This window comes from Frieseomelitta varia, unplaced genomic scaffold (genome assembly GCF_011392965.1).
Source record: "Frieseomelitta varia isolate USP_RPSP 00005682 unplaced genomic scaffold, Fvar_1.2 scaffold_873, whole genome shotgun sequence".
Taxonomy (NCBI): Eukaryota; Metazoa; Arthropoda; class Insecta; order Hymenoptera; family Apidae; genus Frieseomelitta; species Frieseomelitta varia.
This window is the reverse complement of record NW_025110671.1, coordinates 1-272,313: the sequence shown is the minus strand read 5'-3', so window position 1 is coordinate 272,313 and position 272,313 is coordinate 1. Positions and strand designations below refer to the sequence as shown.

General features: G+C 33.6%; 40 protein-coding genes and 10 long non-coding RNA genes across 101 annotated transcripts in view; 30 read left to right on the top strand and 20 right to left on the bottom strand.

Moving 5' to 3' along the window:
- LOC122536843 (lysine-specific demethylase 4C-like) overlaps positions 1-1,467 on the bottom strand; it is a 9,629-nt gene extending 8,162 nt beyond the window's left edge. Inside the window, exons 1-2 of the mRNA XM_043669556.1 lie at positions 1,347-1,467; positions 1-630 (exon numbers count right to left, since the gene is read on the bottom strand). The exon at positions 1-630 is cut by the window's left edge and continues 167 nt beyond it. Of these exons, the coding sequence (XP_043525491.1) occupies positions 1-610 (610 nt within the window). The 5' untranslated portion in view covers positions 611-630; positions 1,347-1,467. The remainder of the gene's footprint in view (positions 631-1,346) is intronic.
- A 1,842-nt stretch (positions 1,468-3,309) lies between these two features.
- LOC122536806 (eukaryotic translation initiation factor 4E type 3-like) lies at positions 3,310-5,327 on the top strand. The gene is made up of 6 exons (XM_043669494.1): positions 3,310-3,638; positions 4,294-4,414; positions 4,488-4,595; positions 4,660-4,782; positions 4,885-4,981; positions 5,061-5,327. Exons 1-6 carry the CDS (start codon positions 3,439-3,441, stop codon positions 5,093-5,095), a joined length of 684 nt encoding a protein of 227 aa, XP_043525429.1. The 5' UTR covers positions 3,310-3,438; the 3' UTR covers positions 5,096-5,327.
- A 3,975-nt stretch (positions 5,328-9,302) lies between these two features.
- Positions 9,303-16,917, top strand: LOC122536805 (rhythmically expressed gene 5 protein). The gene is made up of 5 exons (XM_043669493.1): positions 9,303-9,388; positions 9,636-10,198; positions 12,996-13,167; positions 13,257-13,346; positions 14,980-16,917. The coding sequence occupies exons 2-5, from the start codon at positions 10,088-10,090 to the stop codon at positions 15,369-15,371; spliced, it is 765 nt and encodes a 254-aa protein (XP_043525428.1). The 5' UTR covers positions 9,303-9,388; positions 9,636-10,087; the 3' UTR covers positions 15,372-16,917.
- LOC122536809 lies at positions 11,344-12,289 on the bottom strand. Its single transcript, XR_006308478.1, has 2 exons — positions 11,890-12,289; positions 11,344-11,695 (listed from the first exon to the last, which is right to left on the bottom strand). It is a non-coding gene; the product is annotated as an uncharacterized LOC122536809 (long non-coding RNA).
- A 253-nt stretch (positions 16,918-17,170) lies between the features above and the next one.
- LOC122536810 (actin-interacting protein 1) lies at positions 17,171-22,788 on the top strand. Of its 2 annotated transcripts, XM_043669495.1 has the most exons (14): positions 17,171-17,324; positions 18,224-18,345; positions 18,444-18,534; positions 18,632-18,779; positions 18,848-19,015; positions 19,228-19,396; positions 19,482-19,610; positions 19,706-19,810; positions 20,773-21,093; positions 21,162-21,281; positions 21,382-21,540; positions 21,817-21,819; positions 21,903-22,053; positions 22,134-22,788. In XM_043669495.1, the coding sequence occupies exons 1-14, from the start codon at positions 17,309-17,311 to the stop codon at positions 22,241-22,243; spliced, it is 1,812 nt and encodes a 603-aa protein (XP_043525430.1). In that variant the 5' UTR covers positions 17,171-17,308; the 3' UTR covers positions 22,244-22,788. The 2 variants fall into 2 exon arrangements, with proteins under 2 accessions (XP_043525430.1, XP_043525431.1); XM_043669496.1 differs by lacking the exon at positions 21,817-21,819.
- Positions 22,789-23,201: 413 nt separating this feature from the next.
- Positions 23,202-27,254, bottom strand: LOC122536840 (modifier of mdg4-like). Of its 3 annotated transcripts, XM_043669553.1 has the most exons (5): positions 27,099-27,254; positions 26,693-26,787; positions 26,194-26,387; positions 25,904-26,080; positions 23,202-24,009 (listed from the first exon to the last, which is right to left on the bottom strand). In XM_043669553.1, the coding sequence occupies exons 3-5, from the start codon at positions 26,374-26,376 to the stop codon at positions 23,335-23,337; spliced, it is 1,035 nt and encodes a 344-aa protein (XP_043525488.1). In that variant the 5' UTR covers positions 26,377-26,387; positions 26,693-26,787; positions 27,099-27,254; the 3' UTR covers positions 23,202-23,334. The 3 variants fall into 3 exon arrangements, with proteins under 3 accessions (XP_043525488.1, XP_043525487.1, XP_043525486.1); XM_043669552.1 differs by lacking the exon at positions 27,099-27,254 and having other exon boundaries at positions 26,693-27,089; XM_043669551.1 differs by lacking the exon at positions 26,693-26,787 and having other exon boundaries at positions 23,203-24,009; positions 27,099-27,240.
- A 578-nt stretch (positions 27,255-27,832) lies between these two features.
- Positions 27,833-32,715, top strand: LOC122536839 (eukaryotic translation initiation factor 2-alpha kinase-like). Its single transcript, XM_043669550.1, has 13 exons — positions 27,833-28,177; positions 28,640-28,766; positions 28,874-29,048; positions 29,120-29,276; positions 29,353-29,527; positions 29,604-29,862; positions 29,967-30,098; positions 30,186-30,366; positions 30,431-30,536; positions 30,633-30,838; positions 30,948-31,680; positions 31,766-32,113; positions 32,186-32,715. The coding sequence occupies exons 1-13, from the start codon at positions 28,053-28,055 to the stop codon at positions 32,378-32,380; spliced, it is 2,919 nt and encodes a 972-aa protein (XP_043525485.1). The 5' UTR covers positions 27,833-28,052; the 3' UTR covers positions 32,381-32,715.
- A 78-nt stretch (positions 32,716-32,793) lies between these two features.
- On the bottom strand, positions 32,794-36,905 carry LOC122536842. The gene is made up of 13 exons (XM_043669555.1): positions 36,814-36,905; positions 36,528-36,758; positions 36,284-36,450; positions 36,154-36,205; positions 35,902-36,081; positions 35,643-35,807; positions 35,374-35,544; positions 35,037-35,296; positions 34,769-34,972; positions 34,542-34,688; positions 34,125-34,445; positions 33,890-34,040; positions 32,794-33,787 (listed from the first exon to the last, which is right to left on the bottom strand). Exons 1-13 carry the CDS (start codon positions 36,881-36,883, stop codon positions 33,630-33,632), a joined length of 2,277 nt encoding a protein of 758 aa, XP_043525490.1. The 5' UTR covers positions 36,884-36,905; the 3' UTR covers positions 32,794-33,629.
- Positions 36,906-37,129: 224 nt separating this feature from the next.
- On the top strand, positions 37,130-43,672 carry LOC122536838 (nuclear pore complex protein Nup154). 3 transcript variants are annotated; one of them, XM_043669547.1, is made up of 27 exons: positions 37,130-37,235; positions 37,550-37,703; positions 37,784-37,921; positions 37,990-38,086; positions 38,171-38,334; positions 38,409-38,554; positions 38,663-38,928; positions 39,001-39,251; positions 39,400-39,653; positions 39,719-39,892; positions 39,973-40,054; positions 40,193-40,401; positions 40,474-40,571; positions 40,645-40,834; positions 40,910-41,004; positions 41,086-41,182; positions 41,245-41,322; positions 41,397-41,584; positions 41,666-41,813; positions 41,897-42,129; positions 42,251-42,398; positions 42,475-42,567; positions 42,654-42,774; positions 42,846-42,950; positions 43,051-43,168; positions 43,243-43,365; positions 43,470-43,672. In XM_043669547.1, exons 2-27 carry the CDS (start codon positions 37,595-37,597, stop codon positions 43,594-43,596), a joined length of 3,852 nt encoding a protein of 1,283 aa, XP_043525482.1. In that variant the 5' UTR covers positions 37,130-37,235; positions 37,550-37,594; the 3' UTR covers positions 43,597-43,672. The 3 variants fall into 3 exon arrangements, with proteins under 3 accessions (XP_043525482.1, XP_043525483.1, XP_043525484.1); XM_043669548.1 differs by having other exon boundaries at positions 37,173-37,197; positions 37,278-37,703; XM_043669549.1 differs by having other exon boundaries at positions 37,185-37,201; positions 37,278-37,703.
- Positions 43,673-43,806: 134 nt separating this feature from the next.
- On the bottom strand, positions 43,807-44,747 carry LOC122536841 (histone H2B-like). Its single transcript, XM_043669554.1, has one exon. The coding sequence runs from the start codon at positions 44,634-44,636 to the stop codon at positions 44,265-44,267; it is 372 nt and encodes a 123-aa protein (XP_043525489.1). The 5' UTR covers positions 44,637-44,747; the 3' UTR covers positions 43,807-44,264.
- A 3,135-nt stretch (positions 44,748-47,882) lies between these two features.
- On the top strand, positions 47,883-48,746 carry LOC122536837 (histone H2A-like). The gene has a single exon (XM_043669546.1). It carries the CDS (start codon positions 47,963-47,965, stop codon positions 48,335-48,337), a length of 375 nt encoding a protein of 124 aa, XP_043525481.1. The 5' UTR covers positions 47,883-47,962; the 3' UTR covers positions 48,338-48,746.
- A 704-nt stretch (positions 48,747-49,450) lies between these two features.
- On the top strand, positions 49,451-55,244 carry LOC122536834 (USP6 N-terminal-like protein). Of its 2 annotated transcripts, none has more exons than XM_043669536.1 (8): positions 49,451-49,683; positions 50,121-50,353; positions 50,425-50,748; positions 50,832-51,019; positions 51,097-51,257; positions 51,348-51,668; positions 51,739-51,877; positions 52,605-55,244. In XM_043669536.1, the coding sequence occupies exons 2-8, from the start codon at positions 50,199-50,201 to the stop codon at positions 53,030-53,032; spliced, it is 1,716 nt and encodes a 571-aa protein (XP_043525471.1). In that variant the 5' UTR covers positions 49,451-49,683; positions 50,121-50,198; the 3' UTR covers positions 53,033-55,244. The 2 variants fall into 2 exon arrangements, with proteins under 2 accessions (XP_043525471.1, XP_043525472.1); XM_043669537.1 differs by lacking the exon at positions 49,451-49,683 and adding an exon at positions 49,786-49,940.
- A 1,614-nt stretch (positions 55,245-56,858) lies between these two features.
- Positions 56,859-58,820, bottom strand: LOC122536836 (mitochondrial carrier homolog 2-like). Its single transcript, XM_043669545.1, has 7 exons — positions 58,431-58,820; positions 58,279-58,363; positions 58,027-58,192; positions 57,805-57,942; positions 57,472-57,658; positions 57,321-57,388; positions 56,859-57,230 (listed from the first exon to the last, which is right to left on the bottom strand). The coding sequence occupies exons 1-7, from the start codon at positions 58,530-58,532 to the stop codon at positions 57,035-57,037; spliced, it is 942 nt and encodes a 313-aa protein (XP_043525480.1). The 5' UTR covers positions 58,533-58,820; the 3' UTR covers positions 56,859-57,034.
- A 375-nt stretch (positions 58,821-59,195) lies between these two features.
- On the top strand, positions 59,196-69,193 carry LOC122536833 (roquin-1). Of its 2 annotated transcripts, none has more exons than XM_043669535.1 (16): positions 59,196-59,366; positions 60,136-60,298; positions 60,381-60,588; positions 60,663-60,881; positions 61,365-61,540; positions 61,615-61,948; positions 62,033-62,273; positions 62,337-62,503; positions 62,587-62,849; positions 62,959-63,060; positions 63,143-63,354; positions 63,430-63,551; positions 63,617-63,758; positions 63,858-63,927; positions 64,014-64,205; positions 64,314-69,193. In XM_043669535.1, the coding sequence occupies exons 2-16, from the start codon at positions 60,137-60,139 to the stop codon at positions 64,431-64,433; spliced, it is 2,730 nt and encodes a 909-aa protein (XP_043525470.1). In that variant the 5' UTR covers positions 59,196-59,366; position 60,136; the 3' UTR covers positions 64,434-69,193. The 2 variants fall into 2 exon arrangements, with proteins under 2 accessions (XP_043525470.1, XP_043525469.1); XM_043669534.1 differs by having other exon boundaries at positions 59,197-59,366; positions 62,956-63,060.
- A 204-nt stretch (positions 69,194-69,397) lies between these two features.
- On the top strand, positions 69,398-85,737 carry LOC122536835 (calcium-binding mitochondrial carrier protein SCaMC-2). Of its 7 annotated transcripts, none has more exons than XM_043669541.1 (10): positions 69,955-70,092; positions 70,299-70,490; positions 71,774-71,900; positions 72,534-72,621; positions 72,744-72,855; positions 81,651-81,809; positions 82,546-82,803; positions 82,883-83,050; positions 83,677-83,928; positions 84,026-85,737. In XM_043669541.1, exons 2-10 carry the CDS (start codon positions 70,467-70,469, stop codon positions 84,098-84,100), a joined length of 1,263 nt encoding a protein of 420 aa, XP_043525476.1. In that variant the 5' UTR covers positions 69,955-70,092; positions 70,299-70,466; the 3' UTR covers positions 84,101-85,737. The 7 variants fall into 7 exon arrangements, with proteins under 7 accessions (XP_043525473.1, XP_043525475.1, XP_043525476.1 ...); XM_043669539.1 differs by having other exon boundaries at positions 71,774-71,910; XM_043669538.1 differs by lacking the exon at positions 70,299-70,490 and having other exon boundaries at positions 69,398-70,092.
- A 981-nt stretch (positions 85,738-86,718) lies between these two features.
- LOC122536823 (6-phosphogluconolactonase) lies at positions 86,719-88,214 on the bottom strand. Its single transcript, XM_043669524.1, has 4 exons — positions 87,950-88,214; positions 87,401-87,601; positions 87,047-87,330; positions 86,719-86,953 (listed from the first exon to the last, which is right to left on the bottom strand). Exons 1-4 carry the CDS (start codon positions 88,068-88,070, stop codon positions 86,843-86,845), a joined length of 717 nt encoding a protein of 238 aa, XP_043525459.1. The 5' UTR covers positions 88,071-88,214; the 3' UTR covers positions 86,719-86,842.
- Positions 88,215-88,277: 63 nt separating this feature from the next.
- On the top strand, positions 88,278-90,515 carry LOC122536822 (protein ABHD13). Its single transcript, XM_043669523.1, has 5 exons — positions 88,278-88,941; positions 89,013-89,244; positions 89,312-89,505; positions 89,579-89,739; positions 89,810-90,515. Exons 1-5 carry the CDS (start codon positions 88,662-88,664, stop codon positions 90,080-90,082), a joined length of 1,140 nt encoding a protein of 379 aa, XP_043525458.1. The 5' UTR covers positions 88,278-88,661; the 3' UTR covers positions 90,083-90,515.
- Positions 90,516-90,868: 353 nt separating this feature from the next.
- Positions 90,869-95,183, bottom strand: LOC122536818 (DNA polymerase delta subunit 3-like). 5 transcript variants are annotated; one of them, XM_043669513.1, is made up of 5 exons: positions 93,064-93,347; positions 92,903-92,957; positions 91,709-92,796; positions 91,455-91,642; positions 90,869-91,359 (listed from the first exon to the last, which is right to left on the bottom strand). In XM_043669513.1, the coding sequence occupies exons 1-5, from the start codon at positions 93,091-93,093 to the stop codon at positions 91,083-91,085; spliced, it is 1,638 nt and encodes a 545-aa protein (XP_043525448.1). In that variant the 5' UTR covers positions 93,094-93,347; the 3' UTR covers positions 90,869-91,082. The 5 variants fall into 5 exon arrangements, with proteins under 5 accessions (XP_043525448.1, XP_043525449.1, XP_043525447.1 ...); XM_043669514.1 differs by having other exon boundaries at positions 92,907-92,957; positions 93,064-93,346; XM_043669512.1 differs by lacking the exon at positions 93,064-93,347 and having other exon boundaries at positions 92,903-93,057.
- Positions 95,184-95,301: 118 nt separating this feature from the next.
- LOC122536814 (armadillo repeat-containing protein 8-like) lies at positions 95,302-98,613 on the top strand. Of its 2 annotated transcripts, XM_043669502.1 has the most exons (8): positions 95,302-95,468; positions 95,596-95,669; positions 95,898-96,348; positions 96,440-96,934; positions 97,013-97,304; positions 97,491-98,014; positions 98,201-98,367; positions 98,560-98,613. In XM_043669502.1, exons 1-8 carry the CDS (start codon positions 95,442-95,444, stop codon positions 98,594-98,596), a joined length of 2,067 nt encoding a protein of 688 aa, XP_043525437.1. In that variant the 5' UTR covers positions 95,302-95,441; the 3' UTR covers positions 98,597-98,613. The 2 variants fall into 2 exon arrangements, with proteins under 2 accessions (XP_043525437.1, XP_043525436.1); XM_043669501.1 differs by lacking the exon at positions 98,560-98,613 and having other exon boundaries at positions 98,201-98,472.
- Positions 98,614-98,663: 50 nt separating this feature from the next.
- LOC122536820 (islet cell autoantigen 1) lies at positions 98,664-101,777 on the bottom strand. 3 transcript variants are annotated; one of them, XM_043669521.1, is made up of 6 exons: positions 101,494-101,777; positions 100,998-101,266; positions 100,546-100,888; positions 100,184-100,459; positions 99,488-100,101; positions 98,664-99,408 (listed from the first exon to the last, which is right to left on the bottom strand). In XM_043669521.1, the coding sequence occupies exons 1-6, from the start codon at positions 101,502-101,504 to the stop codon at positions 99,398-99,400; spliced, it is 1,524 nt and encodes a 507-aa protein (XP_043525456.1). In that variant the 5' UTR covers positions 101,505-101,777; the 3' UTR covers positions 98,664-99,397. The 3 variants fall into 3 exon arrangements, with proteins under 3 accessions (XP_043525456.1, XP_043525453.1, XP_043525454.1); XM_043669518.1 differs by having other exon boundaries at positions 99,492-100,101; positions 101,494-101,776; XM_043669519.1 differs by having other exon boundaries at positions 99,492-100,101; positions 101,548-101,776.
- A 1,021-nt stretch (positions 101,778-102,798) lies between these two features.
- Positions 102,799-108,218, top strand: LOC122536821. Its single transcript, XM_043669522.1, has 6 exons — positions 102,799-103,167; positions 104,126-104,464; positions 104,567-104,808; positions 104,879-105,073; positions 105,228-105,503; positions 105,585-108,218. Exons 2-6 carry the CDS (start codon positions 104,317-104,319, stop codon positions 106,278-106,280), a joined length of 1,557 nt encoding a protein of 518 aa, XP_043525457.1. The 5' UTR covers positions 102,799-103,167; positions 104,126-104,316; the 3' UTR covers positions 106,281-108,218.
- Positions 108,219-109,692: 1,474 nt separating this feature from the next.
- LOC122536817 (GATA zinc finger domain-containing protein 7-like) lies at positions 109,693-113,693 on the bottom strand. Of its 4 annotated transcripts, XM_043669508.1 has the most exons (10): positions 113,335-113,354; positions 113,079-113,201; positions 112,868-112,996; positions 112,319-112,802; positions 111,900-112,229; positions 111,719-111,827; positions 111,430-111,636; positions 110,802-110,914; positions 110,667-110,701; positions 109,693-110,556 (listed from the first exon to the last, which is right to left on the bottom strand). In XM_043669508.1, exons 3-10 carry the CDS (start codon positions 112,969-112,971, stop codon positions 110,406-110,408), a joined length of 1,533 nt encoding a protein of 510 aa, XP_043525443.1. In that variant the 5' UTR covers positions 112,972-112,996; positions 113,079-113,201; positions 113,335-113,354; the 3' UTR covers positions 109,693-110,405. The 4 variants fall into 4 exon arrangements, with proteins under 4 accessions (XP_043525443.1, XP_043525441.1, XP_043525442.1 ...); XM_043669506.1 differs by having other exon boundaries at positions 112,868-113,201; positions 113,335-113,693; XM_043669507.1 differs by having other exon boundaries at positions 111,523-111,636; positions 112,868-113,201; positions 113,335-113,693.
- LOC122536828 lies at positions 110,914-111,726 on the top strand. The gene is made up of 2 exons (XR_006308483.1): positions 110,914-111,101; positions 111,554-111,726. It is a non-coding gene; the product is annotated as an uncharacterized LOC122536828 (long non-coding RNA).
- A 45-nt stretch (positions 113,694-113,738) lies between the features above and the next one.
- Positions 113,739-116,458, top strand: LOC122536815. 3 transcript variants are annotated; one of them, XM_043669505.1, is made up of 4 exons: positions 113,739-113,986; positions 114,180-115,921; positions 116,110-116,175; positions 116,228-116,458. In XM_043669505.1, exons 1-3 carry the CDS (start codon positions 113,878-113,880, stop codon positions 116,173-116,175), a joined length of 1,917 nt encoding a protein of 638 aa, XP_043525440.1. In that variant the 5' UTR covers positions 113,739-113,877; the 3' UTR covers positions 116,228-116,458. The 3 variants fall into 3 exon arrangements, with proteins under 3 accessions (XP_043525440.1, XP_043525438.1, XP_043525439.1); XM_043669503.1 differs by having other exon boundaries at positions 113,740-113,986; positions 116,110-116,139; XM_043669504.1 differs by lacking the exon at positions 116,110-116,175 and having other exon boundaries at positions 113,747-113,986.
- Positions 116,228-120,990, bottom strand: LOC122536813 (GPI ethanolamine phosphate transferase 3). Of its 2 annotated transcripts, none has more exons than XM_043669499.1 (5): positions 120,859-120,990; positions 117,926-120,708; positions 117,681-117,851; positions 117,397-117,617; positions 116,228-117,274 (listed from the first exon to the last, which is right to left on the bottom strand). In XM_043669499.1, exons 2-5 carry the CDS (start codon positions 120,498-120,500, stop codon positions 117,080-117,082), a joined length of 3,162 nt encoding a protein of 1,053 aa, XP_043525434.1. In that variant the 5' UTR covers positions 120,501-120,708; positions 120,859-120,990; the 3' UTR covers positions 116,228-117,079. The 2 variants fall into 2 exon arrangements, with proteins under 2 accessions (XP_043525434.1, XP_043525435.1); XM_043669500.1 differs by lacking the exon at positions 120,859-120,990 and adding an exon at positions 120,742-120,844 and having other exon boundaries at positions 117,926-120,634.
- Positions 120,991-121,230: 240 nt separating this feature from the next.
- On the top strand, positions 121,231-124,383 carry LOC122536824 (thioredoxin domain-containing protein 12-like). 7 transcript variants are annotated; one of them, XM_043669529.1, is made up of 4 exons: positions 121,231-121,390; positions 122,476-123,307; positions 123,891-124,242; positions 124,346-124,383. In XM_043669529.1, the coding sequence occupies exons 2-3, from the start codon at positions 123,036-123,038 to the stop codon at positions 124,213-124,215; spliced, it is 597 nt and encodes a 198-aa protein (XP_043525464.1). In that variant the 5' UTR covers positions 121,231-121,390; positions 122,476-123,035; the 3' UTR covers positions 124,216-124,242; positions 124,346-124,383. The 7 variants fall into 7 exon arrangements, with proteins under 7 accessions (XP_043525464.1, XP_043525463.1, XP_043525466.1 ...); XM_043669528.1 differs by having other exon boundaries at positions 121,231-121,440; XM_043669531.1 differs by having other exon boundaries at positions 121,248-121,313.
- Positions 124,384-127,017: 2,634 nt separating this feature from the next.
- On the top strand, positions 127,018-128,679 carry LOC122536827. Its single transcript, XR_006308481.1, has 4 exons — positions 127,018-127,268; positions 127,619-127,777; positions 127,905-128,051; positions 128,230-128,679. It is a non-coding gene; the product is annotated as an uncharacterized LOC122536827 (long non-coding RNA).
- Positions 128,680-129,425: 746 nt separating this feature from the next.
- LOC122536819 (doublesex- and mab-3-related transcription factor A2) lies at positions 129,426-157,668 on the top strand. 2 transcript variants are annotated; one of them, XM_043669516.1, is made up of 7 exons: positions 129,426-129,585; positions 131,588-132,367; positions 133,841-134,192; positions 153,906-154,028; positions 154,478-154,752; positions 155,624-155,924; positions 157,306-157,668. In XM_043669516.1, exons 2-7 carry the CDS (start codon positions 132,098-132,100, stop codon positions 157,629-157,631), a joined length of 1,647 nt encoding a protein of 548 aa, XP_043525451.1. In that variant the 5' UTR covers positions 129,426-129,585; positions 131,588-132,097; the 3' UTR covers positions 157,632-157,668. The 2 variants fall into 2 exon arrangements, with proteins under 2 accessions (XP_043525451.1, XP_043525452.1); XM_043669517.1 differs by lacking the exon at positions 129,426-129,585 and having other exon boundaries at positions 131,106-132,367; positions 154,481-154,752.
- LOC122536826 lies at positions 155,848-161,827 on the bottom strand. The gene is made up of 8 exons (XR_006308480.1): positions 161,712-161,827; positions 160,744-161,611; positions 160,569-160,651; positions 159,486-159,729; positions 158,458-158,757; positions 157,938-158,080; positions 157,665-157,848; positions 155,848-155,931 (listed from the first exon to the last, which is right to left on the bottom strand). It is a non-coding gene; the product is annotated as an uncharacterized LOC122536826 (long non-coding RNA).
- Positions 161,828-163,213: 1,386 nt separating this feature from the next.
- On the bottom strand, positions 163,214-167,369 carry LOC122536831. Of its 2 annotated transcripts, none has more exons than XR_006308485.1 (3): positions 167,040-167,369; positions 166,073-166,361; positions 163,214-164,511 (listed from the first exon to the last, which is right to left on the bottom strand). It is a non-coding gene; the product is annotated as an uncharacterized LOC122536831 (long non-coding RNA). The 2 variants fall into 2 exon arrangements; XR_006308486.1 differs by having other exon boundaries at positions 166,073-166,355.
- Positions 167,370-168,773: 1,404 nt separating this feature from the next.
- LOC122536832 lies at positions 168,774-170,629 on the bottom strand. The gene is made up of 3 exons (XR_006308488.1): positions 170,553-170,629; positions 168,936-169,594; positions 168,774-168,858 (listed from the first exon to the last, which is right to left on the bottom strand). It is a non-coding gene; the product is annotated as an uncharacterized LOC122536832 (long non-coding RNA).
- A 73-nt stretch (positions 170,630-170,702) lies between these two features.
- Positions 170,703-175,022, top strand: LOC122536830. The gene is made up of 6 exons (XR_006308484.1): positions 170,703-170,759; positions 171,386-171,973; positions 172,053-173,106; positions 173,186-173,457; positions 173,999-174,122; positions 174,763-175,022. It is a non-coding gene; the product is annotated as an uncharacterized LOC122536830 (long non-coding RNA).
- A 10-nt stretch (positions 175,023-175,032) lies between these two features.
- LOC122536829 lies at positions 175,033-176,720 on the top strand. Its single transcript, XM_043669532.1, has 3 exons — positions 175,033-175,116; positions 175,196-175,391; positions 176,160-176,720. The coding sequence occupies exons 1-3, from the start codon at positions 175,064-175,066 to the stop codon at positions 176,430-176,432; spliced, it is 522 nt and encodes a 173-aa protein (XP_043525467.1). The 5' UTR covers positions 175,033-175,063; the 3' UTR covers positions 176,433-176,720.
- Positions 176,721-179,799: 3,079 nt separating this feature from the next.
- On the top strand, positions 179,800-185,542 carry LOC122536812. The gene is made up of 7 exons (XR_006308479.1): positions 179,800-180,958; positions 181,047-182,012; positions 182,117-182,324; positions 183,216-183,372; positions 184,465-185,012; positions 185,087-185,186; positions 185,315-185,542. It is a non-coding gene; the product is annotated as an uncharacterized LOC122536812 (long non-coding RNA).
- A 5,797-nt stretch (positions 185,543-191,339) lies between these two features.
- LOC122536811 (39S ribosomal protein L33, mitochondrial) lies at positions 191,340-192,139 on the bottom strand. The gene is made up of 3 exons (XM_043669497.1): positions 191,949-192,139; positions 191,597-191,700; positions 191,340-191,505 (listed from the first exon to the last, which is right to left on the bottom strand). Exons 1-3 carry the CDS (start codon positions 191,987-191,989, stop codon positions 191,456-191,458), a joined length of 195 nt encoding a protein of 64 aa, XP_043525432.1. The 5' UTR covers positions 191,990-192,139; the 3' UTR covers positions 191,340-191,455.
- Positions 192,140-192,734: 595 nt separating this feature from the next.
- Positions 192,735-195,711, bottom strand: LOC122536797 (DNA replication factor Cdt1). The gene is made up of 6 exons (XM_043669476.1): positions 194,619-195,711; positions 194,265-194,517; positions 193,841-194,177; positions 193,572-193,754; positions 193,266-193,498; positions 192,735-193,193 (listed from the first exon to the last, which is right to left on the bottom strand). Exons 1-6 carry the CDS (start codon positions 195,428-195,430, stop codon positions 192,825-192,827), a joined length of 2,187 nt encoding a protein of 728 aa, XP_043525411.1. The 5' UTR covers positions 195,431-195,711; the 3' UTR covers positions 192,735-192,824.
- Positions 195,712-196,405: 694 nt separating this feature from the next.
- On the top strand, positions 196,406-197,673 carry LOC122536802 (mpv17-like protein 2). 3 transcript variants are annotated; one of them, XM_043669489.1, is made up of 3 exons: positions 196,406-196,501; positions 196,860-197,021; positions 197,114-197,533. In XM_043669489.1, the coding sequence occupies exons 2-3, from the start codon at positions 196,863-196,865 to the stop codon at positions 197,531-197,533; spliced, it is 579 nt and encodes a 192-aa protein (XP_043525424.1). In that variant the 5' UTR covers positions 196,406-196,501; positions 196,860-196,862. The 3 variants fall into 3 exon arrangements, with proteins under 3 accessions (XP_043525424.1, XP_043525423.1, XP_043525425.1); XM_043669488.1 differs by having other exon boundaries at positions 196,408-196,690; XM_043669490.1 differs by lacking the exon at positions 196,406-196,501 and having other exon boundaries at positions 197,114-197,673.
- Positions 197,674-197,811: 138 nt separating this feature from the next.
- Positions 197,812-201,792, bottom strand: LOC122536795 (N-acetylneuraminate 9-O-acetyltransferase). 4 transcript variants are annotated; one of them, XM_043669473.1, is made up of 13 exons: positions 201,705-201,789; positions 201,255-201,342; positions 200,995-201,138; positions 200,796-200,892; positions 200,462-200,720; positions 200,131-200,388; positions 199,822-200,057; positions 199,541-199,759; positions 199,140-199,461; positions 198,829-199,068; positions 198,464-198,754; positions 198,168-198,386; positions 197,812-198,057 (listed from the first exon to the last, which is right to left on the bottom strand). In XM_043669473.1, the coding sequence occupies exons 3-13, from the start codon at positions 201,107-201,109 to the stop codon at positions 197,932-197,934; spliced, it is 2,382 nt and encodes a 793-aa protein (XP_043525408.1). In that variant the 5' UTR covers positions 201,110-201,138; positions 201,255-201,342; positions 201,705-201,789; the 3' UTR covers positions 197,812-197,931. The 4 variants fall into 4 exon arrangements, with proteins under 4 accessions (XP_043525408.1, XP_043525410.1, XP_043525407.1 ...); XM_043669475.1 differs by lacking the exon at positions 201,255-201,342 and having other exon boundaries at positions 201,705-201,792; XM_043669472.1 differs by lacking the exon at positions 201,705-201,789 and having other exon boundaries at positions 201,255-201,635.
- Positions 201,793-202,048: 256 nt separating this feature from the next.
- LOC122536803 (ubiquitin-conjugating enzyme E2 W) lies at positions 202,049-204,276 on the top strand. The gene is made up of 4 exons (XM_043669491.1): positions 202,049-202,213; positions 202,843-203,193; positions 203,260-203,335; positions 203,493-204,276. Exons 1-4 carry the CDS (start codon positions 202,172-202,174, stop codon positions 203,504-203,506), a joined length of 483 nt encoding a protein of 160 aa, XP_043525426.1. The 5' UTR covers positions 202,049-202,171; the 3' UTR covers positions 203,507-204,276.
- A 584-nt stretch (positions 204,277-204,860) lies between these two features.
- LOC122536801 (putative inositol monophosphatase 3) lies at positions 204,861-206,283 on the top strand. Its single transcript, XM_043669487.1, has 5 exons — positions 204,861-205,122; positions 205,255-205,503; positions 205,600-205,760; positions 205,822-205,939; positions 206,016-206,283. Exons 1-5 carry the CDS (start codon positions 204,861-204,863, stop codon positions 206,255-206,257), a joined length of 1,032 nt encoding a protein of 343 aa, XP_043525422.1. The 3' UTR covers positions 206,258-206,283.
- Positions 205,970-208,331, bottom strand: LOC122536800 (cell growth-regulating nucleolar protein). Its single transcript, XM_043669485.1, has 3 exons — positions 207,964-208,331; positions 207,525-207,889; positions 205,970-207,442 (listed from the first exon to the last, which is right to left on the bottom strand). The coding sequence occupies exons 1-3, from the start codon at positions 208,086-208,088 to the stop codon at positions 206,820-206,822; spliced, it is 1,113 nt and encodes a 370-aa protein (XP_043525420.1). The 5' UTR covers positions 208,089-208,331; the 3' UTR covers positions 205,970-206,819.
- A 567-nt stretch (positions 208,332-208,898) lies between these two features.
- On the top strand, positions 208,899-217,195 carry LOC122536792 (tectonin beta-propeller repeat-containing protein). 3 transcript variants are annotated; one of them, XM_043669463.1, is made up of 26 exons: positions 208,899-209,060; positions 209,142-209,448; positions 209,522-209,704; positions 209,992-210,144; positions 210,218-210,310; positions 210,467-210,647; positions 210,727-210,950; positions 211,016-211,219; positions 211,301-211,479; positions 211,534-211,666; positions 211,746-211,972; positions 212,051-212,182; positions 212,302-212,458; positions 212,544-212,706; positions 212,777-212,880; positions 212,960-213,099; positions 213,170-213,518; positions 213,594-213,744; positions 213,822-214,018; positions 214,099-214,308; positions 214,401-214,502; positions 214,623-214,758; positions 214,827-215,018; positions 215,244-215,387; positions 215,614-215,771; positions 215,852-217,195. In XM_043669463.1, the coding sequence occupies exons 2-26, from the start codon at positions 209,224-209,226 to the stop codon at positions 215,900-215,902; spliced, it is 4,188 nt and encodes a 1,395-aa protein (XP_043525398.1). In that variant the 5' UTR covers positions 208,899-209,060; positions 209,142-209,223; the 3' UTR covers positions 215,903-217,195. The 3 variants fall into 3 exon arrangements, with proteins under 3 accessions (XP_043525398.1, XP_043525400.1, XP_043525401.1); XM_043669465.1 differs by lacking the exon at positions 215,244-215,387 and having other exon boundaries at positions 208,901-209,060; XM_043669466.1 differs by lacking the exons at positions 208,899-209,060; positions 209,142-209,448 and having other exon boundaries at positions 209,574-209,704; positions 209,926-210,144.
- A 29-nt stretch (positions 217,196-217,224) lies between these two features.
- Positions 217,225-229,042, bottom strand: LOC122536798 (cationic amino acid transporter 3). Of its 2 annotated transcripts, none has more exons than XM_043669479.1 (10): positions 228,956-229,042; positions 220,837-221,105; positions 220,130-220,258; positions 219,699-219,959; positions 219,121-219,404; positions 218,705-219,045; positions 218,462-218,628; positions 218,233-218,399; positions 217,822-217,930; positions 217,225-217,725 (listed from the first exon to the last, which is right to left on the bottom strand). In XM_043669479.1, exons 2-10 carry the CDS (start codon positions 221,063-221,065, stop codon positions 217,604-217,606), a joined length of 1,809 nt encoding a protein of 602 aa, XP_043525414.1. In that variant the 5' UTR covers positions 221,066-221,105; positions 228,956-229,042; the 3' UTR covers positions 217,225-217,603. The 2 variants fall into 2 exon arrangements, with proteins under 2 accessions (XP_043525414.1, XP_043525413.1); XM_043669478.1 differs by lacking the exon at positions 228,956-229,042 and adding an exon at positions 221,532-221,668.
- Positions 227,404-245,898, bottom strand: LOC122536799 (general transcription factor IIH subunit 2). Of its 6 annotated transcripts, none has more exons than XR_006308477.1 (10): positions 231,463-231,901; positions 231,320-231,388; positions 231,038-231,239; positions 230,841-230,969; positions 230,597-230,770; positions 230,232-230,488; positions 229,906-230,155; positions 229,680-229,827; positions 228,956-229,611; positions 227,404-227,789 (listed from the first exon to the last, which is right to left on the bottom strand). XR_006308477.1 is itself a non-coding variant. In XM_043669481.1 (10 exons), the coding sequence occupies exons 3-9, from the start codon at positions 231,376-231,378 to the stop codon at positions 229,696-229,698; spliced, it is 1,203 nt and encodes a 400-aa protein (XP_043525416.1). In that variant the 5' UTR covers positions 231,379-231,388; positions 231,463-231,839; positions 231,919-232,006; the 3' UTR covers positions 229,521-229,611; positions 229,680-229,695. The 6 variants fall into 6 exon arrangements, 5 of the variants coding, with proteins under 5 accessions (XP_043525417.1, XP_043525418.1, XP_043525416.1 ...); XM_043669481.1 differs by lacking the exon at positions 227,404-227,789 and adding an exon at positions 231,919-232,006 and having other exon boundaries at positions 229,521-229,611; positions 231,463-231,839; XM_043669482.1 differs by lacking the exon at positions 227,404-227,789 and having other exon boundaries at positions 228,009-229,611.
- Positions 232,041-238,440, top strand: LOC122536793 (flocculation protein FLO11). Of its 4 annotated transcripts, none has more exons than XM_043669470.1 (11): positions 232,041-232,660; positions 233,565-233,663; positions 233,949-234,091; positions 234,168-234,408; positions 234,474-234,637; positions 234,707-234,843; positions 234,922-235,131; positions 235,229-235,311; positions 235,426-235,512; positions 236,179-237,756; positions 237,888-238,440. In XM_043669470.1, the coding sequence occupies exons 2-11, from the start codon at positions 233,609-233,611 to the stop codon at positions 237,983-237,985; spliced, it is 2,796 nt and encodes a 931-aa protein (XP_043525405.1). In that variant the 5' UTR covers positions 232,041-232,660; positions 233,565-233,608; the 3' UTR covers positions 237,986-238,440. The 4 variants fall into 4 exon arrangements, with proteins under 4 accessions (XP_043525405.1, XP_043525404.1, XP_043525402.1 ...); XM_043669469.1 differs by having other exon boundaries at positions 235,426-236,499; positions 236,587-237,756; XM_043669467.1 differs by having other exon boundaries at positions 235,426-237,756.
- LOC122536794 lies at positions 238,751-247,624 on the top strand. The gene is made up of 24 exons (XM_043669471.1): positions 238,751-240,512; positions 240,584-240,722; positions 240,805-240,952; positions 241,025-241,148; positions 241,267-241,531; positions 241,866-241,972; positions 242,417-242,611; positions 242,735-242,860; positions 242,936-243,037; positions 243,144-243,265; positions 243,359-243,559; positions 243,686-243,779; positions 243,870-243,937; positions 244,103-244,253; positions 244,336-244,439; positions 244,513-244,708; positions 244,797-245,018; positions 245,321-245,491; positions 245,604-245,742; positions 245,816-245,983; positions 246,064-246,325; positions 246,385-246,699; positions 246,792-247,005; positions 247,089-247,624. The coding sequence occupies exons 1-24, from the start codon at positions 240,339-240,341 to the stop codon at positions 247,251-247,253; spliced, it is 3,972 nt and encodes a 1,323-aa protein (XP_043525406.1). The 5' UTR covers positions 238,751-240,338; the 3' UTR covers positions 247,254-247,624.
- A 511-nt stretch (positions 247,625-248,135) lies between these two features.
- LOC122536804 lies at positions 248,136-249,461 on the top strand. Its single transcript, XM_043669492.1, has 4 exons — positions 248,136-248,284; positions 248,349-248,472; positions 248,555-248,690; positions 248,767-249,461. Exons 1-4 carry the CDS (start codon positions 248,195-248,197, stop codon positions 248,885-248,887), a joined length of 471 nt encoding a protein of 156 aa, XP_043525427.1. The 5' UTR covers positions 248,136-248,194; the 3' UTR covers positions 248,888-249,461.
- A 231-nt stretch (positions 249,462-249,692) lies between these two features.
- Positions 249,693-253,797, top strand: LOC122536789 (ADP-ribosylation factor 1). 2 transcript variants are annotated; one of them, XM_043669462.1, is made up of 5 exons: positions 249,693-249,799; positions 251,068-251,239; positions 251,333-251,442; positions 251,622-251,747; positions 251,923-253,797. In XM_043669462.1, the coding sequence occupies exons 2-5, from the start codon at positions 251,092-251,094 to the stop codon at positions 252,085-252,087; spliced, it is 549 nt and encodes a 182-aa protein (XP_043525397.1). In that variant the 5' UTR covers positions 249,693-249,799; positions 251,068-251,091; the 3' UTR covers positions 252,088-253,797. The 2 variants fall into 2 exon arrangements, with proteins under 2 accessions (XP_043525397.1, XP_043525396.1); XM_043669461.1 differs by having other exon boundaries at positions 249,694-250,099.
- Positions 253,798-261,780: 7,983 nt separating this feature from the next.
- Positions 261,781-267,755, top strand: LOC122536791. The gene is made up of 3 exons (XR_006308476.1): positions 261,781-262,380; positions 262,473-266,048; positions 266,154-267,755. It is a non-coding gene; the product is annotated as an uncharacterized LOC122536791 (long non-coding RNA).
- A 3,015-nt stretch (positions 267,756-270,770) lies between these two features.
- LOC122536790 lies at positions 270,771-271,629 on the top strand. The gene is made up of 3 exons (XR_006308475.1): positions 270,771-271,122; positions 271,204-271,266; positions 271,456-271,629. It is a non-coding gene; the product is annotated as an uncharacterized LOC122536790 (long non-coding RNA).
- Positions 271,630-272,313: the final 684 nt, after the last annotated feature.

The window sequence follows — 272,313 nt, the reverse complement described above, 5'->3', positions numbered from 1 at the left end:
CCCCAAAATGTAAATAATTTATAGAATATAAATCCATATCTTCTGTATGCCATGCAAACGTCGTTTTCCACATTCCGAAATACAAGTATGCTGTGTTGACACCATCGATAGATATACCATAATCTTTGTTCACATAATCAAGTATTGTTCCTAAATGATTAATATTCCATTCTTTGACATCTGGATCAGTCAAGGAACCAGATACGTCTGCCCCATATATAGGTGCCACATACGTTATATTCTTCCAGTATTTTCTCTCTAAGTCTTCGTAATCAAAGTGGCGTGGAGTATTATATCGTTCAGAGTTAGCCATTTTGCTATATTCTTTGACAGTCATTGACTTTTTTTGTATATTAATTTGTTGGTAAAGGCCTTGTTTACCAGTTACCACCTGACAAATTGGAGCAGGAATCGTGAGATCTAAGTCGTCCAAGTTGTAACCTTTTTTCCTTGGGATCCATTCGGGTGGAGGAATCACTTTCGCTAAACCAGCCTTATGAGCTCCTTTGCTTTCCATGTACTCCACATATTTGGTGAACTCCTTAAACTCTTCATACGTTGGTCTGAAAACCTGGATACGGGGAGTACCCCGTGAAATGTTGCTAACCATCTTTTTCTCAATTTACATACCTAAAACAGAAGACAAACATGAATAGTTTCTAGAAATAGTTGATTCAATCGAAATCTTCATTCACTTAAAATTTATTGACATTAAATATTAAAATGAAACACATTGCGATTCGTAATCGTAATGTTACAAGATTATAAGTGAAAAATATGACGTAATGTTTAAAATAATTTACTTGTGTATTTTTACACGAGTGAAATAATAAACATAAATAAAACCATAAGAACGTACGTAAACAAAATCAAAACATAGATTGAAATCGCTTCGATCGTTTCGATTAGAAAAGTAGAAAACATTTAGAGCGACTAAATGTGAGCACGACTGCGTTCAAAATATGAATCTATTTCCCCGACGTTTTCGTAAATAACAACATTCAAAAACGAGAGAATGAGACTGAAGTGCAATGTTTTTGGGACGAGACATGCCGGAGATGCATAAACAAAATGGATGATATCTATTGTCAAGAAATTCTTCTTAAAATAAACTTCTTTGTAACTCTCAACTATCTTTCACCAAATAGACTGACATATACTAAGGATCAGAGAAATAATCGCTACTGGTAACTTGTATCATATGTTTGATTCTGAAAAAGGGATTTTCACCCTAGCGAGGGCAGGACACAAAATCTCGTGTTGGCTGATATATCGGCCGACACAAATAATGTTTTCGAGATTGTATGATCTTTTCACGTCGTCATTAAAGACGACATACTACTTACATCAAATTTGGACGTTAAAAATCATCTTTCCTGTATAAACACCATTTTTATTCAAATATTGTAATGGATTTCACGATTTGACACATCTACCCCGCGCGTCTCTGAACTAATAAAGATGGCAGTCACCACTCCATCAGCTTGAGACGCTAGGGCAATGGCGCATGCGTGCCGAGCGGGAAATTTGAATTTTTACATTTTGTCACGTACGTGAAATTTTATCAAAGTTATCACAGAAAATTCACATTAAACGCATATAAAAAGATACATTTACGCTTATCATAAATGTTTTTACATACTTGTGTAAATGATAGGATTCTAAATATTCTGAATAAATAAATTTGTTGAACTACATGGCTATTGAAACGAAATATCTTAATAATATTGATCTAATAATATTTCTAATCGTGTAGAAGGGACAAGGGTAATTCGCAGTGTGTACAACATTTATCAAGTATTTAAAGTTACAAGAATAACATATATTTACGACAAGAATTACAGTTATATTTGATACATTCGCATGCATACATAATACTTCAATATATATATATACATTATACGTATTATATTCTATATAATTTATTTCTGTATAATTCCATTTTTCTTCTTTCCCCTTAATGCTAACAAAAAAAAGATAAATACATATATCATAAATTATTTCATTATTTGAATATAGAACACCATCTTGTTTATACATAACTTATTACTTAAGTGATAAAACAGGTATTGATCATTTTCGAATAAAAGTGAAAAATATGGCTCAGCAACAAATTACAACATTTCTTACTTATATTTCATATTAAAATTAGTATGAAACATAAAATCAAGATTGAAACTTTATTTTTCTATCAAATTATAAATAAGGTAGAAGATATTTTATGAACAAAAATAATGTAAATTTAAATAAAACAAATGAATAATATATATACGAGATGTCACAAATCTTGTCTATGGTATTGGATACAAAAAAGTATTGAATGTTCGATTTATCCTAGTTAGCAATGATGAAATTTGAAAATCTTTATTAATACAATTTGAAATTTAAATGGAACATATAAAGAAAGCCAGGAGTTAAATTTCACAATTGAAACAATTTCAAACACAATTTGTATTTTTTAAACACAATTTCAAAAGTTGACAAATTATTTCTCTTGATTAGTTTTTTTTTTTTTTTGCAAATTTTTGCAGTTTCATTTTGGGCATGGTGGCGCTATCTGTCGGTAAGTTAGTAGTTCTAATTAATTTTAAAAATTCATATTTTATGCATTTTACAGTTTGAAAAGATATAGAAAGAAAGCTGAGCATCAATATTACAAAAGTTTATAATTTAAATCTATCTAATTAGCTTTTTTTGCAAACGAAAATTCGTTTCCATTAGGGAATCAGAAACACTAATGCCACGTTACGGCAAAATGAAAGAACTGAACACATTATATATCTAAATTAAAAATAATAATTTTCTACGCCAATAATTCGTCTTATGTAAGCACATTAAGAATTGAAAACTATTTGAAAGAGAGTTTCAATCTATCATTGACTAAAAAATTTAAAAAAACATTACGAAAAATAAAAAAAAATTATGAAAAAATGGAGTAATCAATGAATAAATCAGGATTTGTCAATCCAAAGGTTGATAATGAAGGTATTTACATTCTCCCATCATTCTTATATGTATTTGCCACAGACACAGCGAGATATATGGAAATGCTGTCGACACAACTACATATCTCGTGGCTATGCATATTTGCAACACCTGTGGTTTACATGTTGTGCAAGCACTCTGACTGTGTTCCAGGTTGGTGTTCAAATACTCTAAACCACGAAATTACATTTAATGTCATTTAATATCTATTATTAATACTTAATTAATGATCTTTAACAGTCATTAATTTTTCTTTTCAACGAATCTGTTTAAATTACTTATTTTCTTTTCTCGAGATGGTCGATAAATTCACGAAATGACTTGATAGCTTCCCTAAATGTAGTTCGAGTTACACAATTTTCCAATTATAAATGGATCACCTGTATCATCAAGTCGAACCGTTCTTGTTATTGTTTTCTTCGGATCATATGATTTTTGACATAGAAGCTAGCTATGAACATGCACGTATATACACACGTACATATATGTATCGTCATTTCGAACATGGCCGCGGTGGAGTGTGAACCGAAAGAAGATACCTCGGCTGAGTTATCGGAAACACCGGTGTTTTCAGATGAAACGGTCAAAACAATCGAGAAACATGAAACGTCGGGAATACCGTTGCAATCATCGTGGACATTTTGGTTAGACAAGTAAGAAAAACGAGTTCACTTTTAACTTTGTACAAAAGTTACTAATTCAATGTATAGTATATTATTTCGATGTTTGCAATTTCTGTTTGATTTTTCATTCTTGCAAAATGTCACAGGAAAGTGTATCCGACTAATGTTTCTCTTTTTTCTTTTTTTTTCCTTAAATATAAAATTATTATTACGAATAACTATGAAAGGAAACAATGTAACGATGCGAGATAGTGTGTCGCTATCACTTCATTTTTATAACCTATATCGTTATACGTCAATCCACGTATGATTTTTTTTTATATGACTGCAACTTAGTATGATTTTGTATTTAATCAGCAGTAGTTGCATTTCACACTAGCGTTTGAAAAAAAGAAATATTTCACGATCATAAATAGGTTTAATGGACATTTGAGGAAAATGAGATTGCACAATTACGTACAGTACGCGTAACGTGTAATACGATATGTATATATATTCATGATTTAATTTCTTATATTTTTCTCCTTTGTTTTAAAGGTTTTTTTTAAAGCAGTATTTCTTTTTTTTTTATCCTTTTGTTATGTTACAAAAAGAGATGTAACAAGAGACACAATTCTGAAAAAATTGAATCATTGTTTGCTCATAGTGTATATAGAAAGTTCTAAAGAGTTGGTAAAATTAACAGAGCTATTTCTGGCATAACTGTTGAAGAATATAAAGAAAATTTAACGAAGATTTATACTGTGAACACTATACAAAGCTTTTGGGCTGTTTTCAACAATATACCAAGTGCTAGCGCCGTGCAAGTAAGTATGTTTTATAATATATCATTAAATTGATTAGAACGAATAAATATTTTTTATTTTGTTTTTGCAATAGGTCAGATATAGTTATCATTTAATGAGAGATGAAAGATATCCCCTATGGGAAGAGCCTGTTAATCAAAATGGTGGAACATGGAGATTAAAGTGTCATAAATCTGATACTGTAGGTATTAAAATTGTCAGTAATGATATTAATAATATTAATGATATAATTTTAACAATTTTAGGAGAAGATATGGAAAGAGATGGTACTTGCAGCTATCGGAGAACAATTTGCTGAATGCGTTGCAGAAGGTGATGAAATTTGTGGAGTAACTGTATCTATTAGGGATAGAGAAGATCTTGTCCAAGTAATAAAAACAGTAGTTAAAAACAATACAAAAACTTTACATTAACTAATTAAAGTATAAACAAGTATAAACTGTATTATAAAATCTTTCATTTTTTCATAGATATGGAATACAAATGCTAGTTTAGCATCAAAGGCAACAGTTTTAGAAAAAGTTCATTCTCTTTTGCCAAATATAAATTTTTCTGAATTTTATAAACGTAAGTTTATTAGAATTATATCTTTATTTATCTCCGTTTTTTATTCTGGAATTATATAAAAATTTTGTTTCATTTACAGCACATCAGTCACACCATGCTTATGGGCGTCATTGAAGAAGTATTAGTGTTATTAAACTGTTAATTGTTTAATAAAACTGAATTACTGAAATAAAGATGCAAATTCTAATTATATGACAAGAAGTTTCTATATATTTATAGTGTAAGAAAGTTATTAATTTGTTGATACTGAATTGTTTATTAGATAAGCATGTAAATCTTTTGTAAGCATATAAATATTGCTGAGATTATAATATTAAACTATCAAATATATTTTTATACTTAGAAATATGTCTCTGTCTATTTTACATTTGCATAATAATACAAATAATTTTGCTCTATCGATTGAGCATTCTTTTCAGCTGTCCATGTAGAATTTTAATTTTATATTATATACAGTCTATGATAAATTTCTTAACGATTTATTCAATTCATTGTTGAAAATACTCATCATTGACTTACGAAAGTAGTTTTGAATACATCGCAGAAAGTATTAAAAATAATTAAACTATATTTTTAAATAATAAAAACGGCTGCATTTATAGTATTCCAATAGGGAAGGTATGCAAAACTTTTTTATCCCGCCGTAGCGACAAAAAAAAACAGTATAGCGACAAGAAATTTCTTTCACGTAGTTTTGAAACCGGACATTTGAATCTCTTATTATACCTCCATAAACACGATTCATTGCCCGGCAAAACGGCGCCAGTTTAACTTTTTACGACTTTTCAATATTCCTCGTATTGACGTCAGTAAACGAATACCTCAAAAATGAAGAAGTTTATTCGTACCGAAAACACCATTAAACTAGTTTTAAATTGCATTTAAATTATGTCCCACGCAGAGATGTTTCAGCGTTTACATCACTTATATATTCCCCAATCTCCAAGAAAATATGCGAATCAATTGTGTACGCCCCTGTATTTTCAATCAAAAGGTTCTTCCAAAATACAGTTTTTTTTTAAATTTAATTATTAATTATTAATAACTAATATGATTTTCAAATCCTTAATTTTAATTATATGATATAGTTCTCCAATTCAGTTTTTTAATTTTCAAATTTAATTTTTAAACTAAATACTAATGAAATACTTTATAACACAATGCTTTTTTAAACTTTTGCAATAATTTCTTATATTAATTCACTAAAAGTGCAATAAAGCTCATTGTTAGTTACATGTATAGCCAAAATTAATAACGTTATGTTAATGACGTCAGTTGAAAGACAAGAATAAAAATTGAACTTATACATATATTATTTGTAACATAAGTCGTCATATGCAAAATACAAATTCCGTGAAATATTCTCTTGCACACCTTATCTTTCTCAATTAAAAATGTGAATAAAATAATTATATTATTTTTACTCGATACTTCTTATTCAACTAAAATGTTATTGATCAATATAATCTCAGATTAAAACAAATACTTGGAATTTCCTTTCAGAATAACACTGTTCATAAGATTCGCGTAGATTTCTACACGTGACCAGACATACTGTTACATGCCTTTGGAATTCAAAACTTGTGAAATTTATTGTACTCATGCGAAATCGTTCGATGGACAGGCTCGGCGTTTATATTATAAGAGAATCAATTATTTTGTAAAATGGTAAAGAAGAGAAATTTGTTTCGTATGAAATTCCCAATGAATGCTGATTAACTTAAACATTGCATTAAAGCATTTCATTTGCAATATGTTTTTCGATTAATCATTCAATTTCATTCTTTTCAGTGGAATGTGATTACGAAGGGGAATTTCGAGAATTTAATTAAAACTTTTGCGTCATGATTTCTTCTTTCACTTGGATCCTAGAATTTTGTAAAGTTTCAGGAAATTCCCGCGGTAATCTATTTTTGTTTCTTAATCATAAAAATTTCTCTCGCATTTCTGACGTACATAGTATCTATTATTCCGATACGTTTTTTTTTTCATTTTGAGAAAATAATGTAGCATAAATTATTCTACCTATATTTCTTAATTTGAAACAGAACATATTTACATATTATTTCATCCAGTCTAATCTGTAATTAATAGATTACCTAGAATTAATAGATATCAAATATAAATATGAAATGAAAATCGTCATCGTTAAGAGTATCTCTATATATATCAACTGATTACCAAAAAATCGCTGATTTTTCATTCTAATCAATCGACAATAAATTATCATTCGCAAAACGATGAAGAATTAATATAGCTTTAGAAATAATTACACTAATTTTCTTTAATAGATTATTATCTACGTATTAGTATAAGTTATTTTATATTCTAGGGAACGTTGGAGTTAGATTACTACAAGAAGAATATATCCAATTCAAATAGCAGGAAAACTAGATTTTTCTCATAAACAAAACAAGTATAAATAAATTGTTTCTGTGTGTATATATACATACTAATTTTATTCCATGATAATTTATTGATCAGGTGTCTACGACTGTCTTTAGAGAAAGAATCCTTATAAAAAGAAAATGTAATTGTATTCCAATGATGAGCTTGCAGACTTCAATATGATAAATTTAACTCATTTTTTAATAAATCGCCGTATCAAAAAGACGTGGTAACCCTCTGGAATTTTTAGCTACAAAGCTTCAACACTCATTAATCAATCTTAACATTGTTTCGTAGGTAGTAGGTCTGCATTCCTCAGAGGCGCCACATTCTCACGTCACTCTGCGCGCCGAAAAATTTATGCATAATCATTTTAGCTCGCTAACACCGTTACCGGCAACAAATCGTAACTCATTTAACATTCTTCGGCTTCTTTTTAATATACTGCGCTATTAAATCGTTGCATAGTTGTCTTTTTCTTTGTGAATTAATATTGTTTTTATACGGTTGTAAAACGCAGTAAATATTTTCGGGGCGTCACATTATTAACCCATGAAGCTACGTCAGTCAAAATATCAATGTTTGTAATTCTCTTCTTCTTTTTTTTATCCAATATTTTTCACAGTATTGAAGAAAGAGGAAGTTTCTTATTTTATTGAAATCCTGTTTATTTAATAATTCTGCAATTATTTATATGAGAAATCAAGTAAAATATATATTTTCATGACCAATTGAATTTAATTTTAATGGGAAATAAAAAGACTAAAAGCACTTATTGAAAGAATGATAAGTAAGGGCTCATAAATCAAGGAAAATAGTTTTCAGATCCAAATTGCCTGCAAAAAATTAAATTATTAAAAAGAACAAAATTTTTATTTTAAGTACTATGTACCTACATGCTAAAACGTAAATTGAAACTCCCTTGATTGTTCTCTCATTAATTTGTTACATACAAGTTCTAAGTTTATGTATGTATATTGGACTTTTTGTCTTCAACATTTATATTTTATATATTTTTCATGTAGAAAGATATAACCTCACATAGGACAGTATCATTGATAAGAATATAGATTGGTTAATTAAAAATCGATCAAAATTTATGAGTAACCTTTTATGATGAAAGTCGCAATCTATGGACACATAACTAGGCCAGATCGTATACCTGCTATCGATTAACTTGAAAAGTAGAACAACTTGTTCGGTCAATGAATCGCCATATACGATTTTTGTAAGACCACTCGATTCCAAGCAAATTGTTTGTCCTAGTAGTCTCAATCAGTTACCTTCAAGTTAGCTTCAACGACTGATGATACATTACAATTGCGTTCACTATGTGATTTTCAACCATGAGAAATAATATTCAAATTCAAAATACATGAAGTAATTTTTTTAGTTAACTTTTATCTGTTTACAAATCTTACTCCTTTTCAAAATCATAGTAACATAAATTAAGATTTAAATTCAATCGTGCATATCATTAAACGAACGTTTAAATGTATTGATTCTCTAGTTTCACATTTAATTGAAGTACAATTTTATCCTCCATCATACTTGTAAAAACTATAATCAACTTTTTATAATAATAAATGTAGAGCACTGTTTTATATAAAATTGAATACTAGAGTAATTACTCTATTATGATCAAGCCTTGATTCATAATGAACAATTTGAGAATCCCTGATGTAGATCTATTCTTGTAGGATCCGAATGACATAATAGTCGGATGACTGCATGCTGACTGTTAAATGTGCAGCGAACCTACGAGATAGTCGAGATTACCTGGAACGACGCTGGTTGCGGTAACAAGCTACACATTCACATTGTCGGCATTTAGCTGCACGAATAATACAAGGTTTCTCATTTCCCACCGCGTACCTGCACCAGCGTAAATTCATATATGAAAGCATGTTTTTATGAAAATTCGGAAGAAAATAATTTTAAGAGTTTGACTTGTCTATTATCTATATGTATATTAAAGCTGGAAGAAATGGATGAGCAAGATTGGATCCTTTTAAAGCAGTGAGCATCACGAACTTCCTCTTTCAGATATACAATCGTTTTCAATTGATTTCCTCTGTGCTTACAGGTCTGCGTTTTCAAAATTAATTTCAAAAATTTCCATAATTTATTGCATCAAATAGACGCAACAAAAAGACAATATATAATAAATTGTACGTGTATTTGAATTGGAAATTTTGATTCGTAGAAACAAAGAAGAAAAAATTAGTTAAGATTTTTTTGCCATATAAAAGTTTCTATTAATTAGGTGACATCCTGGAAAGAAGTAAATATGTACTATGGAACAGTGGACTCTGTTCTTGAAAGTAGGAGTGGGGGACCTGGTATTCCATGGACGTCACTGGTATACTGGTATACAGAACATATAATCAGGGACTGAAGGAAATTCACCCAGTTTGTAAAGACCATTCGTGTGGGAGAGTCGTTTCATCGTTCGTCTTCGTTCGAATTCACGTGAATTTTATCCAACACATTTTCTTTTCTTTTTTTAATACTTGGTTGATTAATGAGTAATTCTTAACCTTAAGACTCGTTTCCATATCATTTGTACATACATTCTGAGTCATAAAACTAGTGTTTCTGTCAAGAGTCTTCATTACACGAGTTTTTCGTATACGTGATAGATCGAATTCTCCAGATTAACAATACGTAATAAGAGGTGTATTTGTGACAGCTATTAAAACTAAAAGTGAAACAGCGATGAAGATCTTAAGAACTGCTACGCTGTTCATTGTCATTCTGGGATGTTGTGCCCTCAGTGTCACTGCGTCCGCGATCCCTATGTGGGAATTCCTCTCCAGGGGTGAGAAAGTAAGAAATGCTTTCATGTTTCATTATAAACTAATTATATTATACCTTGTAAATCTTTTCCTAAAAAAAATTTGAAAAACAAATAAAATTATTATTGTTTATATATGCGTTAAGATTTTTTTTAATAAAATAGACTTTATACCAAGTCTGTATGTAATATCAACAAAAGCAGACTTTCACCGAACATAATCAGCTGCATTCGCTGAAAATGCTCTTCTCATGCACTTGCAGTCCGGTCGAGTGTAATTGCGCGAGCGCAATTCGGACATTGACTTTTCTCATGACATTGTGCCATTCTTATAACACTACTTTTTCTGAAAATAGTCTCAGACGCAACAGTTTACGATCAATGGGTTTTATCATTGTTTTGTCGATAGTTGGTAGAGAAACTTTTTTTTTTTGTTAATGTTATAACAGAATGTTTTTTTGTTAATCTTATGGTTAGTGTCTTTATAGAATGCTAAATATTTGGAGGTCAAATTAACTAATCGTGATTATCTGTTAATAAATTTTTGTTCATCTTTGAACAGCATGATTGGTCATTACTCTGACAATAAGTATGTAACGATTTTACGTGTTTCTTATAGTCACGAAATAAGATACTGCTTATCAGTAGAGAAAGAATGCTGCAATCAAATACAGCAGTTAGAGAAGACGACACCGATCTGTTATATTATTCTTCCATTGCACATTATAGTATATATAGTTCATTAAACTCGGTTGTTGTTCATTTTATAAAAGTTACTATACATTTTTTATTTTTATATTATTGAATATTATTAATATCATGATTAAATATTAATTATACATTAGGATATTATGCCGCATCGAGGAATTTGAAATTAACTGCCCAAGTTAATTAATAAACAGTTTCTAAACTAATTAATTTCAGATTCTACAATGCAAAGAAATATCTCAATGTATACATAACGTTAATATTTGATAGGAATTGACGTTAGAAGTCCTTTTGAAATTAGAATTACTATAACTTGTTCTTAATTTTACAATCCATCTACGCGAGGAAAGAAAGAGTATGCACTGCGTCTGTAACATGTTCGTAATACGTATGTTGATAAAAGTGATTGAAAGTAAGTTGAAGTTCAAGAACGTGCTCTCTATCTGTGATTGAATTGAACTTGTAACTTACCGAGTCTCAAGTCGACTTAAAATATTCCAACGTTTAAAAACTTTGAAAGTTTTCCCAAAATCGTGTTCGTATAACGAGATTATTATTTTCGCATTTGCTCTTCTGTTTACGATGATCATTTACCGAACAATTCTGTGTCCATTTACATAGACTTTCTCTTATATCCGGAAACTTTTAGAAGATAATACAATAATCCACCATCGATCACGTTGTAGATCTATGTAGGTCACTATCGGAATACATGTACGTACATATGTACGAGTGAGTGCAACTTGTCGAGATTGAAATTCATCACATTCGTCTCTTTGTTAATGTGTTCGAGAACAAATAACTTCAAACACAACTTCAAACTGTTGGAAAAATAATTATTGCTATAAAAATATTGGCACAAGTTTTATTTAAGAATAAAATTCTTATTTTAAGAATCTGTCGTAAATAAAAGATGCAAAATAAAAATTCCAGGATATAATAGAAATTGCAAAAATCGAATTACAGAAATAAATATATATCTCAAACTATTTTATTGTTGCGCAAATAGACTTACCCAAATGTCATTATATTAAATTTTGTAGCTGTTTGAAAGACAGGTTACAGAAATGTCATTAGAAATTCTAAGATTGAATATTCGCGTAATCGCTTGGACGTAGATGGAGCCAAAAGTATGTGGACATCGGTCATTGTGTTTTACATAGACGAACGGGGGCATGTTTCGCGTGGCGGACAGAATTCCTTGTGACGAAAAAGAAGAAAAGACGGTGTATCGCAATCAGAACCCGATACGTGATATACGACACAGACTGCGACACGCATATATATTTGTTATAACTGTAGTGTTCGATATCCTGTATGTTACACATTGTCGAGTTTCACCGGACGCACGTAGAATGCGTTTGTCCTCACGGAATGAAAAACAGCTTTCGCGATGAACAACAATTTACGTAGAGAAAAACACATTTATTTATTTATTTTTTACATATAAATCGATCTTAAAAATTTCATCGACATTAAAGAATAAGTTATTGAAAATCAATCTTGCAATGATACAATATTTAATTGTTAGTTACGAAAATATATCTTAAAAATTGAACTTAGCAGTAATGGCGGGAAATGTTTGAAATTTGAATTGTACGAGATGTCTTGAATTATGATTCAAGACTCAGTTTCTCTTGTCACATGATTTATTTGTTCAATGATAATGTATTATATTGGATGTATGTAGGTATACAGGATGCCCCATTTTAACTTTAATTTTATAAAATTTATTATATGAGAAACCAGGAAGAACAAGGGCAATATTCTTACATTTATACTGCCCTTGTCTTTAAATTAAAGTTAAAATATTATATATCCTAAATTGTTAATTTTTCGACATGGATAAGTTAATACCTTTTCATAGGAAATGGTCTGCCGCATCGATTGACGTAAAAAAGATCATGTAATTCTATTTAAAGAAATAGCATTGATCTTCATATTTCCTTTACGCGTCCACCTAGAAACAAATTGACTGTATTAAATTACTGCCTTCTTGGAACATAATAAATTGTATTTTATATAATAGTAGATTATTTAGTATTTGTATTTATATAATAGATTAAAATGTAATATAATATTGAAAGAAATTTTTCTGAAAATTCTTAATATTTCTTTCAGGCAAGCTATTTGTTAAGAATGTTCAGCATGCAAGTGGCCAAATATTGTGCGGACTCATCGATGCCAGATTGCAATAAAAATTTATTGGTTGCTGGGATGCGGAACTTGGCTAACATGGATAATAATGTTCTTGATAGATTGGATCCGTATCAACGTAACGCGAAAGAACTTAGTTAGTAAAATTTCCAATTTCACTATAAATTGAACATAACAATCAAAGTTAATTTTTATTTTCGTTAACTTATTGCTTCTTACTTATAGTTTGGCGGGCCATGATAAAAAATGCATACTCTCCAAGATTCGCTCCCAAACTGGATGAATTTTATTTCTCTATCAGAACGGATTCATTGGGTACGTTATTTACAAATGAAACCACATATATTTAGAAGACTATAGAATAGAAAGAACACCTTAGGATTGTTTTCTCAATCACCGTTAATTTTCCAATCATATGAAGTTCATTAATGCAAGTGAAAGTCCTAATTAACAAGAAAGAAGAAAAGAACGAGAGAAACTTGTACTTGAACAAGTATTTTTGTAGAACTACATTACATATTAGTCGAGAAAAGTATTGACCGCGAAAATCAAAGTTGCATGACAGTTGTTAACAATCATAATAAGAAGAAATGGTAAATGTTGAAAGGGATTATTATCTACACGACTTGAAATGAACGAAAACAAATACTACTACGAGAAAGTTACAAACGCATTCGTCTCTATCGCGCACGTTCCACTAGAAAGTGTTTTTTCGCCCGAACGAGATCGCGTTTGATAGCAGAATGCTTGTTCTCAATTGGATCAACTTCTTTAACTGCACTTTCACCCGATCTGAACGAGTCAACCGAAGTTCAGGGAGAGTTTTTGGATGCTATGAAAAATGTGATCTGTTCTATGGATTTCTCTTACTAAATCTCGGAAAAGATAAAAGGAAAGATTAGAAGATGCTTTTTCTGATAATTTATTCTCGTTGATTTCATCAGTCTTCTTCTTAATTCATTTTATTGATATTTTAATTGATGATTATCTTTTACTCTGATTATGCCATTAGCTACGGAATATATTCATGAGAAATTTTTAAATTATTCTTATGAACAAAATATGCAAAATATTCTTCCAAGTCTATTTAAACGAATTAAATATGGCATTTCTGAACTTGACGGAAGTAGGAAGTAGTATCATGAGACACTGACATAAAAATATTAGACATCGAATTATCATAATCCGAGGGTCACATACAGACGCAAACAAGAAATGACTTTTGAATCGTGTATATTGCATACATTAGTAAAATGCGTTTAGAAATCGATCAGTTTAAAAATATTTACGATCAATGATAATTCTTCTTTATTACCATAAAATTTAATTTTAATTTTAGAGTTTTTTCATAGCTGCTTAATTGTATGATTATATTGATATTCATAATGATATTCATTTATTAATATGAATAACACGAATATGCATCAATTAAACCTTAAGAGTTCGAATTTCATAAATCCGCTATTTAATATTAATTTAATATTAATTTTATCTAAATTATTAATCGATTCAGAGTTAAAACATTTTTAAGCAATTTTTAAATAAATTAAACAATTAATTCTTCAGTCTAATTATTTAGACAATGTCTTCTTTCCATGTTTGATCTTTAAGAAATAGTATTGCTTTTATAAAAGATATATTATTGATAAGGACCTAAGAACAGAAAGTTATTATGAGTCTCTCTCCTTATAATAATCTCTCTCGCATAATTCAAAGTGTAGAGGAACAGCAAAAAAAAAAAAATTTGGAAGTATAATCGCAGGAAAATATGTAACCAATCTTTTATAAGTTATTCGAGAATCTTGGTTTACATTGAAAATGAATTATTTTAAACAATTTTCCTATTCCAAATATGTTGTTCAATCTTATTTTTTTAACAGAATTATCTTTAGACTTCAGTAGCATTATCTTTTAATTTTGAATTATTTATTGTTACTTTTTTTTCCAGCTATCGACGATAGCGATGTAAATGGTATAGCAGAAGAAATGGCAACAAACAATTATATTCGACCATCCTCAGAGCACACTGGCCCTTATCTAGTTGGACCAATGGTAATTCGAGTGTATCCGGATGGTCGACCAGTTCCAGAAGATTCGACACGCTCTCTGCCTCGAGACGAAGATGCGGAAGAATTCAGGCATTCTCGAATACCCTCAATCGAAGAAATTGAAGCTGACAGTGAATTTTATGAGAAACGATTGAAAGGGAACTCGTTTGCGGAGACCAATAGTCATCGACGGTCTCAAGAAGAATCTGCTCATTTCCGAAATAATTATCCACCATTTAAGAGACGATTACCTGAAGAAATGAATGCAAAGCGTAAGATACAGTATCATTGAAAGGAGAAATGTTTAAATTAGCGTTAAAGAGTTGAAAAATCCCATTATAGAGTAGGCAATGTGAAATTTGTTGAATGTTGAAGTTTAAAAATAATGACGAAATAGAAAAACATGTTTCTGTTTCTAAAAAGGAGTCGAAATTATCGGAAAGTATAGGAAGATAATCGTAGATATATAGGTAATAATGAAATTTACTTGATAAAAATGACATGTTGAAAGTCTTAAAGCGGTATGGAGAGTAATATCTTTAATAGGTATGATGAAAACATTTCATAAGGGTTCAGATCAGTTTGTACACCTTTTTACACTCAAAGTTGTCGTGGTTATTTCTTGTAGTTGTGAAAAACTGGTCTTTCATAAAATAAGTAGCATTAAGAATTGTTTGACTGTAATAATTTGATGATTAATTCTTGACACAAGAGTTAATATTTCAAACGTTAGCCAGTTATTGAACAATTTATTGAACGTAAGGCAATGAGTGAAGAGTGATATTTTTCGACAATTCATCCGTACATCGTTAGATAATAATTTCGTAAAGTTTAATGGCGATAAGTTTGAAAAGACTGCTTTTGATAATGGTATTCATATGTTTCGTACTAACAATTATATGGGTTTTCAAAAACATTTAATAGAGTACGTAATATTAGAAAGTTAAGTTGACGATTGGTCGACAGTCAAATTGTTCATAATTTTCGATCTTAAATAAGTATTTTAGTAAGTTCTTCGAATCATTACATATACTCTTCTTTATATATATCTGTACACGTTATAGGTAAATAATGTCGACCATGAATATTTCTAATTGCGCAGTATTTCCCATTAATTTATTATTTATTTTGTTATCCGTGAAAGTATCATTTATCTTTACAATGATTTCATTTGTAATTTCGCTTATATCTACATTATGATTCAAATAAGCATGAAAATAGGCAAGTCCTTTTTATTACATGAGATTTCTTCAAATCTCAATTAGATTCTCAATTGTTCTATTCGCTTTTAAGGTACAAGTTACGGCACAAGGGAACTTACCTCGCTGAAAATTTGTTATTTTTCATGCTGAGTGAATATATACGTACAAAACTCACATATAACATAATGTTAGCGGAATATATTCTCACTCGTACAATAATACCTGCATTCGAATATTTTATTCGTTGAAATAAAATATTTATTACAAAATCATGCAGCGAAGTTCGAGAACGTATTCTAAGCACGTAATTTGAATTTTCATGTAAAAAAATTTCTAAGTCCGTAATATTTGGTGTTGTGACATTTTCGATATTCGTATTTGCACAAAGAATGATATTAGAATTTTTCTTTTTCTTTTTTAGCATAATGCGTCCACATTTTATACGAACACGTAATAATGTAGATTTTGTATAAAACTTCATAAGTATTTACAAAATTTGTTATCAAGTTAACGGTTGAAACGCGCGCGCGCGCGCGTGTGTGTGTGAGAGAGAGAATGAAAGAGAAATAATTGATCATTGCGAATGTTTTTAAGCATATATAAATGATTTAAAATAAAATGTGATATTTGACTGAAGAAGAGTCCACTTCTTTCGACAATGTTCTGAAATCTGCAACCTCCTATTTTATCTTTTGAGATAAACTATTAAGTTAAATTTAATTCAATTCGATTCAGCCGCTCTCTTTAATTCCCCGCTTTTACCCTATTAATGAGAACGAATACATTTCTGACAGACAAAATTTCTTTATCAATATGAAAACGAGGCTTTACTGTCGTTAACTACACAGTTACTTGACCATCTTGCTGCGGTATAATCAATGCTTCGACTAAATAAGGCAAGGGCGGAACAAGCATTTCGGTGGGAAGTGCATGGGGGGGGGAGACGACGAAAGATACGAGGAACATTGAACTGTTCTCATTGTTCAGTTTTTTCAAGTATTATTTAAAAGAAACAAACGGGAGAAAGATGTCCTATGAAACAAGTAAGTGGCGCTCAGAGATTTCACCTGTTCTTCATGCATTCCTGACGATTTATTATCGTCTATTTTATGTGAATATCGAGCCGCACAATTTTCCGGCCTTATCTTATGCCAAATCATAACACTTCAACAAATGCATTAGCGGCTGTGTAATGTCACGATTGGCTACAATTAAAATAAAATTATCAATTTCTTTTGGATACGCACACGCGTAATCAATCATTCATCAAATCGCTGAATTTTTCATTTTTTATTTTTACACACAGCTCCTACGTGTCATATCGTTTACCACTTATTTTGCATTTTTTGATTGCGAATATATATATATATTTTTTAATCGAAACTACGCTTTTCGTAAGTATAATTTATTACTACCTAGTCCAATTTGCAACAATGTACAAAAGTAAGAATAAAAAAACACACGCTTATACTGTGAAAAAAATGACAAACTGCAAATTATATATGTAATAATTAAATTTTTCTAAAATCAAAGTATAACAAGTATTAGTTTTTAAAAGAATTGAAATATGTTTTATTATCTTAGAAATAGTTTTGAAGATTCGAATTATTATATATTTATATTACTTGGTTGCATTAATTAAATTTTAGCCAAAAGCAGTTTTCTTGGAAGTATTAAGAGCAGAGAGTGATAATTTTAGGCCAAAATACAGTTTCCATGCTTAAAATAATTTGAAATATTGCATATTGGATTTATGCCAATAAATCAAGGAAGTATATTTTGGTTCCAGTGAAGAAATGCATTCTATTATACAATTTTCAAATATATTACAAACTACATTTGTTATTGAATATTTCTTTATATCATTTAAATTAATTTAAATACGCATATTGTTTTTATACTATATAGAACAAATATTCACTTTAATTTTTCGTATTTACAGAATATATATTTGCTACATTACCAAGAACACAAAGAGGACAACCCCTTGTATTAGGAGGTGATCCTAAAGGAAAAAACTTTTTATACACTAATGGTAATAGTGTAATTATTAGAAATATTGATGTAAGTATTTAATTTATATATAAAATACCGAAGCATAGTATTGCTTTATATATAAAATACTGGAGCACAGTATTGCTTTAATCATTTTCTATTTTTAGAATCCAGCTATTACAGATATTTACACAGAACATTCTTGTCCAGTTAATGTGGCAAAGTATTCTCCAAGTGGATTTTATATAGCATCAGGTGGTATGTATATCTATAGATGTGTATTTATAAGAAAATAATACATGTAAATCAAAATCCAATAAAGATTTAAAAATGTATACAATTTTTTTTATTATAGACCAATCAGGCAAGGTACGTATTTGGGATACTGTCAACAAAGAACACATTTTAAAAAATGAATTTCATCCTATTGGAGGGCCTATTAAAGATATAGCATGGTCACCTGACAATCAACGTATGGTGGTTGTTGGAGAAGGAAGAGAAAGGTAAATGACCCATAATCTTAGTGCGGTTTCGATTTTAATAATGGACTTATTTTTATATATGACTTTAGATTTGGTCATGTATTTATGGCAGAAACCGGTACCTCTGTAGGTGAAATCTCTGGTCAGAGTAAATCTATTAACTCGTGCGACTTCAGACCTGCTAGACCATTTAGATTAATCACTGGAAGTGAAGACAATACTATTGCCGTTTTTGAAGGGCCACCATTTAAGTTTAAGTACGTATACGAAAGATAAATGAATTTAACTTAACATAAATGTTTAATAGTAAGTTTCTATGTAAGATTTTCGAGTGCAGCAAGATTTCAAAGTGTCTTCGTAACATTTGAAAATATTTAAATATTTTTTAATATTACAGCGTTATCGCTCGCAAGTCTTAGATAGAAACTCCTTAACGTTGATTTAAATAATAAATTTGTCATATGTACAGAATGACCAAACAGGAACATACTCGATTCGTTCAAGCTGTACGTTATTCGCCTAGTGGTAATTTATTTGCATCTGCAGGATTTGATGGAAAAGTATTTATTTATGATGGTACGAGCTCCGATTTAGTTGGTGAAGTAGGGTCACCAGCTCATCAAGGCGGAGTATATGGAGTAAATAAATTGAATCAATTTAAGACCAAATTCTTCTAAAAATAATGATGTACTCATTCTAGATAAATCTTTCGTTATCTTACAGGTGGCTTGGAAACCAGATGGAACGCAGTTATTAACTGCTTCTGGTGATAAGACATGTAAACTTTGGGACGTAGAAACTCGTTCATTGATTAGTGAATTTAGTATGGGATTAACAGTCGACGATCAACAAGTATGTAATTTTTTAATTTCATGATATAGCGAATAATCAAAAACAATTTTAAAAAGATAAAAATAAAATCGGTAACAAGATTAAGCTTTTCTTAGGTCAGTTGTTTATGGCAAGACAAGTATTTGCTATCTGTATCTTTGAGTGGCTTTATTAATTATCTGGATGTTGATAATCCTACAAAACCTCTTAGAATAATAAAGGTAACAACTTGAATACGTAATAAGTAGAGGTGTGAGAGAACCCGAAATGTCGGATTGAGTCGGGAACACGAAATTTTTTCAGGATTGGAAAATTTCGAGATTCTCGAATTTATCGGGAATTTCCCGAAAGAGTTGGCATTTGGAAAAGGATTGGGAACAAGCTTAAATAATTCGGTAAAGCCTTCAAGTATATCGAAAGGTCACAGATGTAAAACCATCATTCGAGCAATTCCTTCTGTTATATCTTTTGGACAATCTTTCGCATATCATTTTGTACATGCGACAAATTTTATATCGATTCCGTTTCTTTTTTAGTACATGCACTTATGTTTGGATGCACATGCTTCAAATGGCGTAACAAACCAGTAGTATCTGCATACTTAGTTTTAAATTCACGGTGACAATGCGTGCACTCCGCCTTTGTGTCATCTTTTTCTTGAAAATGATTCCCAAACAGAGCTTCTCTCTACCTTCTTCATTTGCACGATATATCTTCCGCACTACTTCCTGCTACCACAATTTTACTATCACTGTCACTCGACATTTTTTTTTTTTAAAGACTTTTAGTCTTCATTAGATTCACATAGATTTTGAAATATACGTCCGAGCTTCCCGGAATCTCTCAGCGATACTGCTCAACAGCGTACATAACGTCCAAGTATTAAGCACGCAGTCAGACGTTCGTTTACATCAGGTCACACAATTTTTAGAATCCGTGTTTCCAATGACTTCACTGGCAGAAGAAATTGAACTGTGTATTTACATATTTTGTAGGCTGCTATACAGCATTATAGAGTAGTTAGAGAAACGGCAGCCGGGTGCTCGAAATTTTCTGGAACCCGACCTCTTCCCGGCTCGTCCCGACCATCAGGTTCCCGATATTTTCGGGTTCTCACACACCCCTAATAATAATAATAAGAGTATTTTTATAAGATGAATTTTAAATTTTGGAATATTTTTAGGGTCATAATAAACCAATAACAGTATTAACTTTGAGTCCAGATAGAAGTATAATTTATACTGGCTCTCATGATGGGTATATTACCAATTGGAATGCAAAGACGGGAGAGAACGATCGTGTTCAGGGTCATGGACACGGAAATCAAATTAACGGAATGAAAGCTGCGAAAAATTTACTTTATACCGCTGGTATCGATGATACTTTAAGATCAGTTGATATCGATACAAACACGTATACAGACGCGGCTATAGTTAAACTGGACTCCCAACCACGAGGTCTAGATATTTATAAAGATATAGCTGTAATTGCAACTGTTCGGCAGGTAAGATTGCAACGCGATTGTATTTCAATTTAATAACTAGTTAAATTAACAATAGTTATGTGTTCTAGATAACGCTTACACAAGATGGACGAAAAGTATCAAATACACCAATCGATTATGAACCATCTTGTGTGTCAATTAATCAGGAAAATGGTGATGTAGCTGTAGGAGCTACATCAGACAATATGGTACATTTTCGTTTAATTTATTCTTATAAAAATAATTACGAGGATATGACGCAATGATTTGTAAGTAAATAGGTTGAAGTAAATGATGTGTAATTTTCAGATTCGTATATATACGTTATCAGATACGAATTTAACTTGGAAAATGGAATTAGAACATTTAGGTACAGTTACAGATGCTGCTTACAGTCCTGATAATAAATACTTAGTAGCGTGTGATACAAATCGAAAAGTGATTCTTTATACTGTGCCAGAATATAAGGTAAGAAAAAGAAGTTTTTATTTTATACAATTTCTAGAAACGACATAAAATATCTTTGAAATTCATACATATCGATTGTGCAAAGTTGCAGACAAGGTGTAAGCTGCTTTTCCATTTAACTTTCGCCATTTAGTAGATAAATTCATTAATGCATTTTACGCTTTTAACGCCCCCTTAATATTTACCATTAGCAAAATATTGTCACTGCTATATTGTATGTATTTATACCAATTTTTTGTAACAATTGTTCCTCCTAAACGCTTATTGGATTTTTAGAGGGTGAGTAAAGCTTACCACTAGAAAATAATTATCCGAAGCAAATTTGCTTTGAAAATTTATTAATGAAATATAACATTTTATAGCTTGCACACAATAGAGAATGGGGTTTCCATAATGCAAGAGTGAATTCTGTAGCATGGTCTCCTAATTCGGCTATGGTCGCAAGCGGTAGCCTTGATACAACTATCATTATTTGGAGTGTAACAAATCCAGCAAAGCATACTATTATTAAAAGTAAGTATATATAATTGCTTCTTTTTTGTAATGTTATTTTATTTCAACGTATATGATTGTGAAAAACAATTTTATTTCAGATGCTCATCCTCAGAGTCAAATAACACGTTTAGTTTGGCTAGATGAGGAAACATTGATCTCAGTCGGGCAGGACTGTAATACTAAAATATGGCGTATAGAAAAGATTTAATTAATATTTTTTAAAAATGTGTCCTTCCTTCTTTTCAAAAGAGCTTAATTTTTGAATGCATTTTATTTATTTCGTAGCCAATGAATGAATATTGTATATTATTTTTTAATACGATTTTCTGAATAAGATTGATTAGTCTGTATTACGATCATTTACATTCGGTATATCAGAATAATCAAAACTAAGTACACAGTATATACAAATGAAATTGCAATAACACCATTTTACATTTTTGCGCAATGTCAATTATAAACGACAATTTTTTACATACTAAAGTTATTTTTTAACTATTTACAATGTAACGCGACGAAAGCATACCCTCTTTTCTGATTCTTCGATTTTTACTGGGAAATTGTAAAATTAATTGTGAAAAAGAAAGTCAAAACGAAAAATATAACTAATGTCTACTTTGTCTTTATTACAACAGCGTAACGATAACAAGAAAACAGTAACAATTCGAAAGGTTTCGAGGAACGTGATCACGCTTTAAGTTATTTGTACATTTAAAAACAACATAACCAAGATCTTGCTTGCCTCATTCTTAATCGGTCTAGTACTGAATATTTCTTAAAAAGATGAGGTACATAAGTTTTTCATATTAAATCCTCTCCTAATTTTATATAATAAAATATTAATCTTTTATATATTTGCAACTTGGTTTAAATATTAAATAAAAAAAAAAAACAAAAGGGATTGTATAAGTTAGGAAATAGTCTTCATATAACTTCGTTTTAGTACAATTCATCTAATAACTCCTTTCTTTTAACTAAAATGATTGTACAGAGTGAATATCTCTTGAACAAGGATGCATTTTAATAATTTTAATCACATCAATAATTTTATTTCAGATGATGAAATCTATTATTTAAAAGATATACTCTAGTAATAAATAACAAAAAAATCAAAAAATTTATAACTAAATTTTCGATTTTTCGTCTTTTCTTTTATATTTCTTTTTTTTAAGTTTTTTAATCAATAAAGTATTCAGTATTCAAGTCAAATTAAATAACACAAGATTTATGTTTTAAATAAAATATACCTTAAAATGAAAGGTATGATATAAATCAAGGTATCTATAAGAAAATCAATTTCTATGATTTTGGTGTATTATATCGTGATCGTTTTTGTGATGAAGCAACTGGATGTCTATAAGAAACGTGTTTTCTAAGTGCATCTCGTGATCTTGATACATGTGAACAAGCTGTGCAGCTATATGAACTATTACTGTGTGTCTCCATGTGTACTCGCAAATTATATTGATTACTTAATTGTTTTCCACAGATAAGACAAGTGACACTAGATTTATTGTAATTCTGAGAAGTTCTACCGCTCACAGAACTTGTCAGAAACTTAAAATTTGCATCCCAAATAGGTGGAGGTTTTGTATCTTCTACCGGAGTAATTTGATCTTCTAATATAGATGTACCCTCATCTATTCCACTTTCCGAATATTCCGCTTTCTCGACGTATTTGTTTGTAGAAGCATTAATAGAAGGAATACTGATTTTTTCCCTTTGATTTAACTTCGCATTAATGGAATAGTAAGGCTTAGTCTTCACGCAGTATGGTATACTTTCTTGATCATTAAAGGATTGTTCTTCCATGGTCTCAGTTGCATCTGTATCTAGAACTGTTTCTAAAGATTCTCTACTACCTATGATATTATCCTTAGTTTCTTTTTTTATCGGAGGTTCAGTTAATATCTTTTCCTGCAGTTGCACTGGTGGAGGTTGAACGTATAAACCATTATCGTGTCTCGAATTTTTCTGTAAAAAGAAAACAAAAAAAGAAAAAAATAAATTACAAGTATGAAAATTGGAATATTAAAATTAAATTGACACATTTAAATTTCATTTATTTTTTATATAATTAATCTTCTCTGTTTTATTAAATAATCAAAGATATTTCTGTTCTACCTAGCCTCTGAGATTAAATTCTTTAGTTATACAAAGAAATTGGAACTGAGTTTTTTTACTTTTTAAACATATTTTTTCAGCAAATAATTTTATTTTTTTCAATAAGTTATTATAAAAAAAATTTCATGCACCGTTTTTTTTTTTGTTCATATCATTTTATTTTATTTTATGCCTTAAATTGAAAAAATAGGTCTGTTAAGTATTTTTTTACATTGATTCTAAATTTTTGTTATAGCCACCCTTGACTAAAGTATGAAGCATTATTGTAATGCAAAGAAAAATACACATTGTATAAAAAAAAGATTTAACTGTTCTAAAATATCTACTAAAAGTTTTAGTCATGTAGAGAAATTCTTGGATAAAGCTATTTTAGATATACCTGTAAACTCATTCTATGGGGAAAGGTTCCATGGGATGCATCCACTTGCATTTAGTTGCAACACACACAACGATCTTGATCTCGTGGATATCGTTTATATTCATTATCGTTCCTTTGATGCACGCATGAACATAATATGTGGTAGGTAATTCCTTCGTGTGATACTTCTTGAGGAACGACAGTGAATGTATTTAAGTGACCTGAACAAAACAACACAATCAGAGGGTAATATAGAGATTAAAAAAGGGAGAAGCAAATTTAGAAATTACTTGATTTTTTGTAATTTCATATAAAGGAAAAGGTATTTTATTAGTGTCCATGTATTTTTTTGCAGTATTTAATTGTTTAATATTTATTACATATTATGAATATATCATACAAAATATGATACATAACGGGACAATTTACTATAATTAAATTAAATAAATTAAATTATAGACATCTATTGAAAAAAATTTTGTTTCATAAAATAATATGATCTTAAATATATAAATGAATATGAAAATTTTTGATTATGGAATTAAAGTAACAATTACTAAAGAATTGTATTTACTGGATATTTAACTACATTCAATTAACAAGTCATATTAATATTATGATTATTACAAATGAGAGTGTAATTTTGTCAATATATAAATACATCTATATGTTTCTGGGAACAGGTTATAAGGAAATTATAAGTATCAGCAAGGAGTTGCTAACGTTTAAGGCACTGAAGAAAATACATGCTTTGTTAAATATATTTCTTAGAATTCACACTGAGACAAGCTTCATTGGATAAGGAATAATGATTCATCAAATAATACTAATTATCTGTCCCTATTATATAATTAATCAACAATGATAAAACAATTAGTAAATAACATTTAATAACCAACTGCAATTATTATGTATAAATTAATTTAACGAAAAATTAAATTCTATTAACAATCTTATATTTTAAGACAAAAATTTTCTATTGAATTTAAAATTAATCATACAATTTTACTGTATGTGTATAATCATGTTATTCTAAACTTTAAGAACAGTTAATAGCATAAAAAATTATATTTAGAATGCAATCATGCTACTTGATATATGAAGCATTAATATAAGAGGTTTGGTAGAACAGTTGTAAAAGAAAAATAGAGGAAAGTATAAATTTTCAAAGTTATTCAAAATATGCATTCAAAAAAAAAAAAAATTTTATATATATACATATACATATATATATACATATATATATATATATATATATATATATATCAAGAAATCTTTACAATCTTATACTGACTACAATGCAAACTTACCAATCCGAAAAATTTTGTGCAACTGTTACTTTATATCTTTACTGTATTAATCAAAAATATAGATGAATTTTCTTACCCCAGCTATATCAGCTAATCCTCGAATATGCAAGGTATCTGCCATAGCCAAAAGTGCAGGTAGTTGTTCTTGATAAATATTTACTTCGCCGTTATACATAAATGTGACAAGTGCACATAAGTTTGCATATTCCATCCCTGGTAATACTATTACCGGATGTTGCAAAGAACTTAAGTCCTAAAAGTTGATTTATGTGATTGTTGTTAACTGAATTTGATAAAAAAAAAAAAGAAAAAATGAAAAGGAAAAAAAGAAAGACATATTCAACAATTTAGAAATGCATGTGATACCTTGAACAATTCTTTAAAATAGTAACTACAAGCAGAAAGAATAATCTTATGTGCGTGTATGTGTCTACCACCAGCACTTAACGTGACATCTGTTAAATAACCACCGTCAAGCAGTTTAGGAAGAGAGCTCAACAGTGTGTTTTGAAAATTGTGCCATCGTAAACAAAATTGTTGCCCCTCCATGTTCTTATATACTGTAAATCAAAACAGCATAATCGTTTAAATTAATACCTTATACTTTCTAATCATTGATTCTGCATTGATCATATATACACAATTAAAAAGAAATCTGGTAATTATCGTTTGTTCAGTGCAATCCACAAAATCTCCAAATGAAACGAATAAAAGACAAAATGAAACTTATGATATAATTGTGAAATCATAAATCAAGATTGTCTGAAAATAAAATAAACATGCGCGACTATGGACAAAAAGTTACATAAAGTGGGCACGAAAATACTATATTTTTCTATATACTGCCCTCCAATCGTATATATACCTTCAAAGAAAGAAGAATTACAATCAAATTAGAACGCGATGGACCAAGCTCTCAGGCACGCAACATACAGCCTCAGGAAGGTTATGTGTTTGAGGCTGTTAATAAAAGAAAAAAATTTGGTTGAGCCTGATTTGATCTATTTGCGCCAGACGGAAGGGTAGTTGGGTTACTGCTAGTGGAGCGGTTGAAGAGACAGACAATACTATTTATTTAATCAGGCTGCAGGTTCCAGCCAAGTCTATTATTGTACTTTCAGGTATGGCTGGAGGAAAGAACAAATATCAACTCTGGCGATGTTACGTGAAAGAGTCTCGTTTCTTTGTCATTAAGGAAAATTTACTAATACGCCTTCCGCGATATCACACAGATAGAATTAGAATTCTGCTAGCTCGTCGCTTGCTCTTACCTCGATAAAAAAAAAGAAATTGATCAGATCGTCAATGATATTCTGTACAAGACACTACACACTCTGATTTGGCAGCACTTCGCCATAATCATCAGTAACGTAGAAAAAGTGCGACAACTTATTCGACGTCGACGTACACCGTCACCTGTCGACACAATGTCGAAACAATGTCTTCAGAATCATTAAAAATCGCAGAGCGAGAAAATGATTTATTTCTTTTTCTCAGTGGATGGCTCTCTCTATCTTCTCCGTTATCGTTATGACTATTTTCACTTCTTCTCGCTATGTATAATTTTTTTTTTAGAACTTAGAAACTTAACTTAAACTTAGCACTGAGAAACTTAATGTATTTCATAAAAATTTTTGAACAGAATTTGAATTGTTAAATCGAAAATGTTACTTTAAAATTACTTATTTAAAAAAAAAGCGGATTAAGAAGAGTATTCGACGTTTCGTTTTATACTTTATATTCTGGAATTTTATAATGTTAATAAATTTAATCCATGGGGAACGTGGAAATGGTTTTTAAGAACTTCCAATTTAAATTCTTTGTGAAACATTTTTGCCGACATATAATATAATTCTTTAAATTATTATTCATTGCTCTTTCTTAATTATTTATAAATAACGTAATTATTATAATTAGTATTATCGTAATTATTTATAAATAATGTAACTGAAATAAATATCGTCTTAAAATGTATAAAAACACGCATTTTCTTTTTCCCCGCATAGGTTGCGAATAATCACAGCGGAGATGGCGCTAGAATTTACATTTGTTACGTGTTACGTTACGATTTATTAGTTTGTCATGATTTGTCGTTGCATGTCGAATGGCCAGTGTCTAGTATATTCCAGTCGAATATTACGATAAAAGTATTACATTCGTTGTACTTCGCTTTGCGGCATCGATGCGAAATGTATTCGATCAATCAGTTAATCTGAACTTAAAAGATGTCTTTCACACGCTTGTGGGGACTAACACTTCACTTGTTACTTACCATTTTGTTTACATCGCCGTCAATCAGCAGTGGCGATCTAAAAGATTTGACACTTTGCGATAGAAAGTCATCTCGCAGGTAATTAACTACAAGTTGCCTTTCGTTCACGTATTTGATGAGTCCAACAGTACCTGTTTTGTACTTACAGCTTTGCCAATACTCAAATGATCAATTGTTGTACTCCTTTCTAAATATTATACTATTGATATTACAATATCTGTATGAACAAAAATCTGCATGAAATTTATATCTACAAGATAATGTAGTATTGTATTTTTCTGTATCAGTTTTAGGAATAGATTGTTGTTATTAACAATTTGTAAAAGTGAATAATGTAGAGTAAACAACAAAAGAAAATGTTATGTAAATCTAAAAAGTTACATAGTATATCTAAATGTTATATATATCTAAAAAGTTACATATAAATTTAAAGTTGAACATCAGTTCCGCTCTTATTTTGTCTGTACCTTATTTACAAATAAAACATTGTGTTGTGTTCTCTGTGTAAAGTTAATTATAATTTTGTATTTTTCTTTGCAGCTTGTTATTTGTAAGTACATTAGATGGAAGGATATCTGCTTTGGATGCTAATAATCTTGGGAAAGAACAATGGACATTAGAATTTAACGAAGGATCTATGTTATCATCTAATATTCATCATAGAGAGGTATGTAATTATTGAATATATTTTATGTTTTTAATAAATGTTTTTATGAAAGAATGTAAAGTATTTTTCTACTTTTATTCTTCTGTCTCTCATTGTTTTTTCCATAGCTCAATAATAATGGAAAATGGGTTCGTCTAATACCATCTCTAAGCGGTGGATTGTATCAATTTGATGAAGAAAATTTAGAAGCAGTGCCAATAACCGCAAGCCAGCTGTTGCATTCATCTTTTCGTTACTCTGATGATCTAGTATTCTCTGGTGGTAAAGAAGTGAAATCATATGGTAAATATTTTAAAAATGTAAATAAATTAGAAAAAAAAATGATAAGGAAATGGAATTTGAACTTTTGCTAGGTGTTTCAAGTATAACAGGGAAAATTTTATATGAATGCGGAATCAATGGTTGTGTTAATATCACAGATGGAGAAACGTACATTGAACAGGAAATTCTTATTGTTCAACGATTTCAACAAACTGTAAGAGCAGTTGAACCCCGTACCGGTATTGAGAAGTAAATTTCATAAAATATAAAGTTTATTGAACATTATTAACGAAAGATATTACACTGAAATACTGCATTGAAATAGGTGGAACTTTAGTGTTGGACAACATAATTTAGTACTTGTTCCTCAGTCTGATATTTATTGTCAAAATGAAGTAACACCTCGTGATCTAGATATTGAAATTAAAGTTATCGTACCTGACGGCTTAATTTGGGCTGTTAATAGAAACGATCCTACAGTAAAATTATGGCAACACAAAGTAAGTTTTATCGGTTAAAAAAAGAAAATATATATGTTAAACTTTGTACTAATTACGTATACTGATATTTTGTTAGTTTGATTCTCCAATTGTTACTATATGGCGCGAAGATTCAAGTTCAAAAGACAATGAACATAACAATTTAAAAGAAATTAATTTATTTGATAGTACACAATGGTCTTGGGGTACTGACTTTTCAGTCAGTCCAGCACTTTATTTGGGTATGCATAACAGGCAGTTATATGTACAAGAAAATACAGAACTCAAATCATTAGATGCATCGCCAAGGTACATGCAGCATACAAAATATCCATGGCAACCTTATCCTGCTATTGGTATGCAAGTTGAGTTTTGTTTTTGATTTAAAAAAATTTCAATAACATTATAACAGATATATAATACTATAACATTATGTGTAATGAAATATAATATATTTTAGGTAATGCAATTAAAAAGTCTCTTTTAGATCGTTCAGTAAATGTTAATAAGGAAGATGATATGTTATTTGAAATAACAGATGCACAAAGTACTACTGCATTATCAATTTTATATAATTCGGAATATATAAATGGTATATAAATATAAAACATTAAAATTTCGTTAATAATAGAGAGAAAGTTTCTTTAACATTATTTTCTTTGATATAAATTTTGTTTAGGAAATGGATTTTATTTGTACTCGACAAACCAACTAGAATTAGATAATAACAAGCAATGCAATCGTACTCCAAATTTAATGCTTATAGAAAAAGAACGAAAATCATTTAGAGGAAATTATACTCAGGAAGAAGATGAAGATACTCCCGTTCAAGTTATTATCGTATCATTGTGGTATTGGTGGTATGTAAAATGAAACATAATAAAGTATAAAATATTCTTCATGAAAAATCTTTATTAAAAATAGGAAGGAGGTTCTGATAATATCGATTACTACTGCTGTTCTACTGAATTTTATGTTAACACAACGTTTGTTAAATGCTACAACAGTTGCTAAAGATGCAGTGTATCCGGTAAACAATACTATAGATTATTTTAATGTTACAAAATTTTTAAAACGCTAATATTAAACATGAATTAAAAATATTTATTTTTATATGATTACGTAGCCTTTAATAGTTGAAAGACACATAGAAACAAATAAGAATAATCAACCGACTGATGAAAAGGAAATCGATAGTTTTAAATCACGTTATCTCACAGATTTTGAACCAGTAGATTGTTTGGGAAAAGGTGGTTATGGCATAGTGTTTGAGGCAAAAAATAAAATAGATGATTGCAATTATGCTATTAAGAGAATTGCTCTGCCAAACAGGTTTGTTAAAGTATTTTATTAAATTCTACAATATAATTTAATATAATCAAGCATGAAAAATGAATATAACCATATAATTAAAAAGCTTCTCTTTTATTTCATTTAATAGTACCTATTCAAGGGAACGTGTAATGCGAGAAGTAAAAGCATTAGCTAAGTTGGATCATCAAAATATTGTAAGATACTTCAATGCATGGCTCGAGTGTCCCCCTGTAGGATGGCAAGAAAAACATGATCCTCAGTGGATAAACAAAATTCCTAAATCTTCACATTTAGATTTTACTTCAGAAGAAATTCACATGGAAACAAAAATGAATAACTCCGTTTGTATTAATGTTAGTCAGACTGATCAATCATCAATAGACAGTGCTTGTGAAGCACATGAATTAGACAATGATTTGGATGAAGATTCTTTTATTGTGTTCGAGAAATCTCAGTTAGTAACTCGGGATGAAAATGTCAACATAAGTAATTCTACTACTGAGAGTTCTGATTTGTCACATTCGAGTAACAAAGTTGAAGAGACATTGTCAAGAATTGCTAATTCTTCACATTCTGAAAGTATTCTGTTCAAAGACACTAATAGTAAAACATCAGAAAAGGAAGAGAAAAAAAAACGACAAAGATCGTTTTCTTTGGATCTGAATAATAAGTCGAGTACGCGTAAATCTCCGAAAATGTTCCTTTACATACAAATGCAGCTGTGCCAAAGACTGAGTCTCAGAGAATGGCTAAAAATGCAGTCAATGCGAGATTATCGTCATGTGTTACATATATTTCATCAAATCGTTGATGCTGTAGAATACGTTCATTTGCAAGGACTTATTCATCGTGATTTAAAGGTAATATCTAAAATAACAATGATGTTTTATATTGCAAAAGTGAAACTTTTATAACGTTTACTAAAGCATAACAAATGAATTTCAGCCTTCGAACATATTCTTCTCTTTTGATAATAAAATAAAAGTTGGGGATTTCGGCCTTGTAACTGCAATAGCAGAAGGTTATAATGAAGCTCATACTCCTTCTTCAGAGAATGAAGATGTTACACTTAAAAGTAGTTTACATACCGCGTATGTCGGTACTCATCTTTACATGTCTCCTGAACAAATAAATGGTCAGGGCTATAATTATAAGGTTGATATCTATTCCTTAGGAATTATTTTGTTTGAATTACTTATTCCATTTGTTACCGAAATGGAAAGAGTAGATGTCCTTAGAAATTTAAGAAAGTCAGTATTTCCAAACAATTTCAGTCATGATTATCCGAACGAGGTAAGAAAAATTTAAACAATCATTCTTTAATCTTTTTTTTTTTAGACAAAATGTATCATAATTTGTTTTTAGTACAATTTGTTGGCCATGATGTTAGATGAGAATCCTAGCAAAAGACCCACAACATTAGGCATTAAAGCAAGGCCACCATTATTAAACTATGAAATAGCTAATGGACTCAATATGGATGAAGATACAAAATGGCATTTTGAATTACCTCTGTTGACACGACATTCCTCTGTAATTATCAATAGTAGTAGTGAATGAAAAGATATAGCTATACGTTTTGTTTAATGTACTTATCTATTATTTTATCTATTATGAAATTATTACAAATTTAACGAGGATACTTGCTCAATTCTTTTATTGTAAGACAGCATTTATTCAGAATCATTTGAACGAGAACAATGATTGCAAAAATTTACGCAAGCAATACAAAACATGGAATGAACAAATTCATTATTTTCCAGTACAAATTCATACATTGGCTGTTTTATATTAAATAATCGACATTCATGTTTTGCTATATTGTCTTCAAAGTGTAAATATAAGCCATTGTTATTAGGCGATATTTGTATAAATATATTTTTTACATTACTTCATATCATCTAAATATTTTCCTATAAAAATCGTATTATTTCATACTGCTGTGACTTGAAGAATATTAATATTACCTTTAATATTGTTAAAAGTAGTCATATTTAACGTTACAATTAGAAATTTATGTAAATCTATTTTGTAACTACATTAAAAAAATACAGGAATTTTATTAATTCACTGCCTAGTGCTTTTGAATTCCATAATTATCAGAATAGAATACTAAGAAATATTAAGAAATACTTTTTGCCTTTTGTTTAGTTGAAAAATTCAATTATCATCTAAAATTCTTGATACAACTTCATTTGCAGCTTGTTCACTGCCAAGTAGTGTTACACCTTTTTTAGATAAAACAAAGTTTATAGTAGATGTGGCATTAGTATTTAACATTTGTGGAAGTCTATAAAAACCATTGCTAAAAAGTAACATACTTATTTTATTTCAATTCTAATTTTTAGCTTGATGAAATAACATTGATTTTGTTATAAATTACCCATTTCGAGCATCCTGGAATATTTCCAATAAACATCAAATTATCAAGACTATAAAACACACAATTATAACTTCACAGATAAAACTCCATTCTTTCCAAATCGTACTTTCAAATTCTAAGGGATTAAAATTTTTTTTATAAATGTAATTAAATAAATTACTCTATTTAACATCAATTGTATTACCTTCACTTTTATCTACTACAGTAATACCAAATGTAAAAAAATCTTGACCTAAAGCTTTGTTGGATTTATTTCTATAATGATAAATGTGACATGAATAAAAATTTTCTATTGTATTACGAGTTGCAATACTAATAGTACTAACTCGTCCATTATTCTTCAGATTGAAAAAATTATTGCTTCATAAAAAATTAAAAATTATAAAATCAATATAAAAAAAGAATAAATATTTGAATTTAATATATTTACTTATTTTCATAAGATTGTAATAATTTATCCATTAACAACCACAAAACATATGTTTGTTTAGAAAATGTGTATCGTTTTTCATGAGGTGTTGTATCATAGATACATGATAATTTAAGTTCTTGACCTAAAAGTAATGGTACTTCTTTATAATAGTCTGAAAAATTATTATATTCAAATGTATTATTGAATTATTATTAGAGTATGTATATTCAAATACATATATTATTATTTATAGTAACGTATTAAGAAATATTACCAGATATACTAATAATACGACTAGAAAATCGTTTGCTACTTATTTCTAGAATTGGTAAGGATATAAGATCTATTTCTTTTCCATTTATATTTAAATATGCAAGAGTAAAACTCATTTGTGGAATGTCTACACATTTGGAACATATTTTTTCCTATTATAAAAATTTAAAAATTATAAAATTATAAAAATTTCATATATTAATTTGAGGATTTTTATTTTAAATAAAGTTGTTTACTCTGATATCATCACGTATAGTTCCTAAGATCTCAGTTACAGATGTAATCATTATCTTTTTCAAAATTGAAGGTATATATTTCTTTTCACCTCCATTAATTTGCATGTATATATTTTTGCTATCATAAATCAATATTACTTCAAACCATTCTCCTATTAAAATATGTTCTACACTTTCAATCGCAGCATAAGCTGTTCCTTGATAAAATTTCAGCTTCACTCTTCCCTCCTCTAATAGTAATAAAATATATTTATTTAACGAATCATCTGGTATTATTGCCACAACTCCATTTACATCCTCTATTTTTATAACAATTATAATCTAAATTATATGATTATATTATGTGATCAATATTACAACATTAATAACTTTTGTTTGAGAACATTATTAGTTAAACAACAATTACAAAATTCTTACTTGCCAATATTCTATACTTTCTGGACATGATACTGTAACTGAATCTGTTACACCAATGTGAATAATTTCTTCATTATCATCTCCCATCAAATATTGAACATTATTACTATGGGATAAAAGGTTTGCATATTTTGTATTGTAATTATCCTAAATGATATTTTATATTTTTAAAATATTTACTTGCTTAATATTAATTACAATTATAGAATTCAATTAATATGTATAACTTTTGATACACGAAGTTGAACAGGTGTAAAATTAATTGTTAATTCTTGAATTTGACCTTGAAATCCTCCTACTTTCATCATATGATCCAGATTATACGACTTTGGAATGCATGAAAAAAAGCTAATTTTATGAAAACCATCATCAATACGTAGTATACCACGCGTTCTATATATTGCAATTAATATTATATGCCACTGTTCTATCTATAAAATAATTTACATCAAATATAAAACAATCAGTATATATAAAAAAAAAGATATTTCTTACTTCTAATTTGGTCTCATGAATCAAAACTAAAGTACAACCAGCAATTTGAGATAAAAGCACTATCTTTCCATTTTGGAGAAACAATTTTATAAAATCACCCATCAATCCATTACAATCTTTTTCAAAACGATAAATGATCATACCAAAAGGAGATGATGGTAAAAATCTTAAATATACATGAAGCAAATGTGAAGATTTTCCACTTGTATCATAAAGGAGACTACTTTTTTCTGTAAAATGTGCTACTTCGTGTGATTTAACTTTTGAATAGAATTCAATTATTACGATTTATTTTAATACTAATCGTAACATTATTTAGATTAGATTCTAAACATACCTATACATGGTTTAGTGAAACATTGACGAAATTCAGAAGCTGAGCCAATACAAGATGTACCATTACCACTTCGAGAAGGATTGTTACACATTCGATTTCTTAACTGTGTACCAATGCCACAACTTGAACTACAAGGCGACCAAACTGTCCATGATGACCACATTCCATTTACTAATAAAGATTGATAATTATAAAATAATTCTTGCAGATTGTATAAATTATTTTTAGGAAATATACAATATTTTATTTATGTAAAATAACATGCTTACTAGAACAATTATTAATTACACAGCTCTTTATATCTTGGGATGAACCTTTACATGAAGTTTGTTGTAAATTTTGTACTTCTAAACAGGTACGTTTTCTTATTTGAACTCCACTACCACACTCTACACTACATGTGCTCCATTTGTTCCAATTAGTCCAAGTACCTGCTATTAAAATAACAAAGCAGTGTGTGTATAATATATGTATATATATTTAAAAATTATATCTTGTACATATACTTTTAAAATATATCTAATGTACTTGAGAACTTTTTGCAATTAAATCCTACACAGCTTTTCGTTTCAAATGCTAAATCACTACAAGTTAATTTAGAACTTGAAGGTGTTGGACTATTGCAAATCCTTGTGCGATATTTTTGACCTTTGCCACAAGTTGCAGTACATGATGACCACATTCCCCAAGCACTCCAACCACCAATGCCTGAAAATTGGATTTCATTATTTATTTATAAAAAATATTAAGTACTTAAAAAATATTTAATTATTTATTTACTTGGACATCCAACATCATATTTAACACAATTCATAGCATTCCAATAGAGCATCTACATATATAAAATATATGAAAATATTATTATAAAACTATTTCTTTGAAAATTGTATATTTTGTAATTGTATATTACTGTATTGTTTCCAAGAATCTTCTCGATATTGGGAAATGTACAATCTACAAGGAAACATAATTCTATCAAAGCTGGTAATTTCTTGTGAAATTCCTGCACAATCTTCAGTTCTCCTTTACGTGTGGGATGAACGTTTACAATCTTCTCATAATCAGTCATTGTACATCCTGAGAAATAATTATTGAAGCAAATTGTACATAAAATTACTATTACAAAAATTTTATTCTGTCATTCTAGAGTGTACCAGTAATCTGACAACTTTCAATTTGATAACTAGGACCAATGCAAAAAGCTCCATTATTGGAAGGTGCAGGATTGTCACAAGTACGATGCCTCCTCCTTCTACCTTTAAATCCACATTTTCCAGAACAAAGACCCCAAGAGCTCCAAGTCCAGCTACCATCAATGGGACATGAATTTTCATGTTTTAATCCAAGATCACAATAAAGGCTCTGCATTGCATTAAATGCGTCGTCTGCAATAAAAATACTAGTAAATTATTAAATTATTGGATATGAATATTCCTTTACCATTAGAAGCAAGAACAATCAACGATATGAACAAAATAAAAAGAAATATTATGGATGACAAAATTTTCATTATACGCAATAATTTAGGAATAATTAATAAAGAAGTGAAATGACAATTATCATTATTATTGCATTATGTGCTAAACACGTTGAATTTCAAAAAGAGTTATAAGTTATTATATTTTAATATATTCCTATTTCAAATGTAAATTATCCGATGAATAAAGCGGTTCAATTTGAATTCAAATATATCTATCTCTCATGTTAAGATAAATTCAAGCCAATGAAATTGGTTGGTTCTGCGTAACAGTGCACGGACTTGAATAAAACTTGAAATTTACTCGCACGCGCGAGCGGCACAAACCTCGTGAGAGTCTGTGCAGTGTCGGTAAAAAACGTATAAATATTTCTAATAAATTGTAGTAAGTGTCTCTTAAATAGAACAGATGCGTTTTGATTTTTAGAGTGCGATTACGTTCTCAAAGGATGATATTGTAAACTGCATTACTTTTAATGTTATTGAGAATTTCGGCGAACGAATAAGTCTAACCTTTGATCACGAATGTCCCAACGACAAAGTTAGACAATTAATCATCGTCGATGAATCAATTAATTCCCACGAGGGACAACAGTATTAATTGATAAAAGATTGTATAATAATAATAATAATTTACGTCAGATAATGTTAATACCTCCGTTACTATCTTATTTCTATCTTTTTTTTGTTTGGATTTAGTTCTGTCTGTATTTAATATTTAATTTTTCCCTGTACCGTACAAACATGACTCTCAATGCCTTAAAAGAAATGGCAGGAGAAGTGGTTGATATCCACATTACGGCTGATAGCAACTTTCCTTCATTAATTAATCTTATGCGATACAATGTGCAAGGTAAATTTGTTACTCTTGTCTGTTTTATATCTTACAGTTATTTTGTATGTTTTACACATAAATACAACAATTTTTTTCAGCTGGACCAACAGTTAGCGGTCGTGACGACCACGACTATCCAAATTTAAATGAAATGTCAATGTGTTTTTCAAATATAAATCAAATGAAAGCATATAGTAAAATCTCCCTGCCATCTGAGATAATGGAACATTTTCGTCGTATCCTTCTAAATAATGATAGATTACTCTTCAATGTTTTTAAATATAATTTCTTAATGTCTAATTAGATATACAATGCCATTGTATGATGGGTCTTTTTACAGAAATTTCGAAAGCATGGCTTACGATTGATAGTGACATATATGTTTGGTCGTATGAAAATGAGTAAATATTTAACTTAAAGTACATAGAAATTTTTCTTACAAGAATATTGCAACTCACTACTTAATATTTGTAATATGCTTTTAGATCTGATGTTGCGTATTTCGATGGATTAAACGAGACTATTATAAGCGTAGGTTTAGTGAAACCCAAAGCAGGAGTATTTCAATCTTATGTAAAGTATCTGTTAATTCTTACAACTACAGTGGAAATAACTATTCTGGGAGTTACACTAACAGAAACCAGTGATGGTATAATATAGTTAATTTTACTCTGAGATTATATCATTTTTGAACTTCGTTTATTGTCTTGATTTTTTGTTTAGGCATTTCACCAGAAATGCAATTGGTTCCTGAACCAATTTTTACTGTCACTACAGATGGAATTGGTATTACAACAATAGCAAACACTAGTAGTGGAAGAATTTTTCTTGGTGGTAGAAATGGATCTCTTTATGAAATATATTATCAGGTAAAGCAGGTTTACTACACGCATGTGAATATAAAAATAATTAATATTATAATATATTTATATATAAGAAATCATAATTAATTACTGTAGTATGTGTTTGTTGTGTAGGCAGAAAGTAGCTGGTTTGGGAAACGTTGTAAAAAAATAAATCACTCTGAAGGTCCATTATCATTTTTAGTTCCATCATTTGTCACTATAGCTTTGTCAGAGGAGGAAGCTATAATACAAATTTCTGTTGATGACTCGCGAAATATTTTATACACACTTGGTGATAAGGGAACCATCACAGTTTGGGATATCGATAACAATGGTGCATCCAAAGTTGCATCTTTATCACAAGCTTCCTTAGTGCAAACCGCTGTTCACGTTGTTAAGTACGTATATTTATACAAATCTTAATTTTAAATAGCTGAAATTCGTGATTCATATTACGTTTATTGTTTTAGAACACTGGATAGTAATAATTTTCGACCATTGGTGAGCATATCAGCGATCACAGAGTCAGAATCAGTACATTTAAACTTGGTTGTAGTTGCAGCTACTGGAATACGTTTTTACTTCAGTTGTACTTCAGTTGCCAATCCGACAACCAGACCTCAAGGTCTGCAATTAATACATGTCAGATTACCACCGCGTTATGCTGCTAATGCGACAGTAATGAGACCAAGAAAGGTACAAATGGCACATTATAGAAAAGGTATACATATGAACACTCTACTGTTGTCCTTTCGCTATCCAATAAAATTAAAAACGCTCAAAAAATGAACTGTTTGCGCGTACGACGCGTAGACTAAAGCGACTATAAAACATCAAAATTTTTATACTATGAGACATACTTATTACAGGAACATTAATTCTTGTTTGCGGCGGAGATACAGAAACAGTTTTATGTTTAAGTAACGATGCTTATCCATTCACAAATTATTTAGCTGAAACTCAAAGTCTTTTATCGCTCGATAGTACGGTATGGGCAATGGCAGAAATTCTTGTAGAACCAGCTATACGTATTGAAAAACAAAATATCACTCAAGAGGAGCCTCCTCTTCTTGTAAGGCAGCACATGGAAGCACCTCGAAAATTTATTTTTTTAACTTCTCAGGTATAATTTAAAAACATATCAAATGTATTTATCGATGAATCATTTATTTATTTATTTAATTACAGGGTGCTATAATTTACGTTCAAGTTCGTCCAATGGACATATTAAAGCAGCTTCTTTTAGAACAACGTGGCCCTGATACTGAAGCCGTTCGTGCATATTTTCAATCGCAATCATTGGAGCAAGCATGTGCAACTTGCCTTATTTTAGCCACGCTTGAAAGTTCTCAGAATGCCGAAGTATTAATTCAGATATATACTTAAAAAAATTTCATTTTTTAAAATTAAAATGTAATGTTTAATTGTAATTTGTTTATAAGTTGGCAGAATGGGCAACGAGAGCTTTTTTTTTATATGGTAGTCAACGAACAACAAGTATTGGACCTGCAATTGATGTACATGGTAATAACTTTATTATAAATACAAATATCACATTACTATATTACAAATATAAAGTATTACTATTTACTATAAATACTATTTACTATAAATAAGTACTTTTATTTTCCATTGTAATTATAAAACCTATGAGTGCTTTAGGAGATATGCGCACATCGACACCAAGAGTTCCAAACTATGATTTAAGACTTCAAGGATTTCGACCTCATGTGCCAGTTGGACATAATACAGATTCTCTGCAACAATTTTCTGCGAAACACAATGGTTTATATCTGTATGTAGGAAGAATACTTCGACCAATATGGAACATGCGTTGTATTAAACAAGAAGTTATAAATAACAAAACTCAGGTGACTGCGTTGATGTAGATTTTTCTAAATGTTTTTGTTTTCATATTATGTTTATTCATATTATAATTTCAGATCTCTAGTACAATTTCGGCAAGACAAGTTAGTTGGATTTTAAGTCTTCTACAGGCATTAAGATCATTTCTCAATAAAAATACCCATATTGCCAAGCAGTATGTTTTTATATGTTATCTCAATAGCCTTACAAATGATTCAGTTTTATTTGAACTATTTATTGATCTTCAGACATAGTACTACTAGAACAACTGATGGATTTGAAACAACTATATCTAGTCATTACCAAGGACCAATAGTCGAAGAAAGAAATTCTTTAGCTGCATTAAAAATTTTCATTACTCATGCCTGTGAAGTGTTAGAACTTTGGAAAATTTTATGTGAAAACCACTTGAATAATATTGTGAATTGCTTATCAAAGGTTAATTAAATATATAGTACAATTTTCTTGATAAAAAGTTTTATCTGTAATAGTTATTTTTGTATTAATTTGTAGGATCAAATTAATCAATTTTCTACGGCGACGTTTCGAGATTTAATTTTAATTGGACATGAAATTCCTTCATTACTAATCATTCATCTTATAGATAGGTAAAATAATTAAATAATTATCTATTAATAAACTAATTAAAGTAAAATTATTATTTACTAATTTTCATAAATCTTTTACAGCTATCTTGGAGATAATGCATCTGTTGATGCTGTAAGTCAAAGATTGCGAGAAGTTTGCCCAAATTTATATAGAAGTGAAGATGCTGTTTGTTCTAAGGTATAAGAAATTAAATTTAAAATATCATTTTTGCATATTGTTAACGTTTCTGTAAATTATAGGCGAATGAAATAATTTTAAAAGCTAAAAATTGTACGAATCCAGAAGAAAAGGAATGCTATTTACAATCTGCTTTAAAGGTAAGCATTTTGATATTATTGTATTACATTACAATTCTCTATTTACATTTATATTACCTATATACGTCCTTCAGCTTTGCAAAGAAGTTGCTCCCAGATTGAACTTAAGTGCAGTATGCCAACAATTCATCGCTTGTCAATTCTATTCGGGTGTACTTGAATTATGTCTCTCCTGTGCAGAGAAAGTAGATCCTAATAACGCTGCCTTACACTATTATAAAAATAATGAACCAATCGAAGATCAAGAAGCTTACACGAAAAGGTATTGATTGTTAAATTATATTTTAGTATTATGTTTAATATATCAATTATTCTAATTATTCAAATAATTGTTTCTATGTAGATTAGAGATTTATAAAGAATTCATTACGCTGCTAGATCATCTCTACAGTCAAAGTATCTCTAACCCATTGACACCTACTGTACCCAGTAAACCTGGCCCTCCGCTACAAAATGGATCAACTATGCCTGTTACACCAGCAAAGGAAATAGTATGATATCTTTTTCAAAGTTAAATTATTTCCAATATAATGACAATCATTGAATCTTTTATATAAATATTTATATGTTTTAGTTGCATGACATTATAACTGATGCATTACACTCTACGTGTGAAATTCTTCATGCTTTAGTGTATGCTTGGATGATAGAAAGAAGGCTTCACGGAGAGCTCGTTGCTCTAGCAGCACCTTCTTTAGAAGCTTATCTTACTCGTGTTAATGCACCGGACTTACTATGGCAGTATTACGAAAAGAATAAAAATCACGCTGCTGCAGCTAAAATTTTAGATGCTATGGCGACCAAAGAGTATGTACAGACATACACAACCATTAAGTTTATTAAATTTATACTCTTTTCTCTTTTTTTTAATTCAAAAGACATTACTTTTTATTTTTCATTTTTTTTTTTTTGTTTTCTTTAAACATAGATCAAATGTACCGTTATCACAGAGAGTTGAATATTTAGCTCGAGCAGTGGTTTGTATGAGAAGCGACCAAGCTGGATACGCTCCATACCTTGGTATATTTTTACGTGAATTAGAAGACAAAGTAGAAGTTGCTAGAATACAACAACAGGTACCTGATTATAAATATGATAATAAAAGTAATAGACTTATTTAGAGTATAATTTGCATGCTGTTGTCATTTTCAGATATTAGATACGATTTGTAACCAACATCTGAGCGATAGACTTAATGAAGAAGCATTCAGAGCATTAAATTCCTCGTTACTTGATATTACAAAGGTATGACCCAATCATTTAAGTTATGAGTTAAGATACTTATATTGATCTTTCAGAAATTACGTTTGTCAATTAATTGTCAATTGTAGTTGTACGAAAACTATGCGGACCCTTTGCAGTTGTGGGAGTGCAAATTAGCTATAATTCATTGCTCTGGTCATCAAGATGCAATGTTAATCCAGGAAATTTGGACTAATATAATAAATAACGGTATTCACATTCTATTTTACATATATTTATACGAATTGAAAAGATATTTACATTTCAATATATATTTATAGAATTAAAAGATGCTTCAACGGCGGAAGATAAAATGACTATTTTAATGAGCAAAATTATATCGTTAGGACAGGAATATTCGGGATCACCTCACTGTTTCCCAGTTGGTAATAATAACTTTCTTACGATTCTTATAAAATAATGAGAATATACGAAATGAAATTATAAAATATTTCGTCAATCTATTTTTCTTTCTTTTTTTTCCAGACTGCTTAGTAAAACAGTTAGAAATAAAAGCATGTAAATTAAATGTATCAAATACTGGAATTATAACTGGGTTTTTACAATTAGGAGTATCGATGGAGGATCTTTTGGATATTTACAAGTAAGTAATAGTTTGCGAAACCAGACACGTTTGATACTTTTTTTGATAAAAAAAAAATACACGCTTGTTCTCAGAATGATTGGCAAAGATACTCGAACTTGGCTAAACGAAGGAAACGAATTTCACCTTATTGAATCGACTGCGAATTTGGTTAATCACTTTATATCTCATTCGAATATTACCAACACCTTCATAAAGTAAGTATTATTCATCTGTCGAACAGATATATATAATCACAAGCCCATGTTTTTGTTGCGTAAATTCTGTTGTTGGATTAATGTTAAAAATGATCGAATTACAGACGAAAAATAATAACGAAGTGCCAGGACGTGATTTCAAAGTGTTTAACTACCTTGTACAGCAAGCCTCACGGACAAGAGTTGATAACGAAACTTCGATCGATTCAAAACATTCTGATTCGTATGTAAGAGAAAATTTGTACTGTTTTTATGATGAATTAATATTTGATAAAATTATATACAAATCATGGAAAATTAAAACATGACCAAATCGCGTCAAGAAACAAATAAACGTGTAAAATACGAGGTGTAAACCACAAAGCACAGGTGCTCGAATGTATTTCATGCACGTTATAAGCATCTCTTTTTTCATTAATAAAAGCCACGTGTTACAAAATATTCATGATGCAGAATATCATTCTTTTACTGCGTCAAGTTATGCGATAATAAAAATTCGTGTACTTCAAATTCTAAACATCTATAAATTTTAAACCTTTTATATTTTATATATTTACTGGAAACTTACTTGTTTACAGTTTATTTGCTCGCGCATTTCCGAGAAAAAAATGACTAACCATAAATCGTGGTATAATATAAATTTTAATTCTGCATCGACAGCTAATATTAAATTTTATTACAGCGTAAAAAGTATGAAATTCTCATTTAAACTTCACAGTATACGCAAATACTTTCAACATTATATCCTATCTTATGCTACAGGTTGGTCATTAATGATCTTTTCAAATATTTGTACATTGGCAAGTTACAAGTTGCAAATCGAAGGAGGCTCCAACGTTAACATAATACGTGGTGGTCCTGAGAAGGACCATTTTGTTTTGTAGGCAAGCTGTTTCTTCTTACTTGGAGCTGGTGTATTTGGTAACTGCTTTAGTACCTTCGCTTACTGCGTGTTTGGCCAATTCGCCCGGCAAAAGGAGCCTCACGGCAGTTTGGATCTCCCGGGAAGTGATCGTGGAACGTTTGTTATAGTGCGCTAATCTCGATGCCTCGGCGGCGATACGCTCGAAAATATCATTGACAAAACTGTTCATAATACTCATCGCCTTGCTGGAGATGCCGGTGTCAGGGTGCACCTGTTTGAGCACTTTGTAAATGTAGATAGCGTAGCTCTCCTTCCTCCTCCTTTTTTTCTTCTTGTCAGCTTTGCTGATGTTCTTCTGAGCTTTGCCGGCTTTCTTCACAGCTTTCCCACTTACTTTCGGCGGCATGTTTTTGTCAACGGACGTAAATTGTTAGAAAGGAAAAACAAAGATAACTCGACGATTCTCGATAGCTACCACCGTTCAACGGTCGTGAGAGTCGGTTGATAAATGTTGCTGCGGCAGGGTCACCTTTCATTTATATACCTGTACCTACGAAGCAGTAGCGATCCACCAATTGGAACGCTCCGTGCTTGCCAGCTGGAATTCCTCGTTACGTGATTGGTACGGCGATGCTACTGTTACCTGGAAATTGATTTCATAGAATGTGTTCCACACATGGTTAGGTACGTTTTTTATGTATGTACTTCGGCATATATGTAAACTTATATTCAATTTTTTTTTTAACTAAACATTTTTTTCTTTTTAGTAAAAGAATTAAAAGATTTTTTATTTAAACGAGATAATACAAATGTGATTTTCTCGCAACATAAATGATTGACATATATACATATACACATATATATATAAATTATATAATTATTAAATAATTTACTTACATTCGCTATGTAATTTATTAATTTATTATTATTATATCATTATTCTCTCTATCTCTGTGTTTTAATTTGTTCTATATTCATAATATAATTTATTATATTTGGTATGATATAATGATTGAAGAATAATATACAAAGAAATTAACATAAAGTAGACTTTCGTATGAAATTCTGGATAAATTTATAAAAATTGGGATTTGTCATATAATTGTTTTTGAGAGAATATAACCTCCAAATTTAAAGTAATAAATAATAACGGACTTTTTAATAATAATTGTCGTTAGATATGTAATTGCACGGTAGAAATAAACGACAAAAAGACAGAACTTTCTAACTATATATGAAATTCTAATTATTATAAAATTGATAAACAAAATTAATAACAATTCCAGAATTATTTTAAACACATTTAATATATGCATATATGTGTATACGTACATACATATGTACGTACACAGAACCAAAAACACTGATTTCAAAACTGGATGTTATACAGTCTAAAAATTCTGCGTAACTCTTTTAAGAAACGGAAAAAATAAAATAGATGATCATGTTTTTTACAAATTCATATAAATCCACACGAAAATTCATAATTTTACAAGAAAATTTGGTCTGCTGATACATTTATTTATCATCATATTCTGTATTTTTACATATACAAATATAATTCATCTTGTTTCTTTTTGTACAAATTTTTTATTGTAAAGAATTCTTCTTTATTACAATATCAAATGCGTACACATATGTATATTTTATATCTCTTGAAGCGCGATAGTTATTTATATTGCAAGTATCCTATCATTGCGTGTTCAAACTATCTGTTGTCATAGAACAGACAACCAAGGAAAACAAGAAATTTGAAGTAAAAATTTCTATGTATAGAATTATTCTAAAAATTTCGTTTCTTTTATAATTTAATCAATGATCAGTAAACTGTTTTCCATCATTCGTATAATTTTACTGTTTAAGTAAATTTAAAAATTCAAACTAAAATAGAAATGATTCACCATTTGTATATGTACCTACGTATACACATAAATATATCATAAATAAACTCGTTAAATTTTCTACTCTTAAACAGAGTTGAATCATTTTAATGATTTTTCAACGATTTCTTTTCCAATATTTGCAAGGTTAATCATAAAACTACATTGAAGATATTCAAGAGGTATAGTAATTGTCAAAAGTACGAATAATACTATTGAGAATGTGAAAAAAAGAGAAGAAATGGAAAGAAAATGTAGACAGAGACTGAATCGGTATTACGGATACCGGTAAAATACCGGTATTTTTAGGTTACTATTCGATTTCGGTTTGATGAAACCGAAATAGTACGAATACCGGTATAACGATGTTAAGTCGGTAGATGTGTTTCGGTATAATACCGGTAAATAAAATATTAATATATTAGAAAAGGAAAAGGAGACAATGATTAAATGTTTTCATAAAGCTGCCGATAGTAAATTTGACGACGCTTATACACGTACACTTTGTTTATTTTTATTAGCTTTTTTATTTTATTTTATTTATATTATCGGCCACAATAGCATTTCCGTGAAGCATCATAAACCCTAGGTTTCCAAGGGCCAACCCAGACCTACGTTTGGAAAATACTTGGAGAGAAAACTCTGCTACACCGCCATAAATTAGGAAAATCGCGAAATTGCAGTCCCACTTTCGGAAAAAGCGCGTTACGAACGCAAGGAGTAGGCGACGCAATTTCATGAAAAAACCTAATCGGTTAAAATCCAAAAACGACTCGGCCAATTAGCGATGTCCGAGATGGGAACCGAGTTTTCCCAACAGCGGAAAAATGTGCAATAAATAAATGAAATTTATGTTATTATGAACTATAATGAATGTTCTATTATATTATTAAAAAATTAATCCAAATTTACTATTATAAACAATCGAAATCCACAATAATATTTTGAATAGTATGATGTCCGAATATTAATAAGAGTCACTGTACGTAGAAAATGAAAAATGTGCTTTCGTCAGGAAAGCGGTACCACACCGGTATTAAAACCGATTTTCCAAATACCGGTATACACAATATTTCGGTTTCAGTTTACCGGTATAATACCTAAACCTCAAAATATTTCGGTTTTCAGTCTCTGAATGTAGGATGTACATTTGGAAATTTACCTTTAAAGAATTTTGAGCAAACCTATTGTTAGCAATTTTCTGAGTAATATATTTGAGTAGATCGTAAGTAAAATAAGACGATTATATTCATCACGTGATATACAAACTATTGTAAACCTATCAATAATTGTATCAATGAATTGTCAAAACATGCCTAAGTAAAATTATGAAAATTTATTGTACACTAAACGAAATTTTTCACAAATTTGAAAAATTGCACACTAAAAATAATAATTATAATATAATTTATATATCGTGTATAAATTTTCCATTTTGGAGAAATAGAATATAATACAATATTTAAATAATAAAATATATAAATAAAATTATGAATTATTGTACTCTGTGCAAAATACAATTATATATTTACATATTGCACATATAAATTTTCCATTTTGAGGCATAATAGAATATAACATAACAATACTGTAGAATTAATTATTGTACATATACTGAAAGAAAAAAAGCAGAAAGGAAAAAAAGAGAAAGAGAAAGCTAGAGAGAGAGAGCATGAAGCAGTTAGACGAAACATCTGTTTCTCTCCACCAATCGCAACGCTTCTCGTCGGCGATTGGTCGAACACCAGCTCCTGCCACGGCTATAAATAGTTATCTGCTGGGTGAAAACGGGCAGTTGTTGCACCGTGTTGTGTAAAGTTTTGTTTATATCCGAGCGTATCGTTGGAAGAAAATGTCTGGCCGTGGCAAGGGTGGCAAAGCGAAAGCTAAGGCGAAGTCTCGCTCGAACAGAGCTGGATTACAGTTTCCGGTCGGTCGTATTCACAGACTTTTGAGAAAAGGGAATTACGCAGAGAGAGTCGGCGCTGGGGCTCCGGTGTACCTGGCCGCTGTTATGGAGTATTTGGCCGCTGAAGTTCTCGAATTGGCGGGAAATGCTGCACGGGACAACAAAAAGACAAGAATCATTCCGAGACATTTGCAGCTTGCCATCCGTAATGATGAAGAGTTGAACAAGCTTCTATCTGGCGTTACCATTGCGCAGGGTGGCGTCCTTCCCAACATCCAGGCTGTGCTTCTGCCAAAGAAAACAGAAAAAAAGGCTTAGGCCTCACATCACATTGACAAAATGGCCCTTTTCAGGGCCACAATTGCTTTTTGTTCGAGGCGCAACAACGTCGGTTTATAAAAACTATCATTGATTCTTTTAATACTAGCGATTGTCAAACATTACTTAATGAGACATTACTTAAGACAAATCTATAGCAATATGTACATTAAAGAATCTCTGCTCCAATGAATATTATTGCAAAACACACGTAAGAAAGAGAATTGATATTTTTCTCTCTGAATCACATACGTACTTGTTTCAATATAAAAATCCTTACACTTACACTTTAGTCATCGACAACGTTAACGTTTCTGAATATCTTATCCCCGTAATTTCATATTATTAAGGAGTTAGAATTTATTTTTGTACCAATGTATCAATAAAGCATCAATGAAGATTAATTTTCGTTACGCGTGTTTAAAAATACCACTTTTATTTAGTATTATTCAATGATATTTGATGTTTGTAGTATTAACAAGAACGAATTGTGGTTTGATGATGCAGTAACCTCATCAATACATCGATTTTCTGTAACTTGAGTTTATTATTTATTAATATGATATTAATGATAGATTACACAACGGTCGAAGCGAAATAAATTATAATTTACGTTGAGCTTGTACTTATATCGAATTCTTCCGTTTTTCTCTTTCTTATGAAGGTTAAACGACCACAAACTTCAATTTGTAATTTGGCTGTTTATTCGAAACATTTAATCATATTCTGATGTTTGCTTCAAACAAGCATTCTATTATCTATCGCAAGTAGTTCCAAAAGTCGAGTTCCAAATCTAACAAAATTCATACAATAAATAAACAAAAATAAATCGATCGTTGCGAGGTTCACAATTTGCGATTATATTGCAATTTCGTTTTTTTTTTTTTACAAATCTGATAACGAGTCGACGAGACATAATGGATATAAATAAATACAACGAGCATGAACATTAATACAAAGCTGTTTAATTTAAAAAGGTCCATTCAGATTTTAAAACTCCGAAGCAAGCTTCTCATTTAGAGTATACTTTTGTTTCAATAAAAAATATAGCAAAAAAGAAACAAGAGCTATTTTGCAAATCAATCGAACATACTTCCGACGTAATTCGCAAATACGGTTGTATTTTTGCGGTGAGTCAGTTGGCAATACTTGCTCGCAAGAGAGAGTGGAAACATCCAAATCCGGCTTGAAGTTGCATGTACTGGTATGTATGTACGGTAGTTTTGTTGAGCGAGTGACGTCCGGGAGAAAAAAATGATCTCGCACGCGTGTGTAATATGAAACGAAGAAAACTAGTCGACTTTTGAGAATGCAACGTTTCTACTAACACGGTCGATTTATTAGCGGTAAGTTTTAGATCGATTTTGTTTGCAAGTATCGTTCGCTCCCCATGTATATAACCTGTTTCTTGTCAATATGTAGCACGTAAGCTCAGGAACGTCCAATTGTAAAATAAAATCGCGGCCCGTCTGCTCGCGCACACGTAAAAGAAATCTTATATTATCTGTATTAACGCTGACCAAAAATACACACGATATACTTTCCTCCGTGAGATCGAAATTGCGGTCGTTTTACAATTCAACTTTATCGATAGTGTGTTTCTGTATGCAACTGTAGTTATATTATATTTTTAAGTTATATATATATACATATATGTATATATGTATCAATATGCAAGGAAATTTTTAGAAGTTACTAAGATTATTTATAAGATGAGAAAAAGTTTGTTTGTTTATTTTATAAAATGATAATTTACTAACTGTGGTGTTCATTTTTATTACAGATAACAGCCCAAGGTGAATAGAATTCTCCTAACAAGACGGCATGTTTGTAAGAGTCTGGTTGAGAATTCTAACGGGGGATGAATGAGGAAGAATTGTTGAAGCGGTCTGCTGTAGAGCGAGATAGAATATTTAGCTGCTACGACCGTGGTAGAGAAAATGGAGCAGAGATCGATCCTTGGGAAGATCCTACTTTTGAAGTGTATCATACCACGGACAGATATGGATTCATACAGTAACTGTCGTGACAATTATTGTGGTAGTACTACTGTTATGTTTTTATTAATATTTGGCCTTTAATTTCAGTGACAAACGTTTGCCACAGAAACCAGATCCTAACGAGATCAAGACTCACCGGGTGGAAATGGAAAGATTGAAGAAATGGGAGAAAATGACCAAACAGTGGGACAGCTCTTCGACTAAGGAGAAATTACGGCGCAGAGTATACAAAGGCATTCCTAATAGATTTCGTGGTCAAGTCTGGGCATTGTTGTTGGGTATTAAAAATTTAAAGAGAGAACAAGCTGGCAAATATGAAGAGATGTTACAACTTGCGCGCCAGTGGTCTACGGAAATAAGACAGATCGATGCTGATGTTGCTAGACAATATAGAGATCATATCAATTATAGGTATGTATAATGTATATCACGATAAAAATCATGATCGTGATGATTATTGAAAATCGTGTTAAATCGTTGATTATTTTCAACAGAGAAAGGTATAGCATAAAACAACGATCTATGTTTTATGTATTGGCTGCATACAGCATGTATAATATGGAAGTGGGTTATTGTCAAGGAATGTCTGTATTAGCTGGATTACTTTTGTTATATATGGATGAAGAAGACGCATTTTGGGGTCTTTCTGTGTTACTTGCTGATAAGAAATATACAATGCATGGTCTGAGATTGTCTCGCAAAATACAATATTAAAAAATATTTTAGTTCAATATTAAATACATATATATGTGTTTGTAGGATTTTATGTTGATGGATTTCCAAAATTAAACCGTTTTATAGAACATCATGATAAAATTATGAATAAATTCTTACCAAAGTTGAAAAGGAAACTCGATAAGTGCGGTTGCGATTCTATTCTTTATGCGCTAAAATGGTTTTTTGTTGTGTTTCAAGAGAGGGTAAGAATATTTTGCAGTTTTTTTTTTTTAAATGGTTAAAATGGAAATTTATTCTACATACATATCGTATTTAAATACAATTTATAACAGACACCTGTTAGCCTTGGTCTTCGAATTTGGGATATATTTTTATTAGACGGAGATCGTATTTTACCTGCTATGGCGTACACAGTCATGAAAATGCATAAACGTTTTCTCATGCCGATGGAAAGTTTAGATGAATTTTGTAATTATTTACAAATTAAATTAGAAAAAGATTTCTGTTTTGACGATGATACAGTAATAAGTACTATGGAACGTAGTATGGAAGAATTAAAACGTGCTAAGTTGGATTATCCTGGCCCTCCCTTGCCACACGAATTGCCACGATTTCCATTTGGTACATTTAAGGAACCTACTTTTGCAAGCAAGGTAATTTATACTTCTAAAAATAAATAACTGGAATGATCTTGTGTTTAATGCGCATTTTAACGTGATTCAGGTTGGAAGACGCAGCGAAGAATTTAGCGAAGCACAACACGTAATGCGAGAATCTATAACACAACGTAGAGACCTAGTACTCGCTGATGATGGTAGAGAAAGTACAACACCCGTTGAACAAACCAGTTGTGGTCTTGGCGGTGAGTTACGATATAGTGAAAAAATAGTACACGGTAACACAGATACTTGCCTTCTATATTCTAAACAAAAGAGTATTATTAAGGACGAGGATAAAGATAATACAGATATAGATGAGATTGATATAATGGTTATATATAACACTAGATTATAAGATACTTTTCAAAGATTAAGTTCTGAGATTAAAAAAACTATTATAATAATGCTCAATTACATATATAGATACATACACGTATACATAAATAGAATTTTGCAAAAATATTATATAGACCATATTTTGAAGTATTATAATTATTGCTATATTATTGTAAGTAAATTTTTTTATACACACACACACACATATATATATATATACATCATTTAGAATGATGAAACTATACTTGCCTTTAAGATTGTATCAAGAATTCTCATTGATAATTTTTTTTTATGAAATAAAAAGTAAGAAATAATAGACTGTGATTATTTTAAAATGCTCAGGAAATTTCATACAAAAAAAGAAAAGCGCTGAATACCAGTATCTTGTTACACAACGGAAATATAACGGAAATTATATTTAATTCATATTTCACTTAATTGATTAATACTTCATTTGTAAAAAGAAATTATGACGAGTTATTGGAAACGAATTTTAAATCAAATGTATTACACTTACTATGCGAAAGTATTTTGCCAAAACACGTTTGTTCAGATATCCTGTTGGAGTATAATAAAAATTACATATATGTGCAGGAAGCAAATTCTCATTTGATCCAAGTCTTGATGATGGGGCCTCTCCCAATGGCTCACGCCGATCATTGGCAGATACATCTGTTACCTCGACAGCTGACCTTTCTGTATTTAGTTCGGCAACACGGTCTCAAGCGTTAGATAATAGTCTTGATACTCAAAGTAACATTTCTAATGCCAGCTCTGGCAGTGGTGGTTTACCCACACCCAGGGCAACGCCTCATCAACCAAGTCCAGATATTGTACGAATTTATGTACCATATACATCGCCAATGTCTGGCTCATACAAAGATGATCTTCCACGTACACTTCCGCGGTCTTTAGAAACAAATAGAATCCGCATACGAGTTGACCCTGATCAGACACCGATAGTGGAAAATCTGAAACCTTTTTCATTAGAGAGTCCAGAAGTCGAATTAGACTTGAAATAATCAATCTATCGATTTGATTGTACTTCATAACACAGTAAACGATTGCAATGAGCAAATTGAACGAAGATTTAGATAAACAAAAATTTTGACATTTGCTTTATCTATATCTACATTGTAAGTAACATACATAGAGAGATGATAGTGAAAACAAATGGTTATTACAATAGAAATGTGAGATAAATAATAAATGTTAAAATGTTGTGCATATACATATTCCTTTTTTTTCTTTTTTTTATTTTTTTTAAGGCAAGCTAAAAGACTCGAAGTAAATGTCTTTATTCAGGTAGAAATCTGTGTGCACTAATTACGATTAATTGTAACCATTCGTATCGAACGAAACTTATTGCACTGTTGCGATGGCCTAATTTACGTTTATAGTCAAACACGAATTATTTAAAAAATGTATAATAGAAAATTATTATTTCCAGTATATATATAATATATATATTATTCCTAATCGAATGATCAACGATATTTTAAATAATGAAATTATATCTATATAACTTGTCGAATAATTCTAAAAATAACTGCATAATACTTGTCATACATCAAGTTATACTTTAAAGAATAATGAGATGATGGAACTTTATGCAGAATGATAACGAATTATATGCTAACGCTATTTGTAACAGTAGATATTTGAAAAAAAATGTCGAACTGTTGTATGAATATTAGTACGAATATAAGATATTACGACAACATAACGAATAGGTACGTAAACTTTTAGCATAATGTGTAGGTAATTTCTAAAATATGGTTTTAAATTCTCCCTTCCCCCCTCCCTTTCTCTTCCTCTCCCTGACGAACAGGATATACAAGATAGTTTGGAGTATAATAAAAAATTGGCCATTATACATATGTATAAAAGTATGAGTCAATTTTCCATAGTAAATGTAATACTAAAAAAAAAAGAAAGATATTTTTGTTACTACGAACATATAAACTCCCTTGAATAATGATTATTATATTTTCAGTATTTTGTACATTTCTCTAACTAAATTTCTAGAACTATCGCATACATTATGAAAAGAGTATACATAAAGTTCCATACTCTAGAAATATTCAACGAGCAAATAATTTTGCATTACAAGTATCCTCTACAATACGGATAAAGAGAAAATGTTTATATTAACGGATATTTACTCTTTTAGCAGCCACAAATAGAAATGAATGAACATTAAAAAGGATGTTACTTTAGAATTTTTTCCACGCAAAACGTAGTATATTATTCGGCGATAAAATTGAATAGCAAAAACTTGTTTTATGTGTCAAAATATTTAAAATTGTTTAGTATAAAGATCGACTAATATTGTCAGATTGTTAATAAATTAGGATTTTTATATTATGAATTATTCTAAGATAATTAAAATGTATAGTTTAGATTATTGTTAATTAATTATTTTGGGAACAATTATAAGTTGATGAAATATATAATTTATACGACTTCAACAATATCATGAAAACAATAAAATTTTAATTAATAGATTATCATAAGATAATGATCATATCTTTTCAAAGGAATTACATTCTATTAATGAGTTAAGTACTATACTGCCACAATAATGTTAGTATTTTATTTATTTTAAGTTCCATTCTTTTTTTTATACCGATCAATATGTATTGTTGTATATACGTAGTATTTAAAGAAGAAAAAGAGAGAATCTTTTATTACGCAATATTTAAGATAGATTCCTGAATGGGAAAACTTGCAAGACATTTGTGAAAACTCTCGCCAAGGAATGTGAATACTGAACAGTCCACTAATATATTGCATATTTATTATGTTAAATGTACAAAGACGTATTTTAGATTACGGTGATTACAATCGAGAAACATGCTTCATACTTAATTGGTTTTTTAAAACATTCCTGGACAAACAGTATTCTTCGATGTATATACAGTTTGAAACTTATTAATTATACAATGTAAACCTGATAGCAATCTTGAGATATTGTTATATCTAATAGCATAAGATAATATTTGTTAAATAAATATTAAATGTTAATGGTTCGAATCTTTATTACACTGTAAAAAAAAAAAGATCAACCAAATAATGTACAGTTCTATAGTGATACCTGTGGTTGCATGACATTAAATTTTCAGAAAAATTAAAATAAAATAGATCGATTACCTTATATATAAATTATTGAAAGACATGGAATTGTATAGATACAGAAAAGAGATATAGCGATAAACTAAAAAAAAAAATAAAGTAAAGTTATGTACGTAAATTTACCTTGAGGAAATGTATTCCTTTGACTTAGTAAAATTAAGGGGTATAATTCGTCGTCAATTTTTAGGCTTACTTATATTTGGATTGCCATATTTATTCACGAATATTCTTGTACATTAAGTTAAAAATATGTAATGAATACACTCGCCGAGTGAAAAACGTCACAAATCTCCTTTATTATTTCATATAAGAAATACATAACGTCAATAAATTGTGTAAATTTAATATTTTGCTTAGTAAAACTTTATACGTAATGTAAGATCATTTTAGATTGACCAAATTAATTTTTTAAGATTTATTTTTTTATGGATGTATTCGTTAAAATATTTTAGGTCATTTTAATATTCAAACAGATTTATATAACAATGAAGTAGAGTATAACTTTATTTGAAATAAATGTATAATAATAAAAATAATAGGTTTAAACCAAAAATGATATTTAATATAAAGGAATTAGAGTAGAAATCTGAAACAAGGATATTATAATGTCTAGAGATTATAAATATAACATTATATATTAAACTCAGTAGCTGATGTTTCTTCTACCGTTGGAGCAATATCTTGTAGACTGGAACATGAGTGAATAACTATTATGATAAAAATGTCTTTATTGCTTACAAAAAAAGTTTAAGTACAAGATCTTTTTACTTAAACAAAACTTAAAATGAAACGATATATGTTAAAAAAATGTATTCATGATTTTGTTCAATATTCACATTCATATGCATTGCATAGACAAATTAAAGTTCAAATATAATATCCAATGACACACGTGTATTTAAAATTGTACTTCGAGTCGATATTTTTTTTATACAAAAATTGGGAAAACACCATATAATATAGATTTCAATATAGTATTTATAGGATGTTTAAGAAGAGAAATACAACTCGATAATGCAATATGTAAACTTCTTGATGCTTAATGACATAATCATGTTGTAAATTGATTAAAATTAACAAAATAATAAATAATAAAAATCGCACATCGAATTTTTTTTTTATTTTTAGGAATTTTACTTTTTATCGAAAATTCCTTTTAATTTCCAATTTTATATAAAAAACTATAGAATAACTATTGTAGGAAACATATTTATATTTGCAAGTCTGCAACAAATGAAAATCTGTATAGAATGAATATTGTTTGCATAACTTAATTTTTTATTATACTTATTTGTTTTCATATCTGTACAAATTCTATAAAAGCTCATCTCTTCTAGAAGATAGTTACTCTATATAAGATTAGAATTTCAAAATGGTATAATATCAATTTATACATTTTATACATGAAACACATCATATAATTAAATATTAGTTGAGCAATTATTGTCGAATGCAATACAAATATAAAAAAAATTATTTAGGGTAACTACTTCTATTTCATGATCTATCTTAAGAGAAAGAAGTCATTTTATTTAAATGGTAATCTATATGTAATTATGCAGATCAAAGGAAATATTATTTATTAAATTAATAATAATAATAGTAACTGTGTTCATTAATGTTATTACTTGTATTAATACTTGTATATGTACCAAATACTTGTGTTTTGTTCAGTCTTCAATATGGATTATAGATTTTTTGATAAAATATATATACCAAAGAAAAATGTCTTTAATTAATATTTGATATAATAACAAGTAGGATCAATTCTAAGGAATATATAAATGCAACAACGTACTATAATAGTAAATTAAAAAAAAAAAAGTATATAGCACAGAAGTGATTTTACTATTGGTTTTTCAAATACAAGTAAATGCAATATTTTATTACTATGTTGTGCTTTGTAAGTGGAAATTGTATTTGTTAATAGGTATTGGTTTTCCATTAATTATCACTTGCGGCCCTGTATAATAACGCCATAAAAGGCTGTTCCCTCTTTTTAATTGATTGGTAGTTGAAAGATGGGACCAGCAATCTAACCAGCTATTGTAAATTGGCATTTGTGGGGGAAGACCAGCAATTAACCTTAATGAATAAAATTTATTAAATCAGTATTTATTTTAATACTTGCAAAAGTTTCAAATGAAAAATTATCATTATTTGAAATCAACTTACCCGCAATTATTAACTGCCATGCAATGTGATACCACTAAAAATGGATATGTAATTGTTGTCGCTATGAACTGTAAAGAATAAGTTATAATATTTATGATGATACACGTGCTTTAATTAATTATTTAATTAATTAAATAATTAATTTACTTACTCTTATTGTGGAAACTGCATAAGGTTTCAATTCGCGATCGCTTATAATGTACTTATCAATAGCATAAGTACATGAACTGACTAGCATTAGTACAGCAGCATTTCCAATGAGGCGAGGCAATAATCCTGCATAATATCCCATGATTCCATTCTCTTTGTACACTTCCACAATCGATCTAAATAATCCACTATTAATTCATGAAACAAAGAAAATAACTATAAAAATATCATCTATAATTGAGAAGAAACTACATCATATATATTTTGTGTTATATGGTATCTATATATATTCTATACATATATCTGTATTTTCCATATTGTAATATTTAAATACTTGTATTTTGTTTCTCCACCAACAAACTGTGCCATCATCCTCAGTGCGATAACATCCAATGGATGGCTAACTATAATACCAATCATTCTACTAATCAGGTCTCGTATGAATTCGTATATACATTTTTTATACTTCTGACTACAAAAACAAAAAAAAAGATAATGTACATATCTTTGCAACTCTCATTTTCAAACTTTATACATACATGTGTTATACATTTACCTTTCTTCTAGATCACCATCATAGATCTCTTTGCTTGGTTCATCCTTAAATTTAATACATTTAGATGTCTTTTCGAAAGCTACAGCACTCACAGTATAGGCACATAATTTTGGGACAAGACCACGATAGCACCCAGTAAATCCGTCTACGTTCTTAATGTATCTAACTGCAAAGTAATCAATCAGAATGACTTCAAATGATATCAAAATCTTCCAGATTAAATTAACACTTATAGAAGGTAAAACTGCATACCATACTGAAAAACATTAGGCAAAGCTAAAGCCGGTTGTCCGAATAAAGTAGTTGTCGGTCGTGGTGGAATCGGTTCATATCCGATCTGTTGTGTCATAAATAAAAATTATATGAGCTTCCATCAAACATCGTGTCACTGTACATGTCTTTACCTGTATTAGAACTTTCGCGTACTCGATCGGATGCGAGACCGTGTTCATCAACATACGAAGCGCAATATCGGAGAATAGGGGTTCATCTCTCTGTGGTATCATGTTCAATTAGAATTTACCTTGTCAACGTATCGGCACTGTAAAACAGTTTGTTTCGGTGATTCAGACGAACAGCTGCGGTCGTGTCTCGTTCGATACGTTAAAAATCATACGAATCTTGGGCGAGGGGAATGCATGTCCACCGTACTTCGTATCTAGGGACTAGGTACTGTCAGTTATTAATATATCTCGCGACGGCGAACCGAGAGAAACAAATCGTGTGTTCCGTAATTTTTGCCAGATACGAAACTCGATTGCGATCACCGGAAACAAACGAACATAGCATCACTGATGAACTGACTTTAATTACAAAAACTAACGTCAGTAACCAATCAGTGATTTACACACTTCGTTTATCTTTTGGATTAGGAGATCCATCGAAATTTTCGTGAATAAAAATGAATTACTGAAATATCGAATTTCGAGTCTTTTTGTACATATCGAAGAATGTGTTATTTTTTATGATAATCGTATGAAATATACAAAGTAATGGAGAACGTATAAGATTGAAAGTACATTGAGGTATTGGCTGTAAAAAATAAACGTATAATAATCGGATGTGCGCGCGTGTAATTTAAATCTTAATCCGCGGGAACGTTGAGAACTTGGTATTATATAGTTGACTATTTGCAGCGCTCTCTATCGTGAGGAGCTGGAAGATGAAATTTTCTAGATTGTTTTCGTCATGGGGTTCTAGCGAGGTAAAAAAGCACGCAAGAGTACCGTGCTGAGCTCATCTTGCGATTTGTGATTCATCTGTTCTTGCTTCCGATGGCGGAACTCTGCGCGAAGAGACCGAGTAGTTGAATTGTGATGTTTTGTGAGGGCAATAACGAGGTGAGTTTCCGTTCCATTGTTCGTTACTTTCGAAAGAGAAAAAAAAAAGAAGGAAAACAGAGAAAAAAAACAATCACGTCGCATCGACATATTTCCTCGTGGCGAAAGCGGATGTCGTCTTCTTTTTTTTTTGTTTTCTTTTTTTACTCTATATAGAGCAGACGTTCGACGAACACGAGCGCGACAGCAACACAAAAATTTCTCGATTCGACTGCGTGATCAGGACGTGCTAAGTTTCGAAGAAATATTGCTCCTTCGCAGCATTTCTCCCCTGAGAGAAAACGTCGATCGAACGTGCTCTGGAGAGATATCGAAGGCAAACGAGATAATGATCATCGCGTAGAAAACAATTGATAAGCAAATCGTTGTTGTTGTCTCGACGAGATTTACGTATGTTCCATATTAGACGAATGTCTCGCGATCGAGGCTGAGCTTCTCACCGTTTCGCGAACCAGTCAAACGAAAATCTCACGAATAGATCACACTTGGCTGAACTGCTTGCCAGACACGTTTCTCGCTGCACGTCTGCCGAAATCGGTTGATTATTTATCGCAAGATGCATTTCGTCAAAGCGCAGTACGTAAACTCGACGAATTCCTTGCATTGAACGAACGTAAACGAGTATAATGTAGATAGAGTCTAAAATAGATCTTTGAGTTGTTGATGCTGAAAGATCTTGATTTCAATGGTATCGAAGGAATAATGATGTTTGTGGGGTGTCGTGGAAATCAAAGGGCGAAAGGAGTATTTCAGTATGACTTTGTTGCAGAATGCCAATACAGGCACCACAGTGGACTGAATTTCTTTCTTGTCCAGTTTGCTGTCATGACTTCGATGTGGCCATACGTGGCCCAATATCCTTAGGATGTGGTCATACCATATGTCGTACGTGCCTTGCAAACTTACATCGTAAACAATGTCCCTTTGATCAGGTATGTATGATTTTGTTCCGAGTTTATGTGAGATTATCTCCTCTAGCGGACCGTAATTTATTTGTTGTTTAACACATTTCAGAGTATTATTAATACGGAGATAGAAAGATTACCAGTAAATGAAGCTCTATTGCAGTTAGTGGGAAATTCTGTTCCAACGAATGTCACAACAGCTTATCAAAAACTGCTACCACCTGAAGACCATGCGAATTATTTGGTTGCTAAACGTTGCATTGAGGAACTTGCTTTATATCTCAAACCATGTCAGGCAAATCCTTCTTTAGCTACAGGTAATGTTAATAATATGATTGTTTTGGTCAGCATGATGTTCTGTAATCTGGAACTGTGTTGTACGAAACAACAGGTGCGGGTCTTGTTTCTCGACCTATGCAAAGGAAGTTGGTAACTTTAGTTGGTTGTCAATTGGTCGAGCCGGAAGGAAGAGCACGTGCGGTAAGGGCAGCTAGAAGTTTAGGGGAAAGATCGGTTACGGAACTAATATTGCAACATCAAAATCCACAACAACTTAATGCCAATCTATGGGCCGCTGTAAGAGCTCGTGGATGTCAATTTCTTGGACCAGGTATATTATTATAAAATATATGTATAGACAGTAATATAAACAGTAATCAAGAATAAAATAATGTATGTATATCTGAAAAGTGTCGGCTAATTAAGAAGATGAAATTTGAAATATAAAGTTATATTAACCTTCATAATTTATGCGTGAGATATAGGCCTATATGTAATAAATAACTGTTATTTTTAACAATTAGTAAATGTATAAAAAATGTATAAAAAATGTAAATATGATTGAAGTTAAGTTTAAAGACAAACAATGCTGAGTGAGCAAAAAAATATTGGTATTGATTTAGGGTAAATAATACTGAGAACACGAATTTAACATTATGTTAAACGAGAATGTATTTTTCGAACGCACAAATTATTGAAACTAAGATTTTATATTTGGGATTTATCATCTTCCTAATATGCAATTTTATCGTAACCACTTATTGGTCACTTGAAAGAATATTCCGTATTAATAATCATTTCTTTTATTTATCAGCAATGCAAGAAGAAGTCCTAAAACTTGTTTTATTGGCTTTGGAAGATGGATCTGCTCTTTCTAGGAAAGTGTTAGTTATGTTTGTAGTTCAACGTCTAGAGTCGCATTTTCCGCAAGCTTCTAAAACCAGTATAGGACACGTTGTACAATTGTTATACAGAGCAAGTTGTTTCAAGGTAAGAAATATTATTCTTCAATGCCTGTTATTAGGAGAAACATTCAAACGTTCGATTATAAAATGTTCGATTAGGTATCTAAACGAGAAGGAGATTCCTCATTGATGCAATTAAAGGAGGAATTTAGAACGTACGAAGCGTTAAGAAGGGAGCATGATGCTCAAATAGTGCAAATTGCAACTGAAGCTGGTTTAAGAATAGCACCTGATCAATGGTCTGCATTATTGTATGGAGATACAAGCCATAAATCTCACATGCAAAGTATTATAGATAAACTTCAAACTCCACAATCTTTTGCTCAAAGTGTACAAGAGTTAGTTATCGCTCTTCAACGTACTCCTGATCCTGGACAATTAAGTAGTTTAAGACCTCAGTTAGAATTGCTAGCTGCAATAGATCCTAGCCCAGGTATAATCAATTTTGGAAACTTTTACTAAACAAATCATTCCTATCAATTTTGTTTATTCATTTTGTTGATTAATTTTGTTACAGAAACTGAACCTCCTACGTTAGCAGAGTGTCGAGCAGCATTAGAAGCTGTTAGAACCGTAGTCACAGCATTAGTAGAATTCATTCAACAACATGGTAGTCGGAAAACACAAGATGGTACTCACAATGTAGGTCCTGGTCAACCGAAATATAAAGTGAGCATGTGTCGAGATCTTGCACTTAGAGGGTCTTGTCCTAGGTCTACTAATTGTACATTTGCGCATAGTGATATGGAACTAGATAAGTAAGTAAAATTGAACCTAAAGAAAGTAAATGTATCTCGTATTTATGTATCCTGTTTCATTAGATATAGATCGAAAAGTCGGAAATTAAGTCTCAGATCAAGTTTACCTGGATCCAATAACTCGGATGTGAAAACAGACAAATCGATTACAGGATCTAACAAGACATTCAAACAGAACGATGATTCATCCTATCATTCTATAAAGTCGCATGATAATACTCACAGAGAAAGTAGGTTCTATACAGAGAAAGTACTTGTATAAAATAAATAATACGAAATGTTCTAGAAAAAAATTATTATATTTTACTTTTAGACTTCAATTCTATGAACAAAGTTAATCCAATGCAACATCATAATCCAACAAATGAAAACAATTTTATCGGGTCATTAACGAATTATATGTTACCGTCACCTCAAGGAATGTTACCTATAGTACCGACGAAAAATATGGACGTACATTGCTCTCATTACATTATGCCTAATACACCTATCGATTATACGGCACCTAATGTCAGTATCTGGGATTCGTCGCAGATTTCATCTAATATGACAAATGGAATATCTAATACTAAAAAGGTAATATAATTGTTTTTTGTTATTCCTTTGGTAAGTTAGTAAGCTTTATTGTATATATTAAGATATTTCTGCATATAATGTATATAAATATTCTCATATGTTATAGCAGCGGACCGTTGCTAAAACATTAGCAATGTTACTACAACGTAGGATGGAAATATTAAATCAACTTGAAACGATTGTTAATAAACAAGTGCCACAAATGAAAACAGTATGACCATTGAACAATAATATTTTTATCGTTGACATTGCAATGAAAATTTAAAACATATTTCGCTCTTTTTTACTTGCAGAATTATGAGATGCAGGGAGATACATTGTCATCGAATTTCTCTATATGGACAAACGCGCCAAATAATCCAATGGTTTCTTCGACAAATATAAACTGTAACAATAATTTCCGATGCGCAGATCCCATTCTATTTGATGATGAATTTGTACCATTTGATGCATCATCTAATAGTAAATATGGACCAATTTCTAAACTATCTAAAAACTTAATCAGGTAATAATTTTTTTATGACTTTATTAAATAAAATAATATTGTTTATAAGTTATAATAAATATAATTTTTGTTTAGATCTTCTAATGGCGTACAATCTACTAATTTTTATGCGGATGGTGGAGCACCTCCTACAATATCTGCTTATCGACCTGTGTCAACTACAAATTCTGTCACTTCTTGGTATTATGGTAATCAACGTAAGTATAAAAAATGTGTTAAAAACAAGAAAAAGAACAGTAAAAGATACAGAATTTTATTGCAGCTTATGCTACTGTCGGTGCAAATGGAGGAATACAGTCTATTAATAATAGTAGTTTCGGAGATAATTACATTACATTTGGTCGTAATATATCCGATACGTCAACGCACACTCAATTTCCACGACCAGACTGCATGTCTAAAGAGTAAGCTAATATTTAACATACAATTAGTTTCTCATTAATAATTCCCCATTGAATTTGATAAATTTTATTGTAAATGTTTAATAAATTCAAAAATTTCAGCTTAATCCTTGAATCACAAAAGGTAAAACAACAATTAAAACATCTTGAGAAAAAAATCAATGACTTAAAGGTATTATTTGGTTCTATTTCTTTAGGTTCATTATTATTTTCAAATTAAATATTCACTAATATTAATGTAAAAATTAATACGTTTAGCTTGCTACACAAGGAGCGACTTTTACGGCGGGAGAAAGGTTAGCACAAGAATTACAAATGATTGAAGCTGGTATCAGGGAAAAAGAAAAAGACGTACGAAATTGGAGTCCATATGGTACCGTACCTTGGATTCAATCATCGAACAATTTACTTAGTTCTCAAAGTTTCCATCAGAATTATAAGCCCGAAGAAGTAAGTTATGCTGTTGTGATATTGTATTAAAAAAAGTATATGAAATTTTTCACATTGTATGAAAATAATTAACAAAAAATTTATATAAAACTTAAAATTGGTTCTTAGGAAGATACATATGAAGCAGGTATTGCAAATGATATGCGGGAATTAGAATTACGATGGGAATTTGAACTACAAGAACAGGAGAAACATTGGTCAAACGAAGAAGATAATTCTAAAAAATAATAGTAAGATAGTGGGTCTTACTACGTTGTTTACTTTTTAGATCTGACCATTATTTGCTGGAACATGTTTTTTTAACATGTGCAAATGATTTTTTGTGCAAACTTCTATGCATCAGCATGTTCAAATTTTTCAAAAAAAGAAAAAAACAAAAACAACAAAAAAAAACAAAAAAAGAAATGACTGAAAGTAAGTGAAATTTCTACTGTTTGCATATAAGAACATTTTGACGGTCTTGTAGAATAAAATCAAAAGAGAACAACACACAATATTTCAAACACTATTGAATGAATAGATAGAAAACTTTATCATCCCTACTTTAACTAACGTAAAAAATTTTCCTATTGGTACAGCATAATATAAAGTGACTTTACTACTTTCTCACGTACTGTGTCTTTAAAACATCTGTATATGTAATATTAATTCTTTAACTACGGGAATACATTTGTTCCTGAGATTGTCAACGTGATGATAAATCTAGTTGTAAATAATATAAGATTTTAAAGAAATCTTCACGACGATGTAGTAATTAACATTTAGTTATGCAGGAAGTCGCATCGTTTTAATTTTTTACTAGCTACAGTAGGGAGTCTATCATAAAGAAAAATCAATGTAAGAAGTGAGAGTTAGCTGCCGCATTGAAATTACATTTATAGAACCGGTGAAGGGTTGATCGATGTTCCGTTATGAATATCATAACGGGGACATTCATTGACAAAAACAAATTAAACAAACGAGAGCAGATTTGTTAAAATTTAACAGAAATTAATGTCAGTGTTTTATAAACATGACAGGATGTAGTATATTTTGTTTATATGTTTGCACAATGAAGCAAAGAATATTATATTATTGATACATTCGGAAAGAATGCTATTTAACCTGCAACAAGGTTACACGATAAAAATATACGGATACATATAGGTGTTATGCATACATAAAATTAACATATTCTGTTAAAATTTTGCATAATTAAGATATATATTGCTTCTAATATAAATATATATATCTTAATTATATATATAAATAAATATATATACATAACAATTGATTTTTAGCTGATAAACAAAATTTTTTTAAATACTTAGCTTTCTTACTATACTTCCTTTTACGATTCATGTTTTCAGATTTGAAAATATGTTTCTAAATAAAATACAGTAACCTGTAACATCTTATCATAGTTTGATGTTAATTTTGATTCTAAGTGTATCTTAAGATACAGATTTGAATTTCTCTTTTTCTTTTTTGAATAACCATTTACAAGTGGTTTTCAAATTAATACAATTCGTTAATGAGAAAGTTAATATATCGATGAGATTATGAGGAAAAATTGGGAAATTCATTTTTCTTGTGATCATTAACTTTTTCTTGTAAAATCAAAAAGATTATTTTCTTGTTCTATTTTTTCTTGATCAATATTAAGAATCCTATTTCACGTTTTAAGTACAAAGTGTTACAATTTCAAATACTTAAAAAATTCAAAAAAAAAAAAAAAGAAAAAATGTAAAACGAGGAAAATTTAATATGTATAAAATTTTCCTTTATTTGACAATATGTAGTGGAAAATTAACTATAGATTCCATTTGTGCCTGGTAAAAGAAACATTGCATTTTATTTTATTTGCTGTGACTAATTGATTTATTTCAGACAGGTTTTCGAAGTATGGTATTTGATGTAGCGATTAATATGACAGAAGATGTAAAAAATTTTATGATCTTTTAATTTCTTTGGTTTCTTTTCCTATTTTCTAAATTTATGTTTGTAAAGTGGAACAGAGTTTGAAAGCCACTAGTTACTACAGAATAATGTAAAGAGACTGTTATGCGAGCTGCAGCTCTCACATTTGTAAACACATGTTCGATTTACGGACTTATAAGAAACAGGAACAGTCACATTGGCTTCCTCGTAATTATTATTTTAATTTCTTCTGCTTACGAATTAAAGTATGTAATATTAGCATACTGCTCTTTTCTCTGCATTAAAAAACAAAACAAAAAAAAAAGAAAGATAAAGTTAATATTTTTCACAGCAAAATATGAATGAGATTTTATTTTATGGATGACAAATTTATATTCTTGATATAGCTATTTTTTGCATTTGATACAACATCTGTTAATCGAAAGGTTTTTGTCTTTTTTTTTTTTTGTTAAAAAAGAATCGACTCCCTTAATATTAACAATGTTTTGTATATGTGATAACAAAATTTGATCAAAACAAGTACATTGATCAAGTTGTAACTTCTTTTCAGTATAGTGATTTATGCATTACAATAGTCGGGATTCTTCTATTTTTTATGAAATAATGTGGTATAGATATTCATAATTCCAGTTTTAGTGGAAGTGACATAGACTTTTTATGAAATGTAGAGATCGAAGGAAAGTTGATCTATTTTTTTTTTTCATTGAAAATATTATTTTACCTTGCTATGCAAAACTAGATATGTTCAAGTAGAATATTATTTCTTTCGAACTAAAATGTGCCTTTTGAATCGCAGCAACGTATAAAAGACCATGTGAAACATTTTGTATAATTGCGCATATTGATTTTCGAATTCTTGCAATATACGGGAGGCACATTACTTTTTGGATCACGGAAAGAAATGTAATCTCAGAACATAGCTAGTTTCTCACAAAAAAAAAAAAAAAAAAAAAAATACGAATAATGGTGCAATTTTATTTGTTTTGTTAATTTATTGTTGCAAGTTTCCTCCGTTTGTCACATATATCATAATATATGAAACAATGTGTGTGAAGAAAAATTATATGAAAAATTAACTTTTTCTACTGCGGTATATAGAATTACGTTTCTTTCCATTCAAGCTACATCCATGCTACTTTTAATTACATGGAGTAAATTTAAAATTTTCATATGCAAAAACTTTTTATAAGACGTGTATTTCCATTATAGATTCGAAAATACCTAACATGCAAAATATTAAACTGTTTTTTCTGTATTGGAGGTATCATTGGTATTAATTATGTTTAGATTTGAAGTTATATTTATATATGTTTGAAAGATATGTTAGAAACTTTATTATTTATTTTGTTACTGGTTTCACAGATGAAATTATGACATCTTTAAAAGAAAAGTTTATGTAGTACAAATTTTTTTATTATGTCTGTGAAAACTTCATTTGCAATCATTACACATTTGCCGTAAGATAATATTTCAACATCGTAACATAAAATTAAACGATTAAAGAAAATGTGTGATAATATTGCAGAAAGGAGCCATCATGTAACTTCTCATCCTGAATGCAACAAATAATATACAAAATCTATACTTTTTACATCAAAGTACTTGTTAAACGGAGAATCTTTTCTACATTGTATATTATATAGTTGTAGAAATCAAATTTCGTTGATTTTAAGTCAGATCTTTAAGCATTCTCTAAAGTAGAGATGTATGTGAAAAGATTAAAGGTTCTTTTCTGTAAATGTGCACCATTTTCACAGTTTGTTCAGACACAAAGTATATATATATATATATATATATATATATATATATATATATATATATATATATATACACATATATAAAATCTTTTTAAAATTATTATTACTTCCACAAAAGTTTTAAATTGCCGTTTGATATTTCATGTAATTCCTTTACACAAAACAATTGAAGTACTTTGAAAACCTTGAGTTGTTTAAAGGAATTATAATCAACTATCCAGCGACTATCCGCTTTTTACAAATGATGTTGCCTTTCAATTTCTTTTTCTTTCTTCTCTTATTTTTTTGTTTTTATTCGTAGTACGAGTCGTTAAATAAATATAGAGAATAAAAAGCGAAGAGGGCTGTGTACACTGGGAAGTAATAAGCGCAACAATACTGTTTGTGCAAGCTTCAGATTAATTGCATGTTAAACATGTCACTATGTGTATAATAATACACACGTACCTATGTTAATGGTATGAAAGCCACATACAATCTATATTAACGTTCTTTGTTTGAACATTATGAAACAATAATAATTATATACATATCGGTATATAATGCATATAGTCAGCGAGCACTTGGCACTTAGCAGTACTAATAGTACTTTTGTGACACTTACGTTAAATTAATTCCCCGAGTGTAAGATTTCTTTTGTTACATTAGTTGTAAACACAATGGGCAATGCGTGCATGTGCATTTCGGCATTTTATTACAATTGGAGATTACTTTGTCGGGGTATCATTTGCGTGAACTAAAGTAGAAATTCTGTAGCGTTTATTTTATATTGAATTTACATAAAAGGTGTTGATATACTTGATAGCATTACGTGCTGCCTATTGTGTTTAACGTGACTGTTAGTCTGGCATTTTTAATGTATTTTTCTAAAATAAATAACTATGGAAAAAGTCGTATTATAATATACATATGTGATACAATCACAGTAATATTTACTACCCTGATTTCGTTCTGATCACTTCAAAATGAAATGAATAAAAGTTATATTATACCGTTTCGTGTCGTATTGCTGCATTTATATAGACATAAATCATAGATCCGATTCGCCCCTTCTGTTGCGAGGTACTTTAAGAAACGCTTGAAAACATCAATTTTGAATTTTTTTTTCCTTTTCAGTCAGTGTAAATATACAAGAACTTCGAACACGAATATTTCGATAATAGAGAAACACTTGTTTAAATGTATAACGCCGCATTGAGGTGTTCTTCAAACATTTTGTATCGTGTATGACATTCATAAAAGTTTGATGTATTTTCTAAAAAAAAGTGTACTGTATAAGTGAGAGTGTAATATATTTATCTATTCAACATATGAATGTGAACCTTTCGTTAATTTATCGCCGTGACATGTAATTCCTATCCATTGAAATGAACAATATCGCGGAATCTCGGAACTATCTCGGGGGCAGATGTTCAAATATCCGCGCGCTCACCTTGCTTGATCGAAGTGCCGTGAAAGAAATTCCTAAAACTAACCACCAGATGGCATCTCTGAGTACTGAATACGCAGGATGTTCCAGCAGGCATCGGGCTTAGTTGTGCGTAGACAATTGTTCGGTAACGAACGCGGGGAAGGTGATATGATATCACTTTGCACAGTGAATGTACGATCAATCTGCTTGTGAACGTACGGCCAATTCACTTGACAGGCAAGAAGTGTGAAAGTCCAAGATCCCTTTTCTACGTACGTTGTCCAGTTTCACGCTTCGAAAGGCATTGCTTGACTTGACGACACAATAAACACGTAGGAGCGCATTGCAGAAAGCCGCAAGTGTTGGAAAATCGATGTCTACCGTTTCGTAGCCCACCACGTGCATACGCAGCTATGAATTCAATCGTAGGCATGTGTAACGATCGAAACGCCTCGTGCAGTAATCGTATTAAGGATCTACGAGTAATTGGAGAAACGTATACGCATGAGAAGTAAGAGAAGCAAGAGGAGAGCGTGTGACAACGTCAACGTGGATAGATATCGGAAAGGGATTTGATATCCTGTAATACAGAAAGTACACGGACATAATGCCCGAGGGTCGAGGGAGCGCGGTGCATGGCGTTATGCCACCGCACTATCTGCACGAGTTGCCGGCAGAGGACGAGAAGAGGTTTGAAAAGATATTTCAGAAACTAGACCTCGATGGAAATGGAAGAATCGACGTGAAAGATCTGTCGAAGGCACTTCGTAATGTTGGTGTCGATAAATATTACGCGGAGGTACGTGTACAATCCTGTTAATTCATATTTCGTGCTCGCGCTGCATAGTACGATCGAACTCTGCATAATGCAGAAGATGCATGCGACATTCGAGTATCGAGTAGAAAAACTCACATTCACGTACATACGTGGCATTGTATTTTTAAAACATTTTCAAAGATAGCTTCCGATTAAGGATTTTTATATCAAATATATATTTTATGTAGAGTACTGCTTTGCTAATTGGCTGGCTGGAACCAGTTACCTTGCTAATGCCTTGTTAACTGGACATCGCTATCCCCACCGTCTTTTTCATAGAGCGGAGTTCTGGCGTTGCAATAGCGTTTTCGTTAACTGACCATGAATCGGAACCTTGCCTGGCCAGCTATCGTGAAATGTGTATTTATAGGAAGTTTCAAGTACGTATTCTCTCTTTTCTGTTGAATGTACGTGAGATCAACTGACACACGCGTGTTTGTCTTGCAAATGCAACGTTTACGAAGGCAGTTTTAAAAATTGGTGGGGGATAGCAATGGTCAGTTAACGTGACACTGCTGCTATAACTGAACGAGTCTCGATATTTGATTGTTTTCACGTAGAAGTATCATTGTCTCGCTCTATTCGTTTCATTTCTCTAAAATTTTTGATATAGATTTTCTTTACTAGTTGGCCAGATTTAGTCTCAACCCAATGTGGCCAACTAGCGAGGCAATACAGTATGTATGCAGTTCACTTAAAATTAATGAATGTCACTCGTAATATACGATCGAATTTGGATCGGATATGCATGCATGCAACTTTCAACTATCAAGTAAAAGTCGTTTCTTATATATACGATGTTTTTTGAGACAATACTTTATGAAGGACAATATATTATGAAAGCTTTCAAAAAGCTATATGATTTCATTGAACGCGTTTAATCGTAGACATCGCGTAAAAAGTTTGATTTCTAATAGAGAAAGCACGATACATGTAAGTATTCCATTTTAATTTCTAATGATTTTAAAAATTTTATTTATCGAATGTTTACTAATTTTGGAGAAATTATATTTGAGTATATTGTACAAAATATAATAAATAATATTTTTAAAAAATACAAGCCATAAATATATTTATCATAAAATAATAGTTGCAATAGTTATATTATAAAATAATAGTGTAAAATAGTTTATGTGGGAGATCTGACATAATACGAGTAAAGTTTATCATGAACTTTGAAATCTTGAACTTTACTCGTTACATGACATCTTTCAGTTGTTTAATACATTATTGAACAATATATATTTCTCATTTAATTTTTATTCTAATTAATCTACATAGTAACGACCTTGAATTTATTGCAACAGAAATGATTTAAGATGTTCGTACGATTTTATTTAATTTAAGGAAGGTTGTCATTGATATTCTCGAAGCCGAACGAGGTATATTCACTCTGCAGTTTGTAGTTATACAATTAATACAATTTACATGGTTTCATCAAGGTTAATACCCAGTTTATAGTGTTTTTTTAAAGCTTCAACGGAAAAATGCTATCCTAACGTTCCGAAATAAATCTCTTTTATTGATCCATAAAAATTACTGTAACAAAATATTTTTTCGTTTTTATAAAAATTCAAAGAAGCCATTATGTTGCACGTATATACGTGTGTTAATTTCTTAAATGAATTTTATATAACTTAAATGTTTCTCTTTTTTTTTTCAGAAATTTTTGGCCAGTTCTGACAGTACTAAGAGCGGCGACATTACACTTGCCGAATTTATACACTATGTACGCGAACACGAGAAAAATCTGCGCCTACAATTCTCTCATCTCGACAAGAATAAGGATGGTCAGTAGATGTACGAAAAAATGTTCATTATTCACTATATAATAGAAAACACGAAAGTGTTTACGTTCTCTGACGATTTTCCAAGATAATTTTATTTGAAGTAATTTCTTATTCATTGATGTTTAGATACTATTTTAATGAAATATATTCTACTACAATTAGATGTTATCTGAACGTAAAAATAATTAAATGAGATAAAATACTCTTTTGTATGATATTTATTCCATTTTTGGTAAAATTTTCTATTAATCATAACGTGATCTGAATTCTGATTTTTGATCTGAATCTTTAAAAGAACAAAAATTCATCAAATAAAGTAACGCCAATGAAAAAAAATTTGTTTCAAAATTAAATTTTAACAAATATATAATATCTAACAAATATATAATATCCGAATGAAATTTCATAAAAAATATGTTATTAGTGGATAAGAAATCGCTTTGTATGAATAACAAGTTTCTATGATTTTATATAGTTGACAATTTTAAATTTACTCATTATCAGTGTCAAACAAACAATTCGCAGCTTACAAATTCATAATCATTACTTGTTCGTTTTTTCGTTTACTTGTTAGTATTTCATTGATAGAATTATTAATCTTTACCGTATAATAATCAAGATTCATTTTTACAGGTAAAATCGATCTAGAGGAATTAATAAAAGCATTCGAAGAATTGGGAATAAAGATGGATTACAACGAAGCAAAGAAATTGTTGCAGCGGTGAGTTAAATCCATGATAAATCTCACTACTTCAATGTTTTATTTTCATATCAGGTATTGAAATTCTTTTAATTGATACAAGTGCAAAAAATCAAATATAATTCCATAATATCGTATTCTAGAATGGACAAAGATGGAAGTCTCACTATAAGTTTCAACGAGTGGCGAGATTTTTTGCTTTATGCACCGAGTACTGATCTTCTGGGTCTTATTGAATACTGGCATCACACCAACGTAAGTAACTAATACATATCAAAAATCGCTGTGTATTATTTCATTATTATTCTTTGACTCGTTTCTAATCCAAGTTATGTCTATTATTAATTGGCATAGAATTGCTTTACATTTGTCGAAACATCGATTGCAGTAGTAACGCAAATAATTCTGAGACCGTCTACTACTCTATTTACCTAATTGTACGATGAACTCGCGCGCGTACATGCGTGTATTGCGTGTGTTCGTACGCGCTTACGTGTATGGGAAAATGATTGTGTCGATTCAGGCCTTTGATTCGTCGACAGAGAAGGCTCGACCGGAGGTGTGACGTAGCGATTGTCATTCAAAATGACCTTGGTAGCCTTCCAGCTGCTTCTACCACATTTCTCTGACTTCATTTTGTCACGCATGCGTTGTTCAGTCGGACCATGTCCTTTTCTTTTCTTTTCTTTTTTTTTGCACATGCGCCCTAATCTTATACGGCACTGTATTTTACCACCAGCACAGAATATATGGGATGGAATAAAGAAACTAATGATGTTTCACGAAGATGGAACTAAAATCTTTGAGACAGAATCTTATAACAGTGAGAATGTTGAAATAAAAATATTAGCTGGAACTTCATATCGATTTTTCTCTTTTTTATGCTTTCATCTGATAGAAGAGAAACCATTGAATAACGTGATGCAATAATGCTCGACGTTTAATGATGCTTGAATGACGAATAAATTTATTACTTCTTGGTAATTTCTATCCAGTGATGTACTGATGAATTCAAAAAGAAGACGAATTATTATATATATTTGGTCACTCATAGTCCGTGAACCAGTTACTAGCGCAAGAGGTTCAAATATTAGGTGTTTCTTAATTTCATTTTGCAATTGTTTTGCGTTACAAGATTCTTGTCTGAGACACTCGGCCGTACCGAGGTTTATTAATGATAAGAATTTGAAGTAACAACCTAATTTGTGTAATTGTTATAAACAGTATACACGAAACGCGGGATTACTGTTTAAAAGAACGTCAGAACGATCAAGAACAAAAAACAGATAGAAGTCAATATTTTGTTGTTATTTGTAAACAATAAATTAGATCAAAGGTTATCGAGGCTTAATATTTCAGGAGAATTATCATTGTTTCCTGTCATTTTTGTTTTTTGTACTTAACCGTAAGTGGCAGAAATTCTCAGAGTGGTGAAATATTTCGCAATGTTTCGTCAGCCGTATACATATATACACACAATGATTCGTTACGCGAGGTCATTGTCTATAGACAATTTGCAGACGGCAATTTATTGCTAAATGATTTCGATATTAATATTATGCATCAGATTTTAAATGTGTACGAATTTTGAAAGATAGTAAAATATCTTGAACGTCATGAATTAGCTTTGTTTTTTTATTTATATTTGCCGAATGTATGTTATAGTGTTTGCATATGTTTTCAAAATTCAATTTTTTAGCGCACGTTGGAATATATTCAATTTTCTCCGACAGCGGAAGTAAAAAAATTGCTTAAAAATCCACCGATCAGACCCCTGTTAAGACGATGACTCATTTCATTATTCACATGCGTATTTCCGTAATGCACCTGTCCTATATTTGAAACTGTTTCAGTCTGCATATGGTTTGCAAACGTGCAACTTATTGTCAATTTCAAATGTTCTCTAGGAACCAATCTGACGCAAGCAGTTTCACTTTTTCATACTCTCTCTATTCAGGAATTTTTACACTTGTAGTGGCTACAAATTTTCATGCACACAGTGACTACAAAAAGTATTGACACATCATTATATTTGTTATATAACAATAAAAATCAATTAAATCCGAGTACAGTAAATTTCATGTGATTCAATAGTGTGATGTACAAAATTACAAATAGATATCTAATAAAAAGAGGAATTTAAGAAAATAAGATTATATGTCAATTCGTTTTGTAATCATTTTATATAAGGAAATTTACTAAAATATTTCTTTGACCGATGGTATAACTGTATACACATAATAGCGAGTTGGCTTGCCACTTATGGCAGTCAATTTTCGTGCCAGAATAGCTAACTTTCACGCGAAAATAGGCCACATGGTTACACGTTCTTCTCAAATGTGCCAACGCACCAATTAAAATACAATCGTTGTCGTAAAAAATGAATAATTGCAGTAAAGTTATCAGTATCCCATGAATTATTTTAGATTCTAAAAGTTAACATTTATTCCATATAAAAGTTATAAGAGAAATATACAATGTATAATATAAAAAAAAATATGATACGAAAAATATAATCAATTTTCGAAATTTTACGATTAGATTGGCATACTTAATATTTAAAATATATATTAGTACCTTTTTTAATCGAGATATTCGATGCAAGTACTTCTGAATAGAAAGAGAATTTAATAAAAAGTCAGTCTTAATGATATCAAGCGATTGATTGACAAAATATTGAATTTTGAACTTGCTCTCATATGACTTGACATGTGTCTCTCCCGTGGCTTTCATATTTTCACGTGATTAACAAGTTAATAAAACGTCAGTTTGAATAATCGTTTTTTCGATAAATTAATATTGGTTGTCGTAAAACCGGTTTACGATAGACATTGAAAATGTTTTAAGTAACGTGAGATACATACTGTAGATACTGGTAAGAAGGTAGTGGGGAGCTTCCTTGATCAAGACGTACGTTATCATTATTTCAATTCCCACGTTGCGTTCCTCGGCGCTTGACGCTCCTCAGTCTTGAGATCGGACTCCGAGCTCTCGAATCGCTGATGAATGGCGAGGCTCGTTTTACTTAATTCTCCCTGTGCGTTTTGCTTGATAAGTTTTGCCCGGCATTATTTATATTTTCACTTCTGTTCGGTGCGTTCGTTACGCGTCCTCTCCAATCAGTTGAATTCGTGTACGTACGGATCGGGATTTAACTCGATTCTTCGGCCTTCTCACAAAGGAGAGAGAAAGTATCGTTCAGTGAATGCGACTTTAATCACATTCTTGGAATAATGTACACAATAAAACATCCAGGACTTTTGAAACACGATTGCATTTCATCTACCTGTTTAGTCTGTGAGGAATTTCTTCAAAATTATTATGAGTTGCAAAGGGTAAGTGACTCTCTTTCTCTCTCTCTCTCTCTCCCCCCTCTCTCTCTCCGCGGTAATAACCTATTAATCATTTGTAAGGAACAAAAGAAACAACAAAGCCAATTAACTTGTGGTTAAGAATTTTCGTTACGGTTTCAATTCGTCGCGAACGGCAAATGTACTTCTACGGTAAGGGAAAGGGAATTAAAGGCCTTGTTTCAAGATCGTATCGATTAACTTTCACTATTTCGCTAGAATTAGATTTATGAAACTTGAGAACCTTAGGAACAACGATAAAATTACTTTTTGAAATAGGCAAATGGATAGTTCAAGAAATACGAATATCAATGTCTGATGAAAGAGGTTATGCGGCCGCTTACAGGTTATGTCTGAAAATGTCACGTGGTTAACGTGGTGGAGAAAGCAAGCATTTCTTTCGAAATGTATCTCTCGAGTAAATTTCGTTGGGAATTAATTGGGAATTTCGAGAAGCACCCTTTAATAAGAAGATTCGTTTTGTACCTTGAGTTATCGACGTATATCGCGAAACAAGATGTAGATCGATTAATGCGATCTATTAGGATATTTAAATAGGAAGTAGTTAGCATTGATAAATGGTACAGCGGTAAACGATAATCGTTGTCAAAATGGACAACGACTTATGTATATATATAGTATGCAAATGAAATTACATTTTATCATGAATAGAAATCCTTTCCCTTCTACGATTCATTCTAAATCATTTTGCATCCATTCTACATTGTTCTGTAACCTTTGAGACTTCGAACTGGACTTTACGTGAGAACTTGCTCATAGTTGATACTTTTAATGTGTTCAACAGAAAATTTCATAATGATCTTTAAGCAAAATAGGCAAACAAATGATAGTTGATTTGTAGATCATGGATTGTGGGATCATTTTAAGACCGAAATTTTTTTTAAGTATTAGAAATTACATATATAATAAAATTTTTAATTAAATTATGGTATTGCTATCTATGAATATTTGCTCTTTTTATTTTATGTAAAGTACTGATTGTCAGAAATGAAGATATATTTTGGAAGATATTTGGGTAGGAGTATTGTATAATTAATAGAGTACAACGTTCATGTATATATATAATGCAAATAAAACAGATTATTTCTAGAAAAGTTTTCAAATTTTCATCATTGTGGATTTATATTTGTGTAAAATTTTTATTTTTATATATGTTATATAATTTTATTATATATGTATTTGTATAGAAGTTGACAAAACCTTTACATTTAATATTTTAATCCATTGAAGCAGGGGATGTTGGAAAAAATTATACAGAAACGGCAGTGCAGCAAAATAATTGCTATACATTTCTGAAACAAATATACGTGATAATTTAATATAAAGTAACTACTTAACTTACTGTAACCCGTGACCAGGCGATTGTTACCTGACACTTGAGTTCTGATATCGATTTTCCCGTAAGTTCTAACCGCCATCATTTTCATTTGTATTTTACGATTTAAAGTACGCCTACGTATTTTGCGCATTTCACTATCTTCGCTATTACGTTCTGATATAGAAAAATATCAGACATGCTTTCAGTTTTAATATAAAAACATGGAAGCTTCTATACGATTTAAAATACGTATGGAAAAAATATCAATATTCTTTTGTAAGGGCAGACGAATAGTTTCAAAAGTCAAAAGAACAGAAATGTTAAATATTTAATCGCGATTGATAGACTTATCAGAATGTCATTTTAATCAAAGCTTCTTAACGTATCTAGATTAATACGAGATCCACGTGATTATCGAACCGGCGGTTCGTTCTTATCTTGCAAAAATTTTAATTTCTTAAGAACCATAATAATTCTGAATTTTTTTTAAATCTAATACTAACAATAAGCGACCTTTGTACAAAGATGTCGCATGTTACTTTTAATCAAAATCTAAATAAAAGATTTTTATTCGTATTATTTATATCGCACGATCAGTATAATTTTTGGTACGCAAACACTTGTATTGCACATTATAATTTTATATCGTATTTACAATCGCATATTATAGTTTTTTTTAATATATGTTTCAAATCCTGATGTCAATTTTAAAAGAACGCACATAACATACATAGTGATGAACAAAAACTGAACACATGTGTAAAATTTTAACATAAACAATTTTATTGGGTACTCGTACGTAAAGTACAAAAAAAAAAAGCAATACGCGGTGTTTTATGTTCTAGCTTTCATCGTTATGTGCGCTCTTCACTGTAATTTATTGTTTCAGCTTAAAGCTAATTTGAATAAAAAGTAACAAAAGGTGCATTAATTAACATCGTCAAGCATCATTGGTATTTTACATGTTCAAAAATAGTCAAGAACTGCCGCTGGTTGATTAATTGCTCTGTTCTAAAATTGCTGTGTTAATTTATTCAGTTCGAAAGTTTGGTCCTTCCGTTTAGCCAAATTCAAAATTAGCGGTCAGTCACGTGATTAAGGTGTTCTCACGTTAGAAGAAGAACAATGGTCAAATCGTAGATTTTGAAGCGAGGGCTGGGCGAGATACCAAATTACTTTTTGGCTTCTGGCCCGGCTTAATCGCAGAAAGCTGCATACTTCTTCGTTCCCTTCAGTCGTTCTTTAGATTTATTCAGTTTTCACGTGAATTCCTCGCCGTTGCGAAAAAAAAAGTACAAAGAGCTGTCGTTCCACGATGGACAGCGTAGATATCGATACAGATATCGTACTTCAGTTTCACGTAAAGTTAAGTATCTACGATCGATACTCGTCGCGATTTACTTTAGTCGTTTCTCGCAGTCGACCCAACGATCCCGAGAACGACTGATTCTCGCAATACACAAAGATGGCCTCTCCGTTTGTTTCTATCGGATTCCATCGCATCCCAACCTCGAGCATTGACACAGCTCTTTATACTGAAATAAACTGGAATAAATCTAGAGCATTGCTCGAGAGATTCAATGGAAATGTATCTTTTTCTTTTTTTTCTTTTTTTTTTCGAGTGAACTGCGGCAGTCGGAAAATTGATCATAGAGTTTCACCAATCATTCGATATTTCGCGCGAATAAATTCGCGATTAATAGGCACGTAACGCTTTTGCACAAAGTATCGATAATAGCTGCTTGTGTAATCAATTAAAAGGTCGATGCGCAAGGTCGAAATCTAATTCAGTGAAACCTGACTGCGTCAAGGTTCTTTTACAGTATATTTTTTCTTTTTTTTTTTTTCTTTTTAAACGTAATTTTCCGCAAGGTGAAAATAAAGTCTAAACTTTTTATTGTTACACAGGTAATTTTGCTGTTCCATCGAGAAGAATGACTTTGTCGTATATTTTCGTCTATGGTCACTTATACGTTTAAAACATAAGTACTTCTATAAAATATAAATACTTATGTATAAAAAAAGTACTTAATAATTATTTAAAATATAAGTACTTATGTGCAAATAAATAAGACGCGGGTTTAGTATATATTTAGTCTATTCAAGTACAACAAAATATTCCGAGAAGTATGGATGATACGAAAAAATGTTTTTGACAAAAGTTGTAGGATACAGAGGAGCGCGTGCATGACCTTGTGTAGCAACTGTGTTGGAATTTTTAAATGGATCGCTATATTGTTTATAGCATATTTTTATATCTCTTCAGTCTATACAAATAATTTTCATAAAATATCGATGAATTATTATCTTTTAAAAAACGTGACGTCGGCATTAGCATTTCCCTGACGTGCACACGTACAACCGTTGCCCAATCGAACTTTGCACATCGTAGTGGTTCTTCGTCTTTTTTCTTGAATGTATCCATCGAAATGAATGCAACCTTCCATTCTCTTTAACGTTCTATGATATAATTATAAATATAAATATATAAATAAATATAAATAATTATTAATAAATAATTAAACTGAACAATTTACACGCATACATGCATGTGTACACACAGAAAATTTGCTCTTTTTGGGATCATCGTGATATACAAAGTTCGACCGAGCAGACCGGGTAATGCTAATCCGGTACCGAGGCACGTTTTGAAAGGTAATAACTCAACAACACACGTCTTATGAAAAATACATGTATAGATAGTGTCTTCGAAAAGCCCGGATATCAAGCATTAGAATATGTTGTAACAAAATGCAGGAATTCACTTAAGAATTTTAACATAAACCGATGCTTCGTGGTTACCTCAAGGTCAAACACATATCACTACTCGTGCTCTATATTCTACAACTTTCGTTTGAGATGTGCTTTCGTGTTGTTCACGCTTTTCGAAATATTTTGATGTTCTCAGATAAACAGAAGAGCAAAAATGTATATAAATGTTATGTCCATGACTTTGTCCATTTCTAATCCAAGGACATTTAAAAAAATAAATAACGTAGATGTCAAGTTAATAACGAGCATCTGTTTGTCCAAAAGATTTACTAACTTATTATGCAATTAGCTATTTGCGGTAAAATGCGTTTGAGGTTGATTACCTGGATCGTTAACATGTCTACAAAACTGCTAAATGTTCTTCCCTTCTTCGTTTCATTTGTGGTCTAAAATTTGTATTTTAGACCAGAGATCCAACGAAGAGAGGTATCGCTGGAAGTTATCAGAAATTTTTGAACATCACACGAAAGGCAGTCTCTAATTTGCATAACTTTCACTACAGGATTGTCTAAAACTTTCGATTTTTCATGTCGGGCTGCTCTTCAAATATCTATGTACTTATATGGTGCCTCGTAATCGTTGGAAATGATTTTTTTAAACAAAAATTCTCTTGCATTACGTAGAAGACACAGATTATGTAGAATTTATGAATTGTATGAAAAATGATGTTAATTGCAAAATATGATGTAACGTATGGGACTGATAAAAAACAGTTGAAAAAGCCGCCTATGTCTGAAAAGTACATTGCTGATCAGAGTTCAAGAATTATCTGACCTGTTGTACTCGAACTACCAGCGAAATATAGTCAGATATGTGTATTTTACCGCGACGCGCCGATAGAAAGAGCAGATGATTGGCTCGAAATGCATTAGGATACAGATTATTTTTTTAAATGAGTTTTAAAAATTTTTTAAAATATTAATTAATTAAAATTAATAATAAATTTGAAATTAATTAAGTATTCAGTATATTATTCAATAATTATTTTAAATATCTAATTGGGCTGAATCGTAAGTTTAAAACTGAAGATGAATAATAAAACTTTCGTAACTTAAAGTGCAAAATTTGCATCGTGAAGTAGTACGTATATATTTGGGAAAATAGGAGTGATTTAAAAATTTACAATGTCTTCACTTCATGTGCATAATATGTATGTACTATTTACATGACACAATACTCGAAACTACATATATATTTGTTTAATAGAATTATTATCTATTTTCTATGGTTTTAAATTCACGATTTAATGTAATAGAAACACCCTGAATATATATACTTAGATCAAAGATACTGACGACAAAGTTACGAGTTGTCAAGGGATTTTCAGCGTCTTTTGGCAACCATAAGAAATACATATATTTACATGTAACTGTTACAAGTGTCACAAAATATGGCGGATAAAAGGTTAATCGTTAATCAAATAATCATGCACGATTTATCGAAGTTAAAACCGTGTTTTCGCGGTACAGTTCCTTTCAATATGCAAAGTGGAGGTTCATTTTCGGTTTGTACATCGATTGGAATATTTATTTGTAGGGGGGAAAAAAATAAGGTGTAATAATTACATTAATTATTTTTTTCTTTTTCAGTATATGGATATTGGGGAGGATATCGGTGTTCCGGAGGACTTCACAACTGGTGAAATGGTTTCTGGAATGTGGTGGCGGCATTTGGTGTCTGGTGGTGTAGCAGGTGGTGTATCACGCACATGTACCGCGCCTCTGGATCGTGCCAAGGTTTATCTACAAGTGAGTTTACAATAGAAAAAAAGTCACTCGATAAAAGTTTTTCATTGTACCAAACAGTACCACAGAGAAGCGTTTTTGTAAAGTTAAATGAGGAAACACAAGTTATTTGATTGAATGCAATGTAATTTGTTAAATTTACAGAAGACTAGAAGAAGAATTAATTAACGAAGTAGATTGAAAAAAATCAGAAAGAGGAAAAAATAGAAGATACACACAAGTACATACGTATAGCTCATAAAAGTATTTGGACATGTGTACACATACATTTATCTCTGTATTATCATATGTTATCTCTGTCTTATGACAGACATAAAGTCTTTAAAATTTCATTAATATTGTAATGAAATGAAATTGGCAAAGTCTGAAACAAATTTGAAGATGTATCTGGGTATTATGAGATTATTTGATGCAAGTAGATACCAGAAGAACGTTTGAGTAGTTAATTGTCTGTTATATCAATAAACCTTGATATTCAATGAGACCATGTACAATAAATACATTATAATTTCTATAACGTTTTCAAACTGGTTTCAAATTTTGACAATATAATAATGAATTGTAATTGTAATTGTTCTGTATCATCTAAATGCGCTATATAAACATACTTCGTTGAGCCATTGTAGATATTAGAGTTTGATAAATAATAGGATTAAAATATTAAATATGTATTAAATATTGAAGTCACAGTTAAGTGAATTCAGCTCTCTGTTTGCTTTACGAAGAAGAATGCTTTCAGGTTCATGGAACGCAACACTGCAAAATCAAAAGTTGCTTCAGGTATATGCTGCGCGAGGGTGGCTATATTAGTCTGTGGAGAGGAAATGGTATAAACGTACTTAAAATTGCACCAGAGAGCGCGCTGAAATTCATGGCTTACGAGCAAATTAAAAGAACGATTAAAGGAGACGACGTGAGAGAGCTTGGACTTTATGAACGATTGATGGCTGGTTCTTTAGCCGGAGGGATCAGTCAGTCAGCCATATATCCACTTGAGGTATGAAATTATTGTGTATCCTAATAGTGATGTAACATATTTATTATTTTGTAGTGATATTGTTCGTGATATATTGCAGGTGCTTAAAACTAGATTCGCACTGAGGAAAACGGGAGAGTATTCAGGCTTAATAGACGCAACAAGGAAGATATATAAGCAAGGCGGTTGGAAATCTTTTTATAGAGGCTATGTTCCTAATTTAATGGGAATAATTCCGTACGCTGGTATCGACTTGGCTGTGTACGAAGTAAGTACAAGATAAAAATTATGATGCCTTAAATTTTAAAACTTGAAATATCATCGAATGCCGTACACAATTTACCCAAGGCGCAAGGAATGAATTTTTTCGTTATGCAATGCATATTGCTGTAAAATATTATTCATAAGAAATAAATCGAACTGTCTTATTATCATTAATTTATGCATTTATTTTAATTGGATGATGACTGCTGTAACGCGTGTATTTTATTTATTGTGTAAGATATATTATGATGACTGCTGTTACGCGTTGTATTTTATTTATTGTGTAAGATATATTATGAAAAAAGTGCTAAAGAGATAGGCAGAACAAATATAAGAAATTGTATAAAAAAAGTTGCCACGTACTGTGCAGGTTGCACTAGTTCTCTTGTTCTTTGTTTGCTGTATTTTAAAACCATATATTGCAACATGCGCATATATATAACATGCACATGATTATTAATAAAACTATTACTTTCTTTGTATTATTTTAACAATGATGATAATATCGACCATTTTTGAAGAATTGTCATTTATTTGAATTATGCGTTTTTATTAATATCAGCATCGCCAGTCACCAATGAACAATCCCCATTCAACGTTAATAATTATTTTCTTTTTTTTTGGTTACAGACTTTGAAGAACAGGTATTTACAAACACATGACAAAAATGAACAGCCACCCTTTTGGATTTTATTATTATGTGGAACAGCTTCGAGCACAGCCGGCCAAGTGTGCTCGTATCCATTAGCACTAGTCAGAACGCGGTTACAGGCAGACGTATCGCAAGAACAGCCTAATACTATGGTTGCTGTTTTTAAGAATATTATTAAGAACGAAGGGATTCGCGGTTTGTACAGAGGTTTAACTCCGAACTTTTTAAAGGTATGCAATAATTTATGTACGATTTAAAATGAATTTCAAATGATTGATTTTCGACGGTCATAAGTTATATATCATTGTTTTTATTTGTTTTATTTAGGTGGCACCAGCCGTGTCGATTAGTTACATAGTATATGAAACCGTCAGGGATTTTTTGGGTGTAAATATGACGTGATGATTATTTATTTTAGGTGATATTAATTTAACTAAATTATTCTTTAACTACGTCATAAGATATTCAAACAAGTCAGTCGTTGGTTACTATATTAAGCAATTCGGCATATCCTGCCTTTTATTATATGTAATATCGCTTATTTATTGTTAACTCGAAGCTTCTACGATTATTTAAACATTTGCCATTCTATTTTTCAAGTGTATCATACTATTGAACATATAGAACATATTTATAACAAATTTTCATATAAGGAAATGAATATAATAATAAATGGCCAGCATGAGGAATTTTAATTAACCTTCGAAGGAGTAAACGCAAGGAGTGTATAAATTAGTTTAATTGTATTTATTGTGACTTACACTCATATTTTGCTTCCTTGAAGAAGAACGAAAATGTAGATTCATAATTTCAAAATAGAAATGATAGTACAAAGACCATTAGAAGAAGAAAAAAGTATTATGTTATAATTTCAGTTTTTCAGTTTTTCAGCGGGAAGGAAACGAAGGTAATAAAAAAGCTGATAGTTATAGTTAAGCAAGAAGAAAAAAAATTCTTCGTACGATTTGAAAGTTAGGTAATTTACATATGAAAATGTAATTTTATGAAAATATAAAGGAATGTATTACTTAATACATTACGTAATGTTACATATTCTGAAAATAGAAGAATCGAGTTATATTATTACTGTGATATGTATGGTTATAAGCTAAATTGGAAATATAATTCAATGCATAACATCCTATCAATTTAAAAACAATTTGTTTAATTTTTATTGTAATTCTTCCAGTATTTTTAATAATAATAATGATGATAACAATACTAATAGTAATAATAATAATAATATTCAATATTCAAGGTGTTATGCGATGAGTTATTGCAGACACTGCACACTTATAATTTATGTGTTAAACTTGTTCCATGAGCGATGTTCTATTCTCGATATTACATTTGTTACGTGCATTGTTTTAACATAATTCTCTAACTAATGAATCTTGTAAACAAGTTATATATAATATATTGTATGTATTATAAATATGTATATTTAGATTCCAAAGAAGTGCATCACGATATAACATTATATTCGTGCCTGTTTACTTCTTTCTTCAAAGTAATCATAAAAATAATTGTGAGTGTTGAGTGATTATGATAAAGAATAATAGTTTTGCAATTCAATTTCGGAGCGTTAGATATTGTTCTTATATGTATTCTTAAAAATCAAAGACACCCTTTTACTTTTTCAATCGCATTTTTAATACAAAAGACGAAATGTAATGAAGTTAAAAATTATAAAATCCATTTTATCAGGGTAATTTTAGCATTTAAATTAAATATATTGTATAGAAATATTTAACTGAATATTTTCGATTACTTTTTAGGCCAATAGAATGTTCGTTTTGTTCTTAAGTAAAATTCTTCATAATTCATATGAATTTAGGATTATAAAAAAAATAATTTGACGTGAAATTAAAACGTTTTACGGAGTTGATATATATTACGACGAAACTGACAATTGGATCTTGTAAAAGAAATGTGAATTTTTTTTTTTTTTTTAGTTCTTTTCATGGTTTGATATCCATTGTACACATAAGATTTTTGTAAAAAAATAAAGATAATTTATTAAATTATTGCAAAAACTTCAGTTCCTAAGTAATTAATACTGATTACTGAATTTGACTGATAGCAAATGTTATCTATTAAGTACATGTTACAAATGATATTCCTGCCTCAAACTATATACAAACATCAACGATATTAATTCCATATGCCATATGACAATATACAAGCATTGTATAAAAATAGTCATTTTGCTGTATACCTATTTATCTATGTTTATTAATTTTATATAAATTACCAAAGAATGTCTTTTAAAATTTATTAGATGAATATATAACATTTATACTATATATCTATCTATTTTCTTCTGTACAGATATATCAAGAAGGATATTTTCTTTTGCAAATAAAATATCATATAAAAATTTAAAACAATATTTTGCTGATTATTTTTTAACTCTTATGATACAGAATTAAATAGAAATTATTATTAAATGTTATTATATACTATGGTATGATACAAATAATAAAAATATATTCACTTTTTTACATGTACATTTCTTTTTGTAATGATTTTAATTTTAATGTTTATTAGATTTCTAAATTTTTGTTTGGACTTCTCTTGAAATTAATTCATTTTTGAAATTCATGATCGTTAAATATATTTGTAATTGCACATTTTTACGATTTTATATTTGTTATATTAAAATAAAAACAAGTATTGCTGTATGTTTTTGTAAGATGTACCATTTTACTTTAGCATTTTCGCATGTTACTTAAAGTTCGTTTTTTTATATCACTTTTATACAATTTTTTAAATTTATTTAGATAATATGACAAATATAAATTGCAGTTGAATGATAATAATAATGAGCTAGTAATGTGGCATAAAAATGTTTTACCTTATTGTATTTTATACCCAATTAAAAGTTTACAAATTGAAACAAGTAAAATATCAGAAACTAATATTAAAATGCATAACAAAATTTAATATATTTCAAATGATATTAACATCACAATAAACAAATATCAACTTTGAGCAATAAATTACAAAAAAAATATCATTGTAAGGTATCTTAAGTAAGATGTATATATATATATATACTATAAAAGTAAGCTCAAGAAATTTGTTGAGCATTAGGAATTGATGTTAACACAGAATGTCATAGTTAATCTCACGGAATGCTATTTACGCTCTCTCTACAAACTTTGCAGCACCTTCGTCTAGGATCCAATACAATTCTCCGTTGTGTGGTTGAACACGAGCAGCTGGTAAATTTTCTCTATCTTGCAAAACTCTCTGCAAGATATTAAGCATTAACAGTAAAATGCAACTTTATACATGTTTACAACTTAGAAGTTACTCTCCTCGAAACAGTAATGAGATAATCACCTTCACAATTTCAGCCTTGCCTGATCCAGTGATAGCAAATATGCATTTCTTTGCATTATTTATTACAGGAAGAGTAAGAGTAATACGAGATGGAGGTGGCTTGGGTGAATCATTGATAGGACAGACCCATAAGCTTGCTTCATTCAAAAGTTTATGATCAGGGAAGAGAGAACATGTATGCCCATCTGGACCCAGTCCTAACAGAAGTACATCAAAACACGGAACACGATCAGGTGGAAAAAACACAGACATCTTCTTAATATAATCTTTTGCAGCATCTTCGGCTATAAGTAAGACAGCGTGGTTATATAAATTCATCGACAAAAGAAGAAGAAATAAGTTGAAAATTTTTACCAGACAAGTCGGGATCGATTTTTATAAATTGCTCTTCAGTTACTGGTATTTTTCCAATTAACTTCAACTTATACTCTCCATAGGTAGAATCATTGCTATCAAAAGGAACAACTCTTTCATCACAGAAGAAGAAATACCATTTACTCCAATCAGTAGTAATATTAGGCAAACATTGAGCCAACAATTGTACCAAAGACCCCCCTGATGGAAATAATTTCACATTTCATTATTAGTTTGGTACTCCAACGTGAAGCAACTGACTTTTAAACGACAAATGAATGATAATTTAAAAGATATGAAGTAGGTATTAGAAATTAAATAAATACGAGAAACATACTATTAAAATTAAAATTAAGAAACAAACAAGACTCTCATCAATTGCAAGGTTTTGAAATGTATTCGTAACCTATAAATGTGTGTGTATCTAAAGATTTTCAGACGTCGCTTAAAATGTATCTTGTAAATACGGAATAATAAACTGAAGTGGTCAATCTCTTCTTTCTTTTTTTATCGTTTTTTTTTTAAATATTTATCCAGCAAGCGCGTTACCTGACAAACCGACTTTAAATGTATCGCCACTGGCGAGTGCATCATCGGCACTCGTTTGAAGAAGGTTAGATAAGCATGACGCTACGGTCCCATCTCGAGGCTCGACCAGTATTTTCTCCATTGTTACACGAGCAACTTCTTGACTAGCACTAGAATTTCTAATTTTTAAATAAATGAGGAACTTTATGCAAACAGCGGCGGTTGTGCTCGATCATACGAAGATATCAAGATAGCGTTAATCACGCAGGATTGGTTAACAGCAATCGGAACAACAGCATTGGACGTTTGCGAAAACACGTGATGGAACTTACGATATCATCGTCTGTACCAACGTAATTATGAGCGCGCCGCCAGTCTATTTTGTGCGTAAACGTGTTCTCATTGAATGTGAAGTCATGCTTCGAAGTACTTCGTTTACTTCAAAAGATTTGTAAATTTTTACTTTGGCACGCGCATCTTCACTTCTGTCGATGCAGTTTGCATTTGAACCACGTTCGCGGTCGAACTTGTGATACTCCATAACCTCTTAGAGAAGTGTTATTTTATTTTATGCTATGTAACATCTGACAAATATATCTAATAAATCTCTTTGAAAAGCGAAATGCATTTGTTTGTCAATACAAATCCAAAGTATCACGGAATGGGACGTATTTACGAAGAGACAGATCTCAATGCAAATTTTAGGTTATGATGGAGCTGGGCTGTTGATTCAATGGAACACGATGACGAAGTCGAGGATATGCATGACGTTACACGGTTTGGTGAATGTAAAAGTGGTTTAGATGATTGTCAGTTGATTCTTTTGAAAGATCACCGCGTAGCAATCATGTCGTTTTGTATGAGGCTCGCACGCAGTAAACCCATCCGTTTATTAGGAGGCATAGCTATGAGATGCTGGGCTTTCTCTGGGACTTACGTACTTGCCTGTTTCCTTTTGTACTGGTTGTACGGTGGAGTTTCTGCTTTCTTTCTACTTTGTTTCGCCACTACGGGTAACTTTTATTAATGTTTTTTTTTTAATTAAGTTTTGTTGAACATGTATATTAATTCATATATGTTGCAGGTATATTATATCACAGAGAAGATCAACTTGTATATCGTCCAGAGTCACCAGCTAATTCTCGAATATATGTTCCTGCACCGTCGATATTTAATTTGCCGTATCAAAGCATTTACATTAGATCAGGGGATGGTACAATGTTACACATGTTCTTCATTTCACAGCCGGAAGACAAAGCAAAAAAGGTGCCTACATTGTTATTTCTTCATGGAAATGCTGGTAATGTGGGACATAGGTTAGTGGTTTACATTATTGTGATATTACTTTATGATGTAGGATAATAATTTGTAGAATTATTTTAGGTTAAAGAATGCAGTTGGATTGTACCATACCATCCAATGTAACATTTTGATGTTGGAATACAGAGGCTATGGTTTGTCACAGGGTTCACCGTCTGAAGAGGGTTTATACATGGACGCTTGTGCAGGAATTGATTATTTATCTAGTAGAACTGATATAAATACGAATGAGATAATTGTATTTGGTAGATCATTAGGTATACACACGATTTGAATATGTTACGTTTAATAAAGAACATATGTATTCAATGTATTTCACTCTTTTCGCAGGTGGTGCTGTCGCTATTAATTTAGCTACAAAGCCAGAGAATTCGCAAAGAATTTGGTGTCTTATACTTGAGAATACTTTTACTAGTATCCCCGATATGGCCGCGTTACTTTTTGGATTAAAATGTTTACAATATTTACCTCTTTTTTTATATAAAAATAAGGTAAAGTAGTTCTCATTGCATCTGATCTCTTCACAAAAAGAGGATTTAATTGAATCGTTTTGTATTGCAGTATCTGTCCATCCTCAAGGTACGGTCAGTAATGGTACCTACGTTATTTATTTCTGGTTTAGCAGATACATTAGTGCCTCCGCGTATGATGCAGGAACTTTACAAGAATTGCAAAAGTCCGTGTAAAAAGATACTTTCAATTTCGGGAGGTACGCATAATGAAACGTGGTGTCAACCCCGGTATTATAAAAACATATGTAATTTTTTAAACGAATTAAGGGAGAAACCGCCGATTCAAGTGACGTCTAGTCACTGGCAAATAGACGATATATAAATGCAAATTACAAAGCTCACTTTACGTCCAAAGCGATAGTTATATTTTGGAGATTGTTCAATATTAGGTCAGTGCATCTTAACAAATAATCAAGGAATAGATTAGGATATCTGAATAAATTATTAATTTTTACTGTGACCGATTGATCCAATTGCAAAACATAACACAGCTCATAATTAATGAGAATCGATCTTCCATCGAAGTATTTTATTAGAACGTATATATTATTAAAATTGCAATATTGCAAGTAGTGCAATATTTAAGATCATTAAAATATGATTTAAATTTAGCCAAATTTGTTTCACAATTGAAATTCGTGAATAATTAAGTAATATTTTAAATCTTTCTATTATATAGAGTACTTTTAGGAAACGTTCAAATAGTTTTAATTAATTATTTTCATCGAAAATAGGCTGTTTTTATACATAAAAAAAATACATTATATACAATTATACGAATGTATTTATATGTGTGAGTTAGAAAAATATATATTTATTTTAATGTTTTGATAAATATATTGCTATATATGTATTCTTATACATGAATTTATATGCACTTTGTATGTTAAAAATAATATTTAATTTGTTCTTATTTTTTTTTAGTAACATCTAAATTTGATGAAAAAGAAAACCATGCATGTGATAATCATATTACATGATATTTTATGAAATTAAATTAATTTTTTGTATTAATATTGATGTTTAATTGTGTTTATTTACAATTTTATTACTCTCACATGATATTTAATATTTAAACAAATGATAATAAATTAATTCAGGAAATTTATTATTTATAAATGTTCGATTAATCAGTTCTTAATTTTAATCAATTTAAAAAATAATATAAGTTATATGTTGTTACATGAATTACTTTGATAATTGTCTTCTTAAAATATCAATTTATTGAATATTTAAGAAACTTTTAAAAAAAATTTGTAAAAAATAAATAAGTAAAATAAATTATGAAATAAAATAAAATATGAAATAAATAATGATAAACTTTAAAATTTCCTATTAATTCTTCTCCTTTTTATGGCCACTTTTTGTGTCCATACAATGCCTCCTACTATTAAAAGTGTTAATACAGTTGTAGCTATTCCTACAACAATTAGCAGACCAGTACTCGAGTCAAAATGTATCACTTCAGTAGTCACTACACTGGCAACATTCATTGTCAAATTTTCTTTCAAAATTGATGTACTAGTACAAAATACTTGATCCTTCCATCCGTACCAATGTACCATTCTTATATGTGATATTTGCGGAGGCCAAGCACATCTTATGTAATGAAATGCAATAAAATGATTAGTATATTTATTTGTTAATTTAAAATATTAAACTTAGTTCTAATAATAATTTTACAAAGTATATACCTTAAATCATCTAAAAGACGAGGCTGGGTGGTATAAAGCTGTGGAACTAAATCGTTTAACATCCATTGTAGTGCACAATTACATTTAAGTGGGTTTCCTTGTAAATTGACACTGTATATTGTAAAATTACTGCTGTGCATGATCAATTTTTGTCCCACATAGGAAAGTTGATTATTACTCAAATCTAACTAATAATAACAAAAAATTATTTACTTATTTTTAAACGGTATTTCTAAATTATTTTAGAAACTTACTGAACACAAATTCATGTGTCTCAAAGCATCTTCATGAATGAAAGTCAACATTTTGTTATTTGATATAGTAAGATTAATACAATCATTCGATGGTGGTCTTAAATTTGCTAATGTATCTTTTTCAATATTCTTTAACATATTTATTTTATTGGCAACAAATAAATTTAGTTTCAAGTCAGAGTTAATTGTCAAGTTTTCAATAGGATTGTCAGTGACATCAAGTTGAAACAATAATGGAAAATTTTTAATAGATATTACTTCGGGGATGTAAGTCAATTTATTGTTAGATATGTCTAACACTTTCAAATTTTCAGATATAACATTTGGTAAGTTTGATAACATATTTCCACTAATATTTAGAGATTGTAAATTATTTGTTATTAAATTTGTATGCAATGCAGAAATGTTGTTGTGTTGCAGATTTAATATTTCAATATGAACTAAATTGTATAATATTTCTGAAATTTGATTATATCCAGAGTGTAACTCGATCAATGTATTTGGTAATGCTTGCATATCTAGCGTAATAATGAAATTATTATTTATATAAATTGCTTTTAAAGAATGTAAATGTATTAGATTACAATTCTCCAAAGAATGAATTTTATTAAATGACAAATCCAAATATTGTAAATTTAGCAATGATGCAGAAAATTCTTTAGGTAAACTGAATATATTGTTATGAGAAAGATCAAGTGTATTAATCTTTGTTATAGTGTTGTTCATTAGATGCTCTATTGAATCTATATAATTGTAACTGAGATTTAATGACAACAATGCAGGAAGTACTTCTAGCAATGAATCATCAAAAGTTTTTAGTGAATTTTTGGAAAGATTTAGATTTTCGAGACTATTCAAGTCTATGAACATTGTTGTATATATTTTTTCTATAATATTTTCAGATAAATCTAAATTTTTCAAAAATTGTAACTTTTTCAATAAATTCCTAGGTAAATTAACTATGTTGTTTTTAGATAAAACAAGTTTGTTTAAAACTTGATGATTATTTAATGTTAGTAAATCAAAGTTAAGCATATCATTATTTGCCAAATGTTTTCCATGACAGTTAATTTCTTGTTCCTCATTTACTGTAATGAATAAAACACATATTAACTTGAGAAATAATTAAGTTATAATTTTAATCATTCAGTGATCGATATATGTGATCAGTAAATAATTTTGAAATAATTTTACTTACTAGAAATTGTGCATGAACATGTTGAACATATATCGCACGTAGAAATTTGTACTGTCCATAGAAGATACAATCCAATAACATTTAAATAAATAATCATTGTATTAAATTGTTAATTGCACAGTTTATACTCAAACAATCAATACTCAGTATTACTCACATTTAGGGTGTAGCATGCTTTTGATATCATGCTTGTGATAACATATCTGATAACTGATAACGATTAGTAACTAAATGTTTATTTTATTTCATCTAGACTTGGAAGATAATTATAATTTGAAAATGAAAATTAAATTTGCTTTCGTTTAGTAAATTTTACGTCAATTGTTCGTAAAATATAAAATTTTATTTGTATTTTCTATATTATAATAGAATCATAAAACATTATTGCATTTCGGTAAATATCCTAAATTATAAAACACGTAATACAATGTAATAAAATGTGCTACGACTTCTTAAAGAAATTAATTAAAGTGGTCTGTTTAGTGTTTTTTTTTCCTTTGACTTCTGAATGTGATTCAGATACAATTTTCTTTTCATTTTTCGGTTCTGTAATTTCTGGTTCCTCTTCAGAACAACTTTCGTAAACATGTACTTTTTTTGTAACAAGAAAACCATCTTCCTCGAATGTTTTGTCTACTATTTTTAAAACTTTGCGTTTCCCATTTTCATGTTTAACTTGTGGCGGAGAAACAGAACGTTTCTTTAGAAAAGCAGGACAACTTTCAGGTGAGAGTGGTAAATCCAATTCTGATTCATTTTCATTGTCAGAGGGCTCTGAATTGCTAGAATCACTCTGAATTGCAATACGTTTTCGCTTTTTCACAGCATTATTGGTTTCCTTGCTCCGATTGCGTTTTCTGCTTCTTGCTTTCTGTTTCTGTTTATCGGTTTTCGAAATCTTTTCTTCAAAATCTTTCATATTCTGTATCTGTTTAAGATCAGTTTTCAAAACCTTTTCTTCTGTAGCTTCTTTCGTCAAGAAGTTTGCGCCCTTCTCCGCAACAGAGGAATTTGCACATTTATCCTTGTCCAAAGAATTTGTACTTTTGCCTTTATTCAAGGAATTTGCAGAAGTTTTTGTTTGATTCTTGCCCAGTTCAAGAAAGTTGCTCAGTCCTCCTTTCTGCGTACTTTTCTTTTTCTCGGCACTACCATTTTTAGATGTTCCTTTTTTATTATGATTGGAAGAGTCCACTTCCACCTTATCTGCGTTAGACGAATTTTTCTGTTTATTACCAGCCTTTCCAAATAAATTGTCGAAACCTTTTCTGTCAGCATTTTTCTTTTTGGCAACCTGCTTCTCTTCTGGGCTTGTTGCTTTCCTCTCACTAGCTGCCTCTGATACCGATGACTGCACTTTCTCTTGAGGAGCAGATTCGATTTCCCTTGACACAGCACCCCAACGGAACATATGCATTTCCTCATCGTTACGTTCGTTATTCTCAATGCACTTGATGCCACTGAACTTAACATCCCCGTCTTCGGCTAACCCAAGTAACTGCGTTTCGGGAAGTGTTTTTTGAAGACTATAAACATGCTTGGCGATAATTTTGCTGTATTTTTCTTTTGCTGTTGACAGATCTTTCTCTTTTACAATCTCGACTCGCATACCATTGTCATGCAAATGACCCATTAGCAGAAACACACATTCGAACTGCTTCTTCTCTTTGTACTTTTGCCAAAATTCCGATAGAATCTGCTTTGCGACGTTGACGTGAACTTCTAATTCCTTACTCAACCATTTATATGTTACCTACGGTTATTTTATTCACTTAACATATTTTTCCCCAAAAAAATATATATATATAATATGTAACTATAATTAATAAAATAATGGTAATAATTATAATAAAATATTATATATATTTATATATAATAATATATATATTTTTCGATTAAGCAATATTAGAAATTATTAACACAATAGAAATTTGAACGTCGTGTTGCGGATAATTGAGAAACGTGGAAAAAGATACTCACCAGTTTGTCATCGTCAAATATATATCCCGCTACAGTTTCCAAATATTCGTGCAAAGATTCCATGATCATATTTAATCGAGTCTTTTACGAGTTTTACGAGGAATTATTTCCGTGAGAATCAAACAACTCGATGTTACGTCCCTCCTCTCAACAAACATACAGAACCCGTTACCGGGTTTCTTCAGGATTACCAATGGTGTAAAAGTTGCTACATTACAAATGATCGAGAATTTCTAATCCAGTTACTATTAAACAGTAACGTAACTCACAAAAGAGGAATTCTAACGCTTTGTAATCCTCGTTCGCCTTTCACAATTTGAACGATTGAAATTTTGAAATTTCAAATATTGCGAGCGAATGATCATATCTGTAAATGGTGACATTGTTTTACCAGAGGTCACTTCAGAGTGAAAGCTCTGTTAAATGGACTAGCCAGTGTTCACATAACAAACAAGTTCAATTAACGATTTCCTCTCGTTGGCAGTTAACTATATGCTGCGGGATCATTTTGAGTGGAAAACTTCCATTTGTATGTAAAGCCGGGAGAAGGGAAGTATGGTTTCGGTGATGCAACCGTTTATGGTGAGTGGAGAATATTGTAAAGGCGAAACAAGTTGCCGGCAGTTTTCTTCTGCTTTTGGGGAGATATCGTTTCCGTAGAGTCATCGGAGGATCTTGAAAATTAAACGACTGTCCGATTGTATCGTAGGATGTTGAGAGCTCGAGAAGTTACATTGACGAACTATACTCGCTGGACCCACAGAAATGCTTAGAAGCTATTATGTGAGTGCAAATCGTATCTAACCTCCAAACCTTGTTTACTAAAGATCATTATTCAAAATCACCGTAACGTACGGTAACGTACTGTTTAAACAAAGTATTAGAAGAGTACTAGAATACGATTGAAATTATTTTATTTTTCATATTTTCTTCTGTTAATTCCAACAATTTTATAACCAAACAACTGCATTAAGTATATTCTATAAAGGTTTGTTTTTTTGTTGTTTGTAGATGTCTAAAAAATTCTGTGATTGGAAGCAATAGGCAGAAAGGATCTGTAATAGCACAAGGTGTAGTGCCTCGTTTATTGCAACTTCTCGGAGATTCGTCAGATAGAATTGGAGACAATATAAGGCTCGAGGCTGCAGTGACTTTGGGTTCTTTGGCCAAAGGGACGGACCAGCACGTCCTGGCACTCATAGATCTTGGTGTAGTGCCATTGCTTTTTCAGGTTATATTATCCACGCCAGTCACAGAAACGTCATTCGAAGGAAAACCAAAAATTACGGATCTGTTGAATGAGTCATGCCTTCGTTGCTTGAGAACAGTATTTCAACATCCGGCAGCACCAGTTCACTCGATATATCAGGATCCCGCACTAGTGCCAAGATTAGTATCGTTAGCGAATCAATGCGTCACTTGTCAAATTTGTGTAGCAACAATTTTAACAACAGCGTGCAAGGTGCGTAAAGAGATAACAAAGTCAAATTCTTTGACAACAAACAATTTCTTGCATAATTCGTAAACTTACGCTAAAGAAAATTTTTTCCTAGACGACAGAGGAGCAAAGTGCTTTGGCCAAAGGAGGCGCAGTAGAAACATTAGCAATGCAGTTGGATTCCCCATTACCTGACGTTCAGTTGTCGGCTTTAGCATGCTTGGCAAATATGTGTTACAAGAATTATAGGGTATGTGTTATGGTTGCGTCGGCAACTACCAGCAATACACCGCAGGGTAGGCTTGTACCTGCAGCATTAGGACTGTTAATGGGTCGTGAGAAAAGCTCGTTAATTCAACTTGAAGCTGCAAGATGTGTTACGTATATGCACAGGACTGGAGTTTTACTATACAAAGATCCAAGAATTATATACCGTGCTTTGCCTTGTTTGGTGCGACTTTGTCATCGAGATCATCCACCGCGTGAAAGAGTAGCGGCGGCCGAAACCCTGGCTTTCCTTACTGAAGTTAATACCGAATTGCAACGTCTAGCTTCCATTAGCAATCATTTAATTCCTACTCTTGCAGAATTATTGCGATGTCATCCGCATGCAAGTATATTATAACGATTTACGTATTTATTTTCCATACATTGTCATTGTTAATTTTAAATGTTCATAAATTCTTAGGTACAAGATACAACGTTGACGCAAGATATGCGACAAGCTGCGTTCAGGGCATTTGCGTCTCTTGGTGCTAATGACGAAGATATTAGGAAACGTATTATCGAGACACAAAGTCTTATGGAGCAAGTGGTAGCGGGCCTTCAGGATCCAGGGGGTTCTCACGTACGTTTAGCAGCAGTTAGATGCCTTCATTCTCTTTCTAGAAGCGTTCAACAACTTCGAACGACATTTCAAGATCACGCTGTTTGGAGACCACTTATGCAGTTGTTACACGGCGCGGACAAAGGATTGGAAGGTAAAATATAATAGTATTTTTGTACAAATTGTTATTAAAATAATATAATTTATAAAAAAAGTTTCATCCTTTAAAACGTTTTAATTACACCGAGAGTTCAATTCGCTGAAGTACAATGAAAATTTATATTGCATATTTTTTGCAACATAATTTTTAACTATTAATTAATATGATTGTATTGTGTAGGTAGAGGTGAAAGCGAAGTTGATTTATTAACTGTTGCCTCGAGTACTTTATGTAACCTGTTGTTGGAATTTAGCCCAAGCAAAGAACCGATTCTTGAATCCGGAGGGATAGAGTTATTGTGCTCGCTCACAAAACGATGTACACCGGCGTTGCGATTAAATGGAATTTGGGCTTTGATGAACGTGGCTTTTCAAGCGGAACAGCAAGTAAAATTGCAGATTTTACAATGCTTGGGAACAGATCAAATCTTTTGTCTTCTGGCCGATCAAGATATACCAGTTTTAATGAAGACATTAGGTTTATTGCGAAACTTGCTCTCTACGAAAGCACACATAGATCGTATAATGGGAGAGCATGCTGCTCACGTTATGCAAGCTGTTATATTAGTTTTAGAAGACCCAAGACATCCAGCAGATGTAAAGGAACAAGCTCTCTGTATTTTAGCGAATGTAGCCGATGGAAACAGAGCGAAGGATCATATTATGGCTAATGAAGATGTGCTTAAAAAACTTATGGATTATATGGTTTGTAATAAACAATTTTATCCTTTTTTTCAGTTTTTTCATTCTTTATTTATCATCTTCTTTCTATTTATTTAAATAATACAATAATAAAATGTTTTTGTCATTCTATGATCTTTATATAATTCGCACTTCAATAACACGTTATTGAAGTTTTACCAGAAATCTAACATTTATGTACTGTTGTAGATGCATAGCAATGTAAAATTGCAAGTTGCTGCAGTTTTTTGCGTGTGCAACCTAGTCTGGAGGGAAGAACCTGGTGCTGCACAACGGCAAGCACGTTTGAAAGAACTAGGCTTTTATCGTATTCTGCAACAATTACGTCATAGCAAAGATCTTCAATTATTTGATAAGTATGACAGACAATCTTTGAATATTCTTTTTTATTTGCATTTTTATTTATGTTTAAAAATGATCTTTAATTGTTCTTGTAAATTATAATAATCCAATAAGATATTGGAGAGATTTTAATATAATCAATATATAAAAATATTTTCTTTCGAATATTTCTGATTTTTAATATACATACATTTGTTTTGTTCCAGAGTCAGAACAGCTATGGCACAATTCTATGATGCTTAAATTTCAAACGCGTTATTGGAAATTAGGTTTTGATTTAGAGTTCTTTTATACGTGAAATACAATTATATTTTGGTGTCAATGCTGTGATTCTGTATTTTGTTAATACATAAACATTTTATATTTATATAGGAAATATACAAAAACAATATTCCTGATAATGTAATCTGTTTACATTGTATTTATTTTATTTAAAAAAGAAAGCAATATGCGATATTTCATTATATTAAAAAAGAAAACGATGTAATAATTGTATCATACATTTTTTAAATATTGATTAATAATTTCTTAAAAAAACTCGATTGCACAATGTGGAATGATAACAAAAGTATTCATATGATATGCTTTAAACATATTTTGTTATAAATAGTAATAGGAAAATTGATAATACTATTACGAAAAAAATATTTTTAATGTACTTGAAAGTATGTGACTAGTATTTTTAGCTATCACTGATTTTAAATCTTTGGTATAGAGCTTGAAAAGTTACTTACGAAAATTTAAGTATTTTTGATTCTTACTATTATTTTGCTATTTTTGTTAGATCTAACGAATTTGGAATGTTGAAATTGAAATATAAGATATGCAAATGCAAACGTAAGAAACATTTGAAAAAAATAAAATATCTCGTGTGATTGTTGCTAAATTGCAACTAATCATGTGTCAATATCGATAAATTTGAATATCGAAAAAAATTAAGCAGATGCGTTACTGTCACTGGAAAGATTTTCCATTGGATTGTTGGCCAAAGGATCCAGTTCAGCAAATAAATCCAACCAGGAATTACCTTTTAGTTTTCCAGTCTTATTTTTTTTCTAAGAAAAAATATGACAAAAATTTATTAACATTTTCGATGCGAGCTCACTAATGCTCAGCAACACTAATGATTTTTACTTACTTTGTCGCCTGTGCTGGTAGTAGGCATACTCTTCTGTCCAACACCAAGCGTTGCATCACCTAAACTTTGTTTTAATATATTTGGTGGTAAAAATGTATTATGCGTTATCGATTCCCACTCACTATCACTGTTCTGTTTATCAGTGAGAATATCATTCAAAAGTACCATATTTTCGGATGTGAGAGACTGTAAAGATTGTTCTCTTGAATTTTGTTCTTCTAAGGAAGAGAATTTAGCCAAATTAAAATTTGTATCAGATTTGTCAAATATACCCATTATTAAACTTTGCTCATCAAACTTTTTATCAAATTCTAATTGATTTCCTTCTTGTATATCGTTATGAGTGGCATTATTATCTAGAATTAAATTTTCGAAAAGTTCATCGAAATCTTTCTTATGTTCGACGTTAGAGGTTGATTGTGATGTAATTTCATCGTTCGGAGAACTGGAATTTATATCTAATCCTTCTAATCCTAACATATCTATTGTCTCATACTCAATATCCAATAATTTTTCACTTTCTTTGTTGTTTTCAACTGTATTTTCTTGGGATTTTACTTCTTCAGCTTTTTCAACAGTGTCATGATAATCCATGTCAAAAAATGACAATCTGTGATTAAAAAAAAAAAAGAAAAGATATGTTTTATCAGTGGAATTCATCTTATTAGCACTTTTTGAAATTTATAACTTACTTCTCTTTTTCATCAAAATCATTGTCACCTCCAGTTTCTTGAGCTAATTTACTTGACGGTTCAGCTAATTCTCTCACTACCATAAAATTGTACCGTTGGTAGCCTTTAAAACTGTTCGCTATTGTGGAATATGCTTGTGCAGACTTTTCGGTGAAACTGAGAAGAGTACTCTGATATAAAACTAAAGCGTGACTAAACATATTACACCTTGCTGCTGCTAACAGATCTACCTTTTGAAGGCAATCTAAAGCCAGATTATCAAATGCTATTTTACCTCTGTAAACAAAAAACAAAAGAAAAACAGTTTAAATGTACCTATAGGTGCGCATAGAGTTTTGGCATTAACAACAGTCAGTACGTACTGTCTTACGCATGTTTGAACCTTGCGAAATCTTTCTAATTGTTTCGACGTGTCAGGATCTAATTCTTGAGAGACGTTTTTCATCCATGATAAAGCGGCTCTGTACTCCGTACGAGCTTTCTCCATTGCCTGAACTTTTTGCAGCGTATCTTCGATAGCTCTTTGTCTAAATGTTTCCACTTCCTGGTACAGTCGCTCTAATGGAGTGCTCAGTGCAAGCCTTTGCTGGCCGGAATATGATAACGATTTTCCAACCGTTATCATCATTTTTCCAGCTCTAGTTTTGTCCTGTTTGCCAGCATCTTTGAGGAACCGTCCCATTGCATTCTCTTCTTGCGCGAGATCTGCATTTACAGTTATTTGTATTATTCTTGAATCCTTTCTCATCTTAACTTCAATTCATGGTTTGGACAATAATAACTTCCAGTGGTTTAGATAATAATATCAACTTACAGCACAATCGTTCCTGGTATCTGTCGATAATTCTTTGCAAATTCAAGCATGATTTCTGAATACTGTGAAACAATTCTAACTTGGCGTCCAGTTCTGCGTCGGACGCGACTATGCACTCATCCTCCTTTTTCCCCAGCTTTCGCGACAAAGCCTGTTTCGTCACCCAAAACTGATGCTGCATTTTTGTGATGGCAGAGTCGTCGTGGATATTGGTCCTCTGTATCCAACGGTCGAAACTGTTTCCCGACGCGCCTGGTCCGCTTTTATTGCTAAAAAAGTGCAAAGTCTGTAGAGAGGATTGTGGAAAACGTCGTGAAGGACAACAAACGATGCAACATCATTCTAAATACGCGAGCAGGCGTCTTTATCGTTACAAGCAATATGCATATTATTCACGTTACGTTACGTTATTACGCTAATACGACATTTTTCACAAGCGTGAAATAGTCGATCAATTGATAATAATTTCAAGGGAAATTAATATTGAAACACTTACTATGTATTCATAATGAAAGACGATTTGAAAATGCGAAATATGGTTAATGCTTACTTAAAGAGACACGCAAATATGACTTCTAAGTAAGTAGTTAGCTTGTAAGTATCATACTTCTTTAACACGCATGATTAGTGTTTTTTTTTTTTTTTTCTTAATTACAAACACATTACGTTTGCACTATAATATCGACGGAAAGACCGATGCATTCTCTCCCGTTAACTTGACAGATCGAACTGACATAAAGTTTACTATTGTTAATTGCCCACCTAAGAATCGTTTAAGGCGTGATTTTAATGAATGCGATTCCAACGGGAATGCTGACGGCATGGCGCGTCGACAAAGAATTTCTTAAAAGAACGTTAACAAAACAAATTATCCTTATTACTTCAAGAATTCGTGATAAAGAGAAATGTTATTAACCTCGTTGAATAAAGAGGTAGTTACTTATGGTAAAATTAATTTCGAACATTACATTATTTATATATCATATATTGTATATTATTTGCATTATATATATTATATTTATATTTTATATTATTTGTTATATATGATATGTAATAAATATAATAATATAATATGATATATAAAATAATACAAAACAATAATATAATATATTTTATTACATATTATTATTTAAAAATAATTTATTCGAATTACATGCAACTATGATTATCTTAAAAAAGAACATTAATAAAATAATCTCTTTGTTGTTTCGCAACAAAAATGTTATTAACCTCGTTGAATAAAAACTTATAATAAAATTAAGTAATTACTTATAATAATTATAATTACTAATTAATAATTAAAAATACTTATAAGTAATTATAAGTAATTATAATTAATTTCAAACATTTTATTGTATATTATGCATGTCTATATAATACATACATCTAAATATATAATATGATATATAAAATATAAATAATAAATACAAAATATTATTATATGTGTATATATATATATATAGTGATAATACGTAGCTACAATTAGTACTAATAAAATCAAATTTCTTGGTAACTTTGTTGATTACATTTTCTCAAATGATTATTTTAATTGAACGCTAAATTATAACTAAATTATAAAATAACATTATTTTAATTGCTGAATTGAATGATTATAATAATTACTCCACATTGATCATGAACATGTATATGTATTTAAAACAAAAATCGAAATATTAATATCGCGAAGTAAGATGAAAATTACATTTTCCATATATTATTGAAATTGTATTATTCATTACATATAATATAGTTCGTAATATTGAAATTACCTTAGAAAATGCAGAATTTAACAAAGTTTAATATATTCAGCATTCCACGAGAGAGTGCTAAAATTAAATTTTCGAATGTGCAATCGTAATATGTACGTCGTTTCTCGCGTTTTATGTTTCAAAAAAAGGTCTAATTACTATAGAAAGAAAGTTCATATTGTCGCACGCGGAACAATTTGCACATCTGTCCTGTTTCTTTTTGTTATGTGGAAACGCAAAATGTTGGAAAAGGGTCAAGTTGTTCCATCTGCTCTGTTTCTAGGTCGTCGTGACGAGCATAGATTATGAGCGAAAACAGCGAAAAGGCAATGGCGGCTATTCCTCGGACGGTCACCGAGTTTATTACGAAAAATTTTGGAAAAATGTGATCCCCGTGTCGGTCCATTGCGAGCAAAATCGAGGTATGTTCTTACTTTTTTTTTTCTTTTTTTTTTGGTTCTCCCTCTCTCTCTCGTTGAACTAACGATGTTCGACGATCGTTTGTACTTGGCACATTCTGACGGGGATGTCACATGCAACCACATGTGGATCTGGAATTAACAGGCAGTTTCCTGTAGGAACAACTAACCATGAAGCTCGCTTGTGTTTACTTTCATTCATGTTTGTTGTATACGCTCTATCAATGTTGGACAGAGCGAATGTAACAAAACACATATCGGGGGAATTTTCTCCGTGGCTTGCACGATAGAATCGGTATTGAAGTATATTTTATTTATAATCTGTACATGTAGTTGATACACGTTAATTTCTTATTTTTGATTTATGTTCCTTGATAACAATGCGAATATGCGATATTAAATGTATTTGAAATGCAACGTGTATTAATAACAAGAGGATAGATAGGTCCAACCTGTTTATGAAATATATCCGTATGTTTGAAAATATGTATATTGTATTTTTGTCACGTAAGTTGTTGTTCAAGTATATATAGTTATAGTTGGTAAATTGTATCTTTTACATATCTAAATGTTAACGTGATAACGTTGTATTCAAATAGATCTTCTGTTGCTTCACTGAATCAACCTGTGTACTTTTATATTTTTTGTGCAGTATTAATCCTATCTTAAAATAGATTTACTTTTTGTTGTTTATCACTGAATTGGATCAGTATGATTATGTATTATTTTTTACATATTTTCAATGCAATTATGTATCGTTTCTCATGCATTTTTGTTTACTATTTTGTTATTGTTATGTTATATATAGAATAAATTATTTCTATTTATAATTATGTTTGTTTCATTTATTTCAACATTTTGATCCTATCCTTGTGCAATCATTATATCATAAACTAATGAATGTTTATTATTAATTCTTGGAATCCTGTTGCTGTTATGTAATATCAATTAATTTCTGTAGGTGTGGCCTGAAGGCCTAGGGATGGTATTGTCTGCAGAAAAGAGATGGCATGCAGCATGTATAAACAATGGCTGGCAAACGTATGAAGCAGTTGCTAAATTCAATGAGTAACGAATGGTGGTTAATAGTGGATCAAATAGGAAAGACCGTCGGCAGGCAGGAAGGAGTAAACAATCGAGCGTGCCTAAGTAATGAGCGAAACTCGGCATCATCTTCACTCGGTTTCGGACTTGTATGCAGCCGACGAGATAGAAGTACTTCTCTTAGAAGAGATTCGTGACCTGGAACTACCCGCCTCTGCATATTCTAGACCTGAGGATATTCAGGACTTTGATATTGGTATGAGAATCTGCAAACTGTAAATCATTTATAAATGATAGATAAATATGAATATCTAGTAGGATGTGTTAACATATGTATTGTTTTATATTATATCAATAGCAGGCAGTAGAACAGGGGGGCAAATTAGCTCCCAACCTTTGGAGCTGGATTCACCAGGGGTCCATTCAACGGTCCATTCATGGGACTCGCATGCTAATTATCATGGTCACTATGGCTATGGTGATCACCATGGCTCTTCCTCAAATGCTTTGGCTTGGCCAAGAGCAAGTCATTTGGTACTTTATTGCGATATACAAGGACATCTTAAAACAGCTATTGGTGTTATTAGACTCTTACTGCTTGTAAGTACTATATTTAGATGATACTTTATTTATGTATTTCTGAAACAATAAGTTATGTTAAATTGTTTAGATATCATCTGCAGCATGTTTGGCAACATTGTGCAGCTCCGGCACTGCCAAGGTCAGCTTATTTATGTTGCCTTTAGTCGGGCGGCTGCGTTTCATGATCTTTGTAGCAGTTTTCTGTTTTTTGGTCACCGCATTACTCCTTTTTCTTGATATTTCACATGTTATCTATGTTTTTCCTTTCAATTGGGCAAAATTGGTAAGTTATCAATGGTTTATTAATCTATTACGAGTTATTTAATCTTTAGTTAACGTTAATGTTACGATTGAAAATATAAATTTTTGTACATGTACTTTTATTAATGATTTAATATCTTGACATTGATATATCTGATAGAATCCACCTCTTATAGAATGCTTGGATATTCACTGGTATAGGCTTATCTTATGCCTTGAGTAGTGCATTATTAGCATGCTCCATATGGGAATATCACAGCGGTGGCTGGGTGCCAAAACGCACTCGTTCTCAATTGTCTGCCGCAGCAGCACTTGGATTGTCATGTGCTATTTTAGCCTTCTTACTTTCGTGGATACATGGTCGCAGTGGGTCAAACTGTAGGAGTTCGGATAGCCGTAATCATACACCAACGCAACTGTATAAACCTGTTGACAATTCTTCCTCTTCAGGAGTAAATAATTTTATTTCTCATTATCTTACAAGCGTTTTTAAATTATTACTGATATGTAATACGAATACGTTATCTTTTCAGGTCACTCTCAAAGAGCGAAGCCCCAAGAGGCCTGCCTCGTGGGTTGTTAAAAATCAACAGTCAAGGAAACAAAATACGGACAGTGATACCAACACAAACAACGGCCATCACGGGAATGATAATCATACAAGATATAAACAAGACGCTAGTAGAAAAGATCATTGGGCTTCTGCGAGGGAGCACTTCTTACACACTCAAGAAACAAACGAAGATATTCAAAGAAGTGACGTCGACATTGAAAGGAGAAGACGGAGGCGAAGAAGAGATGGTGATAGTAGTTCAACGGGCGATGGAAATTTAATAAGTACCAAAGCCAATAGTGGTCATGTTTCGGAAGATAATAATAAACCTAGGCGGGTGCCGCGAAAATTACCTCTGCAGTCGGTGGAACAGTCCCGACCTTGGTCTGGTACTGAGCACAGAGGCAGTAGTTCTATGCAAGTTAGAAATAAAACTTTACAAATGCCAGTGAACAATAAAGCACAAGACTATTGTGGCATAGATGAATCTAGTTCAATGCAAGTGACTCAAAATGGTTTCCACTGGGAAATGGAATGTACATCTAGTAATAGCATGGAGAAAACAGCAGAAATAGCTATGGACCGTACTGCCATGTGGACTGGACAATGGCATCCACCACCTGACGATGTCCAACCTTGTTCTAGCAAAACTATTGATCCTTACAGCTTTGCCTGATTGAATTTAAAAATGCATACATATTGTGTTAGAAAATGTTGGACTCATTGGAATGAAAGACTTATGGGAACAGTTGTTACATAATACAGAAGTTTCCCTTGGAACGATAGTTTCGTAATATCGTATTGAACTTTCTTTCGCTGTTTATGTCAAGAAAAGGAAAAAAAACGAATGAAAATATTTTATTGTCTTGTCAATGAAATAATTATGTTGTTTCCGAATGAATTTCACTAAATTGAATGTGTTTAAAATTACATATATAAAAATCACTTTAATGTTAAAGTAGTGCACAGTGACCACAACATCTTTGTTGTCATCTTTTACATCTTCGTTTCCTCCTCTGTGCATAAAATGGGATTAAGTTTGGAATTAAATTGTTACTTAATACAAGTGTAGATAAATTCCATTTTCATGAGAAAGTTCTATATTGTAATTGAGACCATGGGACAACATCTTATGTCCAGACATTTAAGAATCCTGTATAAAATTATCGTTGCCTTGTATATTATGCTGCCAAGAAGGTAATTTCACTTTAGTTGTCGATTTTTGACATTTTGCATTACAATACAACCAGACTGCCTGTCTTTAACATACAGATAATGTTTCATTCCAATTATATATCAAATACTAAATTTAAGTATTAACGGGATTATTTGTAAGTATAACTTACATTAGTAATTAAAGATTAAAATATTTATTTATTATTTTATTGTATTTTAATGCCAATATATTCCATTTCCATGCATACTCGATTAACAAGATGTAATCAAATCAATGTATTAACATTTTGTTTTTGATTACAAATTTGTAAAAATTGTTTTTTTTAAAAAGGTAATAAGTTTTTTGTTAAGATTAAAAAATTTTTATCAATTTAGTTTCTCTTGTTATGAATAAATTATATAGAGAATTAATATGCATGGAATAAGTATTTAAATTGTACTACTTCAATTATTGTTTCGATATCCTTGTTGCACAGAGATGGACGTAGAAATGTGTTTTGCAAATTTGATAAATAAGGATTATTTTCTGTAACAATGTCACGATGAAATTTAATTATTTTATACGTGAACAATTAAATTTCATATAATTATGTAATCTAGTAGTTTAGAGAAAGTCCATCTCTATTTTTGTAAAAGGTACAAGCACTGCAGGAATGGAATATAATGAACTGCAATTATTATGAACGTGGCTTATATATTTATTTACGTTAATGAAAATTTCAAACCATTTCTAGTCCAATACTCTTGTACAACCTTGTCTCTATCAATTCATCAAATTAAAAAACAAAGTAATTTTTAGTACATACATATCGTATTAGAGGTACAACTCATCTTGAAAATTATAGGAAGATTGTGTTTTTCTGACCGATTGATCTTTCGAATCTCTTTTTAGAACAAGCGATACATGGAATCGACTATATTGGGACCTCGTTTTCGTTTCATTTGATTAAGACTATTACAATCACACGAATACAAAATAATTAATTTCGATTAGGATCATAAGTGACAGCTACTTTGTCTTTTGATACAATATTAGAATATACATCCTGATCAGGCATTTAATTATATGTTGGCGTGTGTAACGCGTCAGTTATCTAATTAATTAATTAATTAATTAATATAAGAAAGAGAAATGCGTGTTCATATAGGATCATAAAGAAAAAGAAAAGAATAGTATATATTACAGTAGCTTCGTTGTGTCAAAATATTGATAACGTTGTAATTTGATTTTCTTGAACACAACGAAGAAATAAATGTAATTTTTCTTATTCATGGTACATTATTGGTGTACTGATAAAGTGTTTAAAAAAAAATATGGATAGATTTCATGATAAAAATGTTGGGTGGAAATGTTACATGGTGCAAAACATTTAGCTTAAAAGTTTAACTAAAATGATTAAAAAAAAAAAAAAAAAAAAAGAAATGTACGGACACTGCCAGAAGAAATATAACGCTCTTTGAGTGTCATGTATGTCGAATAACTTTGTTACTTTTCAATAACTTAGTATCCAGAGGCTTTACCTCGCTACGATCTGCAATACCTCATAATAAATGAATTGTTAAACTTGTATTTAGTATGTGAATCTACAACACTGTTTACTATATTTCTGTACGAACGAAAACGCTTCAGATCATAGCACAAATAACAAAGTTTGAAATTAGGTTTGAACTTTAATCCAATTACAATTTATCCTATGAAGTAAAGAAGTAACTAAATATTACCGTTTAACTGAAATACAAATCTATTTCACCATTGTAACGAGATTGTTAATTCTCTGATAAACATACGTTTCTTTTACATTTTATAAATGACATTGATTGAAAAATATTTCTTTCATTAATTATGGAACCAATTATTAAAATTCGTATAAATTGTCTAAAAATTTTTTCTACTATTTATTTTTCCTTCTTATCTTGATATCATAATGTACATTATTTTTCTTTTAAGTATTTATATAAGTAATTTTTAATTTTATTAGGAAAGTAATTTGAAATACAGAGAGGTATCTACATTAAAAAGTAGCATAACAATTATTTGATTTATTTCCTGTTATTTTTACCCCTGTATTCAAGTGAATTATGATAAAAATAGCACACACTGTACGCACAAAAAGCTGAATAGAGCTAGAAAGTTACTGTTTTCCTTTTTGCATTTATGATTTAATTTAGTTTGTTACTTATGAAATACAAGATACAATAGTTTCTATTAAAGTTTCATTTTTATATTATCTTTACATATTGCTAATATATATTATCTTTTTTAAACATTATAAAATTAAAATATATTTTTAATTTGATATATCCTATTCATTTATAAAATGGGAGAATATTTAAAGAATATAATTTGATAATATATAATATATAATTATATAATATTAAAATAGATTTATTGAGTTGCATTACGTTTGAACAATATTTGAAATGAAATAATTTTGTAACAAGATCTGCTTATATATATTTATTTTGTTTTTAATAATTATAATAATAAATAATGACAATCTAAAACAGATACATGACACAAGAGTTTTTTGGTCTAACTTTGGTTCATTGGATAATATCAAAAAGAAAATGTAAAAGTCCTTACACCCAAAAAATTGCTGTAGATTCTTTGGATGTATTTCGATTCATCATTATTAATATCAAGCATATTGAAAGCATCATCTATATGAAAATACATTTTTATTAAGATAACATTGTTAATACAATTAACAATATGGATATATAATGTTTCTATTATATATATAGACTATATAGATTGTGAAGAAGGTTTTCTGAAACGAGGGAAAAGTTATTGTGAGTTGATACATGTGGTTGAGTAAATTACCAAAAGTTATTACATTACATATTAACTTGTTGGTAATTTGTCATACTTCATAGCGAATGTTCTGGACAATAATGACTAACGATCCATATAAGACCTAAGTTATTACCGTTTATTCTTTTAAAAATTATTTTGTACATTTAGAAATAATGACATGATTATTGTATAGTACAGACTATACAAAAGTCGTATGTTATATGTTAATTATAAAATATACTATGAAATGTTAGTAATTAATAGTAACTCCGTTTTATGTTATCCTGAAGAATACATGTACATTTATTAGTTACTATGTATAAGTATTAAGGTTCGATTGACGACAACAAGATATAAATATGCAATTAAACAAAGAAAATTGTTACGCAATCGTCCGAAATACAAACGAAATTATTAAATAATATCCGCGGCGATTAATAATCTAACACTCAATTATTATCTTTTGCCAGTGCCAAAAGATTATAGAATATGTATATGTATATGCATGTATGTAAATATACATATATGTATAAATACATGTACACATATAAACGTGTCAATGTTCCATTAATTGTTGAAACTGGTGCAAGATAAATGAAAGAATGAAAAATTTTATTTGATATGTATTCTTTGATATTGATTTAACAGTCTCCATTAATATTTTATTATATTACTTATATCGTTAAAGGAACTTTCCTTTAATACATATAACTTTATGAAATCTCTTTGCACGTATGCTATTATGTTCTGATTTCTTTCTATAATTATTTACCTCATTAAATATGCAAAGAGTTTATTTAATACTGACCTTACAGAATAATAGTTCTTTTAATTGTTCATGTTATTGAATTCTATCTCTTTTAATTTTCCAACTATATCTTCTAATTTTTTACGTTGTACACTCTGCTTCATTTGTTTACTTTTATCTTGAGTGAAACATTGAATATCCATTGTCTTTACATAATGCAGCACAGAATTCCTTTCAATAGAAGAATGAAAAAATAAAATAGCATCTAATGCAAAAAAAGGTATACAAGAAAAAATAAAAGAAAATATATTTTGTAGTAGAGAATATAAAAAAACACTTACCCTTTATTTTTTTTCTTTGGAGCTTGAAATGGAAACTAAAAAAAAAAAAAATAAATCGAATATAACAATTAAATAAACAATTAGAAATATTTATATATTTGAATGTATAATGCTTTATATTTAATAGTATTTTACCTGTTGTGAAAGTCTCAATTGTTTCATGGTTGGTTGTTTCCAATTGTACCTCATCCAAGTATATGGAATGTTATATATATTTGACAATCCTGTCGATTGTGTCGCAGTGTGTTCTGTGAATTGTGGAGTCACAATTAATGGTTCATGTTGCAATAATTGTTCCTGTTGATAGGAATGAATAGAATAATATGGATCATATTTGGTGAAATTTTCTGCAGATGATACTGCCAAGGAATTTGCCACTGCCACTAGGAAACAATAAATATATACACACGTATAATCTCTAATGCTTATAAAAATGTTAAGTAGAGTATAACAATTATAACAAACTCTTGGCTTTCTGAATATTGAATAAAAGTATCATAGTATTGTTTTTTAAATGTAACCAACTCTGTAATAGATGCAGTTTGTTGTAAAGTATTTAAACTTTTTTGTTTTGTTTGCTTCACTGCAGATCTGTGTACAAATAATTTTGTTAAACAAGTTTGTTGATCGTGAAAGACATTAAATATTTACACGACAACTTTAATGGTACTTGTATAATAAATTTTCTATGTAGTCCTTTTTCTCATATTCTATTTGTATTTTACTAACTACAACATTTAAATTTTTATGAAGCATTTCTAACTGAGTTGGTTTTGGATATGTGTGAAGCGCTGCTGAGGATTTTTTTCAGTACATTCTATATCCTCTAGTGTAATAGTACTATTTATGTTATTACTCGAAATATCTAATTGATTATTCTTTTCCAGGTTTCTTTGATTTACAATCTTGCAACATTTGGATGTTGGAGAAACTATGTATAAAGGCTTTGTCCGAGGCAATGTTGGGAACTCTATAAGAAGAAGGAATATTTGTAATGTTTTTATATGTTGAATTGAAATGTTAATGATTGATGAATATAAAATTTTTATTACTGATTAAAGTCTCCTGTTCTATACGTTTCAAAAAATTTTGTAAGCTCGTTTTAAGCTTCTTACGCACCATGAAATTATCCATTAAAAAGTTATTATCTTCTTCTAATATCTGTAATATGATCATTTACAAAAATGATCACAAGTCATTTTTACAATTATTATAAATATAAATTTTCTTTACCTGTATATCTATTATTGTATCTTTCTTTTCTTCTTCGCAATGTACAACATCCATTTTATATATGTCTTGTTGAATTGCTTGTTCATGTTTCAATTCTTGTTTAAAATGTTTTTGTTTCTCCATATTAAAAATTTTATTTCTGTCTAAATTACTATATTTTTTAGAATTTTTATTTACATTATTATCATATAAATCGGTTCTATTTTTACAATCTGTTTCCGTTTTTACAAATCTATCATCATATGTTACTTTCAAATTTAAAATCTCATTTTTATTCTGTTTGTTAGAAATTATGTCACTCTTATATAATTTTTTTAAGTATGCAGTGTCCTGTAATATTGCTTTTATAGTCTTTATTTGAAAATCGCAAAATTAACAATATTATTAACAATATTTTTAATAAAATAAGTTTTACAAACCTCATGTAGTGGTTGAGGCATATTAGCTACATTACATTGATTCCAGTTATTGAATCTATTAATAGATAACTGAAAGTATTTATCATCGACTGATTTAGAAAAATCTTGGTAACTGGAAGTAGAATTTTGATAAAAATTATTATTATACAAAAAATGAGGAGCATGGAACCATTTTAAGTTTGATTGAAGTTTTAATAATTCTTCTTGTTCATCACTATTTAATGAAAGGTTTTGTTTGTTATTAACATGAGGTTTCATATAAGGAATATTATAGTTCAATGTATTATACATATAATTCATATGACTATGTATTGTTGAAATTTCATTAGGAGGAAAACCTTTGAATACTTCAGGTATTGAAGATACAAACTTCTCATGTAATTCAAGATTTTGAGGTGTATCAATTAAAATATTATGGTTTAAATGAAGTTCTGAGTTTTCATTTAATGTTCTCATTTGAGATTCTTCAGGTGTCATGAGAATTCTACAAAATAAGCTTGTTATTAAATGTTATAAAAATAGAAGGACTAATTTAATCAGAAATCATACTTCTGGTATAAGAACTTGCTATTAGTTGCTTTAATCAATTCAGCAATCTTACATATCAGATTTTTTATTTTGTCATTTGATACACCTTTTGGTAATGGTACCATAGAAATTATCTTTTGCTGTATATCACTATCCAAATTTTCAGATAAAATAAATAAAGCTCTTAATACACGTTCATATGCAATAATGCCATCATCAGGATGGTACATACTTAATAGTTGATTTATTGCTTTAATAATGTTCATGCCTTTTGAACTTTGCTGTAAAACAGTCCATGGGAAATTTTCAAACATGGAAGTAATATTCATTATTACATTTTTATTTTCCGTAATTGCTGAAATAAAAAATTAACTTTTTTAGTTTTGATTTATTTTATATTATTTCTATTAAGAGATTACATATTGAATATGTTATTATTTGAAAGAATAATTACTATTTTAATAATTTCAAACAATATTTTTACTTACTATCAGAAGAGCTTTTTATTTCCATTTCGAGATAAATGTATTTCTGTAAAGTGACAGCTTTCTTCGATATCAATACAATTAATTAGTAATTACCAAATAATGAAAACAGCTGCTTTAATATATTATTGTTGACAAATGAATAACGCATTTCTCGCAAGTTCGTTTGCAAGACGATTGAAATCGGATTAAAATTCAAAGTGGAAATGTCTTCCGACATTCAATGAATGAAAAATAATATGTATGATATTTATATATAAAAAATAAAAAACTAATTAGATTAGAAAATTTGTTGTAAAAGATAATATTCAATAGTTAGAATATTTATATTAAGTATGATGCGCGAGTAAGAAGGAAATTACTTTGTTAAGTGACACGAAGAAATTGTATTGGCTAATTATAAAACACAAGTGCACCTTCTGTATGCTATGGATTATTTTAATAAGAATATTAGTCCTATGTTAATGATCTTAAAAGCTTTGCAAGTATTATCTGGCCGTTGCTATATAAGCAGTAACGGCATACAGTTCAATAAGTTGGTGTAAAATGATTCTCCCAAAAGGTCTAGTATTTTTCTCTTATTTGTTAGTTTTATCTTGTGCATCTTTCAAAGGTCCTTCAGGAGTACCATGGGCAAGTTTTGCTTCAAAACCTGGTAATATAAGTTACTTAATTTTTTAAAAAATAATTCTGATAAAATAATCTTAAAGTTAAAACTTCTTGTCAAACTAAAATTTTAATATTACAATTGCAAAGTATATACAACATGTAGCATTACATGTACAAAAGTGTATCTATACTTTATATTATTCTTTATGTTTTTTTTTATATGAAAAACCTGCTACTAGTTTATACAAGAGCTCTTGGACCACCAGTATCAGGAATAGACACTATAGCAGTACCTTACATGCCAAAGTCACCGTTCTTCCCAAAATTCGTCGATCCTAAAATGATGATCTCAAAGAAGACAGATATGCTGAGTAATTTATTTGGTGGCTTGGGGCCTGCTTATCCTACGGGTTTCAAACCACTTATACCATATGCAGCAAGTGGGTCAACTTTGTACAGTACTACCGATGGAACGTCTTTACTAAGTAAAAATAATGTGGATGATGGAGCTAGCCCATATAAACGTGGAATTTTTGGACCCTTTGGTTCCAAACCTTTTGGTCCTATGAGTCCTAAATTTGGACCTATGTCTCCATTTTCAAGCTTGAATGTCATACCTGATTACAGCACAAAAGATGAATTTTCCAGAAAAAAAAGAAGTGTAGACGAATCTGCTATGGCAGAACTTCGATCAATTATGGATACCGCTAAGCCAGAAACAAAAGATTTAGGACCTCCACCTCCTTATCCCACTCTTGCGCCGATTTCTGAGGAACCAGAAGAAGATGTGAGTGTATTACTCAAAAAAGTAGAAGGTCCAACAGCTCCAAAACAATATTTACCAGGAATGTTTGGACCATATGCACCTTTTGGACCTTTTGGACCTGTGGGACCTGTAGTGGATCCATCTATGTTCGTAGCAAAAAAAACTACTTTCTTGGATACTCTATTTAAAAATATTGCTACTTCTACTCCATCACCAAGTTCGACTGAAATTCCAACAGCAAAAAGTACTATTGTACCACCTAATTTTTGGTTACCATCATCAGTAATCCCTAGCCCAACGGAGTATAATGATAAAGTATCTGAATTCCTGGACAAATTGTTTGACACTTTAAAATTAAATAAAACTACAGCAACTAGTGATGATGATAGCGTCAATCTTAAAAACGACTTGGTAAGATCTATAGTATCTGATGGAAGTAATACAGAAGTAAAAATAGCACGATCCGTTGATGACTTTTCATCGATCAATTCTGCTAAAGATTTAATTGTTAGTAGCATATTATCCGAATTAGGTGACTTAAAAGGTAACATGGTGACAACAATGAACGATTTGATTTCTTACGAAAAGTCTACGCTATCACCAAAGAAACCATTTAAACCTTTTGGTCCTGGTCCATGGGCAAAACCAACTGCCGATGGAATGTTTCCTTTCCAGCAAAAGATGGCTGTTTTGAGTCAAGTATTTGACATGTTAACTGATTTACAAAAAAATATTACTTTAGCAGTTCAAGACATAATAAAAGCGAAAATAGCATCCACAAATGCTCCTGGAGAAGCAGTTAATGCCAATTATCCATTAACTAACGACATTCTCTCTTCTACTGGTGGTTTGCCGATTAATATGAGTCTACTGGATGCTATTAAACATAAATTAGATACATTAGATTATGGGGTGCCTCCTTCATACAATCCAAGTTATAATAAATTTGGATTACAAGCGGCTCGATCACTACCAAAAAATCCTGCTTCATTTTTTGTCTCTTATCCTGAAGATGCAACAAGTATAAAAAGAGAAGTTGATAGTGATGTTGATATTTTTACAAACGAACAAAGTAATCCTAATCGAAAACAAGCACGTTCGGTTAAGATGCAAATGCACCAGGGATATCAGAGTTTGCCAGCTGGTTCCGTAGAATCTGTACAGGCAGGCGGAGGATCTACACCTGGACATCAAGGCGGAGGGATCAAGTTACTTGTAAGTATTTAAGTTAAAACGAAAGTTCCGAATTAAATGTTCTTAAAATATTTCAAATCTACGTATGTGTATTGCATATTGTACATGGTGGAAAATAATTATGATAGTTGACAGTAATTTGTATCATTGTAAAACAAATGATCATGAGAAGAGATCTTATGCAACATGATAACTTCATTTGTTTCCAGATACAAATGCCTGTATTACCTAATATGCAGGTGCCTGTCTTTCAAAATAATAATTACCAAAACTAGGTATGTGTAATTTACGTACTTTGAATATTGTAAACATGTTCGTTTGTCACAGGATGCCAATGATTATGAGGATTATTATAAATGGGCCAACTGGATGGAATACCTGAGAAATGACAATAGAGGACACAGGCATCACAATCATCATTAGACTACTGACTTAGCAGGAATATTTCTATCACCTGTAATTACAAATTCTTTATCTTTCAATTGATCATTTTTTTGCATATTATATATAACGTGTACGTTTCATGATACTTTTCAATAAAGCATATTTTGCAAAATATATAGCGAACGTATAACTATAAACCGGCAAAGTCAAGAGTTCAAAAAATTCCATTATTTTAAATTACACAAGTAATGTCACCTTAAAGATATATATATTTTTTATTAAATTTACTATTATATTTATAATAGCACTATATTTACAATTTCAATTGCAACAAATAAAATGGAAAACATACGGTTAACAATGACTAACTTAAAACGGTAAAACAAGTACGTACATTGATCAAGCAATCATTAGCGCACATGGACGCAATCCTGCATCAAGTGCGTTGCTTTGTTTCTCTGTAATCAGCAATGCATTGCACGCAGGATAGCGTTAGTGTGTTGGGAAGCTCCAGAATTAGCTTGGTCTTTGAAGAAACGAAGGAAAGGACATCTTATTCTTGTGTGCTAAATGCTTTACTTTAATTTTCTGCTTCAATTATTTATTCAATTATTATTATATAAAATTATGAAAATGGCAGTACTGGTAACTTTATTTTCTTTTCCTTTTTTTTGATAGAAATTTTCGTTTCTAAAGTCAGAAGTAACGTCATTGTACACATTCTTCATTTAATATTGTATTTTAAATTTTGATACTTTACTGCATTGATTACATTTTACGTCGTGAAAAATTTTATCATCTGCCTTTTGTCATTCTGGATATAAGATGTTCCATTTGCTGATCAATTCTGAATACCATATAAAATGACGCTAGTACGCTACTTAACGTTACTAACAATCCCAAGCCTTCAAATATTAATTTCGGGGCGAAGATCTTCCAAACCATTAAATGTCGACAGTGAATCGTCGCAGCAAGCATACTGCCGAATGTCTATAATGTATACGAAGTTATAAAAACTCAATAAAGACAATGTTTAAATTACAAATTATTACCAGTAATCATAATCAATAATTATTCAGTTTATACTCGTTAATAATAAAAGTCTTGCTTACTCTGATTCCATGAAGTAATATATATTTTCCTGCAACTGAGAATACTGCAGCATGAAACACAGAATCTTGCTCAAACAAAAGCAATTCTCCTCTTTTCATGTCGTCTTCCAAAAACTTTACTTTAGCTAACTTTGGAAATACAAGGTAAAAGGTAAATGGTACAATAACTAATAGTGGCAATGTTGCACCTAATATAATGTGTGATCCAAATGTGTTTATTCCTAGAAATTATGATTTATAGAAAATGATTTCAAATTAATACAAGTGAAATTACTTATATATACCTATTAAGATTGCTGGTAATAAATTCGCATAGAAATGTCCACCTGTTCCCACAAAAGCAGCATCCCAATGAATAGTAGGAAAAGTCGGTTGATGTCCAGTTCCATAAAAGAAATATTCTGCTATTAAGAACCAACACAACAATATAGGAGTAGGTACTTCTACAAGTTCAGCTGTTTGTAAAATTGTGATATTAAAAATGCAGTATTAAACCAGTTAAATATTATCTGTGAATTAGAATACTTACATATACTATTAGCATTTTTGCATCTTTCTATTGCCAATAAGCCCAAAACAGAGGCACAACATATAAACATTAAGAAAGTACTAGATGATAATATATCCCCTAACAATAAAGAGTATAATAACACAAGAAATACACTTAATGAGATAAATGTGGCACTATATGCAGTACCCAAGCCATAAACAATTGGTGTTTGATCTACATCTACATTTTTCCGATAAATTGACTCTTTTATTTTCTCAAATAATCGAGGTACTACATTTTCATCTTGGTATATGTTAATTGATTCTTTTTTCTTTGGTAGTAGAAATATACTGAGTGGACGATAATATAGTATAAGGATTGCAAATAGACTCAATGCATATACTATATTAGGCAATGTGTTTACTTGCCAAGATAGTGCAAATTTTACTTTTAGAAATTTTGGTAACCTTTGAAGGACCCAATAACAACCCATACAAACACCTATCACAACAGGACAATATTGGCCTACTAAAACACTAGGAGAGAAACCAGAAAGGTTTCCACAATTTTGTAACCACAGTCTTATTATTGTAATATACAATGCAAGTATAATCAAAGTAATGGCAAGTAAAATACGTTCTAAGTTATCCGATGTTATAGAACCTGTTTTGCTAATTACAAACATAGAACATACACGTTGGTGTTCTTCTCTACAACGCCAGAAGTAATAGGATAATCTTATGGAAATGCATGCTACCAAGACAATTATTATAATTATCTTCAAGTTCGATTTTGTCTGCTGTTTTAAAAATAGCTTTGTTTTTCTTTCTAGACTTTCATTAGTATCTTTTTTTCTAAGATTAAACATAAGAAGCCAAAAAAGTGTAACAATTAAAAAAGATAATGCACGATCTTCTTCAACAATATAGCTATTAGAAAAAAGACTGCATATTGTTAAAAGAAGTATTACTCTTGTAATATAGATCAATTTTTTTATTTTTCTACAATCGTACCAACTCAATGAAATTACATCCCAATTTTTAGCAATTAATATTACTAATAATACTATAGACACTGCACCAGTGGAAAACAATGTGGTGTTCTTGAATTCTTCTAAAATATCAAAGAAAAACAAAACACACATTGTCAATGCAGTAATTAAGTTTGCTAAAATAGAAAATTGTAAAAACGATGATTGGAATATCTTAGACATACGACTTTCTGGAATGCCTGTGATAAATAGATAAAAGAAAAACAAAGCACAAAACATCAAAAGTAGACCTTTTGACATTAAACTAGAATCAAATTGAACCCAAACTTCGGAACATGTCTCTTTGAGCAATTTAAAATAATTCTGACTATTTGCAATGAAAGATTCGAATTCTTCAATAGTGGTAATACTCTTAGTTTGATCAAACAAATAATTATAAATATTTTCCAAGTTCTGAAGCTGTTCTTTGGAAAACAAGTAAGTATCAGCAGAATATATATTTAAATATTTTTTTGTTTGTGCAATATTTCTCCACACTGAATGTAACAAATACCATAAATCATCTTCTAATTTTCCATTTTTTGCTGAACTTGGAATCAAGTCAAGCCTAACAGATCCCAAATTTGAAAATGGTATAGGTGTCCCAAGAATCGACGCCAACGTTGGAACAAGATCAATCTGATTCATGATATTGCTGGGTGAGTTGTATTTTATAAGAGGAACCATAGAATAGACAAATATGGCAGCTTCGATTTCATTCTTGCTGTCACCACCGTGATCACCGCTCTCTGTCATTCCATGGTCACCAATGACAAAAAGTACCATATCTTCTTCCAGGGATTCAATGATTTCTCTTATAAGAGTATTTGTGTCATTTAACTTTCTGGCCATTTCGGGATGATTAGCCCCATGTTTATGCCCGCAATGATCAATTCCAAGAACATGGGCTATAAGAAGGGACCAGTCTTCCTTTTTCATCTCAAAAAATATACGGTATCTAACATCTTTATCTACACTGTCTAGATCCCAGACGTTGAAAGACGGTGACGGAAACTGACGTTTAAATTTACCAGGAAATAAGTTAGTCCAAGTGTCATCGCCCATGAAAACTATACCTTTGGCAGTGTTCTGATCAACGATATTATCTTCATCGATACTTTCAGCAGCAAAATTAGATCCAATGTCAATGAAGGTTGGCAACGACCCTGTGGTAAGACCTTTCAATCGTTGCATGGTTGTTGTCGGCGGATCGGCTATGAACTTGTACAAGCGCGAGTTCATGGGTTGATTCTGCAGCAACTCATGAATTATCGGTAGCTTGTTTCGATGATAAGACGAGGCAGAACTATTATCATTGTGCCAACGTGCAAAATCATATTTCAAAGCGTCCACGACCAACAACACAACACGCGACTTTCTCTTGAGGCACGTGGTTGCGGCAGCATCGGGATTCTGAAGAAGCTGCTCGACGTTGCAGTCAGAATTCGTGCAATAATTGCATTCGGCGCGTTCCGGCCTGACGACGCGGTTCAGCAGGAACCCGCTTGTGAAAACCAGCAAACCGGCCGCCATCAAATACGACATCCATCCTTGAAATATCAGATAATTCCATAGTTTGCTCATTTTCCTCTTACGATCCGATTATTTGCTCTTGACGTTTGATAAGATAACTCCAGCACGATTCTAACCTATTTCCCGATGCAATCTTGTTCCTCAGCATTGTCACATTATTGTCACAACAAGCGGCGAACATTCGACTCAAAAAACAAGACAGAAAATGTTGGATAAAAAACGTTAGAAGCATGAGACGGTAGGTCGACGATCCATATTTCTTTAAAAAGAAGATATATATATAAATACATACTAGGGAATAGAACAAGTGGTAGGGTACAACTTTGTGCTTGTTCGCATAGCGCTAAATTTCAAGTACGACGCAGTGGCGTCGCCATGCCGTGATTTCTAAATACTTCACTTAACTTACGTCTGTTTTTACGCAGTGTTAAGCATGCATCGTGTGGATCACCCCTAGGATAGGAACTAATTTATATTGTTGTCCTTATCGCACGCTGTTGCCCTCTTTGTCTACCGCGCGAATATGCTGTGAAAACGCAACCATAACAGTTCACAAATGATTCCTTTTAAATAATTTCTTTTCGTAATTTGTGGAAAAATTGTCACCTGTCAATGTTCAGAAGCAATGGTGACGCCATCTATTGATAATTCTGTGGTACTAAAAATAGAATTTTCTATTTTTAATACCACCGAATTGTCAATAGATGGCGTCACCATTGCTTCTGAACATTGACAGGTGACAATTTTTCCACAAATTACGAGAAGAAATTAATTAAAAGGAATCATTTGTGAACTGCTATGGTTGCGTTTTCGATTTTAGAGACCCTAAGCTTTCGTTTTATATTTTGTTTGAATATAGTTTACGTATATAAAGAATGTTTCAATTTCGTTTACGTTAGTAGTAGTGCCAGTCGTGAGTGCCTAATTTCGCGCAAACTATAGTAATATTAGAGTCAGATTTATTTGCGAATGTAACCGATAGCACTATAACGTAAAACAGAGAAATTTTCATTTGCAGAAAAACCTAATTTAGCGAAATGAATTGTGAACTTTTGTGATTGCATTATCCTAATTAGACCCTGAACTTTTTTTTCATACCCCATTTGACCCGTAAAATGCAGAAATAAGTATTTTTATAAATAATTAGTACAACGGAGCTACCGCTAGATGGCGCCACCATGACCATTTTGTGACAGTTCGCACTAATTACGAGAAAAACCTAATTAAGAGGAATAATTTGCGAACTTTTTTATATGTTTCCTTAAAATTAGGCTCCTCGCTTTTTTTCTATGTGTGTTTTGTCCCAGAGAAACGCGTGTGTAAGAAGTTGAATTTTTTTTTCAATAGATCGAAGGATGTCCTTGTCGCACACTAGTGCTTATCTTGTGTAGCGTCATTAGACAAGGAGAGCGATAGTGTGGGACAAGGACATACATATCTGTGCGCTAGACAAGGAGGGTAATAGCTTGTGACAAGGACAGCAATAGAAATTAGTTCCACCGTTTCACCGTTACTCGACGCTAGTATTTTAATGCCTCTAGCGGCTAGCATATGCAGTCTATCTGTAGTATACCAGTTCCAAAGAAATGAATATTCACAAATCGTAAGTGGATGCCGCTTAGCTACGGATCAAGTTCGGTCTTTAGGTTAATCGTGCAGCGTGCGGAACATCTCTAAGATGACCATTTCTTCGTCCAAGCTAGAGGTTTCTAATAAATCGAGCGTGTGAGGTTAGGTGTCTCCGGCATCAGCCTATTGATGAATCTGACAGTGACTCTGAGACGAAATACACTCCACCTATATCCTTTATAACCTTACATTATACATAAACTCATCCGCTACAGAAATTTCACCTTTAATACCATCTACTGACGAATTGCAAATTGTATATTTTCAGTTATATATAGTTGTACAAAAATGAAAAGTCTCATGCAAGAGCAAAGGAAGCAGTTCCTTCTCTCCTGACCACTAGATTTTGTTTGTTCTGCGTTGACACTCTCAACCAATAGCTATTTTTAAATTTAAGAATGGATTGGAAATAACCAACCAGACCCACATTCTTTTCGGGGAACATTCTCTTCTCATCTCTGCACGACACGTGTTGATGCAAGTATAAGTCATCGTTTTGAATCTTGAGAATTATTGAGTTATTACAGTTGAATTCGGTAAGAATATATTTAATTTTATACAGAATATAAAAATAATAATATATCAAATTTTACAATTTGTTTTGCTTTGGGGATTAGAGAGAAATGATTGTAATTATAGAAGCTGAGAAACTAATTTTCTTAATAGAAAGAATCATTTATGGTGATTCACTTCATTGCTATTTTATGTCTAAATAAGTTCAAATATGTTTCATTGCGTTTGTGGTATTAATAAAACCATTAACTAACTAATTATATCATTCATATATCTGTGATTATACTTAAAAAGGCACGAGATAATACTAAATTAATTCGTCTGTTTTATTCTGCATTAAATCGATATATCGGGCTGTACGTAACGATATATATCGAAATCCTACGATTTGAAGATATTCAGGCTCAATTGTGTAACACACGAAACTAAGGAAAATTTTCAGTCATGAACAAGTGTATCAAATTTCTCGGTGCGTTGAACATAATCGCTTTGGCAAATCAGATTGTTGGGAATAATCTAATTAACACCGGGAGTTCGAACAACGCGATCAGTTTCGAACAATTGTTCAAATGGAAATCCTTTGCGTATGGCTTTCAGGAAGCCAGTGCCATGAACAAGCCGATATTTCTACTGATTTATAAAGCACAATGTCCCTCTTGCCAAAAATTGAAACAGAAGTTCTTCAAGTCTGTGCGACTGATGGATCTTAGCGATCGGTGTGTAACGAATCGAAACATGCATTGATATGATTATACCTGAGATAAATCAAAACTATCATTTATACCACCAGTTGGCGCTACAGTGGCGCCATTTTATTTTTCATACAATTGACTCAAACGGTTTTTCTTTTGTCATTAATCTTTTTGTAATATAAAGTTTATATGTGAGAATAATTTTTATAATATATAAATTAGTTGTGTAATATATAATTTTATATTATATAAATTATTGTGTAATTATGTAATTAAATATTTATATATATAATTTATTATTTTTATACACCTATATAATTATTTATAAATATAATAATATAATTATATGTATATTTATTTAAGTATATTTAACTATTAGTAGTAATTTAAATATATTTAACTATTAGTAGTAATTTAAATATATTTAACTATTAGTAGTAATTTAAATATATTTAACTATTAGTAAGTAATTAAATATTTTTATATCCATAAATATAAATTTCATCTCATATATAATGCTTACTATCAATACCAATATTTTATGAAATTGCGATTTGTAATTCATTTTATTGGAACTGGAATTGATAATTTCGTTAATGATTCACAGGTTTGTGATGATAAAAGCGGAGATGGGACACGACGTAGACATAGAGAAAGAAAAATTCCAACCAGATGGAAAGTATGTTCCTAGAATACTGTTCTTCAGATCTAACGGCGACTTCATCGAGGAAGCTTGTAACATGCATGTAGACGCGGACAAGGAGCATAAATACTTTTACAAGAGTCCGTCGCAGATTATAAATACTATGCTGTTTGTTCTGAAGAATTATTCTACGGAACCGCTGTCGGTAATATTTCAGTACGAGCAATCGTCACATCCGGAGTATTGTGATATGGAAGATGATATTCTTGTACCGACTTTGTTACATTGACACCAGATTGAAAAATGCACGATAACTGTAAGCCACGTATAATTTGTTACATACGTACGGATTTATGATAATTATAATTTATAGTAGAAACGGCATTACAATTTGTTTTATCCTGTATGGAATTTTGCAGAGAGAGCAGAACAACTTTTCTTTTTCGTTTATACCACTTGTTTTTTCTCTTCATTATCAGAAAAAAAAAGGATAAATTAAACAGCAAAGAAAAATATAAAAAATTGTAATAACGATGCCGGAGAAATATCTATTAAAAAAAAAAAAAAAAAAAAGAAAAAACAGGAACAAACTTAATGCAACACAATTACTTCTGCAACTATCACAGAAGTTTCTACTTTCCAAAGTGAAGTCTTAAGTGAGTAGAATGATGGAAATCTATTTCCACTGAACATTTTATCATTGCTTTACTCCAGTTTCCTTGTGCAAAACGATACAAATCATTTTAATTAAGAAGAAGATGATGAACGATTTGGATATATCGTGAAACTTTTCTCTGAATGGATTGATATGTAACCAATCTGAATGCGAGTTCGCAGCAGGCGTAACCTTTTGAACTCGATGTACGAGTCTGCGCTCATACATTAAACACTCGTGCATATCAACCTATCACCAACTCGCACTAGCGATCCTGACGGCGCTTGCGTTTGCAACTGTTTCCATATCGCGTAATGCCACCGTATTGGCCGACACTGTCTCACCAAGGGTTGCCAACCACGCCCATTTCACCCTCTTCAAGTATTGTGCGTTGATACATGCGTCTATCGTGCACGTGACTTCATTCACTCTTTCTCTCTCTCCTTTTCTCTTTTTGAAACAAATGATTATATATGATTATATATCTCCAATTAGATATAGTTACAAATTATGTATCATTACTGATAATTACAAGTAGTTTCAGATAATTGTATAATTCTTGTTTGCAACAGGTTTTAGTTGAGAGATGTTCGGAATTCGTGAGACAAGCAGATTGGAGCAACGTTCTATCAATTTCAATTTGACAGATTGAAACGATATCTTGAAATATTTGACGTAGTATAATCGAAATTTCTGAAATAATTGTCTGCGTAATAATATTACAATGGAATTTGATTAAAAACTTGGATACGTAGGTATTATAAATCTTTGTCCTTAGTGTGTCAGTAGCACACATCACACACACACATACGATGAATGTACGCTATATACTCGCACTTTACAGATCGCGATGAAGACATCAACTAAAAATAATTCTCTGAAGAGCAGTCTTTTTCATAATGGACACAGTCTTTCAATTTCTCATTTAAGAAATTTTGTTTAATGTTGTTATAAAATTATCTGAATATACAGGACTCGATTGAAAATATTTTGTTCCAAATGGAGAACGTATTTCTGTTAAGTTAAGTTACAACAGGAACAGCGTGTTCTGCATAAAAACCAGAGGGAGAGAAACCACGATGAAATCGAATCCTACATATTATGTAGTTACGAATGGACAACAATAACAATTCTTCCCTTTTGTTCCCTTCTTCTCGAAATCCAAGTTGCTCGAAAGTAACTGAGAAAAACTAAAGAAAGTAACTAAAGAAAGTAAAGAAGAAAATTTCCAACTGCAACTTGACACGGAATCGCAAATGTCGCAAGTACCACCTATCTATCCACCATTGCCTCTATTGAAAACAGACGTTAGATGTGCCCGCGGTTGCACGGGCGCGATTCCTAGGGCAGAGAAACGGCACGTACAGAAACGCACGCAACGGGTTATGTATGGATCTCGGTATGTTCTGTGTTTGAAGGGTTGCAGATAATATATAGCCCGTTTCGGCGGAGAGAGCTTTTTAGCTTTGACCGTTTCATCTGGCGTCGGTCGGCCCCGTGTGCTATTGCGTCCCGTAATATTGACGATGCCTATATCCACGGTCCGTCACGTTTATTTCTCTCTCCCTCTTTCAGCGTACTCTTTCTCCCTTTAGAGCGACAAACCTCGGCTCGTTCGCAGCCCTGTGGACTCTCTGTCTCTGTCTCTCTATCTTTCTATCTGCGATTGGGGGTTTTTAAAAAATGAGCCAGGACATTATTTTTACGCGGCCCTCCGCTTCCACGTTCTTCTCCTCCTCCTCCTCCTCCTCCCTTCCGGTCCAGCCGTGATTCGAGTGACCGGGGTCCAGTCCTCGTCGTCGTCGTCGTCGTTTCCGCCGGCGTAGCTTGCAATGTGCCGCATCAGCGAATGTGCAAAAATTCAAGGGAGAGAAATAGAGGTGGCTTTAGGGGAGGACTCGAGGCTCATGAGGGTGGGGAAACGAGGAAAACCGTTTTCGCGAAAGATGAAAATGGCAGAAAATGAGAGAGAGAGAGAGAGAGTGAAAAAGGGGAAGGGAAGGGGAAAAAGGAAAGGGAAGAGAGAAAAAGTTGCGGCGAGGTGTGAAAGTGAGAGAAAAGAGAGAAAGAGTAGTGGGAGGAAGCAAGAGAGAGAGAAGGAAAAAGATTATATATCTCTCGTCTCTCACGTCCGTCCGTTCGTACAGTCGTTTTCAGGGTATGGATGTGGCCTCGCGGATATATCGGCACCGTGGAAGCCATTTTCAATTCAATCTGTTAAAAGCACGTCAAAAAGTCATACGGTATTTCACAGGCGCGGTAGATCGCGGCGAGACCGCAGGCTTCATCCGGCGACGGTGCCGCGGTGAATGCCACCCATGCCCTATGGATCTGTCGAAATATATGCCTCTGCATACGCCGGCCTCCATTCGACACCGTTCTCTCTCTACATATTTCTCTATCTTTAATACGAATGCCAACCGGTTCTATGAATAATCCTATGTTCTTTGCTGAATTTTCGTTTCTTTAAGTTCTTTTTTTTCTTTGTCTTTTGTAGGCTGTACCTACGTTTTTGTTGGCAGTATCGGTTTTATTGTGTATCTGTCTATCAGTGGATTGGATCATCAACATAACCAGAAATGATGCAAGAGAGATGGCGATTTTAAAAGTCAACCTAGCTATCTCTAGCTACGTAGGAATTAAGAAGCAGTAATAATTACTAATCAGCTACAAAATTTATTTAATCGGTACGATTGAAGTAGAATTTTGTAATTTTTAAAGATTCGAAGCAGAATCTTTTCTATATTTATGGATAAATATAGTGTTGCGATTGAAGTAGGCAACATGATTTTTGTTTCCTCGCTGACCGATCACAAAGCATTTACCCACGCAAATATCGGAAATTATGATCAGCAGCCTGGTTTTGTACCTGCTCCTCTTTCCTCGTTTGACGTGGCGACCTATGGCCTAATCTCTTTTATCCGATCGGAACCGATTTGATCGGCTATTTTCTTGGTGTTGTTGATCTGTGTAATGTTGGTAAAACATCGTAACTTGATACAAACGCGATTTTGATCTTAATCTCCTGTTTCCCCAGTGCAAACAGCCGAAGGAGAGAAGTGGCTTAGTGTACAAATAAAACGCACAGTGGGTACCTGCTACCATCGATAAATCGGCAACATCTGGAAACAGTTCTAAGATCATAGGGCAAGAATCGTGGGAGATTTCTCGAGGAATTGTTATTTTTGATCTGCAGGTAGGTACACCTACCTGAAAATGTATTTTAGGTAAACAATTATAACTACTGCACTATTTGATATTTTTTTTCATTCTTTGTTGATCTAGTCTATCATTTTTTAAGTTATGTCGTTTTCATGTTTCAGTGACTTTAACATTAAAATAAAAAGCGAAGAAATAATAGAGTGAATAGGTAATACATTGCCTACTTGGAATTTTGTAGGTAGATAAATTAAATATTTAAAAATGTCGATGACGTTCGATTGGAAAAGTAAAGAAGAATTTTCAATGCAGTAAAGTTAATTTATTACTTAGTCGCTAAACAGATATATAGTTGCCAAACTTATTTTAGTCAGTTATTTAATTATTAAATATTTGTTAATTATTTGTCGTAATCGTGAGATATGATTGAATATTAAATAGGTATATATTTAATATTCGCGAGAATCAATTAATTCTTAATGTTTTTAGGGTGCAACTTGTAATAATCCAGGGAAGCAGAGAATCGTGTATATTCGGTTTATAATTGCACGGGTCGCGTAAACGGGAGCGCACGCGGAGGGATTGGCTGATACTTTAAAAGCAGGTGTGCATTACCATAGCTATTGGTTTATTGATTTATCCATCGGCGCGTACGTACGCTTTGAGTGGCTGATATGCCAGAGTAAAAAATGGTCCGTGTCGGTGTAGATCGACGATATCGACGAATACCGTTTCGCGTTACGGGCTTTTAATGTTGCTCAAACCGTCATTGCGTTCTCACTAATGACGCACGAGCGTGGATTAATCGGTTCGTAACCGCGCTGAAACGTGCCATCCACTGAAGAGCGCACGGTCAAACGCATTACTTTCATTTTATCAATTTTCTGTTCTGCCAACTATCCAATACAGTGACATACAGTGAAAGACCAAAGTACCTGTTCGTACAGTTGGTTTACTGTAGAAAGAACCTGTAGTACCTGTATTACATTAATAAATTATAAATTATAAAATCAAGTAATAATTATAAAAATTATATATAAATTATAGTATATTATCAAACGTATATCTATGAATACTGTAATTGAATTAAATGAAAATGTAACAATATATAATTGCACATAGTTAATTGTCAAAAAAAAACAAAGTTCATAAAATATTAAATTTTACTACATAATTTAATTAATAATTGTGTAGATGCATCGATTGTTGTAAGTATTCCTGTATAATAAATAAGTATATACAGGTAATTATATATACTTAAGTAGGTATATTTAATAATGTAGAAAATATTTTTCTTTTCATTCTGACATCTTTACTGAACGAATTTTCTCTCTCACTGCACAAGTATGTTCATATCTATATTGTTATGTCACTGTTTTACATGCTCATGTATTAGATACTGAAAGAAAGATAAAGTAACATGTAATATTTTTTTTAGATACTTTAAAGTAATTGACAATATCTTTACAATTAGTTGCAATAAACGTATATTTTATCATCTTTCTTTCTTAGTTTCTTAAAGATGTATCTAATTAATTTATTACGTCTGCCTTTTCTTATTTATAAGATGAATGAATAAAGTTATGTTATTTCATTTCAGATTAAAATCATATATCAGAATTTTATCAAAAATTTATCATATACAACTTCAAAGAGTGCAACGTAAAATATGAAGTGTATGTTTGTGTTGTTTATTGGTGACAATGATTTGAAGAAGAATTACAAGGAAGTAACGCAAATAAGGAAATGTAAAAATGATTTTGGATAGTTTCTAATAAGGGGAAAAGTAGATACATGAAATTGAATAAGTATCGATACGTGTAATGTGACACGAACAGTCATAAGGTACGAATCATTATTAAAATGTAAATACCGGTTTTTTTCGAAACTACGGATATAGTTACTTTCGTTCGCATGACTAAGTCAAAAGAGTAATAGTGCCATTGTGCGCTTTACACGGGTCGAACGTGTCTTATTGTACGCAATGCTCGTAGACAGGCAGGAGCAGTTAGGTAAGCAGAGATATACAGGATCTAAATCACAGAATGCTTAATACATAGAATGCTTTTATTCGGTTCTCATTGCGTGGTAAATAACATCTGTACATTAGATCACTATAATCGGTCGCCATTGGTGAACGACAATAGGGCTTCCCCCCATTGAAATCTCATTGTAGAATATGATTCAAGAAAGGCTCGTCGCTGTGACGTTGTGTGCCCGTGTGCTTTACAGAGGAGTGGAACTCGATGGATCTGAAAAAGAAAGACGAAAAAAAAAAAATAATACGTAGAGAAACGGAGAAGAAAAGCAAAAAAAGAAACGAGAAATAGGCAAAGAGAGACGGACGAACCGCGAGCAATCGCGACCGAGCGAATCTGGTTAAAAAAAAAAAAAAAGAAAAAACGAAAAGAGAAAAAATGGCAAAAGAATTAAAAAAAAAAAAGAAAAAAGAAACGAAAGAAAGAGAAAGAAAAAAGAAATAAGTGGAAGAGTAAGAAAAAAGAAAAAGAAGGAGAAAAATAGAAAAAGGAAAGAGAAAGGATATGTTCCTTCTGCGAAAGGGGATGAAGAAGGCGCGCCTGGGTTAAAAACAGTCCCGACGAAACAAAAGGCGGAGCATAGAGAGAAACGTCTGAGCATCGCTCGCATTGTGTTTTACGTTGGAACGGGTTTTAAATAAAAGAGTAATGTGTTTGTCCGTTTTGCCTCCACCAGCGCGATAGAAAATACACACGTCTGATACGCGCGTCTGTACGCATAGTTTATCGAGGGTGAGTAGGTAGGTGGGTACGTGGTTAGGTATGTCCCCCTTTCACCCCAAGCCAGATATAAACTCTTAACATCTTGGTGGAACAGCATGTTCGGCCAATCGGGTAGGTGCGCGGGCGTGGCCGTGCCTAAGCGCGGCTTTGCGTTTGGCCGAAGCCCCGGGGTGGAACACTGTGGCACAGTGTTTTATTTCGCGCAACTGTGGAGGGGCTGTTAGTTTCTGCCCTATCCCTCCCTGATAAATTCCTTCTCTCTTTCCCCTCTCGTTCGTTCTTTCTCCTATTGTCAGGACGTCTCGCTCTGGCACGTTTCACTTCGCTCAATGTCGGTCTCTTTCGCGTTCATTCGTTTCTTTTGGTATCAGTGTTCCCACCTGGTGGGCTACCCCCTCCCCTCTCCTGCTCACTTTTCCACCTTCTTCCACATTTTTCCTCCACACTTTCCGTTTCTGTCTCTATCTATCGTTCTCCCTTTCCCCTCGTTATCTTCTTCTCTCCTGACTGCTGCTTCCTGGTCCCTCGTGACATTCTGAAAGCCTCCCCCTCTCCCCCAGGCTCCTCGCCGCGCGGTCCATGATACTCTATCCTCCCCCTCCTCCGCGTCGGTGCGGCCCCCCACCTCCTTATCCGTCCGCCTTCGGCTCCCTCTTTGCTGCCGACACCACTACCGCCACCGCTTCTCTGTCTCTCTACGCTACCTGAATCGACTCTCCCGGGATGCTGCAATTGTTGACAATGCCGGAGAGTGAGAGAGAGTGCTGCAAGAGGAGTCGGGGCGATTCCGCATTTCGTACCCCGACACCCGTACGAACGGTGGTGCCGCCGCTCTTCTCTGCCGGCGAACTTTCGGAAGTGTAGGCGCGTGCGCGTGTCTCTACCACTGATCGAGCTATCTCACTTCGCCCTACTCGTGCACCGCTTCCTCCGTCTTTCTTCTTTCTTTTACTCTATTACACTCGTCTCTCTCTCTCTCTCTCTCTCTCTCTTTCTCTCGTTCTCTCTCTGCTCCTCGTTCGCTGTATGGTACCGGTTCGAGAGTTTCTACCGAACAGCGTTAAATGTGATTTCTTCGGTTGAAGTAAGAAGAGCCCGTGTGACTACAGTCTACCGCTTAACACTGTGGCCCTCTTTTATCGACCAACGATTCAGTGTGGCCACCGACGTGGCCAGACACACGAGATACATCTTTACATACACGCAGTGTGCGCGGTATCCTGGAAACGACAAAGAACGTAATAAACAAATAGAAACATCATTACGTGAATTGAAGAATCATCATCGGTTATGAGCGCTCGGTAGTGAACAACGACGACGACTTTGCGCACGATCGGTGTTAGAATGGGAGCGACGCGTGTCAGTGCGTACTGGGCTTTATGCTCGATTGAAAACGATTGTCATCGGTGATCAGGCCTTTTTCACTGTGAGTTTAATGACAATGCCTGCTTGGATCCGTGACCCTGGCTTGGTTCTATCCTTCTTTCGCGCAGTGATCATTATTCCGCTGGTTTTCGTTCCTCTTTTCGTTTCTACGTTTCCTCGTTGATCACGTCGATCCGACTGTTTGCTAAATCGCGTATACAATCGGTACAATGTCGTTACCGCGGGGTGTCGGTCTCGGTGTCGACGTTGGCCAATTGATGCAACATCAACAACAGCAGCAACAACATCACGTGCTACCAGCCGCGTTCTTCCTTCGTGCCAGTGCCGAGAGATACCAGAGGACACCGAAGTGTGCGAGATGTCGTAATCACGGCGTTGTTTCCGCGTTGAAAGGTCACAAACGATACTGCCGTTGGCGGGACTGCGTGTGTGCCAAATGTACACTGATCGCCGAGAGACAACGGGTTATGGCTGCTCAGGTAAATCGCGAGATTTTCGCAAAATAAGGGAAAATATTGTTGTTTGATTTTTCAATGACTGTTTTCTGCGAGAACAATGATTTGTAGCTGTAACTGTTCAAATAGTGGCTCATTGACTCGGACCAATCAGATTACAACTTTAAAATAGTGACGTCAAAAAGACGCGGGGTTAAATAAACTGTAACGTTGTAAACGTTAAATGTTACTAGATGTTGCTAATGAAATGAACATCTAGTGATAGGAACACAATCAGTCTCAATTTGATGATATGTTTCGATATTATGAATAAATATACTTAATTACGTGGATGAAGATACGTAATAAAAATTAAGATAATTTAAGATTAACGTAGGTATATGTTAAGTTGATTTTATTGTTAGTACATCTTCATTAACAAAGGTATCTATCTGTAGTAATTGAATGTAGTGTTTACCTGTAGAAAGTGTTTCACCCTAGCATTTCTTAAAATGGCGCCGTTTCATTTTACATCCTTAATGAAAACAGGAAAGCGTGAAGCAATTCAATTAGAATTGGCATGAGGGTCTTTTGAACCATGTGACACTCCTCTCTCACATGTTTTACACGTTTTTCTTTAATACGATTAAGAACGCGTGTGGTATGTAAACTTTATTTTACGATTTTATTATTTCAAATCTGGAGATACAATGATTTTTAAATTCAGTGTATCTCGTTATAACATAAATAAAGTTTCGAATAGGTATATAAATGGGTAGTTTGATCTTTGTCGGATCGTAACGTTAAACCCACTCGAGGCCCTGAATTGAGAATTTCCGTATCCTCTTAAGGTTAAGTTATTTTGATACACACATTATTGCTTTCATGACTACATTGAGATAATCAGTATTACAATATAAAAACTAAAAATCATAAGACTATCAATTATTTTTTTGCATTTTCTACTTTTCTGTATCTATAGATTAATATCTATTATTAGCAAAATCTTGCAAGTGTCAAATCATATCAGTGTCAATAAATCCCATTGCATCCTGATAGTAACAAATTTGGTAATAGAGCAAATGCAATTCTTCAAATGAACTGTTAAATTATAAATTGACTGATTGAAAGTGTACGAGCATCTGATGAACAATGACAACTACAATTTCTAATCTATACAAATCCTACGACAAACTGAAAATCTTGATAAAAATATAACCTTAAAATCTTAAAATTATTATTATAATCATTGGGCATTGTTATAATCATTTCACAAAAGAATCAAAACAAAAATCTCTCTTATTCATCCACAAATATAAAAATTTTAATTTCACATTTAAGAATAACCACTTATATCTTTTTTAACTTTCTGCTAATATTTGTAATACTTATCATTAGGTCATATGACAGTACCACATTATATCTTTATGGTCCTACGACACCAGTTGAATTAAACCAATATTCTTTTTATCCTAGCGATTCCAATTCCCCCTGAATTGACAAAGAAACAATTTGCAGGTCGCGTTACGAAGGCAGCAGGCCCAAGAGGAAAGCGAAGCCCGCGAATTGGGCCTGCAATTGCAGTACAATGCGGGCAGCTGCACCACCGCACCCGTGTTACCTGGTGCAGCGAGTGCTACCACTCCAGCTGGCAGTCCGCCCCCGCACCCGGCCCATGTAGCGAGTCCGGCCGGCCTGGCAATTCCTGCGGCCGCGGCAGCAGCCGCCGCCGCCGCCGCCGCGCACATCCAAACACAACTTCAACACCAACAGCCTGATTGCGGCCTCCTACAACGGAAGAGAATCCCCCAGGACGAATACCGACAGCCCAAGGTCGAGAAGCAAGAGTCAATCGTCAGTGGGATTGGCGGTGAGTGAAGCTTGTAGCTTAATCTACGAGAGATATTGCAATCAAAGCATGTAATCAAAGCATGTAATCAAAGCATGTGAGGTGTTTCTCTTATATGATAACAGAGGAGGTAGCTAGTTTCACTTGAAATCGCGAAACGTTGTGAGTGAAAATTAATAAGGTTTCTTCATATTCGCGACAACGACGAGTTTGTTGCTAATAAAATTATCGGTGAATGGGGTTTGATCTTCGAATTGCGATTATTGCAGTCGAATAGATGTTTCGCCTGATAAATAACTTACTTTAGTGTCAAGAATAATCAAAGTGGAAAATCGAATAGGCGTTGTTGATACAGTTATAAATGAATGGAAGTTTAGTTCATTTTAGTTGAATTTCAATAGTTTATACAACATTATCCATACAATATTCTACGTAATTTCATAATTTTATAATATAGATATTTTCTTTGTAATACGATCAAATATTTGATACAACGCTAACGATACAACATCTGAATTTGTTCTTCTAAGCGCATAATTTTATCAACGATCATTGAGACCAAACAGGTGGGTCATCGTAGAAATCACGCGCGCGATACACTCGCCAGCGCACGTGAACGCAAATGTGGTACGTAACTCTTCGTCCTTATGGAAAGGTGAACAGCACACGCGTGTGCACTTCACGGAGGGTGAGAATGAGTCTAGCAAGGAGAGAATGAAGTCTCGAGGAAGGAGCTGTAGGGTCGTGCCTACGGAGAGAATTAAAAGAAAAGAAAAAAAAAAGAAAAGGAAAGAAAAAGAAAAGAGGAGAAAAGGAAGAGAAAGGGGGCGAGAAGGAAGAAGAAGGAAGAAAAAAACTGCCACTAACGAGGAGTATATGAGACTTTAAGCTTTGAGTGGTATAATAAGGGGCCAAGAGTTCGGCCATTATTTACTTAACATTATGGTCTCTGGCCACTTGCCCTATTTAGCTGCGTATGTTCACGCACGTTTCTAATGGGCACTCGTACTCAACTCAACCGTGCTAAACGCATGCGCTCTCTGTTTGTCTCTTTCTCTCTCTTGTTTACTCTCTCACATATATGTTCTGCTCTTGGTCGCGTGTCACATTTTTGCTGCTCGTATCGCTGCTTTCTGGAATCGTCATCGTTCGCAGGAGTATGAGTTATCCTGATTGTTCGAGTCTTCTGATCTTGTAACGCAGGTTTTAGGAAATCTTAGAATCTTGGTTTAAGATCTTATACTTTCCACGATCGAGTCTTGTTACCAATTAGTTTTATAATTATATATAGATAAAACTGTATATATATATAGTTTTATTTTATTATATAAAATAAGTATATACTATATATACTTATTTATATAATATACAGATAACTTGTTAGAATCGAATGTCATCTACGCACAATATCCAACAGGAGAGACTTGTTTCCCACCGTGAATAATAAATAGCATTTTATAAAATACATATTTTTTTCATTCATTCGTATCATCTACGTTCTATTCATCTTTGCACAAACATCCATGATCTGTTAAAAAAGGGAAATACAACATCTATGAAAAAGTAGTAGATACATACCTGGCAGTGTTTAGTAAGTGTGTCCTCTGTGTCAGACAAGAAATCACGTTTCTCCTTTCTCTCTTGACTTTTGTAAGAAAGCCATGGGGTGGATGGAAACTTCGATCTCACTCGGTTTCAATTACCTACACCTACACTTTCGTCGTTCGGCTTCGGTCGACACATAGGAGCCCCTCTCGTCCCTCCCTTGAAAGGTGGTGAAGGGTCGCACGAATAATACACACAGGGAGGATGTCTCCTCCTGGAGGAGGTTCGATCTTCGAAACAGAGAGCTTACAGTAGTGTGTACAGACGAGGCGCGTCTTCAGTCCAGAAGTTTAGTCGTAATTGAATTTCTCGGGCCAGTGCCTACCACCGCGGGGGATTCTCGACTGGTTGGTTAGGTGGTTGGTTCGATGGTTCTCCTGTATTCTTGCTAGATTGAAGATCCTGAGGTTGCCAGGAGAGGGTTCATGCACTCTCGCTCTCTTCCTAGCCGCTTCTCGAGAGGTTCTTCCACGATGATACCATATTGTAGGTACACCTTCCGAGCGAAATTCTGACCCTGGATTTTCGGCTCGAATCGTTTTAATTGATCTTTGAAGTTTGCTAGTCTTTACAGTGTTTAATAAGCATATACGTGGATACAACAGAAATAATAGAAATGGATGTGATAGATAGTAGCGACAATTATTGCAATTACATCACTGAAGATATTGTATTATGTGTCAAGAAAAGTAAGAATGTCATGAAACAGAATTACAATAAACTCCCTCTTAACCGGCCAGTATGGGGTCAACCCCCGCCGAATAAACCGATATCATTTTGACGAAATAACGTTTAAAGCGAGCACTTTTAATAATAAGAATGTACGAAGAACGTTTGTGACATTAATCAGCGACGAGTATCGATATACGACTGATTTGCATACGTGGAAGTCCTATATTATTGCCATAGAAAAATCACAATCTGTTTCTACGACAAATGTTGTAGGCGAAGCCGGATATTCGAGAATTGTAACGAATGACCTTTCTTCATTCTAGGAATTAATCTTAATGCGACAGGATGCAGTGATATTAATCTAACTCGATTAGCAATGACTCTATTTCTGTAACTATGTGTGTAAATACTATGCATCAAATAAAACGAGACAACCGTACGTACGTGGAGAGATGATTACTTGTGTAAAAAAGAAACGCGACGTAGATTTGGTCTTTCCAGGGAGAACTCCTCGAAGGTTAGGTAGGATACGCTTTGTACCAGGGTTGTACACACGCGAAACGGAAGAACGTCCCTTTTGTGTGTATGCGCGCGGTACACCCTTTATCCCCCGAAGGATCACTTGGTCTCTCCTTCGTCTAACCCCGGGGACCATTATCCAGCCAGTTTCTCACAGTAGAAGCTTCTTCGAGTGTCCAAGAAACTTTGTGAAAGACCAGTTCGCTTCCGTTCTTCCTCTTTCGTGGCTGCGGAGGACACCAGGAAATTATTTCACTCGACCGTGCAGTACGTTCGCCCTCGGCGAACCGATCTTCTTCTCTCTAACCTCCTCGTGCCTGCTCCCGGCTCTCTTCTTCTTCTTCTTCTTCTTCCTCCTCCTCCTCTTCCTCCTCTGCAGTACGATAATATCGCGTTCTACAGAGTCTGCTCGAGGGGAAGGCTCTTCTGTGGCGACGTCGAGGAAACTTTTTTTTCCAGCTTTCACTGTCATCGTTCGTTGGTCAAAGCGACGGGAGCATCTGTTGCCAAAGACAATGTTTGAGATCGCGGTGCAAAAGGGGGGAGATTGGATGATTATCCTAACAGTGACATAATTGAGAAATTTCTCTTGAAGAAACTTTCTGTCGTAGGAATTTCTATCTTCGTGGATTAGTAGATGTAATTTTTTTGGCATTCGATTCTCGGTTGCTGTTGATGCCCTAGATGTTCGAAATTGTGACGTTAGTAAGAAACATATATTTTATTCTTTCTAATACTTCAAAAATTGCCTTTTCTGTCGGTCGAAAATTATAGCTTACATAAATCGGTGGCGAAATTACATCTACCGGTGCCAAGAGTAATTATTTACTTTTTCATACTGTTACTAAGCAATACCTCGTGGACTCACGTTGAGAAATTTCATGTTGAGAAATGTTGTATATACCTAAGTTAATTCATCTTTGCGAGGAAAGTGGCACAATTCGAGAAAGTACGAAGCGAAAAATTTCGCGATTTCGAAAAGAATTAGATGTTGTTTCGTTAATTGAAGAAGCAAATCTATTTCAAATTAATTAATATGTCTCTCATCATTGTTTTTGTTCACAATGATGATCAAAACAATATTCACAACAAGAGCATTGCATTTATAGAACAGATACAGTGAATCAGAGTCACATCAGAAATAGTAATATACTGACTAAATTGTATAATTGGACTGTCAATATTCTTGCTGTAATTGCTATTACTGCTATAATTATATATAGTATACATTATATATAATATATACTATATTTAATAGTATAATATTAAATTACTATTAAATATATACTATATTATATAATATATTATATATTCTATAATAATAAGCTATAATTTGAAAATTCGCTGTAATTTTTTTGAGTTGTGTCCTTCAAAAGTGCAACAATACAAATGAAGACTGCGATCTAATTTGCAATCACGAACCCTCTGTAGAGTTATTAGTACTAATGTAGTTATTAAATCGCAATTGCGAATCTAGAGTCTTGGAATATAAGGGCGCAGTAACCCTTAAGTTTCTCATACAGGGCTTCTGCTAGTCATGCGGCTAGTTCAATCGAATGTAAATACAGAGGCAAGGATCCCCAGGCTCTAAATTGATCAATTGAGCATGTGGCAAAAATTGATCGAGAGCATGCGACCCACCGATCACTGTTCAACGCCGGTGTACGTACGTACACCGTCTGATAAAAAAAAGAGGGACGACTGACAGGAATTTTGTTCAAACATACTCGGGGAAACGTGCTTCCACGGCGGCGTTGCACGTGTACGTGCATTCGTAGGACCGGCTACACCTATGTAAATAGGTAGGAATAGTCCGTGACCGGGCTCTTCTGTTCCGCGAAGCCGTGCTGACTCTTTGCAAACAATGTTGCCAGGCACGTCGCCGGAGCGTAAAGTAGCCGAGGCCCTCTTCGTCGTCGATTTCATCCTATCCGCGGCCGATGGGGGCCTCTTCAGTAATTATTCGTGCCGCGTTCGCGATTCTTTCTACAGTTCTCTAGCTGGCAAACTCGTTGCCACGGGCCCCGTACAACTTGCAAATACTTACGTCTATAGTATATACTCGAACGTCGCGATGTACTCTGACCCTTTGGGGAGATCTCGTGTTGTTGGAAATAACGGATTACACAGAGTGTAAAGCATAGGTTCCCGAAGTGTGGGTCGTGAACCGAGGGGGCCAGCCAGTGCAAACGGGGGCCACGAAATGTTGGGAAACGAAACGTTTGGCGGGCTCGAAAGTCAGTCAGTGTTAACTCGCTTCTCTCGTCGAGAACAGTTCGTGCCGTGCGGACACTATTTTTATGTCGAAATCTTTTAGTTGATCGTTATAAAGATGTAATTATTACAATTATTATAACTAAACTTGTTAATAATTTAATAACTTATATATTAGTTACTTTATTAAACTAATAACTATATTAGTAACGATATTAGCACTAATAACTATATTAGTAATTAGTAATTGTATTAGTATTAATAATTATATTAGTAACTTTATTAATTTAATAACTTATTAATATTGTAATTTAATAATTAATAATAATAATTTAATAACTTATTAATATTATAATTATACAGTTTTTTTGGACGACACAGCACAAATTTTAATGAGGAATGATTGGCACTGATTGGCTTCTGAGCTCTCCATTCATTGATACATGATCTAGTTATTATCCCTTAATTTATATGTGACAAAATTACTTTCTACATTGCGTATTTACATACGCACGATTGTCTTTCGTACACAATTTTTGTGCAGAAACTTTTGTCTACTATTCGTAATTGTTGCAATATTACAAAAAACATAATCAAAAGTGAAATTATTCTCACGATTAAGTGATGTTTAATGACATTAATTAGTGGCATTCACGATTTTAATCAATCTACTATTTAATACGATCTCACGTTGATCGTAATGTTCGCTCATTAATCAGATTACGTTCTAGATTCGTCGGATAATTTCTTGCTAATCGTGTGAATCATCGTCGGACATTCCAATGTTAACAAACCGAAAGCTCGCGAAACCCTTGGCTGTTTATATCACAGGTCTCCATTTCTTCATGGTGAAGCCGTCGGTTTCTCGGCCGGAGCATTTGCTCTGCCGCTGAGAAAAAAGAGGTGAGAGGGTAGTACATAGCAAAGAAGAACCTAGCCATTCATTCAACGGAATCAAAGTGTTTTTTATATTCATCCTCGATGGTTCCCTCCAACTGCGCCAGTTCTCTGGATCGCTTTTCCAATTTAAAAAATGTTATTCGGAAGCCCTCGCTTCCCAAACCCCCTCCACTCTTTTATTTTTCCTCTCTTTAACGACGAGATAAGAGAAAGAAAGCGACGGTGGTTAATCAAACGTACACTCTCCAACGTCGGAAGGGCTTCTTCTTCTTTTTGTTACATCTGCATCTCCCGTCAAAGAACAGTTATACGAGCCGTGCTCTTTTTTTTTTTTTTCCTCTTTCCTTCTTTCCCAACGAAGTCGAAAGGTATCGCTTATCGCGATCTTTTCATCGAGTAATGTTTTCAAAGAGAAAATCGACGTGCATCTCCGACGAGATGTGAAATTAAAGCCCTGCGGAAGATAGGATAGAGTCGAAGTACATATTCCTTCTTTTTAATTGTAGATAGGATGTTTTCTTTTTTCCTTTTTTGTTGAAATACCTACAGATATCTTTTGGTAGATGTATTTGTAATAATTGTAGTAGATGTATGTAGTATATATTATATATACATACGTATAAATATATGTAGAATGTTTTCTTTTTTTTTTTTTTTTTTTGAAATACTTACAGATATCTTTTGGTAGATATACTTGTAGTAATTATAGTAAGTATATGTAGGCATATAAATATATATATATATATATAGTATATATTATATATACATATGTATAAATATATGTAGAATGTTTTCTCTCTTTTTTTTTTGAAATACTTACAGATATCTTTTGGTAGATATACTTGTAATAATTTTAGTAAATATATATATATAATATATAATAATAGTGATTAATAGCGGTTACAACGGAGCGAATATTAGCACACAGCTGTAGTGAATTCTAATATACTCACTGTTCTGTTCGATTGCTCGATGGACCTTACTTAAAGATACAAAAAGAACAGAAGTATAATAATTTCGTCAGCGGGATTACAGTGAACATTTTAAGGCTTTTACTTTTACCACAGACAGATACAGCACAGTAGATCCGTATCGTTCCAGCGCAAAAAATTAAAGATAACAATCATATTAATTATTATTATCATCACGAAGATTCATTGTTGTTAATAAAAACGAACCTAAAACGAAGGCTAAAAGTATACTTAATTGCTTCCACTAATGCGTCGGCACGATAAGCAACAGCTAAGCACGTGTTAATTACGAACAGGTCAAATTGAAACGTGTTAACGTGTCAAATTACAATCACCTTCGAAACGTATGTACGTAGGTATCGAACGTATACAAAAATCTCAAGACAAATCCTCGGGGTTTGAGTTTCCCACCCGGGAGGGTTGGTGGACGCGCGAGGCGCGAGATGGCGGAAAACGGGTTGGAAGGGTGGAAGAAGGAGGAAGAGGAGGTGAAAAAAAAAAAGAAGAAAAAGAAAAGAGAGTCAGAGGTGGAAGCGTGGCCTCCCTCCGCCTCCCCCCTCCCCCCTCGTGCACCCTGTTGGCGTTCAGCAACCGTTTACGAAGCATAAACGCCGAAACAAAAGGCGGCTGGGCGCGAAACAATTAAAAACGTTACGCCCGATCGCTCTCCACCGTTTTCTCTCCCTTACCGCCGCCCCCACCCTTTCCTTTCTTTCCTCCTTTTTTTTTTTCTTCTTTTTTGTGTCTCTCTATCCCTCGCTCCTTGTACTCACCATCACTCTCTCTCTCTCTCTCTCTCTCTCGTCGTTTGGTTCTGTGTCTCCGTTTTTCACCCGGTGGCTTGTCGCAAGGCTCTTTAACCACTCCTATAGCCATCGAATCAAGAGTGAAAGGGGCCAGGAGGCGGAGGGAGGAGGAGGTGGAGGAGAAGTGGGATGAAATGTGTATAGGTATCCCTTTCCAACTCTCAGCAAGGGGTTTCGTGCACCCCTTTCGCCGGTGAAACACACGAACGGATAAACCCTGGGGGGTGGGGGTGGGAGGGGGTTATAACGCCCACACGTCCCAACGTGGAAACAAAAGGGGAATCGCGACGATTTAATGACTGATCGGGCTGTTGCTCGCTGTGTCGCTTAACGCGGCTCTCCGTTATGTACTAAGGACTTTCCCTTCTTCTCCTTAGGATGTCGAATGTCACACGGGGGTTTCCGCGCCCGTTTGGATTTCGATTCTTTTCGCTAGTTTGTGTTTCACCTATCCTGTGCTTTTCTCGCTTTTCTTTCTCATTTTCTCGGGTCTCGTAACAGCTGCGTTTCACGATTAGACTGCGAATTTTTTACACACTTGTGCGGGATATTTGAGTGTCTGACGAAAAAAAGAAAAAAGTAATGCATAAATGTATAATACAACGTATAATAAAATATAATATATAATTTACTATACAATACTACTTATATAATATAATATAATACAGTATAATATATAATATACGTACAACGAAATAAAATATAACATTCAATATGTAAAACAATTTTCCAATTTTGAAGATCTATTGCATCTAAATGCATTGTTTAAAAGTATGAATTTGTATAAAAATTCGCAGTCTATTCATAATTTCTTCTATTCTACAGGATGTAGATACTATAGGTAGGTACTATAGGTCTTTATACTTCGATTTATTCTTCAATCTCTTTGATATTTCTTTTCACTCTTTCACTCTTTCGGTCCTTTCTTGAAATTTGTGTAAGCTTTCAAATATTCTCAACATTGTTTCTTCATGTGTCTTAGATTATTCCAAATATGATCTTCTCTTTCTCCTTTGAGATAATTTAACTTTTTTTCATTTTGCAAAAAAGTTCAAATTGAAAGTTCTCCTTTTCTTCCAGTATCTCAATTTTTGTCAAAAGGATACTATCTAACTAAAATTAAACTTTTCTCGTTCCTTTCCCCGACCCACACACTCTATTCTTTCCAATTTTCCTGCTCTTTTTTAAAATTATTTTCTTTCCTTCCCACTTATTTTTATTGTCTACAAAATTAATTACACGTGCTGTAATTTATTCCTGAACAGTTTGTTTAAAAAAAAAAAACACGTCGAAAATTTTTTGTCCCAAGTTTTAAGTACAACAAAATAGACAAAACAAATAATAAATTTATTCTTAACGATTTCCATCCAGTGATATCGTACCGGCGAGTTCAAAAAGAAAGCGACGAATTTATTGTATACGGTTTGGCCACTCGTTATGGTCCGCAATCAGTTGCCGGCCAGCGCAAGTGGTTGAAGAAATACATCAGACATTTAAATTATCTACTTTACCGCGATACAATTTTCAATCGACATCTATCAATTCCTTATCCTTCTCGAGACAGTCTCGCTTATTGATCCTGAGATCAAGCATCCAGAAGAACACAATGTCCATCGAGATACAAAAATTATCATATTCCAATTCACACATCCCCGATTCGAACCCAACCTAATTCACCTCCTTTCTTTTTTTTTTTCTTGTCCTTCTTGCAGTACTCACCACTTTCTTCAATACCTCCTCTCCTCCGTCTTTCTCCTCCCCTTCATCGCATCCACCCTCTTTATCTCGCCTCAGCCTTTCTTCACGCTCTCAATACTTGCCTTTCTTCGGTTCGGGCTCTCGAGCCGCGCCGATTTCTGCCCGCGTGATTTCCGCCTTCCCCCGCGGCGAGACCACGGATCGCCAGGCCTCTGCTATTTTCCGGGCGTATCGATACGTAATAATGAGAAGTCCCTTTCACGTTCGTCGCTCGTTCTTCCGGCGCGTGCACGATGCACGCTGCACCGCACCCGATTTCCTCCCGTGCCGTACGCGAGCCTCTGCCTCGGTAACTGCAATGTATTTCGAGGCTCGCCGATCAACGCGTTCTTTCTTTCTTTTTTCTTTTTTTTTCTCTTTTCCTTTTTTTCTCTCCCCGACGCGACTCTCCGTCGCATCCGATTAATTAATCTCACGACGATTGCGCCAGGAATGTTTTCTCCCGCTTTTTAACCATTCAGCCCCCTCTCCCCTCTCTCTCTCTCTCTCTCTCTCTCTCTCTCTCTCTCTCTTCTACCTTTTCTACTCTGGTTTTTATTCACGGTTAGGAAAGAAGGTAGCCCCGTATTTTACTACGTCCAGCTGCTATGCTCGATTCGATTCTCTCTGGTTCCTGCGGGTGTTCATCGCGTTTCGACGTTCCTCGCACGGAATGTCGATTACTCTACAAGCTGAATGCTTGAGGTTTGCTGATGTTTCCTTTTTTTCTTTATTTTATATAGTCTGACAAATTTCGGAGTTAACGGAATTGTTAGCAAGTCGAAGGGCGTTGTTCCCTCAAGTTACGATAGTTCATGACGAATGGACCATTTTATATTAATTTATAATAATAATATTTATTTTATATTTTATAAAATAAATAATTTTTGAAAAATATTTTATAAAAGTAAACGTTATTAATTTAACAATGTTTATTTTATTTTTAGTAAGTAACATTTACTTTATTCGCATATCATATTACTTTTAATTATATATATATATATATATATATATATATATATAGTAATACTATTTTTATAACAATACCATTTCATAATAATTTATAAAATTCATTTCAATGTTGGAATATACAAGTAAAGTCCTACGCAGTTGTCCTACAAAAGCCATTTCCGTTCGTTAAAACGGGAACGGGGGATCGAGCTTCTTATCGAAAATCTTCGCTGGTTCAAAACTTGAATCCTCAGATGCACATTATCTCTAGCAGTGTGTAACTTGGCTGAAAGAGAACGCGGAGAAAGGACAAAGCTCGGTGGTCCCGAAGTCGCGAACAGCCGGTTACTTTACGATCTTCCGAACAATAGGAAATGATAATTCATAGTGGCTGCTCTCTACGACTTTCGTGTTACCCCGGGAGAGAAGGGTGTTCGCACGGGGGTGTTCTCGAAAGGCTGCGAGGTCCGCGGTTATACGGCATCGGCCCAAACACTCTGCTCGTGATAACTGTAACGCCTCGAAGGGTTATTTATTGCTTCTGATTCCCCGTGCAACCCCTTTTTTCCATCCTCTCGGGGAATAGACAATAACGCTGTGTCATCTTCTTTTTTTCCAGCCCCCTTTACACCCTGTTTTCTGCGAACTTTTTTCGGTAGAAAAATATTAGCTAATATTAAATATAATATTATATATATACATATTAGAAAATTATTAAATATTAAATATATATTAAAATAAATATTATTAAATATTAAATATATATATATATAATATTAGATGTACATAAAAATATATATATCTCTCAGTTTATGTCAAGTCAAGTTTACTATCATTCTTATTATCATTCTTTAACCGCTTGCGCTGGTAAACTTTCGATTCGCGGACCATAACGAGTGACCAAACCGTATACAATAACCCGTCGCTTTCATTCTGAGCTCGAATTACCGCGAAGTGATAAATTTATTATTCGTTTTGCCTGTGTTATACTTAAATGTACTTAAAACTGGGAAAATATTGCAATCTTCTCGCACACAAAGTTCTCGACGCGTTGTCTCGAGTGATACTGCACACGGTGCAGTGTCACGAGTAGAAAGCTTTTTATCATTGAGCGGAGAAACGAAAGAAAAAAGTGTCGTCTGACACGTAGAGAGAAAATTGTAACGAAAAAGAGTTTCTTTGCCGTCTCTCTTTCTCGGCACGGCCTGAGCCGAAATTTATAGGGATGTTTCGTGTCCTCCACAGTTGCCCTGCAGCCTGTGTCCTATTACTCCTATTCTCTATTATGCAGCGGCGCCGTAGGCCGGAAGCTCCCGATATCTATATGCCATTCTAAATTATTCGGCATTGTCCTCGCATGATTCCATTGTCCGCGTCTGTCTCCACCGTACGGTGATACGCCGCGGTTCCCCGAGTTTAGGGCGTAGACCTACAACAACGTGCGCTCACACGATCCCGGCCCGCTCTGTGTATCTGCTTCGAGAGAGTGCGTCTTGTCATCGGTCAAGAGTGCCTACGGACTTGTACATCCCGTCGAGGGACGTCTAATTAATCTCCTCTGTTAAGAATCTGCCCCGCGTGTACATGTGTCTCTCCATAATGTGCGAGTCCTCTCGTCCGTACACACGTCCATTATCGATTCGGTGATTTAGCCAGCTCTCTGAAACAAGAGATCCGCAGATTATGCGACAAGTGCGAGTGTAAGAACGTGATTGAAAGAACGAAAAATCGATCGTTTCGATCGATTGTAACTTGGTGAAGGAAGATCGTTTCGACGATTCGTTTTGCCACATTTTAAACCGCGAAACCTTACAGTTGCGAGTTCCTCTCTTTTTTTTTTTTGAAAATACTTGTTTCTTTCGAAGTTTCTGAAACGTCAAAGAAGGTAGATCGTAGCTTTATTGCAAGAGTAATCAGGACAACCGGTTCTAAAATAGGTAAACTGGCAATCGTGAGATTTAGAGTGCTTCATTATTCACTCGCGATGTGAAAACTGACTGTTTCTTCTAATTTTGGACTTGTGCCACTCGCTAGTTGAGAAGCTCGTTTGTACGACAGCTCGTCAAACATTAATTTGAAATGTTCTATTCTATTTGCACTTAATCTCATATTGTCGGGAAGAATGAAATATTAATGAGTACTGTGAATTGTTATTACAAATATTTTACGATTAACAGATTACTAGTCAAACACGGCCACTTTTGCATTTTATTAAACCCAAAAGATCTAAAAAAAAAAAAAAAAAAAAAGAATGAGAAAATCACGAACGTGACAAATTTCCAATTTTTATACTTGAAACCCAGATGATTTCCGATTGAAATTTACTTGTAGGACGAAAATTCAACAAATCCAAATATTCATCCGATGAAAATGGTAAAAAAAAAAAAAAAAAAATGGTTCAAATAAGTAAAGTAAAAAAAGAAGAAATAGGAAGTAAAAAGAGGAGACTTCAGTCTTCGAAAAAAAAAAAAAAAAAAAAACGTATTCGAATTTTTACGATTTTCGAGAAAAAAAGGTATTTGTAAAAATCACCTTGAAAACGAACAAACTCACGACTGTCAACGTAGAGACCTCGCGCTATGGAACAAGATCAAATGAGTCGTTACACGATACTTTCTTACACGTAGTTACGTATCACTTTGTATCACCGACAATTGTCCATTGTCGCTGTTGTATGTTACGCTCTTCACAGGGTCTCCTAATCTCTGCAGAGCCTGAAACTTTTGACCGACCGGTGTATGCATTCGCTGAATTCTTGCTATCGATCCTAATCGTCGGAGCCCAGAGTTTCGGAGTGTGAAAACAGAGACATTGTCGCGATAGGTTACGCCCTATAGTAATACGACGACAACGCTAATCCGAAAGAGGAGGAATGAAAACGAGAAAAGAAAGAAAAAGAAAGAAAGAGGGAAGAAAGAAAAAGGGAACACAGTATCACGAGTTGGAATCTGTTCAAATTTCGCTCGCTATCCCCCGTATCAATGGTCGTCTTGTATTTCGAGAAGGGTGCGCGCAATTTATTGTAATCTCCTTTCTTCTGTTGTTGAACGTACCGACGCGAGCGAGACGTGTCTAACTTCTTCGCGCCGTGTGTCCTACCATTGCCAAGGTGTAACGTATCACCGGTGCGCTTTGTGGGACGGGCATCGATGAAGTTAATAAAACTCGTTTCACAACGTCGAGGAACTCGCGTCTACGCAACCCCTCCCGAAGGATTTATTACAGAGTTCAGTCATGAATGAAATATCCACCGTGTTCGAGATTGGGAACTGTGCAAGGAAATGGTTCACGGGACTAGAAAATGGCGAGGACGGTGTGGAACTAGCGAATCGGAGAATGCGTTGTTTCACGTTTCGTTTGTTACAAAAGTTTCGCAATGTTTTACTCTCGGTTTAACCACTTGCGCTGGAATGACGTGCACGTCGAGAATTTTCTGAGTTTTAAGTGTACAAAATGGACAAAACGAATAATAAATGTATTGCTTCTCGATAATTTTTTAACCAGTGATATCATACCGACGAGTTCAGAAAGAAAGCGACGAATTATTGTATACGATTTGGTCAGCCAATCAGTTGCCACCGCAAGTGGTTAAAGTGGAATTTAATGTAGTACCATTCAGACTGTTTGTCGAGTATATCAATATTCTCTTGTAATTGTAACTTAAAGTTTAAGAAAGTTTTGTCATGTTTTTGATGTATTGAATCTGTTTTTAAATTCATTATATTTTAAAGTAATACTACGACGCATTCAAAAGAAGATTGAATTATGAATTTCTTCCGAGTCTCAATATGATGAGTTTTCACAGGTTTTCTCACACATTTTGACGTGTGTCAAAGAAATTGTTCCCTACAGTGATCCTTGATAACAATAATATAAAAAAGATAACAAAATAATATAAAATAAGATAAAAAATAAATTTTAATCTATACAAAATAACATGAAATAAGATAGAAATTACATATTTCTAAATTCATGTTTATCTACTTTAAAATGAATCTGAACAAAATTACGAGTACCGTGAGGTTTTCATACCATTTTACGAGTGGCAGTCCAAATAATAACTAAACTAATAACTAAACAAGCACAACCAGCAATCTACGAAAGATCAGTTAATTGGTGAGGCAATTAATGCGAAAATAGAAACAAGTACCACCTTTATGACAACTATTGAACTATCGCTGATGAATTATCCACGCTGACAAACGGAAAATTGGAAAGAATGGGCAGCAAGAGCGGCCAATAATTCACGCGGCGCTATCGATCGAGCACGTGACTCGCCGGCACGAATTCCAGCGCTGTTGAAAATGATATTAATGACGATCGGCGTCGTCAGGGGAAAAAGGAATGCAATATCGCGGCGGCTGGTGTTAATGTAGCCGGTGGTCTGCGACCAATAGAAAATTCCACGGTGAGGAAGCCTTTACCTACGTGGTGTCATGAACGCGCCATAGTCGTTGGATTACGAGACAGTTATTAAAATATCATTCTTCCACGGGCGAGCCTACCGCCCCCCAGGCAGAGGGACCCACCCTCGACGCTTGACGCCGCAGGGGTGACTTCACGCTGGCCTGTCTTTCTGTATCCTTTGCGACGTAGCTGGCGTAATGAAGTGCGTGTTTGCCGCGTCCTTGAAACCCGGAGGGGGAGGGGAGAGACGAGGAGAGACCTTCGACGGTCGCGTGGATGTGTTTCGAAGTCGTGTTTCACAAAAGAGTGGGAGCAAAGTATGGCACAGAGTCGCCAGTACATCTGACGTTTTACTCGAATCGTACACTGAAAGAGATAGAAATGTATTTAGTATTTAGTTTGATCTCAATAAAAAATGATCTGTCGTTAATCGTTTTATCAGAATGTGATTAGAAGTTGGAAGAAAAGCAGAAACGGGAAACGTCGTTCTATTCTGATGAATTTGATAGTGTCAACTTATGCAGAAATACACCAAATCTCAATGGATCTGGAATTAAGTAAATCTGGCTTTAATTTGAAAAAAAAGGAAGGAGTCACTACTTCTATTGGATATATTCTACTTGTTTCGCAACGTTTTTTTTAATAGTTCATTCAATAGTGACTAGTATGACCAGTAGAATACCTACAGATTATGGTAATGAATATACATGTAGAATGGAATTATATTATTGACTGTAATGTTAGAATTGTTCTACGAGTTTGTAAATTTTTGCAAAATATTGCAGTGTATTTGTTGTCATTTTGAAAATTGGCAGGTTTCTGCCTAACTTTCGTCCAACTTCTTGTCTAAATGCTGTGTGGCGATTGATCGCATAATCTATCAAACGAAAATCAATTATGGTATCCTATTGTTACAAAGCTTACTCTGTATCATAAGCTCAACAATTTCTACTTGCCACTGTTAACCGTTCGTTTGATTCTCATTGTTCAAATTGGTAGTATTCTCAGCACTACTAATCTCGAACAGTACTCGTTCGAAATATATCCTTCAATATATCGGACGCGTTATTTCAGTCTTATTGGAGCAAATTATCCTCGAACGTTCCGCCGTACTTCAATTTGCTTGTACACGTGCACAGGCGTACACAGTTTTGAAGAGGAGAGCCTGGAGAGCCCCGCCGGGAGAGACTTCAACGCGGTCAGTCTTGGGCTCTTTAAAAATTTCTTCGATTCGTCGTTACCGAACCGCTCGAAACTTGTATTTCAGCAGGGACGATCGAGTTCAAGCGAAATGGAAAACTATGACGCGACTCGTTTATTTCTTGCGCGACGGTCGTTATGGACCTCGTTACCACGAAATCTCCATGAAAGTATTGGAAACTATTATTGACGACCTTCGACAGGCTTTTCCAGTCGTTCTTTTTTTCTCTTCTTTTCTTTCCCTTTCCCTTGAGTTTCTGCTTGAAAGCTCTGGAAAAAAGAACACGAGGAAATTATTTCAAAGATACCGTGAAAATTTTTAACGAACTTGATATGCCTCGAAAGAAGATTAGAAACCGAGAATAGAATTGTACGAAATGTAATTATTATTATTTCTACAAAGTATTTTGAATAATAATTTAAGAAAGTGATCAAGGTACGAACCGTAAACGATAAAAAAAAGAGACAAGTCTCAACTCTTTTGACAGTGAAATAATTATTACAACGTTTATGACATTTCTCTGGGATAGGTAAATAGCTGTAGAAGAAATTTGAATAATTGTCTAACGCCAAGACTCTTTTTTGTCATAACTTTGTAGAAAATTCAACTTATGGAAGATTTAAAATTTCATTTCAATTAATTTTATCAATGGAATTCTATCTCTGCAATTTAACGTCACGTATCGAGGGCATTCAGTCCATCAATGGGAATCCCATAAGATATTTCACAAATTCTTCTTTAACATTTCTCTTCTGTTAGGCAATTTATTAAACATCTGCAAGAAAGAAGAATTTATTAAACGTTCCGTTAACATCCTTCCATCAACGTTAGTATTACGCGCCTACATTTCAAACGAGTATCATCTCAAATGACCGAATCAAAGGCGCTCATCTTGAAAAAAAAAAAAAAAAAAAAAAAAAAAAGAAAAAAGAAGTGTACCTTTACCTTTAGGAACGTCGTACCGCGATCAGGAAACCTTTAAAACCATCACATCGCAGACAACTGCATCGCGTGAATAGCGAAAAAGCCGCGATGCTTTTCATTCACGAACCTTCGCCTCGGCGAACCCATCTGTTCTCCCTCCCCCCTCGTCGGCTAGCTCCTTTCTTTTAATCCCTGTTTCATTAATAGTTCTCCGGTAATTCGAGCCCACTTCAGTCCCGTTCACCTCGAATTACCGACGGGATTCCACAGTAACTTCCGTCGAGAGAGACTCCCGAAATAGACGCCCCCGTCTGATCTCACTTTCTCTTCTCTCTTCCCGTTGGAGGGAAGTGCAGTTGCTGCAATCTGTTACTCAGTTCCCCGACATAGTCTGGAAAGATCGAGTTGGAATTTCCTACGATTGGTTTTCACGGTTAAAGCCGATGTAATTTCCCAGGATTATCGAACGCAGAACGCTCTTTCCTCTTTCTCTCTTCGCTTTGGAGGCTTGGCCAATTCATACGATCTGAAAATATTAAGTTGAAATGTAATTTAACACAATTATTGTATAACTGAATTGAACAGAATGTTAATAGATATTAATATGAATGTACTAAAATATAATTAGAATAAAAGATAGGAGGAAAATTACATGATATGAGAGAGGAAGTAACGTGACATAAAAATTCACAATTAATAGGTGAAACAGGTCTCTGCCTTTGTCCCAAGTTTTTAAATTATTACCATTAAAATATAAACTTGCTTAAGTATTTGCTATATAATGCTAATTTACTATATATTATTTACTAGATTTATTAGTATATATTATATATTATTTATTAAATTATTTATTAGTTATAGTATGTATAACATTTAGAAGATATTTAGAATATATAAATTTATATTTATTAATTTATATTTATATCTTCTAAGTAATATTAAAAAGATTTATATCTAAATAATATTTAAAAGATATAAATTTATATATTCTAAATAATATTAAGAAGATTTATATCTAAATAACATTTAGAAGATATAAATTTATACATTCTAAATAATATTAAGAAGATTTATATCTAAATAACATTTAGACGATACAAATTTATATTTATTAAATTATTTGTTAGATATAGTACATATAATATTTAGAAGATATAAATTTATATATTCTAAATAATATTAAGAAGATTCATATCTAAATAACATTTAGAAGATACAAATTTATATTTATAATTATTTGTTAGATATAGTACATATAATATTTAGAAGATATAAATTTATATTAAGATTTATATCTAAATAACATTTAGAAGATATAAATTTATATTTATTAAATTATTAGATATAGCATGTATAACATTTAGAAGACATAACATCTTAATTACGAAAACCTATGGCATTCTGCTTCTTCCAAAGTATATAATACAGACCGGAGTGAGTGCCGTTATAACATGCGGGGGCGTATGCACGTGCACGGCCATTGAGTCGTCGTCGGTGCGTGAAAGAATCCTGCAGGGGGTGCGTTGCCCGTTGAAGAAAGTCCGCTGCGGCTGACCGCTCGTTAAAAAGTTTAACCGGCCGTTTATTAGCAGAACAGAGAGGGTACGAGTGTAAGAACTCGGGGGGTGGAGGCGCAGAGGAGGAGGGAGGGGAGTTGAAAAAGAGTAACGCGCGTATATATAGGGCGAAGGAAATGTAGCCTTCCCAAGCCCTGACGTTCTCGTTCCTGACGATCAACTCCCCCTTTCTCTTTTACTTCCACCCCCGTGGTTGCTGTTCCACGGGTTAATTCTTGACGCGCACGCTTTCGATAACAAGGTTGCTTCGAGTGGCTCCTCCAAGCTTGCTCTTGGGGGTCTGCCTGCCCCCCCGAAGCAACTATATATCGAGTGTTCCGCTGTTTAACTTAATTGCCGCTAGCTGCTACTTCGCAGTTGCTCTTTTCATGCGAAGGCCTTGCCCGTCATTTAGTTGGTGTATTTTTTTTCCTTGATATCCTCGAGTGTTCCGAGATTGCGGCTGGGATCGTGTTCGAGATGCTGTGCCACCGTTTTAACATCTAAAACAAATTAAAATGTTATAATACAGTTTACGATTATTTCCAAGATGGTTTCTCTTCTATATAGACGAACATATTTCCAACATTGAGATAAGTTTGAGTAGCCTTGAAATGGGTCAGACTTCAACAAGAATCAGTTCAACATGCAAGCATAATAAGCACAATAATATAATAATAAACTTTGTTATATCAAATATAAATAATATGATACACTAATTGACAATTAAATATAATTCATTGATTACATACTTGTGTACATAGTCAGATTCGTTTCGAACTTTATCTTCTTACCTAATGATGACTCTCTTGTCTAATCAGAGTAGGTACATACTAATTGTATGTAATTAGTAGACATGGACGTAATATCGAATTTTATAACATAACGATCGTTCGGACATTTTTATGGAGGTCTGCACGTCTCTTTCTATCAACATGACGATAAATCGTTACACGTTCGCCGTTACGCGATTGGCCGGAACGGCCCGACGTGAATATCAGCGGGTGGTAAATACGCGCGGGGTTCACAATAAAAGATGCACAACGTTTTTTCAAGGGTGTCAAGGATCCGTAAGAGTCAATTCGGCGTGCGTCGTAGAACAATGTAAAGTGTTTGCTCGCTGGAGAATTTCATAGGTATTGTGCGTATTAATGCGCGCTTTTTCTTTTCGTTTCTTTTCTTTCTTTCTTTCCTCTTTTTTCCTCCCTTTTTGTCTTTTTTCTTTTTTCTTTTTGTTTCGCAAGCGAACGATACGCCCTGTTTTGTTCCAGGCACAAAGAGGTCGAGAATCTCTGAGAGCACTACGGGAACAATGCTTTCCACGAGCGACACCGGTAACGAAGACGACCGTGACTCCGACTCCGGTGGAGAACTTCTTGCTGACCGTTCATTGGGTAAGGCTCCGTGCACCCTCGGATTTCGATTTAATCTGTGGATTAAACGATCGACATTAGAGAGTTGTGAATTTCGGTTGTTGCGCGAAGCGAATCGCAATGGAAATTGTGGAACGATTTCGTTTCACAGAGAGAGCATCCTTGTTTGTCTAGCAGATATTTCATCTTTAATTGAGTAGACAGTGTATGCAGGTATGTACAGTAACGGGCGAAAGAAAGTTTAGGATGTAAAATGTATACCGTTACCAATATTTAGTAGATTATTAAACATACCTACGATGTCGCTGTTGCAAACTTCCTTTCGTCCGGCTACAACCAGTGAGTCAATAAAGTATGAAATGTATCCAGTATTTCTCAGAATCTCGCATCTTCGTCAAAAGATCATATTTTTATATTTACAGGATACAGTCGAGAAGTTAACTTTAAAAAGAATGTTCCCTTTGTAACAGCAGTCCCGACGTCGGTTGGAATGACGGAGAACGATACAGCGCGGAAACGGTCCAACAGCCTGAATGACTCCGAGGATGGAAGTCCGGAACCGGGTTCCCAAAGTCCGACGCATACACCTCCACTGACACCAGCACTGACACCGCAGAGGGAGGACACGCCGGCGCCGGAGAATCTCAGCCTCCGCAAAAGCGGAAGCCCTCTGCAAACGCAGCAGACCCTTCAACCAGTGGACCTGGTACAGCCTAGACCTAGCCCACCGTTACCTTCGTTGGCTGTAAGCTTTCTACTTGGATCCTTTTGCGATTACCAGCTCGCGCACACGGCGTTTTCAAACGGCCGGAAGCCCTTTGGCACAGATTGCAGAGAGACCTGATCTATCAGCTTAAAAACGCGATGAAATCAATCAGCCTCACCTTTCGCAAATTTCCCAATGTACGACTGGCTTCGCCTCTTGCAATTATTTTCTTCGCCGACTTCGTTTGCAATTTTTTAGACAGATTACACATGTACACACCTGAAACAAAAGTTCTGTGATTCTGTTCTATAGATAATGCACGGTGATTTTATATAAATAGTAGTAGAATAATAGCAGTATAAATATAACAATATAATAATAATATAAATAATAATAATATTTTAATAAATAATAGTATAATAATAGTATTTTAAATGTAATATAATAATAATATAAATAATAATATTTTAATAAATAGTAGTATAAATATAATAATATAATAATAATAGTAGTATAAATAGTTGTAAAAATTCACACATTTGTGACTAAATTAATTATATATAACATATATAAAGAGAAGAAATATCCATCCATATGTACAAAAGTATGCCTAGATGTAGAGAATACACATAAACAAGTTCAACTTAATTTAAATATCCCTTAATCTCATAATGGATGATACATATGAGATGTCATAAATGGATATTCAATCAAAGTTAAGATTGTTGTTTAATTTGTAGAATTTATCGTATAATAGACAAACACTGTTGGCGAGGGAAAAATGTAACTTCCTTTGAACTTATTTTTGTAATTCTACAAAGAAGAAAAGAAAGATATGAAGTCTGAGATCAGCTCGCCGTTAACGCGTTATTTCTAACAAAATCAACAGCGACTGCAATCTGTTTTCCAGGCTGCAGCGACGGCAGTACACTTTCCACCTTACGCTCCCCTTTATGGTCCAGCAGCGAGTTCCCTTTACTGTTCACCAGCGTTATATCAGCACCAGCACCACCATCACATGCCAGAGCCACGCGAGATTCAAATGCAGATGCAGATGCAAAGTATCCAACAGAGCTGCGGCCTCCAGTTGCAGCAGCAACAGCAACAGCAACAACAGCAGCAGCAACAGCGATCGCCCGTCGACGTTCTGCTACGAGTGTTTCCCGGAAGGCGTCGCGCGGACGTCGAGGCTCTGTTGCACCGGTGCAAAGGTAGGCCCTGCAATCCGATATCCGCGACCATTATTCGTGGACAGAACACGATCCTCTGTCGAGAGGAAAGATTGTCAGGCCGACACGTGGTCGAGGAACGATTCGAGAACGATTCGTCCATAGTGTTCTCGAATTTCCATTACAACCGACGGCCGAGTTTCAACCCCTTCGGTCGCGAGACTCGTGGTACCTTCCACATTAGGGACATGTTTTATTGGAATTTATTGGAGGGGAGTTTTTAAGAGGAACGGTGGCGCGTAATTTGGACATTGGCCTTGGAAATGATGAAATTTTAGGTGGGTTGAGTTTAAAATAAAGTTCAAAAATTGAGTTAACTATAGAATGAAGTTCCAGGATTAAACTAAGTTTTGGAGATACTCAAACTTGGGTGGTTTTGAAATTTTCTAAGGGAATAAATTTTAGAAGTAACTTGGAGTGACTTGTGTTTAGCGCTAATGGAAGTTTCTTTTTTTTTTTTCGAGCAGAAACATGTCAATAAGTTCACTTTTTCTTGCAAAATAGAACGCGCAAATTTTCTTCAAAAGAATCATATTTACAAATCAGATCATGTAGTGTATATAACTATAACGATAATGTTCATTTTATTGTGTTCATTTTGTATTTAAAAATAAATGAATTATGAAAAATTTAATTTTTAGATAATTAATTTTAATGTTAATTTGAAAGAGGATTTAATAGTTAATTAATAGTTAATAGTAAATTAGTTATACAACATTATATAACTATTGAAACAAGCACAACATGTAAAGACCAATTCTAATTTTGAAGCAAATTTGGAACAAGATACTATTAGGCTGTAAATTATTCCAAAGGAGTCTTAAATGCAAATAGTAGGTGTTTTCTTTAAATTGTCAAACCACTTGTCACCGAAGGGGTTGTACTTTTAAATCTCTCACAAAGCAAACAAAATAATAGTAGATATACAAATCCTACACTCTCAAATGCCCTGTCAGTTACCTATACATTATAAAAGCCAATCGGTGTAAGTCATTTTCCATTAAAAATGACAAATATCTCTACTTTCGTCATCGAGACTTCTCTAGCCCCCGATGAAACAGTTTAGTTTTAGTTACCATGTCAACACAAACCAATCTCTTCAGATTTCAACAACAAAACGATATTCGCACGGAACAAGTTGTTTTGTAGTGAAAAATGACTCGACTAATTGGTCTTTCAACCCTCCTTAATGATCCTTGTGGTCTCGCCTTCTCTTCCATTGTCTCACCTATGTACCTGTCAGAACCTGTGTCAAACTTCCACCCAAACCTATTCTAAATAAACAAGCGGGAAAGAGAAAGAAAACCAAGAAGGAGAAAAGACTGGGGAACAGAAACTGGCAGGGGCTGTCTGTGTGTCACAGGCGACGTGGTGTCGGCGATGGAGGTGTTGGTATGCGAGGACAATCTCCAGCCGAAGTCTGCGTTCTCGCCGCTGGCGGGCGCGTTAGCGTCAGCTGCAGCCGCGTCTGCCTCGGTCTCGGCCGCGTACGCGAGCCGAGCCGCTTACTGCACCACTCCCATACCATCGACCAGGCACAGGTTCCTGGCAGCGCCGTACGCCGGTACCGGTTACCTGCCCACGGTGATCAAGCCGCCCAATCAGAGTCTGCACGCGAATGGTACAGGCGACGCCTATCGGGAGACCAGTCCCGACGACGCGAGCGACAAGACAAGCTATTCCGAGTGACCGGACGACGCGCAGGCCGCCACCTGGTCTTACCTGCAATAAAGCTTAGGTCTCGACGCTGGGGAGGGATTTCGGCCGTGGAAATGGTGGCGCGTCTCTTCAAGAGGATCGAAAGTCATATCAGCGACCGTGAAGGATGGTTCGAGCTCATTGTGATAAGAAACACTTGGTAATTTTCTATTGTACGATGACCCCGGATGGATGAGGAATGCGGATTCTGAGAAAGAACATTTCAAGCAGATCAGAGGAGATCTTGAAATTCAATTTCAAGGAATTCAAGGTGAACTTGACTCAGTGTCGACTTACGATTTGGAGTAATTAGAGTAATTTGGGCGCAGGTGGTACGAGACGATTTCTTGAAGAGAATTCTATGTCATCTTGCAAATAAGATGAATCTGAAGAGCCTGACGACACGATGGAAGTACGGAGGAAGTGCGGATGATGGAAATCTGCAAAACAGACAAAAACTGTTAAAAAGTTGGAGTTACGAGTTGGTTGCTGCAAGGAGACTCTGCCCTCATTTTACAAACGAAACGAGTTGCCACAGGTGAACGAAAATTCAACGAGCAAATAGGTGATGGACTGTCCAGGAATTGTCGAGAAGAATTGATCGTGAGAATAATTTAAGAACAACACAAAACGAATCGTGGAACCTCGATATGGAAGAAGAATCAATGACTACTATATATATACATACATATATATATATATATATGTAGCCTAATCCAAAGAAGAAACTTGTCACTAATAGCCTCACTAATAGTCACACGCTACTTCTTTAAAAATGTAGGCGCGACGTACAGATACGTAATACGTAATCACTTACGGAAAGAAGTTCTTCGATGAATCACGTAGTTCTTCGAAGATCACGTATGGCGGAAGAAGACGTCCCACAATTCCCATAGCGCGTGAAACAAAATGAAGAATCCCCCTTAGACCCTTTCCACCGCGTGCCGCGTAATACCGTTAGAGAATTTTCAATCCTCTGTCAACTTGGAGATTCTTCGTCGAATGTCCCTGAGAAATTTGCGAAACAGCGTGGCCAGTAATCCACCGAGTATACGACTTCCGTTGATCCGTTTTTGTATAGTGTATCGTGAACGTATCAAAAAAAGGGAACGGATCACTGTAAAACATAAAAGGAATGAAAAGCGAGCCGCATAGTTCTTGGCGAACGATTGCCTCGTTCCAATGATATATCTTTATACATGTGTAGATAAAACGATTTAACGAAGCACGTCTGTATGTATGTGTGCGTGTGTGTGTGTGTGTGTGCACGCGCGTGTATGTGTGCAGATCATGTTTGCGAGAAAGAATGAAAGGAGAAAATTACATCGTCGCGATAAGATAAGAATAAATAAAAAGGAAAACGGACGAAAGAGTATATACGACACGAGAAAAAAAAAGAAGAAGAAGAAGAAGAAGAAGAAGGAACGATGAATTTGTAAATACGCGTGAATCGCTTTAGCCTGATCATCCATTAAGCAGTTAACCGGAAAATGCTGTCTCACGGAGTATGTTTAGCTCGTAATAAATAAACGAAAATAAAGAGCAGAAAACGAAAATAAAGAAAATAAAGAAAAACTCCCAAAAAAGAGAAAAAAAAAAAATGACGTTGTGAAGCAAAAAATGAAACGTAAAACCGGAGAATAAACTACGTGTTTCTGGATGCAGGAACGTGTGCGTATAACACTGACCGATTATGCATAAGTGTTTGCCTGTAAGTATCACGGCTCTAAGATGTTTAGATTTGCCGGCGACCGGAAGCGTCGCTCTTTGTAGTTACCATATGTTATCCGAGAAAATGTATAGACGGTTTATGAGAATAATAAATAAGATATTGATACTCCATACGTAACAATCGATAACTCGTCCGCATTAAACTCTTCTCTCCTTTCCTTTCTTCCCTCTTCAGGAATCTCGAGAATCTCGAGGAGGATTTTCATTCCGCACCGCTGTGCTTCTGCAAACGTCTGTCAATCTGATATTGTTCACTCGCCGCGAGCCACGTATATCCATCCTGAGATGTATCCTCTGTACTCGGTTCTTGTGTTTCAGATTGACGCGTGAAATTCTGACCAATCATAAATTACTCATCCTGCAAAGAAAAAAAGGAATGAAAAAGAAATTCTTTAGTTAGAAAGAGGTAAAGACTTGTGGCGTCATAGTGAAGACTGGTTTCCAATATTGTTTTCACGGAATTTCGCAAAGGAAACGAATGAACAAGTGATTGCTACGGGCCGGCGATACGGAAGCGAAAAAACAGAAAGAGAGCATAGAGGAACGTGAGGAATTCGCTTTTCCCCCCCGAGGGCCCCGATATTTCGTTTTTCTAATTTTCTCTCTTCGCGCGGAACTTCATCGTTCGTGGCACTATGTACACATACACCGTGCTGCTAAACATCATTTTTTTATCACAGTTATAACCAGTCTGTCTAGAAACATGCATCATGATTCGATCGAATGCTTAGTGTGTTTATTACTACATAACGATAATGCTATATGATAATATCATTATATTATTTTACTAAAATATATTACAAATATAATAATATAATGTAAAATGATATTACATTATATTATTATAACAAACATTATTGTACTATGTCACTATAATAATATTATTATAATGCCAATAATTAATGATAGACGATTCCTCTCTTTCATTAAAAATCGAATTAAATTACACATAATTGAAAAAGAGGAAGCATCAAGTCTGAAAATTCGTTTCGTTCTGAAGAGAAACAGGCTTAAATTATTAATTTTTTTCACTCGCTGTGTATTTAAGTTTTTTGTAGTGAAATTATCTTTGAACTCTTTCCAGATTAATTGAATTTCTACTGTTATTGCTATAAAGATGATTGAAAGAGTAGGTCACAATTGTCAATGTGTGTCAATATATCATCGTCGATGGACATCGTTTGACCATGTACTCACACAAACGGTAAGTTCACATAAACATTTATGTATAGTAATTTAGAATGCACTTGGACGACTTCGAACCATAGGCACCGCCGCAACTGCAATGAAATAGGTACATGTAAATTATTGTTATTCCATAAAATTGTTACAGGCAGCAAGAACAAAATTCAACAAAATTCGCATTTCTTACTTCGTGTTTCTTTTATGAATTTAACAATAAGCAACTTTAGAGTACAGTTGTTATTCGTCTCCGCAAGTTGTTGAAAAGTATTTATGACGTGGGGGCGGATGTCCACACGTCATAAATACAAATACAAGAGAGAAAGAAAACCTAGAAACATATTTCCCTTGATGATTAGTCGAGTAAAATCTCGACCTAGCCAATTAGCGAAGCGTCACTGTGTGTAGGTAGCTTGAATACATATCATGAAACAGCTATTAAATCAACAGTTTTTGACGCAATACAGAAGCGAATCAAATGTCATAACGCAATTACTTAAGAAAGCATTTACGTCGACGTTCTTTTTCCCAAGCAAAAAATATCTATTACTTTCGTTTATGATCTCTGTATGTCTCACGGCACGTCAACTTCAATTCAACATCATTTGAAAGAAACGAGAGGATCGATTCCTGATCGAGAATTTTCCATATAAAATGGGAGAGACTCGTCGTTCTCGTGTGACCGACGGAGTCCGGAAAACTCTCGTTCTCGCAGGTGAAACGAAGGTTGAAAGAACCACCAAGGTTCGTCTCGTAACGAAGGGACAATCTTCCACTCGACTTGAGATTCCCAAGCGAAGGGAACCTCCAGGAGAAAAAGGTATCGGATGTCGGATACAGTTTGCAGGTGCAGAAAGATAGCCCTATATAGAGGGCGACATGGGCCAAGGAATCTTTGAAATTGGATCGGTTTCATGCTCGATGCACCATTTGGATTTCCGAGCAGTCGATTTCCTGCGAATGGATTCCCGTCGACGCGGCTAATCGATTTTACCACTCGATTTGCCGTCAGGCCCCCGGTGAATGATCGATCCTGCCCCTGTGTCAATCGTTCACCGCTGGAAAGTAACAAAAAACAGCGAGTGTCTTTCAATTTTTAACTGAAGCTCTTGATAATACGCAGAGTAGGTAAGACATATTCTTCTGTATAGAACTTACTTCAAACTATCTTCAAAGGTTACTCAGTTTCTCAAAATCTCCAATAATTGTTGGCTAGTAACACCTCTTGCGCTGGAATGACGTGCCACGTACGTCGAGAAACTTTTTGTCCCAAATTGCAACATTTTCTCCGTTTTAAGTATATTTAAATGTAACCCAAGGCAAAACAAATGATAAGTTTATTACTTCTTGATCATTTCTATCCAGTGATATCGAAGAAAGCGACGAATTCTTGTATACGGTTCGGTCACTCGTTATGGTCCGCGAGTCAGCGCAACCTTTTAATATCTCCTTTTTTGTCGATAATATCAGATTCTGTTAACAAAAGGAAAACATTATTACATCAAGAATAACCTGAATAACATAGTATATAATTAAAGGTGTCGATTGTATCAACCTTTCAAGGTAATTAATACCTGGCAATTGATGCGTCAATTGTTTCTTGTCAACAAAAGACGTCAAGTATAATCGAAATTGATATAGCATCGTTACACGCGTACCCATACATGGTCACACGTTTGCAAAGTAAAGCCGCGACAATATTGCAGTTGATTTTCACCAACTTCGTCGTGATACACGTCATGAAGAACAGCAATTGGCACGCGTTCTCCAGGCACGAACAATGCGGGAACACTCGACGAGGAATGCGACGAAATCGAGCAGAACTGAAAATGGCCTTTCCCAAGCCGCTGCCGCCGCGCCAGCTTCGAACGAGCCCACGACTTTGCTAAATAAAATCACTTTCGCGGCCGGCGATACTCCACCGCGGGGGATAATTACGAGTGGTGGCGGGTTACGCGCGTGCACCAGCCTCTGGCTGCCTGCTAGTACACGGTATCGATGAAATACCGATAATCGATTGCCCTCTACAAGGCATATATCCGGTAGGTCGATGGCTGAACACGCGCCTACCCCGTTCTATACCCCGGCAATTTGTACCGATGCTGGCGGCGGTGCACGCGGTTGCATTATAATGCTGCCGCGGCCCGCTTATTATTTACGAGCGATCGCTGGCTGGCTCCAAGGGGTGGCAATATATCGACACCCCGCGGAGTTTCCTCCTTTGGCTACTGGTTACCATTCATAATGGAGTATAATGGCCCCCCCCTCCCTTCCGTCGTTCCGTAGCCAAGCCACAGGGCAGCCGGCCCGGGGGTTTAATCCGCAGTCAGAGTGCAACAACCCCCCATCGCCGTGTACTACCAAGCTTCTGTATACAATACCTTTCTCTCTCTCTCTCTCTCTCTCTGTCTGTCTATCTCTCTATTCCTATTTGCCTTTTATTTATTCCAATTAAAAACCTGTCATCGGCTGAAATTTCAACATTTCTGCTTTAGTGTTACTGCGCTTACTGTAAATGGTAGTTTTTATATTTTTTGTCTAATATTTAGCAATGATAAACTATTCAGAAGACTTACCTACCTATTGTAAGTGGTAATTTCTTTTTATATTTTTTTGTCTAATATTTAGCAATCATAAACTATTTAGAAGTAATACGATGGTAAAAGATTTAGAGAATACTATTGATTTCTGAAGTAACCTACTGAAATGAAATTTTATCCACGTTAACCGTGAGTTTTCACAAGCATTGTAACTCTTTCGAGAAGAAAGCTTATTTTTATTAGAATTATTAAATAGTAGCTAGTAAGCTTCCTACCTTCTTTTGTCAGAATTATTAAATAGTAGGTAGGATACTTTTATAACAACATACTGAAATTATCATACACTCCACTAAAGTTTGGAATTTTAAATTGTGAGAAGAGGGTTTGGAGGAAAGCAGAGTTTAGATACTTAGGAACAGGTACTGTTCTTTGAAAAGGCAACAGTAGGCATCTTTAGGAAACCGAGATTACAGGGAAGATACAGTGAGAACAGAAGATGATTCGATGTCGGTGGTTTTCAGTTCCATGAACGAATGTACACAGAAGTGTATCAATGGATTCTCTACAGTCACAACATATGGATATATCTAAAAAAAACACTATTGTTTCAGAACCAAGTTTTCTCTAAACAATCAGTCAAACACACTGCATTCTTCACGATTCGTTTTCAGATTTCAATAAACTACAAAAACTTCTGCTCTCCGCACATACCTAGGATATACCAACTATCGGTATCGAACTTCATAGCCTGACAATAAAAAAATATGAAAACGAAAGGAAAAAAGAAATAGAAAGTAAAAACAGAGCGGTTTTCCCGCGGCATTTTTCTAAACTGAAAGAAAGGTGACGCTGGTAAAAAATTTCAATACAAAACGCAGAAAGAGAGAGGGAGGGAGAGACAAAAAAGTGAGGGGGGAGGGGGGGAGCAGAGAACGGGATCGCGCTGGAAATCGAAAATCAATGGAAACATCGATATTTGTCGAATACTTAAAAAGCACGGATCCCGCGGAAAAGCGGCGAAACACAAGCGAACGGTCTGGTTGGTATGGCTTTTAAAATTTTTTCGACTTCCATCAATATTTGCTCTGACTCCGCTGCCCCCTTCCTCTTACACCCACTCCTGTGTTCACCTCTCCGGGATCACCGAGCTTCACCCTCTACCTGTATCGACCGTGTACACGTGTGGTGTGTGCAGCCACGTATATTTGCTCGTGGTTGGCTCAAGTGCGCGTTTTGGAAGCCAATCCTGAATTGGATCCTCCGGGATCCTCGTCACGGATCAGGGAAGAGTGTATAGTGTTGCCGAACGTTCTGGCAAACAGACGCTATGTTTGTTTCTTCTTCTTCTTCCTCCTTCTCGATTCCTTTTTTCCTACTTTGTTTCTCTTTCAGGTCCTCTTCTCTTGCATTCTAGACGTCTAAAACAGAGAGAAAGAGTATATAATGATAAAATTGTCGCATTCAAGACACTGGCTGTTAACAAATTTACAAACTTAATATTACGTGAATAGACTCTCAGCACTAGATAGTAAAAAATTTTAAAGCAACGTTACAACTAGAGGAATGGAAAGCGAAAGTAAAAAGAAAGAAAACGAAGAAACGTCCTAGCAGCAAGAACAAATTTTACCATTTTTAACATTACCACGTTCTAGAAATTCGCGCGAGAATATCGCCGAGATACGTGGCCGCTTCTTTGTGAACCGCTTCACCTCTATTTCTATCGAGGTATATATCGAGGTATTTCATTGGGCAATACTTTATTATCTTCCACGGGTTATGAAGCGGGGGTGGTTGGTCTCGATGAGAATTCGGGATGAAACGGGACAGAGGATGGGGGACGAAAGAGAGAGAGAGAGAGAGAGAGAGAGAGGAGAGGAAGAGAGAAGGAAAGAGAATGATGGGAAGAGAAAGAAGGAGAGAAACAATGGAAAGAGGAAGGAGAGAGAGAGAGAGGGATAGAAACAGAGTAATAGAACAGACATCGGAGGCCACGGACACCAGCGGTTCGTGCAAATCGTACTCCTGAGGGGTGTCACGAAACAATTCCCAACTGAATAATATTAGTATCTAACAATGGACGTGCTAAATTGAAATACAGCGAAAGGACCGTGTCGTCACCCCTGCCACCCCCTCCGACTTCTCCGTATACAGGGTGTCCCGTAACTGAAGCGAATGAAGAATAATTAATAACGGCAATTTAAATTGCATCTGTGTGCATAGTACTTGCACAAAGCAATCGGAAAATTGTTACCGAAACATCCGGTATATGACAAAATTTTACGTAGACGAAAAATTGAGAGTTAATTTCAGCAAAACGAAAGCATTGCTCGAAGCAGTTTGGAAGGTTGAACGATGATAAACAGTATTCGTAATTGATTTATTAACTCCTGTGGCTAGTGACAGATTTGACTTATTCATGACACGTAAATACATATAATGTCTATGTTTCTGAACTGGCTCGATAATCGTAGTCATGAATTAGGTTTTATATGATAAAAAGTACTGTGCATATTATGTATTTAGTGGCAGTTATTTATAAGTTTCCGTTTATTACCACGTAACATGGATTTAGAAAAATAAAATGAAATTTAGAAATAAATTCCTTTCAAGTTTTCGACTCATCGTCCGATAGAGAATTATCTCTGTATATCACCATCACTTAGCCGACACCCTATATATTTCTATCTCTATTTTATTCTCCGTACGAAGGTGGCACCTCCCATTGAAAATGCGTGTGCAACGAAATTTCTACTATTCTCTCACGGATTACATTGCCGAGTCCAGGATGGCTCTGCACTCTGTACCTTTTTCGTCTACGTGTTGGTCGGAACAGCGCGCATAGTACCATCGCACACAGTTGCAGAGAGAATGGTACGAAACTCGTCGGTAGGGTGAGGAATAGCATGCAAATGAAATATTAATTAAATCTATTAAAATTCTCTATCTCTGTTCACGACTGTCTGCTTTCTTGTCTGTTACCGTTCCACGTTTCCACCATTTTCCGATTCTCTTGCTTTTTCGGCAGATTCTTTATCGTCTAGACCCTCTTTCATTTTCTATCACTTTCCTTTTGATGTTTTACTCGAACTCATGGTTATTCATTCTTTCTTTCCTTTTTTTTTTTTTCCTTTTTTTGTAGCGTGTTTAACTCCGTGTCCAAAGCAGTTTCTGATTAACACTTTCGCACCCGGCAATTTCTCCACTTCGCTAGAACTGAAAGCCGCGCTGGAAGGAGTAAGTCCAAAGCTTCCCCCGCGAGTCTCTGTCACTTACAGAAAGGTACGAATTATAAAATTTATCTGCCAATGTCAAATTCAAAAAGCAGAACGATATTTTTAATTTGGCCGTTCTTGTTCTTTTAGTTTACCACTTTCACGCTAGTTTCTAAAACCTGATTCTTTGTACTTCATTTTTTTAGCGTTCTGAAATTTTATTTACCGAAAGATTTGCTATTCGATTAATTCAACGCAATTTATTTTATAAAAAGAGAAATAACAACCGATTACAATTTCTCAGTCGAATTTGAAAAATAAAAATCAAGAATTGTAATAAATAGGTTACTAAACTGCGGATTTTTATGCATTCTCATATTTTTACTGACGCAATTAAATACCACGGCAAACTCTTTACTTTGTGCCTATATCTTTCATACTTTTGCACATTATGTGCATTTCTTCACTTCTGAATCTAAATATCCCATAAATGTAAAGAATCCGCAATCTAGTTATAGTACCTATAATTAATTAACAAAGTAAGATTTAAAAAATACATATGCACATGCGTATAGATTTTGATACACGTACATTTGTATAGATATATGTAGATGTGTAACTTGTAATGTTGTAATCACAGTTAAGACTCAATTAATATGATTAAATATATAGATAAATTGCATCAAGGCACTCAAAGGTTTCGAAGATAGAGAATCGAAACGGCGGAAACTCACCTTCCACCCTCCGGAAGGAAATTACTTTTCCTCCATCCTCCACCCTCGAGGCCGCCCTTTCATCGTCGGTTATATGCCCGTATTTCACTGTTCCGGACCGCGGCGTTTCGGCCCGACAAGGCCGCGCCGCCATCAAATTCATTCTATCACCCGGGCATATTCCATTAATTACTTTCACTTTGCGTCAATGGCATTTCCATTTCAATGATCGTCGTCGCCCTCGCCTACACGCGTCGACGCCGTTTCCACCGCCGCGCCGGCATCCCCTTCCAATGGAATCCGCCGCTCTCTGTTCACCATTGAATTACGTTTCGCATTGTAAGTGAAATACAACGGCCGCCTATCGGCGATCAGAAGTCAGAGACTTCTTAATTATGTACTTACTAATTTCTTTCCAATTATTTTTATCTCTTTCTCTCTTCGTCTGTCCAATTATAACTCTTCTTCCTCTTCTTTCTTTTTTTTTTCTTTTTTGTTTCGGTGAAAGTATTTAACGATATTGAAGAATTTCCTTTTGTGACAGTTGACTACTCTATACGTTAATATTTAAGAAATTTCATTTAGAAATGATGAACAATAGAGACACTTACGAAAATCTTCCTAAGCTGGTCTTGATAGTCTCGTACAACGTGTTAAATCGGATTCTTATGTAATGTTTGACTCGTGATACAGCTTTTTACGCAGATACAACAAGACCGTGAGGTACGTTTTACCTGCCACGGTTTTGATCTCGTGTCCTTCTGTTTGCCCATCCATTATGGCTACAATAACAAGGATCGTCCGCTCCATCGGCTCCGCTTCCATCCTCCCACGTCTCTTTTCCTCGTCCACGTCCACCTATCGTCCACGTTTTCTCTTCTTCTTTTCTTTTTTTTTCTTCGGCAACAGTCGAACAGGCAGATCGGTTCTACATCGTGTTGACCCTATTCTCCTTTCAAACATCGTTCGACGAACCACGACTCTCGTCCTCGTTCCACGAGAATCCTGACGAGTAAGTAAGTACTTACTTACACTTACACACGGCCGACGAATGCAACGTCTACTGCGTGAAAGAAGTACCTGTAACGTTCTTCTTCGCTTTATTGTTGCACACTTCAACATCGCGTGATGTTGAGATCGCTGGATACACGGGATCGTATTCTTTTCTGTCGAAAGAGCTGCCGTCAGGATCTCCACCTGAATTTCTGTATGTCAAGAATACGTATTATCTTCTTTTTGTTGGGATTTGCGGAGAGTTGGAAGATCCCGAGATCTCTAGACATTGTTTTCTTCCATTTCTTTCCCTTTTGCGAATTTATAACTAATTTCTCTTTTTCACGTTTACCTTTAGTCTACTTTTACCTTCTTTTTTTTTTCTTCTTCATCTTTCATTCCACTTGTCAAATCGAAAGTCTCGAACGTGGTAGCTTTTCTCTCTTTAATTTCGTGGAATCGACGATTGTTTCTTCTCTCTTTGCCTTCATTCCTTCAAACTGAGGACTTTGTGTCATTGGAGTGTGCTATTAGTTGTAATGGTAAACGTTTGTTCAGTTTGTTGAATGATGAACCTTCTGTTAGTTCTCTGTAAATACGGAGATCTTTCTGGAAGTCGTTTTTTTTTTTTTTTTTTTTCTTTAAAAAAGTATTATTCATTGCTACGTCTACTTTCTATTTCAACGTTTAAACACACGAAACCTGACTCAGTGTAATTAAGAAAAATATATAAAAAGTTGAGAGCCAATTTAGAAACCTAACCTAATTATTCTCTCTCTTCATCGTCTAAATTCTATCGTAAATTGAGCACCATCCCAAAATTTGTACATCCACTCTGTTACACCTTCTACAGATCGAAGAGAAAGGGAAGGAAATGTAGATACGCTGTCTATGCCGATGAAAAAAGAAAAGAAATGCAGATACCTTTATACAATTTTCTGTATTATAATAGCGGTGCAACCTCGTTCCAATATCGTGTCGATCCCGAGACACGTACTTCTGATCCATTGTCCTTTTTACAGGCCACGTGATCCCCGGTCCGCCCGGAATAGTTTCGCGGTGACAATGAGCATGCCTACTCCTTCCATCCTTTCCCCACTTTGCCATCCAGCTTCCTTCCAGGGGCAACGATATTGAATACCGTTTCCACATGCTCGCCACGTAGCCAGATCGCTAGGATCACGATTCTATCGTCCCCTTATCGCGGTGACCTTAACGCAACGCGAGTTTTCAGGCCACCGATCTCCTCCCATCCCCTTCACGCCTCCCATCCACCCTAGGCTTCTCCTCCTTCTTCGGCTTCTCTCATCGAAGACCCTCCATTATTCGACGATATTAAAATTGTCTTCTATAATCGAGCTGCGGCTTGAATAATTTCCGGGACAGAACGTTTCCAGGCACTGGAGTGTCTTCGACCTAATATTTTAATGCAGCAAGGATTATGACGTTGAATACTCGGTGTGATGACTATTCTTCTTCCCTTTGTCCTTGTTTTTTTTAATTTTTTGTTGGTTTTGTGGTTCTCATTTTAATGTTTCGTTGCGATTAATGATCGAACTGAATCAATGTTATTGATGCCAAACCTGCAAATTATGATGATTATTATGAATATTATCGTAGACACGAGACGTAGGTATGATGAACCGGATACTCGTTTGGCACTTGTACGGAAGTTTCGATATGTCACGATAGTATCGATGTCCGTTTGATACTTCGATAAAAATATCGATACCTGTTTGATACCCATATTAAATACAATATAATGTAATATAATTTATCTTTTTCCTTCATATATTGATATGAAGTATTTATAATTATAAAAGTATTTGAATATCAAAACACTGAAGTTGAAATATATATATATCGAATCGATATCAAATCGAAAAGTTACTTACACTGAATCGACATTTATTTGATATCTACGTCATGAAAATGTCGATACTCGTTTGACACTTCTGATATTTATGAAATAATAATAATATATATAAATGTATGCGCATACATATATTACACACACACACACACAACAAGTATTTTGATATTCAAATATTTTTACAATTATAAATACTTCATTACAATATATTGAGCAAGAGATGATTAAAATTTCAATATGTAAGTACTGATATCGATACTATTTATGATATCAATTTTGTATACTTTAATACTGCCTTTATATACGTCGAAATTTACAGCACCTCCACAATTCCAAGCCACAAGTCGCCATTGTTAATCGTATCGATATCGAATTGATTGACATCATTGACAGTATCGATATTAATCCGATATATATGAAATAATAATAATCTCTGATATATATGAAATAATAATAATATATATAAACATATGAATATATATTTGAATATATATATCATCTCTTTGCTTAATATATATATATGTATACATATATATGTATACACACACCATGTACACAAACACACACACATACACAAAACAAATATTTTGATATTCAAATACTTTTACAATTATGAATACTTCATTACAATATATCGAGCAAGAGATGATTAAAATTTCAATACGTACGTGCTGATATCAATACTATTGATATCAATTTTGTATACGTCAACATTTGCAGCACCTCCACACTTCCAAGCCACAAGTCGCCATTGTTAATCGTATCGATATCGAATTGATTGACATCATCAACAGTATCGATATCGATCCAATTAACAATGGCAGTTCGTGACTGAAAATCGTGAAGTTGTTGCAACTTTCAAAATATACGTGCAAGTACGTTGGATTTATATTATCTTGTTTATATAAAAATTTTGTACAAAATTAAATGTTATAAGCAGACGTAAATAAATATATTCACATGTCGAGAAAAATTGGGAATGCTGCAGTTCCGCAGGCGCCACTGTTGTTTGGTTATGATCGCTTGACAATAACAATCCTTGCGATTAGAATAAGCAAAATGGGTAAGAAAGGAGAAATATTGATATGAATTTCATAAATGTAATCTTGCAGGTACGTATTTTTATCGATAAAAATGTAAATGTATATAAGAGATGTAATCATATATAATGTGAAAGACAGTTAAAATAATGAATGTATGAGAATGTATTATAGTAGCTACAATATAGTGGTACAGTATAATGGATACCTCTATATCATTGAGTTTTGAGGTTAGGTCAACGATTACCCTCAGGGATACCACTACCCAATTTAAGATATTCTATCGCGAAAGAATTCCAACTATTCACTCCTAAAATATTCTTAAACAGAAAAGAAATTTCAGAGATATTACGTGTTAAAAACATTACGATGTTAGAGATATGTATTTAGTCTTAAAAAAACATCAACAATCCAGTTCACAAAAATTGTCTCCTAATCACGAATTAAATTATCTTTTTCAGTTGTTCTCGTGAGTAATTGCAGTTTTGAGGAAACCTTTTTGTTTTCTGATTGCAAATGCAAATGCCGAGTAGCACTTGGGAATCTCCTTGAAAATGTTCGAGATCATTTGTATGGCGCTGAAACGCATCCTGACATCCAGGCAACGTATATTAATCTGGGATTACCATCGAACGTGCGACTAATTTAATTTTTCGTCTCCCCTTCTCGCGATCTGCTCCTTCGTGACCCTTCGGCCCGTTGTCAATTGCAGGTCGACACCTTTGCCCCGTCGCGTGCGCCTAATCGCTTTAGAATTAACTGCACCCCTGCGTGCTTTTGTGGGGGCCTGCGATATCTCGGGGACGAGGGCTCGGTGAACAGAATTCGCTCCCAGTTTCCTTTTAATTTGACAATCAAACGCATCGCCTGACACGCAACAGTGTCTCCAAACATATTTGAAATTCTAAAGCCCAAATTGAGATGCGATCTCACGGTCAATTCTTAATTTGTTAGCAACATAGATCTAGGGGACGTAGAGAAATACAACAGTACGAGAGAGTTGATACATGCTCGTTACGTAAATTGTGTTATACAATAATTATAAAATTGTAAGAATTACCCTTTTAAAGACGTACAAAATATTATACATACGTTACCCTAAACTTGACTTTTGCGAATGTCTTCTAGGGAAGTAGGAATGTGAGAAACGATGAAAGAGCAGCAAAACAGATGTCGGAAAGAAAGCTGTTCCTATCGATCAATTGATGACTGCAGTTGACCTAAACCTAGCCCAACGTTTGCGAGTATGTCGTACAGGGGAACAGGAACGGTGAGGAACGGCGAAAAAGCGTCAGATCAGGCATCGCGGCCAAATCGAAAACTGTGACGTTGCCCGGCATTTGGTACAATTTTTTCCATGAAGTTAATGTTAATCAGTGGCTGACGTGACGTGGATGGAGGGTGCTCGACTGGATTTCATGTCGGCCGCTGCCAGGCTTGTACAGCCTGTATGCCATAAACGTGCTGCCATAAGTACTTTGGCAATATACATCCCGGCATCGGGACTCATCCATTACAACAGGCTAGCGCGTGATCGTGCAGCCACTCGTGGAGCACCGGCGCGCAACGCAGAATCATTTTGTACCGTTCATTTCGGAACGGCAATCCACCACCGGCGAAACTTTCCCATATTTTCGCCCGGTTCTTTTTCCGAAACGGACCCGCGAAAAATGACTGAGTTTTTATTGCCTCTATGAAACACACACACACACGAACGTGCACACACAAGGCTCGAAGTGCTGTTCGAGTGGATAACGAATTTTCGACGGTCCATGACGATCCTCGAGGACCTAGCTACGCCGTTGCCATTGTTGCATGTTTTCAAAGTTCATTCGCCTGTTGATTGACAAATTTTTGACTAGGTGAAGCGGCAGAGATCGAACGATCACAGAATTGAACGACACATGCTGCTGGTTACCTATGAAGAAGAAAGTTCCAAAAACGACTCGACGATTTTATAACTGTGAGAGATTGAACGGTCATAAAGAGATTGAGAGTTGTCAACTTTTCATCTGTTTATTTGAGAACTATTTGATTTCAAGGAAGGAAAGGAATCTTGATCGCAATGATTTTCTATTGGAGAACTTGAAGGACCATAAACTGTATTCCTTGGCTTTTATTTATTTTTTTGAAAATATACGTACGGTAAAAAAAAAGAAGAGACACGCAGTAATTCAACAAGGTAGTATTTCTTATCTATATTTGTAATCAATCTAATTTTAATATATTGTATAATTATGTATAATTTTGTATAATCACAGGTTGATTATCATAGCTCTATTAAATTTCGTTGGAAGAACCTACAACCGCTTTCCAGAACATTCTTGTGGCGTACTGAGTTTTTCTTATTATCTACCCATCCATCATTATACCATCCAGCACAGTAAAAGGATAAGGATATATCCTCTGGAGAATCTTTGTTCGTAACGACAGGCAACAAGAGATCGTTGCACAATGAGACCCGCATAAGAGGCATTAGGAATATGCGTATAGATATCTCTATACACAACCAGTGATCTTCAGCGTAATACATGTAAACTCAGAATTAACTCCTTTATCTTTTACCCCTTCCATGATACTACTTTAATGATCCACTGAACAAAGTAAAAAGTATCAGCTTGCAAATCAAATATTTCGTTGGACACAATCTAGCTCAGTATATCTAAGAAAAAAATTTCATTAAGCACAGCTATTAATATTTAATAGATCATAACCATGCTTGACATTAATCGAAGCACTCTTATGTAACAATGATTATTACTTTTTACTATCTGTTAATAATCTTGAAACGATGTTGCATCTTTTAAATTCATAAAGTCATCGACTGAATTAAGAATAACGAAATAACATTTTGAAAATAAGTTTCTCACAAAAAAAAAGAGTGCGTTAATCGAAAAAATTGAAAATTAAAAGGAGCCATAACTAAAAACTTTCAAATTTTAAGTACCGTCGCAATACATTTTTTGTCAATTTATATTTGTTAGTGGATTAGCCGATTATTACACCGCACTATCTTCAAATTACTAAGTACCTAGAGCGTAAAGCTTAAGAAACTTCGTTTCCTTTATTTTTAGTTGTTTGCGTATTGACGTGATATTACAATTCAACACCAGGAAATATAGAACGGACAGTAAGATTCGAATTCCAACAATTAGCAAGAGCCATCCGAGTGGCGCGTGAAGAATTGTAGGAAGGAAGGTATGCCATTTAAAGGCGGACGACCATTAACATCGAGAAACGCTGTCAATTGACCGTTCACAAAACAACTCTCTTTAACCTTTTCTTCGTGGACGCCTCTCCCCGCCCTGCTCCCTTGTGCTACCGGTGCTGCATGATTCAAAAAATCGCGTGCGTTCTTTCACGCACGTTTACTCGTGGGGGCCCCCCTAAGCGAAACGCACACGCGCGTTCCACATCTCGTCTAACCGCGGTCTCTCTCCCATTCACTCGCGTCATGTATAGTGTACAGTGCCATGTAAGTATAATAAATAAGAATGCTTGAAGACCCATTGTCCCGATTGTTTTCGATGGTCTCGTCGAAAACGACGAGGCCTGTCGGCGGGGTGCACGCCACGGGGCACGCACACATGCACGCATTTAACTGACAAGCATATCTACAAACGTACACGCGTATGAGCGCACGTACGAGCACGATTTTTCCTTCTGTTTCTTCTTGTCTCTTTTCTATTTCAACGTTCTCTTTCTTTGCCTCTCTTCTGCGTAGTTTTACACGATCCAATTTTTTCTTCGGTTCTTTCTTTCTTTCTTTTTTACCTTTTTCCTTGCCCGTAAAGTCCGCGTAAAGTCTCTTAAATATTCTTTTATACCTATATGAAAGGAAAAACAAGAACTCAGCAGGATTCCTGAAGGCAGCCACGAAAGCTAGATACTCGGTCACAGTAATACGACGTGTACGTGCTCACTGGCCGTGCACGAGTACGTACTTGCAGCCTTTCCTGGCTCGGTTTAAGACGGCATTTCGAAGTGATCCGCCAGCTTCCAGTCCATCGAGCAACCGATCCTGCCGCTACGTGCCCCTCGTATAATGCTCCTTCCTAAGCATTTCTTCGTCGATCCTTCTCCATGGATCCCTTCTTCAGATCCATGTATCGATCAGCTCGAAGATAGAGAACGCTCGGATGACTTTTGTGGATTTGGATTTATACAATCGACGATCGAAAGAAAGAGAAGCGTAAGATAAGAAAAGTATTAAACGAAATTCAATTGCCATTTTTTACTAGCCTCCTCTCTTTATCACTTCGAAATTTTAGGTACTTGTCGGAAAAAAAGATCATCGCCTCCGCTCTGGAAATGAAAAGAGAGAGAAAAGGGGAATTAACATCAGGATGTAATGAAGCCCGGCAAATGGAGGGTAGTTTAAGCATAGCGGAGAATATTAAGCAGTCAGAAAAAAAAAAAGCGAAGGAGGATCGTGTACTTCCGCAACGGGTTCTGCGTCGAATAGAAGTAATATTAACATAAGGCGACGATAAAGAACAAGCGAGCAAGGGCGAAAGAAAGACTATATATAATTTAACGACGCGAGGCAAGGGAGGACGATGTCATTTCTTTTTCTCGCCGAGCGTGGCCGTAGGCACGACTCTGTGTGTAGGTGCACCCCGCCAAACGCTGCATTTTTCGCGCATTAGCCCGCGATAGCTACGTAGGAAAATGTAAGGCGTATATAGGCAACCTTTGGGTACCTACTCGTGTCACCCATTTCGGGCATTACGATCCCATTTCTGTGGCTATTATTATCCGGACTCGGATCTTAAACGCGTCTGCCGGATATTGCCTCCCCGGCCGTGCCGATAAAAATTTCCATGCAAATTATCGCGAGCTACGCCCACTCCCCCTTGCTCTGTCTCTTTCCTCTCTTTCATTGGTTGCTTGATTTGCTGCCTCAAGTGTCTTTCCTTTTCTTTTCTTCTTTTCATCCCCCTCCGCCGCTTGATCGTCATTGGAATTTGATTCTAATTTCACGCCGCTGAAGATGAGCTAGAACATTTAGGGAATTAGAACGTTTTAGTAAAATCGTTGGGCTATTCTTTACAAACATTTTTATATCTAGTAGTGCGCAAGATAAACATATTAATATAATTTAAATCGTTATTGCATGTTAATCTATAATTTGTATTTATCGTTTTGTAAAGGATATTTATCTGCAATATCAATAGAAATATTTAGTAACTATATGTACGCTTAATATTCATTAATATTCATTATGGTTTGTAGGTGTGCGTGCATGAAAAAACTCAAACTGAAAGAACAAAAATTCCAATAAATTTGAAATACGAACAGAGAGGAGTTGTAACGTTTCAATTAACTAGACAATACTCGTTAGCGGAGATTATTATGGTAATCTGTTGTGTGCCACACTCCACGTCGTCACTCTGTTATTCATCCGATAGTGAACGAAGAATACAACACGCGGAACCAGCTAGCGGCCAATCAGTTAAGTCGAGCATTGTTTCGAACAAACACACGAGAGCAGAGGGTAGCCCCTAATCCTTGCGGCCTATCGAAAATCCATGATCGAAATATATCTACTCTGTCAAACGCATGCGTACCTAGATCGGGCTACCCTTTCGTCCGACAAGGATTTTTACGGCTTTCAATCCTGTCAGAATGAAGGACGTGTCGCCTCTGGATTTGCCATCGAAATCTTTGTTATGTACTTTGCCATAAATCAGGATGCGCTTCAATCGATGCGTTATGATCCGATCAAATTGCGGAATATATTAAACGAACGCGGACGATATTCCCTCGACGTTTTTTTCAATTCCTCTTACTAAAGAGTCCCCATTATTTTCTAGAAAATTACATTACGGATTAATTTGTGAATTAACTTCCTACGATTTCATTCCCATTCGAGCTGACTGCAACGTTCACCGATTCGACGATCGAAGATCACATCTGGACTTCCTGGGCAGAAATAAATAACGAAGTTTTGTGAAAACTGCCTGTAAACAATATTTTAATATCACAACGAGCAGTATTTTGGAAATTCCGAGGGAAACGAGAAACTTCATATTTAGTTCCGATAGCTCTGGCAGAAGAATAATTCTGTTAACACGAGACTGATCGATGAAGTACTTAAAAGAAATTTAAAAAAAAAATGTAACTTCCTCTCCGTGGTGTTCAAGTGCAACGACAGTAGCGAAGGAGACCGAGTCGAAAGAATATTAATGGCGCGGGAGGGGGCTGGACGTATACGTCTCCGCATTTCACGGGTAAGTTTTCACTGTGGTTTCCAGGCCCTTGTGTCTGGTTGTGGGTTACGTACCGATGTCGATGGGAGAACTATCGTCCACGGTTGGTATCCGTGGGATTACCCTGGCCAATAATTTCGCGGGGTCGAATTTGTTTGATATACTATATCCATTGTGTGATCCGTAGAAAGAGGCTTCCCACTCTCTATTGTGTCCAGGACGATCGAGGGGTGGAGCTGAACAGAGACGGGCATAACGGGTCAGGGAAATGAACGAGAGAGAGAGGCTGAACGACAGAAACGCAAAAGGGTGGTTTCGCCCAGACTCACAAGTGGCAGCTTTTAATCTCTTCCAGGGATAACTCAACTCGAGCCTGAATTGTACCTCGTTACCAGCGGTTTAATTGCTTGTTAATGGATAATCGAAGTGTTTCACGGTTCGCCTCCAAGTAGGTATACTGACCACCGTTACCACGGTGGTAAAACATTCCACCTTGCCCGGCGTTTTGTAACTTCAACTTGAGCCGATCGAACGAGAAGATACGCCAAGAATTTAATTAAAAACTTGTCTGACGATCAACGCAGCGACTATAGAAATCCGCAGAACTGTTGCGAAGAAGATGATGCAAATATTGACGGCGCAGGTAAATAATACGTCACAGTTGCACAAACATTGTTATAGTTATAGTATTCTTTGTCTATAGGTAAATGATTAAAACTTGCCTGCTCGTCAGGGATTTTGTTGTGAGAAGGAAGAGACATCCATCGAAAACATTAACATGATGGAGGACACGGAACTATAGGCAGAGTGTTAAGTAGAACAGTTCGCTGTAAATAATGGAAGAGACAAGCCACAAGGTGGGAGGCAACGGTGCTAATTGACCGATCAATCTTCATTAGAAAACGGCTTAATTACAGTACAAGTCCTCTCTCTCTCTCTCTCTCTCTTCCCCTCTCTCTGTTTCTCTCTTAGGAACTCCTCTCCGTCGTTTCCCTTCACCTCCTTTCTTCTAGCACCCTGGAAAGTTTAATAATTCCGAAACCTTGGCGAGATATATAAATCACCGGAGAGGCGACTTCTCTCGATGGCGTCCTCCTTTCCTCCTCGTCTTTCACTCCTCGCTATGGCCATAATTCGAAAAACTTTCCAGGGAACAAAAGTGAGGACTTTTGTTCCAAGTTTTAAGTTCTTCGTCTCGCTCCTCCCGTTCGCGCGAGGGCGCTGTGTGTTTGCGGAGCGACGCCCCGACAGTGTTTTGTTTGCTTTGTCTCTCTTCCTGTTAGGTATATAATGCCCGTAACTGCCTGGACCATCTCTCCGCGTACCTCCTTCGCATCCAGCCACGAATCCAAAAGATTTCCAAGATCCTCCCTCTCTTGCTCTTCTTTGATTCCCCATTCTCCCCTCTCCGCCGTTTTCTCTATCTTTCTCGTTCTGTTCTTTATTATTTTTGTCTTCTTCTGTCACTACTGAAAGAGAGTAAAGAGACGCGACGCAAAATGTCTTGAGGATTTTCGTTGCTAAAAAAAAAAAGAAGAAGAAAGGGAACAGAGGACGGATATGTGCAAGAGAACGCGGACGTGTAATTGCAGCGGTGAGCAATGGACCAAAAAAATAACAAATATAATGGAAATAGCAACATGATGGAAAGTAGCAACAAATTGTCCCTTGTTCAGCGCTGTTGCTCAGTTGTTTTATAGTTTTATTATTCTCTACGAATGCCATGTATCATGTACAAATATAGTTTGTAAGTTTTATTAATTTCGTATCAGTTTAGTATTTTACAGATCATCCTTGTCGTCCCCTGTGTGCCTGCAACCCATTATCGTAGTAAGTTAGACGTGACATCATCATTTAAAAACTAACTTTAAAATTCATGACATTAATAACATAATTCATCATTAAAGGATCGAACGATCGAACGATCTAACTCTATTCCGTGATCTAAGTCTTATTAATCCAGCGAAATTTAATTTTTAATAATCTATAATTCTGGATTGGTCACAAAGTAATTGCCTTTTCTTTTTTATAGGTAAACATACATGCATATTTGTTAAATTTCATTGCTGATGAAGATCGTTCTTGGAACTGTCTTTTGTCGAAAAAGATAAGAACGTTTGAAGTTGATTGAAAAAGGAAAAATTGAACAAAATAGACAATATATATATATATATATATTATATATATATATATATATATAGAGAGAGAGAGAGAGAGAATATATATACATATATAGATATATACATATATAGAGTTTTTCTTTGAAATGCAATTACTTCTTGGGCAAGTATTATATTTTAATATTATATTATAACACTACATACCAAGTAATATTATACTAATAATAGATTATATTATAATATATGGTATAATATATATTTATATATTATAGGTGTTAATACATATTTATAGTATAATATATAATACATTCTAATATATTCTAATAAGTATTATATTCATTAACATTAATATATTCTATTCTATATTATATTTCTATTATATTATTATTATTACTATTATATTACTATATTATATTTCTATATTATATTCTATATTATATTCATTAACACTAATATATATTCTAATAAGTATTATATTCATTAACATTAAAAGTACTTGATGGCCAAACACTACATTACTCTTCATTTTTAGAATATCTTCGAAAAGGATTTATGCTCCTTCAAAAGAGATTTCTATCGGAGCTCGATGCGAGAAATTTTCACACGAACCCGCGTGTTGGATTAGAGATGCGAGAATGAGCCGACCTAATTAATTCATTCGCGCATGGGGAACGCATCGTTATTGATTGATTAGCAGACAGCCTAAACCGCAGAATAATTTTCATTTGCACACGGTGGGCACCGAGGGGTACTCAGACACGACATATAATCGTTTTTACCGGTCGGCCCGACGCTCGCCGAATCTTTTTTCGTTTTTCGGCGCGCGCGCGCGCGCACGCGAAACCCATGGAGGCAAAGGAAGAAGAAGAGGGAGAGACGCAGTAGAGAGTAGTATGATGACAGCGGGAAGACACGACCACCATGGAGAGAATGTCGATCTCGTTTTTGCGAACGGTAGGAAGACACGCGGAATGGACGTTTGTCGATATCGTTTTCACGAACGACACGTACGTATAAGTTACGATGATGTGAGGCAGATCCATTAGACTATGCAATTGTCCACGTATTGCATTGTCAGCCACCATGGAGATTTCTATTCAGAAATCGCGGAAGTCCCCGGATGCATTGACGAGAGGTAGAGGATGATCGAGGACCGCTCTTGTTGCGAGAAGGAAAGAGACACGAGAGAGACGGAATCCCGTGATCGACCAGGATACTGGTTACTCGTATTTCTCTTTTTTTCCCTTTCTCTCTCTCTCTCTCTCTCTCTCTCTCTCTCTCTCTTTCTCCCTAATCGTCGAGCGTGATATTCGTTTCCACGGAAATCAAGCATCTTTCCTGATGCACGTCTGTTAGAATTCTGTTGGAAATCCTGTCAGCGGGGGTTGCCCACGCGTTTTGTTCCAGTCGATGACGACACGAGTCGCATGAAAATCAAGCTGATACCATTGATGTTCAATGATTCAGATCAAGGTCAAGCGGGAGGGAAAAGAAAAAGAACAAAGTCGATCAATTACTAATACCTTGGCCAATACCGGTAACTTGAAATTATCTGCATGATTAATTTATCACATCTCATCGTCATACATATATGTAAAGTATGAATCAGATAAGAAAATCCAATTTATCAGCTGCCGTGTACAGAATTCTGAATTATATTAAATTAAATTAAATCTACCGTGGTAGAAGACAGATAACGTTGGTAACATAACTTAAAATTATCAATACAATTAATTTATTACAACTCGCCAATCTCAGCTCGTGTCATATCATATTATATATTGTTATAGGTTTCATTGACCGGCGTTTCCGCATTAGCGAAGCCGCAACAAGGTCCCTCGAATGGCCGGGAACAAAATTTCTCGGGGGTCCCCTAATTAACCCAGTTCAAAGACGAGAAGTGAATCTTTGTTACCTCCCGGTTCGGCGAGCACACGCACGCCGGCTCGATCGAGGGTGAACACGGCGGGATCTGAATAAAAAGCTTTCTACGTGGCCAGGAAAAATAAAGGAGGATCGTGGAAAGGCGGACGTGGACGTGGAGGAGGGGGAGGGGGCCGCTCGCGCAAGAGGAAAGGAAGAAAAATCTCGGATTTCCTCGTTGGTGCTACGCGCCCTTGTCTTTTGCCCTCTCGAGTTTCCTGGATCGTTCTCACCACGCCCAGCAATTTGCCTTGTGCTACAACTTTGCGATCGATTATTCCTCGATTACGGTGTAACGAGATATCCACCGTGGTACACGCACACACAGAGTCATTGTTCCATTGGAAAACCACCAGTCCGTTTTCCTACATTAATACCAGACCTCCGTGGACCTGTCTCGTGAAACAATTATACCCCTGTCGAGAGGCCTGCGGAGCATTCATTTTAAATTACACAATGTGTCGCCGTGGCCATTGTGAAGTCGCGGCCGGTGATTGACAGAGAAAGGATACGGACGAACGAAACGAAATGAAAGCCGGTTGAACGATTCCACGGTGTAGAAAAGAGAAGACTCTTTAAATCAATTTTTCGTTAAAGTACGATTCACCTTCGGGGTAGATTTCAAGGGATAGAGATTCGATCGGATCGGCCCGGTTAAGATCTTTTCTTGTGGCTAAGCGATTATGCGAGGAGACTGCACGGTCTGGTTATTTTGAGGTGTTGTTGGACAATTTTTTTTCATTTATTTTGAATTAATTCAACAATCAATCTTTGCAGAGAATATCGTAAATAACTCGGATGACAAAGGCTAATAAATGTCGATTCTGACTCAGGTATACATATTTCACACTTATTATTTTGTAAAATGTATCTATATATTGTCGTTCTATCAAGCTGTATAAACGACTTTATCTTTTGCTTTTATCTTTAAATTTAGGCATCAATGCACAATTCAAATCTTCATTTTATCGCATTAAAATAAAATGTTTGACGCTTGTGACGATAATTTGTGAGGATTTATTTGAGACCTATTATGGCATGACAATGAAAGCATATTTTGTACGACAAAATCTATCATGGAGTTATCATAGCAAACACCGTATTGTACCATCCATCAGAAGAGTTCCGGACGATCAGCTAAATAGGTAGTGTAAATTTAAAAATTTCCTTAATAATCCAGTAGTCCCGTAATATCTTCTTTAAAAAATCAAAGATCCTTTAAATTACAGTCTATTTGTAAAAAAGTAAAAAAGAAAAGAAGAATTCACCATGATCTATTTTTGGACAAGTTACCTAAATTATCTAGAAATGATCAATATGTGGTAAAAAATAAAGGACGCCTATTGCCTCAAGAAAGATAGAGGGGATGCTTTTTAACCGCGGCCAGTTGTCATCCCGTGTTCTTTCAAACAACAACGGGAGGACAATGACTAGTTTGAAATTCGCGGACAAAGCGGGTGTAGGCATGCTCAAATGGCACTTATAATGGCACTTATAAAAGGAACCGTGCCTAAAACGTACCTGTATCCCCTGCAGATATACCCGGTATAAATGTGGGTACGATTGCAAAACCCTTTCACCGATTGGACTCATTGTGCGGCCGATCCAGTACAACGCGTCTATTCTGCTCGATAACCGCGGATCGTGCAAAGCCACGCTTCGGGCACTTCTTCCACTTTTGATTATCCGTTACCATTTTCTTTCTTTCCCTCCTTCTTCTTTTCTTTTTTACTTTTTTCTTCGTGCAGGCTAAACACAGTTTAGTAGATTCATTGGGAAAGTGTTTACTTTCCCTTTATTCTTAAGGTTAAGAAGAAGCTTGCAAGAATATTGTTCCTTTCAAGAAATGTGTTATCATCTCCTTTTTCTTTTTTTTCTGAAATTTAGAGTGATTCGTTTATTGACCTAAAAACAGATGACACTATTCGTCATTAGGTATGCCTTATCTCTGGTGATTAATTTTCATCGTTCTGAATCTTTCTAAATTTGAATTTCAACCACGAATCCATTGATCTGTGTGATGAATTCTTTTGCAGTTACTCTCAGAGAAGGAACGGTCGAGCTGGGTCTAAATTTCACACAAAACTTCAAGAGTATTTCCATTCGACCAACAGATTCACCTTCTCTATTTACAATTTTGATTCCCATACCGAGATCCAAGGATTTCCCAGCCAGCAGGACGCATACGCCGAGGTGCGCATACGCCAAGTTTTCCTTAGGTATCCGGGAAGGATTCGGTGGCCGAAAAGTCGGCGAACCGTGCGGAAAGATTCACGGATAAGGAGAGGAGGGTCCGTTTGATCGCGGGCCACCGGTTGAAACGAGGTGAAAAACCAGCCTCGACCGTATCACTCGGTTTCTTTGGCCGGGATCGGGGGCCGAACAATTAGACTCGGACGAGAAAAACCCCTTTGATGGCGATGCACCGCGATGAACGCACGACGGACATATTAGTATAATAAGCGGCGGTCCGTGCGCGCGCGCGTATATAGATTACGAGACAACAAAGAGAATGAATGAAAGAAGCGACAGAGATGGGAGGTAGCGACGATGAAAAGGACGAGTGGCGCGAGTGGAGAGGCGAGAGAGAGAGAGAGAGAGAGAGAGAGAGAGAGAGAGGTGGGAGAACCGCTCTGGATTTTAATGTGTGCCCAGGTGGTTGTGGACAGAGCCCACACGGCGGGCTCTCTACGATAAATTATTTCATATCCATTGGCCTACTGCATATCTTTGTGATCTAGGAATTTCGTGCGGCTAATTAATCCGGAAAGAATTTCCTAGATTATTATCCGCGGCCATTGTGCTCCGTAATCTATTTGATCGCCGTTGGCCACGCCGCGTCGTGGAGATATGCAAGCGGAAGATGGACGAAGAATCATGGACGTTTAAATTTGGAGCTAATGGTTTCCTTCTAGGCAACCGTTGGAACGTCCCAGTGATTCGAAAAAACCGACCCAAAGATTCTTGTCATAGTTGTCGCTTGATAGTCTCTTCTGAAAAAGTTTTGAAAAGTACCTTAATATGTTATTTAAAACGTTAAAATGCAGAAGATGCATCAAGCTGAAGCAAGTCGATTTTAAAATCAGAAGGAAAGAAAGAAAACAAAGAAACAACCCTGCGGTTGAGCTCTTTTTTGAAATTTCTAATTTCTTCAGGGCTGTAATTTTTATCTAATACAACTCCGGCAATGATAACAATGACTGTTAGTGGCCCACGTCTCTCTCTCTCTCTCCCTTGAACTTGATTCTTCCAACTGAAATAATTGAGACCAAGAATCTTTTACAGGATTACATGGCAAACGCGTTCTTCGAGAAAAGATATACACGCATATGTCGCCGCGTGTGTGTCTGTAGCGATATCGTGAACCAATTGATCACACACACGCACACGCACACACGTGCACGCGTACCACAGAAGGAAGCGAGAGCGGAAAAAGCGATAGAACGAGAGCGACGAGGAGGGAGGATCGAAGAAAGGAGGAAGGGAATCCAATATAACTGCACACACGTTTATAGGGTCGATGGGAATATATTGGAGCGGATATTGAAATACTTGTTGGTAGTTTGAGTCGAAGGCGAGAGATGCCTTTCTCGATGCCATCTTGATTGCGCAATCGAGGCATCGGTCCACGAGTACAGAATTTAACGATAAAGATCGTACGGATTATAGAATCCTAGACGGGGAACAGAGCCCTCCTCCCTCCCTATCTATCCTCCTTTTCCCGGGCTCTCTGTGCCTTTATCGGTATTACGAGCCTCAACCCCTCGCTGTTTACGAGACACGTCGTTCCGTTAAATGAAACCGATATCGTGTCATCGTTACGGTTACATTCGGTAAGTCAACGTCTCCGTTTCTTTTCTGACCGGTTACTCAAATCGACTTTACTTTACACTTTTTTTCACTTTAGGTGATCGCGAATCCATGTGAATGCAAAGGACGAAAAAAGGACTAATTGGATGAATTCATTTTCATTACTCTTTTTGTTGCAACTATGCTGCTACATAGCGGTAATTTTGTTTGTTACTACAAGACAGTCAATGAGAATGTAACAATGTTTCAATTCACTCTGAAATATTCTCCAGGTAGTTATCTACTTTTGTAATTCGAAATTGTTATTTTTCATTCCTATTTACAGGCATTTTTAAAATGGGTAAGATGGATAAACTGTAGCAAGATTAACAGTAAAATTGCTGTAAAAAAGAGTAATCAAAATGATCAACTCGTGAAGATGATCCCACAGAAGTTTTATGGATTTGCAACAATACATTTTCAAGGATTTGAACGATCTTTCGTGAAACACATGAATCAAAGCTATTGTATCATAAACTTTTCTTCAATTTTTACACTATGATCTCTCTGATACAAATAGGTAAGTTCTATACTTAAATTCTGGCATTGTATTAAAAATGACACTTAAATATAGTTAATATAATTTAAATCAATTATATTAAAATTAATAATATCATGAAAATGATATTAATTTTTCCTTGTATCGGTAATACAAGTTAGTAATTAGTAATTAAATTGCAAAAAAAAATGTTTGCACACCTTTGATCTACAACCATTGTGTTGCATTTTCGCCGAAGTATATTTTACTCTTTCCCAATTAAAATTTTATCGAGAATCTCCATTGACCTGCTACCTTATTGAATAGTCTGGTACACGGAAACCTTTCCATTGAATTTATGGTGAAGAGAAATTTTCGTTCCCAATAAAAAAAAGAAATTCCCTCTGAACGATTGTGCCTTTGCGGTTCTTTATAACATCCTGTATCGTATTTCGATAAATAGGGGGGAAAAGAAAAAAGAAAACGAAAACGAAATATATCGTTTCAACGTTTTCGTTAATTTTGCAAAAATGGAAGACGTTGAAAAAGATTGAACGTTAACAATTTCGTTGCATAGCGTCGAAATTCCCTTCATACTTCTCCCTCGTGAAAAATATTCAGTCTCTCACATAATACGGTGTAATTTGTATTTCCTGAAATTAATATCTTTGAGAATGAAACAACTTTCTCTTCGTTAAATGATTACGCGAATTTAATGCCAGAACTCGCCAGAATTCACCATCAACTTATATTAAAATTTGCTTCTTCCAGGTTTTCAAAAAAAAAGAAAAGAAAAAGAAGAAAAAAGAAATGTAACGAACGAGAATGGGAAAAAAAAAAGTGGCGTGAACAGTGGGAGTGACGAACAACGCGGGCAACAGTCTTTTACAGTTTCGTAATCGGATGGATCTCCTATTCTAATTCCACACGGCAAAAACCAAGAGGGATTAAGGGAGAAGATAGAATTCTCGAGCGCGAACGATTCTGTCGAACGGAAATGCAATTCGCTGCGGCGCCGGGGCGGTCGAGTCTCAGCTCGATTCGACAGATAGATAGAGTCAAGATTCAATTAGCTCTAGCTGTCAACTGCATGATACTCGTCGATTCAATACACCTTCGCGTTCGTGTGCCGTCACACGTGCTTCTTTCTACGTGCGTGTGCCCCTGCGTGAACGTGCACGCGCGCGCGCGCCACCGTACGCCAGTTCGCGTTTCGCGTTTAGTCTCATAAACGTTTTGCACGCCCTGTGTGTGTATGTGTATGTGTGTCATCGTGTAGCTTGGTACACGCGTGTACGCTGAAAATTAGCCCGTGCTCGGGTAAACCGCGAATTTTGGAAATGATTTTACGGTCGTGTGGGGAGAGACGAGGGGGAGGGAGGGAGGGAGAGCGCGAGGTGGTACATAAATTTTCGACGAGCTCGATTTCACCGAATAATGAGACAGACCATCCGTCGTAATAGAAGCACCGGTGATATTCAAATTCCTGTTTCACCGTGTACAAGACGGAAAGAAAGCTTTTTAGCCAATCAATTTTCAACCGTTGTATCGAACTTGTTTCAATTGCTCAATGTAGATTTAGGTAGGTAATCGCAGGTTGCTAAACGAAAGCTTTGTTTTCGACTCTTTTGTGAGTTTTAACGTCGCACGGTCGTGTGCAAAAAAAACTATAAGCGTTTTATAAAGACATTGTGAATCTTGGATCGACTATCCCGACTATATAATTCATAGTCATCCAGTAGAATTATAGGACATCACGTTCCTACGTTTGATGATATTTCTGGCGTTACATAGTAAAAGTTAACTGGCAATTTTGAAAAATGTAAATTGAAAGAAGCAAAAAATATGTTCATTGCAACATCGAAATAGACTCTCAACTACAATTTACAGTATTCGAAACACATAAACTTTAGATATCCATGTAAATCATATGTAGAATCATTTCTATATAATATTACCACCATGTGTACAGTTGTTCAATTTTTAGCTTCTTTCAATACTATCAGAAAGTAGAATGCAAAACAGGGTATATAGAACAGAGAATGTAAAACAGAGCTAGTATATTGAATTCGTTAACTCTTCGTGAAATTTCGATTAACGTCGTGTTCGGCGCCTCCCTCCCGCCTTTTTTTTTTTTTTTTTTTTTGTACGTTTATATTCAGCTTTTTAATTTCCGTGGCTCGGCGAGGCACGCGAATTAGTATAACGTTTTAACATGGTTTTAATTGATCATCTTTTTTCGCGAGGATTCGGATCCGCTTTTGAATGGATCGTATTGAATACGTGAAAGAACACCCGTGGAATTCTGTGGTGACCGATGTGCGTGTAGGTGATGTAGGTATCACTTATCCGAGAGCGGGGCGATACCAGCCATTTTCAATTTATTTCAAGTGCCTTTTCGTGGCGGAGAAAAGAAGGGTGCCACGACTACCCCGCCAGAGAGATACCTATACAAACGACCTTCGACTTCTCTCTGCTTCCGAGCACTTCCATCGGCAGCCGTAACCAATAGTCGTTTCACGAACGTGATATTAAGGTATTAAAGTTATTTCGATTCGAATATCGTCAGGCAACGTTTGGCTGGTGTTCCTCATTATAAATGATTCATCAATGGTCTCGTACGTCTCTCGATCGAAAAATCGAACGACGATTCAAAATAAGTAATCTGCGATACGTTAACTGGCTACTAGATGGTTAGTAATACTAGACTTACTAAAATAGCAGGTTTTAGACTTTTTATTTTTATAATTACCGAAGATATATAAGCTATCGAAATGAAACTGTTTTCACTGAAACAAAAATGATCTATTGTCATTTATATCATTTTAATTATCTATAATAAGGTAATGATAAATGTATTACCTAATATATATATATAATAATTATATTATAATTAATTAATACTGTAACCTACCTGGATCTCATAGAACTGGGATAATATTTTTAATATTATTAATTTTAATATTATTATAATATTAATAATTATTAATTTTAATATTATTATAATATTATAATATTAATATTATTATTAATATTTATCTAATATTATATTATAAAGAATATTTTGCACTATATATACATATATATATATATATATATATAATGATAATATAATGATTATAATATTAAAATTAATAATATTAAAAATATCCCGAGAAAATATTCTATGAGATCCAGGTAGGTTCCAGTATTAATTAATTTCATGTGAATTTTGTTTTGTCTACTTTTATTATCTTTTAGACAATATGGAGTAGCTTTTGTGTAAAAGGAATTGCTTTATTTTAGAGAAGGTAGTTTATGATTAACAGAATATTATTCCAGTGAAAACGTAAATTTCGAAATATCTCCTCTTTTTCTTTTCTTCTTCTTCTTCTTCTCAACGCGATTTGAAGTTGAAAATCTTTCGTTGCACGAAATGTCGAAGCGACATACGGTTTCATTTGCCGATTTCATTTTTAATCACTTTTCGAACGGTCAATGATACTTGCTTTTTGATAATATTGCGAAATGACGGTGGAGTAGCTGCGCGCTTGAAAACCATTTCAAACTGAAGTACTTAAAAACCGTCCGATATTCTCGTTAATTTTTCTACAAACGCGCACTCGAAATATACAAAATACGCCGGTAAATTTAAACCAGACGCAAGTACCAAGGCAGTGGTAAGTGTGAGCAAAAAAAAGTCCGCGGAAAGAACCATTTTTTACGAGAAATCCTCGTGCACGTTTTATTTCTTACTCCGTACGGAATCGTACATTCCGCGAAATTCAAGGGAATAAGCAAGTAAATAGAAAAACTTTCAATTACGGAAGTAAATACATCTTTTTTTTTTCACTCGGAGATAAATATTTTTATACAAAAATAATATTCAATAATTAAATAATTCCACGTACTCTCATAAATAATCTGACCAGATTTTTCTTAATATTCGTACCAATTCTTTTGGTAAATTTTTCAGCACATAAATTAGCCTAAGATTGTAATAATAAATACGATGACTTCGTGATACAGTGACAAAGAAATTAAGGGGCTACGCACTAGTCATTTCGACTGATTTCGTAATTCCAATCATAACGCACACGCACGTGATTTTTCTTGACGATCAGTCGCCAATGTGTGGCCAAAAAACGTGCAAACGAAGAACGTATGACAAGAAACGTGAAAATAGAATGAGAGGGTGCGAGTAAGAGAGAGAAAGAGAGAGGGCGTTGCGGCCGCAGAATTATTGAACCCCATTGCAAATGTGGGAGAACAGTTGGGGGAAGGAGAGCGGGAAAGGGGGCGGTAGGAGACGTGGGAGGTGGGATGGGAGCGAGAGAGTTGTAAAAATAACGCAGTTAATTAGCAGCAAACCACTTTAGCGAGCTCGAGCCCAGTGCACACACTGTAATAAGCAAAGAACAACTCACGGGGCGAAAAACGCCCTCGAACGCGAGGCAACTGAAACGCGCCAAGGCCCAGACGAGCCTCTTTTCTCTCTCTTTCTCTTTCTCTCCTTTTTTCCTTTCGTTTCTGTTTTGCTTTTCTCGCCCTTTCTTCTTTCTGCTCACGCTCCACTCCACCTCTCCCGACCACGGTTTTCGTTGCGTACTGTTTCCTCCTTTACCGGCTGCTCTACCGAGCCAACCATGAAACAACGGACGTTTTAACAATTTCGCTGTTGCGCACTGCTTCGAAACTCACTGTGCCGGGAGGAAGGAGGTGAAAAAAAAGCCGTTCGTTTGTTTCCCGATTTTTCTCTCCGCTTTGCACCCGAATTAACTACCTCATACCCCCGCGGACTCTGGTATTTTTTTCACCAGGGTGACCGATCTAGTGCCCGTTGATTATCCCGAGTTGACCGTTACTCGCTCGCCGCCAAAAATTTGAAAATTTAAACAGACCTTAAGAACTGTTCGAATCTCAATCGTTGTAACTCGCGAATAATAAAAAAAAAAAAAACAATTCACATTCGTTCGTTCAAATGGTTTTAGAACGTCGAACCAAAGGGAAAGAAGTAAGAAAAATTTCGGGCGAAATAAAAGGAAAGATCACGGGGTACGTAGATGTCAGGAGCTGTCGGATGCACAATCGCGAAAGATAGAGAGGAGTCAGTCGAGAAGGGAACCCTTTCCGCGGCTGCAACCCTCTTCTCTACCAACGACAATGGTTCGCCGGGTGAAATTGAATTGGCAACATCAGTGAACGACGCCGAAGTTGCTCCCGCGCTGCCGAAAAGCAGCAAAGAACAAGAAAGAGGGGGCGCAAGAGGTCGCGAGTTGGGGGAAAGGGGGGACAGGCGGAAACAGAGAAAGAGAATGGAGCCGTGTTTCACGCCTCGTGAATTTCAAACCGTTTGAAATCCAGGTGGAAATAATACAACTTTGCGTTCCTTGTTAAGGATCAAAGGGAACCTACCCCAATCTCGATTTCGTGATCGTCCGTTTCTCTCTCCCCATTTTCTGCCTCGCTGTCTGTTCTCTCTCGCTCTTTCTGAGAGAGTAACTCGAGCGATACGCTCTATTCAAAACTACTTACTATGACATCTTATTTTTCGTATGGCAATTAATTCCTCTCTCTCTCAACTGTGCATGTGAATTTGAACGCCACTTTGGCTAATTTGATAGATTAAAAATTAAAAAACAAGAACTGAAAAACAGAGAGTATCTATCTTTGGAATTCATTAGTTGCGATAAATGAAAATTTGTGGAATTAACGCACCTGTTTCTGGAAACTCAAATATCAATTGTACATCTATCAAATGAAACTGAGAAATCCGACGTTCATCAGTCTGGCTCTTAATATAGCACGAGTTTTATATTTTTCACAAGCTGACTCAATGAAAACAACATAATAGTTCTCTATTAACTTAATATTATTTTATTCATTCTGTGCAATGATGTTTATGCACTTTAGTTTTATAAGCGATATTTATACAAATTATCATGAAGAAATTGTTTATTAAATTAATTTTTATAAACTCTTAACTTTCTTCAGTTCTCGGTAGATCACATTTGCTCGAACTAAAAATAAAGAATTTTTAAATAGAAATTGGAATGTAAATGACTGAAAGAACTAAATTCATGTAATAATTATATATCAGAACAAACTTACCATAAGGATCAAACTGCACTTCTTCTATTTTATCTCCTAACCTCTCTCGCATTTTAATACGCTTATGACCACTGGCTACACTTTCTACTAATACCAAAATATGTCTAAAAGCGAATTGCATGAAATTGAATAACCTTATTTACAACTCGATCACTCATTATGTAAATATAAATGTGTATAAATATGTATACATGTACAAAGAAATATTTTCACTGAAGTTTGATCTTCACGGTAAACTGTTATAATACTATTAACCGAAAGTAAGGAGACAAATGTTAGAAAAAGTACTTCATATCAAAATTAACCTAACCTCTTACTTAGAGTCAAATTACATTTTGATTTGTATACTTACTTGCTTTTAACTTTTTTACACAATACATTAGTTAAAAACATAACTTTTAATTGTACGTATATATATGTATATAGATATGTATACAAGATTTAACGTGTAATATTCTTGTATTTGCATAAAGCAACAAGAAAACGAAAAAGGTTAACATGCACCATTGACTAAGAGGTTCTATTCTTAGTCGATGCATCCACCAAATCCCTGATAGAACTTAATCTACTTTACCATCGGTTAAATATGTTGAAAACATATTTTACAAATAATGGTACATATTCGATGTATCAACTACAGATACATTAACCCTTTGCACTCTATCAAATCACATTCGACATTTTTAAATTACCAATCAAAAAAAAAGTTAATTGAAAAATAATTTGGAGTGCAAAGGGTTAAATAATTTTTTCCTTAAAGTATTTTTCAATCTATGTAGGTGACATTCCTTGTCTGTGACTCATATATATAAAGAAAAATAAGAACTCAAGTAATTTTTTTACAAAGTATTTTAATATTTGATTACAACATAATATGATATTGTATATATATTAGTATGAACTTATAGCAAAGAGAATTAAATCAGTAAACTTTTGAAGTGAAGATAAAAAATAATATGTTGCATATACTTATTATATAAAAAATTGTATTATCGTTATATAATACATTTTATAGAAATATTATGAATTTATATAAAGTATAACAAATAGTTAACTCATATTTAATACAAAATAAATCAGATATTTATCGAAAAAAGCTTAATTTACTTTCTTTTTTTTTTTAGTCACAATCAAACTATTTAAAATAAAATTGATCAGAATTAAATGCATATATATAATTCAATTTGAAGCAAGAAAAGAAAAGGGAATAATCATTGCATCATAAATGTCATGATGATTTTACTTTGTTATTAGCTATGATTTCTAATCTTTTTATTACCTTCGTAAGATCGATTTCTTTCTGCAATTTCAAATAATGTATTTGTCGCACGTTATGTATACTAGTCCACGTAGGTAGCAATTTACACAATAAACGTAGATGCTCCTCTAATTCAGCAGGAGTTAATTTAGCTTTAAAGGAATTTTCCAATTTAGTAATTACAAATTCCAATGTTAAAACTCCCTTTTTCTCGGCTACGAAAATGTTACGCAAAATTTTAACCAATTCGGGTAATCTTGAATACATCATAGCTTCTTTTTCGGCATTTGGTGAACGTGTCATAGCTTCCAACGCTTTAGCAGCTTGTTTAGCACGAACCTAATGTATAATTTGAAACATTAATATAACATTTTTTTTTATGAAGATATAATAAAACATAGAAATATTTACCTTTTCAAGAAGAGTCTTTGGTATGCCTTTTAGTGCACTAGTAAGATAATTATTGTGTACAGTAGGTGTAATAGGTGGAGTATCTATGATAGTAATATTAACTTTTTGCACATCAGTTTGGGTAGTAGTATTTACTTCATTTTTCTTTGGAGAAAGCGTCATCTTTGCTTCTGCCAATCGTTGCAACGCTTTTTCCATACGTGTGCCACAATTGAATAAAGATTTTGCTTTGTCTAAAACAGTTGATGAGATTAGTAGGAAAATTAAAATACATGAAAATCAAGAAGTATACACTTTTCTTTTTACCAAGAACATCTTTTGCACTTGTCATTCTTTCCGTGTTAGGTGGTCGTGGCAAATCAGATTGTTCAATTGATTTACAAGTTTCAATATCAAATTCAGGATGCCAACGCAGAATTTTTTCTTTCGGAACGTGCATTGGTGTTTCCAAATTGAGCAAAAATTTTTCATGTTCGTCTTTTACTTTATCTGCATTCAAAAAGATAAAAAGGTGATTTATCAAGATATAAAAAAAAAAAAAAATTTCTCAAAAAATTTGATATTAAACTAGGTACCAAGCAAGATATTGTAAAATTTCCTTCGTCTATCAAGCAATACTCGCGGTCCCATACTGACTTCTGATGCTGTTTTCAAAACATCATCTGCATCTGGGGTATTTCTTCCATCTCTTTCTTCAACAATTGGTGTTAGAATTAACTCATATTTATCTTGCTTAGACGAAGAACCAAATGTATGATGCTTTTCTTGACTGTAAACGTACGCGTCCGGAAAAATGGTCCTGATCTGTGCTAAATGCTCCAATGTGAAATTTTTACGCAACAGCTCTTGAACCGCAGGTTTCAGCTTCTTGAAAGTTATTGTTTCTTTACGATTGAACAACATTGCGGAAATCTGTAAAATTAGCAACGTAATATGTTTTTAAATATATAGTATGTAGTATACAATACAAAGCAAATTTTTATATAAAAAATAACGTACTGTATCAACGCATCTGAACGCCTCTGCCAAAAATCTATAGTGATACGGCAATGGTAAAATAGGAGTGGCACTTTCAGCAATTGATAAGTACTGTTGATAAGCAGGTGCTTTGGTTGGGCTACCTTTCACAGGGCTTGGCGTTGATTCTTTAGGATCGAATAAAATTCTACGTTGAGGGCTGACGTTCATCAGTTGCTTGTCTTTCAAAGGACTTAATATTGTTTTGCTAGGAGATTTGTATGCTTTCTGTGGACTGCAACAGCAACAATAATGCAAATGTTACGTAAAAACGTTTAGTAGATACAATAGTACACAATTAACAAAATAGATAATTTTGTTTCATAAATGTCCTACCTAACTGGTATCTCAAGCTGGATCTTCTCGAACTTCTGTATTTGTGGTTTCTTATTGTTCTGTTTGAGTGACTGTCCCAGCCTTTGCTCTTTATTCTTGAAACGAGTCAAAGAGGCTTTCAACTCCTTAAGTTTAGAAGATTTCTTCATTTTATTTCTTATATCATTCAAGGATAACTCCTGCTTCGCCAATCTGTCCATGGTTGAAGCTTTTTTTGGTGTCACACAGTTAACCAATGACTGGTCGGTTGAAGTATTCCTTGTGTTCTCAGTAGATTGATCGTTCTCAGTAGATTGATCGTTCTCAGTGGAATGATCGTTCTTCTTAGGTGTTTCTGGAAGTCTCTTCCTCGGACTCAGTGCACCTTTCTTCTCAAAGAGTACCTTCTTAATGCCAGAATCGTCGGCGATCTTCTGAAAACTCTCCCTGATATCTGCCTGGCCCTCCTCGTGGCCAGATAATTTTCGCGAACCTGTGGCTCGTCCGCGAGCACTGTGCTTGGGCGTTTTCTGGCCACTAGACTTAGGAGAATCAAACTGGATGTTCCGAACAGCTGTATTGGGCCTTGACGTACGATCATCGTCTGGTTCCTTGGCATGAACTAAAATAACCTTCGGACTCGTGCTCATTGTTTTCTCCTCTTGAATCGGAGCTAACTCGGAATTATCCTCGTCAGTCGACGATTGAATTTGGTTACTCACTGATCTGGATCTCTCTTGATCAAGAAGCAAAACTTTTGCTTTACTTCGCAAATCGTCAGTTGCTTGTCGTTTACGCGTATTAAAATACGCTGTTACTGACGGTTGAGACATTCCTTATATACGTATACACTAGAAGAAATCCGTTAAAGATTTTCAAAATTTTTGTATGATGTGCCCGGGCCAACTGACACAACTAACTGTGCGGGCGACGAGTCGCGCATAAACTCCCGCTATTTTCATTAGTTTAGGCGCCAAAACGACGGACTGTTATCTCTACCATCAGCGCGCGAAATTTGAACGTCGAACTCATTCAAGTACGTGTATACATTTGTTTTTCTCGTAATCTAACAATCAGATATAAATATTTGCAAAATGCTTATGTACAATATGAAGACATAATTAATTTGATACAATAATTAATACATTTAATGTAAAAATATTTATATGTAACGTGAAAATATGACTAACTCCTTTGAATACATCAAAGTACATATTTTTTTGAACTCGATAATATAATGCATTAAACCAATGCTTTAAAATTATTAAACATGATTGTAAAACCAAAAAATGTTTCATTTGTTAAAACATTAAATAACTGAAATAATTATAATAATGATTACAATCTCTGAAAACAGTAGTTTCTAGGTACTTTCTATGATAACTCAGAACCACAGTGAATCATTGTTTAGTAAACAAATACAATTTCAGATAATGACATTTATCTATTGATCTGTTACTCACCCAAAACTTTCACTTTTAAAGTACATAAGACATTTTAAGCATTGTAAAGCATATCTTAACAATTTCAGATAATGACATTTATCAATTGATCTGTTACTCACTCAAAACTTTTACTTTTAAAATACATAAGACATTTTAAGCATTGTAAAGCATAACTTAACAAAAATAAAACTAAATATTTCATTGTTTCAACAACTTGGAATTAAAAAATTATTTTCACCAATTATACTCTCATGCTTTCTTTCCTGCCTGATGTAAATCTGGCACTTCATATACAATCATTTTTATATTTTTATCTGTAAAATAAATATAATCTTTGTTATTTATACATGTACATACGCAGCACTTTAAATTATATGTGCACGTGTATGTCTCAATGAACGCGGCATTTAAATTTTTAAATATTTTATATCTAAATAGAACAAGATCTAAATTTGCAGTGTACGTCGCATTCAAAAGCAATTCTAAAGTATATGCCGCGTGTACGGATTAAAATGAAATTTTCGCATTAGAACGTTCAATTCAATTTGTAATAATTTTGTAAAAACACATGCGAAGTGATAAAACTATTTTGCAAATGTTAATAGAAATGTTGAAGTTAAATGTTGTGCTAAATACTTATTTCTAACTGTAAATCTATTTATTATTATATATTATATATTATATATATATTAATTTATAATATTTGTTTTAATTAAATGAAGCTTCCTTCATGTAACAGATTATAAACTAACCTTATTCAATCTGATTTAACCTTAAAATCATAGTTATTGGAAATGTTATTTTGTTCTTTTTTTAGATTATGAACATTGTTAGAAGTCTAAGTTTAGCTTTGAACAAAGTACCTGCAATTAAAGAAAAGTTGTTTTCCCCAAAATATTTATTTTATACAAATGTAACAATATCTGTTTCTCTTTCTGCTGTTGGAGATGTACTAGAACAACATTATGAAATATTAAAGGTATTCATATAAAACATTTATTTCAACGTGAAATTTTTTCTTAGTTTTCGATCATCGAATTGAGATATATAATGTAGTTGGTTTTATTATAGGGCGAGTGGTATGAATGGAGTTTTAAAAGAACAAGGAACATGGCAGTATCTGGCATGACCATTGGTATAGTATGTCATTACTGGTACAAATATTTAGATAATAAGTTACCAGGTCGTACAATTAACATTGTTATGAAAAAAGTTGTTATAGATCAGTTAGTCTGTTCCCCTCTTTGCATTGCAATGTTCTTTTTGACATTAGGTATTTTAGAAAAAAGTGATTGGTCCGAATTGAAAAATGAAATTATTCAGAAAGCACATAGATTATACATAGCAGAATGGATTATTTGGCCACCAGCCCAAACTTTTAATTTCTATTTTCTGCCCAATAAATATAGAATTCTTTATGATAATACTATATCTCTAGGCTATGATGTGTATACTAGTCATGTGAAACATGATAATTTAATACACAGTTAAAAAAAATAGTAAATTTTTAGATAGGCAATAAACTTTTAGATAGGCTAAATTGTGGTAAATTCTAAATAAATTTGTAAATTGTATAGTAATGTTATTTTTTAGAAATAAAACAAAAACCTAACTTCTACTTATAAACTGTACATGTTCTTTAATTAAATGAACAGAGAAAAATAGATAAATAATAAATAACATTTTAGAAACATAAATATACTTATTTATTTTCGTATAAAAATTAATAATGTAAAAAAAAACTGAATAAATCGTCTTAAACATTCTCCTTTGTTTCACAAAGCTTTTATGATAAAATTGTACAAACTTATACATTTACTATACTTTATATTTACATGTACATGAAATCTGCTTTTTACAGTGAATTTTATTAATCATAGAAGTCTTTTTCAAAACATTCCATCATGAATACCAATAGGTACAAGCACTGCAATAAATAATAACAAATTACGAGCCACCAGTCTCCAATCATTTGGTACTGCATATGGTGCTAATACTTGAGTTAATCTATGTATCTGTTAAAATAAATGAAATATTATTATAACATATTTTACACTTTACAAACATCATTACAAATTTATCTAAACATAATGAATTATAAATATAAAAATAATAAAATACTTACTTCGTGACTTGCACATATAAAGATGAATGACGTAACTAAAAGATTTAACACTGGAAATCTAGGCAGTAGAACTAATACACCATGTGAATCTGCTGCCAACCAAATGTGACCTTGTGCGACTAGAGTTTCTAAACTAATGCGACCTAAGCCAGTCAAAAGAGCTGAATGTTTACCACGTAGTGCTAATGATGCATTTCTAAGCGCTATGTATCCTATAATCTGTAATTAAGAAATTACATTTAAATTTAATCGTTCGAAAATAAATTTAAAAATAAACTATATTCACAGATAATTACTGGTATAAATGCAACGTATGAATGAATTTCTTCACATTCGGATACTGAATGACACAATATCGTAAAAGTAGTATAAGCGGTTAGAGAAATTAATGCTAGCAAAGATGATAACGCAGTTCCTGGAATGTGATCTATTCTTTGCAAAGCTACAAGACCTGCCCCAAAAGTTACGCCCCAAGCTATACTATATCTATCCACTCTCCAACGTGACCACCATTCACGTATATCGTCATCAGTTGTAACAAATAATGCTTTCCATGGCCTTGTTACAAATACTTTTTCGAAGAATACCTATTACGTGACCATACATTGTATATTTTTGTTACAGTATATATTCTAGATGTGAATAACTTGTAAATCAATACCTCTGACATATACAATATTGTAATCATTGATACAAGACCTAAAAGTTTCAGTGCGAGATATAACAAAGCTCTTGGTCCATATTCGTTTAGATTGCCAGAATATATTCTCGGTGGTAACCAGGCTAAGAAATAAATGACTAAAAACCAGAATGAAACTAATGGAACAAAATGGTAAAACTGGTATGGCCTGTTCATACAAAGGCATAGAGACACTGTTAGAAAATTTAGCCTAAACATTACCTGAAAAATAATAAATAGATGTATAACACGTAATTTATATATATGATGATTAATATTTTAATAATACGTACTCGTGCAAATCTCACTAAAGAAACATCACCTGTCTGCCAAAAATAACAAAAATGTCCATATCCAGAAAGAAATAAATAAGCAGAATTAATTAATCTTAGATACATATAAATAGGCAAAACGTTTTTAGCCCCAGTAACATGATAGATCAACACTACAGCTTGCATCAATCCTCTCCACTCATCTGTTTGTTCTCGATTTAAAGTTCTTGGACCTCTTTCTCTATCCTCAGTAAAAAATAAACCAAGAGCCAATATGTAGCCAAGAGGTAACCAAAAACTAAATTCACTATAGTATTTATTCTCCTTCATAAAAAAATTTGTTCTAAATACAAATACAAGTGAAAATTCATTATTAATAACGATTATCAAAATGATCATATAAGGAAAAAGTTTTTATATACCTATCACATAAATAAAAATAATATAAGATGATCGATAAAAGAGCCAATGATGTCATTAATGTATAAAAATCTTGTACTTCTGATTGCTCAATTTGTCTAATTTCAGAATTATTTGCTTCCTCAGTATTCTTCACTTCAACAGTAGTAAGGCGCGAGTAAGAAATTTCAGTTCGATGACAAAATTTTCTGTACAACCACATTCCACCACCAATTACTACACTGTAATGAACTGTTATTTACTATTTACTTAACAGAAAATTCAGCCACATATAAAAGATTACCATAAAGCAAGTGCAGATAAGCTTAATAGCTGTAATGTTGTAGCTGGTTCTGGGTAACTACAACAACTACCATCATCAAAATTCATATGATCGTTGCAATAAGTGTTCAATAATATTTGAATCTTATGTCTCAAAGATAAAGGACTAGCTAAATATCCGTCTGGACTTTGCTCTAATACACCTGCACCAACAAGTTTACTGCTTTCCCATATGTGAGCTTCACTATGAGATAGTATCTATATATGATAAATATGTAAGCAAACTCTTCTAAAATAATTGTACAAAAAAAAATTCTTAAATAAAGTTTACCTTTATTGCTGCTTTATTACATAAATTAATCTGCCTGTTACCTATGCCTGATAATTGGGCTGGCAATCTTTCTTTTAACACTGGATCTTGAAGCATCCATAAATATTTTGTATTTTTTTTAACTAAAAAGTCCACTGGTTGTACAAGTCTTACCAATCCCATACTATACTCAGAATACAATTGAGCATCACTATTATTATTAGCAAGAATTGTTTTTGCTCCACAACCTGAAATAATTAAGCTAGGTGCATCAGTTTTCTGAAAAGTAAAAATCATTATTATCCCATATTTTAATTTAAAGTGTGTTTTTGTACTCAAAATAGATAACTACTATCCAGTTCCTAAGATCTTCTATCATAGAATTATCTAATTGAGATCTCCATAGAAATTGTACATTTAATCTAAGTTGTGCATCATTAAAATTTAAGTCAGAATTCTCTGGTAATTCTGTCAAATCTGATGCTTTTCCATCAATTACAAATTGTGATATAAAAGATTTATATAACTGTCTAATCCTAGCATCTCCGATAAATGCAAAATGATTACGGTGGCCCATGAAAGCTAGATATCTCAAACATCTGCGGCTGTCTCTACGTAGAAAATGATATTTTTAAAAAGTATTTTTTACACATTTGTAACAATATTAGAATGGCTTAGATTTTTACGTTTGTGTATAATAATGCATCATACAGCCATAAGGTTGCCATTCTTTGTCTCCTTTATATCTTCCTTCTGTTAGTAACCACTTACAAGAATCGCTACCTGAATAACATATATATACGATTTATACTTTTAATGCAAAGTAATATAACAAAATGTACTACAATAAAATGCTATTACATGGAAAAGTTTAAAAATACTTACCATATATAAGGTGCATCAATCCATGATACAGAATAAAACATAAGACAAGTGCGGTAGCTAGCTTTTTAGCACTTGCTACAGTAATTAAGCTAATAAAATATTCTGCTGAAGTCATCAATAATTTATCTTTTGCTTACATCGACACTGAAACAGAAAATTTGTCTTTATAATAAACTATTTTACAAGAATGTAAGAATGTTGCACAAACAATAAGACTGATTATTCATACATTTAACTTATAGAAATTTAAATATAATTACCTATAAATATAGGTACAAGCAGGTCCTTAAAAACTACTGTATTGTAACTGAAATGATTTAACCAGTGAATTTTACCATTTTAGGCAGCCTACAATGTAATTGCAGATTGTTCATAAAATTAATGATATAATAAACCACATGTATATTTCATTTGCAACGATTTTAAACAATTTGTTCATGATAATTTCTGCCATGTTAATCATACAAATAAAATATTATATTCGTAATATACATGTATAAACGATTTTTTATTGGTTGTTTAAACGACGACCAATATCAACCAGAATTGCAATAGTTGTGACTTGAACTTAGAACAAAACAAAAAGAAAAAAAAGAATTAACAACTATATACAGATTGCCTCGTGTAGTTATTTCATTTTTTCTTTTTTTTTTTTTAAATGAACTTAAATCAAAAGAATCGGAATCAAAGGGGGTCAGAAATTAACGTACATTACAATTTGTACAATTTAATATACATATCCACACGTAATCACAGTTCTTTTTACATAAATAATCATTCGTCTGAAAATTCATCAGATCTGAAGTGACAACAATTATTTATTTTGATTCACTTGATGTTGACAGTCGCAAAATTGTTGCGTTTCATTCACTTCAAATATTTATCACCCGTTGTAATACAGTGACAGTAGTTTATTACGTACTCGCCTTAGTACCTGGGAATGGCTGTCAAATTCAACTGATTTACGTTGGTCCCCACTACGCGTTTTCTGACTGTCGTGCTACCGCTCTTTTTTCAACGCACGACTGCGTAACGCGAAATTTAAAGGAAAAGAAAGAAAAAGGAGAGAAATAAAAGCAAAAAAAAAAAAAAAAAATGCAAAGCGCCCTGACCGTGGCAACTTTATATTCTTAAGCGAGAGGAGCAAGCAGAGCAAAGTAATTCGCGTTATGTTGCAATGAGCGATAAATCGACAATGGCGGCAATGTCCCCGTCGAAGGTAAGTTAGTGGGAAAATTTCTTTTGATATATGTCGAAGTTCGGCGCATCTTTACATTTTGATGAACGTTTGGATAGGTTGTTCAAAGCTTGACGTGTTTTTGAAAAGTTAGAGAAACGTGGCCTTCGTTAAAAGGGAAATACGCTCGCGTATTATTCATCGACATTCGGATGACGTTTCATGTCAAATTGGACGCGTTGCATCTCACTGTTCTATCTCCATCGAGAGTTATTTTTTGATAGCTAGTTCTTTTTGAAAAGTAACGAATAAATGAGGACCTGATATTGCAATTGCCTCTTTGAAAGACAATTCATTATGCGTGACGATAAACCAATTTTTATTTTGCGTTCGATCAATTGTATTGTGTGGCGATTCGTCTCGTGTACATTATATGTTTTTGAATTAGAATAGATATCTTTTGTACAATCAGAAAACTATATTTCATTTTTAAGATATTATTACACACTAATAATATTGACACATTAAGTTATTATTCAACCTTTTTGAATGTTTGAGTGTATAAAGTTTTTATATTCAAGCAAACAGTTTATACAATTTTAATGTATGATTAGACTTTAAGTAGTAAGAACCTTAGATAGTTCTGTTATATATAAAAAATTTCATTTCAGCGAAGGCTACAGAAGGAGTTAACATCTTTAATACGTGAACCTCCGCCAGGTGTACATGTCGATGAAGATCTTACTAGTCAAAATTTAACGCAATGGATTGTTCACATGGAAGGTGCAAAAGGCACCTTGTACGAAGGCGAACAATTTCAATTGCAATTTAGATTCAGCTCCAAATATCCTTTTGATTCACCGGAAGTGACTTTCATAGGTGGAAATATACCAATACATCCACATATTTATAGCAATGGGCATATCTGTTTATCCATTTTAACAGAAGATTGGTCTCCTGCTTTGAGTGTACAAAGCATTTGTTTAAGTATTGTATCAATGTTGAGCAGTTGTAAAGAAAAGGTAAGAGAGAAAGTTTTTTTGCATGGACCTAATAAAAATATGCTTAAAAGTAATTTTTTACTGCAGAAAAGGCCACCTGATAATTCCTTTTATGTTAAAACATGCAGTAAAAATCCAAAGAAGACAAAGTGGTGGTATCATGGTAAGTATATACATATAAACATATAAAATTGATACATTATGATTGTAAGTTCTATATTCAGAATTTTTTTTATAACATGTAATAACAAGATTTTTTGTTTATTTAACAAATATCTATTATGAAAATTATGCAGCATTTTCTATTATATTTTGTACAGATGACAATGTGTAACAGCAACTGCAAAAGTTATTAACAACTTGTCAATATGCAGTTAATGCTGGACCAAGTGGAATAACATTTTTTGTGTCTTAAAATTATTATTAAAGTTTCATAGACAAAATTGCTGAAGTAATTTTATCACGTATTTAAAGAATTAGATGCATAAGTTAGAGAACAAAAAAGGAAAAAAAAAAGAAAAAACAAAGGCTGCATATTACTTATTATTATAATAAAGGAGTGATGTAAAATGCGTGAGTTATCAAGTTATAAATTATTATGATGTTATTATAAATGATACATATTATCCCACAGTTGAATAGAAAAAGCATAAATTACAAAATGCAAAAAATGCAGCCAAGGAGAGTGCATAATACTAACAAGCAATGAAAGTGTTTCATTATTTGTGTAGAAAATGCACTATAGAATGGTATCAAATTAATATATTACAATAATCATTATTAAAATAGTATTCTTAAAAATATAGATTATGCTTGTTATCTTGTTTATTTATGTATTCATATCTCACTATATCAGTTTAGACAAAAAAAAATGTAAGCAATTACTTTAACTGAATATTGCGGTGTGCAATCTAAATTAACTATAAGCATAAATATATATCTGAATGTACAATATTACTTAATTCTATGTTTCTGGAGGCAATCAGAATGCTGTTCACTATTTTTTAAACTGGAATATGCTAAGTTGCACATAATGTCATTAGAATTCTGACATGTATTATTATTGATCAATAAAACTCATCCTTTTATAGAATAATGTGAAAAGATTTGTTGTTACTGATATTTATTAGAAATGCTTCAATTACACAGAGACCTGAATAATATCTTGTAATGTAAGATTAAAGTAACATATACAATACAAAGTTTGTATTTGACAAATAAAAACATGATTCATTTCAAAATAAATGATTTAATTCAATAATACATCCATCATAACTTAATTGTCGTTGTTTTTTTGTAATTTAATACAAAACTTAGAGAATTTGAATTTATCCATTCAAATTGAACTATGCTAACAGATTAAATCAAATTTACAATTTAACATAACCTTACTAAAATGAAGTTATCACAAAGTATGTTTAAAAAAAATTGATTAGTTCTTCTTTTATTTGGATTAACTTATTACAATAATTGGACGAAATTTCGATCAATATGTACGAAATACGCATGTTACAAAATGTTAAAATATACACACATATAACTTTCAGGTCTCGTGTCGATCTTGCATATAGAATGTAAAGATCCAATGTTATTGGAGATTTCAAATGAATTAAAAATGGCCGCGTACGAGATAATTAAAATGTCTCAATGTATTAAATAAGTCGAAGTCACGCGTGCATGTTAATTTAATGCGAGGATTTAATCATATTATACATATCAGAATGAATATTCGAACGAGGAAAACCATCATTTGTGGTGTCATTATATCATTAAGTCTGTTGTACTTGTATACAAATCGGTTCTTATATACAAGTGTACGGGATAAGAACATTTCTTTAAAGTTGCTTCTTGCTGCTGCTATAACAGCAGCAGAAATTGGTGGTTCTGAAGTGATAGCAGTTCACAATCAAGCAAAATTTGAAATAGAAAGCAAAGGAAAAACAAAAGAGGGTAATTAAGTATTTATACTATTTCATACATGGATAATACATGATATTATAAATCTAGAAAATGCGTATTACAAACACATATTATATGTACATAATCGCATAAGTGACTTTGTGCCATTTTTTATTCTGATAGGATTAAATGATTTAGTAACGGAGGCAGACTATAGATCACATTGTGCAATGTATCATTCCTTGTTAGAAGTATTTCCAAGTATAACAGTAATATCAGAGGAAACATCAAAAAATTGTGATAAAGTTGTAATGTCAAATATAAAAGATAATATTAACATCTTAAATGATTATGACATTAAGGACGAAATTATCAATACAGATGATATTACTGTGTGGATTGATCCTTTAGATGCAACAAAAGAATTTACAGGTTTTTCAAATTATATCTTTTTATCTATCATACTCTCTTTATAATCTGTTTTATTAATTTTTTCTAATCTATTTCAATAAATCATTTTCCTTTCAGAGAATTTACTGCAATATATTACGACTATGGTTTGTGTTGCTGTTAAAGGAAAACCTGTAATGGGTGTTATATATAAACCATTTGAAACAAAACAAAATTCTAGCCTGTTTTGGTCATGGACCAATCATGCAATTTCAAAAAATTTACAAATATTGCATAAGGTAACATGCATTAAAAATGTAGTAAAAGATGTGTTCTACAAAATCTTTCTTTTTAAATTAGTTAGAAGATGAAAAAACGCCAATACTGATTATATCACAATCACATGCAGGCCAAATTTACAATGTTGCCAAGATTGCATTTGGTAAAGATGTGAACATTATTTCAGCAGCTGGTGCAGGTAATTCTTTTAGTTTCATTTAGTCTAATCTTTTTCTTTTATGAATCAATAAATTTATTACATTGCCTATACTTAGGTTACAAATTCTTAGAGGTTGTAAGTGGAAATGCAACGGCGTATGTCCATATGACTGCAATAAAAAAGTGGGACATTTGTGCAGGAACTGCAATTCTTACTGCTCTTGGTGGAACAGTTACTCAGTTGTTTGACCAACAATTATTAAGTTTTAGTCCAAGTGATTCCAAAGTACTTCAATGGGGCCTTTTAGCTACCATGAGTAATCACGCTTGGTATTTAGATAAGTTTTCAAATGTTTAATGGAAATACTAAAGCTTCAAATTTTATTATCCACTTTCAAGTGGTATTTCAATATATTCTTCCCGCTAAAGACTCTTCTGTAAAGATCATAAATATGTTAAAGACTTGATAGAATCTAATCCAACAAAACAAATATTTAATTTCAAAATATTTATTTAAAAGTTCATATATGACGTTGTTTCAGAGTGAACATGTTCTATATATCAATAATTTTATGTAATTATTTTACATAATTTTACATAAATGTTTACTGTAAGAAACCGATATTGTACAATTTATTGTTGTCATTTATATATCTTATACGCGTTCATCAGTAGATTAATTTTAGATAAATTCTGTGATACTACAAGTTTTATCTGTTTATTTTATTAAAAAAAAGAAACAATAAATGTTTTTCTACAATGATCTTATACAATAGTATTCTGTAAAATCGATTTCTTTGCACGTGTAAAAGTAAGTCTTTCTTAATGTACAACGATGTTGTATATTAGATATCATAAATTAATTTATGATAAAAAAAAGCATTGAAATTTGTAATAAAAATAACACACACTCAATTAATTTAAGCTAATGTTACTCTTTCATCAGAAATAGTTATTTCTGATATTTTCTTTAATTTTTTATTGAATTTACTAGATGCTTTCTCTTGCAATATGGTATTTGAACATGAATTCATATACTGTGAAATTGCTTTTTTTTGCAATTTCTTTAAGGAGATTTCTCCTTTACTCTTCACTATATCTAAAATAGTATGTTTCCAATTGAAAGTTGATTTTTCTCTGGTATTGTCACATTGATTGACCGATGTTTCAGAAAATGAAGTATTTTCATTTTTCTTCACAGGTACATTTGTAACATTTTTATTTTTCTTCTTTGAAATTTGATCTTGCGTAGCTTTTACACCATCTTGCGTAACTTCTACACTACTTCTTCTTTTTTTGATAACAGGTTCTTCCACTTGTTCCTGGACTGTCTCAGACACTGTCCTCTTTTTCGATTTCTTCTTTTTAATCTTATTGATTGCATCATTACAGCCATTTTCTGTATCATTTACTTTACTTTTGTTTAGATGATCTTCATTTCTATTTTCTCTAGATATATTTTCATTATTTTGGTTTTCAATTACATTGTTTTCCTGGTGTGTATTCACATTGTCTGCATTATTTACCTTTTCATTTCCTTTACCTATGTATTAAGCACATACAATATTTCCTATGAGTTTATAATTATAGTTAAATCAACATTAAAATAACTACTGAGAACTTACCATTTTCCTGTTGCTTTTCATCCTGTGTATTAGTACTTGGCATGCTGTTCTTAAAAGCCGTTTCCATTTTATCCCACACAGTATTAACAACCTGTCCATTTACTTTATTGCCTATTGCATTCTTCACAAAGTTTAAAAATTTGATTTTCTTGCGTGGAATGTTATCATACTTTGATAAGATATTTAGGAAGTTTCGTTCCGCAATTGAGAAATTTGTCCCACTATTTAGTAAATTATTTACTATATCGATCCATTGTTTTTGCTTTTTTTCACCTTTATTTGCATTAGCCTTTGGAACATAGTCCTTGCCCCCATATCTCTCAGCCTCGCTTTTACACTTCGTATGCACCACATACTCCTCACCTCTTGGAATAACAAATAAATAGATCTTACGGAAGGAAATACAACGAAGAAATTCTATTTCGACTGAGTTACTTACCGAAAATCTTTGAAACAATCGACACATGTTAAAAAAGGCGCGGAACGGCACTGAAATTCGTAATGCTTCGCAACCTTTGGTTTTTGCAGCGTTTCACCGCAGTTATTGCAAGTGAAAACAACCATCTTGTATACTTTTGCTTCAAAAATAATCAAAGACTATCTTTATGAAATATAAATGAAGACAAATCTACGGAACGTAATTGAAAAAAATAATAAAAAATAAATCTACACGTTGTGCAAATTCGGTGTTTCAAGCTAACCAAATTTCCTCGTTCCAAAGTTATATAGTAACACGTGCAATCGAATGCTTAGAATTTATATCGTGCTTACATTACATTGGGCTTTGTGGGTAGTTTCATAGAAATCAATGAACAAGTTTGTTGCATAGATGTGACTCTACAAAATGTCAACACACTAAATTTTAAATTTAACAAGTTACGTTCACAAGCCAATGTCACGAAATCGAACTATTCTCAATTTATTCAATTTCACATATTTATAATTTGTTTAATTTTTGAAACATGAGAATACCTTCGGTTAAAAAATAATCAAACAATAGTAGTTTGAATATCAAATATCTATGAACATCGATAGGATTTTATGATGTGCAAAGAAATCTTCATATAAAAAAAGGAGGAAAAGTTGCGCCTGGTGGTTCAATTTTTTTTAATAGAAATTCCCTTAATGTGACGAGTTTGTTGGCAACTTCACTCACAACTTGTAATCGGTAGGGATAGTAAATGACAGGTGGCTGGTGTGTTATTCTATGTATATACACACACATATATATATATATATATATATATAATGTATAAAAATGTCTTTATTTTTTGATTAATAATTTATTAATTTAAATCTTCGTATCGAAGTAAGATAAAACTTAGTTGTTTTTATATTCCAATCTATTGGATGTGACGTATAATGTCAATGATGGAAAATGTAGAATATAAATACTTCATATAACCAAAATCATTTTTGGTTATTGTTTTATCTTATTGTATTTATGCAGAGAAAAAAAAACTGTATCTGTTATTTATTATAATATCGTCTGCAGTGCAAAGAGAATCATTTGTGTTTGATTTTAAACATACGAAGGTATTATCTATACACTCATATATTATCAATTATGAATCACTCTTGTAAAGATTATTGTTATCTTATTACTTATTTACACAGTGATCTAATAATATTGATGGGAACGTTCTATTAGTAAATCAGATATTGCTTCATAGAAGAATCAAGAAGTTTTGTTATTAAAATGCCAAGCTCATACTTGTATGCCATAAATAATGAGGGACGTGTGTTTGGATTGTCAACGTCTGGGACTATGTGGAGAGAATTCATGTATTTGGGTCTTGAATTTAAGCAATTATCAGCAGTGCCACATTTTATGTGGGCTATAGGTGGTGATCGTCAAGTTTATGTACATGTACATGGCTTAGATGTACCTATAAGAATTAAGGAAGAAATATATGAGAATGAAGTATGTTTAAAATGTTTGGTATTGTATAATAATATGTAATTTTTAACAAACTAATAGAATGTAATATGTGTAGCGTTGGCTTCCTCTAGAGGGATTTAGCGGAAGATTATTACCTACAGATAGGTATAATTTTTCTAACCAAGATGGTACAGTTGACCGTAGCAGAGATAAAGTAAAATTACCATCCATGGCTTGGCAATGGGAAGGTGATTGGCAAATAGAAACTACATTAGATGGCCAACCACTAGATCATGATGTAAATATGATAACATTTATTTTTAATTTATTTTATTTTGTTAATTTAATTTTTACATTGATAACGCGATCATATTCATTTGAAATATGAATTAAATCATGTCAAATTCTAATTTATTTGTTAACAATCTGAGTATAGTGATCAATGAGTTAATAATGGAGTAATTCGTTTTTCAGTTACCTCTGTTGTCATATTTCTTGTGACTTTCTGTTTATATGTAGATTTGTTGTGAATTGTCAACATCGAAACAAAGTGTTATGATCACAGAGAATCTGATATTTTGGTAGGGATGGACATATGCAGTTGATTTTCCAGCTATATTTACAACAAAAAAGCAATGGAAATCTTGTGTTAGAAGAAGGAAGTGGGTTCGTTATAGAAGATACAGTGCTATGAATTCATGGTGTGCTATTGCACCTCTTCATAAAGATGCAACCAAAGTAAGATGTTTAAATTCTTACATTATAGTAATATTGAAGAACTTGCATATAAAATGATATAACATATTTTTAGGAACCATTTATTGACATATCGGTGGGTGGAAATCAGATACCTGGAGGTAATCCTGGATGTCTAGTTGTCTGGGCAGTAACTGCTCATGGAAGGGTATAATATCTAAAACAATCTTTCGAATTATTCAGTGAATAATAATAATAATTTATCGAATAATTTGTAACAATAAATTTTGTATTTCTGATTCTATTTCTTGTTATAACTAATTGTAATGTATTTTATAACAATTTAACAATGATTTATATATAGGTGATGTTTCGTGTTGGCACTAGTACAACATGTCCTGAAGGACAAAGATGGAGTACTATAAAATTAGGAAATGGATACGAGGTGTGCCAAATCAGTGTTGGAATAACTGGTCTTGTGTGGGCTGTATTGATGGTTGGTAAAGCAATCGTACGCACAGGCGTTACTAGAGAAAATCCAATGGGTTTGTAACTATTATTACATTATTACAATAATATTTGGTTGAGATATTTGATGCTGATGAGCGTAATGTTATTTTATAGGAGAGGATTGGGTAGAAGTAGGTCCTCCTCAAAAAGATTTAAAATTAATACAAGTTAGTGTAGGTGCAGACGCTGTATGGGCTATAACTCAAGATGGGAACGTATGGTTTAGAAAAGGTATCAAAGGAGAAATGAGTGGAGTATGTGAGCAAATGGCTGTTGGTACTGGTTGGGTGGAAATGTTAAGTAAAATGTCACTAGTATCTGTCGCTCCGAATGATCAGGTAATTCGATTTATAACGAAAAGATAAAATTTTTATATATGTTCGCTTATTTAATATTCTTAAAGGTTTGGGCTATTGGTCATGAAGATAGATGCTTATATTATCGTTCCGGTATTACACAGTCGGAATTAACGGGTAAAAAGTGGAGATTAATAAATGCACCTCTTCAGCTCAGTCGTGCAAGTAGCAATGCCAGTTTGTCATCAAGTAATAGACATAGTATGTGTGGTACACCTCAACAACAGAGACATCAAAGTTGGGGCTCATTGGTATTTACTTTACATGAATTTTAAGTATAGTAGATAATCAAATATATCATTTAGTAATTAAAAAATAATACTCATTTATAGAATCGACCACATAGTACCAGCGAGGGTACTACACTGATTAGAGAGTGGGAAGAACAATCTCGTTCTGCACCAACACCAACATCTTTGAAATTATGGCAACGTGCAAATGATAGTAGTTCTGTTAAAAATCCACAGCAAACTTCTTTTCAAGATATATATCTAAATGAAGGCAAAAAAAGGTAAACATTAATATCAAGTAATATTATTGTTTTTGTTAATCGATAAAATTGTAGATCGGCGAATTCATTAGATATGGATGATTTAACGGAAGCCAGTGTTGCGAATATAACTATATCAAATGAGTCATTGACCAAAACTGGAGAATCTATAGTAGTTTCTGGAAAAGGAATGAGCAATGTTGTCAAAGTTAGTAAATTATTATACACATTGCCTTTGTGCATAATCATTTTTTTTTAAATTAAAGTTTGAAATTAAAATAATGTAGATCAATCCAGCTGCATGGAGCCCTGTTCATTCAGTTGGCTCCATGGTAGGTATCGAAGCTCATCCAGAAACAGATGGAAGTATTTTCGATCCCGATTTGACTAGCGATTCTGGTGTTTATGGAGAAGACGAAAGTTCTGGAGCAATGTATTGGGCTGAATGTGATACTTCTTGGTATAAAGTAGAAGCTGGAGCGTGTTTTGTTGATACGTCTAATCTTCCAAAATGGTAGTACCAGACACTATGAATCATCAAATTATTTTATAACAAAATATAATTACTGAAATATTTGATTTAAACTTGTAGGATTGCAGATACAAATGGTACAGGTCACGGAGATATAGCAGAGGCATGGAGAATATATATTTTAGAAGAACTGAAGAAGAGATTACAAAAAGTACAGTACGATCCATCGATATACGAAAAAGTAGTTGAGAAGTAAGGCCTTGATAAGTATACAAAATTGAAATTACAAGTTATATTATGATCAAATTATATAAAGTTATTTATATCTAACTAAATTGTTGGAGATCGTTTTATTTATAATAATTTTACAGATCGTCTTGGGTAAAAAATGGGGACGCAAAATGTAAACTTAAAGGCAGTACTTCATATGAGGATTGCATTATCGAATTAGAATGGATAAGTAGCGACAGTGGTTCTTTAGATTCTGGAATCGTAACCATTTTAAATTCGGACGGAGCAACAACAGTTGTAAGTTAAATAGAAAATGCAAAATAATTTTTTCTGTTATATTTCGATAAAGCTCCGAACTTCTAATCTATGTAATTGATATTAGATGCAATTTCCTGTGTCTGAGATTATGTGCGTAGTATGCTGTAGTGAACCAGGTAATCCACGCATAGCAATTCATACTCCTCGTATGCCTCGTTCTAAGGTTCTTAGACTACAGTTTTCTACTGATACTGAAATGGAAGATTGGTTAGCGCACTTAACTTCAGGTATATAAGTATGTTCGTATTTAATGTGCATAAAAGGATGAATGGCATAAGGTATTCATTATATTTTTAGTTTCTTGCCAAATGAATAACGTTTACGGGACTCCTGGCCCTAATTCAATATGGACTACAACTGCATTAGGAGATGTATATGTATATGATCCTGCTTCTTTAGAAGTAAGTTAACACATCTTATATGAAATATGTTATGCAATAAATTTTTTCAATAATATTTTACGTATGATTATTTTTGTAGGAAAATCAACTTGCTAATGGTGGTTATATACAAGAATTGAATACTGGAAAAGATTTACCTTTTGAATGTATTCTACAAAACGGTTTTGGGTGTGGCAGTTCTCTAAAAATTATAGCTTGTATCCATGATGATGCGGATAGGTAAACGATAATGATTTAAAATCAGATTTATTAAAATTTTCAAATTTCTTCATATTTTCATCATTTTTAGGCTATCGATTAATTTCGTCTGTTATTCAACAATGTCTTTGAAACAGAAGTCCGTGATGGACAGCCATGACGTAGCATTACATTTTAATCCAAGATTAAAAGAAAATATAATTGTACGAAATACATATCAAAATGGACAGTGGGGCGACGAAGAGAGAAACGGAGGTAGTCCGTTAAAACCTGGTTCTAATTTCACCTTAGAGATTGTTTGCGAAACACGAGGATATAGAATTTATGTTGATGATACAGAATTTACTTTTTATAGCCATAGAATATTACCGCAAAGTATTACTCATTTACGAATCAAGGGATTGATGACATTATGTAACATATTTTATAAGTCTACGTCTGTACGTACTAATTTCAATATTAACTTAGATATAAGTAACTTTATATAATTTGATCGTAATATAAATTTTATGTAGGTAATAATTGATCCAACTACAATGTTTTGGAGGCAAATAGGTGGACATTTAAAAAAGGTTGAAACTTGTTCTGTTGGTGTAACATGGGGAATAGGATATGGTAGTACTGCATGGGTATATACTGGTGGTTGGGGTGGTTCATTCCTAAAAGGTAATATTTTCTAAAATAAAAAAAAATTATGTTTGAAAATATATAATATATATAATCTTGTATGTTATTTTATATAGGATTAGATAGTAATACGGGAATAAACAGCATGGTGGATACTCACAGTTATTATGTTTATGAAAACCAGCGTTGGAATCCGGTGACTGGATACACATCTCATGGTCTTCCAACTGATCGTTATATGTGGAGTGACGCATCTGGACGACATAAACGTACACGTGAACATACTAAACTACTATCTATGCACTGGCATTGGGTAATAATATACATATTCTTTATAGTATTTAAATAACAGAGTTCAAATGTTTTATGTTAAAATATTTTATTTTGTAACAGGTATCAGATTGGATAGTAGATTTTCATACCCCTGGAGGTGTTGATAGAGAAGGATGGCAATATGCTAAAGATTTTCCTTCTCAATATCATGGTAAAAAACAATTTACTGATTATGTTAGACGAAGACGATGGTTTCGAAGATGTCAGTTAACAACTAGCGGACCGTGGCAAGAATTAGGGAATACAAAATTGCTCGATGTTTCTTTACACGTAAGAGATATTAAAAAATCATGATATATTTTTCTTTTACAAAAAAGAATGGTAAAACAATAGCGTAAAACAACTTTCTAACTAATTTTTAGGCACCTGGGAAACCTAGTTCGGATGCTCCTGTTTATATATGGGCTGTTGCTTCTAATGGTGAAGCTTTGTTTAGAAGAGGTGTTTCAGAATCTTGTCCGATGGTATATATACATAATGTTAATATATGTATACATACATAGTATTAATTTTATAAATAATTAGTGAAATTAATAATAATAATCATAAATAATTAAGTGAAATTATTTAATATTTACTTACAGGGAGTTTCATGGGAACATATACCAAGTGATCAAGCTTTAGTAGGTATCTCATGTGGTCCATGTGGACAAGTTTGGGCTGTTGGAAAGAATGGTTCCTCTTACTGGAGATTAGGTATTACTCCTGCAAAACCGACAGGTATATAGTAGTGTAAATAAATTTTTGTTATTATTGAATTTTTTTCTAATTGTTGCTTGATTGTTTAGGAATACAGTGGCAAAATGTTGAACCGCCGTCGGGTGCTCATTTGAAACAAATTTCTGTTGGGAAGGATGTGGTATGGGCTTTAGATGCGGCAGGTAAATTATCCGTGCGTCGTGGTGTACAGGTGAACGTTTTCCCGGAAGGAACGCACTGGCAAACGCTTCCTGTGATGCCGAATGATCCTATACACATAGGTATTTTTTAAATTTGCTTGTCGAGTGAACAGCGTTTCCCAACCTTATAAATCCCAAGAGTGATTGTGCTGACTTTTTTAGATGTTTAGCTTAATTTTTTGAAACATCGGCGTGTTAATCTGTAGTTAGACGAAGATTGAAACTAACGAATAATACGTGTTTTATCAAAGCGTTACGTGACGATTTCAACAGAAAACCACTTAATTTTTTCTACAAAAATTCCAGAAAAATATAAGATGCAAACCTCAAGGGCTGCATTTCTCGGGAAACTCTGCGTATTACCCTTGAAAACAAGCTTCGAGTTGGGAAACGCTAATATTGACAACACATCCATTTATTTAAATACACTCTCTGATTCCTGTTCTATAGGTATAACCTTAGGTCTATAGTTGTGATTTAGCATATCAGTTTAGATGATTCATAGTATATTGAAATTTATTATAAATTTATTATAAAGTTCTGAATTGTTTTTAATTTCATAATTATAAATATAATAATCATATTTTTTAATTATTTCATAATTATAAATATAATAATGTTCATATTATGTATTATATTACATGTTCAATATATAATGTGTTTTTGTATTGTATAGACATGTCTGTTATAAATGCGAAACAAGGCTTTCGACATATTGCCGTTGCAAGAGAACAGGGACAGGTTTGGGCAATCTCAGGAGCTGGTATACTTTGTCGTAGAATAGGTATTAGCGATGAGAATCCAGCTGGAACTGGTTGGTCAACTGGAATAGGGGTAAGTTTGATGTTATATGATGTTATTAAATTAGTAGTTTGAATTAAATTAAATTACATAGTTGTAATTGTTATTAACAGGCAAATTGGCAACATGTAAGCATAGAGGGACTTGTAAATAAAATCAAATAAACATCTGACTTTTACATGGATAACGATTCTTTTAAAAAGTCGCGTATACAAAGTATTGAATTATTACCAAAAAAACACAATACTCTACTATAGTTTGATTTTCGTATACTTTTCATAATTAAAAAAAAGTCAATGCATATGCGTATATGTATGCTTTACGTGGCATAGCTTCCGTGATAGACTCAATTTAATCACACAAACTTAACTGTATAATGTACTTAATAAACAAGAAAGGCATTATTTTATCTACAATGTACAAAAATCAACATTAGTTGAATGCATAATTAATTGCATTGTTCTTAAAGTAAATTTACTTGGCTTCTGTTACTTTCATTTAATAAGGAAAGTAGATATAAATATGTGCAAAGAAAACAATAGTATTAACAAGATTATTTTATAGAATACATTTATTACAAACTCCATTCATATAGTTTTATTATAAAATTTTATATTAAAACAATTGACAGAGCATTCCAGATATGTGCATTTAAGTATGAAGTAACTGTTAAATAATTCGTACTAAGTAGAAAATGCAAGAAATATTAATTTTAGTTTTAAATAGAATATCTCTAAAATAGAACTCTATTGTCTAAAATAGAACTCTATTGAAGTCTACAAGATGCCTTGTCTAGTTATAAATTTTTATTATTATAAAAGACTAATAAACAAAGAGTAATACAAGAGTAATAAAAATAAAACGGTAAGATGAGATTATTAATGCAAATATTTGATGAATGGAGATTATAACGCCGCTTTATACATCTTTATTTTTTAATCCTTTATTTGTTATGTTTCTTCCATTTATAAAAATGACATATTTAAAAAGATTGCTAAAAATTGACATTTGTAAATGTTTAAAAAAGATCATAACATAATGTATCATATTAAGAAAATGTCCCATCCCTTTTTAAAAAACAATGCATTAAATATATTAATAATAAATGAATTTCATGTAGTTCTAATACTTTTAATGCTATGACTTTATGTTTGCTTGTATTATGTGCATAAACTTACTTCAAAATGATAAAATTACTACAAGTAAATATAAATTTTTATAAAGTCTCTCTCATGTGAATTTATAATGTATCATTATAATAGTAAATTAATTACAAATCTGTTTTTATTATAAATGTTAAAATTTTGTTGTGAATTATAATATTAAGCTTTGCAACTCGACTACTATACTTGTATCATGTCATTGTCTATAGTGATGTATAGCTTATCGCTGAATGTGTACTATAATTTCTCACATTTATTTGAATTATATTATTAATAAATTTGATTTTCCTCAAAATAATATACTTCTTGATAAATGCACAATAAATGATATAAAACAATATATTTCATCTATGCATTCAGTATCTAAATAATATAATAAAATATGTACATTATGTTAGTACATTTTAGTGTATAGATACAAAAGAAAACAAAAGTTTTCATAAAATCTTATGTATTATACAATATCTCAGGTTTTTTCAACGAAATAATTTTAAAGTTTTGCTCTATGAGAATAACATGTAAAAAATAATCTGTACAATCAGAATGATATCCTATTTCTAATGTTTTATATTTATTAAAAAGTGAATCTAATATTAAAATGTATTTTAAAATTGTCACATGTGTAATAGCTAAAGTCTTTCTCTTAGAGCAAATGTTTATTTAAATATATATATAAAAAAAATATCACATGTAGCGAGATTATTAGAATCTGGTTACGATTCTAACTTGATCTGCATATTTTCGTTTTATTATTTCAGCCTCTCTCTTGTCTCTATTTCCTTGTTCACTGTGAGATATACCATAAAAAAAATAGATAGAAAAACCTATGTGAAACAAAGATAATTAATATTATACGACTATAGATTATAATACTTTTGTTTTCTCTCTCAAATATTATTAAAGTTTTTTAGTATATGTACCTATAAGCATCCAAACAGCAAATCTCATCCAAGTAAAACCATCTAACTGCAACATCAAATAAAAGTTTATGAAAATACTACAACATGGAAGAAGTGGTACTAACGGTACCTGTAAATGAAAAAAATGATTAAACATAACATTAAATATTTTTGTTATACAATGGATCCTTGTACAATACGGACAATAATACCTACATTATAGGAAATTAATGTTATACGAATTTGCTGGTGCAAACTCAAATTTGCATTCATGGTCTTTAACAAATTATTAAACAAAAAGTTCACAAGAGATATAATACCTTGTTAAATAAGAATCGAAAAGTATGACAAAATGTTAAATACAGTTTATTGCGTATTGGTCATAATTTTTTCATCGCAATACAAGGATCCACTTCACTTTCTTTCATTCACCTTAAATGCTAAGTCAATATCTTGGGTAGGTTGTCTTGCAATAATAACCATTATTAATAACAATATGTTTACAAGTACGATTAATATCACTAATTCTATCACATTGCTGCCTAATGCTGTGGTATCTGTATAATTAATAAAAATTGCTGTGACAAATATAACGATACCTGCAACAATAATAAAATGTGTAAAGAACAATCTTGGTTGTGTGTTAAAATTTGAGACTTACATAAAATTCCAATACTGCATGTTGCAACTTTATTTGACATCTCAGTTATCTCTTTCTGATTCTGTAAATTAATAATTTGTTTTAAAATATTGACCGGTGTTACTTTGTACTCATTCATTGCCGATGCGGAATGAACATTTGATGTATTTTCCTTGTTTGCCTGATATCTAAAATGATAGAATAAACATGTAGTAACGTAAGAAAGCAAATGTGTAAATATATTTGAGTATTGTTATCTCGTACCTCAATATTAAAACGGATACCGCCACTATTGTGTATGCCAACAACGTTCCTATGGACATCATGTCAATTAGTTGCTGAAGATTAAAAATAAGTGTCATGACTCCTGTAAGTAAACCGGCGACCATTGTGCCCAAGATAGGTGTCATCGTTTTTGGATGTACGATTGCAAGTTGCTTGAAAATCACTCCGTCGCTGCCCATCGCGTACAGTATCCTTGGCAAGGGAAACATCGCGCCGAGCACGCTCGTACACAACGCAAATGCTGCGCCAATATTAACAATCCATTTAACGGTAGGCCATCCAATTTGATCGAAAACATATGGAAACGGCGTATCGGCGTTCTGAATATACAAAACACTTTTTATAAGCGTAACAACAAGAAGATGTATATTAAGTTCACGCGTCTACAAATATACCTGATCGTAATAAGGCCACATCATAGTTAACACGGTCGAGATACTAAAATAAGCCGTAAAGATTATAATTAAGGAAATAACGATGGCTATGGGTATATTGCGTTGAGGATTCTTAGCTTCTTCACCGGTAGTTGCCACAGCATCGAAACCGACGAAACCGTAAAAACATTTTGCCGCTCCGATCATCACTCCGCTTATGCCAAAGGGCATAAAGCCTCCCGATCCTGGGTTTTTCGTTGCATTATGTATATCTTCTACCGGTATCCTCCAATTAGCTGGGTCAGCTAAAAAGGTCACAGCCATATTAACAAGGGTCACGACAGAATCATCAAACGATAAGGCAAATTAAATTACATTTTCATAAATATTTGTCTGTTTTCAGTACACAATTTCATAAATATTTGTTTGATATTGAGAACTTAAGTAAATCGCGATTGAAGAGAAGCAGTGAAACAGAAGATAATAATCAGGCAACTGGACGACATGGAAAAAGTGAGATAGAAGTGACACGAGAATGATATTGAGAACGAACAATTCCTTAATCAGTTAATATTAGACGACAACTGCGAACTTATTACCTTTGATGGATCCTGCCACTATGATTATCACGATAGTAGCTAGGTTTATTACAGTGAATATATTATTTAAAATTGACGATTCCTTCACTCCCACGCTGAGCAGGATTGTAAGAAGTACTACTACACCAAATGCGAAGAAATCTGGATACTCTGACAGATATTCGATGTTTATAGGCATCGCGGCCTGTAACGTTTTGCGCATCACATCTCCAACCAGAGCATCCAAGTAACCGCTGAGCCCCCGAGCGACGCTCGCTGTACCTAATCGAGAAACACATGCACGAATTTAACAATCAATAATTCCCATCGATGTGTAACAATTTTTAACATTTTTATCATACAAAACATTTTAATCTGATACGTTTCGATAAAATTAATTACTCCTCGGTAATAAGTAATCTTTATCTGTGAGCGACAGCGCGTAAACTCACCAATTATATACTCCAAAATTAAATTCCATCCTATGATGAATGCAATGAACTCTCCCACTGTCACGTAGCTGTAAACGTACGCGGACCCTGCCTTGGGAACTCTGGAGGCAAACTCTGCGTAACACATTCCTGCGAAATTCAAAAATGTATTAACATCCTCATCTATTGAAGATACATTCTTTAAATTAACATAACAGAAGCATTTACATTCCCGTCTGCAAATGTGTATTCACTGTAGCTCTATACATAACACGTGTTCAATTACAATCAAATTTAAACGTATGCTTCAACGACACGTGCCCCTTGGAATTACAATGTGGATGATTTATGCAAATCATTCATACTAGCATCAACTAAATATAGTATAAATCATTCATACTAGTATCAACTAAATATAGTATAAATCATTCATACTAGTATCAACTAAATATAGTATAAATCATTCATACTAGTATCAACTAAATATAGTATAAATCATTCATACTAGTATCAACTAAATATAGTATAAATCATTCATACTAGTATCAACTAAATATAGTATAAATCATTCATACTAGTATCAACTAAATATAGTATAGTCTCGCGGGCGACTTAACGGACGGTAGTGTGAATCTTCCTTTTTTTTCCGGTTCATCAACTGATAATGTTTTTAATCAGAACAAATTGTCAATGTCCGGGCAACTGGCGCGAACGCGAGCCCAATTTACCGGCAAATGCGGAAGCGATGGCAGCAATGAGGAAGGAGATGCAGACGGCAGGGCCAGCCGTCTCTTTGGCGATGCTGCCGGCGAGGACGTAGACACCGAGACCGAGGGTCGAACCGACGCCAAGCGCCGTGAGGTCGAACAAACCCAACACCCTCGCTAGCTCGTGTTTGTCCGTGACGTCGTCTTCAGTCCGTCTTCGGGACAGTACCTTCCATAATTGGCTCGCCATGGCAATCGAGCCTTTTCACTTCCGATCGTTTCACCTTCGCCTGAAATAACATTCGCCGGTCAGCTTTTCGTTTCAGTCGGACGTTCCTCACAACAGATTGAAATCGAAGCGAAAGAATTTCCTTGGAGATTATCTCCACGAGAGCAAAGTGAAAGGGACAAAGGAAATTGAATTTGAATTGTTCGCTTTCTGTTAACCCGGGTCGCCGGGATGTACCTGCGCTAGACCCCCAGGTGGGTAATCCCGGGTTAATAACTCTATGAAGCGAAGTTCAATGATAAGGGAAAGTTTGAAAGTTTGCTTTACAGCATTTTGAAAGTTGACAAATGGACTGATAATGTAAAAGGATAAGATCTACAGCTTGAGAGAGCACAGAAGTTTAACGAAAAATACAATTTAAGACGAAACATAAGTCAAACGAAGTTACAATTCCGTGAAACTGAATACGATTATGATTAATATGCACATGTAGCGGTGAATAATTAATTCCTAGCCGTGGTCTTCCTTTAGCTTTAAGGTATCTTTAAGATTCACTGGTTCCAAGAATGGTGGTTCATCCGGTATTGTTCAAGCGCCGATAAAAGTGAGGTGTTTAGGCGATTCGGTGCCTTGGACAAGAAGAAAACAACTCGCAGTTATCCAAACTTCAAACTCGGAATGCCACATCTGGAAATAAATAAAAGATGTTACTGTTGTACACAAGTCTGAACAAATCGTGGAGCGTTAAGCCGAATTTTATCATTATTATTTATTTATTTGGACTGTGAATGCTTGATCACATAGTGGATTAAATTTAGTATTTGTTAGGTAGAGTTATATCTGTAGAATGTTTGTCAATATGCTAGGCCACTTGAAGTCACGCTCACGTTTGTTTTTCAAATTTTCACACGCGTCTCCTCTTAGTTTGATCTGTGCTAAATCGACATAAACGATTCAAACAGTAGAGAAGTTCACGAGACGGTAAACGATGATAACAGACAGCGTGAAACTTCAAGTTTTTCGAGCGTCGATAAGTATATTTATATAAGAAGAGATAAGGCGTTTCGTGAAAATTATCGCTAAAATTACAATTATCGATAATTGTACATTCCGTAGCGAAGCACGGAGCTATTCGTTTGCAAATCTATCTTTCCTGACATACTTTTTTTTATATTATGACATAGCATCCAAGTACAAGCGTTTATGCGAACTTATCGAGAAACAAACATAGTTTATATAATTGGAGTTCAATGGTTCTTCTCTCTCCTAGAGATTGTTTATGTGATAGGAGTTTGAATAAGTTTAAATAAGCAAGTTCAACCAGAGAGAGAGAGAGAGAGAGAGAGCGAGAGAGAGAGAGATTGCCTAAAATATTTGATTCAAATAAATGGAGTACTGTAGAGTTCTGTAAAGAGTTATTATTATTAAATATTATCATATTTTTGATGTGATGTGGATATTATTATATTTTTTCATAATAATATAAATGAAATATCATCTTATCGAAAACGCTGATTTGAAATATCGTAACATTGTTAATTTGTAACAAAGATACAAAAGATAATCGAGAAAAAGGATACAAACACTTTGCTCGTATCTTTTGTAACTGCGGTATCGCAAAATTTTTCCAAAACGATTGATTTCTCTCCCCCAAATGGTTAATCAGAATAGAGATTAATCAAAATTATCGGGACGACACATTTAAAACGTGACATTGAATAAAAGAAATATAATAAAATGTATATACATTCGAAACTTTGGAACTCCAACATAAATTCAATTCACAGTCTGAACAATCTTAATATTCAATGAGATATCATGAAAATTTTATAATGACTAGATTACTGGGCAGGTAAATTCAATGCTTGCCTTCCTGAAATGCATTAGAAAGGCCAGCAACATTTCTTGCGGCTCTCGTGCGAGCAATCATCTCCATGGAACTATTATTTCGTGTCAACGCCAAATGAAACAAGTGAACATGTATTCGTACAGCTCAGAGCTGTATCATAGATTAATTTATGCACAATGAAACAAAATACACGTAACACTTGATTGACACTATATATAGTGATGAGTATGAGTGAACTGTCGACAGCTTATGCTGTGTTAACAAATATATACTTGGTCGTAGTGTAGTTTTGAAAATTGTTAAGCCCAGTAGATACATACTAATTTATGACTCGAACAAAGTGCCTCCCAAAAGGGCGATGGATCTACTCACAAGCCCTCCACCCCCAGTTAGTAAGATGATAGTGAAGAATTCTGGAAACTGTCTTCATACTTTTTTAACTTTTTTGGTTTTAATATGTCCCTCTCCCTTTGACTTGATCCTCCCCAGAGTCTTTGAAAGGGAAGACGAAAATCTTCTAGAAATCCACTGAGAAATAACGTTAGAATCAAATCGTCATCAGTTGGACTTCAGAATTAATCAGAACTATTTTAATCTCAGGTAGAATCAGCTGTCTCAAGATTCAATCTTCTGATACAGTTCAGTAAATAAACCAGTCAAGCAAAAATCCGACGCATTCGATCATTTCTCACACCAGCGAGTGTCCTTCAAGTAAACCAGTTGCTATGATCAAGCTCGCGCGGAAACTGAACACAAAAAAATTTAACTGCAATGAAACAGTCTTGCATGCAGCAACGAATTTCTTTGCGAACCAATATTCTCTGTGAAAGCAGTTTGAAGATTGATTGGAGAATATTTCGGCTCTGACTTTGGGAATTGGGATAGAACTTGAGGATGATGTAACGCGGTGTTCCTGTACTCTCGCTTTCCTCATCTTTCGTTCGACAAGTTCTACAAAAAAAAAAAAGAATTCAAGTTAAAATATGTTTCAGAATTGGAGATCTAAGTTAATTAATTTTCGACCTACGTTCTTCGCTATTTTCGTATAGAAAATAAAAAAATGAATCCGTTTCCATTAGAAAGATAGAAACGAGTAATAAATCTCCAAGTAACATCTTCAGTGATGTATACATACGTCAGGTCATACATTATTCAAACTCGTTTAATTTTGTCTGACAAAATTGTTTTCTATCTTGTGTGTAAAAATGGAACGGAACATTCTTCACAGATGTGTCTGTTACACAACTATGTCCCTGTAACTAGCAATTTTAATGAAATTGCATTCAACAGAGTTGTCACACGTTGCAAACAAGAGTAGAATAACATTCGCAAAGACGCGAAGAACAGTGTTGAACAAGGATAATTCTCTCGCAGAAATCAGATGAAATACGCCACACATTCAGTCCACAGTACCGAAATAAAATACACAACGAGTAATTCGCATAATTATCGGTGCTTTGCACCGAAAGATTAAATTCTGGGTATTTTGCGTGCGAGTAATAAAAATTCTCTGGCGAAGATGTCGAAGATTTCCGAACTTATGCCTCTTATAGGAAGAAACTTCAACAATTTATTTAGAATTTTTTCCATTACTTCTTCTTCCATCTAGATCCTACAATTTGAAAAAATTAGAACATTTTATATCAAATTAAAACATTTATATTGAATTAATATATATCAAAATTAAATTTGATTAAATTATATTAAATTAAATATATATTATACATTAAATTAAAATATTTATGTAAGAAGATAATTTTTTTTTGAAGAAGAAGATAGATTTTTTCTTTTTAATTAAATGATTACACAGTAAGCTTTCTAATATTATATTATATATAATATTCTAATATTAAATATTAGTGTATTTTATTATATAATAATTGACAGAAATAATAGAATATATTATATTCTAATATTTCTAATATTATATTATATATAATATTCTAATATTAAATATTAGTGTATTTTATTATATAATAATTAATAGAAATATTATATTATATTCTAATATTTGTAATATTATATTGTATATAATATTCTAATATTAAATTATAATATTCTAATATTAGTGTATTTTATTATGTAATAATTAACAGAAATATTAGAATATATTATATTCTAATATTTCTAATATTAGAATTATAATATTATAAATATATAATTAATATATTATAAATATTTCTAATATTATATTATATATAATACTATATTATATCTTGAAAATATACTGTCAGAGTACGCTCGACGAGTTAATCGCATCTTCAATAAATTACTACTCCTTCATCCGAGAATGGAAACGTATTGACAGAAGTCTTACACAAGAATTCCCATTCGCGATTGTTTGTGTGTTGGCGGATCACCTTGATCTCTTTAAGCGATTAACGTGATCGGTAATTTAAAAAGGAAAACGGGGAATAACTATCACCCGTTACGTATTTACGGCCGTACGCGTAACGCATCTGGATTTCTATTATTTTACCTCTTGCGCGTTAGGATTCTCCGATCGTCACTGTGATTAATTACACGTTGCGTTCGCGACGCGTGTATATGCTAATAACCGTGAGATTATGTTTGAATTACGAGAATTCGTCTTTTGCCAGTTTCGTAATGACAGCTACGTAGATAATCGTCGTGAATATAATGTATCCTCTTCGTGGAACTTGGAAGAGAGAAAGATCTATTCCACTTGCAACAGGAATGTTTCATGACATGTTGGTCATCGATCAGACGAGGCCTACGTGGCGTAAAATTTCACACCTAAAGGGAACTTGAAGCGGGCATCGAGCATGGAAAAATACCAAAAAAAAAAAAAAAAAAACGTGAAGATTAACGATCGTGAAATTCTGAATTCGGCGAATTTACGACACCTAAGTGACATGCGTCACGATTTACAATCTCTCAAGTGGAGCAACAATTCTCGTAGTTACCTTCACTTCGTAATTAAAGTCCGTAATATCGGCTAAATGAGATAGGGTACAAGTATTTTTCTTCGAAACATCCTTCAGATTGCCCGATCTGTGCGAAGATAATAGATTAAGATTTCACAGAGATCCTCGTCGAAGCGTTTGGCAGCTTCTGTCTCTCTCTCTCGTGTATTCCTCGTAATCTTCACCATCTTATCTCTGCGAACACGTCACGCTCGAACACGTTATCAATCTTGTTTATGCACCTGAACACTCTGTCCGATCGTTCGGCGCATTGTTCAGATTTTTCTGGTTGATCCTTCGTGACGTTGGCGCGACGAAGAGCGTACAACCGAGGCTGGTCAATGTGACAAGGTTACAGACCAATTAAGGCGAAACACCGGTGTCCCCATTGCGCGGTTCCCCTCGGACAAATCTCGGCGTAATGTCTTTTATTTACAAATTGTACGCGGACCATTTAGCAATTTCACCAATCAGGCCACCGATGTCTGACACCGGGTAAGGCCGAGGGTACCCTCGGTGTTTCTTAATCGTCGTTCGAACCGTCATTGATAAGCCAGCCAACGATAGTCCAAACTGTTTTTCCACGTAAAGTGGAATAAATCTATAGACACTTGCGGGAATTGTCGAGGAATTGGTGTCACCCTCTTATTGACGAGAAGAATTTCGTGAATATTAAACGGAGGGAGAGATTCCGAAACAGACGAGCTCGAGACGAGAAAAGACGAGTTGCCCAAGTGTAAGAACAGTTTGTTTATCCAGATTAATCGAGTTCTACGTTAACTTCACCGATTATATGTATAATTTATTCACAGAAGATCGTCCAAATTAACTCGGGGACTCGATATGTTGCGACTCGATGCGCAAATACATCTGCGGACAAGCAAGTGTCGATAAGCTGCTTGTTAAACAAATATGATCTTCCGTTAAACAAACGTGCGATTATTATCACGCACAGCTTGATATCAGTTAATCAACGATTAACAGTAGCGATATTTTGTACATGACGTTTGTGATACGAAGCACATTAGTATACGTATCATGTGCGTAAGTATCGATTACAATTCGCCGATCCTTGAAATCTATATATTTTTCGCTTTCATGACCGCCTGAAAAAAAAGGCCGACAGTAACGAGGCGACGAGAACGAGTTCTAAAAAGAAAAAAAAACACTTTACAATTACAAGAACATGATAATTCATGATGAAATAGAAATGATAAACAATAACAATGCTTCGAGATCGTTTCGCGGATGTACAGATACAGATGTAATCGTAATTGAAGTCGCTCCTTCCACGAAAGGACAATTAAGATTCCATGGCACCGAGGTATTTCGCAATACTAATCTCTTGCAAAATTCTTTTCACGGGGCACGTATCCTTAGCTGGAGTATCAAAACTTACAGAGCCAGCTATGCGGATTGAAAGTACTAATGAAAGAGAAAGGAGTTCTTTTAGTATCCACGCTGCACAATTATAGAGTAAAAGAAAATCATGCACGTGATAAACGTTATGCTGCACAACAGATATATATCATGTAACGTATAATCTTTCTAAACATTCTTCTTTTTTTTTTTTCTTTTCTTTTTCGAGAGAACGAGCACAGAGTAAGTAGCCATTGTTATTCTCACACTGATCCTTGGTATTGCCATTCCACTCTATTTCTCTGTCTATTCCAGCAACAACAGAATTTTCTGGCGTAGGCCATTTATGGTATAGCTATGGTATAGAATCAGTTTCAACCTGCCGCTAGTTCACAATATTGGATTTTCTAAAAACCGTGTGCTTGAAAGTTACCGGGTTTCTTTTAAATTAATCGATGAAATAAATCACTGGCATTGCGATGGAATAAACAAATCATTCGAATTAGTCAGTTTGTTGTCCGATTGATGGATAATTACAATTAGAAAATCAGGATCGATATTTCGTATCCTTTTTATCATATCACCGCTTTCGTAAACTCGGATAAGAAATCTGAAAAGTAGCGTTATGATTGAAAATAAAATTGCATTCTCTGTTGCAGATTATTATATAAAAAAGTGGGGTTTCATCAATTTCTATCAGCAATTACCTGTCATTTCATTGTCTGAGTAAACCTTTGAGTTTCTATTAATATCTCACGTTAAATTTTGAAGAACGACAGTCTCCGATTATTGGAAATAAAATTATCGAGAGTAAATTTTGAGATAAAGATAAAGATAAATCGTTTCATTTAATCAAATTTGTGGTTAATATTGTTTCATAATACATATATCATTTACTAATGAAATGAAGCTTGTTATCTAAAATATTTCTAAATAGATCTAATGGTATCAATCATTTTGCAGAACGAATATTAAAGTTAAAGTGACCTTTCGACAAATCGATCATGATATAAGTCACCAATGACAATTAAATTAATTTTCTCAACTGATAAAATATACATTCGCTATAATTAATTTTAAGATTACATAAATCAACAATCAATTGTTATTAAACAATTCCGGTTATTTTCCTTTTTAAGAAATCGAGTCGAAATTAAATTATAATCTGTGTGATAAATTAGGTTTTCTGTTGACATTGATATTGAATAACTTATTACTACTTATTTTTTAACTAATGTATTAAAATATGTACAAAAATAATAAATACTATGTATAAATTTCTTAATACAATAATGTATGATAATACAAGATCATTTCACGGTGATTAATTTCTATTTCGCAGGGAAATATTGCAAAACGGTAACAACCATCTATTTCCACCTTTTACTTACTGTCGTTTATGTTAATCTAAAATACACGTGTTCATGTTCATTTCTACATAAAATTCTATTTAAAGAATGAACAAAAAGAACAAAAAATTATCCGATTTTCATGCATAAACATACAGTCAAAAGTATTAATTTGTAAAAGGAGATAAGAAATGAAATACGCGCATATATGAGCGCACTCGCATTCATAGAACATTCTCCTTGAACAATCATACAAATTGTACAAATTATTCTAAACGCGTTAAAACGTTTACGCGTATGTAAATTTATTTTATGCATACATTAATATAAAGTTAATTACATGTATGCAAAGGGGAAATGATATTGGACATTTATTGCTTATTTATTGGGGAAAACGTAAAACATTAGTGAATAACATTATCCTTACCTGAGTTAAAAGATGCGCGTTAGAAAGGAAACTAGGAAAAATTTCTCATATGTAAAGTCACTTTGTCCGGACAGGATGAACATACGTAATTGAATCGGAAGTAGGTCGACACCGTGAAACCGGTCGCACCGGAGGACGATCGCAAACTAATAATGTGCTCTAATATCACGAAGCTCGCTTCCATCTGTCTGCTAGCTAATAAACTTCAATCACCTCCCACCATGATTTTAAAGCGGCCACGTTACCGCTCGAAAATCTTCGGATTCTTTGCTCGGCGGAAAGAAGCCTGTAATATCACTCAAATGTACACAAACAACTTCAATTCTTTTGTTTTCCTTTCGTTTAAGTGAACTTGTATTTATAATAAGACTTTCTAAATCCGGAATCTGTTAATAAGGCAACAGATCAATTATTGTAATTTGAAAACGTTATATATTGAAATATATTTTTAGTAGAATCAATATATTTTATTGCACGTATATTGCGAAGTCTGACTTTGTCATGTCAAAGATATACGTAATGTAAAAAAAAAAAAAATGAAATAAACTTTCATTGATTATTGTCTTTTGATTCATTTCATTCATTCATTTCTCTTCAGAGAAAATATCTTTTGTACGAGCATCCATGACCCAGTTTTACAATACAAAATTCTTCGTCTACAAAATAATAATTTCTATAAAATATTTTGTTTAAAACAACTAAAGTTATTAATTTTATTAATTACTTTTATTAATTATTAGTTAAATTCTATCTGTGGATCTTTGATATGTATCTTGATTGGTAGCACAGCCTGGGCATGTATGTAAAGATTCATGGATGAATATTTCACAGTCTAAACAGAACGTTTGATTGCATTTATTACAAGTGTACACCTGGAAGAAGATACAGTTATAACTTATATTTCATAAATTTTATAAATTATATTCATACGTTTTTCTTATTAATCGTACCTTCTTATCTTTTTGAGACAATATCTTTTGACAACCATAACAAGTTGAAGGAGTTCCACTATATGAAACTTCTTTAAAAGGTTCAACAGGGAATAAATAATGATAGGACCGTGCTAAATGTGGAGCAGATACCAAAGTTAATCCACATGCTCTACATTCTACTGGAAGTTCACAATGTTTGCTCAAACATTGAGGACAAAGATATCCTGTACTAAGAAGTTTAACAGATTCATCTGAATTTTCTGCATGACTGTAAAAAAGAAAAAAAATGCTTTTTTACTATGAAAAGAATATTTTATTTATGAAGTGATTTAAAAATTGTTTACCACATGCAAACTGCCATTGTTGAATCATTCGCAGAAGAATGTAATGCATGATGAGGAAAACCCATTTTTACAAGAGCAGCATCCAATCTAGTAGCAGCTGGTGGAGGATCTATGTGCGCATTTAACTGTTCCTTGTAATGTTTATCGTCCAATGCAACACCATGCTCTCCACCAGTTGCTGTTGCCATTCTTTTACAAATATATAATTCAGCAGCTAATCCTATCACACTGCACCTGACAGAATCTGTCTTCATGTTCTGTAACCAAAAATTAATCGTTACATTTTAGTATGGTCATAGCACATAAGACATACTTGAATAGTTTCATTAATATCTCCTGGCACAGTCATAGTATATATGGCGTACTTGAATAGTTTCATTAATATCTCCTGGATCACATGTTGTGAGTGCTCCCACTATTATGAGTATTTCTTTACTAGCATGTGATGGTAGAAGACGTAGTGACTTTAATGCTAGTTCTATAGAGTTTTGTAATGAAGGCTCACCTGTTGGAGCAATCTGTTGCATGTTTTGCATTTCCTACAAACATATAAAAATGTATACTTGTAAATCAAAATAAAATTAGTAAATGCCCCACAAGAAAACTTACTTTAACATGTTTTTTAGAATTTCCAGCTAATTCACTCACTTTCTCTGCTCTTTTGTTCCTTGTGATAATTACTCCTAACTGACTTATAGGGTTTTGATAAAAAAACTCTTCAATAAAATCTTCTAAAAGCTTAAATCAAGTTCCATTTATAAGCAAATATGATATACACAACTGCTATATCATATATCAACTGGTACCTTCAAGGAACATAAGAAACGAGTCGGTTTCAAATCTTGAATAGACATCGATTCAGAAGCGTCTAGAATTATATAAAGGTGCCTCATCATTCCTAATCTGGCACCAACCTTCTTTTCCATCTGACGCTTTCTTTTAGCATTGTGGATAATATCAGCAACTGATGCTTCCAACAATCCGTGATCATCTTCCTTAATTGCTTCCCTGTATACCAAATGCATAACAAATTATTTGCGTGATTATGCATACGACGATTCGAGTAATTGAAAAAATATTTTCAATACCATGTCTTCTCATAACCAGTCTCCCATCTATACTCTTTCTCTTCTTCTTCATCAGCCATTTTTTAATTTCTGAAACAAACATCATGATCAGACGTTCAACCTATTTGTTTAATTAAATTTAATTAAGAAAATACAGTCTAAACTTTCTTTTTTAAGTCTGAAACGATGCTTACTTTATATTATAGATTTGGTTTGATCACGCGAGGAAATAAGGTTAATGTTGTTTATATTGCCGCCGACACTACAAACAAGTCGACGTTGCAACTGAAAAAATTAATATACAAGTTCTTTAACAAGTTTCTAGACATTGACGCTACAAAATTGCAATGAGAGGGAAGAAATCCTTGGAAGAGACGTGACGAATTCCAATGAAAAATCCATGTGCACCACACAGCATTCGCGCGGTGTCCCGTTCAATACGGAGGATTTATTTGTTCTTCTGAATCGCTTCCGAATCCAGATCAAAGGAATCGCGTCAAGATACGAAGGGAAACGCCTCGCAGCGCATCTGAAATTTCATCTGCCGATCAGGACAAATAGTAGTTGATCACATGCAAAACTCGTAGATCAACCCGCAATAACCGACGATTGTTACATACGAAATTGTCTCGACATCAATTAACATAAGCTCGCCTTTTCTATACTCGGATCCAACATAGCCGGAACATAGACGAATTCGTCGAGGAGAAGCGGTATATTTGAACGGGCAATGAGCAGGGTAAAGTCTCACCAGTCTTCCGAGCGTAATTTCTTCTCGTTTCTCTCGTAATCCCTCTCGGGCGCGACACACCAAGCGTAAAATACGCGGTCATAGACGAAGCGTCCCTGGCAGAAGGGGAAAAAGGGAAATTAATGGGGCAACGTGTTCCCGCCAAAAAGGCGAGCCGTTGCCGTGGCGGGCAGGCGCCATGGCGCCACTGTCGTCAGACGCGATCACTGTTTTCATACTCATCTCGTGCAGCAACGGCAATTAAATTCCAGATCGAAAGAGGGAATCAAAATTTTTTCCACGGCCTGCCAGACGTAAGTCGACATCGCGTTGGTTTCGTGGCACCGGTCGGATTGAAATCGACAACGGGCCAAGTGTGTTCGGAAAATATTCATGGATAGACAGGAAGTGAATAGTCGGGGAGAGCTTTCGTGACGAGAGCCATCTTGACGAGCATCGGCTCATGATAGACAGAGGACTAGCCTGTAGCGAGCGGCAGCGGCAATGGCATCGTTTCTAAATGTTTTCGTGGATTCTGAACGCCCGCATTGCCAGCAGCTAGAATAATCGTTCCGTACCGGTAACGATCAATCACGTTGGAGCCGGCTGCTATCTCAAGATCGAACTTATCTGTGAGTTTTATTCGTTGGTAACTTACGCCACTGGCCGCGTTTACAATGACTCCGTACTGCGTGTCCCTCGACGTCCTGCCATTTATGCGGGAATTCATTTAATTTAAATAAAAAAAAAAAAAAAAGGGTCCGCGGAGAGGAAACAAAGAAGAAGGAAAAGGAAAAAGAAGAAGAGAGAGAGAGAAGAAAAGAAAGATTTGCCCGCGACGACTAATTTTTTGAATCGTGCGGACCGGTTTTGAATATTATTTAACGACGGGATGTGTGCGTCGAGCAAGCCGTCGTATTGTTACAACGTAACGACGACGGTGGTGGTGTCTTGTTAGAAAAATGCTCGCCGCTCGATCTCCACGCCGGCGTGCCGCATGTGAATTTTCCCCGGACACCCGCGAAACTTCGAACATCGAGCGTCGCGGTTCCTTCTTTTCTTGCAACGCCAGGCAACGTCATTTCTTTTTGTGCCCGTTTGTTCGGTGAAAAACGTTTGCTTGACTGTTGAAAAATTCATTTGACAAGATTCATTGACGCACTGTCCAATTAATATACGTTGCAAGTGGTACATAACATTTATTACTTACACAGAATGGAACATTTTTACATGACACAATGTTTTGATACATAATTGACTTCTTTTTTTTTTACTACATAATTGATTAATTATAAATATAGGTCTTGTGAAATGTCGAAAGATTCGTTTGTAGAGGAGAGTTATTATATATTCATGTTGATACATCAAGTGGATAGTGATTCACAATGTGTATTATTTGAAGAGTTGTAGAATAATGAAATTAGTTTTTTTAAATGTATTATTACTGATTAATGTATTATTACTGATTAGTTGTTTCATTGTATATGTTGCAAAAGTAAGAAGCAAATTTTATATTTATTTGTTTGTTTTTTTTAGAAAGAAACTTCGAGGATAAAGATTTTATTACTTAATTAAACAACATGGAAGGAAGTGATGGCCCTTCGGCCATCAGTAGTAATCCTACTGCTATTAAAGGTATTGTTTAGAATGTGTTAAAAAGGTATTGTTAAAAACCTTGCTTATTCCAGTCTTGTGACATAATTGTGTAATGTTTGTAATATATCAGCAAAGATCATTGAATTTGAAACTTGTATACATGTATTCTTTTGAACAGTTTCATAAGAGATAATTTGTATTATAGTATATTACAAAAAGTCAGTGATCATTGGTATGTCAGTGTACTGATCAAAATATAAAAGAAACTTGTACTGCCATTAGCACGATTGAATAAAAAAGTAACGAATTTTGTTATGTTATCAGCTGCACAGGAAGAGATGGGAAGATTAGATGTTCTTGTTTGTGGGCAGTGCCATTCAGTGTTTCATTTTATTGAAGAATTTCAAGAGCATCGTACAAAAGAAGGCGCTTGTACCCAAATTTCACATTTTCGTGAAAATAGTAATGTTAGTAATCTTTACTTGACATGCTAAGTAATAATGATATTAATACAACGTATTATGTTATTTTAACTTTTTGCAGAATGAACAAAAAGCACAAGTGTGGGCTTTCCTTTTATGGAAAGATTCACAAATCCAGCAGGAGAGTTCAGATAAAGACTCAACAAATTCATGGAAACTGTATCAAAAATGGTGCAAAATGGATACGCACATAAGGGATTCATGGATCGCAGCTGGAAAAACTATTCAAACATTCACGAAAATCAGCAATGCAAAAATGCAGGATGTACCAAGGCAGAATCAAATAACTACTAATGCAGAAGGTATATATTTTGCAATAATTTTATTTTAATGAACACTGTACTAAAATTATTTTGTACTTTCGCAGGGAAACCAGTAGTTGTTCGTAAAGTAATTAGAAATGGACAACCAGAAGACGATAGTAAAAAGGATAATAAAACTGTAGAAGCAAAGAATCAAAAAAGCAATGAATCCTTCGACGAAGTAGAAAAGAGAGAGAAACCAAAATTGAGACCAACGATAAAACTTAAGGTTAACTTCTTTACACCTCAATAATATTTCGATGTATATGTAAAAAGTTAATAATATCCATCTTTATAGATTAAATCTAATAAAGCTGGCGATGACGATCGAGATTCAAGCGACGAAGAATATATAGTAGAAAAGATATTAGCAAAACGATTTAATCCAAAAAAGAGATGCTCGGAATATCTATTAAAATGGGAAGGTTTCGGACAGTAAGTTAATTTATAGTACATTATTGTACATAATAATCAACATTGCAAAAAACATTCAAAATACACAAACAATTATAGTGAACACAATAGATGGGAACCTGCTGAACATGTAGCTACGTGTAAACATTTGTTAGAAGAATTTGAAAGAAATCTTGCTAAAAAAAAAGAATTGAAAGCTGCTCAGCAGCAGGGTAACACAAAGGCAGCAGGACGAGGCGGTCATCCTGCTCAGAAAACAATTATAAAAACAGAAGCTAAACCTGGACCAAGTACTGCAGCTCAAGTAGGGTAAGACAATTACATTTTACAGTTTATACAACATTCTGTGTTTCATACATTTGGTAATAATAGTATAAATTTAAAATGACAAATTCTCTGTATACAGACGACCTATGCGATCAAGCAAATCAAAAGCAATGGATCAAGTAAAGCAATGGTGCGGTTCTATGAAAGATGAAGACAATGACCGTATGTATATCTATGCAATGTAACCTAATTGTAATTGGCACTTGTACTTTTTCTAACAATCTTCATATGCGTCGCGAATGTAAGGAAAATATCAAGATTTCTAAATTTGTTTAGTACTAGGGAAGAGGAGGCTTGATGACTCCGAGAGTGATTCCGAGGATGGAGGCAGTAGCGCTGCGAAACGAACGAAAGGCGACACAGGTAGTGACGAAGATTGGACTGGAGAGTCCGAGGAGGAAAGATTGTTGGGTCGAAGCGATATGATTCAACGCGCGTTTAATCGTGCCAATGCTCAATCAAACGGGTCTAACAGAGCAAGTGGTTCGTCTACAGATCTTGCGACTTCATTGGGACTTCAATCTCCCGAAGGAGCAAAATCTAACCAACCACCGGTTTTAGTCGCGAATGCCAAAGGAGTTGTTAAAGTTGACCCGAAGCAAATGCCAAACTTAACGTCCGGTGTTTATGTAATGTCACGGAAAGATGGCATCATCAAGTTGGATTCGTCCCCTAGCGGGAAATTGGCTGTAAAAGGTTCGCCGACCACGCAAGGTGTTTTGATGGTTCAAAATCGAGATAATACTAACGTAGTGAGGAAGCAAGTAATATCCGCATCGCAATCGAATTCTGTAACGCCGGTAAAAGTGGTTTCTAAAATGGATGGAAGTCAAGTAGTAACGCAGATGAAAGTAGTTTCTAAGCCTGTTACGAATAAAGCAGGTGGTACACAGAAAACCGAGCCTATAAAGATCCAGCCGAAACCAGATCCGACACAGTTACCGCAGATACATGTCGTGACCGCGGTGCCGGCTCCCATAACTTTGCAGCCAAGAATAAGTACAGGAATACGTCCTGGACCTGTTACAGGCCAACGCAGTGCGGACGGTCGACCTTTGTTACCGAGACCTCCACTGCGTGCGACGACACCAACTAGCGTACTTGGAATCGGATCAACAATCCGCACACCTGTTAGGGCGCCAGCCCCGAGACAAGTTCAGTCCCAGCAAACACGTCAGGTGCTACAAAAACGTACGACGGCTGTAACTACGCAAAGTAACTCGGTGAGTCCTGGAAATGTTACACAAATTAGACCGAAGTTCGCGATGCTTAGTCCACAGTCGAAGCAAGTGGTAAAATCTGGAACTAGTCCAATGCAACAGGCTAAACAGTCGCCGAAAACACCAGTTGGTAAGCCACAGTCATTATTATCTCCGCAGCAAAAGTTATTAATGGCAAAAAGAAAAGCTCAAGAAGCAGCAGGTATCATTAAACCAGGTGGCCGCGGCCTCCTAGCAGCTGCTCGCGCTACTGCCGGCCGAGGTAGAGGGAAGTTACCTGAAACACCAACGGCCGCTACTCCAGGAAACAAACTGAAAGAAAGTAAGTTGGCGGAGGGTGATGGACTTCATATGGAATTCCACGAGGTAGGCTCCGAAGAGAGTAGCAGCGATGGTGAACCGGAACTTCCACCTTCTGAAGCCGATACCATTGCCACTACGGAGCCTGACAGTCCACCAAGGCCGTTTACTCTTTGTCCATTGACGGGACGTATTATCGGACCGGATGGCGAACCCGTCGAACAATCGGCCGAACCGGAACCAGAACCTGAATCTGCCGAAACACCGTTATCCACCATTAAAACCACCACAGCTACATCAGAAAGTATAGACGTCACCACTACAACTACCACCACAGAATTAGTCCTACCTTCCCTTGATTCTCTTACAGAGGGTGGTGGAATAATGAGAGTCGAAATGAGTCCTGGTGGGACGACGGGAACGATCGTTCAGACCAGCGAACCAGCGCAGATCAATTTAACAAATGTATCTGTTCCTGCGCCAGATCTTCCCTGCTTGGATGACACAGCTCCTACCGTGGCTACGCCAGCCACTACGACGACAACACCGTTGACAGAAGCGGCACCAGCTAGTGAATCCTCGATCGCACCGGGATTGACCACGGCTACAGTTACCTCGACTAGCACGATAGCGATCGCTTCTACTGATGTGAAAACTGAAGAGAAAATATCGGAGGAAAGGAAAGTGGCCGAGGACACCTCGAACTTAGTAACGATAACTGGGGAGGATGGTGTCGTTTATCAAGTGGCTGGCCAAGCTGAGGATGGTCAAACACTATTAGTGACTCGAGATGCTGATGGCGAGCAACAATGTGTATATGTTACCACGGAGCAACAAGGAGACGAGGGATCCGTATTAACATTGGATCATGCTGTGGCGGAAGCTGTAGCTCAGTTGATACCCGATCAAGTAAACCTAGCCTCGCAGTTCTACGTAAAAGAAGGTGGAACTGAACCTGCTGAAAATCCAATGGTGATGTCTATCATGGACAATACGAATGCGGCGGATGTGACAGAAGGGCAAGAAGACAGTGATGGTCACGGTCAAGTTGTAGCTCAAGTTGTACAAGCGGAAGAGCCAACACCAGGTAATGTGCTGACCTTGATCGTTCGTGTCAAAATTTTTTTAAATAGCACGCTAAGAAATAAAAAGTAACAGCGAAAGATATGATTTTCTTATCAGATACTGTAACATTAAAGTTTTCTTATATTATATTAGGTGGAACTAGAAGAGTGGTCTTACTCTTACCTGATGGAAACTTGATGATGACAGAAGTAACGGAAGAACAGTACGCTGCGCTCGGACTTGGCAAGTGAAGAGACACTTAATGTTAATATTATGCGAAATGAATAAACGATTATGCATCGAACTAATCAATTTACAATGGAAGTTGTACGCTTAAGGGGTGACCGTGGGTTGTATATATGTAAGAACGTTCACTTCGTACAATTAAAACGGATAAAATTATTTACAATTGTCCCAGTTAAAAACAGATGTATGAAAAAAAAGGGAGGCAAATACAAAACGATACACGTAGCTGATGTATTGTAAAAAAAAGAGAAGAAAAACTAACAGGATCAATTACACAGAAATCTAGAACGTTAGATTAATGGATATATAATTATGTTTTAGAAATTCACGTTTCAATGTCTGAAATTCCCTGAAATTTTAATTTTATTCGTTTAATTTATAAAAAAAAAGAGAAGAAACAAAGAGTATACAAAAGCATACTGCATCTTCGATTGAAAAACGATATCATTATACATTTGAACTAAGCATTATATTTGTAGGATAGTGAAGTATAATCTGGGGTTTTATATTTTCCATACAATAATAGGCTTTTAACGAAAACCTTTATTTCCCTACATACAAAGTTCAAGCTTATATAACGTGATACGTTTCGCCAGATTTCGCTGAGTTACTGATAATTAACAGAGGCTGAATCGACGCCTCAGATTGTGTGTGTGTGTGTGTGTATGTGTATATATATATATATACACGCACACATATATATTCACTATTATATATATATATATATATATATATATAAATTTCATTTTTAATAGTGTGTGTGTGTGTATATATATATATATACACACTATTAAAAATGAAATTAAAAAAAGAAAGAAAGAAAGAGAAACAAAAATTGAACAAATCGAAATCTATCGCGATGAAGTTTTATATAAAGCTTGAACTTAGTTTCACTCTGTGTGTTCTTCATCATATAAAATACATATAAATTATAATTTGATACTTTCCTCTTGATTTCTAGTTAGAATTATATTATAGTTTAACATGTTCGTCCGAATTTCATAAATTCGTGCATTGTAAATTATATAAACGAGCGCAAAGAAGCAAAGAAAGAATGTATTTTCTTTCTTTTTCTTTTTTTGCGTCTCATGGACTGTTTACGTATACTATAAAAAAAAAAAAAATTAAAATAAGTGCACTCTTATAAACACACAATTTCTATAAGGCTTCAAAAAAACAAAAAAANAAAAAAAAAAAAAAAAAAAAAAAAAAAAAAAAAAAAAAAAAAAAAAAAAAAGAGGATTAAAAAAAAGGAAAGAAAAATAGTGTTGTTTGGTGGATCGATCACGCGCGTCTCATTATTATCAAGCTCCCATTCCTTTTCAGGTATTGCTCGATAATTACATGTATAATTAATATCGAAGACGTTTGTCGAATTTCTATAATGCTTATTGAAATACAATAATCGCTTTCTTCTTTGTAACTCATCTGATGAAAAGAACGAAAGTATACTAAGTTTTATATTATGTTAAAACGGAAAAACTTGTTTTATCATTTCACGTATTATAGAAATGCGTGATAGGAAACGTTGAGAATTTGTCGCTTGTTTGTATTTAGATTATTATTAGATTGTATGTACAAAGCGTAATTTGTAATATCATATACGTAAAAAGAAAAAGAAGAAAACATAAAAAATACGTGCATATAATGTTTATGCGTGTTGGAACAATTATACATATGAGTTTAAAAAACAAGAAAAGATACACGAATTCTTGTATTTACGAAATTCGGTTTATGATAAATATAAATAAGTGTACCTTATTGTGATTGTATCGCAACTGTGGCAAGCGAAATCAGACGATTTTTCGTCAACGTTAATAATAATAATAATAATAATAATAATGATGATGATGATGATGATGATTATAATAATAATAAAGTAATAATAGTAGTAGTAATAATAAAAATAATAATAATAATAATAGGATTAAACTAGATTCAAGCGTTTAATTATAAGCAGTCTGAGACTCGCAATAAAAGAGAAAGAACTGCACGTAACGAGAACGATTTTTAATTATATCTCGGTATAAGAAAAAACTATTTTGCACGATGTACGGCCAGGAATATAAAATCCTAGTATTTTACTAACATAATCCTTTTGTACATAGGACTTCATTCTTTAAACCTTTATATAAAGAAAAAAAATTGTTTCCAAATAAATCATAGTCTTAAAATTGATCTATGATTTGTAATTATATATTATATTCGATATTTCGATCATATGTTCCTTAACCATCATGTATATGTCCCTTCAAATTTTGTTTAACAGAATTGAAGTAACTAAGCATGCAATGCATTCGTTTGTGATTTCATTTGTTAATTGTAATGAAAGATTGATTTGTAAATTCTCTCTACAAAATGAGCTTTACCCAGATGGAACATAATGACAGAAATAAATACACGCAGTCTCTTAATAAAAGACTTCAAAGTGCAGTACGATACGGAAATTATAATTGGAAGATGTCGTGTGGTTTTGATAAATCTGCTCAAAAAAGCGTGATCTTGCAACGTAAATCGACCTATCTACTATGCGTTAGTGTCTTCAGTTTTTTAACTAGCAAACAGAGAAATCAAAATAACCAAATGATCGTTACATTTTACAGAGCTACAAAGATAAATTACAAAATGCTTGTCCAGCTGATATTAAAGCACTGAGGCGTAAAATCCAGGAAGACTTAGAACCAAAATATGAAGAGATCAAACCTAAGGATGCCGACTTTAAAGAATATGAAGGAGATCTAGGTACTTCATAAAGTTCTCACTTGAGGTATAAAGAAGCATCAACAACTTTACTAACTTGTTATTAAGATCAACAAGTTTTTAGAGGTACATCCTAGCGAGTTAGCGATTGAACCACCAAAAGTAAAGATTTGGGATGAATACAGAAAACTGTTGGAATTATCAAAACTAGAACCAAAACCAAAAGCTAGTTTCAAGCAACCATTAACGCACATGACATCGTTACCAAAACTGTTCGTATCGACAAGTATATCTACCAAGTAGTGTCTGAAAATGTTTAATTTCGTAATCTTCCTTTCAATCAGACATCACTTCGTGTCACGTCCATATCTGAAGAAAAGTATAAGATCTGAAGTTCAAAAGAAAATATTGGTGGCAAACACGAATTACGTCCAATTTCGTAATTTTGAACTGAAGAAGGTGTATAAGGTATATAAATATGTCATTGATTGATTTCTCTTTAAAAACAAAATTGAAATTGAAATTGAAAGACAGAATATTCGAGAATCACAGCAGAGTGAATGACTCTAATAAAACATTGTTATAGAAAACAGTTATACTGCAAAACATTAGCAACATGCCAGCGAGATTTCAAATAAGAGGGAGACCGTATCGTTCGAAATTTCGGGTTATAGTGAAGCCCATAGTGGAGGACAGAGGCATCATCCCGCCGGGGATGCAATTGCAATTGATCATTCTGTTCCGTTGCGACGACATTGACGCACCGGAAGAAGTATTGGTGCTAAACGTTCAACACGGAAGGCAGCTGAGTATCCGATTGCACGGATACAAAGAACCTCCAATTTTGTTGGGTATAAAAACCACTAGATAAAAGAACAATAACATAAATATAAAATAATACAATCAAAGGGATTGCTGCAGTACGGGGAGGTACTTTCACTCTCTAGTAATTTGAGTAAACCAACAAAACTCATTCAAACATACTATAAATTAATTATCAACTAATGAAATATTTTTGTTAATTGCACTTTTGAATATGAGTTTAATATACACCTGTCTTTCTCTTCCAATGAATTCAATTTAAACGTTGGACTTATTGTTGCAAACCCTGATTGAATATGAAATTTGATCTGACTAAATATAAAAGAATGATAAAGAAATAAGATAAATATTCTCTTTGCATAGGGACTTGCCTGATCGAAGAACCATCATTCAGATATTTGAACAGACACGACGAATTATTGAACCAGGCTTGGCATCCAGAGATAGCAACGTCATTTGATAATTTGAAAGTGCGATATTCTGATTATTGTCAACGATAAGAATAGTCTGTCGTGATTGGCATTTGACTTCTTGTGGGTCAAGGTTCTTTTCTTGATCTTGTTGAAAATAATTTTGTTTCTTTGAATCACTTAGGGAAATTACTCGGATATTCAATTAGTAGCTTAGTGTAAGTCCCTCATAAGCAGCTCCGAAAGTGGATGTGAATGATCTCGCTTTTCTTACATTTTTTTTTTATATTTATATACTTATTCATAGTATACTAATTAGTTAAAGTTACTTGTTTTGATATTTCTGAAGCACGAATAAAAAAGAAAGGAAATAAAATAATGTAAAGATGAAGATAATCGAATGATGTGGTAAGAAGAATTGGCCTTGAACAACAAGAAGCATCTGGTTCGAATAATAGTAAACAAATAATATTTTTATACGCCACGGTGACATTAATCTTTTAGTCTACTACATCAAGTAGCTCTGAAAGCTTATCTAGCTGGATGAAGCAGGATAATAATTTCGTAAGCATGACTTTCGACTGCAAGAAAGTTTTTATAGGAGAAGAAGCTTATGTGCCAATAAAATTCAAGAATACCGGCGGTAAGGGTCTGTTTTTCATGATGAGCGAGACTGATTGGTTTTCTATGAACATCACGGTAAAAGTTTTTCTTTCTATCTAGAATAATTCTTTGAAAATGAGTTTTTTTGACATATTTTTACCTAAAAAACAAAAAAAAAAAAAAAAATGTTATTTAGTATTCTTCTATTTTTTTTAACAGGATGTCACAGAAAAAAATATTTTAAAATTATCCTGTTTTACCATGTGTCCCGCGTACTTTGAACTGGACACAAACGAAGAAATGGATTTTCATATGTACTTCTCGCCCGAGTCCTACGGAATTCACGTAAACGAATTCGAAATTAATTAATTTCCTTTCCCCGCTTATCCGCTCCTGACGTTTTATTTTTTGCTTCATCAGGTGGAAAAATTGTACATATTATGCGACAATTGTACTCTACTGGAAACAGAGATAATCGGCGATGGATTAATATACGAACCAAATTTTGTCCAGCTTAGTAAAGTATCTATACTGTAAATTCAATTAAAAAAATATGTATATACACATATATTTATACAGTAATTATTTTAAATACGAAGAATGACAATTAAAATAAATAAAATTCTAGCATCTGAAAAAATTGAGACCGTTTGCGAAACATATAGATGAAAGAGCGGATTATTACGTAAAGCTGAATACCAATGCTCCTGACGGTATCGGGCAATGTATCATTGCTGTGAACAACACTAGGTACCACTTCTGTTATCATAAATTCAACGATGAAACGATTTTATTTCGACATGCTGTTAATTGCACAAACACATCACGATAATTTTGAAATAGTGAGATAAGCATGCATTTTTCCTGGATGAAACGAAACGTGCAAGCCAACGTGAACAGAATACAGAAAGAGGATTACTTCCCCTTAAAGCTGCTTCACATCACACCGGATGAAGGAATTTTCGCTCCAACTTCAATCCACTATTTCACCGTGACCGCAGAATACAAAGATCTAAAACCGAATTACTATTTTGCTGTTCTGCAGTGAGTTTAAGTAAAAAAAGAAAAAAAAAAAAAGTAAAATATTGTCGAAAACAGTAATGTTTAATTTGGAGTTGTTAAACGTATACTGTGAAATTAATATGTTCAACATTGATCGAATTATGATAGACTATACGTAGAAGACATACCGGTTGACGCGATCCCAAAAAATTCTGGTCTAGAAATGAGAGAGTGCACCAGGAAACGACGAAAATGCTCTGCTGTAAAATCGTTTTATTCTCTTCCTTAATTTATCGATTAATTTATCCGACAGAAGTTAGAATCTCTTTTTAATAGAATACTTCGCCGTCAGTCTGTAGACATTTGGATCGTCGATGTGGAAGTTTGGTTGCAGTATATGATGGAGGAGGAAAGTAGAACGTGCGTTGGTTTTAATTTACATTTTAGAGATTTCAATCACTTGTGCGATTGCACTGTATGTTGCAAGATACTTGTTTATGTTTATTTCTCTCATCAGAATGAACCACCATTTTCCTATAAAAATTACTTATAATTTATTAAAAATTATATTTCAATCGAAATCAGTGATCGAACAACGGAAGAAATATTGGAACGTATCTTGGAAATACCGCCCCCCTTCCGATATCCTCAACTAAGTGAGGATGAAGATGAAGAGGAAGAAGAAGTAGCAGAGGCACTGGAAGTTAAAGAAGAACAGAGATCGACGTGTCAGTTAGTAAGGGCAAACTTTATAAACTTTCATTTTTGTTGTTATCCTTTTTCTTGATCCTTTTACGAAATTAATCTGTATATTATAGGTAGCAGATGAATTATTTTATCATCACGATCTGGTGAACTTAAAGCAATTCGACCTGTTATGGCAAGAGCAAGTAATAAGCATGGGCGTCATTAGACCCACGAGGTTTGTAATTTTAAAATGACTCTTGCTGTTTAAAAAATTTCGTTATTTTTATTGAGATTCTTACGTGTGACAGGACCCTGTACATCGGCGTCGAAGAAACATACATTTTGATATTAAAGAATCTCGCTAATGACCTTGTGAATTATTCGTGGGGTGAAACTAATGGTTTGGATTCTTCGAAGATGAAACTTTGCGTATGCCCAATGAAAGGAGAAGTAATGGCTGGAAACAGTCAGAAAATTGAGATAACTATCACGCCTATAACAGAGGTTAAATATTGGCCCAATTTTTCAAATATCGAATTTTAGAAAAGAAATATTCCATTTTGTATAATACTATTTATTTGTCAATCTCTAGGGGATCGTGCAATCGTTATTTATACCATGCTTTATGGGAAATTCGCGAAGAATGTTGATGCTGGGCATCGAATGTTCCATTGAACCACTTTATGTAACATTTTATTTTCCACTAAATGACGATACACCATTAAAGTTCAAGAATAATTTCGTTAAAGTCAAGTGGCGAGTAGACAGTCTCAAATTCGCTTTGGATATGGCGGGAAGATCTAAGAAATACATGGTACATTTAGTTAACAATGGAGATTGCAAACAAGTGTAAAATCTCATTCTTCTCTTATTTTTTTTACTTTTAAATCTTACCAGTTTTTTAATCTGAAATTTCAAATTTTTGAAACTAAACATTCAAGTTTTAATTAAGAATTTTTTCCAAATTTTCAACCAACTAAAAAAACAATCGACACATTGTTATAACGTCTCATTTACTAAAGAACAAGGGTAAATTATTTCCTGGCAATGTTATACTATTACTTTAGATGCACGTTGTTCAAATGAACGACATTCAATCTTAATATACAACTGCAGAAATTATTGAACAAGTACAAAAAACGAGAGGAACGGGAATTAATGAACACGAACTTGGATCAAGGGGATGTTCTTAAAGATGCTTCAGCAGGTCCATCGATACAAAAAATGGTGATTAAAGAATCTGGCGAGCAATCCTTCCCAAATACTTGTACTTCGGAGATAAATCAAGTAAAACAAATTTTTATCAATTTTTTCTTTCAATTCGTGACTTCATTTTTATCAAACAACAAATATTACTATCGTAATTGTATAAACTATACATCTGAAGGAATGATTATAGATGAGTAACGTCATGGGAAGTAACAACTGTTTACAAGATATGGTTTCCTCTGGAAGTATCGTACCATTTTATGAAAAATTCCTACCACCGGTTACGCAACCTGTTGTAATAGAATTTTCAAATTTACCCGTAAGAACAGGTATCTCGATCAATAGAAGACATATTTCTTCGAATGATGGATATTTGTGTAGTTAAATAATTACGACCTTTAGTACAAAAGAAAACTTTTATTATAAAAAACGAGACTTCGATTCCAACTGATTTTTGGCTTCGCATAAAGAACTTTTATCCTATTACGTGTTCGTGCGAATGGAAGTCGCAAGAAGATCAGATCAAGTTCATTTATAAACGAATTTTCAGTCGACAGAAGGGATTGATAGGTGGGATACTATTTACTCATAGAACCATTAGATTTTATATACAGATATTGTTATCTTTGAAGTACCTCTTCTATTTATAGAAGATATACTGCATAGAGTAAAACAACCTGGATCAGGCATAGTAATTTATGTTGATCCTTTGAATTTAAATATTGGCCCTTTTGAAGCTATACCTGTAGATATTTATATTTTTGCTGATACATGGGGTATCTATGTGGATGAATTAGAAATAAACATTACTAGTCTACCACAGTATACTATAGGGATATGTGTGCAAGTTGTTGGATCACCAATTTCATTATCAATTTCTGACAGGAATGAATTTAATGTACCTGTTATCAGGTATATTTAAAATGTTTTAAAAAATTCCAATTTAGCAGTCTACAAAATTGTATTTGTAGGTATGGAATGGTATCTACAGGTATTCATCTGCAGGAGAGAAAAATATTGTTGACAAATACAAGTGTAGTGCCTATAATCATTGACTGGCATACATTTATAGTAAAACCAGTTTTAGAATCAATGCCTTTTAACGTAGCATTTAACTTTCATACTCCATTTACTGATGAACTGGCATCGAAATTGAGAACTAATCAACAAAAGGCTGATAGTGAAATACATTTAGAAGAACATTTTTTATCTTCAAGAAGCACACATGCATGTGATTCTATTGAATTTGATTCTAGTGCCATTAGTAACATTACATCTAGTTACATGTAAATGGTTTAAATTATAAAATTATTATTAAAAATATTTATAGTATTATAGTTATTGAAGGCACACAATTACATTTTCCAAACTGTTTTAGGGACTCTTCACATATAACCACATCCTGGATACATAATAGTGAAACTTTAAATCAGTATACCACCAGAAACTTCAATAAATGTTCGAAAAATGATCATAAATATACAGAAAATAAAATATATCCACATACAAGTAATATAGAAGAAAAAAAATATATCGAATTACAAATTTCAATACTTCCATACTATGGTTTAATCGATTCACGAATATGCACAGTAAAGAAATAGACTCCACTAAACTACTAAGGAAAATATTTTAAATGAATAATAAAAAAAGGCACCAATATATTTTTTTCAAGGTTATTCCTAGAGAAATGTTCATCCCACCTAAAGGCAATGCCTCTCTAATTATTGATATACAACTTGAAAAGTACAAGACTATGATGAATAAAAGTATTGAAGGAGAATTTGTTTGTAAAATTCTTGGATTTATACGAATTGCTCCAAGTGATATGTTTGTATAATTAAGTTAAATTGTACTTCCAAGTAGCACTGATAGCTGATCGAATCGAAACTTGTAGAGGAGGGAAAGAAAGGAGAGTGAATCCTAAATATAAATAAAATTTTAACTTCGATACTAACTGATATTGCTATTATGTCATTTACTATTCAATAGTTGACGACAACAATTACTTAATAAGCAAAAGGTGGCTGATAATTCATGTCTATACAGACAGAATTCAATGTATTATACCGAAAGTACTTTATTTATATTATGGAAACTAATAAATTATTAAATTACTTAGAATCTACTCCTTTCTCCCTTTTCACTGCTCCAAATTTCAATCCGATCAGTACCATTCGGAAATATATCCCTGTCTTATAATTATAAAGATATAAATTAATTTAAACTATATATATAATGAATTATAAGAACCTTTATAATAATGATAGGTACAAAGATAATTATTATGCGAGGCAGAGTGGTAACTATTTTTCCCCTATAGAAATTGATGTTACTGCAAATATTACAAAACCTCATTTAGATTTTCATATTTCTAAATTTGATAAAACATTTGTATGTTGTGCTAGTAAAGTAATGCAAACTCAAAGGAAAAGATTAAAGTATGTAAAGTTGCAAAATACAAATCCTTTTAATTTAAAAGATATAACATCATTTTTTATTTGATTTATTCTTTTCAGGCTAACCAAAACGTTATTCCTATATAACACTAACAACAAATCAATAGAGATAACATTGGAAACGTACAAACCATTTCATATCAAATCTAAATCAGTTTATACAGAAACAGCACTGCATAACTTTGGAATTATATGCATAAGTCCGAATGGATGTGCTGAGGTAATTTATGTTTTTGTGTATCAAGAATATAAATTTTAGATAATATTTCTTTTGCAGGTTGAAATAGCATGTATTGTAGAAGAGAAATTAATTCAAACTATAATGAATACAAGTTCAAGTCGAGACTTCAATGATGCAAAGATCGTAGTGAAAGAGTTATTATATATTGTACACTCTGATAAACATTATCAAGTAAATAGTTTCTCTATTCTTTGTTGCTTGAATATAATTAATCCTTACATTTATATAATTTCAGAATGTGGAGTTAATTTTGGAAATACACTTGCCAATATTAAAATTATCATCATACACATTGGATTTTGGTGTTGTATATATAGGTGATACGAAGAAACTAACATTAACACTCAAAAACTTATCAAGTATAATCGCAATTGTTACTTTTTTTAGTAATTAGTATATATATTTTAGTAGGATTAAGTCCTATTGATCGATCTCTATCAGTATGCAGGTTAAACTGTAGAATAAATAAAAAGACCAACGTTGAAGAATTTATGATTGATAAAGAACATGGCATACTGCCAAGTCATTATAACCATGAAGGCTGGTATTTCACAGTCACAGTATCTTTCCAACCAAGGTAATATAATTGATTGCAAATGTTTTATCGTCCACTATGCTAATCGTTATATATATAATAATTACTGTATTTGTAGAAAACTGGGGCAATTAGTTGAAACATTAGAAATATTAACAGGTGTCCCATACAGTACAGAAGAATGTCAACTTTATGGGGAAGGAACATTAGATGAAAAATATCATACTCCAGGTGTATAAAAGGATAAATAACAACAGATCTACTTGAAAATTATGATTCATTACGGCAAAATAAAAGAAAATTCACAGAAACGAACTAAAATGCGATATAGCATTATTAACAAGAATGGTGCTCTATCGAACAGCAATAAATGCGGAAAATAGAATATAAATGTTCATACCAACAATACAATTCCAGGACGTTACATAAAGCGTAATACAACAGGAAAATCGAGACATTTGAAACTGAAAACATACTAAAAAAAAAAAACACTCGAAGATTTCTATTCTTCTCTGGAAACGACCATTTTCATTATTTCGACTGAACATTTACTTTTTTTTTTATATTTACTTGGCAGATTCGATTAGCACGATGCAAATTAAATTCATTCACAAGAAAAAAAAAAAGAAAAAGAAAAAGAACGTACAAACACTACGAACGTATAACTTCGTATTAGGATGATCTTGGTTCATCGATAAGATACTTCAGTCTTTAATAATTACATTACTGGAATTGATAATTAAGAGCAATAAAAAGGGATTTTTCGCTCTCATGAGCGTGGGCCTTTCTGTCGATGATATTAAAAACGTGTCCATTCACTTGTATATATATATATATATATATATGTATATATATATACACACACATATATACATGTATATATTGTATATATGTACGTACATAACTCGGAATTTTTGATGACTTCGCCGGAGTTCCTGCGTGGTAACGCCACCTGGCGAGCTGAGCGCCAATCATCAAAGATTTTCCCCGGTCACGTGACCGGTTTAGCCAATCGGCGAACTTTGCGGGCCCTATACGTGGCATAAGGCATGAATCCTTTCTTCGTCCGCCATTTTGACATACGGTACTTTTCGAGAGTGTTGGTTTTATGTTTTATCGTTTCTCGTGAAAGTAATCTTTTTTACCGAAACGTAAGTAACGCAAGTGGCTTGTACCGGGGACGCGGCATCACGGGCAAATCTCGATAATCAGACGACGTTTCCAAATAATGGAACATTGAGCGAGGGACCTTTGACGATTTGCGTTGGGGAGTAGGTCGAAGGTGACAGACAACCGGGTGATACGCAGTGGCTTCACAAACCGCACAATATCCTTCGCCTTTGTCGCAATACCTCGATATTGGCGTTCTAGGTAGCAGATCACGATTTTAAAAAAAAAGGAAGAAAGATCGTGAATAAGATTCACCGACGCTCCGAGAGTGATCCTTAACGGTACGCCAGCTCCCATAATCGTAGCGATGTATTAAAATGAGAATCAATAAGCGGGCAGCGTGAGCATCTTGTGCGTGTTGTCCCTACATAGAGTTTCTTTTTCTCGTTTTTTTTTTCCTCTCCGTCTTTCTCCTCGGTTCGGTTTAATTCAAGCCACCGTTTCACGTCGTTCGAGGTGTTCGTTTATCGTCGTCGGTGTGTTCGCTTGTAAATGTGCAGGTTAGCTTTCTGGCCCTTTTGTATCAGACAACCGCTTCGTGTTTTCCGTCCCTCAGTCGCTTCCGTATCTCAGTGCGTGATTTCGTGTTTTCTCCGTCGTTCATGAAACCTTTGTCGTTTGTCCGCTCGTGTATACGCGTTACAAGCCCTCTCGTTATTTCCCGATCGATTTCGGTTTTTTGTGAAAGTTATTCGTTCTGAAACGATTTCGAATCTGATACACACGCACACACACACACACGCGCGCACACACACACACACACACACACACACACACACATATATATATATTATTGCACTCTTTGATGTATGTTCTTGTTTTTATGTCGGGCATTACATCTCTTACGATTTTGAATATCAAATTTGTGATAACCGTGTTTTTATAATGTTCGTAATTTTTTATCCTTTTTTTGTAAAAGATTCTCTTATCCATGTTCATAAGTTTTTTTTTTCGTTAATTATCTGTTGTTTGTTTATGGACGTCTTTGAACGTATAGATATATTTCTTATGCATGAATGTATTAACATTATGTACAACAAATTGATTTTACTTTGTAAAAGAACAAAATACTATGATATATATAATTGAATCATTAATACAATTCGATACTGTGTAACATGTGTTATATAAAATTTTAGTTTAATTTCAGTCTAGTTTTTTATCATGAACTTTATTTTGTTTGGTTTAATTGTGCATTCAATGTGTATTATATTCATGATGAAATAAATTTATTGTTTTATTATTTTAGATATTTACATAATCAACGTCAATCATGGGGAATATGTTTGCAACATTATTCAAAGGCCTTTTTGGCAAAAAAGAAATGAGGATTTTAATGGTAGGCCTTGATGCAGCAGGTAAAACCACGATATTATACAAATTAAAATTAGGGGAAATTGTTACCACAATTCCCACTATAGGTAAATATAAACACTTCTTTCTACGTAAATATCATAAATATGTTAAGATGTTGTGCATTGAGATGTTTACTAACTGATTATTGTAAATTTTAGGTTTCAATGTAGAAACAGTTGAATACAAGAATATAAGTTTTACTGTATGGGACGTAGGTGGTCAGGACAAAATCAGACCTCTCTGGCGACATTACTTTCAAAATACACAAGTATGTGATTCATTGACTAAATTATTTTTCTTGATATCAATTTTATTTCTTTGTATAAGCTACGATTATTATCTATACGATTATTATCTATACAAATGGAATGGTTTGTTTTATATTTTAACATCAATACGTATGTTGACTCCGATAAAGTTATTTTCATAGATCAAATTTATTTTCAGGGACTAATATTCGTCGTTGACAGTAATGATAGGGAACGTATCGGTGAAGCGCGTGAAGAATTAATGAGAATGTTGGCAGAAGATGAACTCAGAGATGCAGTACTTCTTATATTTGCTAACAAACAAGTGAGTACATTGTGTGAGTTATGTGAAAGTAAAAGTTATTTTGACAGTATTCGTTATATAAATATTATTCGTTATACAAATATTACATATTCAATGCGTAAATGAAATTGAAAATAAGGATAAATTAAATAAACACATATTTAAGACCGTACTTATTAAATAATTAATACTCTAGGATCTCCCAAATGCAATGAACGCGGCAGAAATTACCGACAAACTGGGGCTGCACTCTCTTCGTAATCGCAATTGGTACATCCAAGCAACGTGTGCCACAAGTGGAGACGGACTTTACGAGGGCCTCGATTGGCTCTCTAATCAGCTCAAAAATGCCAATCGCTAATTGGAACGTTACTCTGTCAACATTCAGTTGCTATATTAACATCATAAAATCAGTTGCACACCTGTCCCCCCACGAATGAATAATAATATAAACAGAGGTAACACTGAGTGCAAACCGCGAGATCATTTTGATCTCGAAGTGGAGGGTGGAGATAGTCGAAAGTTGTCATTGTGCCAGGAAGTTTTTTGGGGGGGAAGGGAGTGGGGAAATCGGCCGGAAGCACACATTCGAATGGCCACACAAGACTATTGCCTTGTGCAACTTATTATTATAATTATTATTATATTAGCATTATAGTTACACTTTTTACACAGAGATACCACAAGAAAAGTGGAGAACTTGGAAGTACATAATTGTATTAAAGTACCTAACTCTGAAACATACAATACACTTTGATTAATTAATAATTTGAATATCTTTGAAAAAAAAATTTTAAGAACAAAAAAGTGAAGTACCCACGGTGTTGTCAGTTTGAATGCGTTGGACATACTGATTATCATAATGTAGCTGCATATTGTACATTACATTATATAAATACGATGATAAAAATGTGATCAATAGATGAGAGAATGTTGCTCTGTCCACTACATTACAAATGTCGCATCGGCCCATCAGTTGACATGGAAAAAATGCAGTGAATGGTAACTGACGGTGCAATGACTTACTGTTTCTAGTTACAAAAGTTTGTTTCTATTTTTTTAAGTTTTCAGTGGTATACGTCGACAAAAAAGAAAAAAAAAAAAGTAAAAAGATACAGAACTATGCAAGATGGTTGTCTTACTGCTTGTGACTATCAGCAGGTGTTATAATTGCACCCTCCTTCATCTGCTCGCGATAAAACCAACAGTCAGTCAACCATGTACATATATCTCAGTGTAAAAAAAGATATCATTTATTTATTGCACCTTGAAGGTAAATTAGAATATTGTCAACATTCCGAAATTATGCATCGATCGTGGCGTGAAATGCAAATAAAATATGGAATAAAGAAAAAGAAAAAGTTAAAAAATAATTAGGAAAGAACCTCTCGCAGCAAAGAGAGATAGGCCTCGCAATTTTTAAGCCAAACTGGCATGGCAGTCTGCCAGATAAAGCCATTTTCGCAAAGCCCTTCAATCTCCTAATGTTTTCCTGTCCTTAAAAATATATTGTTTTTACGAAATAATCTTCCCTTAATTCAGGCCTGTCGAACTTCCCCTCTGCGAGCCACATGAGTTTGGCCTTTGATGAGCCGAATTCCCCCTCTTTTCTTCCTCTTCTAGGCCTTACATGAGACCTACTCTTAACCGAATCTCCCACTACTACACATATTTGGTTTGACTTTGTCAATTTATGTAAAAATACTTTCCATATATATGTATGTATCCAATTCAGATCTCAATAACTAAACATTATTATTTTATCACGTTTTCTTTAGAAAAGAGGATATGGAGGATATTTTTAAGTTTGGTTACAAAAAAAACGGATGACGGTGGGATTCATGTAACGTCTGGAGAAGAAAGAAACAAGAACAGAATAAAATAAGTATGGAGAAGGTTCTTTCCCTACGGCTCAGAAAGAGGAATAACGAGCCACGGTTGGCTCGCGAGCCGCCAGTTCGATAGGCCTGCCCTAATTGATCAAATCGCCTTTCCGTCATATGCGAAGATTCGTATAATTATATATGAATGTTTAAACGATTTGTGAAAAATATACTGTAATTGTGCTTTATGTCTCTTCGCACACGTGTATCTCTTAACTCTTCTTAACTTCTCCGCACATTCAGTGCTTCCCCCTTGGATGGCATGTTTTTGTCTCTGAGGTCTCAGCTACCCAAACATCGTCGTCGTCATTTGCATTTGGTCGTAGGTCGGTCTCTGATCGGTGTCTACATCCCTCCGACCCTGACGGAGACTTGAATCTACTTTGTAGTGGAACGAAAATTAGGGAAGAACTTGACTGGGATTTGAATTTGGGTCTTCGTGTCCGAAACAGGTCCGCTGTAATTGTGCTTTATGTAGTCTATATATGTTAAAATTGTTTTTATTCTGGTTGGTTTGTTGAATAGAACTGGTAGAAAATCCTCTGTTTGGGGTGCATGCATGCTACGCATGAATAAGAAATGACAAGGATCCCTCCTCCACTGAGATGTGGAAACCGATAATGTAGAAACTATTGTTATTATTCGAAAACGAAACACACCTCTATCCTCGTGATTTCACACTCAGCTTGTACGCATCCCCTTTATCTAGATGATGGTATTTCAGTTACACAAGCACGATTACTTCCCTTTCGTTTTTAATTACTAAAGACTGCGTAGCGTCCCTACCGCATATCTTATTTAGCAATTTGCAATTCCCCTTCTTTTTTTTCTCAATCAACTAACTACACATTATAAGTTCTCGATTTTCATTCTAATTTTTCTTTTAGAGAAAGAATTGTAATGTTTTGATGTATGATAGAGATTTTCCCGACCTTTGATAAAATATGTACATTCGACGACTAAAGACAATATGAATCTTAGCAAAGATAATGTCCGCTTTATGCCGGAACAACATATTTGAAATATAATATCATATTGATTTTTTTACTGATACATATTACAGACGATCGATTCATTATGCTTTGTAAGTCGCTATCGTTCTTTTCAGTATGTTCGTTCATCTTCATTGCTAGAGAAATATTATAATTGAGATAGCCCATAAACAATCATAAACGAAATTACACGCTAAAATCACGTAATTTGTGTTTAATTCATTGATGATATGTATAGAATTTGATAGAACTGTAAAAACAGATGAATGTTTCTTTATTTTTACTTAGCTGTAGTTGTGTATTAATTTGCTTGACATTTTTTATTATGGTATGTTATTTCAGTTATTGAACCAATTAATTAGAAATCGATGTTAAAATTTACGTATTATATATACACACACACATATATATGTATATGTATATGTGTGTGTTATCGTCGTGACAACGATAAATGGGTTAAATACTTATAAGGTGCATTCATGACATCGTTCCTACCTGCATGACCTTAGTGTCGTGACATTTTCGCGCGCGTAATCTTCGATGTACGAGTAAGTACTCGATACGACGGTGTATTGTCATTTAGTTTCAAATGTGCATTATATACACGAGTGTAAGTGAATCCGGTTCCATCAAGCCTTTGGTAAATAAACGAGAATAAAACCAATTTTAACCTGGGAGAGAAATGAAATTTTCATGAATCACTGTGAGAAATTCGAAATTGATTCGATTTTCACTCGGGAGGAAAGCATCGAAGGTAGAGAATGTAGCGATAAAGTATTTCATACGCAACGTTCGTACGAATTTATCGAACAAACTTTTTATCTTTGCAGACGAGACTTTGCAGAAGAAATAATTGATTGATGATCCTCAAATAAGAATAGAAGAAATACGTGCAATGTATTATTTCCATTGGTCAGAATTCATGATCTCCAACTGAATATTTTCATCGAACATTTGCATCGTTAATACGAAATGAAAAGCAAAGATTAAATATAAATTACGTAAGTTATTACTATTACACGACAAAGATACAATAGTATTCGTTTCAATTTCGTGTTCAGAAGCAAATATATAATATACCGAGGTGTCCCGGGATTTTCCCACCACAGCTTAATCTAGGAGCCAAAAGAAGAAAAAAATGTTACGTGAGGTTTGCGCGAATTAACTCTTTCTTATGGAGCTATATAAACAAATAATGATAAACAGTTGCTATTTTTAAAGTTCTCATTTCAAAATGATGTCCTTCTGTTCGGATACAAGCTCGACATCGATGAAAAACTGAATTTATTGCTCTATGCAGTGTCTCGCTATCTTGTTGCATTTTTAATACGCTGCACAAGATCTTCACTTTCGGTCGAGTAAACCTTTTGTTTCGAAGTACTCCATAGGTAAAATTATAATATTTATCGTATGGTTTAGTCGGACAGATCTGTGTTCATCAACACTCATTTCCAATAATGAAACAGGCTCGAGTGCAAAGAAAAGGAATGAATGGAATACTGAGTATCTATTTTTCACCATATCTCTGTAACAAAGCGTTAATTCGCAAATTTCGTATAACATTTTTTCTTCTTCTTTTGGCCCCTGGAATGAGACACCCTGTATAATCGGATCGATCGGCTAAAGAAGGAATCCGTGTTTCGTTGTTACAAACTTGTAACATTGGTGTGACGATCATGATCATTTGAGTTTTTTGTTTGATCGAAAATTACCAACGGGGAGGGGATAGAGAGAGAGAGAGAGAGAGAGAGAAAGAAAGAAAAAAAAAAGATGACGTTATTAATCAAACAGAATCATCGTTCATTCGGTGTTTATTTAACTTTCTATTCTACAGATTACGTTTACACATCGTTCACTGCGCGTAGTTGTGGGGGAAACATTTGTGAAATGACGCGAAGCCCCGGCGCCCCTTGTATTTTTAGAATTATTAACAACCTGCAGAATAACGATCACGAGTATTGAATGTCGGACGAAGCTGTTTGTGATAGATACGTCTCGCAGACGGCGCCAGGCTTCTCGTCGGCAATAACCATAAGCGAGTTCGGTACTCGTCATCCGTGGCCTTTCCGATCACACGCGCGCGTTCATTTTTTTCATGTATGTCGACAATCTCTACGATTCGAACACCGAATGATAAACAGCAAGTGAAAAGTTCGTCGATGATGGACAACGAGGCAAGCGAGACGATCCTTCGGGAAATGATAATTATGTACAGTAATCGCGTATAGGTATGCATGCACACATTCGACGCTATCGTCGCGACTTCGAGGTCATCGCTTGTACGTACGCGCGCAATACGTCATTGGACAGGATATGAATTCTTTTTAGTCGGTTTTCCCATTTTTCCAACGTGTCTCTCCTTTCGAGTAAACCAGTGAAAATTCCACGACGTAAATTTTGAACGTTCAGAAGATCCATTCTACGCCACACGTTTGTCGCGAGTGTGATAAAATGTCGCGCAAGAAGCATGTATCGCTTTCGCGGCGTTATCGCGAAACGTTATTCATCTATCTCGATGCGAGCATAATTTAAAAAAATGAGACGACGAAGTGCCCCAATTTTGTGCTTATTTAGTATAATTTTGAATGTGAATCATTGCTACTTCAATAAACATACGCCTTTTTTATATAGCGAGCAAACGAAACACGCATGCGAAGGCTATTTACAGAGAAATAATTTTAAAGCTTGGTATATTGTTAATTAAACTATTAATAATTTAAAGTTAAAAATTCACGGAATATTGCTTGTATCATTTAACAATCTTCTTTGGCTTCTGTAAAATTTCGTCGACTTGTTGGCAATGTATTCGAAAAAAAAAAAAGAAAGAAGAAAACTTAACTCTTCGAGCCTAACAGATTGTTTTCGTGTTTTCTAGTTACAAAAAATATTTCTTCGCGAAGCAAAACTGAAGATTTTTCTATGGCCTTCAAAAGCTTATCGCTTATTCTTAGTGTGGAAATGCACACGGTGTCGAGTATCATCAAAAAAAAAAAGAGAGAGTCGTAAAAATTATCCTCGTTCGTCGAGAGAATCTTAAAAATCGACTCTCCCTTCGGCAGTGAAACTTGAATGGGAAACGATCGGGACAGATTTACTAGCGCCCGTCGAATGTAAAAATCTGTCGGTACGTTTGCGCTTCGTTGTTATTACTTGGCGTTTTATATTTAGAGCTCGTTGAAAATTTCGTCGATCTCCGAGTATAATGCATTTCATTGTCGAGATCTTTTCTTCTTGAGGCGCGTAGCTACGACGCGTTCAACGATCGACACGTTATCTTCTTCTCGCTGGATGACGTTGCCAAAAGTGGTGGCTCTTGAAAACCTCGGGACCGGGCCGTACGATAAACTATTTGAGTTTACACGGCCGTCTGTGTTTTCCCTTCGATGAGGCACCAGGTTATCAATTTCCTTCGGACATTGGGAAAATATTATTCCAAGTCGAGGCCAGATTGTTGTTGCACCGCCAGACGAAATTCCGAAGGGGATGGTTCTTTGAGCTTCCTATTTAGAATTTAAGGGGAGAGGCGTTGTCAAGCGAATCTCACGTCGAATCATGTTTTAAACAAAAATCTTTATTTTTTAGATAAAATGCAGTTAATAATTATTTGGCGTATTAAAAAAAAAGGAGAAAAAAAAGAAAGAAAGAAGAAAAAAATACACCGCGCCCATTTCAATGATCGTGGAACGAATGTGCTACTTACACGCAAACATATTCTCAACACTGCACGTATGCGTACTATAGTTTTTAGATTTGACTTGGATAATAAAGAAGAAATTGTAATTTTAATTTCAAGATGGTTTTACAAAGACAAACAAGAAACATTATGCCAGATATCACGCAGAATTTTTATTTCGTCGTCGGTATGATTATGTTGCTTAGTTGTATCTCGTAATGTTTCATGGCCGTAAATTTTCCAATGGTATTAATAACGACCATTCCTATAAAATTCTATATAAATTGCTGGTTGTAACTCTTATTTATTATCTAAGCAAAATCTGATATATGTATATTCAACTCAGTCCTTAAAAAATATATCTGTATGTATCTCTAACGTTAGATAATATTAAATGACGCGACGATTATATACATATGTAATCACTCTGAATTATTGAATTTGACAAAATATTTGGAGATCATCAAAATCGGTGAGGTATCTTTTATGTGTAATTACGGATATGTTTATCCATATGTGGTTAATTGCAATGTATTTTATGTATTCATTTAAATCATTTTCTTACATTCATAAAAAAGATTCTCATATTTTCCGTGGGCAGCTACGATATGATGTGCGTTATAGTGAAACATTTTTAAAATTTCACCAGTACGGTGGTGAGATACGACTCGTCATGATTATATTGGTGAGATTTGAAACCAATCTGAGTTACAAATATACTGTATATATTTAGTATATATATAATATACTGTACTGTACTGTACTGAGTTACAAATATACTGTATATATTTAATATATATATAATATACTGTACTGAGTTACAAATATACTGTATATATTTAATATATATATGATATACTGTACTGTACTGTACTGAGTTACAAATATACTGTATATATTTAATATATATATCATATACTGTACTGTACTAAGTTACAAAAATATACTGTATATATTTAATATATATATGATATACTGTACTGTACAGAGTTACAAATATACTGTATATATTTAATATATATATAATATACTATATATATTGTATATTCAGTAAAATATATATTATTCATAAATTATTCAGTAACATATATACAAGGTGTTTCGTAACTTGCGGGACCCACTTCGGGAGCTGATTGTACGCCTAAAAATAATGAAAAGAAGTCATATAAATATATGTCTTGTATGTCTTCGTTTATGAGATAGAATGAATTTTATAAACAGAGCAAACTCTACTAAGCTAGTTTTACCAGGGATATATTCAATTTTCATAATAATCATAATTGGGATGAAGAGAACCCACACGTTATTGTGCTTTCAAGACATCAACACCAATTTAGTTTAAACGTATGGGCAGGAATAATTGATAAATTTTTAATTGGACCTTTTTCTCTTGATGAGAAACTAACAGGCACAAAGTACGTTGATTTTTTGAGCACGCGTTTACACGAAATATTAGAGGAAGTTCCAGTCGATATTAGACTTCGTATGCGGTTTATGCATGATGGAGCTCCGCCGNCATTTTAGCCGAGTGGCTAGGCAATTTTTAAATCAACACTTTGCAAATAAATGGATTGGTCGTGGAGGTCCTATTGCATGGTCTGCTCGTTCTCCGGATTTGAATCCATTAGATTTTCATTTGTGGGGACATTTAAAATCTATTGTATACGCAACGTCGATTGAACATGCTGAGATACTACGAAATAGAATAGAGCAAGGCTTCCGACAAATTCGAGAAACACCAGGAATGATAGAAAGAGTAACCAGATGAATGACAAGACGCGTGCAGGCTTGTCTTCAAACGCAAGATGATCATTTCGAGCATCTTTTGTAAAAGCAATTAAAACAGAAAATTCATTATATCTCACAAACGAAGACAGATAGGACATATATTATTTATATGACTTTTCTTCATTATTTTTAGGCGTACAATCAGCTGCCACAAGTTACGAAACACCCTGTATATATTGTATATACCAAATATACCGTATATTCAGTAAAAAGTTAGTTTATCAAATTTGATCAAAAAATATAATCCCATTGTGGTCCTAAAGCGATGTAAAAATTGTTCCCTGTGACGCGCATTATATCATTGTATCCGCGAGTAGCTGTGAAAGTGTTGGAATAGTTCGCGAGGAGAATCGTTCGTGTGCACGCATAATATGTGCCGCGAGAATGGCGCCAACATTCCGATCAGTCGACGTGTATGCACCATAAAATGTTGGATCACGTTTTGCGCTCGCGCTGATAACACACAGCCGCTCGAGTGGGTGGCGTGCTACGTAAAGAACGGAATACTCGAATCGGCGTGAAGATCGTGGCGCGTAAATGTAGGCAAATTCTAACGGCGTGCAGGAATGCCGCATAATTCAGCTATTAATTGACGTTTGATCGCCGCTCATGCAAATCCGATTAAATGGACGCCGCGATCGTCTCAAGGAGAGGAGAATAAATGTCTCTTCGCCTATCTCTCTCGTCTCTCTCGGATCGTTTCGCTCGGGACCGCTGAAACCAGACTATTTATAATCGCACGAGGCACATACTTTCATGGGCGCAAAAAGCGGAAATAGGTTTACGAGTTCGATATCGGTTTAAACTTTACCCGCTGGCGCGGCGTCACGATCGAACTTAGGCGCGATGATTTATCGATACGCGCCGACCACATGTACCATGCGCAATTTATTTTACAGCTTCGTAAATCACTGACCCGTCCATCCAAATCTACCGATCTACACGGGCTATTTACTCAGGCTCGTGTCGAATTTGGACGAAGTGGAACTTGCAGGTATGATTTTCTCTCGTTTCGTTGTAACGAAATAATTCTTTGTTTGCTTAATTATAAGTGTGGTACTTTGTGACTAAATCTAATCCCTCGTTACTTTATCCAACAGCTTCCTCTTACCTCTTAAAAAGTTAATGGAAATTGTTGTATTTACGTCTTGAAAAATTCCGTATCTCGTCGAAAGATCAGAAAGAGAATCGAGAAATTCTGAACGAAACGCTTGATGAAGAAGGAAAAATCGTCTTGAAAAATCTCCGCGTCCTTGAAACATCGGCGGTCAATTTCAGGATGTTGTTGGTTCCCTTGTAATGGAATCAACATACTTACAATTTTGAAGAGGTTTGTTCTTTACGGCCGTGTACAAAATCTATTGTCGGGACTTTTAAGGAAAAGAATAGAATGTGACTTGCTTCTTCCAAGCATGTTCATCTATAGTTTTTGGTTATCATCGTCTCCAAAGGGAGGGAGCATAGACGACCAACTACCGGATCTTGCCCTAATGACTGACTATTCACAGTTCACTTTTATGTGGACTATTACCAAATCAGTGTTTGCACTGATTCAATATTGTCCAGGTTGGATCATTCATCCGGTGGAGTTGCGAGCCATCGATCTCACACGTGCCCCAATCCTCATCCTTTGCCGGGTAAACGCTTCTGTTTTTCTCACTTTTCGCCGCGTCGAAAGACTGTAATGTAGATAAAATTTTCGACGCGCACGTGTGGGTACGCGGCGTATGAAATTTGCATAAACACGTGGACAGGCAGAGGGCTGAAACGTATCCGGGCTTAAAGACAGCGAGGAAGAATCGGCGCGGTAACGACCATGCCCCGTGTTGTGTGGGACGAATAATACCTCCGCGTTGCCGCCGTACAGTCGACTGCAATAACGTCGATTTTCGACGGCGGTTCGCTCGTAATTTAACGTTCGTCTCCATTATTGGCCCGTTCCTTTCAAAATCGGGCCACGACACGCGCGTTCCGCTCAGAAATTCACAAGATAATCGGGCACGATGCGTTTGCATATCCGGAATAAATCCACCATCGTCGATTTCACTTCGCTGTTGGGGTTGCCCTCCCTACCTTTTCTCAAGTAAGTTGAAAGCACGGAGACGTGTAACATCTTTCTAACAAGCTTCGTATTACAAATCTGTCAATTACTTCTCGTGTTTATCGTTTATTAATTCATGTTTCAGTGTGCGTATTGGACCCACGGGATCCGCTGCTACTAATTTCAGTTGCTACGCGTCCGCACGTATTAACGAATTAAAACGAAAATCTAGAATTGACCAAACTTCCTGGGATCGGATTGTTGCATGTTGTCAATGGTAATTACTCTCGTTAATTTCGCCGTAGTTTACTCTCCGCGGTCTAACTGCCGATCGTTCAGTAATTTTAGGTTGAACGTCCTTCTTGCCAGAATCCGTTTGAACGTCGCCCGATCGTTTATGTTCGAATGATATATATCGATCTAATTCTGAGAAGACTCGCGCCGAGACGAGAAGTTCAAAGTGTTCTGACGTTACTGTACGACAGAGTAATAATCCCATCGAGGTACACGCGAATACCGTGAATACATACATACGCGCGGGTCCAGAGGCGTGGACTAATAGATCTACGTGAAACGTATACTTGCTGATGCAGAGGGCTGAATATTTCTGCCTCTCGTGTACATACGAGAGCTTTCGAGATCACAGGCACTGTACTTACAATGATTATGCACATCCATTGAGAACGGTTTATTTACATACACACGTATTTTATGTTTATGCGTTAAAATCGGTCGACAGTTTTCGACGTCGGAAGAGCAAGAAAGTTTTCAATATCCCTTTCATTTCTCTTTCAGTTCCCTTTCGTAATAACGATAATTGACGGTCTAACGATTGATTACGACGTCATGATAAAGATTTTTAGATACTAAAATTGAGCTGGTATCGTTGCATTATTTCAGGAATTGTTTTGAAATTTTTATTTTGCCTATATACAGGATGAGTCACCACACATTGCCATCTAGACTTACGTCGTTGTTATTATTACGCGTAGCGAAAAATGTTTCAGACGAAGTTGAATGGTTTTCGAGAGGAAGCACATTTTGATGATGCTAGTTTTCTTGGGTAGATGGACGTGCAGAGGACATACGAAGATTATTAACGGTTTTTTTTAAACGGAATCGCATATTTTTTTCATTGCATCAGTTGATGCGCTTTGATATTCTTTACAAGAAAGTATTAACCTATTTATGTTGAAAAATCATTAGTTATTTTAATTTTAATGTTGTTAAAAAATCGTGACTCTCTCGTCAATATCATGAATCTGTGTGTGTGTGTGTGTGTGTGTGTGATGTAAACATTGAATATGTCACCCACACGTCCACCTACAAGAAAACTAGTATCATCGAAATGTGTCCATCTCGAAACCATTCAACTTCGTCTAAAACATGTTTCGCTACGTAAATTTAGATGGCGATATGTGGTGACCCACTTTGTATAGTAATCTCATTTCTCAAAAAGCTACCAGTGTTTAGACTCTGTATTCGTAGACTCTGTATTCGTTGACACTGGTCTCGCAAGAAGGGGGAGAGAATTCGCGATTTGTAAAGCCGGAAACTGATTTATCAAAAACCAAGTTTCAAGAAATGCCGACCTCCCCCTTTTTGAGAAAGTGTTGGCAGAAAGAATTGGCGAGGGGGTAGGAAGACGTTGGAAGCAAAGATGAGGAAGAGGAGGAGAGTCTCTCGTCTGCTTTTGAAACTTGTCGTGTTGAGCACCTCGCTTTAAAAAAAAAAAAAAAAAAAACCAGCCTTACCACTGTATCTCTAAATCGAACGGGCACCGGAGTCACCCGGTGACAAGTGGACACGCCGCGACGCGATATCGGGGCACGGTTTTCGCGCCAGGCGTTCGCTACTCCGATGTGAAATTAAGATCGATTTCACGTCTAACGAGACTCGCCCTGTGGCCATGGGTGTCGCAGGGCAAATAAGAAAAGCGTGGAAACGGCAGGATGAGATTGAGCCGGTTGGTCGTTCAACCGAGGCCAGTTACAACGGACGTTGGCGCCCGTGATCCGGTCAGTTTGGCGAGGAACGGTGAGACTAACTCGCTCTCCCGAAGCGGAAAGAAGCGAAACGAATAGATGTTCGACGGTGAAAGAAGGATCCGACGCGCAAAACAACGAACGAAAAATCACCGAGGGGGAGACACACACGGTGAAGCTGGTGAATAAAACGAGGAAGGAAGACAAGCTAGTTGGCTGAAGGAGAGAGAAAGAAGTATCATAATGACGAGGGGAAGGAAGACCGTGGCGTGAGAGAGATGAGGAACCGTGTGTGGTTGAAGGAATCGAACGAGGCAGGCGGTAGAGTGGAAAACATAGTTGGTGAGAGAAACAAAGGTGGTTAGACTGGTTGGCGAACGAGCGAGGAAAGGATGGGAGATACTAGTACGTTGGATACGTGGGTCGGATAATACTTCCTTGGCGCGTGTAATGTACTGGTCCGGCGGCGCCGGCGCCTGCATGTAATGCTCTTTCTCTTTTTTTTCTTTCTCTCTCTCTTTCTCTCTCTCCCTCGCGGTAGACGCTGTGTTTCTCTCTGCCTTTTGGCAGAGTGCAGCGTATTTATAGTGTATTACTATTATAGTATGTTTACGCGACATGACACAGATTCCACAGCGACGCCCCCCCCCCCCTTGGCGCAACCAATATGGTTGTATCCGGTACGCGCCAAAATTTTAGCGTTCGGGCTGCGTCTAAGAACGGCGGTTATGGTTGATGTTATGACGCACGACACCCGCGCGGTTTCTCGAAAACCGTTTATTCTCGGCGTCTCGGGAACGTAAACGAACATATTATTGGCCATCGATTTTTCGAACGAGAAGTTCGCGGTTGCGACAGAGAACGGCGCCCGGTCACGCGTACTTAGTTCTCTTAATTAAGAACTTAAGAACGGACTTCAGCCCTCCCGTCGATGTTAACGGCAATATTAAATTGCAACGCGATCGCGATCGCTGTGAATTAAATTGCGCCATTGTTTGCATTTTTTGTAATACTTACGTGCCTGTAAGGTTAAACGAGAACGCGAAAAAGAAAAAAAAAAAAAAAAAGAAAAAGAATCGTTCCTCAACACAACGTAGAATTACGCGAGGAATGCACGTGCATGCGTACGCGCGTGCACAACCTCGTGAATACGCAAAAATGTTTGTTGCATGTTTTGGTTAGGCTTGTCGATTTACATAGTGACGCGGAGCCGCGCAGTTACTCAACGCGACGACGAGGACGACAGAGACTGGTGTTTATCATCGATCAGGAGAAAGACGACAAAAAGAGGGAAAAGAGGGAACAGAGGGAACGAGAAACGAGGGGCGTCAGGTCTGTGTCCATTTGAATTTTTTCCTCTTTGGCGCCATAATTAATTGACCTCATTGTGGACAGCGGCTCGGTTCCAATTGTTTTTTTCCGATCGGTTATCAGCGATGAATTTGTCCGAACGTCGTAAATAAATCTAACGTTATTCACCAGCGGTTTTTCCTCCTATTTCTATTCCGCTTATTGCGTCGGACAAGAAGTTAGATCGATTTATTGTCCGGAAACTAACCAGACTTTGACTCAAGAAAGTTGTCCCTCGTTACATTTTTACTTTTTTTGCAGATTACTTGGTAATTACTTAGACTGAAGAATGCGCTTAAGCGATTTCGATGATCTTCGGATATATTGTCATTTCACTTGCATATTATAATCACTCTTAATCTTATTGTTTCAGAGATATATTTTTTGGGGGGGGGGGCAATTTACATTAGATTTTGCTTGAATAATAAATAAAGGTAATAATAACTACAACGTAGTACATTTAATATATGCATATTAATATTGTTGGAACATTTTTAACTATAAGATTAGAAAGTATAATTACAGGTTACCATTATCGACGAAATACAAATTCTCCACTGATATCTAGCATAATAACGTTTCTCCAAACTGGGTCAACGAAATTGATAAGGTATATTTTTCTTTGTTATCTGATCCAAATCCGATCTAAATTAGCGCACGCGGACATGCATGTATATACTTTAAGCTGTAAGTAATTACAGTTTCTTCATTTTAGGAACTTTTCTCGAAGTAAACATCCAACAAGCTGGATTTATCGTCAAAAATCGTTGCGAGAGATCAAAACGTGTTTTTACGATCAGCGCAATTACAAAATATCCCCGAAATATATAGCGATTGTGGCGCCGTCCTCGATCTGGGTTGATTAGAATAGACCGGCCGCGAGAGCAATAACAAATCGTCATCCCAGTCTCGAAACCGGCCGATTCTGATAGCCTCCGTGAATGCATAATAACCGATGACTGACTGAATGTAAACGAGCGGCACGCCACTTGTTCCACGCGTTTGTTGTTCTATCGTCGACGTGATAAGATTCGCGAAATGCACGTAAACTGAGATCGACACGGTTAGTAATCGGCCGATCGCGAATTTAATCGAATTCGAGCATCCCATTCGAGCGTTGTTCAATTGTCCAACGAATGAAAACGAAACGAAGGAAAATATCTTTCATTTCTACGTGGCAAAATATTTACTGAATCTGTATTAATTATTTGTATGTAATTAAATCCAAATACTTTTGAAAGTTATAAAACGAAAGATCACGTCGATCAATTTATGAAAATCTTAAATGCACAGAATCTCTTAGCTTATACAATATTATCGTACAATATAAAAATGTTCTTTATTCTATAAATGAATATTCACGCCCGATATGATTCATTAGATAATGTAGTAATTATTTAGAAGATACTATCGTCTACTATTTCACACTTCTACATTTTTACAAGCATTTATACTTTGTAGGGACAATAGGCAAGAGGTTCTAGTAACGCGTCCTCGTGAATCTCATCGTAGTTTTTCTATCCTAATTGAGCAATCTAATCTCTTTTTCTTCTGATTTGGAGATTGTGCGTGATTCACGAAGAGCGGATAGTCATCCTGTACAAGACTAGAATTTGAAAAAAACGTAAATTGTATCTTATATAGACGTCAAGTGATTGTTATAAAGATTTATCATATGCAACCGTTGCCAAAATATCGTTCATTCCAACCACACCTGCTGATCCGTGAGAGCAATTCGACGTTTATCAATTTGATAATAAACAGTCAGTGCTGTGATTTCCAGTGTGTGTTTAAATTCGCCGACAGAAGGGCCTTTGTCTCGTGGTCGGTAATTTCACTATCGATTTCAGAAATCGTGCAAATGATCCAAGGGGCATCGACGATTCATTGCTCGTTGTGGAGCAGATGCAGCCGCTCTAGGGCGAAACAGAAACACGCACGGGCGACTGCACTCGATCGCGGTCCTTTTGCCTTTGTATTTTTGCGATGCGCGCGCGAATCCCACCGATAAATCATTCAGACGGCTCTGCGAGAGGAATGCCAATCGCGGCGCACTCGCCTGTGCCTCTTTTCACTTTTCTTTCGTAAGGAGCTACTATAGGTATACTTAGAACGTCCTTGTACATGAAAAATGGTATATTTACGTTTATAGAAAGTGTACAGGTACACAAGCACGATGGTTTAATCCTCTCAGTGTTAATTACTTTTAACATAACGAGTGAAAATGATAGTTTGCATTCTCGCCATCTTTTTCACGTTTGTATCTCCACGGGAGAGCACGATTTTTTTCTTAATCAAGTGCATTTGAACAAACTCGAGATTAAGTCTAGAACTACCTGTCTCAAAATCACTAATTTATAATTTTCTGTGGAAATTTTATCCAGTTTATAACAGTTTATTTTTAGATACTCGAGTGAGAGTTTGTGTCCTTTATCGTATTATGAGTTTATTCTTGTATCTTGCACTTTAATTTCATTGCCACAAATATTATAATTTGGTCGTCGGTAGTTCTAGTGTTAAAGTAGAGACTTCACTCTTTAAAATAAAATCAACAATTCTACAATTTTTCTACAATTTTTTTTTCACGAAATGATGACGGTTTAAATTATCGACAATTTTTCATCGAGTGTATGAATATTTTCGTACTTTTTTTAAAGATTTTGTCATGAATTTTGTGTATTCGGTTTAAACCAATATTTTTTATTTTTTATTTCAAGTTAACATTTCGTGCGAAATGCGCGCGCATTGGGTTTAAATTAGTCAAGGATTAGAGCGCCAACGGCGAAATATGGACACTTCCTACGATTCTCGAATAATCGATATTACTCATGATCGATTTTTAAACTTGCATCCGCAAATATGGCGGAAAGAAGGACGCCGCGTCTGTGACTAAAGAAAGTATTATTCAGAAGAATTATCCAGAAAGAAGTATCATTCAAAAGTTCTCAAGTAAAAATTTAAATCAGTGGTTGTTAAATTGGTGTCGGCATTTTGAATTTTTAAGACAAAACGTGCATTTTTGGCTCCAGCTCGAGATAAGATGTAACCAAATAATTATTACATATAATTTTCAACAATTAAAGAAATAATAGCATATAAACATTTAAACAGAACATACTGTGTTAAAAGTTATTTATAACTTTATACCAAAATTTAATTTCAATTCTAACAGTACAAATATTGTGACCTTGTAATATGACTATATATATATTATAACATTTTTTTACATTTGTTGATTCTTTAACTTCATATATTACGTAATTCTTAATAATTCAAACATTAAATTCAACAATAATTTATTAAGAATGCACGTATTTAATAATTAAAATAAATAATTTTACTACGCATAATGATAAAATATAATAACATTTCTCATGTCTCAGTTTAATGTATTAACAATTTTTCATCAAGTATATGAATATTTTTGTTCTCTTTTAAGAATTTCTCATGAATTTTGTCTATTTGATTTAGCCTTGAGTTTTTTATGTTTTATTATGAATTATCATTAAACGTGAAACGCATTGCGATTACAGCGCCCCAACAGCGAAATACGGAATACATATTCCTACGATTCTCAAACTCGAAATCGATATTTCCCAAGATCGATTTTTAATCAAGATGTGACGGTTAAAAATGGCGGAGAGAAGCACACTTCATTTGTAGAGATTAGAATATTATTCAGAAAATTCATTAGGAAAGAGGTATCCCCCAAAAGTTCTCAGGTAAAAATTTAAACAATAACTATTAGATTTGCGTTTGTCTTGTATATTTTTAAAATAAAACATGCGTTTTATTTTTAGCTCCAAGTCAAGGTAAGATTTAACCAAACAATTATGACATAATTTTCAACAATTAAAGAAATAATAGCATATAAGCATTTAAACAGAGCATACCATGCCTAAAGTTATTTATAATTTTATACGAAAATTAAATTTCAATTAAATTATAACAGTACACATATTGTTGTGACCTTGTAATATGACTATATATATATATATATGTATACATGCTTTTACTTCTATTGTAACATTTTTTAACATTTGTTGATTCTTTAACTTCATATATTACATATATTACATAATTCTTAATAATGCAGATATTAAATTCAACAATAATTTATTAGGAATGCACGTATTTAATAGCTAAAATGATAATTTTACTGCGTAATATAATGAAATTTTTCATTTCTCAAGTAAAGGCCCCAGAAAGCCTAGACACTCGAAATTCAAAACAACACGAACACAATGTTTATGTTTGTCTCGACTATCGTGCCTGTTCGGAGAGGTTCACCCCATAACCTATATTTCCTCAATTGCATGACGAGACGTGTCGCGGAGAGTTATTTAGCTATCGAATTTCGTGACAACAACACGCTTTACGTCGCATTAGGTTTGTAACTTTTTCTAACCTATTGATAGCGTCTCTTCGATAGCGTCGCTTTTTCGACACTTTTTCACTTCCTTTATAGCTCATTAATGGTACGATTTCATTAATACGCGTGTGTTTAACGATTAATTGAGGATTACGGTAACGAAATCGTAATGCTTTGAAACTTTGCAGCAATTTTTGCAATCGGTTGTCAATTTTACTCCTACGGTTACCGGTAACTTATCTCATACGTTTTTTCAGTAGAATTTGCAGTTGATTATCGTTTCATTTTTACACATTTACCTTCCTTTAGAACATTTATTCTGACTATTAATTTCTCTTTGTGCAGGTTGATCTTGATTGCACAGACAGCATAAAATGCATCGATACCACAATCATTAATGGACCATAAATGGATCATTAATTTGATGAACTTCTACGGAAATTTGGCAACATTTTATACATTTTGAGTAACATTTGGTATACAATTCATATATATTTTAGAAATACAATTCACAGTATATAATTTCATAATTATTTAGAATACAAAGATGAAAAACGACTCAAAGATTTCACATGCGTCTTTCGTATATTCTTAAATATAATTAGTTGTGAAATTTTGATTCATGCAAACATTTTCGAATATTTATAACATTTGACGTGATATATTACTAATGTGCATACTTCCTACTCTAATAACAAACATTTAGAATACAATAATTGTCTTTCATTTACAATACTCAGTATTGAAAAATACTTTATACTTTACAACTAATATTTTTAATATATATTCAAATTTCTTTACAATAATATTCTAGAAAGATAGCAGTATTTTCTAAATAAACGTATCTTTCTCCCTCCTCTTATTAATCAACTTTATTTTCAGAAAATTTTTATGATCGCGCGCAATGCGGTCGGTAGAGTCAGTGTTTGTTGCGAAATATTTTAATATTTTTCTGAGCAAAATGGCTCTTGTTAAATTAAATAATTCATTTAAATTATAATTCGCGAAGGTAGAGTCAGTGAATCCGCCGATTGTTACTTAAACGCGCGCGTTGATAGTCTTTTATTTTTCTTTTCTCATATTTTTTTTTCTTCAACACTCGTTTTCGGTATTGGAGTGAGTGCTCAAGAGAATAAGGCTTCTCCAGGAGATCAAGATCGTAAGTAGTTATATATTGTACTTCAATTTACTCAATTTTTCAAATTTAACAATAGAGTATAATGTTTGACGTTTTTTTACAGACGCTTCACATCAGCATTAATTTTTTTGTATTTTTTGGGGAAAATCCAGCGACGGCTTTAAAGCCAAGAATGTAAGAATCTTCCATTATCTCTAACTTAAGATTTTGTTTTGCTTTTAAATACAAATTCTAAAGTTTAACGTCTTGTTGCAGATCTTCTACAATCTCCCCTTTCCCTAATACTCTAAGAATCTTATAGCTTCAGAAGCTAAAAATGTAAGTACTTTAGTATGTTGTATTTAAATTTTATTCTGTATAATTTTCTTCCTATTGAAGTCGAATATAAAATTATAATTATGAAATAAAAACACCTCAAATTATTAGTCCCAATTTTTAACATTATTACGATTTAAATTTTCACAAATAACACTGTCTTTAGAAATAAAATGTCATATGTTTTTTTAGAAATTTTTCACGCGTCCACTTCCACCATGGGATTCTCAGTGGTATCTGCTTGATGAGAGCCTCCCAAGATAACTTTCCCTTCTTCAACGTAGCATCGATGATAACGTTCTTCACATCTATTGCGTGAGTCGCATGCATTTATGTTCCTCCGGTCACTCAATCATGTCGTAGGACGAAAGGTCCAAATCGGCACGGGTGACTGGTTGTATACGTAGAATTTTTGATGAGCATAGTGACCGCGGGTATTTTTTATATTCGTGAGTAGTAACAATTTTTTCAAGTTTTTTTATGTATTAAATCAGGATAGGGCTTTTTGCACATCGCAATTTTAACAATTAAAATATACATTTATAGTAATTACTTATAAAATCAAAATATATTGAGTATGAATGTTTGCAAAAGTAAAATATCCATATGAATAGATAAATTATAAATGTTGATAAACAATTATTATTAAAACGATTTCGTTTGAGCATTTCATAGTAGAGAAGATGGATACCCTCCGACTTCGTTGCTATGAAAGATGCAATTATTATTTATTCATACTGATGATATATTTTGTTATGATAATTAATAATTAATAATTTTCAATTTTATTTTCCTTTTTATAATAGTAGATGATTTAATTAATCGAGTTTTGTAATTGTGAACTTCAGTAAAATTTAAAATATAACAGATTAGAATTTTTTCCGCGGAAAATATATGAAATTTTATGTGCAAGAAGATACTTTGCGACGGGCTGAGTTTTAAATCAAAGCAACAAGTTTGAACACTGCTATTTTCGAAAATGTGCTTTGATGAAGAAGTCGCCTGAGAGTATTTCTATTAATATTTAATTTGGAGTCAATTGTTTGATTT

What these genes read in the sequence shown, in the direction of transcription:
- LOC122536806 (XM_043669494.1), top strand. Translation starts at nt 3,439, where the DNA reads ATGAACATGCACGTATATACACACGTACATATATGTATCGTCATTTCG. An exon ending in TGGACATTTTGGTTAGACAA is followed by an intron (nt 3,639 to 4,293) that starts GTAAGAAAAACG and finishes TAAAATTAACAG; the next exon opens with AGCTATTTCTGGCATAACTG. An exon ending in ATAGAGAAGATCTTGTCCAA is followed by an intron (nt 4,783 to 4,884) that starts GTAATAAAAACA and finishes ATTTTTTCATAG; the next exon opens with ATATGGAATACAAATGCTAG.
- LOC122536805 (XM_043669493.1), top strand. Translation starts at nt 10,088, where the DNA reads ATGAAGATCTTAAGAACTGCTACGCTGTTCATTGTCATTCTGGGATGT. An exon ending in TCCTCTCCAGGGGTGAGAAA is followed by an intron (nt 10,199 to 12,995) that starts GTAAGAAATGCT and finishes TATTTCTTTCAG; the next exon opens with GCAAGCTATTTGTTAAGAAT. An exon ending in ACGTAACGCGAAAGAACTTA is followed by an intron (nt 13,168 to 13,256) that starts GTTAGTAAAATT and finishes TCTTACTTATAG; the next exon opens with TTTGGCGGGCCATGATAAAA.
- LOC122536810 (XM_043669495.1), top strand. An exon ending in GGGCCACCATTTAAGTTTAA is followed by an intron (nt 19,016 to 19,227) that starts GTACGTATACGA and finishes TCATATGTACAG; the next exon opens with AATGACCAAACAGGAACATA. An exon ending in GAGCTACATCAGACAATATG is followed by an intron (nt 21,282 to 21,381) that starts GTACATTTTCGT and finishes TGTAATTTTCAG; the next exon opens with ATTCGTATATATACGTTATC.
- LOC122536840 (XM_043669553.1), bottom strand. Translation starts at nt 26,376, where the DNA reads ATGGAGGGGCAACAATTTTGTTTACGATGGCACAATTTTCAAAACACA. An exon ending in ATTTTAAAGAATTGTTCAAG is followed by an intron (nt 26,081 to 26,193) that starts GTATCACATGCA and finishes ATCAACTTTTAG; the next exon opens with GACTTAAGTTCTTTGCAACA. An exon ending in GATTAGCTGATATAGCTGGG is followed by an intron (nt 24,010 to 25,903) that starts GTAAGAAAATTC and finishes TTCTTTTTACAG; the next exon opens with AAAAATTCGAGACACGATAA.
- LOC122536839 (XM_043669550.1), top strand. Translation starts at nt 28,053, where the DNA reads ATGTCTTTCACACGCTTGTGGGGACTAACACTTCACTTGTTACTTACC. An exon ending in TAAAGAAGTGAAATCATATG is followed by an intron (nt 29,049 to 29,119) that starts GTAAATATTTTA and finishes AACTTTTGCTAG; the next exon opens with GTGTTTCAAGTATAACAGGG. An exon ending in CTAAAGATGCAGTGTATCCG is followed by an intron (nt 30,537 to 30,632) that starts GTAAACAATACT and finishes ATGATTACGTAG; the next exon opens with CCTTTAATAGTTGAAAGACA.
- LOC122536842 (XM_043669555.1), bottom strand. Translation starts at nt 36,883, where the DNA reads ATGAAAATTTTGTCATCCATAATATTTCTTTTTATTTTGTTCATATCG. An exon ending in GATTGTTCTTGCTTCTAATG is followed by an intron (nt 36,759 to 36,813) that starts GTAAAGGAATAT and finishes TTTTTATTGCAG; the next exon opens with ACGACGCATTTAATGCAATG. An exon ending in TCGTATTATTAGTATATCTG is followed by an intron (nt 33,788 to 33,889) that starts GTAATATTTCTT and finishes ATAATTTTTCAG; the next exon opens with ACTATTATAAAGAAGTACCA.
- LOC122536838 (XM_043669547.1), top strand. Translation starts at nt 37,595, where the DNA reads ATGACTCTCAATGCCTTAAAAGAAATGGCAGGAGAAGTGGTTGATATC. An exon ending in TTATTTTTTTAACTTCTCAG is followed by an intron (nt 39,654 to 39,718) that starts GTATAATTTAAA and finishes ATTTAATTACAG; the next exon opens with GGTGCTATAATTTACGTTCA. An exon ending in ACCTCACTGTTTCCCAGTTG is followed by an intron (nt 42,951 to 43,050) that starts GTAATAATAACT and finishes TTTTTTTTCCAG; the next exon opens with ACTGCTTAGTAAAACAGTTA.
- LOC122536841 (XM_043669554.1), bottom strand. Translation starts at nt 44,636, where the DNA reads ATGCCGCCGAAAGTAAGTGGGAAAGCTGTGAAGAAAGCCGGCAAAGCT.
- LOC122536837 (XM_043669546.1), top strand. Translation starts at nt 47,963, where the DNA reads ATGTCTGGCCGTGGCAAGGGTGGCAAAGCGAAAGCTAAGGCGAAGTCT.
- LOC122536834 (XM_043669536.1), top strand. Translation starts at nt 50,199, where the DNA reads ATGAATGAGGAAGAATTGTTGAAGCGGTCTGCTGTAGAGCGAGATAGA. An exon ending in TTGTTGTGTTTCAAGAGAGG is followed by an intron (nt 51,258 to 51,347) that starts GTAAGAATATTT and finishes AATTTATAACAG; the next exon opens with ACACCTGTTAGCCTTGGTCT. An exon ending in AACCAGTTGTGGTCTTGGCG is followed by an intron (nt 51,878 to 52,604) that starts GTGAGTTACGAT and finishes ATATATGTGCAG; the next exon opens with GAAGCAAATTCTCATTTGAT.
- LOC122536836 (XM_043669545.1), bottom strand. Translation starts at nt 58,532, where the DNA reads ATGATACCACAGAGAGATGAACCCCTATTCTCCGATATTGCGCTTCGT. An exon ending in ACGCGAAAGTTCTAATACAG is followed by an intron (nt 58,364 to 58,430) that starts GTAAAGACATGT and finishes ATGACACAACAG; the next exon opens with ATCGGATATGAACCGATTCC. An exon ending in GATGGTGATCTAGAAGAAAG is followed by an intron (nt 57,943 to 58,026) that starts GTAAATGTATAA and finishes TTGTTTTTGTAG; the next exon opens with TCAGAAGTATAAAAAATGTA.
- LOC122536833 (XM_043669534.1), top strand. Translation starts at nt 60,137, where the DNA reads ATGCCAATACAGGCACCACAGTGGACTGAATTTCTTTCTTGTCCAGTT. An exon ending in ATGTCAATTTCTTGGACCAG is followed by an intron (nt 60,882 to 61,364) that starts GTATATTATTAT and finishes TTTATTTATCAG; the next exon opens with CAATGCAAGAAGAAGTCCTA. An exon ending in ACAGAGCAAGTTGTTTCAAG is followed by an intron (nt 61,541 to 61,614) that starts GTAAGAAATATT and finishes ATGTTCGATTAG; the next exon opens with GTATCTAAACGAGAAGGAGA.
- LOC122536835 (XM_043669538.1), top strand. Translation starts at nt 69,901, where the DNA reads ATGCCCGAGGGTCGAGGGAGCGCGGTGCATGGCGTTATGCCACCGCAC. An exon ending in GCAAAGAAATTGTTGCAGCG is followed by an intron (nt 72,622 to 72,743) that starts GTGAGTTAAATC and finishes ATCGTATTCTAG; the next exon opens with AATGGACAAAGATGGAAGTC. An exon ending in AATACTGGCATCACACCAAC is followed by an intron (nt 72,856 to 81,650) that starts GTAAGTAACTAA and finishes TTTCTTTTTCAG; the next exon opens with TATATGGATATTGGGGAGGA.
- LOC122536823 (XM_043669524.1), bottom strand. Translation starts at nt 88,070, where the DNA reads ATGGAGAAAATACTGGTCGAGCCTCGAGATGGGACCGTAGCGTCATGC. An exon ending in AATCGATCCCGACTTGTCTG is followed by an intron (nt 87,331 to 87,400) that starts GTAAAAATTTTC and finishes TCTTACTTATAG; the next exon opens with CCGAAGATGCTGCAAAAGAT. An exon ending in GCAAGGCTGAAATTGTGAAG is followed by an intron (nt 86,954 to 87,046) that starts GTGATTATCTCA and finishes AATATCTTGCAG; the next exon opens with AGAGTTTTGCAAGATAGAGA.
- LOC122536822 (XM_043669523.1), top strand. Translation starts at nt 88,662, where the DNA reads ATGGAACACGATGACGAAGTCGAGGATATGCATGACGTTACACGGTTT. An exon ending in ACTTTGTTTCGCCACTACGG is followed by an intron (nt 88,942 to 89,012) that starts GTAACTTTTATT and finishes TATATGTTGCAG; the next exon opens with GTATATTATATCACAGAGAA. An exon ending in TGTATTTGGTAGATCATTAG is followed by an intron (nt 89,506 to 89,578) that starts GTATACACACGA and finishes CTCTTTTCGCAG; the next exon opens with GTGGTGCTGTCGCTATTAAT.
- LOC122536818 (XM_043669511.1), bottom strand. Translation starts at nt 93,003, where the DNA reads ATGATTATTTATTTAAATGTTATTGGATTGTATCTTCTATGGACAGTA. An exon ending in ATGTTCATGCACAATTTCTA is followed by an intron (nt 92,797 to 92,906) that starts GTAAGTAAAATT and finishes TATTCATTACAG; the next exon opens with TAAATGAGGAACAAGAAATT. An exon ending in CGTCTTTTAGATGATTTAAG is followed by an intron (nt 91,360 to 91,454) that starts GTATATACTTTG and finishes TCATTACATAAG; the next exon opens with ATGTGCTTGGCCTCCGCAAA.
- LOC122536814 (XM_043669501.1), top strand. Translation starts at nt 95,442, where the DNA reads ATGGTTTCGGTGATGCAACCGTTTATG. An exon ending in TTTTAACAACAGCGTGCAAG is followed by an intron (nt 96,349 to 96,439) that starts GTGCGTAAAGAG and finishes ATTTTTTCCTAG; the next exon opens with ACGACAGAGGAGCAAAGTGC. An exon ending in CGCGGACAAAGGATTGGAAG is followed by an intron (nt 97,305 to 97,490) that starts GTAAAATATAAT and finishes TGTATTGTGTAG; the next exon opens with GTAGAGGTGAAAGCGAAGTT.
- LOC122536820 (XM_043669518.1), bottom strand. An exon ending in GTTCAAACATGCGTAAGACA is followed by an intron (nt 100,460 to 100,545) that starts GTACGTACTGAC and finishes TTTTGTTTACAG; the next exon opens with AGGTAAAATAGCATTTGATA. An exon ending in CTACCAGCACAGGCGACAAA is followed by an intron (nt 99,409 to 99,491) that starts GTAAGTAAAAAT and finishes ATTTTTTCTTAG; the next exon opens with AAAAAAAATAAGACTGGAAA.
- LOC122536821 (XM_043669522.1), top strand. Translation starts at nt 104,317, where the DNA reads ATGAGCGAAACTCGGCATCATCTTCACTCGGTTTCGGACTTGTATGCA. An exon ending in TATTCAGGACTTTGATATTG is followed by an intron (nt 104,465 to 104,566) that starts GTATGAGAATCT and finishes TTATATCAATAG; the next exon opens with CAGGCAGTAGAACAGGGGGG. An exon ending in ACAATTCTTCCTCTTCAGGA is followed by an intron (nt 105,504 to 105,584) that starts GTAAATAATTTT and finishes TTATCTTTTCAG; the next exon opens with GTCACTCTCAAAGAGCGAAG.
- LOC122536817 (XM_043669506.1), bottom strand. Translation starts at nt 113,359, where the DNA reads ATGGAAATAAAAAGCTCTTCTGATA. An exon ending in ATACAATAATAGATATACAG is followed by an intron (nt 111,828 to 111,899) that starts GTAAAGAAAATT and finishes ATCATATTACAG; the next exon opens with ATATTAGAAGAAGATAATAA. An exon ending in ACATATCCAAAACCAACTCA is followed by an intron (nt 110,915 to 111,429) that starts GTTAGAAATGCT and finishes CACAATTCACAG; the next exon opens with AACACACTGCGACACAATCG.
- LOC122536815 (XM_043669503.1), top strand. Translation starts at nt 113,878, where the DNA reads ATGATTCTCCCAAAAGGTCTAGTATTTTTCTCTTATTTGTTAGTTTTA. An exon ending in AAGTTTTGCTTCAAAACCTG is followed by an intron (nt 113,987 to 114,179) that starts GTAATATAAGTT and finishes ACCTGCTACTAG; the next exon opens with TTTATACAAGAGCTCTTGGA. An exon ending in GCGGAGGGATCAAGTTACTT is followed by an intron (nt 115,922 to 116,109) that starts GTAAGTATTTAA and finishes ATTTGTTTCCAG; the next exon opens with ATACAAATGCCTGTATTACC.
- LOC122536813 (XM_043669499.1), bottom strand. Translation starts at nt 120,500, where the DNA reads ATGAGCAAACTATGGAATTATCTGATATTTCAAGGATGGATGTCGTAT. An exon ending in CAAAAATGCTAATAGTATAT is followed by an intron (nt 117,852 to 117,925) that starts GTAAGTATTCTA and finishes TTTTACAAACAG; the next exon opens with CTGAACTTGTAGAAGTACCT. An exon ending in ATTACCAGCAATCTTAATAG is followed by an intron (nt 117,618 to 117,680) that starts GTATATATAAGT and finishes CATAATTTCTAG; the next exon opens with GAATAAACACATTTGGATCA.
- LOC122536824 (XM_043669529.1), top strand. Translation starts at nt 123,036, where the DNA reads ATGAACAAGTGTATCAAATTTCTCGGTGCGTTGAACATAATCGCTTTG. An exon ending in CTGATGGATCTTAGCGATCG is followed by an intron (nt 123,308 to 123,890) that starts GTGTGTAACGAA and finishes AATGATTCACAG; the next exon opens with GTTTGTGATGATAAAAGCGG.
- LOC122536819 (XM_043669516.1), top strand. Translation starts at nt 132,098, where the DNA reads ATGTCGTTACCGCGGGGTGTCGGTCTCGGTGTCGACGTTGGCCAATTG. An exon ending in AATCGTCAGTGGGATTGGCG is followed by an intron (nt 134,193 to 153,905) that starts GTGAGTGAAGCT and finishes GTTTTGTTCCAG; the next exon opens with GCACAAAGAGGTCGAGAATC. An exon ending in TCTTGCTGACCGTTCATTGG is followed by an intron (nt 154,029 to 154,477) that starts GTAAGGCTCCGT and finishes CCTTTGTAACAG; the next exon opens with CAGTCCCGACGTCGGTTGGA.
- LOC122536829 (XM_043669532.1), top strand. Translation starts at nt 175,064, where the DNA reads ATGACTTTTGTGGATTTGGATTTATACAATCGACGATCGAAAGAAAGA. An exon ending in CGATCGAAAGAAAGAGAAGC is followed by an intron (nt 175,117 to 175,195) that starts GTAAGATAAGAA and finishes TCGAAATTTTAG; the next exon opens with GTACTTGTCGGAAAAAAAGA. An exon ending in GGGTTCTGCGTCGAATAGAA is followed by an intron (nt 175,392 to 176,159) that starts GTAATATTAACA and finishes TATGGTTTGTAG; the next exon opens with GTGTGCGTGCATGAAAAAAC.
- LOC122536811 (XM_043669497.1), bottom strand. Translation starts at nt 191,989, where the DNA reads ATGTTTTTAACTAATGTATTGTGTAAAAAAGTTAAAAGCAA. An exon ending in TGTAAAAAAGTTAAAAGCAA is followed by an intron (nt 191,701 to 191,948) that starts GTAAGTATACAA and finishes ATTCGCTTTTAG; the next exon opens with ACATATTTTGGTATTAGTAG. An exon ending in AGTGCAGTTTGATCCTTATG is followed by an intron (nt 191,506 to 191,596) that starts GTAAGTTTGTTC and finishes CTTTATTTTTAG; the next exon opens with TTCGAGCAAATGTGATCTAC.
- LOC122536797 (XM_043669476.1), bottom strand. Translation starts at nt 195,430, where the DNA reads ATGTCTCAACCGTCAGTAACAGCGTATTTTAATACGCGTAAACGACAA. An exon ending in CAGCTTGAGATACCAGTTAG is followed by an intron (nt 194,518 to 194,618) that starts GTAGGACATTTA and finishes TTGCTGTTGCAG; the next exon opens with TCCACAGAAAGCATACAAAT. An exon ending in ATTTTACAATATCTTGCTTG is followed by an intron (nt 193,755 to 193,840) that starts GTACCTAGTTTA and finishes TTTTGAATGCAG; the next exon opens with ATAAAGTAAAAGACGAACAT.
- LOC122536802 (XM_043669490.1), top strand. Translation starts at nt 196,863, where the DNA reads ATGAACATTGTTAGAAGTCTAAGTTTAGCTTTGAACAAAGTACCTGCA. An exon ending in AACATTATGAAATATTAAAG is followed by an intron (nt 197,022 to 197,113) that starts GTATTCATATAA and finishes GTTTTATTATAG; the next exon opens with GGCGAGTGGTATGAATGGAG.
- LOC122536795 (XM_043669475.1), bottom strand. Translation starts at nt 201,109, where the DNA reads ATGACTTCAGCAGAATATTTTATTAGCTTAATTACTGTAGCAAGTGCT. An exon ending in TATTTTTATTTATGTGATAG is followed by an intron (nt 199,462 to 199,540) that starts GTATATAAAAAC and finishes ATTTGTATTTAG; the next exon opens with AACAAATTTTTTTATGAAGG. An exon ending in CATACGTTGCATTTATACCA is followed by an intron (nt 198,387 to 198,463) that starts GTAATTATCTGT and finishes TCTTAATTACAG; the next exon opens with ATTATAGGATACATAGCGCT.
- LOC122536803 (XM_043669491.1), top strand. Translation starts at nt 202,172, where the DNA reads ATGAGCGATAAATCGACAATGGCGGCAATGTCCCCGTCGAAG. An exon ending in CGGCAATGTCCCCGTCGAAG is followed by an intron (nt 202,214 to 202,842) that starts GTAAGTTAGTGG and finishes ATTTCATTTCAG; the next exon opens with CGAAGGCTACAGAAGGAGTT. An exon ending in TGAGCAGTTGTAAAGAAAAG is followed by an intron (nt 203,194 to 203,259) that starts GTAAGAGAGAAA and finishes TTTTTACTGCAG; the next exon opens with AAAAGGCCACCTGATAATTC.
- LOC122536801 (XM_043669487.1), top strand. Translation starts at nt 204,861, where the DNA reads ATGCGAGGATTTAATCATATTATACATATCAGAATGAATATTCGAACG. An exon ending in ATTTACAAATATTGCATAAG is followed by an intron (nt 205,761 to 205,821) that starts GTAACATGCATT and finishes TTTTTAAATTAG; the next exon opens with TTAGAAGATGAAAAAACGCC. An exon ending in TATTTCAGCAGCTGGTGCAG is followed by an intron (nt 205,940 to 206,015) that starts GTAATTCTTTTA and finishes GCCTATACTTAG; the next exon opens with GTTACAAATTCTTAGAGGTT.
- LOC122536800 (XM_043669485.1), bottom strand. Translation starts at nt 208,088, where the DNA reads ATGGTTGTTTTCACTTGCAATAACTGCGGTGAAACGCTGCAAAAACCA. An exon ending in GATTGTTTCAAAGATTTTCG is followed by an intron (nt 207,890 to 207,963) that starts GTAAGTAACTCA and finishes TGTTATTCCAAG; the next exon opens with AGGTGAGGAGTATGTGGTGC. An exon ending in TGAAAAGCAACAGGAAAATG is followed by an intron (nt 207,443 to 207,524) that starts GTAAGTTCTCAG and finishes CTTAATACATAG; the next exon opens with GTAAAGGAAATGAAAAGGTA.
- LOC122536792 (XM_043669463.1), top strand. Translation starts at nt 209,224, where the DNA reads ATGCCAAGCTCATACTTGTATGCCATAAATAATGAGGGACGTGTGTTT. An exon ending in TATTTTATAAGTCTACGTCT is followed by an intron (nt 213,519 to 213,593) that starts GTACGTACTAAT and finishes AATTTTATGTAG; the next exon opens with GTAATAATTGATCCAACTAC. An exon ending in CTCTGATTCCTGTTCTATAG is followed by an intron (nt 215,388 to 215,613) that starts GTATAACCTTAG and finishes TGTATTGTATAG; the next exon opens with ACATGTCTGTTATAAATGCG.
- LOC122536798 (XM_043669479.1), bottom strand. Translation starts at nt 221,065, where the DNA reads ATGGCGAGCCAATTATGGAAGGTACTGTCCCGAAGACGGACTGAAGAC. An exon ending in AATTTTGGAGTATATAATTG is followed by an intron (nt 219,960 to 220,129) that starts GTGAGTTTACGC and finishes TTTCTCGATTAG; the next exon opens with GTACAGCGAGCGTCGCTCGG. An exon ending in TGTGGCCTTATTACGATCAG is followed by an intron (nt 219,046 to 219,120) that starts GTATATTTGTAG and finishes TTGTATATTCAG; the next exon opens with AACGCCGATACGCCGTTTCC.
- LOC122536799 (XM_043669484.1), bottom strand. Translation starts at nt 231,378, where the DNA reads ATGGCTGATGAAGAAGAAGAGAAAGAGTATAGATGGGAGACTGGTTAT. An exon ending in GTTTCTTATGTTCCTTGAAG is followed by an intron (nt 230,970 to 231,037) that starts GTACCAGTTGAT and finishes ACTTGATTTAAG; the next exon opens with CTTTTAGAAGATTTTATTGA. An exon ending in TGTCTCAAAAAGATAAGAAG is followed by an intron (nt 229,828 to 229,905) that starts GTACGATTAATA and finishes ATCTTCTTCCAG; the next exon opens with GTGTACACTTGTAATAAATG.
- LOC122536793 (XM_043669467.1), top strand. Translation starts at nt 233,609, where the DNA reads ATGGAAGGAAGTGATGGCCCTTCGGCCATCAGTAGTAATCCTACTGCT. An exon ending in ATTTTCGTGAAAATAGTAAT is followed by an intron (nt 234,092 to 234,167) that starts GTTAGTAATCTT and finishes AACTTTTTGCAG; the next exon opens with AATGAACAAAAAGCACAAGT. An exon ending in GACCAACGATAAAACTTAAG is followed by an intron (nt 234,638 to 234,706) that starts GTTAACTTCTTT and finishes CCATCTTTATAG; the next exon opens with ATTAAATCTAATAAAGCTGG.
- LOC122536794 (XM_043669471.1), top strand. Translation starts at nt 240,339, where the DNA reads ATGAGCTTTACCCAGATGGAACATAATGACAGAAATAAATACACGCAG. An exon ending in GAAGATCTAAGAAATACATG is followed by an intron (nt 245,019 to 245,320) that starts GTACATTTAGTT and finishes ATACAACTGCAG; the next exon opens with AAATTATTGAACAAGTACAA. An exon ending in TCGACAGAAGGGATTGATAG is followed by an intron (nt 245,984 to 246,063) that starts GTGGGATACTAT and finishes TTCTATTTATAG; the next exon opens with AAGATATACTGCATAGAGTA.
- LOC122536804 (XM_043669492.1), top strand. Translation starts at nt 248,195, where the DNA reads ATGAATACAAGTTCAAGTCGAGACTTCAATGATGCAAAGATCGTAGTG. An exon ending in ACTCTGATAAACATTATCAA is followed by an intron (nt 248,285 to 248,348) that starts GTAAATAGTTTC and finishes ATATAATTTCAG; the next exon opens with AATGTGGAGTTAATTTTGGA. An exon ending in AACACTCAAAAACTTATCAA is followed by an intron (nt 248,473 to 248,554) that starts GTATAATCGCAA and finishes GATCTCTATCAG; the next exon opens with TATGCAGGTTAAACTGTAGA.
- LOC122536789 (XM_043669462.1), top strand. Translation starts at nt 251,092, where the DNA reads ATGGGGAATATGTTTGCAACATTATTCAAAGGCCTTTTTGGCAAAAAA. An exon ending in TACCACAATTCCCACTATAG is followed by an intron (nt 251,240 to 251,332) that starts GTAAATATAAAC and finishes TGTAAATTTTAG; the next exon opens with GTTTCAATGTAGAAACAGTT. An exon ending in ATTACTTTCAAAATACACAA is followed by an intron (nt 251,443 to 251,621) that starts GTATGTGATTCA and finishes ATTTATTTTCAG; the next exon opens with GGACTAATATTCGTCGTTGA.